General features: G+C 43.0%; 1 long non-coding RNA gene across 1 annotated transcript; it reads right to left on the reverse strand.

Moving 5' to 3' along the window:
* Positions 1 to 7,512: 7,512 nt before the first annotated feature.
* On the reverse strand, positions 7,513 to 17,406 carry LOC146026624 (uncharacterized). The gene is made up of 3 exons (XR_014454504.1): positions 17,296 to 17,406; positions 17,157 to 17,253; positions 7,513 to 7,612 (listed from the first exon to the last, which is right to left on the reverse strand). It is a non-coding gene; the product is annotated as an uncharacterized LOC146026624 (long non-coding RNA).
* Positions 17,407 to 288,358: the final 270,952 nt, after the last annotated feature.

The following is a 288,358-nucleotide window of genomic DNA, read 5'->3' on the forward strand; positions in this document are numbered from 1 at the left end:
TAGTGACAGGAGCCGGATGGAGCACTTCAACAATACACGCAGCACCCACTACTATAACTGTGTAGAAACTAGGCCGCATTCACGGACCCCCTGAGTGACAGAATGGGGTTAGATATACATAGTGACACCCTAGTTCTTTAAAGCAAAGCCAATTTAATGAGAGAACCATTACCTGCATAGACTTTCCCCTGTCTCATCAAGCCATGATACCAGCTGATGCACTACTATTAAGGGCATTACATGTATAAGTGGCGCTACTACTGTCACCATTATGTTTGTAGATAGCACAACTAATGTATGTATTATGTATGTAAGCAGCACTACTATTGTGAGCATTCTGTGCGAATGTGACACCACTACGATACAATCATATTTTGCAAGTGAACACCTTGCATTGATGTACCTTAATTTTCTGCTATTTATTTATACCTTTATGTGGTTTTTATTAGTCTTTTATTGTCTGTGGTATAAAATAAATTCATTATTATCACTACAAGCACAGCAACCAGAGGTTCTCTACTATATTCACACAAAACTAGCTTTCTCCGGGTGAAGGGAACACCCCAGCAATAAAATATTATGGCAGCAGTGTTTTCCCATTGGTGCACAATTATACTTACACTACCTTACCAGCGATACATTGCCTATTGTTTTAGTTGAACTACATTTGCCATTTTCTATTTAAGTGGTAGTACACGAGTCAGCAATCATTACTTGTATTGTTAATAAGGTACTTATATGTTAGTTAGGCGCCCACTAAGCAATTTGCTAAGTGGGCTATTCTGCGTAGTGAAATCGCATCGCATGGGTCATTTTAGGGCCATGCGATGTGCCATGCGATGCAATTTTCCTATATAATTTATTCACTGCTCTCTAAGCCCCGGGCCATCGCATCGCATTGCATCTGCCTCAAAATCGCATGCAATCGCGGGGCGACAGAACGCTTCCTCCGACTTTTTCATTACCCCACTATCCACGTCGGCGCGGAGTTGATATAACATTGTGTGGCGAGTGCAGCGAGTCACCGAGCCCGAAGCGCTGCGAGCGCAGCGATCCCTGCGAGGGGACGCGGAATACATGTAAAGTAATCCGCATATGCTTGCCATGCTTCAGGCTCGGTGGCTCGCTGGGCTCGCCACACTTTATAAAATCATCTCCATGCGGACGTGGATAGTGGGGTATGAAAAGGTCGGAGGACGCCTTCCGCTGCGCTCGCCATGCTTCGGGGTGGTGTGGATAGTGGGGGGCGTAAAAGCGATTTTTAGGACATACAATCATATTATTGTATACCTAATGTAATGGCATCGCACACCCGATAAAATCGCATGCGATTTTGCGGGAGGTGCGATGCGATGCAATATTGTGGTGTAAAATATATATTAAAAGAAATACATGAAAAAATCGCATCGCATGCCCTTAAAATGACCCATACGATGTAATGCGATTTCCCTACGTTACCATCCGTATGCTAATTGGGCGCCCGACTAACATATAAGTACCGTTAATAAATACTGTAAATGTGTGGTGAAGTAAAGTAATAGATCGCTATTACAGTAGTCATTTGCAATTAGCTTTGTCCCATCCATCTTCTTTGTTTATCTTTTTTCACAAATGTTCTCAAATTTATTTTGATCCCCTTTTCATTTAATTTGTCTTTGCTTCAGCAAATTTTATTATTTAGTCTTTTGGAGATTAAGGGGGATTTTCAATCTCCCGCAGCCATCTCCCAACGGGGGAGATGGCTGTGGGGCCCTATTCTATGCTGTCTTCCCCGACAGCATTGAACAGGGGATCTCGGCAGAATGAGCCTGACGTCACAAGCAGTCGGGCTTGTTCTGCTGAGAACGGCTGGGAATTGACGAGCTCCTGGCTGCAGCTCGCCTCTTCCCATGGCCACGCCTCCTTCTTGTCGCAGGCAGGACATTGAATCCCGCCTGCAAATTCTCTGTCAAGCAGACTGAGAAAGGCACAGGGGCATGGCTGTCGGGCCAGCTTGACAGCCCTGACCCAAAATTGAATACCCCCCTAAATGTATATTTTTCATCTTTCAAAGCATCTGTCTATATATTTTTATTTAATTAGTTAAGCACTGTAAGCAATCACCATTTGCTTGGAAAACCATACCGACTGATGATCACTAGATACCAGCGCTATGAACAGACAAATCTTCTGGGAAGTACATAGAGGATGATATCTAGCTAAATTCCTTCCCTAGCAGACAGAAATCTTTCTACATACTGTAGTTCCACATTCTCTGGTAGATTAATTATTAGTACCAACATGTGCAGCAACATCTAATTTTTCTTAACTGACCCTCTTATGATCTTTACCATGAACCATCTATTTCTCTTAGCAGTAGCTCATGTTAGACACCTAACCATTCTACTTCATTCATGACTGATTTCCAGATCAATATAATAGAATCCCTTATGACAAACTTCCTACATTTAATGGACTCTTCATAAGGGAAATCACTTTCTCCAGAGCTATCTACTTTCTATTGGCTCATTCAGGTTGCCCTTCTCACAATGTCAACATCACTTCTATCTTACTTTTGTGAAAACAAAAATGGAATCTGTTGTACATCTCTTTCAGATACTTGAGTGGTCCAAACTTCCATATCTAGAGCAGTGGTGTCAAATAGGCAGTGTTTGCGACATAGAAATTGTTACAACTTCCACTGGTACTGTAAAATGCAACATTCTCATTGTGCAAATGTTAGCTATCCATTATGTTCAATGTACAGTCAGATCTGACAATTCTTAATAAAAATAAAAATGAGATGCAATGTATGTACAGTAAATGACCTCTGCTAATTACATTTAAAATATTTTTATTACTATTAACTCCTACTTGCTCTTTAATATTTACTAGCATTTGAAAACACCTTAAAAACACTTGAATTAAATATTGGCCTCTGGCTTACCCAACAGAGTAATTATTGTCTCACCATGGAAATACAAGTTCCTATTGAAGAAGTTATCTTTTACAGCAGATTATTTTTATATTTTCAAATGTTTATTTATTGAATTTCTTTCATATAACTCACATATATTTAAATTAATTACATAATTGTTAAAAGTACTGTATGCCTGGTGGGAACTTTGTACCCTACCTCGAGTACAGTTTTTTTTCCCCTGATCCTATATATGCAAACCTCTTCTATGGTTTTATTTTAGTTCCGCTAAGTTATGATGTCAACTACAGTCACTGGTCTGTTGAATTCAAGTCCAGGTCTGGACCGGCCCACCGGAAAATGACCCGGTTTTTCCGGTGGCCCAATCCACCCCTGCTGATTAGAGGACCAACCATTGGATCCATTTGTCTTGGGTACAATTTTGTTATGGTGTATGGGGTCCTTAAGCCATCTCATTTATTTTTCCCTTCATAGACTCCTTGCATTTAAACATCTTCAGCATGGATATTCAAACAAGCCACATACACACACAACATACATACTGTACTTACTGGCAGACATATATGAGGGTTATGCAGGGCTGCATTTGTTTTAAAAAGCCTTTGAAATACTCAAACTGCAGGAGAACATTGCTTCCCTCCACACCCCACATCCTAGAAATACCTGTAGTAATCTGGTTTGCATTTTTGGGATCTCCGAACAAGACACCACATAAAGGAACAGATGCACTAAGCTTCAAAAGTGATAAAATGGAGAGTGATAAACCACCAGCCAATCAATTCCTACTTGCCATTTTTCAAACACAGTCTGTGACTTGGCAGATAGGAGCTGATGGCTAGCTTTTATCATTCACCATTTTATCACTTTTGAAGCTTAGTGCATCTGGCCCAAAAGCTCAGAAAGTATTAAATGGAAAAAAAATCAGATTGTTAATGGTATTTACAAGATGACAATGTAAGTTAACCAGGTAACTGTACTTCAAATTTCATTGGTTAGATTTTGTCGTATTTGAGTATCCTAGAATATTTTAAAGTACAGTGACCTATTAATGATGAGTTATTGTAGCAAATATGAAAACTACTGCTAGGCTATATTGAAAAGGAATTGCGCTCGTGCCAAAATCATAGCGCATTAGGCAGTAACAAGTGTTTTGGAAAGCATAGCTCTAGCTTAGTATTAAGCTTTTTAAAAATGATTCAAACAGCATCCAACAATGTCATGGAGAAAATATAAAACAAGGCTGGGGAATGCAGCTTGCCTTTTATATTTCAGAATTCAGCCTTTCCAGTGAACAGACCAATAAATTATAGCCTCTAAATACTATTTAGTTTCTAACTCCTCTGAGCACCCGGTTTTGCCACACTCTATCAATTTCTTGACAGCTTGCTATATTTTTATGCACTAAACATCTCCTTGTTGTGTTTTGGAATGTCACTGGTAAACCCAAGCCTATAAATCACAGATAAAATCCCTTAAAACATTAGTAAATTATTAAAAACATATCCCTATTTAGACCATAGTAGATTATGAACATAATACCCTCATTGTACAATATATACAGTACATGCTAACTTCCAACTGCAACGACCTGGTGTAAACATGAATATTACAATGAGATATAATGTGAGTGTCCTGAATTCATATAAACCTATATAGGAAGTTGGTAACAATAAGTATTACCAATAATATTCCGGGCAAAGTGAAATTATAGAGATTTATACAATTAGGATGAATTACATTAACATGCTACCACTAATCGGTGACTGACCATAAACAACCTACTAAAGGATGATACAGACTTCCAAAGGCTGTTTTTATAGTAAATTGTTTTAGAAAGAGTGTAACCTACTAACCGTGAGCATAGGCTTCCCCTAATTACACTAGGCAATAGCCAAAAGGCATCCTACATAAAAACATCAAATTCTTACTGATTTCAATGCTCTCAACATGAATATGATGTTTACATCACGACTCCATGTTGCTGGCCATCAGACTAATGTGTTTGTTGAGGGGGTCAGGGGATAACTCATTAAGTAAACACCCACTGCTTCCTCTTCTATCCCCCTTGCCCCCTTTTCCATCCCCTCCGTTCCAACTGCCTCCCTGTCACAATAGCGGCCACTTCACTTCACTGACCACACATGTGGCGGCCATTCTTTGGTAACTTAATGGGGTCCTGTAATAAATATTTATTGTCTGACGGGGTCCCAGAGCAAATAGTTTGAGAACCCCTGCCTTAGGCAAAAGTTCCCAAGGCTTAGTGAAGGGAAAATCAAGGAGGGCATCTTTGTTGGAGGGCAGTTAGTGGCATTTGGATATTTTTACACAGCCTCTGTGTACATACAGTATTTGCAGCTTCAGTGGCATTAGCATATGTCTCTGAATCGGGTCTTTAAATCCATGAGTGCTAACCATTAAATACTTTATCAACACAATTCTACATATTACAGTAGTTAAATTACAGTGACCAGGCGGATCAGTTGTTCTACACCAGTGGTCAGAGGCGTAACTAGTAATTTGTAGGCCCCATAGCAAAAGTTTTCAAGGGCCCCCTATTTAGCAACTAATGGTGTTAAATGTGTGTAAAACAGTACTTAAACAGTAAAGATGGACCCCCTTCAGCTCTGGGCCCCATAGCAGCTGCACCCCTTGCACCTATGGTAGTTACGCCATTGCCAGTGGTTCTCAAACTGTGGGTCCTGACCCCAATGTGGGTTGCGACCATCTCTGCATGGGGTCGCGACTCCATATTGTTGACCATCAGGCTGATGACTTTTCTAATCACTCATCCAAGTAGTTTGAAAAATCAGTTGAATTGTCTGTTACTTCAGACTCCTCCCATCATTTGGTGCCTCCACCATAATGTCATGTATTTGCTGTCAGCTGTCCACACATGTATGTGACCATTCTGTGGTAACTTGCTGGGGTCCCGTAATAATTTTTATTGTCCTGACGGGGTCCCAGAGCAAAATAGTTTGAGGACCGCTGTTCTACACGATACAGTACTAAGAAGCTCTTGTACAACCTACTGCTCAAGCCCCAAGGTATAACAAATGAACAATAATTACTTAAAATGTGGATTTTTTTGTGTCATATACTGTATGTTCAAATCATTGCAATTCAAATTGTGTGAGACAAATTATAGTATACAGATTTTGGTTATAGGTATTGTGCCAATCTATAAGATTAGGTAATACTGTAGTTTCACACCTTCTAGTCCCTGCAGATTTTTCCAAATAAAAAAAATTCCTTTAGGTAGCATATGGAAGGAGTCACTAATTCTTATGCTCGCATATTTTAAACATTTAGTGGTTCACTGAAAGTTTAAATTAGATGTTAAACGTTTTTGAGTAGATGGAATATCATTACTCAAAAGTCAGAGATTTATCACGATTAATTAGGAACTTGGAGAGTTTGCAAAAGTTTGAATTTCAGCAAAAAGTTTCGGCATGGTTTAAATCATGTTAGGAGGATATCATTAGCAAACAGTGACATTTTCTGTCCTTTTTGGAGATACTGTACATGTAATTTCTGGATTGATGTATTATTTTTATTGCAGTGACTACAGTATATACTGTAGAGGGAAAAAGCAAAGGAATGATTGGAAATTCTTGCAATATTTTGATCTTGGCATGCATCTTACTGTACTTTACACTTTTCAATAGTGTCACCAAACCAAATGAGACTATGACCTCAGATGCATTAGAACTAAAGGAGATCTGCTTTTTTATTTGTTCAACGGAGCATTGGGGAAGTTAGAGTAAGAGTTAGTCATTAAGCCATATAAAAAAAACAACAACATTGTTTTATGCTATTTTGTTGTCTTTTGTTTGATAAAAAGGAAAAGGTATATAACACAAGCCCGATAAGTGTGACTCTCGCCATGCATACTTATGCTTAATATTAAAAACATAGAATATAAAGGCAAATAAGAACCTCTTGGCTTATATAGGGCCTTATTCTGATCGGTGCGGATATTCCCGAATTCTTTCGGTGCGGGCCGCACGCATCGCTGTGCGGCAGCGTGCGGCCATCGTCCGTAGAAACGCCCACGTGTCCTCCGCATTTGGACGGACTCACTCTGTAAGAACAGGGCGTGTGTACGGACGACATATAAACCATGCGTGTGCGGGGGGAAACGTACAGATTCTTGCACGGTCTTCCCGCACAAGCACGGTCTTCCCGCACAAGCACGGTCTTCCCGCGTGAGAACGTACGGAAAGCTGTCCGTACGCCCCGATGCGGAGTATTTACGCACAATCCAACACAATTTTGTACTGAGTACACACAGCGATCACATGACCCACTTAGGCTATTAGGCAACCTCCTGTAAAAGGGATTGTTAGCAATTGCAATCAATTAAATGCTCATCTATACTGACCCACATTCCTACTACATTCATGACACACATTAACCCTTACAGCATGTGACCCAAACATACATCTATATACACTATGTACATTTTGCTTATTTTAAACATTTTAAACAACTTACACATATACTTTAGCATGTTAGAAAAATACACTGACAACTTTCAACTTTAAATAACCATTTATTAATAAACCAATGTCAAAACAAAAAAAAATTAATCTTCAGCATCTATTAGCCGGTCCATTTCTTCCAGCATGAGGCGCATCAGGCCTCGCAGTCTTACGAGGGCCCCACGGCGACCCTCCTCTGCTTGGGCAGGCTCATCTGTTGAGGAAATTCAAAATTAAAAATGACTAATGATATTCCTGCATACATTTAACATAGTCAAACCTACATTTGAAACATGCATTCTGAGAGGTGTGTGTATATATATATATATATATATATATATATATATATATATATATATATATATATAAAAGTTCAGCATTCTGCATCAAATGGTGCGGGGTGCTAAACAAATGTTCTTCTGATTTAATGGTCCTTGTAATAGAGGAAGTGGGAAATGAGCTAAAGAAAATTAAAAGTGACATCAAGGAATTTGAAAAAACATTCAACCCTACATTGGTAGGGTAAGGACAAATCAGGCGACTGGCTAAAAAAACTCCAGGATCAGATAGATAAGTATCGAGCTGATCTACTGGCATTTAAGAGAAAGAAGTGGGATACTGTTGAGATTGACTACCAGAAACACTCAGTCTATCGGTGGTTGAGTGGGGAATCTTTTGACAACCGCCGTAGATTTAGACCCCACTTTAGAACAGGCTACCAGGGCCCCCGTGGGTCAGATTCATCCCCAGACTCTGACGCCTCCGCTAACCGACCCCCACTTGATCACGCATCGTCCTCCACTTTTTTAGGGAGAGAACCCAGACCAAGAAGGGTAAAAGATCAAGGAGCAGGAGGTTACACCCACGGAGGGGGAGATACAAGAGGCGGCAGATGGGGCAAGAACAGGAGAAATTGATATTCAATTTATCAGACCATATACTAACAGCGCCTGAGGAGTCCTTACTAATGAAGGGTTTGAGTTTCATTCCCACGTGTAAATTTGACACCTTTGACTGGTCCATTAATCATTATAAAATGGGGCGCAAGTTGCGCTTAAAAGATTTTTTTTCTAATAAAGCTGATCAGGGGTCCTTTGTACCTATTTTTATGTCGAAACCTAGTACCTTTGACCCACCTTCTGTGAATCCCAGCTTAAAAACTTTTTTGAAAGTGGTGGATAGTGAAGTCAAGGGGAAACATCTACAGGATTGTAGAACATTTGACAACTTGACGAGAGAAGAACGTAATGCACTAAGAGATCTTAAAGGTAATAACTCCTTGGTCATTAGGAGTGCGGACAAAGGGGGTGCGGTGGTACTGCAGAACTTCTCTGACTATGACCGTGAGGTCAGAAGGCAGTTGGGGGATACGGACACCTACCACCCGATACCATCTAACCCCATGAGTATGATCAAAAAACAGATTGATGTGACCTTGTCTCATGCCCGCAATATGGGTAGGATTGATGATACTGTGTTCAAGTTGTTACAGGTGGAACACCCTAGATGTCCGATTTTTTACACTTTGCCTAAGGTGCATAAGTCGCTTGAGGCTCCTCCAGGGAGACCTATAATTTCTGCATGTGGCTCATTATTACAACCGCTGGCCCAGTTTGTAGATCATTTCCTACAGCCATGTGTGCAGGCAAGTAACAGTTATATTAAAGATACCAGCCACTTCCTGGAGGGCCTCAGCGACTTATGTGACCTTTCTGAGGATTGCATTTTAGCGTCTATGGATGTTTCATCACTGTACACGGTGATTCCCCATGAAGGGGGAATACAAGCTGTACGTGAGGCCTTGACTGTAGGACCCTATGAGGGACCTCCTGTGGAGTTTTTATGTCAACTGATCGAACTAGTTTTGACCAAGAATCATTTTTTGTACCATGGCGGTTACTATATGCAGATATCAGGAACCGCCATGGGTTCAAATTTAGCGCCGGGGTTCGCCAATCTTTATATGGCGGCCTACGAGACGGTGCATATTTTGGGTAGACACGGTGCAAACATCCTTTATTTTAAAAGGTTCATCGATGATTTGTTTTTAATTTGGAGAGGCACTATTGAGTCCTTCCACTGCATGGTGCAGCAGTTAAATGAATTGGACAGCCCCATCCGGTTCACAGCAGTTGCTGACCGGGACAGTATGAACTTCCTGGATGTGACCGTACTAAGGAGAGGTACTCACCTGGAGTACACACTTTTCCGTAAACCGACAGATCGGAACACACTTCTGTGGTCATCAAGTCATCACCCGGATGGGTTAAAATCAAAACTGCCCATTTCGCAACTGCTGCGGGTGTATAGAAACAACTCTGAACCAGAGGCAGCTGAACGACAAATAAAGGAATGTTGTGAGAGATTTCGGGCATGAGGATATCGTGACAGAGATATACAGAATAGCCTCAGAAGGGCAAGAGAGATCCATACCTCACCTAACCTGAAGAAAAAGTGCAACTCCAAACGCATGACAGTGGTGATGAAATGCGACACCAAACTGAAAACCATGGAGAGATCCATTAAAAACAACTGGCGCATTTTGGGCACTGATCAAGTGTTTAAAGGAATTACTGAAGCACCCCCCTTGATTGCGGCACGACGCGGGCAAAATTTGAAAGATATATTAATGCGGCCTGATGTCACCCCAAGCCCGTCAACCGATAAGAGATGGTTGTTGACCAGGAAAGGTTGCTTCCGTTGCACAAGTTGCATTACGTGCCGGGGACTCATCAGTGGTTCATCTTTCCACCACCCCCATACGGGCCAAAAGATCACCCTTCAGCATCATCTGACATGTACTATGGATCATGTGGTCTATTTTCTACGCTGCCCCTGCGGCCTCCTCTACGTGGGGAAAACGATACGAACATTTCGCGAGCGTATGAATCAGCACCGGTCGTCAATTCGCTTGGCGTACGCCCACCAATTTACTGATAAACCTGTGGCGGCGCACTTCTTGAAATATAAACATCAGATTTCTTCATTAAGTTACATGATCATTGACTGGGTTCCCCCATTGCTAAGAGGTGGTGACCGTGGGTTGATCCTACTCAGGAAGGAGGTGAAATGGATCCACAAACTCGACACGGTGGCCCCTAGGGGCCTTAATGAAAATAATTCTTTGTCTGTTTTCTTATGAGGTGGTCCTGGTAATTTCTGGATGGTCTGAGCAACCTTAATGACAGTGTCCTGGGTACATGTGTCTTTTTTATGTATTATGTATCTTTTTGTGTGTATTAGGATTTTTTTTGTTATATTTTTTATCATTATTTTTGTACTTTATATTTACCACTAGGTGGCAGTACATTATGTGTGCTTTGTAGGGTCCCCTCAGGCAGTAGTAATATGCAGTTTGAGGTAATATTATCGTTGATTACTAATTTGGGGCTGCGCTAGGTAGGTTAGGCAGTTCCCCGTTTCTTGTTGATTATTAAGATGTAAGAATGGATCTGGTAATGCCCCGTTTATATCGCAATGGAACGCAAGCTTTCTAGCTGTGCGTTCCATGCGCAGGAAGTGACGCGCCGCTACAGTATGTGGATGTGGATGGAGCGCACGCTTCCTGGCTGTGCGTTCCACGTACAGGAAGTGACGCGGCAGTGACGTACTTCCGGGTTTGGCGCTACACGCTGGGGATATGGATGAAGTATGGAAGCTAGCCCAGGTGTGCGGCGCTTCCTATCTACCAGCGTGGCAGGCGAGTATTTTGGCGCCAGTTACTCATAAACCATGGTAATATGTTTAGGCAATAGTTGTATGTTTAACATAGGATTCAGGGCTGATCCAGATTTTCGTATATGCTTTGGGGGAGTACACTGCTACCTGTGGGGTGGATATACAGTAAGGCACACATGATGTTCTGTGGGTTATGCACTTTAGGAGGAGATAGTGGGGGCCTTGACAAAGGTCTGATTGGCAGACCGAAACGTTGGCCCTAGGCCCACTGTCATGCACTTTGCACTTTATTGGATGTGGTGATATGGAATAAAATATCTTTTTTGAAGAAAGACCGGTGAGTGTCCTCATCTCTGTGGCTGACACCCCGGCAGTTGCCATTATATGGAGGAGAGTGTGATCCTTACCCTTGGATATATATATATCAAGGCACCCGCACTGTTTATAGCTTCCCTGCCGGTCTATACCAGCTATCCAGGATCTAACCAGCACTGTCTGCACCAAAGGAATCCGTCCTTCACAGGGGAGTCACGGACACACAGGATCCCTTGACAGTGATTGCACTTGGCACTTTAATTGCACAGAACTGTCTGTACTCCACGTGATACTGATCTTCTCACGTTGTCATGGCGACACCTGTAGTGACAGGCGAGGACACCGTCCAGATGCAGCAATGCGCCAATACTGATGTTTTCAGCTATTCTGATAGCGATGCAGGAGGGATACTGTACACTCAACCTGTATTCGATATAGGGGTACAATCCACAGGGGATGATGTTTTCCAGGAATTAATCCGCATGAAAAAGAAGGAGGTTGATTTCCTCATGCACGGACTCACCCTGTCTGAATATTTCAGAAATAAGCAAATCCCCAGGGGATTTAGAGTCCATAATTCCCCCACTATAGGCCGACATAATCCGGCCTTCTGCACCAGGTGGATCAGTATCCTGAACAAGTGTTCTATGGATCTGATCCTCCTGGTGATAGAAGAATCTACCAGGGAGCTGAACCTGATTAAAGAAAAAATCACAGCATTTGAAGGTGAACATCTGCAGTCCCTTAACGAGGATACAAGCACTGATTGGATGAACAAAATTAAAGTCAATGTTGAAAATTATCGACGTGACATTTTGAAGTTCAAGAAAGAAAAATTTCAGAAAGTGCAGGCAGATTACCAACAGCATCGGGTATACAGATGGCTCAACAATGAAAACCGCGGCCAGAACGTCCAGTTCACCAGGAACCGGAGGGATAGAAGACCCCCCAGACAGCAAGGGGGTTATACAAGTACCTCGGCCAGTGATACTGAAACTCCGACTACCAGCAGGAGAGGCAGAAATAGACCCACTCTCCCTTTAGGAGTGGACACCCGGTCCATAATCAGGAACCGGGAGAGAATGGCCCCGGGCACCTCAAAAGAACAAGAAGAGGGGGGCAGAGCCGCAGACTCCAGAAAGCGGAAAACAACGAATCGGTACAGGAACTAGTTTTTAATTTATCGAAGACTCCCCTTACAACAATGGAAACCAAACTGCTAAGCAAAGGTTTGAGTTTTACACCAACAACGCAACATGATGAATTTCAAGTCCAAGTTGAAAACTATAAATTCCAGAGAAAATTGCGTTTAAGGGAGTTCTATGATAAAAAACCAGATACCACAGCACTACCACAAGACGGTGATTACAGCATAATAAGAAAAAAATTGGGAGCAACCAGCACATTTGATCCACAATCATTTAATGCCTCCATACGGACATTTTCTAGAATGATGGACTCAACCAGTCATACTACGCCCACAACTATGAGACCTAATTTGTCCAGAGAGGAGCGCCAGGCCCTAAAAAATCTCAGAGCCAGGCAGGACATAATAATCAGAGGGGCGGACAAGGGGGGTTCCATCGTTGTCCAAGACATCAGTCAATACCGTGAGGAGTGCAATCGTCAACTGACGGACACCAATACCTACGAGCTATTGGGAGATAACCCCACCAAACGATATTCCAAAGATTTGGGAACATTACTGACATCAGCAGTGGAGGAAGGACTGATCTCTAAGGAGACACAGAACCTATTGACAAGAAAGGATCCCAAAACAGCTCTTTTCTACACCATACCAAAGATCCACAAGGACGCAGAGCGCCCTCCGGGAAGACCCATCATCTCTGCCCGGGGGTCGCTCTGTGAGCCTTTGGCGATCTACATCGATCATTATCTGCAGCCGTGCATACAGGCCACTAACACTTACCTGAAGGATACAACTATGTTACTTCAAGAATTAACATCCATCACACAAGTTCCAGAGAGTTTGATACTGGCCAGCATAGATGTCACCAATCTATATACATGCATCCCGCATGAGTCCGGTCTAGATGCTGTAAAAGAACTCATAGAAAATAACCGCCTATATACAGGCCCTCAGGTGGAGTTCTTCATAAGCCTCATCAAATTTACTCTGACACACAACTGCTTTATACACGATGGGCGATTTTACAATCAAAGCGCAGGCTGCGCTATGGGATCGGCGGCAGCTCCTGTATATGCAAACGCCTACATGCATGCAGTTGAGAACAAGCTGTTTTTTACAGATAATGGTGTCAAGAATGATGTTTTTAAATACATGAGGTATATAGATGACATCCTATTGTTATGGACAGGCACTGAAGATGCCCTAGTGAGGATATTACAGAGTCACAATTCATCAGACAGTGCAGCAAAATTGACGTACAACTTGAGCAAAACCAGTGTCAATTTCCTGGACGTTCAGATAGTGATAGAAAATGGTCAGATTCACACACAACTCTATTCTAAACCAACCGACCGGAACACCATCTTACACAGCAACAGCTTCCACCCTAAACATACAATCTCCAGTTTACCCTACTCACAATTTCTGCGGGTTTGTCGTATTAACAGCAACCCAAGAATACGTGACAAGCAACTTGAAGAGATGCACGATAAATTTATAGTAAGAGGGTACCAACAAGAAGCACTACTGAAGGCCAGACAGAAGGCATGTGCAAAAACCAGGCCTGAACTCCTTACAACCAGGAGCAAGGAGGCGAAGGATGACATGATGACATGGGTCACGAAGTACACCAACAAGAGCCCCAAAATCATCCAAAAAGTCAAGGCACATTGGCCTATTGTAAATACGGACCCCGAGCTGAAGAGCTTGAGGGGTAAACGCATCATGCCTAGCTATGTACGGGGGCCTAATCTGAAGGACCTTCTAGTCAGAACAGATGTGACAGGTCTGGGAGTCACGAAGACAGCCAACTTCCTGACGAAAAAACCCGGATGCTACAAGTGTCTGGGGTGTGTGACCTGCAATTACATGGTCACAGGTGACCAATTCCGACATCCCTACACAGGCCACATGTTTAAAATTAAACATGTGGTCACATGTACTACCACACACGTGGTCTACTTGCTGTCTTGCCCGTGCGGACAACACTACGTAGGCAAGACAGCAAGACAATTCAAAGAAAGGATGGCTCAACATCGGAAGGCCATAAGGGATGCTATCCAAAGTGGAACCAGTGACCAAGCCGTGGCACGGCACTTCGGAGAGAAAAAACATGGAATGGCTACACTCCGATACAGAATCATCGACCATGTCCCTGCCACACTGCGTGGAGGTGACAGGGACAAGAGACTATTGCAGCTGGAATGCCGTTGGATCAGTAGGCTCAATACCGTGAGCCCCAACGGTCTAAACGAAGCCCTTAATTTCAAATGTTTCTTATGAGCAGATGGTTAAATAGTACTGATAGAACAGATTTAGCATACACTAACAGACACAGTACTAAGATAACCGGAGTAGTATACACATCTAGCTGTGACAGTGAGTTGAATAATGGAATCTAGTGGAGTACACACAGACAGTAGACTACGGTCTATTTTTATAAAAAAATAAAAAAATGGAAAAATATAAAAAAATCTTTTAGTAAATTAGGTCCATGGCACAGTGGGCTACAGAGTAGTGGGCACAGTTAAAAATCAATATTACCACCAAGGGACATAGGATAAACAACCGTAGTTGATTAATCTACAAATAGACCATTTTCACTAGTTTTTCATGTTTTTTTATGTTTTTTTGTATTTGGGTTTTTTTGAATTTTCACGTTTGTTCACACAAACATCCATGGTAGGCCTCACAGCTGGCCTGTGGTCCTAACACCAGCACTCACTTAAATTAAATAAACATCGATACCAGTTGATACTTGGTTCGATGGTGATCAAATGGGGAGACTAGCATGCACCAGGGGCATGTCCAGCTATATGTATGATGCACAGGTATGAAATGTGCTCCCTAATATGGACGCACGTTGATTTTCCATCTCCATTTCCCCCAGTAGATCTATACACTTTTGGTTTGTTCACCCACTTTAATATTAATCTTCCTTACAGGAGAAAAAATAGGTAATATTTTCACATCTATAACAAGCACTTTTCCGGATAGCTATACCTCTCCGAGACATAGTAATAATTACACAATGGTTTTGATTGTAGACAAGACCCAAATCCCACACAAGTAACCTACAGCACCCATGGATCGAGATTTTATTTCACAAAAGTATACGTCATGCAGTAACAAAGCAGGACAACCCACGTAGATGTGCGTTACCATGGCAAATAGTAACAACAATATAAGCAACATGAGCACCATCTAGTGGGGACCTGACCATAACACATCTATGACTAAAGCAGAAGACGTAACTCTAAGGCAGTCACACACACTATGTTTATAAATACACAAAAGACAACACTAAATATGACAGGAAATCAGATCAGAAATGATATATAATATTAACACAAAAGAAAAGAAGTTTGACGCAATATGTTGTTTTGTTGTAGTTGCCAGTACGGACTACTGGCAGACAGGCAGTGAGACGTCTGCGTGAAACCCCCGGTATGGGCGCCGCATCACTTCCGGCTATGACAACCAGGAAGGAGGATCCGACGCCACGGAGGGGGCGGAATGGCGACGCCGACACAAGGACCTGGTAAGCTATTTAACATGCTTAGCAATGATCACACACTGTTTATGTCCTGAAGACGGGCTTCGGCCCGAAACACTGTTGACCTACAGTAAACTTATTGTCTGAACGAAGTACCTGGAGTGACGCTTTTTTTGCAAGCTATAGATATATATATATATATCTATATATAACTAGATATATATACACACATATCTACCTATATATATGAGACATACACCTATACATACATGCATACATACTACATAGAAAGCCTGTTTTTGGCCCTCTACCCTTTACTCTGTAGAACACCTCACAGTCATACTGCTCCTTCTCCATCCAAACCCACCCATGACTAAGCTCTGAGAAGCATGCCACGCGCAGCCCCAATCACAAATCGGCTAACAAAGTTCAGTGTCTCTTATATGATGGAGCCTGGCAGGGGAGTGACACAACTCTCAGGAATGCTCAGTACATTTGTGCAATCAAGCATGGCTTGGCTGCTGATATTTTGCTCCAGAAATCATTGTCAGAATGCCAGTTAGGGGAAGCTGCAGCACTAACCCACTCCCATGCTCAAAAGCATTACTAACACCAAATATACACACAATTATGGTGCAAAACATACATGCAGACCGCAGGGGGTGGTTAGCTAGAGGAGGGCCCAGGGGCACTCACCACTTGTTACTCCAGTCTAAGCCACGCCTGGCCATACTCCATTTATGCCATACGGAATCTAGTTTACAAAGATCATTCACCAGTAAACTCTACTCACCTATATGAGCCTACACATTGTATGCAACCAGCAGGGACATGTAACCCTTACATGAGCAACTCATCTCTTTCTTCCTGGATACAGATTAACTACACAGGTTCAGTGGCACTTCAATTCGACCTGAAAGCCATCCGCACAACCTGTGTCATTAATATGTGTCCAGGATGAAAGGTATGGTTTGGGCACCCTATCTAACCCCAAAGTGTGTCTGTTGCTACCCAATTTGTTGTTTGCCTTTATAGTATTTTCAAACACATTTGAATCAACAGTGCTACATATCAAATAGTGGATGACAAAAGGAAGATCGAATCTTTATGTATACATACCACTTTCGGCCGCCTGCTCCACCACACAGGCCTCCTCATCCTCCCCCTCTTCCTGGGCCTCCTCGGCCGCCACGACCTCCTCCTCGGCCACCACGACCTCCTCCTCGGCCGCCACGAGCTCCTCCTCGGCCACCACGACCTCCTCCTCGGCTGCCACCTCTGCCTCCACTGGCCACTCAGCCTCCTCCACTCCTTCACTTTCCTGGGCCTCCCCTTCGTCCTCGCCCATCGCTGGCTCCGCCTCCTCCTGTGCCTGGGCTGCCTCTGCCTCCTCCCGGGCCTGCCTTGCTCGTGCACGTGCTGTGTTTGGGAAAAACGATAAAAGTGCCAATTAGTGGTAATTTGTATTAAGCCTTATCAACCTATAAATGCAAAGGTTAGAGGTACTGATACTTGTACATGCAAACAGCTCCTCAGTGGCCTTTACAAAACACAGCCTGTAACATGGCAGGTATGCTGTGACATTTGGCCCATTGTAAGCATCACAAGCATTAATCCTCCCCAATAACATATTTTATGACCATTACAGGGTGTCAATCAGGAAGTAGCACTCATATATTGTATGGCATGTTTAACTCATGATCAGGCTGCTGACCTTAGTGGATGAAATAATGTCAGGTAAGCAATCATGTACAAATACTGTTGAAATACTCACATCTAGCAATGCCGGCCCTTATGCTTTCAAGCCTCTCTGGCTCCCTGCGCCGGAGGTCGGACCACCGTCGCTCAAGCTTTGCGATGGTCCGCCGCACATGGGTGCGGGCGTATATCCGCCGGCGGGCCACCGCATAGGCAGAACGTTTCTGCCTATTTGTAATAAACGGGCCAGCACGGCCCAGCCTGGTCTCCATAACGGAGACCAGTGCCCTCAGTTCGGCTGCAGAGAAGGGTGCTGCTCTGCCATAAGCCGCCATTTTAGGAGTGGCACAAATTTAACAATCATGTGCTGTCATTGGTTGATCAGAGTGATATTTGGTATTAACTTTATTGTTCATTTTTACACTAACAGCGTGTATGCGCCCGAACAGACGGCTAACCCATTGCATCGCACACCCATCCTAAACAGTGTAAAATAAGATGGCAACATATATCTAATCTATAGCATTCACCAAACATGGGTATAAGCAACAGGTGAAATAGTGTGCATCTCTAGACACTTACACCTAACTCCACAAGGTACCAAACAGCTAATGTATAATGAAGGCAGACCTTTTCCCAAAATGAGCCCATGCAGCCATGTGTACACTTACCTTCTACTGGGCCATACTACAGAGGTGGAATGAAAAGTAGCTAGCATCTAACCTGAATGTGGAGTGCTTTCACATGTGATTTGGATGCTAGCACTGATTACTTGTGGCTAAGTGGTGGACTGGATTGACATATGGAATGGGTAGTGTCAGTTGTACTACATAGCAAACAAGTGCACAGTACAGAAGTACATTCAAATATACATGTCATGTCTGACCTCAGTTGTATTTGGTCATTGGTGTTGGAATCTGCATTTAGCAAATAAATCAGACTGACTGAGTTTGCCAGGTTTTTTGGGAATATTTTTCCACACCAAGGGGAGGGCCGTATGCGCCGCACGGTTGACGCTGGCGTACGGGACGCGGCCGTACGGAACGCAGCTTGCAGCTGATTAACGCCAATTACAGAAATAGTATTTAAAGTGGTCCTAGAAAGGCAAACACTTGTTGCAAACATGCCAGGCTCAGACTCAGAGGAAGAGCAGGTGGTGCAGAATCTGTTGGCCCGCATGGAGGCCAACACCACCTATGTACCCCTCAACCCAGAGGACCGAGCTGGCCCATCAACAGCAGGCCAATCAGCAGCTGGGCCATCCTCAGCAGAATCATTGGGAACACAGCAGGTGGCTTCCCAACAGAGTAGCCAGCCCAGCACTTCAGGTACAGCAACCGGTGGGCGTGGCCGTGGCAGTGGCAGTGCCCGTGCCCGTGGCCGCAGTGGGGCAACACGGGAACCAACAACACGAAACATGGCATTTGAACCGCGGGAGCTTGACATCCTGGTGACCCGGGCATGTGATTTAATTGAGTGTCCTGCGGTGAAGTTGACACACACAAGGAGATGGAAGATCTGGGAGGAGATAACGGCGGAGATTAATGCAGTGGCTCCACAAGTTCGTCAGACGGAGCACGTTAAGAAGAGGCAAGTACATGTGTGTAAAATTTGAGTAGGACAAGTCCAGTAATGTTTACATTTAATATTAGATGGAGTTGGGAAATGGGTGTTCACGTTGCTTGGACGCACAGACATGTAGGCCATGACATTGAATTGATAGTTATTGGAGGGTGACTGTTTTTGTATCTTCTAAGGATTGGTTTGAAAAAAGAATATAGTACGTTTGGTGTCAGTAGGCACATGTTGTATTATGTTTCAGATTGCAATGGGTGCTACAGCAAACATGAGGAGTTACATGTATTAATATGTACACGTTGATTGCAGGTGGCACGACTTCAAAGGCAACCTCAAGAAGAAATTGACCGAGCGGTGGCAACACAGCCAGACCTCTGGGGCTGGCCCCATGCCTGGCAAGCTGGAGCTCACCCCCCTGGAAGAGATGGCCCAGTGCTGTATAGCAGTGGAGGAGGTCCGGGGGGTGAGCACTATAGACAGCGAGTCCCCAGCGGAAGTGATGGCTTCTACTCTTGAAGGTAATTATTTGCCAGGCCATAAGTAGATGTTTTAAATGTTGCATGGAATGTGTGGTAATTTGAATTTTCTTGTTCAACAGCATCGCCACCGCTTGGTCAAGATTCTCTTGAGGAGGTTGTGGAGTCTGTGCCACCTGGCCCCAGTAGCAGGCCCGTGCAGCAGCTGCCAAGATTGTCTGCGGCTGAATTGTCCATGTGGGGCCGTGTGCTGGATAGTATTGTGCAGCAGGGAGAGTCGGCATTCGAGCGGGTGCGTAGGGCCGAGGAGGTGCTGCAGGGTTTGACCACCAGCCAGCAGAGTATTGCTGAGAGCCTGCAGGCTATGAGTGCCAGCCAGCAAGCTATGGCTGGCAGCCACCAAGCTATTGCTGGTAGCCTGCAGTTGCTGGCTGATCAAGCCCTGCGGCAAAACGACCTCCTCCTCCGCCATAATGAACTTATGGTGGAGCTAGTTAACAGCAATAGGGCCCTAATGTCACCCGCTTCGGGTGCATTACCAACCTCATCACTCCCTGCTGCCAGAGGGGGAAGAAGATCCACCCCCTCACCAGCACGTGCTCCACATGAGCCACCATCTGACTCTGGCCGTGGACGAGGCAGAAGAGCAAAGGGGCAAACGTGCTCGCAAATGAACTTGTGTCCCCATTAATCTCCTCCGTTATGTCTTCCCAAATCTTCCATTGAGCTGTGTGTGTCAGCATCCTGTGTCCAAATCCGTGCCCAGGGTCACCACTTTTGGCCGCGGTTCAAATGTCATGTTTGGTTCCTCTGTTGCCCTGTTTCAGTGTGCTGTACTTGAAGTGTTGGTGCTGTACTTTTGTTGTGAAGCCACCTGATGTGTTCCCAATGATTCTGCTGTGGCTATTTATTCTTTATTATGTAATTTTTGTCCTGGTATGGTACCATTTGTTTTGTTATGTATTTTCAATTATTGGCAAAGTTTGTTTAATAAATGTTATTTTGGCCCCACAAATGTCTGTATTAATTTAGACATGCAGAAGTGGCATGTGTATTAGTATCAATATTATTAAGTTGTGTGCATTATTTGCAGTGTTAAAGTGTGTGACAAGTGCAGCATGTAATGTTCCCTTTAAGCTGCAATGCTTCCAATTGTAGCAGTGAGAAGCGTGTAATTAACAAGTCATGGGTAAAGTATGTGATTGTATTGGGTTCAGGTGACATTGGTTGAGGTGCGTCCGTCCTGATTAGGCGTTCCGATTGCCTAGCGCATGACCGAGTGGTGTCCGCATAGCAAAAGTAACCTTTTGGACACCGCACATTTCTTCCCTTTTTGTTCGCGTGCATTCGGCGTGCTGTCCGAATGCACGCCTACCAATATATGTGTACTCCCCCGTGTCCGCCCATGTTTCCGCCCAGTTTAGCCCACTTTGAAACTACGCCCCTGTGTCTTTCCGCATGACGCCCATAACACACCCCTATTGCCCGAATGTATGCGGTGCACAGTTCTGTACGGGATTAGTGAGAACAAGTACGGAGACCATGCGTGGCACATGCGCCTAGCGATCGCCACGCATGCGCAGACGGCTAAAAAACGCCATCCGAAAGAATTCGGGAATATCCGCACCGATCAGAATAAGGGCCATAGTGACTCTTTTTCTTCTAACTTTTTGGTAACTTCATTAGTTGTGTCAGGGCTCGGGCATGTGGTGTTCCTGGCTGTGGCAGCAGTGAGCTGGTTAAGGTTATTGGGAACTGGAAACTTGGGGGCTTGATGTAATGGTGATGCATGTATTGACCCTGGACACTGAGGGCACAGCTAGCATGAGAGTTGGCGGAAATTCTGTACAGAGGTATAGAGTCTAAACCCGCCGGGGGTCTTCTCCAGGGACCCCGCAAGCCTAGAATTCAGCCTCTGGGATCTCAGAAGGAAGACAACTGTTCAAGGCCCTGAACTCATTTTGTCACCCTCAGCAGCTGCTGTCATGTGACTGTAGATTGGGCTGGGATTGGACATTAAGGTCAAGACAAGTCACAATGTACCTGAGTCACGTGATATACACTGGGCTCTGGGGATTGCAGTGCACAGGTCAGCTGACCCTGGGTGTCATGGTGGTACTGACGAACGTGCAGGTAAGACACGTGTGCAAGTGCCACGTTTCCTGACAGTAGCCCAATTTTAAGGGTGGGCACCAAACACCCACTAGGCTTGGCTGGGAAATCCCTGTGAAAGGCTGCAATTAATTGGTACATCTGAAGCGTTGATGCAAATCTTGTCTTCAGGACAAAAATCCTTCCAGTCGACCAGATTTTGTACACGACCATACTATATCTTTGTCGAGAATCCACAATCCTGCTAACTTCAAACTCCACTCCACAGTTGGAACACACTTTTGGAGCATCTGAAGTCAAAGTCCGGAATCTGTTAAGGATCAGTGGTCGAAGCAAGGAGATGTGAAAGGAGTTAGGGCTCCTTAGGTACGAAGGTAATCTCAATTTGTAGGCCACAGAATTGATTATCTGTATTACACTGAAGGGACCAATGAAATGGAGGGCAAACTTCATCGACGGGACCCGCAAATGTAGGTTATGGGTGGACAAACCTGAGAAAAGTGAGGATGAAATTTGCAGCTGGTATCTCTAGAACTGTGAGTTTTTTTTTTAAATCAGGAGGATAAGGCTGTTGCTCATAAACAGTAAAAAAAGGGCTCTTTGTAGATTGCTGTTTGTGGCACCTACCGAACATGGATTACATGTCAGTCTTGTCACGAATGGGGATTTGGTGGACCCAGGAGTGACTCAGGTGGTTAGCGATGATTGCTGAATACCAATGAAAGGAGAATACAAATGCCTTTGGATAAGGTGAAGAAAGTTTATTTGCACAAAAGTTACATTGGCAATGATAAGGGAAACAAGCATGCACGAACAGTTACCTGGCAACTGGAGATACATGAGGACTAGAATGCTTGCAGAGTATAATCAAGGATATAGTCCGTAAGAAGCAACTGAGACCTTAGATATAGAGTGAGTACTGTGAAGACTTGTAATGATGAACCTGAAGAACTGTAAAGAGATGCAATGATGGACACTGGAAACTTGGAAATGAAACTGGAGATTGCTGAGAACTTGGAATAGTCACTGGAGAAGGAAAATGCACAGATGCTGGTAGCAGAAGATATGCAGAAGCTGATGACTGAAGTGCAGGTGCTGGCCACAGGAGATGCACAGGAGTTGGCAGTAGGAGATGCACAAATGCTGGAAGCCGATGATGCACAGGTGCTAGCAGATGGAGGTGTAGAGGTACTGGAAACCGAAGGCACACAGGTGCTGGGAGTACACAGGTGCTGGCAGCTGTATTAGCACCAAGGTTGGGGGCTGAAGGTGCACAGGTGCTTTCAGAAGGGTTTGCACCAAGGCTGGAGGCTGAGGGTGCACAGGTGCTTGTAGCAAGGTTCACACCAAGGCAGGAGGCTGAAGGTGCACAGGAGCTTGCAGCAGGGTTCGCACCAAGGCAGGAGGCTGAAGTTGCACAGGAGTTTGCAGCTGAGGGTGCACAGGTGCTTGTAGCAAGGTTCACACCAAGGCAGGAGGCTGAAGGTGCACAGGAGCTTGCAGCAGGGTTCGCACCAAGGCAGGAGGCTGAAATTGCACAGGAGTTTGCAGCAGGGTTTGCACCAAGGCTGGAGGCTGATGGTGCACAGATGCTTGTAGCAGGGTTTGCACCAAGGCTGGAGGCTGAAGGTGCACAGATGCTTGTAGCAGGGTTTGCACCAAGGCTGGAGGCTGAAGGTGCACAGATGCTTGTAGCAGGGTTTGCACCAAGGCTGGAGACTGAAGGTACACAGGAGCTTGCAGGAGGATTTGCACCAAGGCAGTAGGCTGAAGGTGCACAGGTGCTATATGCAGATTGAGGGCCAGATGTATCCAGCTGATTGGCTGGCTGTTTATCACTCTCCAATTTTTCACTTTTAGAAGTTTGATACATCTGGCCCTGAGTGGTTCAGGACATGGGAGCCTGCCCAGAGAGAGAGCTCCTACAGCATGGAGCTTAGAAGCGACAATGCACAAGCAAGGTGTGCCTCCAGATCTATGAAGATCAACCTTTAGAGTAGCACTGATTGGGCAGCAGGGTGATTGGGAATTACATAACTTGGAACAGTCTCTGAATGAGGCCAACAGGGTAAACAGGGAACTTGCATGATTCCATTCCACCGGTAACTATGAAGTTAATGGCTGCATTAGCCAATGGCAGAACTCACCCACGTGCTCACTACTAGCACAGGCTCAGGACATGATAGTCTAGCTGCAGCAGGCTGGGATACACAGGACTGAAAACAGGGGCGGGCTGGGCCGGGGGGCAGGGTGCCATGTGCCCCCGGACCGCTCTATCAAGTACTCCTGCGAGCCGCCCGGTGGACCGCAGGAGTTCACCTCCTTCTCCTCCTGCTGTAGGTGGCCGCCGTCCTCCTGTATGAGGACATGTCAATGCCAGGGAGGGCCTCCTGGCAGTGTCTGATGCCGCACTAAGTGGCGTGGGGGAAGAGCTGGCGAGCGGAGGAGGGAGCATGTCGCCGTTTTGTGTCTTCCGGCCCCTCAGGCAGTTCTGCTGCTGCACGCAAGCTGCTGTCAGCAGCACAAGCTCAGTGCAGAGAGGGGGACGCACCGCAGGACCAGTAAGTGTATAACATGTTGGGGGGGTGGGGGTGGGCAGAAATTATATGGGGGGTGTGTTGATGTAATAAAAGTGTTTAAGTGGTCAAGTGTGATGCATGGAAGTTTTGCATGGTCTCAGCCAATCAATGGCTTCCTATTCGTTTCTATGGGCTTTTTTTTTATTGAAGTGCTCTGCTCCCACTGTGCAGCTGCCCACTGCAGCGTCTTCTCCTTCCCGGCTCACTGGTTCCCTGCGTCGCCACCCCCCCTCCCCTGCTGACCGCAGCGGCTTCCTCCTGCCCAGCTCCCTGCGCTGTCCCCCCTGCTCTCTCCTGGTAGGTCCCCCACCAGCTGCAGTCCCCCGCATGGCTCCAGGCAGCACATAAGATTTAGCAAATCTTATGTGCAGCCCGTCCGACCTCCTGACTCTGTTCCAATGTGCACGGGACCGCGCATCACGTCGGAGGGGATGTCAACATATGCGATTTGGGGCGATTTCACGGCCCGATTCATACAAATCGGGTGAAATTGTGCCCAAATTGCAGAGTGTATGGGGGCCTTAACATAGACCGTGAAACTTGCTTGAGCGAGTGACAGCTGAGCTCAATCAAGTATCTATGGTATAATTAACTCCATAATAATACATATTTATTAAACAAAAAAAACGTAATTTTACGATGCGTTACTTATGGGCCAGTGCTCTGGACTTGCCCCCCAGGCTAAAAGTTGCCAGCCAGCCCCTGACTGAAAAGCAGGTATGGCAGAACAAATACACAGAATTCAGGCAGGGTTGTGACAGTACCCCCCCCCCCCCCAACTTTTAAGGAAAGTTACAATTCTGCCTCATCGTCAGAGTAGGTGGGGCATGTACACATGGTGACAGAGGGGAAAGTACACAGGGTGACAGAGGGGCATGTACACAGAGTGACAGAGGGGAAAGTACACAGTTTGACAGAGGGACATGTACACAGGGTGACAGAGGGGCATGTACACAGGGGGACAGAGAAGCATGCACACAGGGTTACAGAAGGATATACAAATGGGGCTACATTAGGTGAACAGTGGTGATAACTCCCTCCCCACCTTCCCCAGAGATTAGTACCCCTGTTGTACCCTGCATATCCTGCTGTCGCACACTCTCTACCGCACACTTAAATAGGCACCTTTGTGAGCAGCAGAGATGCTTACCTCAGCACCAGTCCCTGCTCTCTCTGTTATCTGCAGTAAGAGTGGGAACACGCACCGCAGGAGCTCCCCCAAGTGAGGGAACAGAGGGGTATATTTATCAACATTTGTTTTTCATTCCTTAAATGTCCGGGCCATGTTATCGCGGTGAAGCGGACCTGGACATCACCTGCATCTATTAATAATGCTTCAATCATTATCGGAGTGCGATATCATCCCCTGTCAGGGATACGCATCCTCTCATAACGTACGTGCGTCCCTCAGTGCCCAGTTTTCTTTTCTGGGGGTGTGTCCTTGGTGCATGCGCAGTTGTTTTGTAGTGCGTCTTAACTACTAGCTCTCCCCAGCCTCAGTCTGCTATGGTCCCTCACCCACCAGCAGCAGGAACCGGTGATTGGCAGCAACTCCTGCATTGTCCAATAGCGGGACGAGTGCGGCGCACTTATGAATTTATGAATATACTTGCTGTGGCTGCATCTACTCCGACTTCAGATCAGGAGAATCTCTGGGAGCATCAAATGCAATTTAAAAATAAATTGTAAAAATAACTGAAGGTGCACGTGCCACCATGGGCCCTTTCATTGTCGCGGGCCGCGGTGCAATGCATGAATGTGATGTTTGTCTTTTGTATATGATCCTTGTGTTATGTTAAGTTCAGCGAACTACTCCTGAAAACTCCTCCAGAGCCGGCCCTAGCCTAAATGATGCCCTAGGCAAGATTTTGTCTGTTGCCCCCTAGCACCGCCACTAGTTCCGCCTCTGACCCTGCTCCCCTTTCCCAGCACCATCAACCCTCATCATAGCAGTCATCATTTTGGTGCTCCTACCTGCATTATTTTAAATAGAAACAGTGCACACAATCGGTGCGCAGCCCAAACAGGGGTGTGTTCTTGCTGGGAAGGGGCATGGCCACACAATAGTACCCCCAATTCAAATTATGCCACACAGTAGTGCAACTTTATTCACATTATATCATGCGATGGTGTCCCTTATTCACGTTACATCACACAGTAGCACCACTTTACCTTATATACATTACTCCTCACATTATTCACATTATACCCTAAGAAAAAAAATCCTGAGAAAATATTGTATTTTAAGCACCTCCATTGTCACACTGCAACTCAGCACAAAGCAGTGTGTGCTGGGCAGAGGAGAAGAGCTGCAGCTGCTGCTGTCACTTAAGGGGAGGGACTCCGGGGCCCCCACTGGGCCCTTCCATCAGACTTTGGCCTGGGTAATTTGTACTCCCTACCCCTTTCTCTCGGCACCCCTGATAATACCACACAGTAATGCGCCTTACACATGACACACATTATTAATGTCCTTATAACCATAATGCCCCTACACAATATGCTAACCTTTATTAATGCCCTTCATACACATAATGACACACATAATGTCCCTTACACATATGTTGCACATTATTAATGCCCTTATACACATGACACACATAACGCCTGTTACACATATGTTGCACATTATTAATGCACAACCAACCCACCCGCAGACAGCACTCGCACAGCCGCTAACACTGTGTCCTCTGCCTCTGCTTGGATACAGATGTTTCCTCATACATCTTGACTCAATAGGCCATGCAGCTCCTGGCCAGTTCTGCTAACGTTGGGTGCATTTTTTGCTGAAAATTCGTCTTATTTGCATCGTTATGACCAGCACACACAAGGAGCTTCTAATGCTTAAAATGATATGTGGCATGCCTATATTCTGTGAGCGACTGTAGCTGTACCTGCATACGGAATGCTATGTTACAGTTATTTTCATGAATACATTATTTCATATGCAGGTACAGCCTCACTCACACACAGAATATAGGCATGCTGCATATCAATTTAATCAGCAGAAGCTGCTGATGCCCCTAGGCATTCCAAATGCCCTAGGCAATTGCCTAGTTGGCCTATGCCTAAGGCCGGCCCTGAACTCCTCATTAAAAAATAATTACAATTGTTTTATAAATGCCTTTGCTATTTGATTCATGTTACACAACACTACTAACTACTGTGTTTTTATAAACATTAATCATCACAATGAATATTTCATTACATAATTCATAACTGCAAAATGTAATTTTAAAAGGGGTTGTATACTAGATCTTATAACTGGAGTAGGTCTAGTGGGTTAATTTAATATAATATTCTCTTCCTGACCAAATACACTGTCACCCTCACACTATCAATTGCTTGTTGTCAGTGTATAATAGCGAATATACCGTACAATTCAGCATCATATAATCTATCATTACCTGACCAATTATGGGCACTTATTACTGAAAAGTGGTGACAATTGCTCTGAAGAGGCAAAGTACACTTCCTGACCGGCAGCAGCCTACATTTTAAAATCCAGCACTGTAATAAGCACATATTGACACAATAGATGTACAGTATGTTGCAATTGTTGGCTGGCACGAAGCCTCGGGATATTTTTTGATTGCTATTTCCTTTTTCCTGTCTCAGAGAAATGAAAAATACTTGGCAGTGAGTAATGATCTGCAATTAACATGCAGCATATTATTTCTCCTGCTATGTAATTAACAAAATGTATTTTCAAATTTATAATAGCAAATTAGAACATTTTGCTGTGGGAGCGAAGTATGATTACTCGAGCAATAAATGTCTATTACATTCTTAGATTTTATCTTGTTTGAAATATTTCTCTTATGTAAAAATACATCCATATTTAACAATTGGAAACACTGCGATGGACAATTTACATGCGCTAAATTGTTAATCAGTATCAGTTATGTTATCATAGATCTAAAGCAATAGCACTATAGTATAATGTTATGGCAGGTTATTTCAGCCAAATATGTCTCCATTCAGTAGGGAAATTTGATTTATCAAAGGGTAAAGTCAAACTAATTTGTAGTTATGACCCATAAATGGGTATTAAATGTATCACTCTCCAGCTGAACCATGCATCATCACACATTCAACTGTTGGATCAGACAATAGGATGTAGTTCAACATCTTTTAGCTGAAAGAATATGTACATTTTCTTAGTATATGAATAAAAACGTCATAACAATAGGGTCAGAACAGGGATATATGCAGCCCAACCCGTGATTTCATGCCTAGTAATCATAGCCGCTGGCTCTAGGAAGTAAAGAACTGCCCGGAACTTCCCATGACAGCTTGACATGCTGACTGCCAGGAGCATTCCTTGGATGATCTTGGCAGCTGTGCAGCAGCGCTGCTGACTGCAGAGTGCTGTGGGGAACAGACAGTGCCCTGCGTCCTGTGCAATGGCGCTGCTGGCGTACCTGTAGTTACAGCGCTACATAACAAATTACTACTGTACTTTCCGTAGCAATTAAATTATCTATGATGCACCATAGAATGCCTCTAAAACAGTTCTGAAGGCAATCTACCTTTCATCATTTTTTAGAAAGATGATTACCTTAATTAGTTGCAATGAGCCTGATTCTGAGTCATGTATAACGAGGGTGCAATATAGGCAGCTTCCACTAATTGGAAGAATTAAGCTAATATTTATCTGTAGCCATAGTAGGATGTATATTTGCATATTCACTGTCCCCAGCCCTTCCCTGGCACATACTGTATATTTACATGCTTGGTGCAGATGATGCAACTAAAAATGGTAGAAACTCTGAATGGATTTAAAAGGATGCAACTCTATCTTACATACCTACCTGTAGGGGAAGTTGTGGGAGGGGAGGGGGGAGTGAGTGGAGTCATTAGAAGAAATGGAGAAATAATTATCAGAGAGGTAGAAGGATACCCGGAGAAGGGCATTGCCATGCAGGTTGAGGGAGTTTAGGATTTGCAGGAGGAGAGGGTGATCTACAGTGTTGAAAGGATAATAGGTAGAGAGTAGTGACCCTTGGATTTGGCAGCAAGAAGGTCCTTGCTGACTTTTGTGAGGGTAGTTTCAGTGGTGTAGAGGCAAGAAGCCAGACTTACAGTAAATGAACCAAGCAATGAGTAGAAGGAAAGAAAGGTTCTAAGGCAAATATAGACAATACGCTCTTGGAGTTAGTAGGCAAAACGGAAGAGAGGGATTGGTCAGTAGCTGGAAAGAGTGTTAGGATCAAGGTTAGATTTTTTTACGAATGGAGGAGAAATTACTTCACAGAAAAGGTAGTGGAATATACAGTAGATAAATTTAAACATGCATAGGATAGGCATAACGATATCCTTACAAAGAAATAAGGATGAAATAGGGTTTGACATAACAATATGGTTAAAAGAGGCAGACTAGAGGGGCCAAATTGTTCATACAGAGACAGTGCCTGAACAGATAGAGGGATTGGACAAAAAGCTGGAGTGAAGGTTAACGTGGCGCTGGACTATGAAGTTCGCCCTTCTGAATTCTATGGGGTCTTACCCACAAATTCCCCACTGAGCGTAGACACTATATGTATGGATTGAATTTAAAAGCTAGGCGCTCTTATTATGGGCACAGATAGGAATATATTATAGAAATAATACTTCCCTCAGTATCAGGGTTTCTTCGTGTGATAATATCTTCTATTTTTCTTTTTTCTTTTTTCTTTTTTGTTTTGGAATTATGCCTCTAGGAGACAGAGGCATAATTCCAAAACAAAAAAGAAAAAAGAAAAAAGAAAAATAGAAGATATTATCACACGAAGAAACCCTGATACTGAGGGAAGTATTATTTCTATAATATATTCCTATCTGTGCCCATAATTAGAGCGCCTAGATAGAGGGATTGCATTTTTAACATGTAAAAACCCGAAGTAGAAAACTATAAGTTCAAGTTTGCAAACTGTAATTTGGTGTTTCACAATTGTTTTTCTTTAATTAACAAGGTGGTTTATAATATACCCAAAAACTAGATATGAGCAGTTCGTTTTTTTGAAAACTGAATACACTCAAGCATTGGGCATCTGACTATAACCTTGTCTTGGCTCAGATAACTTTGGGGATCCAAGTAGACAGGGTGCGGAGTCAGGTATTCCCTTAAATTTAGAACGTGGATTAATGAGCAAAACACAAATCTAGGGTTTTGGGTTACAAAATTGACTGGAAATGGCTAGAAATTCATATAAATAATACTATCGGAACAATACTATTGATGAAAATAGGAACAAATGTTTTTTTTTTTGGTACTCTTTACCTAGAACGGCGCCCATCGCGGTGATCGCGACATCGCGGGCAGTACATAAACGGCCGCGACGCGATGCCCGCGATCACCGCGATTTTCCCATAGGGAACAATGTTAAAAAGCCTGATTGACCGCGATTTTGCATTCAATGCCTCAATGCCCGCGATTTTCACATAGGAATCAATGTTAAATGGGCTACAGAGCCCAAATAGGCAGAATTAACCCTTAAATGTCCCCCCAATTTTTGTACGCCACCCCACGATCCACGCCAACCCGAAGCGTGGCGAGCGCAGCGAGCCCACGAGGGGCGGCGGTACGCGTCCTCCGACCTTTTCATGCCCTACTATCCACGTCGGCGTGGAGTTGAGAATAGAATAGTGTGGCGAGCGCAGCGAGCCACCGAGCCCGAAGCGTGGCGAGCGCAGCGAGCCCCGCGAGGGGACGCGGATACCTTCACAGGTAAACGCGTCCCCTCGCGGGCTTCACAGGTGTCCGCTTTTCGCCACGGATACCTGTGAAGCCCGCGAGGGGACGCGTATAACTGTGAAGGTATCCGCATCCCCTCGCGGGGCTCGCTGCGCTCGCCACGCTTCGGGCTCGGTGGCTCGCTGCGCTCGCCACACTATTCTATTCTCAACTCCACGCCGACGTGGATAGTAGGGCATGAAAAGGTCGGAGGACGCGTACCGCCGCCCCTCGCGGGCTCGCTGCGCTCGCCACGCTTCGGGTTGGCGTGGATCGTGGGGTGGCGTACAAAAATTGGGGTGACATTTAAGGGTTAATTGTGACTATTTGGGCTCTGTAGCCCATTTAACATTGATTCCTATGTGAAAATCGCGGGCATTGAGGCATTTTAAAGTAAAATCGCGGTCAATCAGGCTTTTTAACATTGTTCCCTATGGGAAAATCGCGGTGATCGCGGGTACACGATTTTTATGTACCCGCGATTTACCCGCGATGCCCGCGATTACCGCGATTTTTTACCCCCGACGCCCGCGATTCTAATCGCGGGCGCCGTTCTAGGTAAAGAGTACCTTTTTTTTTATTAGTAACACGTATACTGTAAGTGGTGATTCTGGTTGGTTTGCAAAAGCAAACTCCTTTAATGGACAAAACCATGTGCACTGCAGGTGGGGCTGATCAGGGCAGCCATCAGGGGAGTACTAGGGATACAACTGTCGGAAAAGAGGGGAGGGCCCGGCTGCTGTACCTAAATGAAACACCGCCTACTGAGCCGCATTATGTAATCTTCGGCCAGCCACACGCCACCCACCGCACACAGCAGCCGCTTTCACTTGTCAGTGGCCGGCTGTGGGCCGGCCGTTGCTTTCCACTTAAACTGCCATATTACACAGAGAGGCAGAGACAGATGCTAGAGGTGCTCCGGCCTGCACCTTTAGCATCTGGCAGGAGAATGCCCAGCATGGATTCCAGGAGCGCTAGCATGCAGTGCGCACCCCTTGACAATGAGCAATAAGTTCCCTAGCAATGAGCATGTATTCAAACATGGCAATGAACAAGTAAGTCCCCTGGCAGTGAGCATGTATTCCCCCATGGCAACGAGCAAGTAAGTCCCCCAGCAATTAGCATGTACAGTTTTCCCCATGGCACTGAGCAAGTAAGTCCCCTGGCAATGAGCATATATTCCCCCCATGGCAATGAACATGTAACTCCCCCTCAGCAATGAGCAAGAAACAACCCCATGGCAATGAGCATGTAACTCCTCTGTCAACAAGCATGAAACCACTTGCAACAAGCAGGAAACCCATGGTAAGGAGCATGTAACCAACTGGCAAGGAGCATTGCACCCCTGGCAACAAGATGTAACCCCTTGCAACAGGCATATAACCCCGGGCATCAAACAAGAAATCCCTGGCAACTAGCATGTAGCTTCTGACAATGAGCATTAAGGTAAGCGTCAGTTATGTGGCATAATATGTTAAAGGATTTACGGTGTGTGGTATAATGTGTAATAGGTATTACGGTATGTGGCATAATATGTAATAGGCATTATGGTGTGCTGTATAATATGTATTGGGCATTACAGTGTGGGATAATATGTAATGGGCATTACTGTGTGTGGCGTAATATGTAATGGGCATTACAGTGTGTGGCTTAATATGCAATGGGCATTATGATGTACTAAATAATATGGGCATTGTGTGTAGTGTGTAATGTCTATGGGGTTCTACCTGGCACAGCGTGTGGATTAATGTGAATTGGTCCAAATATAATACTAATATGCGGTGCACATTTAAAAATATTTGGCAGGACTCATGCCTCCCCCTTCTGTCATTTAGTTTTTTTGTTAAAAATGAAATTATTTGCGCCATCCGTGAGCTGCCGACTAAAGAAGTGCGTCCAAAATATCTGACTAAACTATTTTGTGTAACAATAGGTGGTGGTGGTGGTGGTGGTGGGGGGGGGGGGGCGTGGCAGTCCCAGGCTCCACAATTTCTGATGGCAGCCCTGGGGCTGATGTAACACGTGCAGAGAGAGTTAGATTTGGGTGAGATTTTACTTCAAATCTAAATTGCAGTGTAGGAATAAAGCAGTCAGTATTTACTCTGCACAGAAACACAATTACTAACCCAGATCTACAGTAACTCTCTATACACATGTTACATCTGCCCCACCTGCAGTGCACATGGTTTTGTTCATTAAAGAAGGCGTTTGCTTTTGCAAACCAACCAGAATCACCCCCTATATACCAAAAACACACTGGATATCATCCATTTAATAGATATGTAAGTGCTCAAAAAAATGGTCCCTTGTTGTTTGTAGTCCCTGCTAGTTTATACATACAGAATTAAACTGACATCAGCCATAATTGCTCCTGCATTGCATGCATGAAACTTATTAACTAATTGCATATGGTATATTTTCTTGCTTGCACAGTTCTACCAATGTGTGTGTCTGACCACCATCTCTATCTGTATGCTTGGTTTGATATCAGCCATAATTAATAACAGTGCACCATCCTTTGTGAATTCAGCCATATTTTCACATATGCACAACTATGTATAGCCTGCATTCTTTTTTAAATATGCCCTATTTAATGATTCTCATGAGAATGCCCCATTATAGCCCAGTTGCAACAGTTCAGTCATCAGTTCAGTCACAAGGGGATATGCACCTGAGATGTGTATGGCTTTGCATTGCACATAATCCAGATTCAGATTTGGACAATATAATGATGTTTGGGCAAAAGTGCAATATCTTTTTTGTACTGTATATGCATTTGAGTAGCACAGCACATGTCTTGCGATTGGTAACCGACGGAAGCCGCACAGTGACTGGGGATGCAGAGCAATTGACAGTCATTGGAGAGGCTTCAGGAGGAGTGGGGCTAGCCAATGTTAGTTCAACTGGCCCCAAAAATTGAGTTCCAGTCAGCTTTTTTTATGATAAGAGGGGTCCCATATGCAGAATCCAGGTGGGCACCTTCTTCTTCACGGTGCACTAAGCTCTCGCACCATGCCAGAGACTTCTGCGCATGTGCAGATCTTCAGAAACATGGCAATATTATATTTCGGTGACAGGTCAAGTGCAGGACTTAACATGGGTGCAGTGAGTGCGGGGTGGCCCGGCTGGACCCAAGTGCCTGAGAGCACCACACACATTGCTTCCATTATAGAAACACCTAATGTTCCAGTGAACAACGGTTTGCTTAGAAGTTCGATGGTGCGGCTCATGTGCCTCTGATTGTGTATCATCCTGCGCAAACTGCGGATTATAAACACAGCCTATTAGTTAGTATTTCTGTGCACATTACAAAGGCTATGGCATTACCCGTACCGTCGCAAAGATGCAGTCGCTACAGTACTTGCGTCTACCCATGAATCAGTGTTGGTTGCATAGTGTTGGTCATGGAACATGTGCAGTTTAAAACCATGCACGATACACTTTGCGCACACACTTGAAATCACTCACGCATTAGCCCCAGTGTTTAAATAGTGATGCAATTCCTCAGTAATTCTTGGTCACAGGGGTTTAGGGGTGGTTATTATAAATAAGGTGTGGAAATATAAAATCTGTCCCAATGATTTACAATCTCCTAATTTTGGGTAAGTGCATTTATTATGTGTTAGCTCTCTTGTATGAAATAGTTTGTTAAATTACTGTATTATTTGTTCACCTCAATAAAAAAAAGAAAAAAAAAACAACAACATTTAAACTTAACATGAATATCTAAATGTGTACAAAAATGTATAAAAATAAGTTAATAGTAGTGTGTTACTTCAAAATGAGTTGTATTATAAGTGGGAGATAATGCACTGCATGGGTATGAACATAGTTGTACAGTAGTTATTTTAATACATCTTTCTACACAGAGCAAATAAAACAGGCTACTTTTTTCATGCTAAATAACTGTTTCGATTGGATTGAAAGAGCACTCCAAAACATCCTGTGTGACGACAATGGAATTTTCAAGGGTGCTTGAGTCTCTTGAGAAGGCTTTGAAACTTTGTGACAGCTCAGACATACTACAGAGCCTTAATCTCTTCACCTATTGTCACAAAACAATTTTTCAGTCCCTTCAGAGTCATTTTGTCTTCTATTTCACACCACTTTTCTCTCTTCTTATTGGATTTCGAGGTTGTCATGGTTGCAGTTTTCCTGTGTTACTATACTAGGCTGAGAGAATGTCCTCAGGGCTTTGAGGTTTATTAAATGGCTGAGCTATACCTCGCTACTTTTTTTCCTTTCTTTTTAAGGTGCCCTCTATTTGAAATTGGGATGTGAAATATTTAGCTAGCAAACACATTCAGACATACCCAATGTTGCCCTGTGTATGACCTAAATCTAACTTTTATTTGGTAGAATGTTGGTTTTGAATATATCACTGAACATGACTCACACTAGCATATGTTGAACAAAATCACCTTTTCATTCTGCAGTTGACTATGTATAAAAAAATAATACTGTAGGTCACATTTTTAAAATGGTTTTTATATTTTTTGTTTTTGAAAAAGATTATCTTATGTTTTAATGTACTGTAGTCATTTATGTGGCAAATGGAATTTGACTGCGTTTGGCCTGTTAGTTAAGCAGGAAAAGATTTCAACCGTATAAACGAGTCCAGCTGTATATTATGACCTACAGTGCATTTGTTCCCAGATTAGCTTTGGATCATAAAGAGCCTGATTCAGACCTGTTTGCTAGGCTGCGTATACTCGCAGCCTAGCGAACTGGTAAATGCCACCAACCTCCCTTCCGAACGCTGCCCCCCCGCCACCCGAATCCCCTAGCTAGAATGTCAGTGCATGCGTCTGCACGGATGAACAATCTTTTGATGGGCGTTGATCATCAAATGATTTTTCTCTCCATTTGCAGATAACAGTAAGTCTAGACTGACTTTTATCTTGGGCGGAGATGGCCAAATTCAGGGCAAGCACTGATGTCATGTGATATCAGCCACACACCCCATGCAGGCAACTACAGACCTGCATTCCCCTGCTGCCACCCTCTGCCCGCCCACTTCCCTACCCTGCCAGTGCAAATGCCTTGCCTCACCAAAGGCATCTGCACAGGGGGTTTGCACATGTGCATGTTCAAGCATAAGGCCGAATTTGGACCTGAGCGAACGGGACTGAATCAGCCCCAGAGTGTGTATGCTTACGCATGTGCAACTTTTGCATAAAGAAAGAATAGAAATGCGGCTTGGCTGTATTATTAATAATGTGAAAGTCACATTACCCTATCTGTGCACAAAATAAATAATCTAGTTACAAAAACAATAATCTAATGAAGTATCATAGGCAATGTAAATGTTTAATTAGTATTCTTTATTCATAATTTTTCATTTTAAAGTAACTGGATAGAAATGCAAATATCTACTATTTTCCCTCAATGTTACATCTACCCCACCTGTAGTGCACATGGTTTTGTCCATTAAAGAGAGAATTTGCTTTTGCAAGTGAACCAGAATCAGGGCCCTATGTGTGGTTTTTCTATGTGAATAAACAATCCATATGCTGTTAGTTTCTCACACACTGGTACTGGGCCTGACCCAGGAATACATACAGTTACATGTGCAGCTGCAATCAGGGATGGAGCAAGATTTTTCAGCACCCTAAGTAAAACATAAGCTTACTGCTCCCACCAACAACCATACAGCAATACCAACTTTCCAGGACCTCAGGTGAAAATGTGAAGGTAGTGTCTTAGAGGTTCAACGCCATCCGTTTGCATTAAGTTCAACAATGATGGCTCTCAGAGTCATCCTCAATTTTATGATAGATTGTCCCCAGATTCTGGAGCACCTAGGCAATTGTCTTAAGCTACCAAATGCTAGAGCTGGCCCTGGCTAATGGCTATTATGCACTTTTCTAGCCAACCCTATCAACTCCCCCAAATGCTGCCTACCTGTTACTCACTCTGTAATAATTCCTCTTTGCTCACACTCTGGGTAATATGTACTAAAGGGAAAATGCAGCTAAAACCCTGAAAATGGCAGCATTTTCCACGTGTACCAAGCCACTTGGATGTAGTGCGTAATGCGGGTAAGCAATCATTTCCCTCCCAGCACCTCTACATCCACAGAGATCCTCGGCGCATGTGCAGAAGGACAACCGGGCCATAATCTGGAAATCCCGACATCACAAAGGTCAGCTGCTATCAGGAAAGCCATCCTTTTTGTTACTAATTGCAATATGTAAGAACTTATGCAGTTAGTCTGTCTGCGGTAAGTGACAGGATGTATCACATTGCAAAAACGATGCTTAAAACATCCCCCTATATCCATATTCCATTGCCACATGTGCGCATCAAGCAGTAGCAAAACATTGCATCAAACCCATAGTCTTGGGTGCTAAAAAAATACAAATTCTAAAAAGAGAGAGCCTATTCAGGATGTTTATATCAGACCCCTTTATTCCTACTTAAACCCCTGCAAGCAAGTAATTTATAATGATGATCATACAGTCAAAATTACTAGTTCTGCATATTATTTATTGTAGGACTGTATTTTACAGAATTTAATTATTAAATTATAGTGAGTATAGGACTCTGCATTACTATTAGTTCAGATGCATATTATTATTAATGGCCATGTTGGTATCATGTTATGGATGGTCATAATGCATACAGTCAGCATATTATTATTGATGAGCACAACAATACTAATTACTATGACTGCAGATATGTATCATTACTGCTTAATAATTGCTTCTTGGAGTTAAGGAACAATGGGGCAGATGTATTAACCCAGGTGAAGTCATAAAGTAGAATTAAGTCAGATAACTGACAAGGAGCGCTTAGATTTAATAAAGAAATGTAATTTATTCTGATACACAAACCATATAAAATGCTAAAACATAAAAATAGTGTAATTATAACAGATGCAATTAACACATAAGACAATACTGTGTACAGAAGAAATAAATATGTATTAAATGAATATTTTTTTTTTATCAGTGCACTGAAAAATATTCTAAAAAAACCCAAATAGATGTTATTAATAGTATGTAAATAATCCAAGTATTTTTAATGGATATGTATATTATGTGCTCAACCTCTGCACAACTAGATAAGTCTCAGGAAGGTGTCAGTTTGTGTTGACATATGGTACTATGAGGTGATAGGTGTTTGTACTCACCGCCTGCTGATGGTAACAGAATTGAATCGCAGGGTACCCATTAGGATGACTTTTGTTATGTTGACTGTCCAAATATTCTACTGTAAGTTAGGGGGAATTTTTTGATATGTGATCCCAAGTGTTGAGACAGTGACACAGATGTTGGTGAGTCCTTGTTAGTCGCCAAAGAGACTGTCGCCATTGGTTTGTGTGAGCCAATAGCTTGTCCAGCTTTATCACCTGGGAGCCGGTGGAGGAAGGAGACCCCTAGCCTGTCGTAGCACGCTCACTCACCGGGCGGGTGTTAGCAGCAGCTGGACTGCAGCGTGGATCGGCGGTGAACGTCTCTATCTTTTTTTTTTTAAAGTGATAAAGTGGTGATAAAGAGTTGATAAAGTGCAAAGTGATAATGCAACAGCCAGTTAACTCTTAACTGTCATTTTTCAAACACAGCTGATTGGTTGGTGCTTTATCACCTTCCACTTTATCACCGCTGTATCACCACTTTATCACTTCATCAGGCTTAATACATCTGCCCCAATGGGTGAATTGATAAAGGGGCCAGTGATAATGCACCAGCCAATCAGATTGCCATGTGACAGGCTGGGTTTGATACATGACAGGAGCTGATTCGCTGATTAGCAGGTTTGTTATCACTTCACCAGGCTTAATACATCTGTCTCAGTAGAGTAACATGTGAGCCTGAGGAAGGCACACGTGAAATAGTACTTGTCAGAGGCATAAATAGTATTTCAGTAAACCCTTTCCTGTGACTGTAGAGCATTATACAATGCAGCTATCCCATCAAGCATCATTCTAGCAATGTAAAAGCTATGAAAGACAATTGCAATAATGACATTCTATTGTTAACAATCACAATGGTCCTTATTCTGGTTGAAATTCGCAGCCTTGTAAGTCCGCCAAAGGCCACCCACCATTCGCAAGTCCACCCCCCTTCCCCCCTTCCCCCCTTCCCCTGAACCCTCACAGGCATGCAAATGGATGATTTGCATAAACATTGATTCACAGTTTTATGTGTGGGGGAGAAATCATTCGATGGTCGGCAACCAGCAAATGATTTCTTCAGCGCTCGCAGATCTGAAACACCTCTATGGTGTACCAGACCTGTGGTCACCCTGTGCGAGGACAGGCAGCTGACATCTGCTGATGTCAGCTGCCCACCCCTGAATCCACGCCAGTGGGCAATTTGCATGGGAACACCCAGCATTCTCATGGGAATGCCCATGAAATGCTGGGCATTTCCATATACAAATTGCCCGCCCCATCACCCCACCATGCTCCCCGCCTGGACTTCTGTGTGCAAGCACTGTAGCTGCACATGCATAAAAACCTATGCACATCGCAGTAGCAAACAATCGGTCTCCCTTGCAAATGCGCGGGGGACCGATTGAATCTGAATAACCCCCAATGTGCATGATTTATCCTTAGTACAGTAGATCAATTTAAGATACCACTGTAGTTTTCTATGGGGATGATGTGTTCACTTCAAATGCTACTGAAAATAATACATGACTGCGATAATTACATAATTAAAGTGGTTTTGTTTCTGTCTATTCCACTCCACGGTAGGTCTAAAATGATTGACTTAACTAGCAATGGATATAATAAGACAACAGCCAAATTCTCTCTTGATAAATAGAAACAAAATGAATGACTTGAAAAAGAAACAGTGCATAATACCTCTGTCTCTAGACATAAAATCCACTAATGTAATGCTTGAAATGATGTCAGATTTGTTTTAAACCGGTTCAAAAGTTCAAAGCTTATGCAAGATTTGATTTTGTCCATTTTTTTGTCTCTCAAACCCACGCAAACACGGGGATAATACTAACACCAGTGGGGGTGCTATCCCAAACGTTCTGGACAAAAAAAAACAAAGAAAAAGAGTTTGTGGTGGATGCACTCATTATTAACACCAGTGGGGGTGCTATCCCAAACGTTCTGGACAAGAAAAAAACAAAGAAAAAGAGTTTGTGGTGGATGCATTCCTTAGAAGGAGTGCATCCACCACAAACTCTTTTTCTTTGTTTTTTCTTGGCCATTTATATGAACCATGTGTAAAACGCAATAGATCCCTGACACGTTTCAGTGACTTTTCTTTACCAAGTACAGTATCTCTTACTAACTGCTTTGCGGCTAATCTACATTTGGATATGTCATTTTAAAAGATTGCTCTCAGAAGTAGCAGTACACAACAATGCTTTTAGGTGCCACGTTCACAATCTCTCCATATATGGACTAGACACGCCATTTGGGTAGAGCATGCCACTCCCCCTCAATAGGGTGCTGTGAAAAATTCTGCTACCAACTATAATCTCCCTGAAACTAGTTTTCAAAGGTAGGCAAGTATGCTATCTCGCCTTAAAAAACTTTACACTACATTATCTCTAACTTTGTTAAGACTATTCATTGTCCTCTTCACACATGACCATCTGCTCTGCTACACACTCTAGCTAATGCTACATGAGTCATTCCAATATTGTTATTCTTTAAATAACTGCTTAATTTAAACATTTCTAGAGCATCATAAAGAGTGGAATGAATATTGCACCAGCAATGTACAGTAGTCATATATGAGGTCAATTTAAAATACACAATTAGTGCAAAATGTGCAAAATGCAGAGCTGAGCTATCTTATACATATCATATAAATTAAATGCTTTATTTTTTGTTTAAATGTATAGTTTCTTTTTCAGGATACCTACATTGACCAAAGAGAAGTTTGGGACAGGTGAACAATAAAGTGGAGAGCAAGGTAATTTCTGTTTGGACTGCTTATTTGTAAATGAGTTAAAAGCCCATCAAAATGACAACTTATGCAATGTACTTTTACTTAGAGCTGTGAAAGTGTTTACTTTCATTTTGAGTTGTGACAGTTTTAGCGCACAAACTCTCCACCCCACTCTCAGTCTTTATCTGCTCCTACCGCCAATCTCTGTCTTCACTGGTCCCTCACTTTATACAGATGAATCATTCTCTCCCTTGCTGCCAGCATGACAGATTTCAGTATCTGGCGTCTGCTGGCGGAGGGCAGGCTGGCGGACTTAAACGCTGGAGTGTCTCACATGCTCGCAAGTCCATTGTTGAGAGTGGGGCATGTGTGCATCTCTGACACGATAGCCCGGGTTGGTGGAAGGCATGATGGGAGCTGCTCAGATGAGAGCGGCACCGTCTGCAAGTTTGAAACAGATCATTGTCACTACAAATTTGCTTTCGCTTTCTGTTATGACATCTTTTAACAAACAAAGGAGTAATTTGGTCTGTCGAGTGGCCTCTAGTGGTCACTGGTGGTACTTAACTTCATAGAGGTGAGGAGTAGTTAGCCTTTTATACGTATATATAGATTGTAACTCATGTCTCCTGATGCATAAAAGGTCACAGCAGAAACCTGTGTTCCTAGAAGTATTAGCATGTTCTTGCAGTCATGCATACAGTAAGCCTGAGCCATAGGGTATGCAGGCACATGCCGACCAGCCTAGGGCTTTGTTTCCCTGTTAGAGTGAAGGGTATTCAATGCGGCCTGCGAGGGGGGTTGTATGTTCCTCGAAAACAAGCTATCCTCGCCGCCAATTCCCCTCTCCTTATTCAATGTAAATGACATGTTGCTGTTAGAGGACAGTGAGGATCCCCTTAAAAGGCGAGGTTTGCTACAAATGCAGTGAGTGATGAGCCCCTCCGTTTTAATGACCACACTCGCCTGATCCCTGTTGTGAGGTGGAATTAACGAGTGAAGAGAAGTGAGTTGAATATTGATGGCCAGCTATCGCTGCTTCTTGCTGTCGATAACTTGATTTCAGGGGCATTGAATACCCCTCAGTGTCGTAAGCCCAAGCTGGCAAAACTTAGTGATTTCAATTGTGATTGGATGGCCTTGTTGATTTAACCCAAAGCCATCAGTGATCGTATTGGTTTAAGTTTTTGGTAGGAGGGGGCTGATTTTGCACTAGAGTGAAAGCACCCATAATAAATATTTGTACTTGGGCTATGTTGGCCTACCCTTTTCTTCCTAGATTCTGCCTTTCTTCAAACAGTGAGGCACATCTCAGTTTACAGTACATACAGATTGAGGTAAACTACATTTTATTTGCATATACAGTAGGAAAATTGCTTTTGAAACTTGAAAATGTAGGATTTATTTTGCTTAAAAAAAACAGATTGCTTTAGATTGTGATTTACTGTATGATCCTGTTACACAACTTAAAACTAAACTCTAATATAATACTTATTATCACCCCTTACCCGATCCGTTTGTAAAATATAGTCTTCAGCACATCAGCCCAAAGGTGCTGCAGTAAATAGGTTGACTCAACTTGTGTGGTAGTAATGCTGTCCCTCTGTCCCATTTCTAGACGTGCCACCAAGCATCCTGGAGTGTACCCATTAAAGAAGGAATGGAGTTGAGACACTCTCTAAAGCTCACATTCACTTCTCTAAAACAAACTTATCCCATCTGTATCCATTTCAGTTTTCTCATTCATTTTTTTAAAGAGAAAAAATGAACGCATAATGTATTATCATCTTTCTTTTTAGAATGGGGATCATGACAAACATGCAACAAAATAAAACCTATAGGTAAAGCTTATTATGTAATATTTGAAATACAGCTCATTTCCATACTGGTATATAACATATTTTCTGGTTATACCCAGTCTTATAAAGAATTCCGGAAATTAGATTTTAAGAAGCAAAATAACATTCAAGAACATTTTATTGAAAATAACCTTTAAATGATGGATTAACGATCCTGAGGCTTAACTGATGCTGAACACATTTAAGCAGGATCCAGCCCATCATTTGTCAAACTCTTGCTAGGATTTCTGGGAGCAAGCAACTGTGCTGAGACTTCATTCCAGCTGCATATTCTCTCGCCCTTGCTGAGGACTTGAATAGAAAGGTCACTTCATAGGGCTGACTTGTTCTATGGATTAGTTTCATTAGATTTTGCTTCAGCAGCATATGCTAAAACGCTGCTCTTTTTAACTGCAATAATCATCTTTTATCTCCACATTATTTGCTGCATACTGTAGTTTAAGGTTTAGACATTTCTTGGAATCTTCAAAAAGATGGTCCGGCTAAAACTATCACTATATCAGTGGCCAAACTCCTCTTTTGCTGGTTTATCCATGGCTTTACAGCAACCAGGTGCGAGATTACACTGTTATCTCTCCTATAAACTGAAATGTCAGGGCATTTATTTTCCTTTCTATCTTTTATAGCTGATTCAAAGGCTTTGCTCTAAACCAGAGGCATTTAGCTTCCCTTTTGCTTTTTCATTAACCTCTGATATGATTTGTTGCTCAGCAATACCATGCCAGGGACTGTAAATATGAAATAGCACGCTGGTCAGGAGACTGTTAGATTCCCATCATAGATTTTAATATAGGATATATTTAACTACAAATTGAATTTTTTGATTTTGACATACAGACAATATTTAAATGACAGAAACAAAAATACAATTGTCAAGTCATCTGTACAGATAACGTAAATTGTCACCATGGATTATTTGCCTAAAGGTCCATACACACTGGGTGATTTTGTTGTATAGACAACGATGATGGGGAAAATTGCTGGGCTAAAAAATCTCTCAGTACATACACACTGAGCGATTTTCACCCTTCTTAGTGATTTTCCCAGGGTGGACGACTTTCCACAGCACAACTCTATGGTAATACCAGCAGATGTGCAGGCCTCTGTCGATAATGCCGGAGTGCATGGACGTTTTTTGAGCTAAAAGCAGCTCAAATGACAAAACTGAACTGCTCTCAGCTCAAAATTGCCCAGTGTGTATGAGCCTTTACTCTACATTCCACTGCAGATTGGGGAACATTTTGGATGTAAAGTTTGGTATTAAGAGTTCTGTACAAACATCTAACTATCACACAAGATGTAGTTAGCTTTGCCATGTTTAGGATACCAGTGAAGAAGACCGACATGGAAATTCTGATACCACTCTGAATGCAGATGCCAAAATCCCCACAGCTTGAGGGAGAGAATGTTAGGATTAGGCTGTCAGATCATCCCTTTAAAAATCAACACATATGAATTACACAGGTTCTTGACTGCACATCGGGTGTAATGAGTTGGTATGAACTCTGACACCTCCCAACCGTACCAACTACCAACTGTCATTACATCCGATGAGCAGTCAAAAACCTGTGCAATTCATATGTATTGTGTTGCACGCCGTCCGGGTAACCCTGCACCCGGACGGACGGCGAGTACAGCGTCATCTGACGCTGCGGACGCAGCGTCATCTGACGCGGCGGGGGACGTTGCCGGGCAGCGTCCCAAGCCTCACTCTGAGGCTAAGCGTCGGGCGTTGCTAGGCAACGTCCCCGAGCTTCCACCCGGCGGGCAGCAACGCGCGCGCCTGACGTCAGTCAGGCGGCGCGAAATTTGAATAAATAGCCGGCGTCTGCTGGGCACAGACGCCAGTTATAGCTTTATTGCTTTTTAAAGCATATTGCTGCGCTCCCCGGTCCCCTGGGTCCTTGGTCCCTGTATACTTGCCTGTATATCGTCTCCACTGCCTTCCTGGTCTCCCAGCCTGTCAGCTGGTGTCTGCCTGTGGATCTTCTCTGCAGCCTTCCCGGCTTTCCTGCCTGTCAGCTTGTGTTAGCCAGTGGATCCTGTTGTTCCTGCATCTCCCTGGACTCCTCTGCTGAATTCCATCTTCAGCCTGTGAGCCTGCAGTGGACCCACTGTCTCCATCTTCCGTGGGTCACGTAAGTGCTCCAGTGGAGCCCTGGTCTTTTCCCTTTTTGGTTCCCTGGCCCTCCGTGGCTAAGCCCCTCCGTGGGATTATCCTTGGTAATCCTCTTTAGTCTCCTTGTCCCCGTCTTTCGGCATTTGTTCCTTTGCCCCGTCTGCCATTAGTATTCGGTTTAGGCAGGAGTGTCGTCTTCCCTTCCAGATCCCTGCTTTGGGAGTCACGGTCCCTCTGGTGTGTTTTTGGGGACTCCCTTCTAGCTGCTGGTGTCTGCGACTTGGTCGCACCCCCCGTCTTGGCCTGGTGCCGGCAGTTAGGGGCCTTTTACCAGCTAGGTCCATTAGTCAGCTTATCCTCTTGAGATTCCCCGTGGCGATCGCTTACCCCTTGTTATCACATAAGACCTGGCTGCATCGGGGTCGGAGCGGGCTTAACTCGCTCCTTCGAACGCGGCGGCCACAGGTGAAGCCTAGCACTGCAGGGGTTTGCCATCTGCCTCGGGGACTCAACAGAGAGAGTGTAGGACCCGCCGTGGCCGTCCTAACCGGCGGTCCCGGCTGTGGGCTCACGCCTGATTACCTCACCGTCTGGAACCCGTATCGTCCCTGGTGCCCAGGCCAGGGCATCGTAACATTATAACCGGCCAGAATAAAGACAGGTCTCCTCTGTCAAATACCAGGAGGGGTAGTTATTTGTGTTGTTTGGTATTATGAGTACCCCTTCCCAGACGTTTTCTGACCAGCTTCAAGGGCTTACTCAGATGGTCCGGGAATTGTCCTTGAAGGTAGCGTCCCAAGAGCAGAGGACGCGGCCTCCAGACTCAGGGGGTTCAGATCATAAAATGAACATGCCTGATCGGTTCTCCGGAGACCGCAAAACCTTTTTTAATTTTCGTGAGAGCTGCAAGTTGTATTTTCGGCTCAAAACACGCTCCTTCTCATCCGAGGCCCAGCGTATTGGACTAGTTATCTCCTTGCTCCAGGGTGACCCCAAGACCTGGGCCTTTGGATTGCCTTCGGACAGCCCAGCCCTGGCCTCCGTAGCCAGTTTCTTTAGTTCTCTCGGGTTGTTGTATGATGATCCTGACCGTGAAGCCTCAGCAGAGACTCATCTTAGAGCCCTTAGGCAAGGGAAAGACCCAGCCGAGGGTTATTGTACCGAGTTCCGCCGATGGGCGAATGATTGCGGGTGGAACGACCCTGCATTACGCAGTCAGTTTCGTTGCGGTCTTTCTGATGAGATCAAGGATTGCCTCATTCAATACCCGGCACCTAAAACATTGGACAAATTAATGGAATTAGCCATTAAAATTGACTGTCGTCTCCGTGAGCGGAGGTCGGAACGGGGCTCGCTCACTCGGGTGGTTCCCTATGTTCCGATGACCCCTGAGGAAAGTGAGGAGCCCATGCAACTTGGGGCAGCTCGCATCTCCCCAGAAGAAAGGGCTCGTCGATTAAGCTCAGGTCTGTGTTTATACTGTGGCTGTAAGGGTCACATCTTGAGAAATTGCCCCAATAGGCCAGTAAAAGGCCGGGCCAAGTGAACGAAGAGAGGGTTCACTTTGGCCTCCAGCTCTTTTCCTCTCTAGATTCATTACTTATACCGGGACATATTTCTTTTCAAGGGGGTACTTTTTCAGGGTCAGTATTTATTGACAGCGGCGCGGCTGGTAATTTCCTGGACTCTCCCCTCGACCAGAGTTTGGGGATTCCTCAACTCCAGCTTCCTATCCCCATTACCTTACGGGGTTTGGATGGTGGGGTTCTGTCCAATGGGGCCGTTACATTTCAGACTCCACCCGTACAGTTGACCATTGGTCTTTTTCACCAGGAGGAGATCACTTTCTTGTTAACCTCATGTCCTTCGGTACCCATCGTATTGGGTTTCCCCTGGTTGAGAAAACACAATCCCATCATTGATTGGCGCCTTGGGGAGATTACTCAGTGGAACCCCAATTGTCAACAGAAGTGCCTTCATATTTCGCTCCCTGTGAAGTCCACCTCTTTAGCAGGGATTCCCATTCCCTACCGGGATTACTCAGACGTATTTTCAAAGGGTAAGGCCGACAGATTACCTCCACATCGGCCATACGACTGTGCCATCCAATTAGTCCCCAACGCGTCATTGCCCAAGAGTAGACTTTATGCATTGTCTCTCCCGGAGACAAAGGCCATGGATGAGTACATCCAAGAGAGTTTGTCCAAGGGGTTTATTCGGCCCTCTAAATCTCCGCTCAGCGCCGGCTTTTTTTGTGTGGAAAAGAAGGATGGGTCTTTAAGGCCGTGCATAGATTTCCGTGCCCTTAATAAAATTACGGTGAAAAACACCTATCCCCTTCCTTTAATTACGGTGCTGTTTGATCAACTACGTAACGCCACCATTTTTTCTAAAATTGATCTTAGTGGGGCTTATAACCTCATAAGAATCCTGGAAGGGGACGAGTGGAAAACGGCATTCAGTACTCAGACGGGGCACTATGAGTACCTGGTAATGCCGTTCGGGCTATCCAATGCCCCAGCCGTTTTTCAGGATTTTATTAACGATGTCCTTCGGGAATTCTTGGGCAAGTTTGTGGTTGTCTATTTAGACGATATTTTAATTTTTTCCCAAGACTTGCATTCGCATAGGACACAAGTTCGTCAGGTTCTGCAAAAATTGCGCGAGAATCAGTTATTCGCTAAATTAGAGAAATGCGAATTTGAGGTGACCCAGGTGTCTTTCCTGGGATATATAATTTCTTCGCAGGGGTTCCAAATGGACCCCAAGAAATTACAAGCCATTTTAGATTGGGTGCGACCCACCAATTTCAAAGCAGTCCAGCGATTTCTTGGGTTCGCCAATTATTATAGGCGATTCATTCATGCCTTTTCTTCAATTGTGGCACCCTTGGTGGCTTTGACCAAAAAAGGTGCGGATCCATCAGCATGGACTCCTCAGGTAGAACAGGCTTTCAAGACCTTGAAGCAAGCCTTCATCTTGGCTCCTATTCTTAGACATCCCAACCCTGAGCTGCCATTCGTGGTGGAAGTCGACGCCTCCGAAGTTGGGGCCGGAGCGGTTCTCTCTCAGAGAGATCCGGAGTCTTCACAATTCCACCCCTGTGCCTAATGTCCAGAAAATTTTCTCAAGCTGAGTCCAATTATGATGTGGGCAACAGGGAGTTACTCGCCATTAAGTGGGCCTTTGATGAATGGCGACAGTGGCTGGAAGGAGCTGTTCATCAGATTCTTGTCTTAACGGATCATAAGAATCTACAATACATTGAATCAGCCAAAAGACTTAACGCTCGCCAAGCCCAGTGGGCACTCTTCTTTATGAGATTTAATTTCATTATTTCTTATATCCCTGGATCGAAAAACATCAGGGCAGACGCCCTTTCCAGATGTTTTGTTCCTCAACAAGAGGGTGGGATCAAGTCTGGGTCCATCATTTCTTCGTCCTGTATCCATGCCGGAGTTAGCCAGACCTTGGAGGGTCTCCTCCGGCAAGCTCAAGGGCAAGCTCCAGCCCAAACTCCGGAGAATAAACTGTTTGTCCCTCCTTCATTGAAACGCAGAGTGTTGGCAGAATGCCATGATACTAAGATTTCTGGTCACCCAGGAGTATATAAAACCCTTGCTTTATTATCCCGAGTGGTCTGGTGGCCAGGGATGGCCAGGGACAGCAAGGACTTTGTGTTGTCTTGTCCAGAGTGTGCCCGACATAAAGTTCCACGTTCTCGACCATTGGGAGAGTTGTTACCTTTGTCCGTTCCTGGCAGGCCTTGGTCCCATCTGGCCATGGATTTTATTGTGGGTCTCCCAGTCATTTGGGTCGTCGTCGATAGATTTTCCAAGATGACGCATTTCGTGGCTTTAAGGCAGTTACCCTCAGCTAAGGAATTGGCCACGCTATTTCTTCAGCACATTTTTTGTTTACACGGATTTCCCAGTGATATTGTGTCCGACCGGGGTCCACAGTTTGTGGCTCAGTTTTGGAGAATGTTTTGTGCTGCCCTGAAGGTTAAGATTAGCCTCACTTCCGCATTCCATCCACAGGCCAATGGACAAACAGAGCGTCTTAATCAGTCTCTTAAGCAGTATCTGAGGGTCTTTGTTTCCAAACTTCAAAATGACTGGGTTAGTTTCCTGCCATTAGCCGAATTTGCGTATAATAACGCACATCATTCGGCCTCTAAGACGTCGCCCTTTTTTGCAGTCTACGGATTCCATCCACGGGCTAATTCTCTGGGACCGAATACCCCTGGCTCTTCTTCGACAGCTGCCTCTCGCCTCAAAGTCATATGGAGGAAAGTCCACTTGGCCCTTAAAGAAGCCTCTTTCAGAGAGAAGGTATTCTCTGACAAGTCCAGACGGCCTTGCTCTTTCAAAGTTGGTGACTGGGTGTGGCTATCCACCCGTAATATAAAGCTTCACCAACCATCAGCAAGGTTAGGGCCTCCATTCATTGGGCCTTTTCGGATTGTCAGGAGGGTTAATCCGGTAGCATTCCGTCTTGCTTTACCTAAGTCCCTCAGGATTTCGAGTACCTTTCATGCTTCGCTTCTTAAGCCAGTGGTGTTTTCTCAGAGATTTCCTCGCAGACTGAGGAATGGCTCCGCCCCAGTGATGGTGCAGGGGCAATAGGAGTTCCGCGTGGAAAAGATCCTCGATTCTAGACTTGTGAGAGGTTCCTTGCAGTTTCTGGTACACTGGAGGGGATTTGGTCCCGAAGAGAGGTCCTGGGTTTCCGATGGAGATTTGCATTCGCCCAACCTTAGGAGGGCCTTTTTTCGTCAATTCCCAGATAAACCTGGTGGGAAAGGGTTGTTAACCCTTCCTCAAGGGGGGGTACTGTTGCACGCCGTCCGGGTAACCCTGCACCCGGACGGACGGCGAGTACAGCGTCATCTGACGCTGCGGACGCAGCGTCATCTGACGCGGCGGGGGACGTTGCCGGGCAGCGTCCCAAGCCTCACTCTGAGGCTAAGCGTCAGGGCGTTGCTAGGCAACGTCCCCGAGCTTCCGCCCGGCGGCCAGCAACGCGCGCGCCTGACGTCAGTTATAGCTTTATTGCTTTTTAAAGCATATTGCTGCGCTCCCCGGTCCCCTGGGTCCTTGGTCCCTGTATACTTGCCTGTATATCGTCTCCACTGCCTTCCTGGTCTCCCAGCCTGTCAGCTGGTGTCTGCCTGTGGATCTTCTCTGCAGCCTTCCCAGCTTTCCTGCCTGTCAGCTTGTGTTAGCCAGTGGATCCTGTTGTTCCTGCATCTCCCTGGACTCCTCTGCTGAATTCCATCTTCAGCCTGTGAGCCTGCAGTGGACCCACTGTCTCCATCTTCCGTGGGTCACGTAAGTGCTCCAGTGGAGCCCTGGTCTTTTCCCTTTTTGGTTCCCTGGCCCTCCGTCTTTCGGCATTTGTTCCTTTGCCCCGTCTGCCATTAGTATTCGGTTTAGGCAGGAGTGTCGTCTTCCCTTCCAGATCCCTGCTTTGGGAGTCACGGTCCCTCTGGTGTGTTTTTGGGGACTCCCTTCTAGCTGCTGGTGTCTGCGACTTGGTCGCACCCCCCGTCTTGGCCTGGTGCCGGCAGTTAGGGGCCTTTTACTAGCTAGGTCCATTAGTCAGCTTATCCTCTTGAGATTCCCCGTGGCGATCGCTTACCCCTTGTCATCACATAAGACCTGGCTGCATCGGGGTCGGAGCGGGCTTAACTCGCTCCTTCGAACGCAGCGGCCACAGGTGAAGCCTAGCACCGCAGGGGTTTGCCATCTGCCTCGGGGACTCAACAGAGAGAGTGTAGGACCCGCCGTGGCCGTCCTAACCGGCGGTCCCAGCTGTGGGCTCACGCCTGATTACCTCACCGTCTGGAACCTGTATCGTCCCTGGTGCCCAGGCCAGGGCATCGTAACATATTGCTTATTAAAGGGATGATCTGGCATCCCTGTTTAGGGTTAGGTTACATGGAGGGAGGGTTAGAGTAAAGGAGAAGGTGAGGATTAGAATGGCTTCTTGTATCACACAGCAGAGCAGAATGAATTGGCACCGTTGCCTTCCCAGTCTCATATACTGGGCAAGATTCACCTAACTAAAAATGCAGTAAAAACCCTGTTTTCTGGGTTTTTACTGCATTTTCATATGCAGCAAAGTCCCACCGCTGGGGCTTCACTGCGGGGGGGTTACGCCAGTTCTAGATGGCGTGACCCCATGGAAGCCTATGGGCTTCCTTTCACGTCCCCTTCCCCCCCCCCCCCCACGATCTGCGCCGCACCCCCTCACCTGTGTCCGGGCAGCCACCTGCTGTGCTGCCCGGACCAGTGACCTCCTCCCTATACCGCTTCCGAGTGCAGAGAGGAGGAAACAGAGCCTTACAGCCAGGTAAGGGTGCAGGGAGGGAGGGGGGAACCCGCTGCACATCGACACCCATCGCCTTTGAGTTAATAATTGCATATGTTACTGCATATGCGATTATTAACAATGCGAATGCCGGCGATGTTATTAGAGAATCCCGCCCACTGCCATAAAAATACAAAAATGTGCGATTAGTGCATTGACTATATTATGTTACCAGATCTCTACATCTCTTTACTCACACCAAACATACCTACAGTACTGTACACTTTTGGAAGTTGTAAGAGAGTCATGAGTTTTCACGTAACCCCCTGCACTTGTAGAATAGTGACACAAAAGTGGGTAGAATGGGGAGTTTAACAGGGGGAGTAGCACTAAACAATGAATTTGAGTCACTTTAGCCTTACTTCCTTGCCACATACCTGCAAATCGTGACATTTTCCTGTTTTGGGGATGGGGCCAGAGGACCTGAAAGTCTGGCTACATACCCTAAAGTCTGCAGAATTGTATCCTCTATGGACTTCTCTTGGAGAGGGGTCATTTAAAGTCGATAAGTATGCCCCACACATTGTACTGTGCCCTTCACTACTACAATGTGCTTCCACATACAACACTGCAAATGAAAACACCCAGGGCCGTCTTAACATTAGGAAGGGCCCCTGGGCAACCTAGTTCACTGGACCCCCCCCCCAAATTAGTTTGCCCAGGAGCCCACAGTCACCTCCCCAACCCTCACCTCTCTGGCTCCGTGCGGCAGCCAGTCAGCTTCCGGCGGCCGGGGATCCGATCATCTTCGCTGGGGGATCCGGGCAGCGGGATCAGGGCAGCGGCGGTAGCTAGGAGCCTGCCCTGAAGTGGCAAAGCGCTATTAACTGGCGGGGCGGGAAGCGCTGTTGCATTTGAAAAGACTGGCCAGACGCTGATTGGCTGAATTCAGCCAATCAGCGTTCGGCCAGTCTTTTCAAATGCAGCAGCGCTTCCCGCCCCACCGGCAAATAGCGCTAATGGGAAAGATGGTGGCCGGGTGGCGGGGATCCGACCATCCTCGCTGGGGAAGGGGATCAGGGCGGCGGTGGCGGTAGCTAGGAGCCCGAAGCGGCGAAGCACTATTTGTCGGCGGGGGCGGGAAGCGCTGTTGAATTTGAAAAGACTGGCCGGATGCTGATTGGCTGAATTCAGCCAATCAGCATTCAGCCAGTCATTTTAAATGCAGCAGCGCTTCTCGCCCCCCCTGCCGGCAAATAGCGCTTCGCCGCTTCGGGCTCCTAGCTACCGCCACCGATGCCCTGATCCCCCTGCCGGATCACCCAGTGAGGGTGATCAGAACCCCGGCACACGGACCCCCGAAATTAAATTCACTGCTAGCTAGGAGGTGAAGCGCTATTTGCCGGCGGGGTAGGAAGCGCTGTTGCCTTTTCAAAGACTGGCCGGATGCTGATTTTCTGAATTCAGCCAATCAGCGTCCGGCCAGTCTATTCAAATGCAACAGCGCTTCCCGCCCCGCCGGCAAATAGAGCTTCGCCGAATCAGGCTTCTAGCTACCGCCACCGCCCTGATCCCCCTGCCCGGATCCCCCAGCGAGGGTGAGCGGATTCCCGGACCCCGGCCACCATCTTTCCCATTGGGCTGGGCCGGGGGCCCCTAGGTCCTAGGGCCCCCGGGCAACTGCCCATCGTGCCCAATGGGAAAGACGGCACTGAAAACACCCAAAACAAGGTGCAAAGATGTTGGTTATATTTCCCAGCAATAACAACAATGTGCCCTTATTTTGCACGAATATCTCAGACACTGTGATTGGTAATACCTGTGGAGCTGCTTAGTGAGGTATGATGTTTGCATAATGCTAATGTTTCAGCACACTGTTTTTTATAGGGTTTATATTATCTACTTTAGAACCATAGCTGTAGATGATGATGAAATGGACTGATTATCTGCATATCAAAACTGTGGCTGACGACTCCCACTTGTCATCTCCAGCAAAGACCATATTACAAGAAAAAGACCATCTATCCAGATCTACCAATTACTCATATAATGCCAGGGAGGCTTCCAAAGCTAACAGTTTTTTTTTATTATTATTTATTTAATTCAGGAACTGTAAATACCTATCCCCCCATGCTAGCATATGAAAGGTTGGGGGTACCCTCAATTAGTAGAGGGGAATCCCATCTTTCAAACTAGATGCTTTCATAGAAATTAATGTCTGGGGATCATTGTCATCACTAGAGAATAAACCCCTGCACCACAAATAAATCACAGTCCCCTTTTAAAAACAATAGTAGATAATAATAGTTGTTATTGTCTGGTGACCATACAGTATGTCTACTAATTAAGTCACATGTAACCAAGCATGGATATACTTAAGACATGGACCATTGGGTGCCTTGAGGATCGTGTTTGGGAATCATAATTACAATAGCTGATTTCATTACATACATCTAGGTTTAGAATCCTACATATTTCTTTTTTGAAGCAGGGGTGTAGCTCCCAGAGGCAATGGATCCTCCTGCCTCTGAGCTCCAAGCCCTAAAGGGGCACCTGCTGGTTTACAGTGAGATCCAAGTGTTACCTCTGCTCTTCCAATGAAGCTTTGCGGTGCACTCGCTGTTGCTCTGAAGTTAATCAGCTCTGTCTCAGGCAGTGGCGGTTTTTACCTATGGGCTGCAGGGCTGCAGCCCCCCCGGTAAAATCTGCCACTATCTCTGCCTAAAGTGAAGCCAGATGCAGTCTGTGAGACTGCTCTGGCTTCAATGTGACTGGCAGTGACTTCCTACTGGAAGTCTGACCTGCCAGTCACTCAAGGAAGTCCCATTGGGAGGTGTTCCCTCCCTCTGGGATGCCTCTCGCAGCCCCCAAATCGGGTTCTGCGCATGCCTAGTACTGCACCATACCCGGGAACTGGTTTAAGCCTTCGGGGGGCTGCTGCAAAGGCAGCCCATGGAGGCATATGCAGCATAAAGTTACTGTGCATGCGCTGGCCCCGTGCAGATGACCGGCGGCTGGGGCGGTGTGGGGATCGCGGCGGGGGCATCCGCAGGGGCATCTGCAGCGGAGGGGGCGGTCAAGCATTGCGGCATCCTCCGTCCTCCTAAATGGTAAGAGCCGCTACTGGTCTTAGGAGTCCTGCTTACACCTGCAATAGGGGACAGGACAGCTCCTGCCTGGTACCTCTCAACCTGCACTGCAATGGTGCACCCGCCACTACTGCTGGACTGTGAGATGGGACCCACAGATGAATGCTGATTAATACTGTAGATGATTTAGTATTGTGAATCTGACACTTATCCATCAGCCATTGTCACCAAATTTCATCTTACCTCCGGGCGACTGGGATGAACTTACACCTCTGTTTTGAAGAGGAGTATTAATGCAGAAAATATTGTGTGACATACATGACATATATGCAAATTAGTACCCCATAGTGCATGCCCAGCAGAGCCCCGAGTCCAGGACACAGAGAGGGAGCTCCATTCAGCATCATCTCGGTGCTCCCTCTCTGTGTCCCGGACTCTGTGCAAAAAACTCACCATTTGCATTCATTAAGAGAGATCTATGCATCTCCAAAATGGCCCCTTAATAGTTATTGATGTATCATTGTTGTAGCTATAATGGGTGCATGTTGTGCAGTGTATATGGCCCCCTGGGTCGAAGAGGGCCCAATCCACATATCCTGCATCCATTTTCACTGGGTGCATTGCCATTAACCCTGTAATTTGCATATGTGCATTAGAGCTGTCCTTGCAAACATGGTGCCCATGCCAAGTTTTCGGAGTCCAGTATTCAAGTTCTTTTAGCTGTAGTGTCAGAAAATTCCCTATTGACTTTATATTGTACGAGTACTTACCAAGGTGTGACTTATTCATATTTAATTCTGCATCATAATCTGTTTTCACTTCATTTTATTCCTGGTAAGAGAATGCTTCTAATTGAAGGAAAACAAAAAAGTCTGTATATGCACCAGCTAGCTTAGAATTACATTAGCATCAGAATTCTTTAGGATTCACATAAATGTGAAATCTTCTCCTCTGTGATCTTAGTTTTAAAGGTCTTGCGATAAATGTCTCCATGGTTAAGTTATTTTGCTTGTTTTTCAGTGTGTATTGATATTTTCTTGCTCCTGTAGTTACAACTTTGTAAGATAATACTTAAATATCAAGTTAATGTGGCTTAGTAAAAGCTGGTGACATGAAATACATGTCAATGATACTGAGATATCTACTAATAAGCTACTGAAAAGGGATACACAAGAACCTTGTAATAAGATCGTACACAATGCTAACCCATTAATGCAGTGGTTCCCAAACTTTTTTGAATCACGGCACCCTAGAGCATCAAAATATTTTCACGGCACCCCTAGGCCAAATGCTTCTTATCGAGAAATTCAGAAAATATTAAATGAAGTGCATTGTGTTTATATGTCACAGTTATCTGGTGAGGGACAGGATTTGCTTCTGTTTGTCCACATAGATTATGATTGGCAGCCACAAGCACTGGTTTTGCCTGGTACATTGACCATAAATAATATGAGTTGATCCTGGTCCACCAACCTGTGGCACCCCTGCAAGTGTCCTGAAGCACCCCCGGGAGCCTAGGCACACAGTTTGGGAACCCCTGCATTAATGTAATATATATTTACCTACTGTATATTTACATGTGTACATTTCCAATGCTCCAAGATACTGATTTTAATTATTTTCCATCTTCATCATATACTGGGTGAGATGTACTAAGCCTTGAAAAGTGATAAAATGGAGAGTGATAAACCACCAAGCAATCAGCTCCTACCTGTAATTTAAACACAGCCTGTGACATGGCAGTTACTAGCTGATTGGCTGGTGGTTTATCACTCTCCGTTTTATCACTTCTGAAGCTTAGTACATCTGGCCCACTGTATGTAAACAAATACTGTACACTGTACAGTTCCTAAGCACCATCTGTTTCTCATATGGATTTACATTCCTTGACTTCTCTTTTCTACAAATGTCGTGTTCCTATTGTCCCTGGCATATTTTATATACATGGAGATAGAACACATTCATCATTATTAGTGCAGGAGGTTTGTCTTAAGCTCCGCCTTGGGACGTATTTGTTGCAGCTATTAGAAGGGCAATATAAATGCTACCTGCTCGGTGGTTATCCTATGACACATGGGAATGGAGTTGGAATGACATTGAGTTAGAAATTGAAGCTTTGGTTGCACACAGGAATGACCTTGGAACTACTGCTGTGTTGTGGCTACTGATATGCTGCGGATTCCAACACTTATGCATGCACCATGGATCTAATAAATCAAAATCTTGTGCAGTTTGTCTTCACACTAGCAAGCAGAAAGTAGAGAATGGTCAGATTAAAAATGTGGAAGAATCTCAGATTGTAGGGTTTATGTCATAACATTAGATGTAGGTGCAAACTTTGTGCCAAAGCAAAAATTAGCGATTATATTGTATTATTCCAGTACAAATTACTAATAAAATGTTTACTGATTGCTGTATGTCCTTAAGAAATATAGCAACACTATTGTATCAACAGTGTATACAGTAACATGATAGCCTACAGGATATTCAAGAAACTATTTTATTTTGAAAACACACTGTCCACCAATGTCTACACTGGCCACCAATGTACACAATAGGCACACTGTCCACCAATGTTTACACTGGCCACCAATGTACACAATAGGCACACTGTCCACCAATTTTTACAGTGGCCATCAATTTACACAATAGGCACACCATCCACCAATGTACACAATAGGCACACTGTCCATCAATGTCTACAGTGGCCAGCAATGTACACCATAGGCACACTGTCCACCGATGTCTACACTGGCCACCAATGTACACAATAGGCACACCATCCACCAATGTACACAATAGGCACACTGTCCATCAATGTCTACAGTGTCCACCAATGTACACCATAGGCACACTGTCCATCAATGTCTACAGTGGCCACCAATGTACACCATAGGCACACTGTCCACCGACGTCTATACTGGCCACCAATGTACACGATAGGCACACTGTCCACCAATTTTTACAGTGGCCACCAATGTACACAATAGGCACACCGTCCACCAATGTACACAATAGGCACACTGTCCATCAATGTCTACAGTGGCCACCAATGTACACCATAGGCACACTGTCCACCGATGTCTACACTGGCCACCAATGTACACAATAGCACACTGTCCACCAATGTATACACTGGCCACCAATGTACACAATAGGCACACTGTCCACCAATGTATACACTGACCACCAATGTACAAACACAATGTTGCCCCCTAGGGACTGTTTCTGTGAGCCCAATGTGATGATTTACCCATCACTGTACCCCAATGCTGTACCATTTGTTTCTCTGGGCCCAATTAGTTTTTAACCCCCTAATGGCCATGTGTTTTACCCACTTTTACCCATTTGTTTCTCAGTGTCCAATGCTATACTAGTCATTTTTGCTTAATGTGGTAACTTTTATTTAAAAAAAAAAAAAGAAAATATATACCATATGTTAACTAAATGCAACCTTATACAAAACACTTAAGGCATATTTTTAACTTTCCATAAAACCATTTGTTAAAACAAATATATATATAATATATATATATAGTGCTGCGGTGCATAGCCATACGCTCCTTAAATTTACTTTCTGTCTTGACAATATAGCTAAGACTGCAGGGGCATATGATTTGGTAGACTACAAAGGAAGATGAGCACGTGAAATTATATTTATTATTAAAAATTTAGTTGGTATGCAGTTGGTGGCAGAATGTTTTTCCAGTAAGCATGAATTGACAAGTGGTGCAATTAATTTAACAGTAATTTTGTTTGCATTTCGCAGTAGGGTTACATGGTAGTTGGCCGAAACATTGAACTACCGCCAACTACCACGTAACCCTACTGCGGAACGCAAACAAAAGTGATCTTACAATAACTTATGGTCGACAGTGACTTGATCAGCAGTGAATGTTCACATACTTTAGGTCGACAGGGAGGAAAAGCGCTTAATGTCTACATGGATAAGGTCAACATAAATAAGGTAAAAAATTGTTTTTTCATTCCTTACTATCCAAGTGGGCATATAAAAGTGTGCCAAGTGTAGCAAGGCACTGTGCCCAAAGTATGGCAAGTGTAGCTAGCCATACGTGTGGACACGGTACACTTATACGGTGTCCATGTCGACATAGACACACAAAAAATCAAATATAAGTCTCCACTTACTTATATTTGTGAGGACAGGTCAAATGGTCGCCAGCCGTCAAATGATTTCTCCTGCTGCAGGCACAGGCAAGGGGATGTGTTTTCAAAACACATCCCCTCGCATGATTGTGATGGTATATGACAGCGGGGGATCGGCAGGGCGGCACCACAACTGCTTAGTAAGCTTACTGAGCAGATCAGAATCAGGCCCTAATCCTTTATTTGCTTTGCCAGAATCCAAGGGTTATAAATATCTTGAAATCGGATCACTACATTTTTGTGACTGTGCTTGATTTTAGGTTTATGTTGTACATCATGTCTTTCTTTCCAACTAACCCAAATTTTAAAAGATACAAAGAACTCATGGAAAGCCATGTGGCAGCTCATGACATGAAGGATTCCTTTCCTTCAGTTTCTCTAGCAATTGCTGCTGCCATGAAAAATCTCAGCTTTCCCAAGAAGCACAGTGATGTTGCAGAGGAGTAAATACAACATTTTTTAGTTGGGTCTAAAAAAATGGCAAAATGATGTGACATCTCTACCATAACTCCATCTGATACAGTCAACATCCATACAATCGATTATTTAAATGACAGAGTCAAAATAGTCATGTCAACGTAACTTTGAGTACTGGAACGAGAAGAGGCAATTTTGAGGCCCTTGTACAAACTTGCTTTGCATTGATTGAGCTGCCCACCCTTTAGAGTTTTCAGTACAGCTATGAACCATGTCAGCAATTGGAGTAGGAGGCTACTTTCTCAACATGTAGAAAAGATGATGTTCATAAAAATGAACTGGAAATACTGTACTATGTCAACCCAATTCTTGGGTTGACATAATGACCATGACAACCTAATGCATGTTGATCTTTTTCATGTGTCAACCTAGTGACTGTCGACCTATAGTGGTCAACCTAATGACTGTCGACCTAATACTTGTAGACCTATTGACCGCAACCCTCCCTAATCAATACATGGTTATATATAGCATGGTGCTGGGCCATAGGAATGGTCAGCGTTTCATGGGCGTCCCCATGAAAATGCTGGGCATTCTTATGGGAAAGCGAGAGGGACTAAGGGCCTTATTCTTGTTCACTCCTTCTGGCAAATCCCTTCTTAGATGGACAAAACCATGTGCACTGCAGGTGGGGCAGATGTTACTTTTGCAGAGACAGTTAGATTTGGGTGGGGTTTTTCTTCAAAGTGAGATCTATATTGCAGTGTAAAAATAAAGCAGTCAGTATTTTCCCTGCACAGAAACAAAATAACTCACCCAAATCTAATTCTCTCTGCACATTTTACATCTGCTCCCCTGCTGGCATATGGTTTTGTCCATCTAAGAAGGAATTTTCCAGAAGGAGTGAACCAGAATAAGGCCCTAAGTGTGTCAGGGGCGGGCGTCCGTCCGTCCGCCATCACATGACTTCCATCCTGTCTTCATCCCGACAGCCACAAATATAAGTCAGTTTCCACTGACTTATATTTGTGAGCCCAGGAGAAATCATTTGATGGTTGGCGACCATCGAATGATTTCCCCTGCTGCTGGCACATGCGAGGGGATGTGTCTTCCTAACACATCCACTCGCATGGTTGCGGGGGGAATCGGCAATGAGGAGGCGGGGATTCGGCGGGCGGCTCCTGGTGCCATGGATCCATGTTATGCTTCTGGGAGTAAGTATACTTAGATCGGTGCAGGGTGTAACTTTAAATGCCCAGGTACACAGAACATTTTGCACACATTATAAATAAGCACTCCCTTATTATTATTTAAATAAGCCAATAATACTGTTCCTCAGTTACAACCTACTATATAAGCTTTCAGAGCAAGAAAAGGATAAATATTCAGAAACTCATAATGCTCACTTTAATACACTGAAAGCTTGCTTTATCTTTAATGTCTCCAATTTTTCACTTTTTGCAAAAGCCATAAATCCCAAAAGAGTTAAACACAGGGATTGAATAGTGAACTATGTTTTACTTAATTCTATAAAAAAAATTAACATTTTAAAATGTACTCGAGCCACAATAGGTGTCCATGAAAATGACAGAAATACTTGACTGAAAACTCTCAAGCATAGGTCATACAAATGTAGATGCCACATATAATTGTATTAGTTTCAAGATATTTTAGTCATACTGTATATTGCCATTCATACAGAACATGTATGCCTGTATTCATCACAGCCACCCATTCAGTGGCATAACAGTGACACCACAGACCCCACTGCGGCTTGGGGGAGCCAGGGCCGGTGGCTTTTGCTGGGAATGCCAGGTCCAGAATGCTGCTAGGAGACCAGCATCACAGGGGTAAAGTAGTGAGCCTCCCTGTGGAGGTGACGGGGGCAGAGCAGGATATGCAGATGTAGAATAGGCTGGCCAAGCACCGTGGGGTTGTTGGTAGAGCCTGCTGCTGACTTTCTGAGTTTCAGCACCGCATAGAAGCTACGAGCAGGGCTGCTGTGTGACCTGTTAGAGCTTCTCCAGTCACCGTCTGGCACCCAGACAGAAAAGTTACGTAGGGTGATACATGGCCACACACAGTGAGGGGCTGTTCTCTCTCTCCTTCCTGCTACTCCAGTCCCCTTACCAATGCCCTCACAGCCTCAACCACCCCCATTCATGCCCCCTCTTCATTTGTGGCACCCGTGACTCCCCTCCCCCACACAGACTACCCTCTCACGTCTTCTCTCCCATCACAACTCCAACACCCCTCCCCCACAGACTATCCCCTCATTTTTTGTCTCCGCACAACTCCAAATCCCCCCCATACTGGCTACCCTTTAATTTTATTTTCCCTAACAGAGCCCCCTTACCAACACAGGTTGCCCGCTCATGCCTTCATTGCCCGCTTTCTCTTCACCCCCATCTGCAGAACCTATGGCCCCATGCACAGGTTACCTGGTTACCCTTTCATGTACTTTCTCCCCCTCCCCCTGTTGTATTATTTTCAGTATTTTGACAGCATTTGGGATGCCAGTGTCGGTATAATGAACACCATCATCCTTAGCACCGGGAAGCTGACCTCATTCCATACAGTATATATAAAGGGCAATAGGGAGTGTGGCTTAATGGGTTATGGACATTACAGTGTGTGGCATAATGTATAATGGGTATTGCAGTGTGGGGCATTATGTGTAAGGGGTATTATGATGTGTGACATATTGTCTAATGAGCTTTAGGGGGCCACACATCCTTTTTAGAATGGGCACACCATAGGTATGACAAAATTCTTTATATGGGGGCATTTTTTTTACTGTTTGCACAAATTGTCATGTTTGTATTACAAAATTGTGTGTGTGTGTATGGGGGGGTGGCAGGGCAGAAACTCTTTTGGCTGGGGGGGGAGCAACATTATTAGTTACACTACTGCGATCAGTTCTGAATCAGGCCCTTAGTGTAGTAGGATCTTATACATATAAATGTGTACTGTAAATGGGTAGTGGTGAGGAGATACCGGAACAGATTCATTTGCAGGTCTCCCTAGAGCTAAGCATTAACAGTTGTGTCTCCATCACTACCACATTACAATCTCACAGTAAGGGGGAAATGTACCAATATGAAAAACCTAGTTTTTCGTATTCGTATTTTCCCTACGGTTGCATACGACTGTTTAAGTCGTATGCAAACTCGTGTTCCGGAGGGGGATTTACAAAGCAGTCAGATACGACTGCTTTGTAACCCTCCGATGGTGTAATGATTCGTATTAGCGGCCGTATATACGGCTGCTAATACGAATTATTTGTAGCAGTCTGCACGGATCAGTCAGATCCGTGCAGGCTGCAAGGTGTAATAAAAAAATAGAAAAATAAATAAATAAAAAAAAAACCGGCGTGGGGTCCCCCCCACAACCATAACCAGCACCAGGCTGAAGGAGCCGGGGCCGGTAATTAAAAATCAGGGAACCCGACAAATAGGGGTTCCCCGATTTTTAACAACCAGCCCCAGGCTCCAGGTCCGGGGCTGGTTCCCAAAATACGGGGGACAAAATGAGTAGGGGTCCCCCGTATTTTAAGAACCAGCCCCAGGCACAACCAGCCGGCAGGGTAATGTCACAGCCGGGGGACACTTATAATATAAGGTCCCGCGGCCAAAACATTCTCCCTACCGACCAGTCAGCCTGGCCAGGGGCCCTGGGGGAGTGGGGACCCCCCCAATAAAGGGGTCCCCCCCCTCCAGGACTTACCTGACCAGGCTGAAGCCTGGTGCTGTCCTCGATGCCCCTGGGCGGTGGGCATCGAGCTGATAAATGTTGTAAAAAAAAGATGAACCTATTGTTTTTTACTGTGGCACTACAAGTGCCAGCAAGCCTCCCCAGCAAGCTGGGACTTGGAGAACCACAAGTCCCAGCCTGCTGGGCATTAAAGGGCCCGCTGGCACTTGTAGTTCTACAGTTAAAAAAATAGTGCACAAAACACACTGACACACTTTTAAAATAAAACTTTATTACACACAAAGCCCACACATACTAATACTTACCTATCTTCTTCCCATAGGTCGCCCTGGTCCTGTGTCGGCGTCTTCTGGTCCTGTGTCGTCTTCTTCCTCCATGTCGACCGTCGCTGTCGCCGTCCGGATCCGACGAAATCCATTTGGGAAGCTGTGGAAGGAAACCATACTCACCTGTCCCAGCGCGACGTAGTCCAGGTAAGTGTCTTGGCAAAAAAACAAAACGAGCACCCGAAACCAAGCGGACACGACGGAGACGCACGTGTGTTTGTTTACATCGTGCGGCTCCGCCTCCCGAATGCCGCTATTGGCCGCCTTGCGGCCTAGCGGCCAATCAGGAGCCGCTAGGCCGCAAGGCGGCCAATAGCGGCATTCGGGAGGCGGAGCCGCACGATGTAAACACCGTGCGTCTCCGTCGTGTCCGGTCTGGTTTCGGGTGCTCGTTTTGTTTTTTTGCCAAGACACTTACCTGGACTACGTCGCGCTGGGACAGGTGAGTATGGTTTCCTTCCACAGCTTCCCAAATGGATTTCGTCGGATCCGGACGGCGACAGCGACGGTCGACATGGAGGAAGAAGACGACACAGGACCAGAAGACGCCGACACAGGACCAGGGCGACCTATGGGAAGAAGATAGGTAAGTATTAGTATGTGTGGGCTTTGTGTGTAATAAAGTTTTATTTTAAAAGTGTGTCAGTGTGTTTTGTGCACTATTTTTTTAACTGTAGAACTACAAGTGCCAGCGGGCCCTTTAATGCCCAGCAGGCTGGGACTTGTGGTTCTCCAAGTCCCAGCTTGCTGGGGAGGCTTGCTGGCACTTGTAGTGCCACAGTAAAAAACAATAGGTTCATCTTTTTTTTACAACATTTATCAGCTCGATGCCCACCGCCCAGGGGCATCGAGGACAGCACCAGGCTTCAGCCTGGTCAGGTAAGTCCTGGAGGGGGGGGACCCCTTTATTGGGGGGGTCCCCACTCCCCCAGGGCCCCTGGCCAGGCTGACTGGTCGGTAGGGAGAATGTTTTGGCCGCGGGACCTTATATTATAAGTGTCCCCCGGCTGTGACATTACCCTGCCGGCTGGTTGTGCCTGGGGCTGGTTCTTAAAATACGGGGGACCCCTACTCATTTTGTCCCCCGTATTTTGGGAACCAGCCCCGGACCTGGAGCCTGGGGCTGGTTGTTAAAAATCGGGGAACCCCTATTTGTCGGGTTCCCTGATTTTTAATTACCGGCCCCGGCTCCTTCAGCCTGGTGCTGGTTTCGGCTGTGGGGGGGACCCCACGCCGTTTTTTTTTTTTATTTATTTATTTTTCTATTTTTTTACACTGTAGCCTGCACGGATCTGACTGATCCGTGCAGGCTAAAACGCAAATAGAACAGGAAAATGGTGTTCTATTTTCCTGTCGTATTTGCGTGGGTGTTTCACACCACTAAGCAGCCGTATTGTCAGTACGGCTGCTTAGTAAATCAGAAACCACCATTCTTTGAATGGTGATTTCTGTCGTATTCTATCGATGGTGTAGACATTCGTATTTGTAAATACAAATACGAATGTTCCATCTTTAGGACTACGATTTGTTGTATTTTTGGGATTGTAAATCCCGAAAATACAAATTCGTAAAAAAAAGGTGTATTTCTCCCTACGAATACACCTTTTTTCTACGAATCCATTTTGGTACATTTCCCCCTAAGTGTCATTTTATTGCAGTAAAATGCTTTATGTTTGCAGACACTCCCTTACTTGTATATGTAAGCCTGAATCTTCACTGATGGTCCCTAGGACCAGGGGAATGCTGAGAATTGGGTGTAGTCCAGTGTACTGTGTGTGGAGAGCTAGCAACATAATAAAGGAGTTCAGCAGTGATTCTCTCTGTCCTAATGATTGGAACTAGAACTACAAACATTTGAACATAACATGGTGTCAGAAGATGTGTTACCCAGATTGTTAGTGCTCAGAGTGTGAAGGATCCTGCAGCTGCCTCTAAACTCTACCCTCTGCCCTTGTCAAACAGTTAGTGACCATGGATGAACTGTCTCCTCCAGCAGGCATGCTGATATCTGGGAACTTGTCTGAGAATTGGAAAAGATTTAAGCAAAGGTTAATATATATCTTGCAGCTTGTGGAGCTGATACAGAAGCAGACAATTTCCTTCATGTGATAGGAGAGGATGTGCTGGACCTTTATAATAGTTTTTAGTTTAAGGAGGGGCTATTATGCAAAAGTTTGAAGATTGCTTTGTGCCAAGGAAAATGTGACATGTGAAACTTATATAAGTTTTTCACTTGTGATCAGAAGTCTGGAGATGGGTTTTTCAGTATGTTAAAGCCCCCATACACTACACAAATTGGGCCCGATTTCACCTGATTCTGGAGGATTGGCCTGAGAAATCGGGTGAAATAGCCCAAATTGCGTAGTGAATGACATCTGATCTGATCCGATGCGCGGTCCCATGTGCATCAGATCAGATCCGGAGGTCAGAAGGTATGCACATAAGATAAATCTTATATACAGCCATCAGTGCAGCAGGGAGCGAGGTCTGAGGGAGCAGGGCTGTTTGTTGCATCAAAGCATCCACTGGTTACTACCTTCAGTATACTGATCCATGTCACTACCACTTGTAAACACATATTTCAATAAGGTCCCTATATGTATACACCTGATTGTTAGAATAACCTAAGCAGTATAGAGTGTTCACGGAATCACTCAATTAAGGGATAGAACAATGGGACAGCTTTGTCACAATCTTACGCTGCTTACAGTGTGTACAGGAATGTAGTAGAATGAAGTAGCAGATGGCTCACTTACAGAAACCTACAACCAAGACAAATGAGAGTATAGTAGAGACAAAGCAATGCGGGTAAATTCAGAAACGAACCTGTTCTGCATTGGGTGCATTGATATCAAGTACTGTGCTCTGCACAATGACATCATGCACCTAGATATGAATCTGTCTCTTTGTTATGCCATTCTGGCATAAATGCATTTTCATTACACTTATAATGTGAGTTTTGGCTACAAAAAAAGTTTCACTTTAACGGTTTTTGATATTGTTGTCTTTGTCCATACATCATAAAGGCTTATGAAGATGCAATCTACGGCGGAAATTATGCAAAATATGCTAAATTATAGGTAATTACACATTATCAATTCAAATTGAAGTGTATTTAAATATGTGCAGTTCACTTTTGTAAACTTCACAATAGACACGGATTTTGAATTTTTTTTTCCAAGTATGTGGTTCATTTATGATGTGTTATTGAAATGGTTGTGAACTTGTGATGTTATAATAAGAGGAATTAAAGGAAAGCTGACAGTTAAATACACAACTAAAGAAATGAAACATTTCAGTGACAGGTTGATTACAGATTTATGACATTTCCTTGAGTTTTTAGAGAGAACAGACTGTGTAAATAACCTGCGAGGAATCCTTTGGAGAGGGTTCTTTTTATGTAACGTCTTCAGGTCTTTCCTATCTTACGTCATAATTTGTACATTTATGTGCAATGGAAAATATATAAAATATAGTTAAAAATGTTAAATATTGTAAAATGTTTAATACTCCCCTTTGTATTATTATATTTAAGGTTGTAGTAGAATTAATAACTAGGCAAACATGTTTGATTTGAATCACACTCTGTGCTGTACAGTGGGGGGATTCATCACCGTTCGCTGAGCATCGGTTGCTCGCTGCTAGGCCAGTGGCTTAATGTTGCCCGTCACATGGCAGAATGCCCCCCACCACCGAATCCCCTCGCTACGATGTACAGTAAGGGGATGTGTAAGTTAACGCATCTTTTCACATGTGGCCTAACAGAAGAAAAAAAAATCGATGGTTGCTCACCATCAAATGATTTTTCTTCCCCTTCATAGATAAAAATAATCTTGTAGTTATTTTTTTATTTTGGCCACACATCTCCAAAGACAGGTCGGTCTCTGATGTCTTGTGACGTCAACCGCTCGCCCCCGGCAGGCATCGGCCTGTCTGCTGTCCCATAGTAATGCCCAGCATTTTCATGGGAATGAGCATAAAATTCTGGGCGTTCCTATGGGTGAGCCCAGCTTCCACCCCAGCACTCCCCTACCATAACGAATGGCCTGTCTAGTGTGTAGGGGCCCCAAATCAGCTGCATCCCCTGCTCCCGCCATAGTTACGCCACTGCTTACAGGTAAAGTAATGTTTGACTTCACTGTTCTTGGATTTAACATGGGGCATGATGCTACAGGACAAACCAATTGCATCTCTGTCACACTCTATATTGATGGTTTTATCCTTGTTCATAAGACTCTTTTCACATAATGTACTAACGGGCATATGTAAGCCTTTTAGAGTGATAAATTATAGAGAGATAAATAACCAACCAACCATCAAGCCAGATCCTGTCATTCGTCAAACACATCCTGCAACATGGCAGTTAGAAGCTGATTGGCTGGTATTTTGTCTCTTTGTAGAGGTGTAGAGCTTCTGAGTCCGATTTTGTTAGTGCCAAATTATTCTGTCTTAGAGGTAGATACTGTATAATAGCTTTACTTGACTAGCTAACTGATGAGCCTGCCAGTATACGTATTGTAGTTATCCCATATAGAAATGATAATCATTCACATTTAGAATCGCAGAAGGATGTCAGTGTAGAATTTTCAGATTTATTACATTTTTTACTTCAGGTATTTTAAGATTATTTTAATTGCTTACCGGTGCTGTCTCCCAGGATTAATGGCAAATTGACTTACTCTGCTTACTGCATGTGTGATCCCAGTGTAAATTCCAACAGTAACTTAAATTAAATGTCCATGCCCAAGCATTCTGATAGCAAATTGCCTTAATGCTTTCTGTTTCCTCTTAAATCATCGGTGACATGACTTTAGTTAGATGTATGCCTTTGTCAATGGGAGTGCTTATTGGTATTCCATGTTTTATGAGTATTTGTTCCATGTAAGTTAACTGATTAGTTTATATTATCCATTTTTATCTAGATCTTGGCTGATTCTCAGGCCTAGCAAGTAGAGTGCAGGTCTTAAGTCTTGCATTTTATCAGCTGCAATAAAAACTAAACAAAATTCCCTCACTATTTACTATTCTTTCATTCATCCCTGACCTGTTCCCCCACACTCTCACCAGCCTGTCCACTGTTTTTTGATACAAACAGATTGTAGAAGTAGAAGTGGGACAGTGATTATATGAATAAATATCTCTAGCATCTCTTAGGTCAATAAACATGCTATCTGCATAATTTAGCAGGTTTTGTAGGGTGTCTCAATTTTTTTGTAATAAAACTCCTGCTCCTTATGGTTTTTCCCAATCCTTTTGTTCCCAAAAATGAGAATACGAAATTTGAGTTTTGTAGGTGCAGACCAAAAGTTTAGAAAATTCAGCTACTTTCCAGTATTTCCTCCCATTTTGAATTTTTGGATTGGGTAGGCTCATAATAATTTTAAACTGTCATTATTCATTGATAACTGTACGCTAAAAGTAAAAATGACCTCTTTCCTTGATGGTTCAAAACTCAACCCAAATTTATTCTGAAATACTTGCTAATACTTGCTAATTTGAAAGAAAAGTTTTATTGCATGATCTCACCAATCACCATCATTACTACTGTTGCGCCGCCGTGGATGCTGAGTGACTGAGTATGTACATTTACAACAGACAACAGTGTGTGTGTGCAGTGGTGGTCACGTGGTGCACACACACACACATTTCGTTGTTCAGTCGAGACAGTCAGGCAGTGAGCCAGTAAGATTGTTTTTTTTTTTTTTCAAATTGTTTTTATTGAGGTTTTGACATGTGGATATAAATAATTAACATCACTTCCACCTGGAAGGTGGGTATATAAAGTACAAATCATAATATCAACATAAAAGAATGAGGGTTACAACATTCACCCTCCAGGAGGCTGATAAATAGTATCTTATTTTTGCTGTAATACCTTCTTGCAGCTAACTTGAATGTGGACTCAGCCTTCATATAACAGAGCTTAAATCACATTGTCAAACCAGTTTTTCTTTTTCTATTTGTATAAGATAAACTATTAAATATAAACTGTAAGAGGAGGAGGGGGGGTAAAGAGGGGGGGGGGGCAGCAGTTGTTTGTTGAGACGAGGTGGGTTTATGGTAAATTGTAGTTGTCTCACTCGGCATCGAGGGGTAGTTCTATCAATTTGCATATTTCCATTATTTGCTCTTGGGGGCGGCTCTTGATGAAAGGGCCCCAGGTTCTGTAAAATTTCTCATGTGAGAAGGGGAGGGAGTTCCTTATAATGTCATACTTTTCGTAGTATAGATATTTCAATAATAGAGTTTCAACCTCATTCACTGTTGGGATATGGGGTTTTATCCATGAGTTGAGGATGACTTTTTTTGCAACAGTGACAGTGAGCGTAAGTATGGGTATAAGGTTGTTGGAGAGGGGGGGGATGTCCCAGGAATCAAAGTTGGTGAACAGGAGCGGTAGGGGGGCTAGTTGTGCAGGGAGATCATATGTGAATCTAATATGGCATATTAATTTATTCCAGAACCTTGTTATGTGCCTGCAGGACCAGAAGTTGTGGAAGAAGGAAGCCCCCTGTGATCTACATTTCGGGCATGAGCCATCTTCCTCTTGCACAAAGAAGCTTCTCTGATGCTGGGAAATATATGCCCTATGTAAAAATTTTGTATGTACCTCTTGTAGTACAGAGGATTTTAGAATTTTGATAATTTTGCTGTGATATTTAAAGATTTCGTTTGAATCGGTCAATAAAGGAATATCCCTCTTCCACAAGCCCATAGTCTGTGTCATATATTTCTGAGCAGGTGTGGTAGCAAGAAATTCATAAAACATTTTAGATTTGAACTTACCCTGCGTGAATTTGGAGGCCACTCCGGATAGTTTCAGCATGGCAGGTTCCTTGAGTTTAAGCAAGGGGAGGGAGCGCACATAGTGAGCAATTTGGAGGAGGGGGAAAAGAGAGCCGGGGGGTAGCCCATATTGGTTCTGTAGGGTTGAGATGGAGTATAGGTTGCCTCCCGGGTCGAACACCTGGGAGATCTTTTTTAGTCCTTTAGCAAAGATTCTTTGGGTGCCCGCGCTGTCTAATCCTGGGGGGAATAATGGGTTGCCCCAGAGGGTAATCCATGGGGATATCGTGGGATCCAGCTTCATCGTTTGGGATACAGACCACCATGCCGTGTGAATGTCTGAGAAGAGTGTGTTCTGTAGTATGTGTTTTGGGATTTTGTGTTTCGGTGTGTGTAATAGGGCATTAGGCGAGAAGGGGTATAAGAGGGCGCAGTCAAGGGAATAGTCTGAGTAATTATTAGATTCTGTTAGCCAGCCTACTGCGAAGCGACATAGGAGAGATTTCGAGTATTGCTTAAGGTCCGGGATATTAAGGCCTCCCATTGTTTTGGGCAGTTGTAGTTTGTGGAGGGCTATTTTAGATTTTTTCCCATTCCAGAGAAATTTTGTTATTCTGGAATTGAATTTTCTTACATCTGAGTTTTTAATCTTTATAGGGATCATTTGCATGACATAAAATAACCTGGGCATTATGATCGATTTTATCACCTCCGCTCTCCCCAGCAGGGACAGAGGCAAGTCCGTCCATGAATCCATAGTCTTATTTATGGATGTGAATAGGGGATCAAAATTGCATGAATATAGTCTTTCCAGTTTAGGTGGAATTTGGACTCCCAAATATTTTAATTGGGATGTTTGTATTCTTATTGTTTGCATCTCAGTCCCTGCCCGGAAGAGCGGAGGGGGGCCCCTTAGCATCATGAGTTCTGATTTTGAAATGTTGATTTTATAACCCGAAAAGGAACTGAATGTTTGGATAATCTTTAGGGCTTCAGGAAGGGAGTGTTCTGGTGCCGTTAAAAATAGTAACATATCATCCGCGAAGAGCGAGACCCTGAGGTCCACACTCTCCACTTTTATGCCTGTGAAAGAGGGGGCTTGTCGTAATGCAATTGCAAGAGGTTCAAGGGCTAGTGCAAAGAGTAACGGGGATAAAGGACATCCTTGTCTTGTGCCTCGGGCTATTGGGAAGGGGTCTGATAGATGGCCGTTACACATTAGTCTTGAGGCTGAATTTCTGTATAGGGATTGGAGAATATTGATGAATTTCTCGGGAAGGGAGAATCTGCGCATAGTTTCATATAAATGGTCCCAGTGGACCATGTCGAACGCCTTCTCCGCGTCCAGAGACAAAACCGCCAGCGGGGCGTCCGACACCGCCCACTGGGATACATGTAGGGCTGTCAGGACCTTCCTAATGTTGGTCACTGGGTTCCTTCCTGATATAAAACCAGTCTGGTCTGTATGGATCAGGGAGAGGAGCAGGGGTTTTAGCCTCTTGGCGAGAATTTTAGTGAGGATTTTATAATCTATATCTAACAAAGATATAGGCCTGTAGGAGCCTGGGTCTGTGAGGTCTCTACCAGCCTTTGGGAGGACCTTGATGGTGGCCAGGTTGAAGAATGGGGGGGGCGCTGTTGGATTGCATAATTTGATTATAAACTGCTGCTAGGGTGGGGGCAATTTTCGGGGCTAGGAGTTTGTAGTAATCTGAGGTTAGGCCGTCTGGGCCTGGGGCTTTCCCAGATTGTAAACCGGATATTGTCTTTGCTACCTCTTCTGAGGTGAAAGGGGCCGTGAGAGTGTCTGTTAAGGTTTGGGGAAGTTGTGGGATGGGCAGACCTTCCCAGAATTGTTGGGCTTGTCGTGTGTCTGGATCTGGGGAGCTGTACAGGGAGCTATAGAAAGTGTGTAGGGTTTGGGCTATTTGTTTGTTTGAGGTTGTCAGGGAACCATCTGGTCTCTTGAGGGGGTGAATTAGTGAAGGGGATTGGTGTCCCTTGAGCATGTTAGTTAGGAGCTTACTGGATTTGTTTCCAAACTTATGGAAACGTGCATTTGACTTAAAAGTGTACAGGGATTCAGATTTGATAAATAGGCCTTCAAATGTGGACTTTGCCTTTTGGTATTCTGTTTTGGTGAGGGGTGAAGGGGAGTTTTTAAAGAGGATATATTTGGCAGATAGGGAGGTTTGGGCTTGTACAAATTCAAGTGCAATGTTTTTCCTTTGATATGCAGTGTGGGCAATCATTGTTCCTCTGATGGTGGCCTTTGAGGCCTGCCAATATAGGGCGGGATTTGTTTGTTCAGTGGGTTTGTTGTGTAGAGCGAAATCATCCCATGCTGTGTGTACCGCCTGTTTTAAAGATGCAGAGGCAGGAAGGTATGAGGGGCATCTCCATGTTATTATGGGGCTTTTTTCGTGGGATAGGCGTATTTTTACCCATATAACAGCGTGATCAGAGAGTGAGATGGGTTCAATGAAAGAGGAGAGAATATTTGGGAATAAATTTTCTGATAGCAGAATGTAATCTATACGGGAGAGTGTTCCAGCAGAGGCGGACAGGCATGTGAAATCCCTTTCAGTGGGATGGAAAATTCTCCATATGTCTATCAGGTTAAGTCTTTTCGCCAATGCCGGGACACCTAGCTTAGGGAGGTTTCTTGGGGTGGGGAATTGTCTGTCAAGTTGTGGGTCAGATATTAAATTAAGATCTCCGCAGAGAATGATGGGTAAGTGTAGTAGTGGTGTGAGAATTTTGATTATATTTAAGAAGAATTGTCTGGAGTATGTGTTAGGGGCATATATGTTGATTATTATGTATTGTGATTGTGTGTGGGTGATACGGCATATAGTATATCTACCTTCCGGGTCTGTTTGTAGTATTTCTGCAGTGATGGGTAGTTGTCTTCGCGCTATGATTGCCACTCCCCGGGCTTTTGAGTTGAAGGATGCTGAAGAAAGAACCTGCCATCCTAGCGTCCGGAGTTTGGCCGATTCAGGCTGGGTAAGGTGGGTCTCCTGCAGGCACACAACGTCAAGATGTAACTTATTGAGATACAATAATATGCGTTTTTTTTTTTGCGGTGAATTTATCCCGCCTACATTCCAACTACCAATTGTCAGCTCAGACATGAGTCTATGCTGGGAATGAGTAATCGGAAAGGTACACACATTAAACTTTTATGTCCTGGTGGACAGCGTTTAGTAACAACAACATTGCTGCTTGGGGGGGGAGAGTAAGGGAAGAGAGGGGAGGGGAAAAAACTTGTAAACAATGACTTCCAGAAAGGCATTCTGAGGGTCTCAACCATCAGCCAAGACACTCAGGCAGGGGGGGGTTGGGGAGACCAGGGGTACACCGCTACCCAGGTGTTCTCCCCACACACATATTATAGTGTAACATCAAAAATTTATAACAATTAACTTGAATTTGGCGTTAACTTGAACATATCGCCCGCCACAGGCAACAATAGAACTGTAAACAGGGGGAAGGGGGGGGGGGAGGGGGGGGGGGAGAGAAATGGATGTTTCAACGACCACGAGTCTTGAAGTGGTTGATTCGGGAGGCAGTTCGTGCAGTTCATTTCTCTGTGTCTTGATTCAGACGGTTTTGCTTCCGTGGAAGGGGGGGGAATAAGGTCCAGATAGGAGAGGGGGGTTGGGGGGGGGGTGAGAGAGGTATGTCGTCTCTTCTGTCTCCTTGGTTGAAGTTCACGGGTAACTTATGGATTTGAGTGAGGTGGTTTAGAAGGAGGAGGAGTCCTGGTAATATTCAATTTAGTATGTGGATCCAGTTAGGGATATGGGGTGATCTTCATGAAGATAGCATCTGTGTTGAGAGGTGGGAAGGGGGGGGGGGTTAGATGGGAGGAGGGAGGGTGGTTGATGGAGAGGGCGATTCCTCTCACAGAAGCAGTTTTTGCGTTAGGTTGTCTGAGGGGAATGAGAAGATAGGGGGGGGGGTTCCTGCAAAAGGGGGAACATGAAATGAAGTGGCGCTTTTGCACATTCCCTTAGGATTGTTCATCGGCCCAGTCATGGGGTGGTCGGGAGGATTCTGCTTCGTCCTGCAGGTATGCTTCTGCGTCCAGGTGGGAGGTGAAGTCTTTAAAGGTGTTATCCTTGAAGACCCTCAGCCTAGCTGGGTATAACATGGCAAATTTGGTTCCGTCATTAATCAGCTTGGCACATATGGGAGCAAAGTCTCTCCTGGCTTTGGATAGTTCCGCCGAGAAGTCTTGGAAGAGTAGAATTTTTGTTCCCTGCCATGTTATGTCCTTAATTTTTCTGGACGCCGACCACAGCAGCTCTTTATGTAGGAAATTGAGGGTTTTGAAAATCACTGCCCGGGGTCTAGCCCCATCTTGTGGGCGAATTGAGCCTAGCCTGTGTGCTCTTTCTATGATTAAATCTTCACATTTATCAGAGACTTGCAATATTTCAGGCAGGGTAATGCGGATAAAATCAAATAATTCTTGTCCTCTGACTGCTTCTGGTAGCCCAATAATTCTCAGGTTACATCTGCGCGAGCGATTTTCTAAATCTTGCACTTTGTTATGCAGGTATGTTATTTCTTTCTGAGAGGCTTGCAGGGAGTCTTTAAGTTCACTGATGTCTGCAAAGTTGGCTCCCACAGTTTGTTCAGTGGATTGTACCCTCTGCTGCAGCTGCGCTATCTGTTTATTAATGTCTGCTGTTTGTGCCTTTAGGAGGGGTCCTATGGCAGTTCTAATGGCTTCCACCATGTCTCCATAGGTCACAGGGGCAGATGAGGGCGGCAGGTGTGTCCCTAGGGACTGGTACTCACTGTGGGGATTTAGGTCAGCGTCCATGGGTGTATCAGTGCTGCCAGTAGACAGCGTTCCTCTGTTTGTGCTGGGAGCGTTTGGGGAGGCAGGTGCTGCTCTCCGGGGAATGGCGTCCGGCGCCATCTTGGGTCCCGGCGTCTTGTCTTTTTTCTGGCGGCTAGTGCTGCTGGGCATGGCGCTGAGGTAGCGCTTCATGCAGCGGAGGCTTGTGCGGAGGTTTAGCGTGGCGGGCGGGCAGTCTGGAGGCTTTCAAGCCGTTTGGTTAGCGGTGTGGGGTGCCTGGTCAGCGGAGCTCCACTCTCCCACTACCGCATCTTCCAGGGGCGGAACCGGAAGTCGCCAGTAAGATTGTTCTGTAACCCCCCTTTAACCAATGAAGGGATTTTGGGCTACTAAATTACAAGTTGTCAAAAGAAGTACCCACCATTAACCTCCTGTTAATGGGTGTAATGTGCCTCTGCCCAAGTATTGATTAACTTTAGGCCTACTTGGGAATGCCTATAGAATATTCGGTAATTGTGTAGTTTCACGGCGCCGCCGTGCACACAGTCTGTTTGAAACTTGGCAGCCTGCCAGACTCTGGTCGCGTGCTGCTCTAGCTGTTCTCAGAGCTGCGTTACCAGTGTAGCGTGTGCGCATGCTGCTCTAGTTGTTCTCAGCGCAGTGCTACGTTATCAACGTAGCGTAGTGTCTAATTCCGTCTAAACTCAGCACACCGCTATCAAAGGGGGTGCCCAAAATGCAGACGCTACAATTTAGACGCTTTAGCGTCTGAATCTATATGCACTGTGCAAAACACTCTTAAACCTGTCCACAGTGGCACTAGTCGACGCAACAGCTGCCGACCTTGTAAATCCCACTATCCACGCCAACCCGAAGCGTGGCGAGCGCAGCGGTAAGCGTCCTACAACCTTTTAATACCACCACTATCCACGTCGGCTTAGAGTTGAAAATAGAAAGTGTGGCGAGCGCAGCAAGCCACGGAGCCCGAAGCGTGGCGAGCGCAGCGAACCCTGCGAAGGGATGCGGTTACCTTCACAGGTATCCGCGTCCCCTCGCGGGCTTCACAGGTGTCTGCGTCCGCTCGCCACACTTCGGGCTCGGTGGCTCGCTGCGCTCGCCACACTTTCTATTCTCAACTCCACGCCGACGTGGATAGTGGGGGTATGAAAAGGTCGTAGGACGCGTAGCGCTGCGCTCGCCACGTTTCGGGTTGCCGTGGATAGTGTGTTTTACAAGGTTGACAGCTGTTGCATCGACTAGTGCCACTGTGGACAGGTTTCAATAGTGTACCCCTAGACCCAGCTAAATTTAGATACTTTAGCGTCTAAATTTAGATGTACCCCTAGTCCCAACTAAATTCAGAGGCTTTAGCATCTAAGTCCAGAAACCCCCCGGCTTCTTAGCGGCTAGAAGTTAGTCGGGTTTCAGACGCATTAGCCCCTAAGTCCAGAAACCCTGGCTTGTTAGCGGCTAGCAGGTAGTCCGGTTTTCAGATGCTAAAGCGTCTAAGTTTTAGCGTCTGCATGGGGGACACGACCCCTTCATAGCGGCTAGCAGGTAGTCTGGTTTTCAGACGCTTTTGCGTCTAAATTTAGCTTCTGCATGGGGGACCGCCCCTTTGGTAGCGGTGTGCCGGGGTGTATATAATAAGTGTCCCCCGGCTGTGGCATTACCCTGCTGGCTGGTTGGGTCTGGTGCTGGTTCTTGAAATGCGGGGGACCCCTAGTAATTTTGTCCCCCGTATTTTGGGAACCAGCGCCGGACCTTGAGCCTGGTGCTGGTTTCATTAAATCAAGGGGACCCCTATTTGTCGGGGACCGTGATTTTATGTCACCAGCACCGGCTCAATGAGCCCGTGGCTGGTTATGCTCTGGCGGGGTGACCCCGTGCAATCTTTTTTTAAAACTGTTTAACCCTTTTTTTCCACCAGAACCATGCACAGATCTCAATGATCTGTGCAGGGTTCTGGCTAATTCGCCCATAAGACCTTGGTCTGATTTTTGGGCGAATTTTAGACACATTTATACAAATCGCATACCATTAAATATGCGATTTGTATACTTTTCAATGTGAAAACATCTGGATGTGATGTGCTGCGAGAAACAGCCATCGCATTTCCAGAATGTCCAATTTGTTGGCCAAAATCGCACTTTTTTCACATTTTCGCAGCTCATTAAATATGCGAAAATGGAAAAACATGCGATTTCGGATGTTTTTGCGAAAAAAATCGCAAAAAAAAAAAAATCTCACTCCATAGAATGTCACCCTACGTCTTGAACTACACAACACAGGATCATGGGACTTGAAGTTTTTTATGATACAAATTTTAGATGTCTGTATATATTTGTGATTAAAAACGTACCGTAATTCACTATATATACTTTTTCATCCTCTTTCATGTGATATGTGGTTCAATTACCCTGAGGACCATCTGCTACATTTGAATATACCAGCGCTGGTTAAGTGAATAATTCCATCTTTGTTTTTTTGATGTGTCTTTGGTGAAGGGAAAGGAATCCTTCTCTTAGGAACTTTTTCACCACTCAGCTGCAGGGTGCGCACAGTCACTTGATCACGCCTTTCATTTTTGTCTATGTCCAAATTATGGCCCTCCAGCTGTTGTGAAACTACAAGTCCCATCATGCCTTGCCACAGTTTTGCTACTAGGGAATGCTAAAGCTATGGCAAGGCATGCTGAAATGTGTAGTTTCACAACAGCTAGAGGGCCACAGTTTGGATATGCCTGCTATAGAAAGTGTACAAGAAATTATATGGTACTGAATCCTGTGTGCATTTATTGTCGTTAATATATTCTATCTTTACATAGTCTCACCAGTTATCATCTATAACATCTGTGGCATCAATTAGGACCGGCGCTACCCGCTCAGCAGCTCCTGCAAAGCAGGGAGGCGCCATGCTGAAAAGGCATTCTCTCCCTGCTCTGCTAAAGCTGTCTCAGCCCTCACTGTCACTGCCTGCACCGTCTGTCTGACAGCGGGCAGCAGTATGAAGAGCTACTCTCTGCACCCTGAGTGCACACACACATACACCGTCTGTCCTCCAAAGTCCTCATCCTGCCCACTCTTACTCAATGGAAGGTCGGACTCTTGCGCTGTGGCAGGCAGGCAGCGCTGTAAATTACAGCCTGTAATAACAAAGAGCGGTGAGGTGACCGTGCGGCGGTGCCTGTAGAGTTTCCCCCCTGCTCAGTCTCTATACAGCCAGTGCCGCGCGCTCGGCTAAACTTTATATATTTGATATTTATTATGATCATGGCTACTGCTGGATAGTTAGCTACTGGCTGCCGCAGCCTGTCAAATATTATGACGGGCAGCCAGCGGCACCAGCAGCCTGAAAAGCGGCTCCCCTCACTCACTTACACTGAATGCCTGGATGTCATGTCTGGATCCACCCCCTACCCATTGCTCCCTGCGCCTGTCAATCAGATGACGAACAGTCAGCCCTTCCTTCCCTCTTCTCAGTGTACAGTGCACTGCCAGTCCTCAACACTCCGTCCCCTCTATCTCCTCCCCTCTTTGTACATCTCCTCCTTCTCTCCCCTCGTTTCCCCCTCAGTCAGGAGAGGGGTGTAATGGCGTCCTCAGTGTCCGGCCTACGCAGATAGAAGAGGAGGGCCTGCATAAAAGAATTAAACAGCAAAAAACAGGGAGTCTTTTATTGTACATATTTATAACATATCTTTTTAATAATTGTATATTTTTTTTTATATATTCATTTACACACTTTTTAAATAATGTGGTGGCATGTGTATAGGCAGCGCTACTACTGTCGGCAACTGGTGCGGGCATTATGTATAGGCAGTGCTAGTAATTTCAGCAACTGGTGTGGGCATATGGATACGCAGTGCTACTAATGTCGGCAAATGGTGTGGGCATTACATATTGGCAGCATTACTACTGTTGGCAACTGGTGTGGGCACTATGTATAAGTAGAGATACTACTTTTGGCAATTGGTGTGGGCGTTATGAATAAGCAGTGCTACTATTGTGGGCATATGCAGGAGGGATACGGTGGGGGGGTGCTAGGGACCAGGGGGGTTGGGTATGTGCTAGTGACTGGGGGTGTGTGTGTGTTGGTGTGCTAGTGACCAGACCGGGGGGGGGGGGGGGGTACGATCAACAGCGTTACTTTTAGCACCGGTTAGCTTACCTTACCCCGCAGATTTCAAAAGGGTGGGAGGCAGCCTGCAGCATGCATCCCCTCCCTGGCAGCCTGCATTGATATGGGGGGTGGTAGTGGCACAGGGAAGGGACTGCTTTCCGGGCTCCGCCGCTCCGGTGCCATGCTCCCATTCTGGAAGCTGTCACTGGTGACGTGATGACGTCAACCTAGAGCGACCAAAAGCCGGCCGCGGCCATCTTACAACTAGTCAAAGCCGCGGCCGGCCGCGGCCATATTTACTGTGGGCTGAACAGAGGCGGCCCAGGGGGGAAAGTGGCAGCCTGGCTACGGGGGATAATTTGACAAATCTGGACCGGCCCACCGGGAAATGGCCCGGTTTCCCGGCGGGCCAATCCACCTCTGCCCCTTACTTGTGAGATCACACATCTTTTTTTTCGGTGAGCTTTGTCCCTTTGAAAAGTTTGGGTGGGCGCATATTTATAGTTTGCAGGAGGGTGTCGAAAACCCTAGCACTGGCCTGGCATCAATAAAGACTTGTGCTTTTATAATTGTGGTCTGTCTCCTGAACTAACTGTCCTGAGTGCCTCCTAGTAATGCACAGTAGCTTATCAAGGCACCACAGTTTGTGTACAAATCAGCCCCTACGCCTGTGTTTTTTTCCAGCCCAGATCTGACCACAGGCCTGATAAAGAAGGATTACTGTTTTGTACTGCATCTCCTGTTACATCTTCCATGTTTCAAGAAATCTGTATTGAAAAAATTATAAATCAGTAGAAAAAGTTTTTAATTAATATGAGCTTATCCAAAGATCCCCCCAAATATTCAAAATAGGAAGGATATTCTGAAAAGTAGCCAATTTTTTTAAACTTTTTTACTCTAAGGGCAAACTTTTCCCTTTACCTATGAAGCTAAAATTTCGTATACTCACTTTTAGGAACAAGAGGAATGGGAAAAACCCTTGGAAGCATGAGTTTTGTGGAATTTTTTTTTTGAGACACCCTAGGTTTTTGTTATTTCATAGATTCCAGTCATATGTATGAATAGAAGAATTTAATATAGTAAATATCCTTCTGGTATCCCATCTTATACACATTTGAATATTTCCCCAGTTTTATTAAGGGTTATGTTGTCATTTAGATGTCCCTATATCACATGTATTCAATAAATAAAATAAAATTGGTGTTGATAAGATACGTTCATATCTAAAATATATTGGTTGACACATTTGTGTATTATTATTATATTTTGTCCACGTACATCTTGGTTTTGCTGCACCATGTATGGCACAATATGGCACACCTTGGACTCTGCAAAAGTCACGCTTTGTGATATTTCTAAATATTTGCTTCTCTAATCTATTTCTTTATACAAGTTCTATGGCTTCAGAATTTTTTTTACACTCTATCTAGTTGCTACATTTGGAAAAACAGCTAAGCCGTGTTTTACATGTTGTGACAAATTGAGAAAAAAAGCCAAGATGTATGTGGACACATTGCATATGTACTTATATTTGTATGTGTATTCATATTTCTCTATACACAATGTATACATTATACTTTTGTATTGCTTATGTCACCAATGGTGTTATATGGTGTTATTGATCAGGATTACAAATATATATAATTTATACCTCACACTCTTGTATTCTCTGTGTCCCTAAAATATGGTGTGTTTGATGACATTGACATGAACTGATAAATATTGACACTGTCTCAACACCAATATGTGCAGTTTTGATATAATTGATTGTCATGAATATTAGTTAAGTCCATATTTTACTGTATATTTATTAATATTTCATGTTTTAATAAATAAAAATTTAAATATTGTAACAATTGCCTTAGCAATAAGTCTTCTTTTTATTTTCTTTGGTCCTGATACTTACAGTATCCATGACTCTTGGGAATATCACCAGCTACAGTAGGTATATAGCGCAAACGCAGCAAAGAGTATATACCATCTTATGTTGGTCCAAAAATTCTGATATATATATGTAATTATATATATGTAATGGCGATCCCGATAAAAAAGTGAACAAATCTTTTTAGCAAACATGTTTAAGAATCTATATTTATATTTCTCTGGTTTAGTAGCAAACTTTGGCCAACAGTCCAATCATTTCACCTATACTTTTGTTAGGGCTTGCAGATATTGGAGGGGGTGTAACAGGGTATGTGCTGGTGTCAGAAATATTATTGTCTCACCTCCTTGGGATTGAAAATATTAGCCGGCACAAGACAGGGCATGCAGTCGGCGGCAAAGAAGGAGAATGCAAGTATTCCTGAAGACTAGAAGGGGTCATGTAAAAGAGCTTAAAGGCTGGTGGCCCCTAGATGCAGAATGCAGTTACATTTTATTTATGACCATAGGTATTGTTTGTGTCTTTACTCTAATATTTCCCTTACACTGGGACTAAAGGTGTCAGTGGACCTCTAATATTCAGGAATGCTGGCAGTTGTGATTCTCCAAGTGGTGGCATGCTGGGTCATGCTTGCTGCGTCCTATGTTCTGCATTTAACCTGGTTCCCATGAGGGTGCTGGGGATAGCCCCTGGCCTTCACCTTGGCCTTGGCCTTATATCTGTGGTTGTAAAGATTGGCCGCTGCAGAAGGTGGAGACCCTGGCCTCAGTACTCCCACCATTATAAATATAGGTAAATTGTGAGTTTGCCAGAATAGCAGCTGAACCTGAATCAGGGCCCTAGTTTGATGTACCAATAAAAACCAATCTGTTTTAAGGCCAAATAAACTTTTTTTTAGACTTCTTCCACTGGGAACATGGTCTTACAGTAATGCTCTGTAGGTTCAACATACTGTATATCTCTTCTTTTAATTTTCCATTTAAGAAAGATGGAAGTCTAATTGGTATAACAGTATGTTTTACAAGGCAGATACAGTTGTGCAATAACTAAACCATTTAGTATTAAACACTTTATCTCCTAGTCAATATACCACCAGTCTTTTCTGTGCAGCATTTACGTTTATTAGTGTACATTGAGACGCTTTGTGGCCGGTCTTTTGGCATGCAGAGCACTTGCACATTTTAAGGGCTTTGATTTCTGTGTGTAATGCACTTAATTCAACTGATACACATGCTTGGAACTGTAGCATTTGTATCCTTATGATCTCTGTAGATAGCTAATCTGCATTAGTTTTAGAGCTATCAGTAGAAAATCACATTCAGACCTTGAATTCTTGGTAACTGCTCTTGTAGGGCCAGATATACTAAACTTGAAAAGTGATCAAATGGAAATGATAAACCACCAGCCAATCAGCTCCTACCTGTCATGTTACAGGCTGTGTTTGAAAAATGACAGGTAGGAGCAGATTGGAGGTTTATCACTCTCAATTTTATCACTTTTCAAGGCTTAGTACATCTCGTCCGTAATCTCATCATCGACTTGGACAACTACTCAGGTTAGTTCTGTATGCTCAAGTCTCTTGGCAACAAGCACAATTTAGTACATCATGATCAGGTAAGTTCTGTAAGCACCAGTCTCCTGACAACTAGACAGCTGTGAATATTAGGTCTCATTGTGCTAGGCTTTATTCTTAATCCTAATTGCTCTAGCTGGAGATAGAATCTTAGTTGGCTCTTTGACTGGTGCTGATTGGATGTTGCAGCAGCCTTATAAAGAGTCTCCCTGCACACTCTGTTGTTGGTTGCAATCAGTCTGATCCTGTCATGTATTGAGGCACACTTTGATTTATGCTCTGAGCTGCTCAGCAAAGTTTGTCTGCCTGTATAATTTGGAAAGCCTGTTACCTGATGATATTTCACTAGGTATTTCATTAGTATTTAGTTAATTGATGATATGAAAAATGTTTCATCACAGGGGGTGATGGTGATCATAAATTAAGGGGGAAGTCCAGGAACAGAGTATTTCGTCCCTCAGGGAATGGCCCTTATTGGGAGGTATGCAGTGAAAGAACAAAATTAACGGTACTTATGTAGTATCTGGGCTGCCGATTTTTTGATTGTATGCCTTAAGTTAAGGCATACAATCAGATGCGATGCGATGCGATATCGCATCGCATCGCATCGCATCCGATATCGGATGCGATGACCCGATTTTTCCATAGGAATCAATGTTAAAATGATTCCTATGGAAAAAGGAGTCCTTTTCATACCCCTACTATCCAAGTGGGCATGGAGTTGGATATAAACCTGTGGCGAGCGTAGCGAGCCACCGAGCCCGAAGCGTGGCGAGCGAAGCGAGCCCCGCGAGGGGACGGTATTCGTCCCCTCGCGGGGCTCGCTTCGCTCGCCACGCTTCGGGCTCGCCACAGGTTTATATCCAACTCCATGCCCACTTGGATAGTAGGGGTATGAAAAGGACCCATTTTTCCCATTGAATTCCATGTTAAAATGGACTCAGTCCATTTTAACATTGATTCCTATGGAAAAATCGGGTCATCGCATCGCATCGCATCGCATCGAATCGCATGGTCGCATGCGATGCGATGCGATCTCCCGATCCGACCCGATTTAGAAATCGGCAGCCCAGATACTACATAAGTACCAAATTAACCTTTGTAGAATTTGTGTGCTACATGCAGAAATTCCCTGCATACATTCCTTCCTCTGCAACTTAATTTTCCCCAGGAGAAATCTGTTTTATTTTTAGCTGTATCTGAATGCTACAGTAAATGAAGCTCAATGTGTTTAACTTTAAATAAAGAAGCGTTTAAAGCACCAATTTAGAGAAGAACTTAGTATCAGCTGCCTTTTTCATGCTATGTCAGTTTGTTTCAAAATAAAAAAAACAGGTACAGATTGAAACCCTGTAGTAATATTTTAAAGGTTTTTGTGAAAAAAAAACATAGAAGTACATAAAAAAGCATACTGTAGAAGTACTTTCTTATTCACACCTTACTGGACCTTTCCAAATTGTAATATATTTTTGTCATTAACACATTGAAAGGCAGCAGCAAAAAATCCATTTCAATTTATTGGCTTTACCAGCTGGCTATTCTAATCAGGAACAAGAAAGTATTCAACTAATGAACAAATGTAGAGCAGATGGGCATCTCAGTCCAACTGTGATCTTTTCTTGGTGAACTCTCACATATAAATCAGTTATTCAGGAGATCAGGCAAATAAATATATCTGATGAAAACATACAATTTAAGAGAGAGAGAGGGGCCGATTCAGACCTTCCTATACAGCAGCAAATTCGGCCCCTCTGTCGATGGTCTGCACATGAGCATGGGCGCTGATGCAGACTCCCACTGCAAGCGCCTTTGGTGAGATTTTCACTCGCCAGGGTGCTTGCACAGTGATTGACAGCCAGGCGGTGTTCTGGGGTGGACACTCAGTGTTTCATGGTCGTGCCCACAAAAACAGTGGGCACGCCCATAAAAACACTGGGCAGGCCCCAGCGAATGCAAGCATTCCCCAGCTTGCTCAGGACGGGCGGATGATGTCACTTGATATCATTGCTAGACCCTAATTCGTACAACAACGTGGAGCCGAAAACTAAGTCCTAGGCTACCTCTAGGCTGCAAACAGAGTAAAAGTCATTCAATTTTGAGTAACCATCGATTAATTTTTCCTCTGTGCGGGTGCTTGCGAGTGGATGTGTAAGTGCACACGTCTGCTAGCAGCATAGTGAGGGGATTCGGGCGGGTGACTTCACCGGGGAGGTGTTAACCTGCTCCAAATAGACCAATTAAGCTAGGCTCCAAATATGCGCAGCCTAGCGAGCAGGTCTGAATTACCCCCAGAGTGTGTATGTATGTGAGAGAGAGCGAATGTGTATAAGCGAGTGAAAGATTAAAAATCCAATTTGAATCTTTAGTAAAATGCCGTATGAAGTTGTAAGGTAGCTGATAATTCAGTTTTAATTTAAAGCAGTGATTTATCTGGTGAGCTTATAAAATCTTTATTCTCTAAGTGGACCTTGCAGTTTGAGTATGTTTTAAGATGTTATTGAGAGGGTGACTAGTGGGCTCACTGAATCATGCAAGTGCTTTTGCGCATGAAATTACTATTGAGGTGATGTGTGACTGAATCTGCAAACGTACATGTGCTTCCATAAGTAGATTTGAAGGTGAAACATTTTGCTTTGTGTAGGCATTTCATTTCTTCATTTTTATTGCTGCATTTCTAGCTTATTGTTATACAGTGTATTAAACCATCAATTTTAATAGATACATTCTGTAATAATTGTTATATTGACAATCAGTGCAATAAAATTTAAATCATTCTAGAAAAGGAAATTCTCGGGCTATATTTAACAATAAAATCCTATCATTTGTTATTTATTTACAAAACAATAATTTACAAGGAGAGGGGCTCAATGAAGGTGTTTAACTGCTTGTGAACACTCTGCCCTTATGAAGTGGCAGCGTTTGTAAGCTGGTGCTTCCCAGTGGGTTGGAGGTAAAAAATGTAAAAAGGTGCTCATAGTCACTGTAAAACAGGGGTGGCCAACCATTTGCTCCCAAATGCTGAAAAATGGCTAAAAACAATTGTTTGGATACATTTTTAAATCAAATGTCTTTAAACAGTTTGTCTAAATGGCTATTATCTGCTTTCTAGCATTTTGGAGCAAATGGTTGATTGGCATTTGCTCCCATACATTACCCCAATTGCTCCTATACAATGGCCCTTAATCAGATTTGATCAAAGTATAAATTTGTTCTCAAAATGGGCAAAACCATGTGCAGTACAGGTGGGGCAGATATAACATGTGCAGAGAGAGTTAGATTTGGGTGGGGGGTGTTGAAACTGAAATCTAAATTGTAGTATAAAAATAATGCAGCCAGTATTTACCCTGCACAGAAATAATATAACTCACACAAATCTAACTCTCTCTATACATGTTACATCTGCCCCACCTGCAGTACACATGGTTTTGTCCATTTTTGAGAACAAATGTGTACTGCAATCAAATCTCAATAAGGGCCGTTACCCAAACAGATTGGGCTGATAAATCCTTCTGAATGTACCAAGATTTTGGAATAAATGCAGCACTTGAGAATGTGAGTTAGAAAATGTGGTCTAGAAAATGTGAACTGTTAGTCGATCTTGAGGACCGTTTTGGCCAGCACTGCTGTAAATCACATCAATAGAGGATAGAATGACTCCATGGTGTAAATTTACTAAAGCTTATGGAATAGGAATATGGAATATGCTATAGAAGCACTCAGCCCTGATTGGCTGTAGGCATCTCCATGGAAACACTTTCAGCCAGTCAGGGCTGAGTGCTTCTATAGCAGAATACATTGTATGCATTAAAGTTATACTTTTCTCATTTTTTAATTGAACATTCTTTTTACAGGTGAACTACAAGTCCAGGGGGGCCCATTAATCCCCACATGCTGGGTCTTGTGGTTTTCCAAGTCCCATCAAGCGGGGGAAGCCTGCTGGGACTTGTAGGACTGTAAAAAGCTATTTTTAAAATGACATTTTACATGTGTCAGCCCGGCGCCCACCACCTAGGGATGTCGGTGACAGCCCCAGGCTTCAGCCCTGGACGAGTGAAGCCTGGGGGGCACCCTTTTATTGAGGGGGTTCCCCCTTCCCCAGGTACCCCATCCAAGGCTGATCAGTCATGGTGAGCATGGTATAGCCGGGAGATATTATGTAAAAAATGTCCCCCGTCTGTGGCATGGGAGCTGTTGGAGCCCGGTGCTGGTTCCAAAATATTGGGGACCCCCAGTTTTTTGTCCCCCATATTTTTGGAACCAGGACTGGTCCAAAAGTCTGAGGCTGGTTTCAGAAATTCCCTGGGACCCCTATGCTTTTTGTCCCCTGTATTTTTAGAACCAGATCCAGCTCAATGAGCCTGGAGCTGGTTATGCTCAGGAGGGGGGACCTTCAATTTTTTTTTTGTTTTTACTTAATACTGCACACTCATGTCTTAAAAAATCGAACATGTATAAAAATTTTAAGATTTTCATGACTAAAATTCGCACATGTCCACTAATTTTAAGAATTTCATTACTAAACTTTGCACATTTTCATGACAAAAAATTGCACCATATTGCACCATATTGCACCATATGGCACTTTTCACCAGCAAATTTGCTTCCAATTAAATAGTCAAATTATTTTTAAAAATTCTCAATTTCAGAACCTTACTAAAGATCACATCCCATTAAATGTCACCTATAAAATCTGTTTATGTACAGCAGGATTTGCAAAAATTAGTATTACCATGATGCTTTTTATTTTATATATTTTTTCTTATGATATATATCATTGATGGATAACCTTGACACTCCAGCTGTTGTTGAACTACACATCCCTGCATGCACTGCATAAGTTTTACTATTTGGCCATGCTAAAACTGATGCAGGGCATGCTGGAATGTGTAGTTCAACAACAGCTGGAGTGTCAAGGTTAGCCATCACTGTTGTATATAAAATTATTTTTTTAAATAAATATTTATCTTTGAGTAATTGAGAAGCACTCCCTGATATTATTATATTATCTTGTCTGGGGACAAGAATATTTGTCTTCCACCATACCAATTGCACATTTGAAAGGGTTGGCAGTAAACCCGTGTGGCCATGGAGACTATGAAATGTCTACTACCTTTGGTAGGTGTGACTCCCAGTCAGAGCTGAAAATAAAAATGTTGTCTAAATATGCATCTACATATTCCCTGTGGGGGCACAACTATTTACTCATAGCTCTCTGTAAGGTTGCTGGAGCACCATGTAAACCAAATGGGAGCACTTTATACTGGAATAAGCCCTCTGGGGTAGAGAAGGCTGTTTATTCCTTTGCAGCTTCTGTTAATGGAATCTGCCAATAACCTTTTGTCAAATCAACTGTAGTGAGATACTGACTATTGGCTACATTTTCTACCAACTTATCAACCCGGGGCATAGGGTAAGAATCCAACCAGGACACTTGATTTAGTTACGGAAGTCATTGCAGAACCTTAAAGCACCTGAAGGCTTAGGTATTAGGACAATTGGATTATTCCACTCACTGCTGGATTCCTCTATAACCCCTAGGAGTAACATCTCTTCCACCTTCTGCTTTACCATTTGCCGCTTTGCTTCGGGTATGCGATTAGCCCTTTGTTTAATGACCACCCCAGGAGATCATGTTGGATGATCTGTGTCTTTCCCAGAATGGCAGAAAACACATCTTGGTAGAGCTTCACCAAGTTCACCATTTCCTGTTTCTGTCCAGGGGTTAAAACTGCGAAATATTAAAACTAACATACACAGACAGTAGTGATAGTAGGAAAATACAAATATTTAAAATAAAGGTGGCAGGCAGAAAGCACTCTCTAGTTCACTGATAATATAGCAGGTCCTACATGTGTCACCAGGGCTGTATCTTTATTAAAGTGTAACGTGTAGTGTTTCACAATTTCACCCTGATATTACTGACTTGTGTCAGGGTTTTAACACAAGTGCCGGATCCAATTAAGTTGTTCTATACGCCATAGCGCTAGATTGACCAGATAGTAAATACTTATTCCCTATATTGGGTTCCCACAATGGGGTAATTAGTATTAGTCAATCTGGACAAACAATAATTGTGGCAAGGAATCACCCACTGCGAGCCTGCATATGGGGATTAGCAATCAGCCGATGGAACCTCCAGCCGCCCGACAGCCACTGATGCTTTAGTGATTTGCATGGTGCCATGCGGACACGTGCTGTTAGACGCCCCATGTAACACCATGTAGCTACCAAAGAGGACTGACTGGCAGTTTCAGCCAGATGTTGTTGTCTTTCAGCCATATTCTGCTGCCGAGCTGACAGTTCAGCAAATTTTCCCAGTAATTTCTCCATCTTACCCTGCACTTCCCCTTTAAGGACAAACTTAGGAGGCTTAATATAATGTGCCAGACTTATAACACAGACCAAGCTGACACCCATTGGGCTTCCATACACAAAACAGCCAACAGTCTGTCAATAATAGGCTGGCCCTTTAACCTTGCAGTTTAAACACTGGTAGCTTACCCATGGTTTCTGCCGTATACCGTGTCCTCGCTCACATTCACCACCAATTGTGACAAAGATCACAAACACAGGGACTTAGATGAAGACGTTGATGTTTATTTTCAACAGCAGGTCACAGCATACCAGGTTGATTCCATATGTGATCATAATTACAGGCAGTAGCATAAAGGCAATCTCAGCATAACAGACTCTTGAAAGGCTCCAATGGTCCCTACGATAGCCCACTCCTGGGCTATCGCTTGGGTGGCAAATCCAACCTTCAAGAGCAAGCTGACTCTGCTCTGCAAATCCTTATATCAGGATATCCCAGGTGCTGCTGATTACACGCCTGGGATTCTGCTACTGCTCCCAAAGCCTGGTCAGGATCCTCCCTATTACTTTTATAATCTCTGCCACAAACGATATACAAATGCTTTCCAAAATATGCTCTAGCTTGTTTTCAAAATTCCAAATGTCTGTTAGAATAACATGTTTAGAAGTCGTTGTTGGGTACAGAATGTGAGTTTGAAAGTTAAAATCTTGACACTCAAACCAGAGACAAAGCTAGCCTCAGAATAACAAATTCAAACATTATTGTAAAGTTAAAATTATATTTGAAGTTGTAAATTCAACTTCATTAAAATATTATGAATTGCATTATTAACATGTCATTATACTGGCTTCTACCTTACAGTGCCCTTGTGACTCATTAGTACAAATCGGCAACTGCTGACTGGTTCAAGAACACTCCTGGTGGTTAATCACAGGAACAATACTGATGATCATAGTTAATATTATGGCTCTTAAAAGAAAATGAGCAGCGTGACTTCATTTTGAAGTACTCTGTTCTTAGGGGGTTATTATGCTTGGTACGGTGAGACCGTATACGGGTGGATCGGGTTTTTTTTTTCATCTGCGCATGCGTAGCTTTCGCAATGCGCATGTGCGGCGACCTCACACCGCTCACGGACGGGTCTCTCCATGCGAAAAAACCCCTAGAGATACAGTATGAGAGCGGACGCCTGGGTCTGCTAATTAACGCTGATTACTACACCTGAATGTAATAAGCAATGCTGCAGGCTATTAAGTGGAAACCATTATTTCACTACCTGCAAGCCACACACAGCCCTCAAACACATTGGAAGCATATCTTTCTACACTTCTCAGCATGTAATGGTTGGTTTCATTTTAGGTAATATTCATTCTAAGACCTGCTTATATATGTCAAAGTAGTTATTTTATAACCATCTACACCCAATCAGAAAGTGTTTTTGTATACTTTAAAAAGCAGGACACTCAATTCACAGAAGTCAACATGTGTCAACTTTTTCACTGTAACACAAACATACCAGTTTTTTATTATGAAAAAGACACATAAACCACTTCTAAGAGCAACAATAATGTTTTTAGACTCAATTTCTACTTGCACTGTGGCGTACGCTCAGATATACGGAAGGTGTCGGTGTGAAAATGGACGAGATCCATCCATGCACTTTGGCGTACGCTCTGATGTACGCCAGGTATCGGCGGCTAAGAGGGAGATCCATCCGTACATGGTGGCGTACGCTGAAGTGTATGCCACTCCCCATTGTCGGTGTTTGTGACCGTCCGTGTGCGGCTGTTCTGTGGGCGGACTTTCGCTCACCACGAGCGTACCGGGAACGTACGGTGAGACGGACCATACGTACATTTCACCGACCTAACCAGAATAAGGACCTTAGTGTAGCATTATTGCCCACATCATTCTGAATAAATGGTAGCTTTAAGGACAACATGATAATTACGGCAGGAACTTAAGTAAAGAACCAACATTAAATTTGAGGTAATCCAGACTACTGCATCCAACACCAATTGCATTGGTTTGTATCATGTTTGATCATATCATTTAACATTTGGTTGTTCTCCAACAATGTGACATTCCAAATTCCTACAATATATAGGAATTTGGAGTGCCAAATTTCCTGAATTTCCTGACGCTAGGATAATCTTCTTTTAGGTATAGAAACCACAATTAACTAAAACTGGTTCATTAGTCTCTGAAATAATTTACTTAATATCTACAGTATTTTACTTGCAAAAAATAAAGTAAACAAGCAAAACGACAAGCATAACATTCTTATTGTCATTTTTATACAGTATTGATTTACCAACTTGTGTTTGTCTGGCCAGCATATCCCACTTGGAATGATACATCAAGTTGTCTACTCATATATATATATATACATTGTTATCTGGGACAATGCAGCCAGGCATTATGGTCTCCAGGCAGTTGCTTCCGTTCTGATTTTGTAGTGAGGTTTACTTTACCTGTCAGTCACATTATACAGTATTCTAGTTCTCCACTTCTTATTACTGTGAGCTTATTTTAAAGTATGAACACAAAAGTTGAACGCATGGGCTTAACACGCTGTCAAGATATACTGACATTGGGTACAACAAGGAACCCCTGGATGAAATAATGGGGCACCCGGGGGGGGGGGGGGGGGCTGAGCATCCTTGTGCACCTTTGGTATCATATAAAACAGTGATATGACTAGAAATTCCACCATTAAGGCATGGCACAATTCCACAAGCTCCACCTTTGTCCACATTTCCTAGAATTACTTCAGGACGCTTAGATAAGTCCTTCAAGGCTTGCTGTTGAGCCCTAGGCTAGTTGTGTTTCAAAGGTGGATAACGTGGAGTTTCCTCCCCCATTTGATGCATTAACCGAGAGAATGTACAGATAGAGGGGTTAGAGCTGAGTGGATCAAACTTAGAGTGTGGAATTATACTGAGTAACTGTTGTGGGACAGTTTCAGGCTGAGCAGTATTATTTATATTTTTATTCTTTATTTTCCACTGGAATGTGTCCATCTTTACCATTGGAATAAATGAAAAACTACACTCTAGTACTAATGTTGCATCCTTAGTGAGAGGAGTGCTTGACAAATTGAACACTAAGCTTTTGTCTTGTAGGGCATCTTGGCATTTGTTTTGCCTCCGGTTCTGACCACCGCTCTGCGTACTTTTGGAATTGTGCCAGTCATAGTTCTTGTGGAGGCCCCTAAGGGAGAGATGTGCCACTCACTCCTGATTGGATTGACTCACTCTCACTTTGAGAGGTACTAGAGTCCTGATTACTGCGAACCCAACGCTGAGGTTTGCGGCGATTGTTAGGTCGCTGTTGATCATATTGACCTCCAGCATTTAGCCAAGGATAGATGCGGCGCGGGTCATAGTCCATCTGGACCTTCCTGATCTTTTCCTTCTTAAATAGTATAAGATCCTGTTTATATTTGTCTATCTGGACTTTCAATTTGTCTAACCAGTCCGTTTGTTTATCCTGCATCAAGGTAGAACTGTGTGCTGTCTCAAATGGGGTTATTTGTAACTGGTATTCCTGCTGTTCATGAGTTGCCTCGTCAATGACTAAAAGCAACAAGTCAAGCGGACATTTATTTAGGATTGCAATCCAACGCCATCAGAATGCAATATTGTACCTCCCCATTGTTGGCATGTTCTTGACACAAAAACCCCTGGGTATTTGTTTTCGCCTATAATAGTCTGATAAAGTTATGCTGTGACCCATAAAGTCACGTTCTTTCTGTTTGAGGTACAACAGTTGGTGAAACAAGACCTCAGGGGTTAATGGTACAGTGTCAACTTCAAGTTTTTGTTTAAATAAAATAGCCTCAGCATCGGCATCACTGAAACTCAATGTTTCACTTAACTCCATCTGCATAATCTCCAATGCATCATCAAGGTGCTGACTTGCGGCCATTGTAGCAATCCAAAAAGTGCAACAGTAGATGTAAAAAGAGAGAGAGACAGGTTATCCGCATTAAGGTCAGCAATAATACAACTAGATTGTGCTCCAATCCAAGGTACAAAGTCCATCAATATAGAGAAAAAGAAGGGCACTCACCATTTAGCAGCAAAAATAAATTTGGTAAAAATTGTAGAATATTGTAACATTGTAGAATAGACAATCGGTCAGTCAACGTTTCGGTCTGAATCACAGACCTTTGTCAAGACATCAGGCCATACGTAAAAGAGATCCTACTCCATCATAAATGTAAGGAAGGACTGAGTATGGGGCCTTGTTTGTGGGGCTGAATTAGGTCCGGCCGAAGACCAGTGCCACCTGGTCTTGAGTGGGACAAGGTGGCCCGCAGGAGGTAGAGCATACTGCAAGCATGGGATAAATGGTCTACACACTCAGCCTACCAGTACGTGAGTGTAAGAACCCTTTCCATTTGTGCACAATGCACAGATGGTAACTAGGTAAATGTCCCTAAAGTACACGATGGGTACAACAATGCACAGATGGAAAATACAATAAAAAATAAACCCTGTATACCTGAATATATGCAGAAATGACAACTGAAAGAATGTAAATGACAAAGGTGCAGGGTAACCCCTGACTTATCTGGAATACGGCACCCGGCTGGCTCAGGCAAGGGGAACTGCAGCAGAATGACAGGCAACCTCAGGCTAGAGCAAGGTGAACCAGAAACACGTAGACAGGGGACTGAAAATGCTATAGCCGACATCAGAAGGTCTGGTTTGGATTTTATTTGAAAAGGCCCACCCTGCAATTTGGTGACATCACCAACCAGTGCCTGGCTGCCAGGAAACAGGACAGAGGCTTAGGATGTTGCCTAGCAAGGTCCCCAACACCTCTGAGCTGGGGCTTTGCCCGGAAGAACATGGCCACCACCCACTTTCTTCCCAGAGCCTATGGCACAATCAGCACTGCTGGAGCTTGGGAGGACAGAGGGAGAGCGGTGGTGCATCCCCAGGTGAGCGCTACCTGAGCCTCCAGTGCAGTATATATATATATATATATATATATATATATATATATATATAAAATCGCAGGTCAATAAATTTCATGAATTTTATTTTATCCCCATGACAATTACATATATTGTTCTATAAAACAATCCTAAGCATTCTGGCAACCCACAATATACTGTACCTAGTTTATTATTTGCAGCATACTGTCCTGTATGCATGGAAATCTACAGTATCTAATTCTTTTTTCACCACTACAGATAGAGACACTTGCTATAATATTATCTTTGCACATCGGAAATGGAAAAAAAAAAAGCATATCTAGCTACTGGATAAATGTGTTTGCATTTCCTGCTATACATTATGTGAATGATTTATAGCATATAAGAAAGTTGCTTTTAAAAATCAGGCATTGAAATGCATAGGTATAATACTGCTTTCATTTTGCACTATGCAAAATATCATAAAATGTAAGCAAAGCATCTGTGAATATTATTACAGCTACATATGAACAGTCTCCTGTATTTTAAATCTTTTTTAAATACTGTTTATATTAAATCATACTTGCCTACTTTTGAAAGCTAGTTTCAGGGAGATTTTAGTTGGTATTAAAATTTTAACAGCGCCCCATTGAGGGGGCGTGTCATGCTCCACCAAAAGGGCGTGTTTAGTTCCATATATGGAAAGATTGTGAAAAGAGATTGTGAATGTGGCACCTAGAAGCGTGGTTGTGTACTGCTACATCTGAGAGGAATCATTTAAAATTACTTATATACAAATGTAGACGAGCCCCAAAGCAGTTAGTGAGAGTTACTATACTTTGTAAAGTGCTGGGAAATGGTGCTGATGATTCAATGTAAATGTATCTGTCTCTCATTCCTTTTTTCCCCAAAAATGCAACAGTGTAATGTGGGCTAGGTGAAATGAGGGAGATTGCTAGACTAATGAGGGAGAGAGGGAGATTGCTGCTATTTCAGGGAGTCTCCTGCAGAATGCAGGAGGGTAGGCAAGTATGTATTAAATTGCTTTCCATTTCAATAAAATACACAGTATATATCACAAATTGCCTTGAAAAAGATCACATCTACTGTATACTGTACGCTAAAAAACACGGAAGAAAAATTGCATAATGCAAAAGATAAGATACAGCTTGAATGACTTTTATCCGATTGTATCATTTATTTAATTCACAGTATAGGGACATGATAGATAAGCAGAATTCCTTAAGGATCCTTTATATTGTGTGAAAAGCTTTGGAGGAACATATTTCACACTTACTTTAACATTATACGCTGTAGTACTATATTTAGTGTCGTTCAGAGGGGGGAGTGGATACTTTTTACTTTTTTTGGGTCCTGCTCCCCTCCCACCCCCATTGCAGGGAGCCAGGCAGTGGGAGTAGAGAGGACAGGCTGCCAACATACCACAGCCTCTCTCCACGATTTAGCACATGCTGCTCAGTGAAGTGTGCTGAGCAGGTGGGAGAGGCATCTGCAGCAGCCTGTCCTCTCTCTCCCTGCGTGGGTGTCCCACACACCAGATGGGTGGCCGCTGGCACACGGCCAACAAACCCTGCAAATTTATAATTTTTTAGAAGGGTGTGGCCATGCCCTCTTGCCTGTGGCGACGCCCCTCCAGTTCACCATGCTCCTTTTTTGACGGGACCCGGCGGCACTTTCAACGGCCCTTACTATATTGGGGACTCCTGTACCTACAGTACTAGTGTATGGAGGTTGCTGCTGTATGTAATGAAATCATGGCACTTAAAAAAGAAACTTGTTAGATTGCATCTGGAATTTGAAGTGCAATTCTGGGAACCACAGCACTACAAAAAGATCAGAGAAGGGCAACTAGGTTAATAAATGGGTTGGAGAATTTTAGCTACGAAGATAGATTAGACAAATTAGGAATGTTTATGCTGGAAAAGAGATGATTAAGAGAAGACATGGTTAACATGTACAAATATATCAGAGGACAATACTCTGAGCTATAGGGCAACCTCTTTGCATTGAGGTTGGAGACCACAACACATGGACATGTGTTTGGACTAGAGGAGAAAAGATTCCGTCCCCTTAAAGGAAACAGGTTTTTTTTACGGTTAAGACAGTAAGGCTATGGAACTCTCTTCCAGAAGATGTGGTGAAGGCAGACACATTTATCAGAACAAAACATTCAGGTGTACTACCTATAACCACTATTTAATCAATGTTATAACAAAGTATATATTTCATACAGGAGATGACAAATCTACTGTAGGTCAAAGGTTGAACTTAATGGACATATGTCTTTTTTCAATCTCAACTACTATGTTTTTACTGTATGTTATGCTGCATTCAAATTGTGCATTTCAAGAACTAAGCGATAAATTTACTAAAAGTTCTAAAAACAAAAAGAGATGATATTGTCGATAGCAAACAATCAGTTTCTGTCTATCATGTTTTAGGATGCAATAGACATATGATAGATTTAATGTTATTGGTTCCTATGGACAACATCATCTCTTAATTTTTAAAAGCTTTAGTAAATTTACCCCTAGAAGCGATTGCGAGGTGGTTAGGATGAGGACACTTTGATTGCACGATCCACCCATTGGCCCTTATTCTGATCTGATCGCAGTACTGTAACAATGTAACATGTGCAGAGAGAGTTAGATTTGTGTGAGTTATTTTGCTTCTGTGCAGGGTAAATACTGGCTGCATTAGTTTTATACTGCAATTTAGATTTCAGTTTCAACACACCCCACCCAAATTGAACTCTCTCTGCACATGTTACATATGACCCACCTGCAGTGCACATGGTTTTGCCCAAATTTGTACTGCGATCAGATCTGAATAAGGGCCATTATTCTGTAGAAAATACATAGAAGACTGCAGTATACGAACCTAAAATATCTGAACACTCCAGCTGGCTGTGTAATTTGTTTCACACTCTGCACTTGCACTAACAAGTGTAGAGATACAAACATTGTTGTGTAATAATACTGACTCATCAGTAAAGCCAGCAATACTAACACATTCTTCATTGCTTTTGAAAATAATCTGTTGGGTATGGTTGAGTATGCCTTATCAAAAATGCTCAGGACCGAAAAAATTTGGATAACGGATTATTCTGTATTTTGGATTTTTTTTTATATCTGAATGAGGTGTCTTAAGGTATCTTGCATTTATATTGTATAAGCACATCAAACACCTGAACTACACACACACACACACACACACACACACACACACACACACACACACACACACACACACACATATTTTATTTGTGCAGGAAACAAGGTTTTAAAACATGAAACAAGGTTTGTGTACAATCACAGACACTGAATTTGAATGCCAAGCAATCACGTCCTTGCACATATTTGGATAAGGTATACTCAACCTGTATATTTATCTGATTGTAATGGTGCAGAATAGTACTTTCAAGATGATTTTGATAATGATATTAATATAAATAATAGTTCATATACACCCATAAAATATATAAAGCAATGCTGCAGAGAAGGGATGGTCATGCACAGTATAGCCTTCCAGTTTAGAGGTGTAAGTTTATCCCAGATGCAAGTTGGATTTTGGTGACCACCTCAGCTCTTCCAAGTATTGGCAGGGCTCCTGGGACAGAGCTGATTAACTCTGCAGCAGTGGGTGTGCCACAAAGCTCCATTAGAAGAGTGCGGGCATCCTTGAATCCCACTGTAAACCCCACTGGTGCTGCTATATATGCAGGTGCCCCTTTAGGGCTTGGAGCCCAGAGGCAGGTGATTCCATTGCCTCTGAGAATTACGCACCATTCCAGCTCTCTATTTGACCACCCCCACCCCCTGTATGATGTGCCTGTGACAAAGTGACATGAGCATCTGCCATGCCCCCTGTAATGCTTACACAACAGACATACAGCCGCTGGCACACTGACACACAGACACTGACATGCAGACAGTTGCAGCACTGACACACTTACAGATGCCAATAGATGAATGCTGACACACTGAGACATGGATACTGACACACAGATGATGACATATGGATGCTGACACAAGGGTACACAGACACTTGCACACAGTCATGCAGACAAACAAGAAATCACAGACAGATGCCAACACACTAACAGTGTAGACAGCTATAGACAGCTGCTAAAACATAGACTCTGACATGCAAACAGATGCTGACACACTGATACACAGTCACTAAACACAGATAGACACTTGACACTTGACACAGGCCCTTATTCTAGTTCACTCTTTCTGGCAAAATCCTTCTTAGATGGACAAAACAATGTGCACTGCAGGGGAGCAGATGTAACTTGTGCAGAGAGAATTAGATTTGGGTGGGGTTTTACTTCAAAGTGAGATCTATATTGCTGTATAAAAATAAAGCAGCCAGTATTTACCCTGCACAGAAACAAAATAACTCACCCAAATCTAATTCTCTCTGCACAATCTGCCCCCACTGACATTAGAAACTGATAGAGAGACAGATGCTGAAACATGGATGTTGATAAACGGACACACAGAAGATGACATTGGTATACAGATGCTGACATGTGAACAGCTGCTGTCATACTGCCAAATGCTGACACACTTACACACAGATGCTGACACACTTACACAAGGATGTTGACACACTGATAGATGTGATACATGGATGCTGACACATTTGCACACAGACATATAGACAGATGCTAACACACCAGCATGCAGACATAGGCTGACATGCAAGCAAATGCTAACAAACAGATGCTGCAATGTAGACAGCTACTGACACACACACACGCTAACATGCAGATGCTGACTCACTGACATGCAGCCACTTAAACAAAGATCCTGTCATGCAGGTTCTGACACAATGACAGACGAACACTGACAGAGACAGATGCTGAAAACAGATGCTGACAAAATGACACACAGACATTGATGCAAAGACACTGACACACAGTTGTTGACAGACAGACATACTGTATGCTGACACTGATACACAGATGCTAACATTAAGACAGCCACTGACACACTGCCAGATGCAGACTCTTATACACTGACAGTTATTGACACACTAATGCTGATACACTGGCTCACAGATAAGCACTGACACACTGAGGGAGGTAGAACACTGATGATGATGATGATGATGATGATGATGATGATGATGATGATGACAGGAGGGGAGCTGATGCCGGTGATTTGTTCTCAAAATGCATCCCAGTATGGTCTTGGTGCAGTGCAGCCAACCCATCAATCCTTTACTGAGGGCCTGATTTGGATTCAGACTCTAGTACAAAAACATGCATACCAAACTTCAAATGATAGTGGAGCAACATAAATGGAAATGTAAAAACACAATTACAAATGCAATCACTAACATTGGCCAAGGCCACTCACACCACATGCCAGGAATGTGTGCACTTTGCATGCATGCATTTGCAAGTGCAGACTATGTGGGTTATTCTGGTTGATTCTTTGCGAGTCCAGCAAACCCCACCCGGCAAAAGTCCAGCTGCCCACCCTCCCTTGCAGCGCGGGTTCGTCCACACAGGCTGCGAATGGATGTTTAGCATAAACATCCATTCGCATGCTGCGGGGAACACCCACATCTTTCAATGGTTGCCGACCATCGGAAGATGTTTAAGATACACGCATACAAAAGTGACTTTCAAGTCACTTCCATACGCGTGCACGCTGGGACAGATATGAGCAGCTGACATCCGGTGACACCCTTCTCCGCCCCCTGCTCGCCGTTTAGGGTGCATGCACCCGACAAACCGAATGTTTGCCGTGGGTGCATGCACCCTGTGTCTGCACATGCGCAGAAACGTGACTGCGCATGCGCAGATGCACAACATCACCGAAGGAATATGAATAAGGCCTTATATGTAATCGGCAACACAACAACACATATACAGCATCGGCAGTCAGTATAGATGTTCACTGATAGAACTACAATCTAAGATTTCCTATATTGAATTAGTAATATAATTAAATCAATTAATCCCATTAATATATCAAGCACCATAATTAGTGGGTGCAAATGATTACAGCATACTAAAACACTGTACTGTAATTATAAAATGTGATTACAATATAGCATGTACACAGATACTGTGAATGTAGTGTACAGTATATTGCAACTATAAACTACACATTCCGAAAATCTCATTTAATCATGTAATTACCTTCCATAAACACCTTTCCGTACACAAAAATACGCACCAGGAAATCAGGCGCATTATTTAACATGTAGTTGTTTAAGTGTTTTTTAAGTAATCCCAGCAAATGTGAGTTACTGAGTTGGTTGCTAAGGCGAGGTAAGTGTGCACATGAATGATTTTAAACCAGTAGAGGCAAAATATACTTAAAAGTTTTATATTAATTCCCATTATATTATTCAAACTTAAACATTCAGTGCCATGCAAAAATAAGTATTCACCAAAACCATACCCCCCCCCCCCCCCCCTTGGTATTTTGTCAAATAAAAATCTGAAAATTGCATGTGCATATGTATTCACCCCATTCAATGCTGATCTTCTGCTGTTGACATAGTGAATGTTGACATTGTGACTTGAGGTAGGTTGACTGCATGCTATTGTTAGGATGTACAGATGGATCCATGCTTATTCACCTTGATAGCACACCTAGATGTGGGTTTTGGTGTGCCACAGTTGGAACGTGCACAGCCGCATTGAGGTGTAATGAGACTTAACGACATATGCAGCATGCAATACACAGTTCCACCACTGGGTGGCTAATGCTCCATTAATCCAGCGGTGGATAGATATACAGTACAAAACAAGCTCTGGCAAATGGACTGTGACAACTATAATGTTACTGTACTCTATAATGTACACACATATCATTGGTCAGATGGAGAGAGTCAAAAAAAGAAACCATAAAATGAGTGTATGCAGACGCAAACAAACATTTACTGTATGTGTGCACCCAAGTCCCCTTACGCAAATAGCGTGCAGTAAGGCAACAGTGCATTGACGTTAGGCTTGTGTGTGTGTCTGAGTCTCCTAGGCAAGTCATTTAATAAAAATAGTAACCAATGTGTTACAGCAATCATCCCTTAGCCCAAGGGCTCCCATTCTTTTTTCAATCACGGCACCCTAGAGTATCAGCGTTTTTTCACGGGATCCATAGGCCCCCCAAAAATGTATTAGATTGGTTTTCTATGCGACCCTAATGTAGTAAAGGGCAGGATTTGCATCTGATTGTACACATATTATGATTGGCAGCCACCAGCACTGGTTTTGCCCATTAAAAATTAACCATAAATAATTTGAATTGGTACTGGACCACCAACCTGGGGCACCCCTGCAAGTGTCCTGAGGCACCCCAGGGAGCCACGGCACACAGTTTGGGAACCACTGCCTTAGCCAATACAGCATAAGCATAATTGATAGAAAGGGATTACTCCTTACATTGACACATGAGCATGGGTCGCTATCACCAGGTGCCATACGCCAGTGGATAAGTGAGCTGCTCTCCATGCTCAGAGACCCGGATTTGATTCTCTAAGTGAGAATGTTATTTTCTAACTTTCATACTGTACATTTAAGAAACTTACATTTAAAAGAAGTATGCACACACAAAAACAAACTGTTTCCATTACTACATTTCAGAGCATCTCAATGCGCACAATTCACAGCATACAAATGGAGCATTCCTCATCTAGCCTGCCTACTGCATTTTTCCCGATAACGAAGTTGCAGTGTTCCTGGACGCAAGGTGATCTGAGTGCAGGATTGCTCACGTCACCTCCTGGCGATGGTGCCATGGATGCAGAGGGAGCCAGAAACACACAAACTTTGCCGCATACATACATGCGGACAGTTGTCACTACAATAACTGGTTGGGCGGTATCCCTGTTGGTCAATTTAAGAGACTCAGAAGAAACTGTACAGAGCCTGAAATATTTGAAGAACAAGCTGAAAGGATGAAAACCTCCTTTAAATAGTGCAGATATAAAATTAAAAAAATGGAACGGGGTTTGGCTACACCAAGAGCTACTGAAAGAAGAGAATTGCTAGAATCTAAAGATCTCTGTATTATCTGATGATTATTATATGTATATTTCTCATTCAGTGTGCAATAGGGATACAAACTGTTTTTTTTCCTAACCAGATTTACCCCTCCCTGTTGGCACCTGAATGACAGACCTCTGATTGAGCAGCTTACCAATAAAAGTGTTGTGCAGTTGAGAGGCATAGATGGGTCAGCAATAGGAGGGATTGCTGACACCTGAGTGCCATTGGAGAAGCCAGGGGTATCTCCAGGTAAGCTGGCTCTCAGATGTTGTAAGCCATTATCATGTGGCCTTACACTGGGCTATTAGGCCCATAAATTTGTTATTGTGCATGGGATGGGTTTGGGAGTGTGATTCCCCCTTTGTTGGTATGGCTGGTCTGCTCCAGGGTAGCACACCCTAACACTTTATTAACATTTATGTTTTTTCCCTATTGTATGTATTATTTTAATCACACCTTCACCTCCCTACATAGCACTTATGTGCTTCTTATTTAACACCTACTAACTTTCATTTGTGTGCTGCCCTGGAGTAGTCAGCCTGTGTCGGCATGTTGGGGGCCCACACCCCAGACCCATACCCAGTGTTAGGGACCCCCAGTGACAGAGACGCCTTGACGTACGGCCTGGGGGCTTAACCCTATATCTGCAGATATATGCAACCAAGATCTCTGTATTATCTGATGATTATTATATGTATATTTCTCATTCAGTGTGCAATAGGGATACAAACTGTTTTTTTTCCTAACCAGATTTACCCCTCCCTGTTGGCACCTGAATGACAGACCTCTGATTGAGCAGCTTACCAATAAAAGTGTTGTGCAGTTGAGAGGCATAGATGGGTCAGCAATAGGAGGGATTGCTGACACCTGAGTGCCATTGGAGAAGCCAGGGGTATCTCCAGGTAAGCTGGCTCTCAGATGTTGTAAGCCATTATCATGTGGCCTTACACTGGGCTATTAGGCCCATAAATTTGTTATTGTGCATGGGATGGGTTTGGGAGTGTGATTCCCCCTTTGTTGGTATGGCTGGTCTGCTCCAGGGTAGCACACCCTAACACTTTATTAACATTTATGTTTTTTCCCTATTGTATGTATTATTTTAATCACACCTTCACCTCCCTACATAGCACTTATGTGCTTCTTATTTAACACCTACTAACTTTCATTTGTGTGCTGCCCTGGAGTAGTCAGCCTGTGTCGGCATGTTGGGGGCCCACACTCCAGACCCATACCCAGTGTTAGGGACCCCCAGTGACAGAGACGCCTTGACGTACGGCCTGGGGGCTTAACCCTATATCTGCAGATATATGCAACCAAGATCTCTGTATTATCTGATGATTATTATATGTATATTTCTCATTCAGTGTGCAATAGGGATACAAACTGTTTTTTTTCCTAACCAGATTTACCCCTCCCTGTTGGCACCTGAATGACAGACCTCTGATTGAGCAGCTTACCAATAAAAGTGTTGTGCAGTTGAGAGGCATAGATGGGTCAGCAATAGGAGGGATTGCTGACACCTGAGTGCCATTGGAGAAGCCAGGGGTATCTCCAGGTAAGCTGGCTCTCAGATGTTGTAAGCCATTATCATGTGGCCTTACACTGGGCTATTAGGCCCATAAATTTGTTATTGTGCATGGGATGGGTTTGGGAGTGTGATTCCCCCTTTGTTGGTATGGCTGGTCTGCTCCAGGGTAGCACACCCTAACACTTTATTAACATTTATGTTTTTTCCCTATTGTATGTATTATTTTAATCACACCTTCACCTCCCTACATAGCACTTATGTGCTTCTTATTTAACACCTACTAACTTTCATTTGTGTGCTGCCCTGGAGTAGTCAGCCTGTGTCGGCATGTTGGGGGCCCACACCCCAGACCCATACCCAGTGTTAGGGACCCCCAGTGACAGAGACGCCTTGACGTACGGCCTGGGGGCTTAACCCTATATCTGCAGATATATGCAACCAAGATCTCTGTATTATCTGATGATTATTATATGTATATTTCTCATTCAGTGTGCAATAGGGATACAAACTGTTTTTTTTCCTAACCAGATTTACCCCTCCCTGTTGGCACCTGAATGACAGACCTCTGATTGAGCAGCTTACCAATAAAAGTGTTGTGCAGTTGAGAGGCATAGATGGGTCAGCAATAGGAGGGATTGCTGACACCTGAGTGCCATTGGAGAAGCCAGGGGTATCTCCAGGTAAGCTGGCTCTCAGATGTTGTAAGCCATTATCATGTGGCCTTACACTGGGCTATTAGGCCCATAAATTTGTTATTGTGCATGGGATGGGTTTGGGAGTGTGATTCCCCCTTTGTTGGTATGGCTGGTCTGCTCCAGGGTAGCACACCCTAACACTTTATTAACATTTATGTTTTTTCCCTATTGTATGTATTATTTTAATCACACCTTCACCTCCCTACATAGCACTTATGTGCTTCTTATTTAACACCTACTAACTTTCATTTGTGTGCTGCCCTGGAGTAGTCAGCCTGTGTCGGCATGTTGGGGGCCCACACCCCAGACCCATACCCAGTGTTAGGGACCCCCAGTGACAGAGACGCCTTGACGTACGGCCTGGGGGCTTAACCCTATATCTGCAGATATATGCAACCAAGATCTCTGTATTATCTGATGATTATTATATGTATATTTCTCATTCAGTGTGCAATAGGGATACAAACTGTTTTTTTTCCTAACCAGATTTACCCCTCCCTGTTGGCACCTGAATGACAGACCTCTGATTGAGCAGCTTACCAATAAAAGTGTTGTGCAGTTGAGAGGCATAGATGGGTCAGCAATAGGAGGGATTGCTGACACCTGAGTGCCATTGGAGAAGCCAGGGGTATCTCCAGGTAAGCTGGCTCTCAGATGTTGTAAGCCATTATCATGTGGCCTTACACTGGGCTATTAGGCCCATAAATTTGTTATTGTGCATGGGATGGGTTTGGGAGTGTGATTCCCCCTTTGTTGGTATGGCTGGTCTGCTCCAGGGTAGCACACCCTAACACTTTATTAACATTTATGTTTTTTCCCTATTGTATGTATTATTTTAATCACACCTTCACCTCCCTACATAGCACTTATGTGCTTCTTATTTAACACCTACTAACTTTCATTTGTGTGCTGCCCTGGAGTAGTCAGCCTGTGTCGGCATGTTGGGGGCCCACACCCCAGACCCATACCCAGTGTTAGGGACCCCCAGTGACAGAGACGCCTTGACGTACGGCCTGGGGGCTTAACCCTATATCTGCAGATATATGCAACCAAGATCTCTGTATTATCTGATGATTATTATATGTATATTTCTCATTCAGTGTGCAATAGGGATACAAACTGTTTTTTTTCCTAACCAGATTTACCCCTCCCTGTTGGCACCTGAATGACAGACCTCTGATTGAGCAGCTTACCAATAAAAGTGTTGTGCAGTTGAGAGGCATAGATGGGTCAGCAATAGGAGGGATTGCTGACACCTGAGTGCCATTGGAGAAGCCAGGGGTATCTCCAGGTAAGCTGGCTCTCAGATGTTGTAAGCCATTATCATGTGGCCTTACACTGGGCTATTAGGCCCATAAATTTGTTATTGTGCATGGGATGGGTTTGGGAGTGTGATTCCCCCTTTGTTGGTATGGCTGGTCTGCTCCAGGGTAGCACACCCTAACACTTTATTAACATTTATGTTTTTTCCCTATTGTATGTATTATTTTAATCACACCTTCACCTCCCTACATAGCACTTATGTGCTTCTTATTTAACACCTACTAACTTTCATTTGTGTGCTGCCCTGGAGTAGTCAGCCTGTGTCGGCATGTTGGGGGCCCACACCCCAGACCCATACCCAGTGTTAGGGACCCCCAGTGACAGAGACGCCTTGACGTACGGCCTGGGGGCTTAACCCTATATCTGCAGATATATGCAACCAAGATCTCTGTATTATCTGATGATTATTATATGTATATTTCTCATTCAGTGTGCAATAGGGATACAAACTGTTTTTTTTCCTAACCAGATTTACCCCTCCCTGTTGGCACCTGAATGACAGACCTCTGATTGAGCAGCTTACCAATAAAAGTGTTGTGCAGTTGAGAGGCATAGATGGGTCAGCAATAGGAGGGATTGCTGACACCTGAGTGCCATTGGAGAAGCCAGGGGTATCTCCAGGTAAGCTGGCTCTCAGATGTTGTAAGCCATTATCATGTGGCCTTACACTGGGCTATTAGGCCCATAAATTTGTTATTGTGCATGGGATGGGTTTGGGAGTGTGATTCCCCCTTTGTTGGTATGGCTGGTCTGCTCCAGGGTAGCACACCCTAACACTTTATTAACATTTATGTTTTTTCCCTATTGTATGTATTATTTTAATCACACCTTCACCTCCCTACATAGCACTTATGTGCTTCTTATTTAACACCTACTAACTTTCATTTGTGTGCTGCCCTGGAGTAGTCAGCCTGTGTCGGCATGTTGGGGGCCCACACCCCAGACCCATACCCAGTGTTAGGGACCCCCAGTGACAGAGACGCCTTGACGTACGGCCTGGGGGCTTAACCCTATATCTGCAGATATATGCAACCAAGATCTCTGTATTATCTGATGATTATTATATGTATATTTCTCATTCAGTGTGCAATAGGGATACAAACTGTTTTTTTTCCTAACCAGATTTACCCCTCCCTGTTGGCACCTGAATGACAGACCTCTGATTGAGCAGCTTACCAATAAAAGTGTTGTGCAGTTGAGAGGCATAGATGGGTCAGCAATAGGAGGGATTGCTGACACCTGAGTGCCATTGGAGAAGCCAGGGGTATCTCCAGGTAAGCTGGCTCTCAGATGTTGTAAGCCATTATCATGTGGCCTTACACTGGGCTATTAGGCCCATAAATTTGTTATTGTGCATGGGATGGGTTTGGGAGTGTGATTCCCCCTTTGTTGGTATGGCTGGTCTGCTCCAGGGTAGCACACCCTAACACTTTATTAACATTTATGTTTTTTCCCTATTGTATGTATTATTTTAATCACACCTTCACCTCCCTACATAGCACTTATGTGCTTCTTATTTAACACCTACTAACTTTCATTTGTGTGCTGCCCTGGAGTAGTCAGCCTGTGTCGGCATGTTGGGGGCCCACACCCCAGACCCATACCCAGTGTTAGGGACCCCCAGTGACAGAGACGCCTTGACGTACGGCCTGGGGGCTTAACCCTATATCTGCAGATATATGCAACCAAGATCTCTGTATTATCTGATGATTATTATATGTATATTTCTCATTCAGTGTGCAATAGGGATACAAACTGTTTTTTTTCCTAACCAGATTTACCCCTCCCTGTTGGCACCTGAATGACAGACCTCTGATTGAGCAGCTTACCAATAAAAGTGTTGTGCAGTTGAGAGGCATAGATGGGTCAGCAATAGGAGGGATTGCTGACACCTGAGTGCCATTGGAGAAGCCAGGGGTATCTCCAGGTAAGCTGGCTCTCAGATGTTGTAAGCCATTATCATGTGGCCTTACACTGGGCTATTAGGCCCATAAATTTGTTATTGTGCATGGGATGGGTTTGGGAGTGTGATTCCCCCTTTGTTGGTATGGCTGGTCTGCTCCAGGGTAGCACACCCTAACACTTTATTAACATTTATGTTTTTTCCCTATTGTATGTATTATTTTAATCACACCTTCACCTCCCTACATAGCACTTATGTGCTTCTTATTTAACACCTACTAACTTTCATTTGTGTGCTGCCCTGGAGTAGTCAGCCTGTGTCGGCATGTTGGGGGCCCACACCCCAGACCCATACCCAGTGTTAGGGACCCCCAGTGACAGAGACGCCTTGACGTACGGCCTGGGGGCTTAACCCTATATCTGCAGATATATGCAACCAAGATCTCTGTATTATCTGATGATTATTATATGTATATTTCTCATTCAGTGTGCAATAGGGATACAAACTGTTTTTTTTCCTAACCAGATTTACCCCTCCCTGTTGGCACCTGAATGACAGACCTCTGATTGAGCAGCTTACCAATAAAAGTGTTGTGCAGTTGAGAGGCATAGATGGGTCAGCAATAGGAGGGATTGCTGACACCTGAGTGCCATTGGAGAAGCCAGGGGTATCTCCAGGTAAGCTGGCTCTCAGATGTTGTAAGCCATTATCATGTGGCCTTACACTGGGCTATTAGGCCCATAAATTTGTTATTGTGCATGGGATGGGTTTGGGAGTGTGATTCCCCCTTTGTTGGTATGGCTGGTCTGCTCCAGGGTAGCACACCCTAACACTTTATTAACATTTATGTTTTTTCCCTATTGTATGTATTATTTTAATCACACCTTCACCTCCCTACATAGCACTTATGTGCTTCTTATTTAACACCTACTAACTTTCATTTGTGTGCTGCCCTGGAGTAGTCAGCCTGTGTCGGCATGTTGGGGGCCCACACCCCAGACCCATACCCAGTGTTAGGGACCCCCAGTGACAGAGACGCCTTGACGTACGGCCTGGGGGCTTAACCCTATATCTGCAGATATATGCAACCAAGATCTCTGTATTATCTGATGATTATTATATGTATATTTCTCATTCAGTGTGCAATAGGGATACAAACTGTTTTTTTTCCTAACCAGATTTACCCCTCCCTGTTGGCACCTGAATGACAGACCTCTGATTGAGCAGCTTACCAATAAAAGTGTTGTGCAGTTGAGAGGCATAGATGGGTCAGCAATAGGAGGGATTGCTGACACCTGAGTGCCATTGGAGAAGCCAGGGGTATCTCCAGGTAAGCTGGCTCTCAGATGTTGTAAGCCATTATCATGTGGCCTTACACTGGGCTATTAGGCCCATAAATTTGTTATTGTGCATGGGATGGGTTTGGGAGTGTGATTCCCCCTTTGTTGGTATGGCTGGTCTGCTCCAGGGTAGCACACCCTAACACTTTATTAACATTTATGTTTTTTCCCTATTGTATGTATTATTTTAATCACACCTTCACCTCCCTACATAGCACTTATGTGCTTCTTATTTAACACCTACTAACTTTCATTTGTGTGCTGCCCTGGAGTAGTCAGCCTGTGTCGGCATGTTGGGGGCCCACACCCCAGACCCATACCCAGTGTTAGGGACCCCCAGTGACAGAGACGCCTTGACGTACGGCCTGGGGGCTTAACCCTATATCTGCAGATATATGCAACCAAGATCTCTGTATTATCTGATGATTATTATATGTATATTTCTCATTCAGTGTGCAATAGGGATACAAACTGTTTTTTTTCCTAACCAGATTTACCCCTCCCTGTTGGCACCTGAATGACAGACCTCTGATTGAGCAGCTTACCAATAAAAGTGTTGTGCAGTTGAGAGGCATAGATGGGTCAGCAATAGGAGGGATTGCTGACACCTGAGTGCCATTGGAGAAGCCAGGGGTATCTCCAGGTAAGCTGGCTCTCAGATGTTGTAAGCCATTATCATGTGGCCTTACACTGGGCTATTAGGCCCATAAATTTGTTATTGTGCATGGGATGGGTTTGGGAGTGTGATTCCCCCTTTGTTGGTATGGCTGGTCTGCTCCAGGGTAGCACACCCTAACACTTTATTAACATTTATGTTTTTTCCCTATTGTATGTATTATTTTAATCACACCTTCACCTCCCTACATAGCACTTATGTGCTTCTTATTTAACACCTACTAACTTTCATTTGTGTGCTGCCCTGGAGTAGTCAGCCTGTGTCGGCATGTTGGGGGCCCACACCCCAGACCCATACCCAGTGTTAGGGACCCCCAGTGACAGAGACGCCTTGACGTACGGCCTGGGGGCTTAACCCTATATCTGCAGATATATGCAACCAAGATCTCTGTATTATCTGATGATTATTATATGTATATTTCTCATTCAGTGTGCAATAGGGATACAAACTGTTTTTTTTCCTAACCAGATTTACCCCTCCCTGTTGGCACCTGAATGACAGACCTCTGATTGAGCAGCTTACCAATAAAAGTGTTGTGCAGTTGAGAGGCATAGATGGGTCAGCAATAGGAGGGATTGCTGACACCTGAGTGCCATTGGAGAAGCCAGGGGTATCTCCAGGTAAGCTGGCTCTCAGATGTTGTAAGCCATTATCATGTGGCCTTACACTGGGCTATTAGGCCCATAAATTTGTTATTGTGCATGGGATGGGTTTGGGAGTGTGATTCCCCCTTTGTTGGTATGGCTGGTCTGCTCCAGGGTAGCACACCCTAACACTTTATTAACATTTATGTTTTTTCCCTATTGTATGTATTATTTTAATCACACCTTCACCTCCCTACATAGCACTTATGTGCTTCTTATTTAACACCTACTAACTTTCATTTGTGTGCTGCCCTGGAGTAGTCAGCCTGTGTCGGCATGTTGGGGGCCCACACCCCAGACCCATACCCAGTGTTAGGGACCCCCAGTGACAGAGACGCCTTGACGTACGGCCTGGGGGCTTAACCCTATATCTGCAGATATATGCAACCAAGATCTCTGTATTATCTGATGATTATTATATGTATATTTCTCATTCAGTGTGCAATAGGGATACAAACTGTTTTTTTTCCTAACCAGATTTACCCCTCCCTGTTGGCACCTGAATGACAGACCTCTGATTGAGCAGCTTACCAATAAAAGTGTTGTGCAGTTGAGAGGCATAGATGGGTCAGCAATAGGAGGGATTGCTGACACCTGAGTGCCATTGGAGAAGCCAGGGGTATCTCCAGGTAAGCTGGCTCTCAGATGTTGTAAGCCATTATCATGTGGCCTTACACTGGGCTATTAGGCCCATAAATTTGTTATTGTGCATGGGATGGGTTTGGGAGTGTGATTCCCCCTTTGTTGGTATGGCTGGTCTGCTCCAGGGTAGCACACCCTAACACTTTATTAACATTTATGTTTTTCCCTATTGTATGTATTATTTTAATCACACCTTCACCTCCCTACATAGCACTTATGTGCTTCTTATTTAACACCTACTAACTTTCATTTGTGTGCTGCCCTGGAGTAGTCAGCCTGTGTCGGCATGTTGGGGGCCCACACCCCAGACCCATACCCAGTGTTAGGGACCCCCAGTGACAGAGACGCCTTGACGTACGGCCTGGGGGCTTAACCCTATATCTGCAGATATATGCAACCAAGATCTCTGTATTATCTGATGATTATTATATGTATATTTCTCATTCAGTGTGCAATAGGGATACAAACTGTTTTTTTTCCTAACCAGATTTACCCCTCCCTGTTGGCACCTGAATGACAGACCTCTGATTGAGCAGCTTACCAATAAAAGTGTTGTGCAGTTGAGAGGCATAGATGGGTCAGCAATAGGAGGGATTGCTGACACCTGAGTGCCATTGGAGAAGCCAGGGGTATCTCCAGGTAAGCTGGCTCTCAGATGTTGTAAGCCATTATCATGTGGCCTTACACTGGGCTATTAGGCCCATAAATTTGTTATTGTGCATGGGATGGGTTTGGGAGTGTGATTCCCCCTTTGTTGGTATGGCTGGTCTGCTCCAGGGTAGCACACCCTAACACTTTATTAACATTTATGTTTTTTCCCTATTGTATGTATTATTTTAATCACACCTTCACCTCCCTACATAGCACTTATGTGCTTCTTATTTAACACCTACTAACTTTCATTTGTGTGCTGCCCTGGAGTAGTCAGCCTGTGTCGGCATGTTGGGGGCCCACACCCCAGACCCATACCCAGTGTTAGGGACCCCCAGTGACAGAGACGCCTTGACGTACGGCCTGGGGGCTTAACCCTATATCTGCAGATATATGCAACCAAGATCTCTGTATTATCTGATGATTATTATATGTATATTTCTCATTCAGTGTGCAATAGGGATACAAACTGTTTTTTTTCCTAACCAGATTTACCCCTCCCTGTTGGCACCTGAATGACAGACCTCTGATTGAGCAGCTTACCAATAAAAGTGTTGTGCAGTTGAGAGGCATAGATGGGTCAGCAATAGGAGGGATTGCTGACACCTGAGTGCCATTGGAGAAGCCAGGGGTATCTCCAGGTAAGCTGGCTCTCAGATGTTGTAAGCCATTATCATGTGGCCTTACACTGGGCTATTAGGCCCATAAATTTGTTATTGTGCATGGGATGGGTTTGGGAGTGTGATTCCCCCTTTGTTGGTATGGCTGGTCTGCTCCAGGGTAGCACACCCTAACACTTTATTAACATTTATGTTTTTTCCCTATTGTATGTATTATTTTAATCACACCTTCACCTCCCTACATAGCACTTATGTGCTTCTTATTTAACACCTACTAACTTTCATTTGTGTGCTGCCCTGGAGTAGTCAGCCTGTGTCGGCATGTTGGGGGCCCACACCCCAGACCCATACCCAGTGTTAGGGACCCCCAGTGACAGAGACGCCTTGACGTACGGCCTGGGGGCTTAACCCTATATCTGCAGATATATGCAACCAAGATCTCTGTATTATCTGATGATTATTATATGTATATTTCTCATTCAGTGTGCAATAGGGATACAAACTGTTTTTTTTCCTAACCAGATTTACCCCTCCCTGTTGGCACCTGAATGACAGACCTCTGATTGAGCAGCTTACCAATAAAAGTGTTGTGCAGTTGAGAGGCATAGATGGGTCAGCAATAGGAGGGATTGCTGACACCTGAGTGCCATTGGAGAAGCCAGGGGTATCTCCAGGTAAGCTGGCTCTCAGATGTTGTAAGCCATTATCATGTGGCCTTACACTGGGCTATTAGGCCCATAAATTTGTTATTGTGCATGGGATGGGTTTGGGAGTGTGATTCCCCCTTTGTTGGTATGGCTGGTCTGCTCCAGGGTAGCACACCCTAACACTTTATTAACATTTATGTTTTTTCCCTATTGTATGTATTATTTTAATCACACCTTCACCTCCCTACATAGCACTTATGTGCTTCTTATTTAACACCTACTAACTTTCATTTGTGTGCTGCCCTGGAGTAGTCAGCCTGTGTCGGCATGTTGGGGGCCCACACCCCAGACCCATACCCAGTGTTAGGGACCCCCAGTGACAGAGACGCCTTGACGTACGGCCTGGGGGCTTAACCCTATATCTGCAGATATATGCAACCAAGATCTCTGTATTATCTGATGATTATTATATGTATATTTCTCATTCAGTGTGCAATAGGGATACAAACTGTTTTTTTTCCTAACCAGATTTACCCCTCCCTGTTGGCACCTGAATGACAGACCTCTGATTGAGCAGCTTACCAATAAAAGTGTTGTGCAGTTGAGAGGCATAGATGGGTCAGCAATAGGAGGGATTGCTGACACCTGAGTGCCATTGGAGAAGCCAGGGGTATCTCCAGGTAAGCTGGCTCTCAGATGTTGTAAGCCATTATCATGTGGCCTTACACTGGGCTATTAGGCCCATAAATTTGTTATTGTGCATGGGATGGGTTTGGGAGTGTGATTCCCCCTTTGTTGGTATGGCTGGTCTGCTCCAGGGTAGCACACCCTAACACTTTATTAACATTTATGTTTTTTCCCTATTGTATGTATTATTTTAATCACACCTTCACCTCCCTACATAGCACTTATGTGCTTCTTATTTAACACCTACTAACTTTCATTTGTGTGCTGCCCTGGAGTAGTCAGCCTGTGTCGGCATGTTGGGGGCCCACACCCCAGACCCATACCCAGTGTTAGGGACCCCCAGTGACAGAGACGCCTTGACGTACGGCCTGGGGGCTTAACCCTATATCTGCAGATATATGCAACCAAGATCTCTGTATTATCTGATGATTATTATATGTATATTTCTCATTCAGTGTGCAATAGGGATACAAACTGTTTTTTTTCCTAACCAGATTTACCCCTCCCTGTTGGCACCTGAATGACAGACCTCTGATTGAGCAGCTTACCAATAAAAGTGTTGTGCAGTTGAGAGGCATAGATGGGTCAGCAATAGGAGGGATTGCTGACACCTGAGTGCCATTGGAGAAGCCAGGGGTATCTCCAGGTAAGCTGGCTCTCAGATGTTGTAAGCCATTATCATGTGGCCTTACACTGGGCTATTAGGCCCATAAATTTGTTATTGTGCATGGGATGGGTTTGGGAGTGTGATTCCCCCTTTGTTGGTATGGCTGGTCTGCTCCAGGGTAGCACACCCTAACACTTTATTAACATTTATGTTTTTTCCCTATTGTATGTATTATTTTAATCACACCTTCACCTCCCTACATAGCACTTATGTGCTTCTTATTTAACACCTACTAACTTTCATTTGTGTGCTGCCCTGGAGTAGTCAGCCTGTGTCGGCATGTTGGGGGCCCACACCCCAGACCCATACCCAGTGTTAGGGACCCCCAGTGACAGAGACGCCTTGACGTACGGCCTGGGGGCTTAACCCTATATCTGCAGATATATGCAACCAAGATCTCTGTATTATCTGATGATTATTATATGTATATTTCTCATTCAGTGTGCAATAGGGATACAAACTGTTTTTTTTCCTAACCAGATTTACCCCTCCCTGTTGGCACCTGAATGACAGACCTCTGATTGAGCAGCTTACCAATAAAAGTGTTGTGCAGTTGAGAGGCATAGATGGGTCAGCAATAGGAGGGATTGCTGACACCTGAGTGCCATTGGAGAAGCCAGGGGTATCTCCAGGTAAGCTGGCTCTCAGATGTTGTAAGCCATTATCATGTGGCCTTACACTGGGCTATTAGGCCCATAAATTTGTTATTGTGCATGGGATGGGTTTGGGAGTGTGATTCCCCCTTTGTTGGTATGGCTGGTCTGCTCCAGGGTAGCACACCCTAACACTTTATTAACATTTATGTTTTTTCCCTATTGTATGTATTATTTTAATCACACCTTCACCTCCCTACATAGCACTTATGTGCTTCTTATTTAACACCTACTAACTTTCATTTGTGTGCTGCCCTGGAGTAGTCAGCCTGTGTCGGCATGTTGGGGGCCCACACCCCAGACCCATACCCAGTGTTAGGGACCCCCAGTGACAGAGACGCCTTGACGTACGGCCTGGGGGCTTAACCCTATATCTGCAGATATATGCAACCAAGATCTCTGTATTATCTGATGATTATTATATGTATATTTCTCATTCAGTGTGCAATAGGGATACAAACTGTTTTTTTTCCTAACCAGATTTACCCCTCCCTGTTGGCACCTGAATGACAGACCTCTGATTGAGCAGCTTACCAATAAAAGTGTTGTGCAGTTGAGAGGCATAGATGGGTCAGCAATAGGAGGGATTGCTGACACCTGAGTGCCATTGGAGAAGCCAGGGGTATCTCCAGGTAAGCTGGCTCTCAGATGTTGTAAGCCATTATCATGTGGCCTTACACTGGGCTATTAGGCCCATAAATTTGTTATTGTGCATGGGATGGGTTTGGGAGTGTGATTCCCCCTTTGTTGGTATGGCTGGTCTGCTCCAGGGTAGCACACCCTAACACTTTATTAACATTTATGTTTTTTCCCTATTGTATGTATTATTTTAATCACACCTTCACCTCCCTACATAGCACTTATGTGCTTCTTATTTAACACCTACTAACTTTCATTTGTGTGCTGCCCTGGAGTAGTCAGCCTGTGTCGGCATGTTGGGGGCCCACACCCCAGACCCATACCCAGTGTTAGGGACCCCCAGTGACAGAGACGCCTTGACGTACGGCCTGGGGGCTTAACCCTATATCTGCAGATATATGCAACCAAGATCTCTGTATTATCTGATGATTATTATATGTATATTTCTCATTCAGTGTGCAATAGGGATACAAACTGTTTTTTTTCCTAACCAGATTTACCCCTCCCTGTTGGCACCTGAATGACAGACCTCTGATTGAGCAGCTTACCAATAAAAGTGTTGTGCAGTTGAGAGGCATAGATGGGTCAGCAATAGGAGGGATTGCTGACACCTGAGTGCCATTGGAGAAGCCAGGGGTATCTCCAGGTAAGCTGGCTCTCAGATGTTGTAAGCCATTATCATGTGGCCTTACACTGGGCTATTAGGCCCATAAATTTGTTATTGTGCATGGGATGGGTTTGGGAGTGTGATTCCCCCTTTGTTGGTATGGCTGGTCTGCTCCAGGGTAGCACACCCTAACACTTTATTAACATTTATGTTTTTTCCCTATTGTATGTATTATTTTAATCACACCTTCACCTCCCTACATAGCACTTATGTGCTTCTTATTTAACACCTACTAACTTTCATTTGTGTGCTGCCCTGGAGTAGTCAGCCTGTGTCGGCATGTTGGGGGCCCACACCCCAGACCCATACCCAGTGTTAGGGACCCCCAGTGACAGAGACGCCTTGACGTACGGCCTGGGGGCTTAACCCTATATCTGCAGATATATGCAACCAAGATCTCTGTATTATCTGATGATTATTATATGTATATTTCTCATTCAGTGTGCAATAGGGATACAAACTGTTTTTTTTCCTAACCAGATTTACCCCTCTCTGTTGGCACCTGAATGACAGACCTCTGATTGAGCAGCTTACCAATAAAAGTGTTGTGCAGTTGAGAGGCATAGATGGGTCAGCAATAGGTGGGATTGCTGACACCTGAGTGCCATTGGAGAAGCCAGGGGTATCTCCAGGTAAGCTGGCTCTCAGATGTTGTAAGCCATTATCATGTGGCCTTACACTGGGCTATTAGGCCCATAAATTTGTTATTGTGCATGGGATGGGTTTGGGAGTGTGATTCCCCCTTTGTTGGTATGGCTGGTCTGCTCCAGGGTAGCACACCCTAACACTTTATTAACATTTATGTTTTTTCCCTATTGTATGTATTATTTTAATCACACCTTCACCTCCCTACATAGCACTTATGTGCTTCTTATTTAACACCTACTAACTTTCATTTGTGTGCTGCCCTGGAGTAGTCAGCCTGTGTCGGCATGTTGGGGGCCCACACCCCAGACCCATACCCAGTGTTAGGGACCCCCAGTGACAGAGACGCCTTGACGTACGGCCTGGGGGCTTAACCCTATATCTGCAGATATATGCAACCAAGATCTCTGTATTATCTGATGATTATTATATGTATATTTCTCATTCAGTGTGCAATAGGGATACAAACTGTTTTTTTTCCTAACCAGATTTACCCCTCCCTGTTGGCACCTGAATGACAGACCTCTGATTGAGCAGCTTACCAATAAAAGTGTTGTGCAGTTGAGAGGCATAGATGGGTCAGCAATAGGAGGGATTGCTGACACCTGAGTGCCATTGGAGAAGCCAGGGGTATCTCCAGGTAAGCTGGCTCTCAGATGTTGTAAGCCATTATCATGTGGCCTTACACTGGGCTATTAGGCCCATAAATTTGTTATTGTGCATGGGATGGGTTTGGGAGTGTGATTCCCCCTTTGTTGGTATGGCTGGTCTGCTCCAGGGTAGCACACCCTAACACTTTATTAACATTTATGTTTTTTCCCTATTGTATGTATTATTTTAATCACACCTTCACCTCCCTACATAGCACTTATGTGCTTCTTATTTAACACCTACTAACTTTCATTTGTGTGCTGCCCTGGAGTAGTCAGCCTGTGTCGGCATGTTGGGGGCCCACACCCCAGACCCATACCCAGTGTTAGGGACCCCCAGTGACAGAGACGCCTTGACGTACGGCCTGGGGGCTTAACCCTATATCTGCAGATATATGCAACCAAGATCTCTGTATTATCTGATGATTATTATATGTATATTTCTCATTCAGTGTGCAATAGGGATACAAACTGTTTTTTTTCCTAACCAGATTTACCCCTCCCTGTTGGCACCTGAATGACAGACCTCTGATTGAGCAGCTTACCAATAAAAGTGTTGTGCAGTTGAGAGGCATAGATGGGTCAGCAATAGGAGGGATTGCTGACACCTGAGTGCCATTGGAGAAGCCAGGGGTATCTCCAGGTAAGCTGGCTCTCAGATGTTGTAAGCCATTATCATGTGGCCTTACACTGGGCTATTAGGCCCATAAATTTGTTATTGTGCATGGGATGGGTTTGGGAGTGTGATTCCCCCTTTGTTGGTATGGCTGGTCTGCTCCAGGGTAGCACACCCTAACACTTTATTAACATTTATGTTTTTTCCCTATTGTATGTATTATTTTAATCACACCTTCACCTCCCTACATAGCACTTATGTGCTTCTTATTTAACACCTACTAACTTTCATTTGTGTGCTGCCCTGGAGTAGTCAGCCTGTGTCGGCATGTTGGGGGCCCACACCCCAGACCCATACCCAGTGTTAGGGACCCCCAGTGACAGAGACGCCTTGACGTACGGCCTGGGGGCTTAACCCTATATCTGCAGATATATGCAACCAAGATCTCTGTATTATCTGATGATTATTATATGTATATTTCTCATTCAGTGTGCAATAGGGATACAAACTGTTTTTTTTCCTAACCAGATTTACCCCTCCCTGTTGGCACCTGAATGACAGACCTCTGATTGAGCAGCTTACCAATAAAAGTGTTGTGCAGTTGAGAGGCATAGATGGGTCAGCAATAGGAGGGATTGCTGACACCTGAGTGCCATTGGAGAAGCCAGGGGTATCTCCAGGTAAGCTGGCTCTCAGATGTTGTAAGCCATTATCATGTGGCCTTACACTGGGCTATTAGGCCCATAAATTTGTTATTGTGCATGGGATGGGTTTGGGAGTGTGATTCCCCCTTTGTTGGTATGGCTGGTCTGCTCCAGGGTAGCACACCCTAACACTTTATTAACATTTATGTTTTTTCCCTATTGTATGTATTATTTTAATCACACCTTCACCTCCCTACATAGCACTTATGTGCTTCTTATTTAACACCTACTAACTTTCATTTGTGTGCTGCCCTGGAGTAGTCAGCCTGTGTCGGCATGTTGGGGGCCCACACCCCAGACCCATACCCAGTGTTAGGGACCCCCAGTGACAGAGACGCCTTGACGTACGGCCTGGGGGCTTAACCCTATATCTGCAGATATATGCAACCAAGATCTCTGTATTATCTGATGATTATTATATGTATATTTCTCATTCAGTGTGCAATAGGGATACAAACTGTTTTTTTTCCTAACCAGATTTACCCCTCCCTGTTGGCACCTGAATGACAGACCTCTGATTGAGCAGCTTACCAATAAAAGTGTTGTGCAGTTGAGAGGCATAGATGGGTCAGCAATAGGAGGGATTGCTGACACCTGAGTGCCATTGGAGAAGCCAGGGGTATCTCCAGGTAAGCTGGCTCTCAGATGTTGTAAGCCATTATCATGTGGCCTTACACTGGGCTATTAGGCCCATAAATTTGTTATTGTGCATGGGATGGGTTTGGGAGTGTGATTCCCCCTTTGTTGGTATGGCTGGTCTGCTCCAGGGTAGCACACCCTAACACTTTATTAACATTTATGTTTTTTCCCTATTGTATGTATTATTTTAATCACACCTTCACCTCCCTACATAGCACTTATGTGCTTCTTATTTAACACCTACTAACTTTCATTTGTGTGCTGCCCTGGAGTAGTCAGCCTGTGTCGGCATGTTGGGGGCCCACACCCCAGACCCATACCCAGTGTTAGGGACCCCCAGTGACAGAGACGCCTTGACGTACGGCCTGGGGGCTTAACCCTATATCTGCAGATATATGCAACCAAGATCTCTGTATTATCTGATGATTATTATATGTATATTTCTCATTCAGTGTGCAATAGGGATACAAACTGTTTTTTTTCCTAACCAGATTTACCCCTCCCTGTTGGCACCTGAATGACAGACCTCTGATTGAGCAGCTTACCAATAAAAGTGTTGTGCAGTTGAGAGGCATAGATGGGTCAGCAATAGGAGGGATTGCTGACACCTGAGTGCCATTGGAGAAGCCAGGGGTATCTCCAGGTAAGCTGGCTCTCAGATGTTGTAAGCCATTATCATGTGGCCTTACACTGGGCTATTAGGCCCATAAATTTGTTATTGTGCATGGGATGGGTTTGGGAGTGTGATTCCCCCTTTGTTGGTATGGCTGGTCTGCTCCAGGGTAGCACACCCTAACACTTTATTAACATTTATGTTTTTTCCCTATTGTATGTATTATTTTAATCACACCTTCACCTCCCTACATAGCACTTATGTGCTTCTTATTTAACACCTACTAACTTTCATTTGTGTGCTGCCCTGGAGTAGTCAGCCTGTGTCGGCATGTTGGGGGCCCACACCCCAGACCCATACCCAGTGTTAGGGACCCCCAGTGACAGAGACGCCTTGACGTACGGCCTGGGGGCTTAACCCTATATCTGCAGATATATGCAACCAAGATCTCTGTATTATCTGATGATTATTATATGTATATTTCTCATTCAGTGTGCAATAGGGATACAAACTGTTTTTTTTCCTAACCAGATTTACCCCTCCCTGTTGGCACCTGAATGACAGACCTCTGATTGAGCAGCTTACCAATAAAAGTGTTGTGCAGTTGAGAGGCATAGATGGGTCAGCAATAGGAGGGATTGCTGACACCTGAGTGCCATTGGAGAAGCCAGGGGTATCTCCAGGTAAGCTGGCTCTCAGATGTTGTAAGCCATTATCATGTGGCCTTACACTGGGCTATTAGGCCCATAAATTTGTTATTGTGCATGGGATGGGTTTGGGAGTGTGATTCCCCCTTTGTTGGTATGGCTGGTCTGCTCCAGGGTAGCACACCCTAACACTTTATTAACATTTATGTTTTTTCCCTATTGTATGTATTATTTTAATCACACCTTCACCTCCCTACATAGCACTTATGTGCTTCTTATTTAACACCTACTAACTTTCATTTGTGTGCTGCCCTGGAGTAGTCAGCCTGTGTCGGCATGTTGGGGGCCCACACCCCAGACCCATACCCAGTGTTAGGGACCCCCAGTGACAGAGACGCCTTGACGTACGGCCTGGGGGCTTAACCCTATATCTGCAGATATATGCAACCAAGATCTCTGTATTATCTGATGATTATTATATGTATATTTCTCATTCAGTGTGCAATAGGGATACAAACTGTTTTTTTTCCTAACCAGATTTACCCCTCCCTGTTGGCACCTGAATGACAGACCTCTGATTGAGCAGCTTACCAATAAAAGTGTTGTGCAGTTGAGAGGCATAGATGGGTCAGCAATAGGAGGGATTGCTGACACCTGAGTGCCATTGGAGAAGCCAGGGGTATCTCCAGGTAAGCTGGCTCTCAGATGTTGTAAGCCATTATCATGTGGCCTTACACTGGGCTATTAGGCCCATAAATTTGTTATTGTGCATGGGATGGGTTTGGGAGTGTGATTCCCCCTTTGTTGGTATGGCTGGTCTGCTCCAGGGTAGCACACCCTAACACTTTATTAACATTTATGTTTTTTCCCTATTGTATGTATTATTTTAATCACACCTTCACCTCCCTACATAGCACTTATGTGCTTCTTATTTAACACCTACTAACTTTCATTTGTGTGCTGCCCTGGAGTAGTCAGCCTGTGTCGGCATGTTGGGGGCCCACACCCCAGACCCATACCCAGTGTTAGGGACCCCCAGTGACAGAGACGCCTTGACGTACGGCCTGGGGGCTTAACCCTATATCTGCAGATATATGCAACCAAGATCTCTGTATTATCTGATGATTATTATATGTATATTTCTCATTCAGTGTGCAATAGGGATACAAACTGTTTTTTTTCCTAACCAGATTTACCCCTCCCTGTTGGCACCTGAATGACAGACCTCTGATTGAGCAGCTTACCAATAAAAGTGTTGTAGAATCTAAACCCAACAAGAAAGATAAGGGAAACAATTTTAATGGGTTTTATTACATATATTGGGGGAGATTCTCTAAGATAGAAATGCGGTAATAACCCCGTTATCGGGTTTTTACAGCAAGCATCCCCTGCTGGGTTACCGCAGCGGGGGGCATCGCCAGAAATATCTGGCAATGCCCCATTGAAGCCTATGGGCTTCTACCGCAACCCTCCGCCGCCCGCGCTGACCCCCCGCCGCCCCGCATCGCCCACTCTCCCCTCACCTGTGTCCGGTCAGCACAGAGCTGTGCTGCCCGGACCTGTGACCTCCTCCTCCCTGCACTGATCCTCTTCCGGGTGCAGGGAGGAGTAGAGCCCGGCGCAGCAGCACTAGCACCGGGTGTGGGAGGGAGGGGGGAGCCGCCGTGACCTGCTGGGAACCGGCGACTCTCACCGCAAAGGACAGCTCTTAACTCAAGAGCTGTCCTTTGCTATAATTATCGCATATGTTAGAACATATGCGATAATTATAATTGCGATGGGCGGCGACGGGGGACGGAGATTCTTAGAGAATCTCCCCCTTTAACTTTCAACACAATGAAATAGAAAAGTTTTTTAAAAACACTGGTCTTTCCTACAAAAGGATCCTATGGTCCATATGTATAGGAAATCTGCAAATATAAACTGGTTAAGAGCCTTTAATCTGAAAAAATGGCAAGACACCAATTTAATAGGTCAAAAGGGCTCTACCAATGTAGCCTATGTATGGGAGGTAAACGTACTGTACTAAAAACCCTGAAGTCTCGAAGTTTGAGTCAATACAGATAAAATTGAGGAATTCATTGCATGTAACACTGCGGACGTTATATACGAGACCCCTGAAAATTAGAATTTCTGAGCACCGTAGAAATATTAAGGACTAGAAAGACACTCATTATCAGCTCATTTGAAAAAAAGTCCATACATGCTCTTTTAATTAAATTAAAGGTTTCTGGGGGTTCAAGAAAGTTAGCACAACAGAAAGAAATAAAGAGCTAATGAAAATATTCGGCCAAGCTGATATGATGTGCAGTTTTTATAAAACTTTATCAGCAGAAGGTTTAAATCAAGACTTTGAGATTCATTTTTTTTAAATATAATTTTTATAATGGTTCTTATATACCTTTATATTTGAATTTTTTCATACTTCTCTTATTTAATTTTTATCCATGTTTTATCCCCTTCTTTTAATGTATACAAACTGATTAGTGGCAAATCAGATGGAATTCTGCACTTACTATGGAGGTAACATTCTTCTGTTACTGTATCTTTACTGGGAATTAGCACCTAGAGGTCCACCTTCACCTTTTTTCTAGCATTGTAAAATCACCACATTGCACTTATGAGATGTTCAATTAAATACTATTGTAAAAGAATCACCATTGCATGTGGGTGAATTCTCTATTAAAAGACACTATACTATAATGTAAGAACTACTTTACTGTACAGTACTGTATGTTAAATAGACATTTTTCTCAGAAAATGCTGTTGCATAGGTTACGCATGTACTGTATAACAGCACTTCTGTACGTGTGTCTCATTTTGCTATTTAAAACACATAGGGGCTATGGGGATAGAGTGAGCATACACTCACTGCACTGCCCATAGCAGGCCAGACTCGCCCACCAAGTGGGTTAGCAAAATGGCTACCGAACATAAACCAGGGCTTCATGGAAGCCCACATCTATAGAGCGAGCAACAGCATACGCTTTACATGTCTAAGGGGAATGCTGAAGGTTCATCTCATTATGTTAGTTGAAACACCCAGGGGCTGCTGACAAAGGGAATGCTGAGGGTTCATCTCATTATGTTAGTTGAAACACCCAGGGGCTGCTGACACTGCAATGATCAGCCTGCAGCTCCGATGCCCTAACCACACCGCTGTCCAGGTTTGGACACACCTCCTGTGCAACAGAGGGTTGAGCACCTGGCAAGAGCTAACCCATCTAAATGTAGGATTGCTCTCCTCACCTTCCCGCAGTCCGGCGATGGTGCCTTGGCTTCAGACCCATCATGAGTCCCAACACTTGCGTTAGCCTTGTGGGGTCTCAGAAATTTGGGGTTCATATCTTCTGGTAGTTAAACATCTCCCCTTCCATAAAAAGAGGAGCTGATTGGATAACCAAAACCTGAGAAATTAAGCTTTAAGCCCATTTTAATTTATCCATAGAGTTAAGCTATAGCAATTCTAAAGCCATTTTGTTAACCTCAAGTCTGGCCTACTTGTATTGTTTGTCATTCATACAGTAGCGTAAATCTGTGTGTTTAATTAGTGTAGCATAATTAAATACAAGTACAGCAGTGCCCTTACACAGGTTTAAGCTATGCTTTTGCTAACTCCATAGATGTGGGCTTCCATGAAGCCCTGGCTAAAACCCAGTAGCCATTTTGTTAACCCAAGTCTGTCCTGCTACAGTATGTACTTCAACGCCATATTGTTGTGGAATGCATATACTCTCCTGCTGGAATGCACCGCCATTCGGTATCTCAAACAGGCAGGCGGAAGTTCCCTTGTGTTGGCATGTTCTTCTTTTCGCGAGGTCTATGCTTGGCATTTTATCATTGTAGTGGAATGCACCACCATTTTTTAACCAAGTGGAAAAATTGGGAACTAAGCAAGTACCAACATAAAATTTCATATGTGGGTCATTCTGTTCTTGTGGAACGCAACTCCATTTCCTTTATTCATCATACCATTGTTGTGGAACGCAATGCCATTTTTACTTCATACAGTCCTCCGGATAAAGGTTACTTTCATGGACTGTCCATCCATTATTCATTGCACGCAGGCATCAAGAAGATCATATATTTAAAGGATTTCCTATTCTTTATTCATCCGACCCAAGTGGACCCTATATAAATCAATAAATACACAAATATATATATATACAGTATATATATATAGATAGATAGATAGATAGATATCTATCTATCTATCTATCTATATATATATATATATATATATATATATATATATATATATATTATAAGGGCACGTTCGTGCCCTTATATTAAGGCTGAATCCAACGAACGGATTGGTACTTCTTTACTTTCACGGCGCCAGCATGGCGCCGCGCGTACTTCCGGGTTACGCTCGCCACCAATTAAGTAAAATAAACTAAGTTAACGCCATGCCAACATGGATAGTTAATACCTCCACTATCCATGTTGGCATGGAGTTGATTTTAATTAGCGTGGCGAGCGTAGCGAGCCACCGAGCCTGCAGCGTGGGCGAGCGAAGCGAGCCCCGCAAGGGGACTCTGACGCGCGGCGCCATGCTGGCGCCGTGAAAGTAAAGAAGTACCAACGGATTTTTCCCATAGGGAACTTTTCGGATGGGGGCATGGTGTTTGAGGGACTGCACCTCAAAAGTGACTGGGCGTCCTGAGCTGAAATTTGGCATGTACGCGTAGAATCGTCAACCGGTGCTGCATGCCAAATTTCAGGTCGAAATATAAAAAATTTAGCAATTGGGAGCGATCTAAACTTCCAACTGTCAATTTTTTTCTGACACTTGAGAAATGACACATTGTCACCCATGTTAGTCAATGAGGGTTTTTTTGGGAAGGCATATCTCAGGGTAGAGGAACAATTGAGACTTGGGGTTTGTTTTATTAGGTAGATATTGTCCCAGTCTAGTGCCTTTTGGGGTTTAGGCTTTTCAGATCGGTACAGTTTTTTATTTATTTAGTGAAACGTCCCCCATTATAGAGATAGGAGAGCTCAACTTGTTGCGCATGCGCAGTACATAGCAGCCAGCAGGGGGAGTATAGAGGCTTCACTTGGGTGTACCAAGATGGCCGATGCAGTACCTCTTTGGATATATATATATATATATTATGTATATATGCGTGCGTGTGAATAAACCAATAGCTCCTTCATCATATTACTTTATATGTATTTTTATTTATATATTTTACTCCCTGAGCTACAGTGCTGCAGCCGCCGTCGCCTCTGACAGACAACTGCGCACAGCACACCGGCATCTCAACGACAGTGCGGGCGCGGGGCATGCCGGGACTCGTAGTCCCTCGCCCCCTCCTGCATTTCCAGCGCCCTGCTCCCTCAGCCTACAACTCCCGGCACGCCCTGCGCCACAGCCCCCAGCATGAAGAAGGCGGAGGGAGGCAGCAGGGAGCCATGTAGAGGTAGCATTGGGATCTGACGGCAGCGGCATGGCTGAGCTGGTGGTGCCGCTTGTCACGCACCACTGCCAGCTCTGCTGCAGCTGCACACTGAGCCCTTATGGCGCCTGTCCTGTAAGATGTGACTGAAGCTGCGCTGCCTGGCATGGCGCCTGCTACACCTGGTAATGCTACCCTGCACCTGCCATCCGGTCACCTTCCCACACGGGCACGGGGGCCCACACAGACCCAATGCCCAACTCCTGCAACAAGCTGGGCACCGAGCTTCTCCTGGGGGTGGGGGCTCTGCTGCTGCCGGGGGTGGGGGGCTGCTGAAAGTTCAGCTCATGGAGCTGCTTGCTCAGCTGCAGTTTGCAGAGTTGGGCATGTAGCAGCCAGTAGAAGCAGTTATCGCCCCCCACCCCCGGTGGAGCAACTCGGACTCAGCGGTGGCCGCATCACCCTCCCTGAGCAGGTGAGCAGTGGGTGCCCCCCGTCTAGGGTGCTGCGGTGCCTCGCACAAGCCCTGTTGATGGCCATCGCTAGCCCACAGTACCCCCCTGATAACGGCCCGGAGAATCGTGACAGGGGGTACACAGTGACCACTGTCCACAGTCCCCTCCTCCTCCTTCCCCTCCCCCTAGTACCTACTCCTCTCCCCCCTTTGCTCCTCTCGTCTGCTCCTGCTCTCCGTTCTCCCCTCCTCCTCAGCTCTCCCACCACCTCCTCCATTCCTCCTCCTCTCCTCTGCTCTGTGTTCTCTCCTCCTCAGCTCCCCCACCACCTCCTCCTTCTCCATTCCTCCTACTGTCCTCTCTCCCTGCTCCTCCTCCTCCTCTGCTCCAGAGTGCAGCAGGGGCAGAAAACACGGCATTTCCATCGCTTCCTCTCCTCCACTCCCCCTCTCCTCTGTTCCCCCCTCTCCTCCTCTCCTGCTTTGTCTCCTCTGCTTCTTCTCTCCTCTGCTCCCCTTCCTCCTCCTCCTCCCCTCCCCCACCTCTTCTGCTTCCCCTCATCCATACCCCTCTTCTCCGCTCCCCCTTCTCTGCTCTCCCTCTTCCGCTGCCCTTTATTCCTCCTCCCCTCCCCTTTCCCCCTAGTCTGCCTCTCTCATCTGCTTCCCCTCCTCTCCACTCCTTCTCCTTCTTTCCTCCGCACCCCCTCCTGCTCTCCCCCTCTTTCTCTCCCTTGCTCTGTCTTCCCCCTCTAACGTGCTCATCCCCACCACTTTCCTCACACTTCTCTCTCTCAGACTGCCGGGGACCCATCTGTTGTGGGGTGCAGGAGGAGAAGACCCAGCGCCGGGGAGATGGAGTACAAGATGACTATCACCGGGAAAGAGTGCAGGGGCATAAAACACAGCATTTCCATCATTGCTGATCATATAGCATGCAGCGCCGATGACAAGAGGTACACAGCACCTGCATATACTGCTTTCCCCTCTCCGCACCTTCTCCACACGTTCGCTCCTCCTCTCCCTCCCTTCTACTCACCCCCTTTCCTGCTCACCCTACTCTGCTTTACCTCTCCCCTCTCCTCCTACTCCTCTCCTTCACTTACCCTCCTCCGCTCCTGCTCTCCATTCTCCTCTCCTCCTCCTCTCCTCAGCTCCCCCACCTCCCCCCTCCTCCTCTCCCTCTATTCTGCTCCTCCTCTCCTCACTCCCCCTTTTCTCTCTCCCCTGCTCTCCCTTATCCGGTCCCTCTCTCCTCCACTCCCCCCCTCTCTTCTGCTCCTTTACTTCCCCTCCTCCTCTCCTCAGCTCCCCCACCTCCTCCTAATCTGCTCTCCATCCTCCACCCCCCTCCTCCTCTCCCTCTATTCTGCTCCCCCTCCCCCTCCTCTGCTTCCCTCTTTCTCACTCCCCCTTTCTCTCTCCCTTATCTGGTCCCTCTCTCCTCCACTCCCCCCTCTCTTCTGCTCCTTCACTTCCCCTCCTCCTCTCCTCAGCTCCCCCACCTTCTCCTAATCTGTTGTCCATCCTCCGCCCCCCACCTCCTCTCCCTGTATTCTGCTACCCCTCCTCATCTCCAGAAAAGTCTACTTTACACCCAAGTTTTGGCCCTGCACCAAAAGACCTTGGCCACAGTGGCGTAACAATAGCCCTGCAGAAACCGCGCTCGCGGGGAGGTGCTGAGTAAGTGTGGGCACCGGGGGTCTGCAGGGCTATCAATGCGCTGCACTGCCCTGCCTTACCCTGCTGCTTGCTATTGCTGCCACCGGGTGTGTGGCTGGGACCCGCAGATCTACTTGTCTGCAGTCCCGGCTCTCCTGGCTGGCTAATGCTAATGAAAAAAATAGTTCACACAAAATATCCATCCCCTTAGAGCAGACACTTTTTGAGGATGCTAGAGGAGGCGGTGGCCTCCTCTAGCATCCTCAAAAAGTGTCTGCTGTAAGGGGGGCAGACATTTTGTGTGAGCTATTTTTTTCAGGAGCCAGCCAGGAGAAGAGCCGGGACCGCAGCTAAGTAGATTTGCAGGTCCCAGCCACACACCCGGTGGTAGCAAGCAGCACCAGTGGGGTAAGGCAGGGTTGGGGGAGGGCAAGCTGGCTTTATTTTATGAGGGGGCGCTACAAACATTTCCAGAGGGGGCCGCTAATTTAATAGTTACGCCACTGCTTGGCCACCACATTGGAAAAACAATGTCACCATATTAAGCCCCATACAGTACTGTCCCTGCACCATATGCCCCACACTATAATGCCCATGATACATTATGCCCTACAGTAAAGCTACATGCTGGGTGTCATGTTCATTGTATTAAGTTTTAAAAAATCCAATGTTTATTCTTACAGTGAAATTTACATTGAAAAAAGCGATGAAATTCCATTGACAAAAAACCTTACGGTTTCACATGTCCCATTAAGGCTTAATACACATGATCTGGCATTTCTGAAACTTGTAACTCTTCCACTCAAACGCCAAAAAGCAATGAAATTCCGATCATTAAGGCTGACGCCTTAATAGACGTGTTCCTTGCGCAATACAGATATGGTATGCCATCACAGCCTGTGGGTAAGTGCAGATTCAGCACTCTCACAGAGTGAGATTGCTGTCACTCACACAATGGTGGAGCTGCTAATTCACAGATTTGTGTGCTCATTGGAAGAGATTCTTGACCAAGCGGTGGGGATGCTGGTGAAAGACAAAATTACAATTACAACACATTCCAAGCAAATTAGGACCAACTACTTATGGCATGCCAAATAATTACCTTTAACAAAAGCAGCAAAGACTTCCGCTGAGGCCTCGCTATCCATGTTGCTCACCCCCCGGACCTCCTCTACTGCAATGCAGCATTCGGCCATCTCCTCCAGGGGGGTGAGCTTCAGGCAGCCTGGCATGGGGCCAGCCCCAGAGGTGTGGCTGTGTTCCCACTGTTTGGTCAATTTCTTCTTGAGGTTGGTTTTGAAGTCATGGCACCTGCAATCAAAGTTTACATATTACTACATATCACTCCTGATGTTTGCTGTAGCAACCATTGCAATCTGCAACAGATTACAACATGTGCTTCATTACACACAACTTACATTCTTTAAAAATATAAAAAAAAAACCTTAGAAGATACATTCACACTCACCCTACACTAACTATCGATTAAATTACATGGCAATCATGTCTGTGGCTCCAAGCAACGTGACCGGCCATTTACCAACTCCATCTAACATCTATTTTAAACATTACTGGTCTTGTACTGCTCAAATGTAACACACATGAACTTGCCTCTTCTTAACGTGCTCCGCCTCACGAACTTGTGGAGCTACCGCATTAATCTCCGCAGTTATGTCCTCCCAAATCTTCCATCTCCTTGTGTGTGTCAACCTGTCCTGTGGACACTCGATCCAATCCCGTGCGCGGGGTACCAGTATGGCAAACTCCTGCGCTTCGAATGCCATGTTCCTGCTGCTTGGTTCCTCCGTTGGCCTATTTCGGCCACGGCCACGCCCACGCCCACGGCCACTGCCACGGCCACCTGTCGCTGTACTTGAAGTGCTGGCCAGGCTACTCTGTTGGGAAGCCACCTGTTGTGTTCCCAATGATTCTGCTGAGGCAGAAGATGGGCCAGCTGCAGATTGGGCTGATGTGCATGGCCCAGCAGCCTGCTCTTCTCCCACTGGCTGGTCTGTGCTGAGGGGCACATAGGAGGTGCTGGAGTCCAGGCATTGAAAAAGTTCCTGGCACTCCTGGTCTCCATCAGATTGAGATCCAGCCATGTTTGCAGCAACATTTTGGTTGTCTAGCACACCTTTATATACTATTTCTGTAATTGGCGTACATCAGCGACACCCTGCGTTCCGTGCGGCAGCGTTCCGTACGGCAGCGTAGACCGTGCGGCGCATAGGCCACGCCCATACCAGCGAAAAAAAAAAAAAAACAGGCATACTTGCTAAGTCTGATTTAGTAGTTAATGGCAGATTTGAACACCAATAAACACCTCAAACTGTGGCCAGACATGAAATGTATATGTGAAAGTACATTTGTACTGTGCACTTGTTTGCTATGTACTACAAATGACACTAACCCATTCCATATGTAAATCCAGTCCACCACTCAGGCAATAGTAATCAGTGCTTGCATCCAAATCACATGTGAAAGGTGTCCAAATACTGGCTTGATGCTAGGTACATTTCATTCCACATCTCTAGTGTGGGCCGGTAGAAGGTAAGTGTTCACATGGCACCATGGCCTAATATTTGGAAATGGGCTTGCACTATTTGCTATGTTTCTGGTGTATAGCTTTCACTATAATAAAGCTGTCTAGTTTAGTACCTTGTACAGTTAGGTGTAACTGGCTAGTGATGCACACTATTTCACCTGTTGTTTTCACCCATGTTTGGTGAATGTAATAGATTATATATAATGGGTTGCAAACTTCTTTCACCCTGTCTGTTTTGGAGATACTAAGTAATGGCATGGTCTGCTCAACTATGCAAAGGTACAGCAAGTGTTGTTTTGCGATGCAATGGTTTAGCCGTCTGTTGTGGTGCATACACGCTGTTAATGACAGAACAATAAAGTTAATACCAAATATCACTCTGGACAACCAATTACAGGACATGATTGCTTGAATTGTGCCATTGCTAAGATGGCGACCTATGGGAGAGCAGCCCCATTCTCTGCTGTGGAGCTGAGGGCACTGGTCTCCGTTATGGAGACCAGGCTGGGCCGTGCGGGCCCTTTCATCATGAACCGGCAGAAGCGCCATGCGTATGCCGCGGCCCGCAGGTGCATATTCGCGCGCACCCAGGTGCGCAGGACCATCGCACAGCTGGAGCGGCGATGGTCTGATCTGAGGCTCCGCCAGCCGGAATTGCTCCATTAAATAAGGGCCAGCATTGCACGATGTAAGTGTTTACACATTAAATGGCCAATTGTACATTAATGCTTCCATGACCTTTTTTTAGCCAATAAGGTAACATGGCTGATCACGAGTTAAACATGGCAAACACTATCTGTGTGGTACTTCATGTTTGACATGCTGTAATGTGGGTCTAATATGTCATTGTTTTTGCTGCATGATGAATGAACAAATCATGTGCCTTATTTAACACTCTGCTTTTTGAATTTTCTTACAGCACGTGACCGTGCAAGACAGGCCCGTGAGCAGGGCCAGGAGGAGGTGGCCCATGAGGAGGTGGCCCATGAGGAGGTGGCCCAGGAGGAGGTGTGCTCGGAGGAGGCGGCCCATGAGGAGGTGGGCTTGGAGGAGGCGGCCCATGAGGAGGTGGCCCAGGAGGAGGTGTGCTCGGAGGAGGCGGCCCATGAGGAGGTGGGCTTGGAGGAGGCGGCCCATGAGGAGGTGGCCCAGGAGGAGGTGGGCTCGGAGGAGGCGGCCCAGGAGGAGGTGGGCTCAGAGGTGATGGGCCAGGAGGAGGTTGCCTCGGAGTTTATGGGCCACCAGGAGGTGGCCGAGGAGGTCGTGGAAGAGGAGGAGGCATGTGAGGTGGTGGAGGTTGAAGGAAGTGGTAGGTAAACATAAGGCATCATTAATAATTGGTGGTACTACTATTTGTTAGGTACCACTGCTGAATCTAGTGTGTTTTACTCTATTATTAATTAATAAACAAAAGTGGGTTACAACAGACACACTTAGGCCCAAGCTGAAAACGTGGAATCTGGAGGCTCACGTAGGTGATGAGTGTTTATTTATGGAGGAGAAAAGGTTGGTCACAATAAGTGGCCTGAGGGGCACCTGAGCGGAGTTGTTTTGCTAGAGCTGCGGTCTCGGGACTTGGGAAGTCTGACCCAAGGAATAGTGTACTGGAGAAAAGGGGGGTTTGAGACCGCGCTCGCTAAAAAGCATGCAACAGGTGTAATTGAAAAATTTATTAAGAATAGTACATAAAAAAATCTATATGATAAATTAAATCAATTAAAAAGATTGGGGGTACCACAAGTAATGCAGAGAGCAGGGATATTCACCCACAGTTCGGCCGTAGTGGTGTCCTTAGTCCATTCCTATAATGTCTCCAGATATCGTCCTGTGTAGGAATGCCAAAGGTACTTGTATTAGGAGAGATGTATGTCTCCAAACCAGGGAGCTCCCGATGTTGCGGGGTGCTCTACCTGGTGGGCTTGATGTTGTTGCCACTTGGTTCCTTTGTGGGGGAGATGTGACTCTCCTGACCAGGGAGCTCCTGATGGAATGCGGTGCTCTACCTGGTGGGCTTGGTGGTGGTGCCGCTTGGTTCCAAGGAGTGGATTGATTCTGGAGACTGGTCCGGTTTCAGGATGGTAAAAACGTGGGGCGCCTGTAGAATAAGGGTGTCCCTGCTCCTCTTCACCAATGCGTTTCGCAATAAGCTTTGTCAAGGTGATCATTTATTTATGGAGGGCCTTTCTATACAAGCACAAATAAAACATCAATGGAGTATGGTCAGGCGTGATTTATAATGGAGTCACAAGTGGGCAGTTCCCCTGGGCCCCCCTCTAGCCAGTTGGCCCGTGTTGTTGCCATGTATTTTGCAAAGCTATTTTGTAGGATGGATTGCCTTTAGAAATTGTTTGGTGTATGGAAGCGGATTAGTGCTGCACTTTCACCTATCTGGCAATGTGACAATGATTCTGGAAGTAAGGGGTAGAGGGACTAGCCTAGCCTTTAAATGTGGTATCCATCCATCCATCCATCCATCTATCTATGTATCTATCTATCATGCAGTTTAGCTATTAAGCAGTGACATGCAGGTATATATGTATGGCAAAATGTGGCATGTTCTATTGGATGTAGCTTTCTAGTAGATTGGTGAGTGTTAAGGCAGGAGAAGTGTGAGTGAGGCTCAAGTGTTGTTATGATTTTGATACATACATTGGCAATTTTATCACTCACATATTCTGTAGTGTAAGCCACTGTGTGTGTGTGGGGGCCCATCTTTTTTTTTTCCATTACAAACAGTATTGCCTATGTAATTGTTTGTATGTATGAATTCTCACGCTGTAAGTACTTAGGATTGACTGTACAAGGTCGACCTGAATAGCATAATTAATGTTGATCCCCCTTTAACATGCCCACAGATGACCAGAGGCAAGAAGGCGAGGGGTTGAGAGGGGCCCTCCTCAGACTGCGCCAGCACCTTCTGCACATGGCTGAAGAGGTCCAGAATGTATGCGACCTCCTGGTCTGAAGACGTTCGTTTATTTATTTTGTTACATGTTAATAAATTTTTCTCAGAAAAGTTAGAAGTGGTCTGTGTGTTATTGTATAATTTTACAGTATAAGTATAATTATAAGTATATAAGTATAAATAGTGGTGTTTATTTATGTAAGGTGCAAAAGGGATATACAGTATATATAGATGGGTTTAGTGCATAAAAGTGGTTGAAAGTGAAGGGTAATGTAAAGATGTACATGGTGTGTTGATGTGTATGTGTGTGTTTGCAGGTGAAGAATAATTGATGATGTCATATGCATACATAACACATGGGCGTAAAGGGGCAAGAAAGAATGTTGTGAACTTAGCATGATGTAAGGGTTAATCTAAAGTGGTATTAAAGTGTTTAATTATCAATTAGATAAATAATAGATGACCATTAAAAACAATCTGTTTTGAATGAGGTAGCCTCACCTTGCATAAGTGGGTCATGTTACAGATTTGGGTGTTCTGATAATAGTGGTGATTTGTGCGTAAATACACCGCATCAGTGCGTACGGCCAGGTTCCCGTCCATTCTGACGTGGTAAGACCGTGCTTACGCTGTAAGACCGTGCCGAATCTGTGCGTGTCCGCCGCACACGCAAGGTTTGTATGTCGTCCGTACACACGCCCTCTTCTTAAACAGTGAGTCCATCCGAATGTGGAGGCTTGGTGGGCGTTTCTACGGACGATGTCCGCACAGCGTGGCGTACGGCGCGCTACGTAAGAATTCGGGAAAGTACGCACCGATCAGAATAAGGGCCTATGAGACCTGTAGGCATGGTGATTTTCCATAGAAACGCAGGCCATATTAAAAGACCTTATTACAAGCATTGAATCAACCAATATCTGGTAAACTGCCATCTGTACCTGAGCATATTTTAAGGAATCATTTTACCAGCACATTTTTTAATGTAATAAATTATTTTACTTGGAAATACTATGCTATATTTGATCCTATATCTTTCTTTATATGGTTCCTGACCTTATATGGAAAATGGAAAGCCCACGTTGGGCGAAGACAATAACAATAAGGATAATAGAAGTTTTGTTTCACCTTATTCCCATATATCTATTTTCAACCTATCTCCACGTACACACCTTTTCGGGAGGTGGGATGTTGGTATCACCATATACATACAGGATTCAGCGTACAAAGTCACCTACAATTTTCTGTTTATCATTGATCTTTAGCTACTTGGGGTGTAACTCAAGGCGCTCGTGCTGCAGATATAGAGGCATTCCAGGGCCAATGAGTTTAAACCTTATACCATTTATGCCAAATGCCATATGCCATGCTGTGAGACTTATTGTGCCGCCATGCACCCAGGATCACTGCAACGCCTTATCGGGACAAACACCATAGGCAGCATAGATGAGGGTGGCTCCATCTGTAAGTAGTTGTAGGCTCAATGTAGGCTGTTGGCATGTCAGTCTGAAAGGATGCCAATGTTATGTCTAAGCAACAATGACACACATAACTTATATACAGGAGAACTCTATAGCACATTAGTATCCTTGGAGTTAGTGTTGGCTTGATAATACATTACAAAACTCACCAATGAAATTAATCACTGCAGTTTCCTAATTCTTTAGATCAATTCCTAATTATTTAGATCAATTCCAATGTGTCTCACTCCTACTTTTTGCTATTTATTCACGTTTACAGTTTTTGTACATAATTTGTACTTTTAGTCGGATACACAACATACATGTAAAGGCTTAACTGCATAAAACTACACGTGAAGTATCAAGTTTATATGCATGGATGACACAAATGCAGTAACTGCAATATCAGTGATAAAAAGCATAAGCAAGCAAATATGACAAGTAAGTCGGGACGTATAAAAAAAGCTGTCAGTGTCTTTTTTTCCTCTAAAAATGTTGTAATTGCATTTCTCAGAACAGATTCTTGATAGATAATTTTTATGACTTTTCCTGCTTATCTTGTGCTGACTAAGTTTTTCAAAGTATGTGGATAACACGTCTTTGCAAATATAAATGGACACAAGAAAATGCTCAGCAAATTAAAAAGGATAAAAGATTATATTCCATATAAACTGACAGTAAATATTATCAAATGGCTTTACTTACAAATCTGCTTTTTTTCAAACAGAGATTTTGGTCATTTGCTTGGAAGGGGCATTGCATATTTTGTTTATACTGTAGCAGTAGTTCCCAAACTTTTTTGGGAACTACTGCCCCTAGGCCAAAAGTTTCTTATTCCAAATAAAAAAAAAGATTAAGTAGATTGCATGTATATGTCATCTTCATATTCGCTTCTGTTTGTCCATATATTTTATGATTGGCAGCCACCAGCACTGGTTTTTCCCATTACATTTACCATAATTAATTTCAATTAATTCAGGACCACCAACCTGAGGTAACCTTGCTTGTGTACTAAGGCACCCCATGGTTTGGGAACCACTGGTTTATAGTATTTCTTATTTAAATATTTGGTATAATTTGGTCAGAGGATGTTGCAAATCACTTTTGCTTATGGTGTAGACATTTTCTATACATACAGATGGAGCCGGCCTCATTCTTTCAGGGGCTGGCGACGGCGACGGAACTTGCCCCAGGTCCCCACCGCATCCCACGCCATCGCCGCCGGTCCCCCTCGCCGCCCCAAGGGGGGACCGGCGAGGGTAAATATTACCACAGTAGAGTTGGAAAATACTGTAACTACAGATTCACCACACGGAAATATTCAGAAAACATTAATTGTGAATACCGAGGGCTATTAGAGATTTTAAAGTTGGAGGCATTTTATTTATGGAAAATCCCTTGAAACTGACAGTACTGTAATTACCACCCAAGCGGGTGCGATACACTAGAAGACATTGACTTACGCATTATATCCATCTGCAGGCAGTGTCTATCCTGTTAAGAGGTTACACTGAACAATTATTGCTTTTTACTTATTGAACTAAAGTGATTTTTAGTCCAACACCAGGTCTATTATTGCATCTCGGCTGGAACACACTTATATACTTGTTGGTGTCACCACCCACATTTTTCTATTAAGCTCAACAAACCAGAAATCTAGGTACAGTTGCAAAAATTGAAGTATGTGGCAATATCAGAGATTTTGCACTGTGCCTCATTGTGACCTACCTCCCTAACGGCCTGATTCTAGTTGACTTGGTAAGCTGCGAAGATTGTAGCTTATAAATCCAAGAGTGCCCGCCCTACTGAAAAACACCACACACCCTCCTGCCTCTGCATCGCATGGTTGCAAGGGGATGTGTTGTGACATCCCCCCGACACTGTCCCCGACACACTGCGTTAGACACATTTGCATGGGAACGCCCAACGTTTCATGAAACACAGGGCGTTCCCATGTCCCAATGCCCACACAAAAGCCCTGCACATGCGCATATGGGAATATGTGCATGAGCAGCATTTCACCATCGGTCCCCTGTGTGAACACGCAGGGGACCGATCAAACTAGAATCAGCCTAAATCTTACCAATTTCACTAGTTCATCCTTCCATTGCACTGCTACAAATACCTTTTACATTTATGTGTACATTGTGAATAGTGCTATAAGTAGGGAAATCAGTACTTTATATATGGAATATGTCAAATACCTTTTATTGAATATTTTTCCTTTACTCCTAGTAACTATTCATCTACTGAAAGAGCTGTTGTTCTTTCAGCAGCACAATAGTTGTCATAGTAAGAAATTCTACTACAAAATGAAATGAGATCAAAGAAACCTTTATCAACGAAAGGCTTTTTCTTCATGTTAAGTATTGCAAATGGGATGCACTTCATTATACTATATGCAGTAATGAATTACCATACCACCTGCCATCACTTTTTACTGTACTTCAATGGGAAAAAAATGTAATAAAGATCCATCTACTGTAACTAGTGCTTACTTACTAAGTCCAATTTTGCAACAAGTATTTATTTCCTATGTGCAGGATTAATCCTTTACTATATTTGCCTTTATACTGTTAATTGCCTGAAGTATAAGTATAACTCCAGAAACTCTCCATCAACAAATATGGAAGAAAGTCAACCTTCAACGTTGGCCCTCCAGATGTTTTGAAACTACACATCCCAGCATGCTTTGCAATAGTTTTAGCATTCTCTAATAGCAAAACTGTGGCAAAGCATGCTGGGATGTGTAGTTTCACAACATCTGGAGGGCCAACGTTGGGCATGCCTGCTCTAAAGCCATGCACAAATGGGACTCCGTCACATGTGTATCAAGATGTAGTTAAGCTGTCAGAGAGATGGCTAACTACATTCTGCCAGCCCCGGGAGCAGCAGCCAAATACACAGTGTAGCAAGAATATTCTTGCCTGGTCTATTTGCTTGGACGATAGCGACACTGCGGGCCACGCATCTATTTGCCTGAATCACCTGTGTACTTACAGGGCAATTTAGGCAAACCTTCAATACGATTTTGGCGATGTAGTTAAAATCACTTTGAAGAATTGCCCCATGTGTACACCACTTTAGTTTGTACTTAAAAATAATATTCTAAATCATCTATATAAAACTAGAATTTTAATCACAACATCACTTTGATTGCTAAGTACAAAGACTAATGGATACAGTTTAATTGTCAGCAACATTGGGTGCTTAATTGTTTTTCTCTGTGAAGTCTTTTTCTAAGAAGTGATACAGAAAGAGATAAGAGAAAGAAGCGATCCTTAGACATTTTCTGTGGGTACATACAATATACTGTAGAATTTGAACAGCTGCTCTAAAAACAGTTCAAAGTAACTAAATTTGCATTTCTGTGAAGTATGTTAAAAAAAAAAAAACTTTTTAAGTTTCAGTCTTTAATTAGTAATCGGCGGCATAGTACTTACAGTATGAACAATAGTAACACTTAAAGCCAATTTGCTATAGAGAACCATGCAAAATTCTAGCATGAATGCACAATTTCAAACTTAAATGCAGATCTTTATCCCTGCACACTAACTTCCGTCCAACGGTATTAGACGGGGAATTTTGTCCTGGTGCTTTCTCTGTCTTATTTTTTCTGTAATGATGTAATGTTCTCCCAGCTATGGTTATAAAATAAAAAGAATAGATACGAGATATTGTAGTCAGCAGTCACCAGTGGCGTAAGTTTGTACCAGTTCCCCGGAGGCAAGATAAATATTGGTGCCCCCCCAACACACACACCATCTTATATAAATATACAGATGGGGACGGTTTTATCTTTGCTGGCGATCCGCCAGCAACACGGCGCTCCATCTGACTGAGACGCGCTTGCGTCCCCCACGCACGCGCGTCTCAGTATCCGGGCGGCGGGGCGGCGAGGCGGACGCAATACTGTCCGCCTCCCGCTCGATAGTGCTGGGGGGGACCCGAGGAGGCTGCGGGGGGGTGCGGTCGCCCGGTGTGGGCACCGGGCGACCGAGGGCAGCACTGTCGGAAGGGGACGCGCGCGCACCTCGTGCACGCGCTTCCCCTTCCGGCATACAGATGGCGGCGGGGCAGGGGATGGCGATGGCGACGCCATCGCCATCACCTGCAAAGATGAATCCCGCTACATCTGTATGTACTGTATGCGTGTATGTATGTTATGGATATTATGTTTAGAATAAAGAGTGTGACATCTATGGTCCTGTTAGGAGGAGGAGACAGCCACATTAGCCATATCAACGGCTTTCAATTAGCTAATTCAAACTCACAGGGGAGAAGAGGTGCCCCCCTTGGGATCAGGAGCCCGGAGGCAGATAACTCCCTTGCCTCCCAGAGTTCTGCCTCTGGCAGTCACTCAGAACCCACAATGTCCCACTACAAGGAGGACATCATACAGGCTACTAAGATGGCAGATCTATTGAAGATGAGATATTGATATGGGACACTGGCGTAACTACAGCACCGCAGCCCCCGCGGTCGCGGGGAGGCGCTGGGTAAGTGCGGGCGCCGGGGGGCTGCGGTGCTATCGTAATGCCCCATCCCCCGCAGCGTTACCTATATATTCGCTGCGGCGGTCCCGGCTCCCCTGGCTTCATTCTGCTATTGCGACGGGCTACCATAAAATGTCCGCCCCCATATAGCAGCCAGTTCTTTAAAACTGTCTGCTGTATGGGGGCGGCCATTTTGTGATGGTCCGTGTTTCATATCAGAATGAAGCCAGAATGGGAGCCGGGACCAGCGCAGCGAATACAGGTAAGTATGCGGGGGATGGGGGGTTGGGGGGGCATCGGCGTCCGGAGTGGGGGTGGGGGTGGGGGTGAGGGTGAGGGTGAGGGGGGGGGGGGGCGCGTGTTTTATTATCGGCGGGGGGGCGCCAAAATTATAGTTACGCTGCTGATATGGGAAACCAATCAGACATTAGAATAGCTGATTAGAAATACATAAACAAACAACATAGGCTATGTGATGAAGGCTAATAGGTTGGAGGGTTCATTACAAAATTAAATATTCAATTATTTATTTGACTTTTGATTAGTTTTTATTTTGTACCTGTAAACTGTATTGCACAGCACTTTACAGTGACTGCTGTTTTGCTTTAGTCTTGTCTCAATGGAACTTACTGTCACATGGACACATGCACAAACAGTGTAATGTCGGTTAGGTAAAATGACGGAGATTGCTAGACTAATGAGGGAGAGAGGGAGATTGCTGCTATTTCAGGGAGTCTCCTGCAGAATGCAGGAGGGTAGGAAACTATGGCACAATGGTTAACTGGTTTGAGAGAGATCTTGTTTGACTGCATTATTCATGTTGTTGCAAGATAGTACATGTGTCTGGTACATTTGTCAACAGGAAAAAAAGTCATTTTAAAAATGTAATAATACTTTTAATGAGGCATATGTTTGTTGAATCCTACAATAAGAACTATAAATGTAAACAAACATTCTCTAAAGTGTCCTGCAACTGGGGTGTCTTGAGCTAACTAATAATTTGGCATGTTGAAGGTTAAGGGAGTAGTCAATCCATGCCGCTATTTCCAACGGGCAGGGCTTAAGATGGTCATACAGAGGTGGGGGAACTCATTTCTCTATGCCACCTATTTACCCTCCTCTACTCCCCCCCATTAGGCAGAGACAGGGACAGTGGTAGGGTATTTGGCATCCCCTTGCTAACTACAATGCTTTTCATTACAGGGCCAATGTGGAGGTTAAAATGTTCCACCTCACCATTAGAGGTGGTGGAACTCAGTTTCACCCCATTCCACCTAACTTTAACCCCTGCCGACGGGGTAAATAGCAGCAGGTGCCTATTCAATGATGACTTGTCCGACAGCATTAAAGAGGCGATTGACATAATGGGGGAAATTTACTAAAGGAAATTTGTAAAAAAATAGGTGTATTTGTATCCAGAAATACACTTATTTTTGACATTTAGGGGGACATTTACCAAAATGGATTCGTAGAAAAAAGGTGTATTCGTAGGGAGAAATACACCTTTTTTTTACGAATTTGTATTTTCGGGATTTACAATCCCAAAAATACAACAATTCGTAGTCCTAAAGATGGAACATTCGTATTTGTAGTTACAAATACGAATGCCCTACACCATCGATAGGATACGACAGAAATCACCATTCAAAAGAATGGTGGTTTCTGATTTACTAAGCAGCCGTACTGACAATACGGCTGCTTAGTGGTGTGAAACACCCACGCAAATACGACAGGAAAATAGAACACCATTTTCCTGTTCTATTTGCGTTTTAGCCTGCACGGATCAGTCAGATCCGTGCAGGCTACAGTGTAAAAAAATAGAAAAATAAATAAATAAATAAAAAAAAACGGCGTGGGGTCCCCCCCACAGCTGTAACCAGCACCAGGCTAAAGGAGCCGGGGCCGGTAATTAAAAATCAGGGAACCCAACAAATAGGGGTTCCCCGATTTTTAACAACCAGCCCCAGGCTCCAGGTCCGGGGCTGGTTCCCAAAATACGGGGGACAAAATGAGTAGGGGTCCCCCGTATTTTAAGAACCAGCCCCAGGCACAACCAGCCGGCAGGGTAATGTCACAGCCGGGGGACACTTATAATATAAGGTCCCGCGGCCAAAACATTCTCCCTACCGACCAGTCAGCCTGGCCAGGGGCCCTGGGGGAGTGGGGACCCCCCCAATGAAGGGGTCCCCCCCCTCCAGGACTTACCTGACCAGGCTGAAGCCTGGTGCTGTCCTCGATGCCCCTGGGCGGTGGGCATCGAGCTGATAAATGGTGTAAAAAAAAGATGAACCTATTGTTTTTTACTGTGGCACTACAAGTGCCAGCAAGCCTCCCCAGCAAGCTGGGACTTGGAGAACCACAAGTCCCAGCCTGCTGGGCATTAAAGGGCCCGCTGGCACTTGTAGTTCTACAGTTAAAAAAATAGTGCACAAAACACACTGACACACTTTTAAAATAAAACTTTATTACACACAAAGCCCACACATACTAATACTTACCTATCTTCTTCCCATAGGTCGCCCTGGTCCTGTGTCGGCGTCTTCTGGTCCTGTGTCGTCTTCTTCCTCCATGTCGACCGTCGCTGTCGCCGTCCGGATCCGACGAAATCCATTTGGGAAGCTGTGGAAGGAAACCATACTCACCTGTCCCAGCGCGACGTAGTCCAGGTAAGGGTCTTTGCAAAAAAACAAAACGAACACCCCGAAACCAGACCGGACTGACGGAGACGCACGTGTGTTTGTTTACATCGTGCGGCTCCGCCTCCCGAATGCCGCTATTGGCCGCCTTGCGGCCTAGCGGCTCCTGATTGGCCGCTAGGCCGCAAGGCGGCCAATAGCGGCATTCGGGAGGCGGAGCCGCACGATGTAAACACCGTGCGTCTCCGTCAGTCCGGTCTGGTTTCGGGGTGTTCGTTTTGTTTTTTTGCAAAGACCCTTACCTGGACTACGTCGCGCTGGGACAGGTGAGTATGGTTTCCTTCCACAGCTTCCCAAATGGATTTCGTCGGATCCGGACGGCGACAGCGACGGTCGACATGGAGGAAGAAGACGACACAGGACCAGAAGACGCCGACACAGGACCAGGGCGACCTATGGGAAGAAGATAGGTAAGTATTAGTATGTGTGGGCTTTGTGTGTAATAAAGTTTTATTTTAAAAGTGTGTCAGTGTGTTTTGTGCACTATTTTTTTAACTGTAGAACTTCAAGTGCCAGCGGGCCCTTTAATGCCCAGCAGGCTGGGACTTGTGGTTCTCCAAGTCCCAGCTTGCTGGGGAGGCTTGCTGGCACTTGTAGTGCCACAGTAAAAAACAATAGGTTCATCTTTTTTTTACACCATTTATCAGCTCGATGCCCACCGCCCAGGGGCATCGAGGACAGCACCAGGCTTCAGCCTGGTCAGGTAAGTCCTGGAGGGAGGGGAACCCTTCATTGGGGGGGTCCCCACTCCCCCAGGGCCCCTGGCCAGGCTGACTGGTCGGTAGGGAGAATGTTTTGGCCGCGGGACCTTATATTATAAGTGTCCCCCGGCTGTGACATTACCCTGCCGGCTGGTTGTGCCTGGGGCTGGTTCTTAAAATACGGGGGACCCCTACTCATTTTGTCCCCCGTATTTTGGGAACCAGCCCCGGACCTGGAGCCTGGGGCTGGTTGTTAAAAATCGGGGAACCCCTATTTGTCGGGTTCCCTGATTTTTAATTACCGGCCCCGGCTCCTTTAGCCTGGTGCTGGTTTCGGCTGTGGGGGGGACCCCACGCCGGTTTTTTTTTATTTATTTATTTTTTCTATTTTTTTTTACACCATGCAGCCTGCACGGATCTGACTGATCCGTGCAGACTGCTAGAAATAATTCGTATTAGCGGCCGTATATACGGCCGCTAATACGAATCATTACACCATCGGAGGGTTACAAAGCAGTCGTATATGACTGCTTTGTAACTGATCCTCCGGAACACGACTTTGCATACGACTTAAACAGTCGTATGCAGTCGTAGGGAAAATACCAATACGAAAAACTAGGTTTTTCATATTGGTAAATTTCCCCCTTACTATCCCGAAAATACGGCAATTCGTATTCGTATTGATAGCCCATCAATACGACTACGAATTGCCGTATTTTCGGGATAGTAAATGTCAAAAATAAGTGTATTTCTGGATACAAATACACCTATTTTTTTTTTACAAATTTCCTTTAGTAAATTTCCCCCAATGGGCCCAACTTTAAAAGCTACCGGGCCCGTTTTGTCGATAACAAGGATAAATTTTCTTGCTCACGGCCGAATCTCGAAATTAACATCCGTTTACGCGGACACGTCCCCTTTTTGCAGATCGCGAGGCGGTACATTGAATCCTGACTGGTGATATGCTGTCGAGCAAAATGAAAATGGCTGTCGGGACGGATTGACATTCGTGACTCGGGATTGAATACCCCCATAAGAGACCACTAACTGCCTTCTGGGGCGAGATGTACTAAGCCTTGAAAGTGATAAAATGGATAAACCACCAACCAATCATCTCCTAACTGTCATTTTCAAACATGTGACATGAAAGTTAGGAGCTGATTGGCTTGCACTTTATTAATTCATTTCTTACACAATCCAGCAACAATGAGAATAGCATTTACAGTAGCAGATGAGAGAGAGGTGCCACAATAAAAAGTATTTGCATAATTCAGCAACAATAGGTAGAAACATGATTTGAAATAGTGCAGTATTCAATGCTGGTTTTCGAAATGTGCAGAGAATCCTGTCAAGAATTTTAACCCCTGCGGCGAATGCCGCAGGGAGCTGGGAGAAGGTGGCAGGCGGGAGATGTAAGCCCCCTGTCTGCGCCAGACACTGAGGGGGTTAAGGAGGGCTTGCAGGAAAACAGGGAGAGCCCCCCAAGAACTGGCAGGGGGCTGGGATAAGGAGCCGCTGCACTCACTGGTCCCGATCCTGCATATGTAATTATCGGGACCAGAGTGCAGTAAATATATGACTATTAATGAACGGCTCCTGGCCCCCTGCTGGCAAAAGTGTAAAAAAAAAATAGCATGCCCCTTCACAGAATAAAAAAATCAGATTTTTTGACACCCTAAAAAAAAAAAAAAAACCTTTATTTTAAAAGATCACATTCCAGTTCACCTAAAAAAGATGACGAATGCAAAACGGCGAAACATGGCGAAAATCACTGGAGAAAGCAGTTCTCCATTTGAGCATTGAATACACTCTCTGCAAATTCCACTAAAAACCCCATTGAAAACCACCGGTGAATTGCGGCGAATCGCATACGGCGAATCGGCAGACATTCGCTGTTCATTGGCAGCAGATTGTCTCCATTGAATAGGGCGAATTGTTTTTACTGAGAGAAAATTTGCGGTACTCTTTACTTAGTTGGGCGCCCATCGCGGGGATCGCGGGCATCGCGGCCAGTACATTAACGGCCGCGACGCGATGCCCGCGATCCCATAGGGTTCAATGTTAAATTTAGTGCTGCCCGCGATTTTACATTCAATGCTTCAATGGCCGCGATTTGGCCATAGGAATCAATGTTAAATGGGCCACAGAGCCCAAATAGGCACAATTAACACTTAAATGTCCCTCCAAATTTGTAACGCCACCCCACGATCCACGCCAACCCGAAGCGTGGCGAGCGCAGCGAGCCCGCGAGGGGCGGCGGTACGCGTCCTCCGACCTTTTCATACCCCCACTATCCACGTTGGCGTGGAGCTGAGAATAGAATAGTGTGGCGAGCGCAGCGAGCCACCGAGCCCGAAGCGTGGCGAGCGCAGCGTGCCCCGCGTGGGGACGTGGATACCTGTGAAGCCCGCGTAGGGCCACGTTTACCTGTGAAGGTATCCGCGTCCCCTCGCAGGGCTCGCTGCGCTCGCCACGCTTTGGGCGCGGTGGCTCGCTGCGCTCGCCACACTATTCTATTCTCAACTCCACGCCGACGTGGATAGTGGGGGTATGAAAAGGTCGGAGGACGCGTACCGCAGCCCCTCGCGGGCTCGCTGCGCTCGCCACGCTTCGGGTTGGCGTGGATCGTGGGGTGGCGTTACAAATTTTGGGGGACATTTAAGTGTTAATTGTGCCTATTTGGGCTCTGTGGCCCATTTAACATTGATTCCTATGGCCAAATCGCAGCCATTGAAGCATTGAATGTAAAATCGCGGGCAGCACTAAATTTAACATTGAACCCTATGGGAAATCGCGGGGATCGCGGGCATCGCGTCGCGGCCGTTAATGTACTGGCCGCGATGCCCGCGATCCCCGCGATTTCTTTACCCACGACGCCCGCGATGGAGATCGTGGGCGCCGTGATAGGTAAAGAGTACCAAATTTGCCGTTACACTGGCTAATTGGCAGATTCGCTCTAAAATATGGCGAATCAGAGGCATTGAATACTGGCCTTACACTTTCTGGGGGTAAATTTACTAAAGCTTCTTAAAATTAAAAGATGTGATGTTTCCCATAGCAACCAATCACATTCTGTCTATTATTTCTCAATTGCATCGTAGAAAATGATAGACAGAATTTGATTGGTTGCTATGGGCAACATCACCACTTTCAACGTCACTTTTTTATTTTTAAAAGCTTTAGTAAATGTATCCTTAACAGTCATCAACATTTAGCGTACCTTTTTAAGAAGATACAATTATATTAAGCCCTCTATTGTAAACAAAGGAACCCTAAAAACTATTTCCTGTACCTATTTTTCAGATTTCCACAATGTGTAACTGGCCCTCTCACACAATCCTAGATTTAAATGGGATTGGCATCAATTAATTGAACTGTGTTTTGCTTCTTAAAGCTAAAAGTCTGTAAAAGATCCTATGCATGTAATGAAATAACGCTGCATGCAGGGGCGGGCTGGGCCGGGGGGCAGGGTGCCATGTGCCCCCCGGGCCGCTTAGCCAGTCACTGGCTGCGGGTCACGCTGGTCACCATTCACCTCCTCCAGGCACAGGCAGCCCTCCTGCGCTGGCCGCGGCTTCCAGAACACGGCCGCGGCTACAGGAAAATGGCCGCCGGCCCCCTGCACTGAGGACATGTCCTCAGTGCAGGAGGCCGGTGGCCATCTTCCTGTAGCCGCGGCCATGCTCTGGAAGCCGCGGCCAGCGCAGGAGTGCGGCCTGGAGGAGGTGGATGGTGATCCAGCGCGGCCAGCAGCCAGTGACTGGCTAAGCGGCCCGGGGGAGTAAAAGGGCTGTCTTTCCCGGACCCCCCAGCCCAGCAACAATGGTGAGTTGCTGGTGGGGGCATGTGTGTCGTCTCTGGCACTGTGGGGGCATTTGTGTCGTCTCTGGCACTGTGGGGGCATGTGTGTCGTCTCTGGCACTGTGGGGGCATGTGTGTCGTCTCTGGCACTGTGGGGGCATGTGTGTCGTCTCTGGCACTGTGGGGGCATGTGTGTCGTCTCTGGCACTGTGGGGGCATGTGTGTCGTCTCTGGCACTGTGGGGGCATGTGTGTCGTCTCTGGCACTGTGGGGGCATGTGTGTCGTCTCTGGCACTGTGGGGGCATCTCTGGCACTGTGGGGGCATGTGTGTCGCCCCCTGGCACTGTGGGGGCATCTCTGGCACTGTGGGGGCATGTGTATCGCCCCCTGGCACTGTGGGGGCATCTCTGGCACTGTGGGGGCATCTCTGGCACTGTGGGGGCATATGTGTATCTGGCACTGTGGAGGCATATTATGTTTCTCTGGCACTGTGGGGGCATATTATGTTTCTCTGGCACTGTGGGGGCATATGTGTCTCTGGCACTGTGGGGGCATATCTGGCACTGTGGGGGCATATGTGTATTTGGCACTGTGGTGGAATATCTGGCACTGTGGGGGCAAATCTGTCACTGTGGACATCACATTGTGCAATGGGCATCATGGTAATGGGCATTACGGTGTGGGGAGCATTGGGTAATTGCCATCACAGTATGGGGTGCAATGGGCATCAAGGTGTGCGGCATAATGTGTAATTAGCATCACAATGTGCAATCTGCAGGTACACAATACAATCATGGTATAGGCCACGCCCCCTTACGATAGGCCACACGCCTAATTTTTCTGCGCGCCACCGGCGCCCACAAGCATTCAGCTTTCCAGAATGATGGGGGGTATGGGCCAGTGGTCTGGGCTTGCCCCCTAGGCTAAAAGTTGCCAGCCAGCCCCTGGCTGCATGTACTCACCAGACTCAGGGTGGAGGTAGTAGTTTGTATCCTACACATTTCTCTCTTACCATACTCTTTTGGAAGCTTATGCTTTAGTTGTAAAAGTGCAGGTGTTATCAATGTGGGGTGGTGACCCTGATACTGCTCTTTTGTCATCAATTTGATCTTCTTACTCCTCTACTTAATGTTGGTGATCCACATCTTTTAGTTTTCCACACTTTAGTGATAATTCAGGCTGGATCGCATGTAGGCCTCTTTTCCAGTAGCGTCCAAGCAAGTAATGCCCCACGAGATGGAGTTTCCTATCTCAGAGTTATATGGCAAATGAGTGAATATTAATCTTCACATTTAAAACACACATGGTACTCCGACTTTGTTTACCAGGTTTTACCTGAAGAGGCTGCATAAAAACTTTCTACCACCTCACTTCCATTTGAACACTCTGCTGGTCAACCTCATTCCCTCTATTCATAGCCTTCTTATCTCCTCGCCTACCCCTCATCATCTTAACAATGAAAAAAAACTTCATATCCTGTTAAATTATCTATCAATTAATTATCAACCTGGCAGTGGGTGCCAGGTTGATAGTATGTGTAAAAAGAGTTAAAATAAAATAACATTGACTTGTGCTGTGGAACAGTAAGTCCCAGTTAGCCTCCCCCATATGCAGAGGAACCACAAGCCCCAGCATGCGGGGCATTAAACTGCCTATTTTATTCTCCCACCATGCTCTAGTGGATGGTATGGCATGAAATACCACCTGTCTGCACATGTCGGGTCAAAAAACAGTGAAAAAACCCATGTCGACCTCGCGACCTGTCGACCGAAAGTAATGTTTACTTTTTCACCTGTCTACATTCTATATGTTGGTATTTTGACCTTGTTGGGATTTTAAATGTCAGTATTTTGACCTTGTCAGGATTTTGACCATGTCGGCCAATGGTTGTCGGTATTTTGACTGTCGGTATTTTGACCGTCGGGATTTTGACTGCATCCCGTTGACAATGTATAGGTTGACACCAACAGGTTGACAAAAGGCCAACATGCACTAGGTAGCCATTGATAAAATTTTGGTGCAAGCAAAATGTCTACATTTACGAGTGGTCGACCCATGTAAACTCATGTCGACCTTTTCATGTGTGATTCCTTTTGCATTGCTTGTGTTGAAATTTTGTCAACATGTCAGCCTTTTGTTGTTGACATAAGACACTGCCTATCCTATGATCTATACCAAACATTCAGCAGATCGGCACTGATGGAAATTTGGCAATGTCTCTTCTATATGATTTTCTTTATTAAGTAACTGTAGCCATAATGGAAATGTCAACATTATCACAATGCTGTCATTTTGCAGATGTTGATATTAATAATGTAGGAATTTAAATAATTGCCATGTTAGTTTACGCTGTCCTCACAAGTTGCAACCTCCCTTTTCTAAACTTAAACTCTGCTACCAGTGTGACACATAAACAGTACTGGCTCAGGACATTGGGGCCAATTCAGACCAAATTCGGACCCATTTTCAATGGCGGCTGAGGTCACATGATGTCAGCACCTGCCCCCTGTCTGCAGCGGGATGGCAAGGATTGCCCCGAACGTCGAGGTTCAACGCAAATGCAGCGAGCCTGCTGCATATAGCCACAATCCTCGCCATTTTTGAAGCCCAAACTCACTGTTTCCACCTCGCTTTTTAGAAACAGTGAGGTGGAAGTGGCGAGTGAAGGGGGGTGGGTTGAATACTGAGGGTGGGCTATGAAGGAGCGTAATAGGCACTGCTTGCTGTCACAGCTTGCCTAAACGACATTGAATATACCCCATTGTCAACCTAATGAACCACACTGAGGGATTACTTGCAAAGTACAGTAAGTGACATGAAGAAAATGTTTGGTGGAGCAAAAGGGAGTGGAATTGTAAACATAGCCATGTCATGGCCGTTCATACAGCATTTTCTTGGATATGTATAAACTAGCAGTTGTGATCTTACTTACTACTGGAGAGTCTGCTGTGTCCCAGGAAAGCAGCTTTTCATAGGCACTCAGATTCTGCAACATCTCCAAATTTATGATGATGGTAGCAATGTACGGTATCAGCAGTTGTATACCATCATACAAAAATGATGCAACAGCAGTAGATGTCCCTATGCTCAGGTTAACTTCTGCCCATATTAGAATATTATAGCAATTGTGAACAACCATTTCTGAATTAGGCCCTTCATGCAGTAGCGTAAGTTCGTCACAGTTGCCCGGAGGCAAGATATATACTGGTGCCCCATACACACACGCAACCTTATATAATATGTGTCTGTTCTGAAATATTTGTGTTTTATACACACACACACACACACACACACATATATATATATATATAGAGAGAGAGAGAGAGAGAGAGAGAGAGAGAGAGAGGGAGAGAGAGGGAGAGAGAGAGAGAGAGAGAACACATATTTTAAATTTTAGCTACAGAAGGGATATCGCAATGGCTTTCAATTTACTGATTTAAACTAGCAGGGGAGGAGAGGTGTCCCTTTGGGAGCAGGAGCCCGGTGGCAGATGACTCCATTGCCTCCCAGAGTTCTGCCCCTGCCTTCATGTCATAATGTGAATTGGGGCTACTGTCTGGCATACTGTATACTACAATGTGACATCATTTAAACCAGGGAACTATGATAGTTGATAAAACAAACTATGGCACTACTATCGGGCATAATATTAACTGGGGCATAATTATGGGGAGTAAAATAAATAACTGCTCTCTCAAGAAACATAGGGAAATGGGGCCCCTTCAATATAATGCTATGGGGCCCACAAGGTTGCGATTCAGCCCCCGCTATTAACCCACTGATAGCATGACCTTTAAATGCTATTTTATACACTTTTACGTAATCAAGAACTCACACCAATTGTATCACTTTATTTGAGCTTTCATGAGAGATATTTCACTGCGCAGATTAAAGATTATTGCATTAGCAGCCATATTGTAATTAGTACTCCCTAGATTATTTATAGCTGAAAATTGTATTGTAAGCAATCCATTTTATGTCTCTTATTAAGCAAAACAAATTGACTTTTTCAAGCACATTACCTCTTTTGTTAAATCGTCAGGAGATAATGGAATACGATAATTGTTTTAATTCTGTTTCAATCAGATGGTGATAAAACTGTAACAATTATATATTGTAAAGAAGAAATATGGATTTTAAATACTAAATAGTAAAAAATGGATACAATCTAAAAAATTGCATATGGAAAACTAAATGAGTAAACAATATCATTCAGTTATGCACACACAAATTGCTTAAATATGTGATGACATTGCTTAAAGTCGATGAACATTCCACAAACTTCTGCTGACACAGAACACCCCATAAATGACAACCTTTTTCAGTTATAACTGTCCTCTTCAATGAATGATGCTAGCATGTGGTTACCTGTTTAATAAAATAATGATGAGAATAAAACCTCTTTCACACTCAGTGGTAGATGTATGAAGCAGTGATAAGGGAGAAGTGATAAAGTGCCTGGTACTTTGGGCCTTATTCTAGTTCACTCTTTCTGACAAAATTCTTCTTAGATTGACAAAACCATGTGCACTGCCGGGGGATAGATGTAACTTGTGCAGAGAGAATTAGATTTGGGTCGGGTTTTACTTCAAAGTGAGATCTATATTGCAGTGTAAAAATAAAGCAGTCAGTATTTACCCTGCACAGAAACAAAATAACTCACCCAAATCTAACTCTCTCTGCACATTTTACATCTGCCCCCCTGCAGTGCACATGGTTTTGTCCATCTAAGAAGGATTTTGTCAGAAAGAGTGAACTACAATAAGGCCCTTTATCACCAACCAATCAGCTCCTGAATGTTACGTTACAGGCTGAGTTTAAAAAGGGACAGCTAGGAGCTGATTGACCTGTGATAAAGTATCAGGCACTTTATCACTTCTATTCCCTACATACATCTACTGCTCAAATTATAGCTCCAAACTAGAGGCCTGATTCTGACCTGTTCAGTGAGGGGATGTGTAAGAGAACACATCCCCTTGCATGCGGCTGAAGGGGATGGTCGCCGACCATCGAAAAATGTCTCTCCCCTTTTGGAAATAAAAGTCAGTCTAAACAGACTTATTTCAGCCGCAGATCGCGGGCGGTGGCTGACATCATGTGACATTAGCCGCCTGCTCCGAGCATGCAATGCCACGTCTGCGATCCCAGGGGATCACTCAGCATTTTCATGGGGATGCTGAGCATTCCAGTGCTGCTGCCCCCTGTCTGCCCCAATATACAGAGAAGCCTTGACGTGGCTTGGAGGCATATCATACACCTGCGCAGATAACTCTGAATTCTATTATCATGTAGTGTTCAAGATTGGTTGCTAATACCACTCAGTGTGCTGGGGAAAACAATGCCTTTTTTATGTATTCAGTATTAACCCCTCCCTCTCATGCACCTGAGTGGGATTACTACATGTATTGAGCATCTACCACTATTCATATTTCTGTTGTGAGAGGCAACAAGGAGCCTGCATTAGGAGGAGATGAAGGTCATGATATGCCACATGGAGTATTATTGGGTTGCTCCAAGGTAGGTAGCTCTTAATTCAGATATATTTAAGCAAGGAGCCATTATCATTGCTAGTTAATCATAGACCCAATTTAGGGTAATGGAGGTGTTGGGTACGGTGCCCCTGTATTAGTTGCGCTGGATGGCTCATCCCACTGCTGCTGCCCACTGTCTGCCCCCACCTGCCCCCTGTCAGTGTAAATGCCCCGGCGTGTGTGATACTCACCTACGGCATTCAAACAGGGGGTCTACGTAGGTGAATATCCGTGCATGCGCAGACCACCACCATCAGATTCAGCTGTACATAGCCATTTAACATCACTGGAGGGTCCCAGTCAGGGGTGTATTTGGAACTGAAACCATTTAAATTACAGATTGACAGTGCTGTACTGAGCCTTCTGGCTTATGCTGTTTTTTTGGGGTGCATCCCCTGCACCTAGATATAGCGCTAAGGAACCCCAATATACAGAGAAGCCTTGACCATGGCTTGGAGGCTGATCATACCTTTGCGCAAATATATGTAACTAATATCTCTGAATTCTATTATCATGTAGTGTTCAAGACTGGTTACTAATACCATTCATTGAGCTGGGGGAAACAATGCCGTTTTTATTTATTCAGTATTTTACCTCATGCAAATTCTCCTGGTTATTCTGGTGGAGAAAGGTCAAAATCGGGATCAAATAGCACTCTATTCAATTGTTGCAATAATTACCTTGGTTGTGGAGCCAGTCAAGAAGATATCTCAGAAGCATTGCACAGATACAGTTGAAATAATTAAGGAAATTGATGCTTCCATTATATTAAAGGCTGCTACAGTATCCTGCCGCTTCCACATGGATAGTCATTGGGTAAGGATTGTCTCCACGACACAGGAACCTCATTTACATAATGTATAATCTGCTGAGCATCTTCGGGGGTTAAGATAATTGGTAAAGTTATGATCATACGTTTTAGAGTAAAGTTGAATTATAAGAGACCTCTTAAGTAAGTTATCTCAACCCAAATACTGTATGATAATGGGACACGATTCCACCTCCTAACCTAAACAAGTAATAGTTTGTCCTTGTGACAGTGGATACCATTGTTTCCATCTGGTTTAGAAAACTAATAATGTTCTACTAATATTTCTAGATATTCCATTTTGTCCATACAAATTTCAAAAATTTCAGGTTGCCCATTTATAAAGATTTAGAAAGTATTGAACTGGTGGCATACTCAACAATCTACAAATGATGCCTTTTACTGATTACTTCTCTGCAGCCATAGGTGAGTCATACAGTTAGGATTCCTGATAGAGGCAAACAGATGAAATGAGCAGACTGGGGGAGCCATCGGAGCATAGGGACTGGAAAAGTGCTCTAAGACTGGCAGTTGCATAATATAAAACCATAATAAAAAAACACACATGCCTCTGATAAACCAAAATTGAAATACAGACAATTAATTTTTCTAAAACTTATTAGATGTGGTATTAAACTCCCAGTGACACTCAACATTGATAGTAATCTACAAAGGTACAGTTTGCAGGCAACTTTATTACCACCCACCTCAAAAACAAACTAAGTTGTAGTAGACATTAATGTATTGGATGTATTGGAGAAAAGAGGAGCTTACACAAATGTCATCAATAAGTGCCTGAACTTGAATGATATCAATAGTACATATAGAGTATATATCTATTCTTCAGTATATGGGCCTGATTCTGGTTCACATGCAAAATGTTTAATGGACAAAACCATGTGCACTACAGGTGGGGCTGATGTAACATGTGCAGAGAGAGTTAGATTTGGGTGAGTTATTTTGTTTCTGTGCAGGGTAAATGCTGGCTACTTTATTTTTACACTGCAGTATAGATATCAGTTTGAAGTACAAACCCCACTGACTTCTAACTCTCTCTGCACATGCTACATCTGCCCCCAGAAGTGCACATGGTTTGTCCATTAAAGAAAGAGTTCGCTTTTGGGAGTGAACCAGACTCAATCCCTATGTGTTTTCAGTGACAGCACAATACACAACAATGAGCATCAATATTAATACATTAATGTGTAAGCAATACAATGTCAAATTTACTGCTTTATTAAAACTTATTTCACTACCAATACAAATATTTTAAAAAATGGGCTCTGGTGACTGCTGAGAGGCGGAGAAACGCGTTTTTGGAGCTGTGTTTGATACCAGGATATCGCCAAGTGACCCCTGTATACTGCTGCTAAAAATTTGTCTACACAGTGGGTACACTCTTTTGACTGCAGCTGCATCCCTCCTCAGCATTTGAGAATATCCAGCTGAGTAGAGGAAGGACTGAGCCCTGACCACACACATAGAGTGGGGACATTTCTATGCAGCTTGAAGCTCTATTTAAAGAGCAGGACTGGTAACTATGCACATAAATCTGCCTTGTCAGTGTTGTATTGAGAAATAAGCATATTAGTTTACCATATATGCCAAGCATCCGTTTGTCTTATGTTGTTTGTCTTGTCTGTCCGATCTATGTTTGAAGTGCACTTCTATGAATTTTAATTCTATGTATAAATTGTTATAAATTGTTTTTTAATAAATATTTCCATTAAGGAAAAATTATCATTGTTATTCTTTTCTGAGTACAACTGCGCTCCTTGGGTATGCATGCAGCCTAGGCAGCATGCAATTTCTTTGAATTGTGTCTGATATTAGTCAGGTTCATATGGGACAGATGTTTTTGCAATTTGTGCAACTGTACATATACACGAAATTGTACTTTTATAGTAAAATGCACTTTACATGTGAGGCCCATACACCTTCTTATAATCTCTTTTATGTTACATTTGTCTTTAGCAGTTGGGGGGGAAATTGAAGCCATTGGGAAGCATTTATTTAAGCATATACCGGTGGAGATTGTGTATCCATTGTCAACCCTCCAACAAAATAGCTTCTTACTTATCGCCCAACAACTGTTATAATCTCGGTCACCCAGTTTATGATACATAATGTAGCCCTTTCTACCCCCCAGTGGCCCCCCAGATTAAGGGGTCAGTCCACCCCTAGGCACAACATTTTTGGCGGCCCCTTCCTATTTTAACATATTCATTATTAAGTTATAAGTCCTAAATCACACATATTAGACTGGACCCACAAAAAGAGAGAGGAACAACACACTGAGCTTGGGCGCGTTGCTTGGCAGCTCCGCTTAGCTGTCCCCGCCCCTGCATGCCAATAGACTGTGTGTATAGTATATATAATGTGAGGAAGTGGCTCAGCTCAACCTGAGACAGTGAGCCTCCGGTAGTGTGATTCATGTCAGCGTGGGAGTCACATGTCACTCACCGCTGCCCGATCAGCCATAATAAAAGAGTCAGTGATGCAGAATGACAGGTGCCGCCCATAATAAGTGCTGCCCCTAGTCCCGTGACAAATCCAGCCTTGAGTGCATGCAGAAAGCACATGTTCATGAAAAGCAGCAACTTTTCGGGAACATGTGCTGATGGGTGTGGTAGTACCGGGGTACCACCCCTGTCCCCCTTCTACATCCCTATTCCAGTCTCACTATCCACTGAGTACTTTTATACGGTATTTGGTCTTAAAACTTGTACATTAACATTCCACTGTCTAGGAGACTTGATTCTATATATATATATATATATATATATATATATATATATATATATATATATATATATATATATATATAAATAAATAAATATATAGACTCTTTTTATTATTTTCATATGCTAATGTCTACTTTAGATTTTGCAATTGAATTAGAAAATATAGTAAAAACATTAATCAGAAAAAGTGAGGAACACACATTATAGCGATGATAAGTTACAAAATTCATGAACACTTTATAGTAAATAACAATAACAATAAACTACTTTGTGGTGTCTTCCAAGGTTTCGCTTAGTATTGCTTGCGTATAAAGAAATCTACAATTATCATTAGTGCTTGAAGAGGTAAAATCATCATTGGGTGAAGTGTAATTTCTGCTGATGAGTTTAATGTTTGCCTTTCTTGAGTGCTGTGCACATAAAAAATTGATACTCTAATTTGCTGATACAGCAATATCCACTGCCCTGCAAATGTTTACATAGCATTTCAAAGTCACGGTTAAGTGAATATACTATAAAAAAATAACACCAACCTGTTGATCCAGCTGTTTTATAAATGTAATCATTACACTACACATTCAGATGATCATTGTTGAAACAAATCTATTTCACCCATGAGTAGAGCAGTAAAATAATCAGCATATTGAAGATTCAGAAGTTCAGTCTATTTAGTGTGCTGGCTATATTTGTGCACTGAGTCAATGCTAAGCAGATGTTAGGGATCGGGTAGACTACAGCTCTGCAAATGTAACACTAAAAATTTTACTTATTCTTAAATGTATGTAACACTTTTACTGCAGCATTATTTATTTATAGGGTTCAAGTTGATTGTTGAGCAAGAACCTAGATCGAGAACTGAGAAATATCTCAAGGATCTAGATTTTTTAAATAATTTGATGAAAAATTTGTTTAGTTAATGAAAAATAAAAGTATAACTTTGACTGTTTTGCTGGCTTTTCCAGTAATATTTTTTTCCTTTGAACAGGAGGCGGAGGAATAGACCTGTCATCTGGCAATTAAGTTTGCTTGAGCCAGGGGGATGCGATCAGGATACCGGCGTTCAATATACCAATGCTGTCATTCCGAATGCTGACAGAAGCCAGGCACAGGACCTTGAAGTGGATCAGGATGCTGAGCAAGAATGCCAACAGCCAGCATCCCAATTGGTGAATATCAGTGGCAGGCTAGTGTTTATGGAGAGAGGAATAATGTTATGGTTAGGCTTCGAGGATATGGGGGTTTAGTGTAGACACTTAGAAGGTGGTTAGGGTTAGACTGCGGGGTGGTGGGGTTAGGTTTAGGTGGTGAGGTAAGGGTTAGGCTGTTATGGGGGTTAGGGGCACGGGTTAGCTTACTAATAGATCCTCGGTTGGGATGGGGATGCTGGGGTCCGTCTTTTGACCACCGACACCCTGACAGCCAGGATATCATATGTATCAAAACCCAGGCACTGATGATGTTTCCTTATGTTCAAGTTTAATGTTTTTGATTTGCCAAAATTCCTGAATAACTAAGGCCTGGTTCCAGGTAAGCGTTGTCAATTGCTGGAGATGGTTCCAAGATTAGAATCCAAAAGATCATCTTTGAAAAAGCTGGGCTTCCAAGCTAAATGCATCTGCAAGCAGATTTTTATTGGATTCAGTTGTCAGCACTCTCTTCCATTTGGACTCCAATTGTGGAACCATCTCCAGCAGTTGAGGTGGGGGTGTACACCCTGCGCTTAATTACCACACATCTAGAGTATTAATGATACTGATACAATGTATGTAAAATAAAATAAATAATTTTTATTTAAATTAACAGAGTTTTTAAAAAGAAAAATTCATACGATTTATGCTGTAAATGTGAAAAATATAAAAAATAAATAAATATATATGCACATGTACAGGGTATTTAAATTAGAATTGATATAGTAAAAATGATATTGACAATGATAATAACAATGGATTTCCTAGTACCAGTACACATACACAGAACGGATGGGGGGTCACAGGACAAACATTTAAAGTCCAGTACCGGTATTGTCCAGCAAACGCTGTGTATCTTCTTTCTTTATGAAAGGTGTTCTGGGTGTACCTTATTCCAGGGTGCAGGGGGTCTGCCGGCAGACTTACCCGTCACTGCCGTGTTGCGCAAACGGCTGAGGCGGGGAACTTCACTGAACATCAACTAGTTTCGCCGGGAGGCTTCTTCAGGATGCTGCGTACAGTTGACCTCGCTTAGCCGGACCAAGCCTTGGGAAAATTAAGGTTAAAAAAACATCTAACATTCTCCACTCCAGGGATATCCATTTCACATTAAAATAGTTAAATTCCATGGAATCCTGCAATTGTAAGTTTTGAGACTGTGCCATTTGGATTATCCACCTTCAAGTATGTTCATTCCCCAATAAGGTCAGAATAGGAATACGACTATATCACTGCCTAAGTGCTGCCAAAAATAAGAGAGTTTGTAATTTCACCATTCAAGTATTTATTATTCTTGCCATCATCGCTATTAATGCCACCAATATATCAGCAATATTTATACCATTACATACAAAGATATCACATAATAGGCAGAGCCATAATAAGGCTATGGAAAGCCTGGGGCACTTCAGACAGTGGGGCCACTAATGAAGAGGCAGGCAGATGAGTTATATAAAAAATACATATATCCCCTAGAAAGGAAGGGGCAGCACTCAGCAGACTTTTTAATTAGTGTAAATCTGTATTAATAGTTCAATTAATTACAAAGCCTGCAGAGTGCTACAGATGTAGTGGGATTTATCTTTGCAGGTGATGGCGATGGCGTCGCCATTGCCATCCCCTGCCCCGCCGCCATCTGTATGCCGGAAGGGGACGCGCACGCACGAGGTGCGCGCGCGTCCCCTTCCGACGGTGCTGCCCTCGGTCGCCCGGTGCCCACACCGGGCGACCGCACCCCCCCACAGTGGCCAGAGGTCCCCCCCAGCCCCTCGAGCGGGAGGCGGACAGTATTGCGTCCGCCTCGCCACCCCGCCGGCCGGATACTGAGATGCGCGTGCGTGGGGGACGCACGCGCATCTCAGTCAGATAGAGGCGCCGTGTTGCTGGCGATCCGCCAGCAGCATGCTGCTGGCGGATCGCCAGCAACAACAAGGCCGGCTACATCTGTACCTATTGTTTATTTTAGGCTAGGAGGTCACCCTGGCATGTGTGTGTGTGTGTGTGTATATATAAAGATGAAATATCTGCACTTTTCTCTTCCTCCCACTCTACCAGCTCTCCTCTTGACCCTATACCCTCACAAATCTCTGTCTCCTGTGCTCATCCCAATCTTAACTAAAATCTGTAACCTCTCTTTCTCTACTGGTGTCTTTCCTTCATTGTTGAAACACGCAGTTATTATTTTGATTCTGAAAAAAAAAAGAATTCTGACCCAAGCTCTCTCTGAAACTACCGTCCGATCTCTGAAAAAGACTTGCCTACACTCACCTCACACACTTTCTTAACTCGCACAACTTACTGGACCCGCTTCAGTCAGGCTTTCGTGCCCAACACTCCACAGAGACAGCACTGACTAAAGTTGTGAATGATCTGGTCACTGTTAAGTTTAAAGGTCACTATTCACTACTAATTATTCTAGATCTCACTGCTGCTTTTGACACTGTTGTCCACACACTTCTCATACAAACACTACAATCCCTAGGTCTTAAAGACACAGCCCTCTCTTGGTTCTCATCCCGGCTATCTAACCATTCCTTTAGTGTTTTTTTCTCTGATTCTACCTCCTCTTCGCTACATCTTTCAGTTGTAGTACCTCAGGGTTCAGTTTTAGGTCCTCTGCTTTTCTCAATCTATACCTCATCTCTTGCCAAACTAATCAGCTCTTTTGGATTTCAGTATCATCTGTATACTGATGATACTCAGCTCTACCAATCCTCCCCTGACCTGTCCCCATCTGTATTGAGCCGTGTCTCTGAATGCCTTTCTGCTGTTTCATCCTGGATGTCATCTCACCACCTCAAACTTAATATTTAAAAAACAGAATGAATTATATTTCTGCCAATAACTAGTAGTTTCCAACCTGATATCTCTATTGCTGTTGAGAATATGACAATCACTCCTACCTCTCAAGCTCGCTGCCTTTGTATGCCACATTCAATCTGTCTTAAAATCATGCCACATGCACCTAAAAAACATATTAAAAATTCACCCTTACCTTACACAAGACACTGCAAAAACTCAAATCCATGCTCTCATCATCTCACGCATTGATTATTGCAATAGTCTCCTAATTGGCCTTCCCAATACAGACTCTCACCACTACAGTCCATCATGAATGCAGCTGCGAGGCTAATCCTCCTAGCCAAACGTTCATCGTCTGCAAAGTTACTCTGTCAGTCACTTCATTGGTTAACTGTATTCTACCGTATTCAATACAAAATTATTTTACTTACACACAAAGCCATAAACCAAACTACAACAACATACATATCTTCTCTTATCTCAAAATATCTTCCAACCCAACCTCTAAGCTCCTCCCAACATCTGCGTCTCTCATCCACACTCATTACTCGCTCCCATTCCTGATTGCAGGACTTTCTTCGGGCTGCACCCACTCTGTGGAATGCTCTCCCAAGCACAAAAAGACTCTCCCCCAGTCTCCAAACCTATAAACGTTCCCTGAAAACTCATCTCTTAGGGCAGGCTTTTCAAATTCCAGAACCAGTCACTGAACCTTGCATTCTGGTGGAATCGATGCAATAAAGAATACAGTATATATCCTTATGTATCAATGCCTATTTCCCTATAGATTGTAAGCTTGCGAGCAGGGCACTCCTACATTTTGACTGTCTGTAAATACCCTGTTTGTTTTATCACTGTCTCCTTTTGTAAAGCGCAACGGAATAGGCTATGCTACAGTATATAACAAACTGTTAAATAAAAAATATATATATACACAGTCTTGTAGTTTGCACTCCAAAAGGATACACTTTACTTTTTCTGCTACTGATCCCTGCGACACACGTTGACCGTCTCTGCCTGCTTAACTCCAGCCATCAACCCACCTCCCACCTGCTTGTACCTCATGTAATCTGTCTGTTGCCCCTTCTTACTAGATTGTAAGCTCTTCAGAGAAGGACCCTCTTCCCTCCTGTTGTTTAAGCCCTCTTCTCTTCACCTTTCACTCACAGCTCTTCCATACTGTACTTTAATACTCAGTGACCATCTTTGTCCACCAGCCCCTAGTAGTACGTTGATCAAGTCCCCACTACTTACATTTAAGCTGTATTATGTATTGAACTGTGGCATACATTTTACCTGTAATCTATTTCTGTTATTTATTTACTGTAATGTTACGCTTTGTCTCCCTGTACTGTTCCTTTGTACGGTGCTGCGAAACACTTGTGGTGCCTTATAAATAACATAATAATAATAATTACTGAGGCGCTTGCCGATGTGGCAATGGGGGAGTGGCCACAGATGTGCACCGTAACCTAGGTGACTAAGGAAAACTACAATAATACGAGCAAGAATAACTGTAACCAGATTACAGAGGGAATGTGACAGTTGCTTTTGGTTTTGCACACTTCTCTATATATGTAAGTATTGTATGTTTCATTATTTTTGTGTCTTGACAAAGGGCATTGGAGCCCTAAACTTGACCATATTCATGTGTGATTATTTCATAACAGTCTCCTGAGTGCTATCCAGCCATGCTACGTTATATATATATATATATATATATATATATATATATATATATATATATGTGTGTGTGTAAATTTATATGTACACTGATCCCCTAGAGCAGGCATGTCCAACGTTGGCCCTCCAGATGTTATGAAACTACACATCCCAGCATGCTTTGCCACAGTTTTGCTATTAGAGAATGCTAAAACTATTGCAAAGCATGCTGGGATGTGTAGTTTCACAACATCTGGAGGGCCAACGTTGGACATGCCTGCCCTAGAGCTTGTTCAATACCTGGGTGCCTTTTTTCAATCCATACCTTTTATATAATAATGACAAATGGTTTAAAATTTCTCCATATTTAACCTGGAAGCTGGCGCTATAACATAGACTAGGTGGAACGCACTTGAACCGCAAATGCGGAAGTTGAGGCTTTCTAGATGTGCTGGAATGCAAAATAAGGGAAGACGGAAGGTGATGACATCACTTCCGGTTCTGTGGAATGCACGGCGCAGCTAGCGTGTCTCCATATTCTCCCTACCACACTGATCAGCTGGTTCCATCCTTTCTAAGGTGCGCTGGAACGCAGAACAAGGGAAAACGGAAGGTGATGACATCACTTCTGGGTCTGTGGAACGCACGCCGTGGCCGGCGTGTCCCCAGATTCTACCCGACATACTGAACAGCTGTCTCTCTCCCTTGTAAGGTATGTGCTTATTTGCAAGTGTTTTCTATGTACAATTAGCATTACGATTGGCTATGAGTAATTTTGGTGGCAAACTGGGGGTATTTAGCAGGCTTGGGGGCATCAGTGTTTTTATGCTGTTTTCGTGGTACAAGCATTTTGGCAGTGTCTTGAAAAAGGGTCAGGTGTTGACCCGAAACGTCGACCACCTTTTAAAATGGATCATTAAAGTTTTGTGCTTTTAAACGGACTCTTGAGAAAAAAGTCTGGTGAGTGCGCTCTGTACTATTGGATATATATATATATATATATATATATATATATACAGTATATATATATAACAATGGCGATCCAGCACTCCCAATGATGTGGGTGATGGCCTGGGTGCCCCCGCAAAAGTATACAAACACTGGGGGGTGACGGAAACTCCTTAGAGATAGATCACCAACGTGGCACTCCAGGTCTTGTGAACAAAAGCAAATTTGCTTTTGTTCACAAGATCTGGAGTGCCACGTTGGTGATCTATCTCTAAGGAGTTACTGTCACCCCCCAGTGTTTATATATATATATATATATATATATATATATATATATATATATATATATATATATAGGGAGAGATCCCCTATCTGCGCTCAAAAGAATTGTAGCAGCACCTCTGAGAGATCCTCTGTTAGACAGGATCAGAAAGACAGATATGAGAGAAAAGTGGAGTTTCAGAGGGCGCTGAGATGGTGAAATTATTTTATTTCACATACATCATTTAATACATAAAATTAATAAGAATGTTAACAAATAAAAAACACCTTTCAAGGTGTAACAATGTACATATAATGTTTTTTCAAATACATAAGGAATTGTAATGGTATCTCTGGTGGATTGGTAAGTTCAGTCCGAAGAAAGAGGCCCAACGCGTTTCGTCATGAAAATGACTTCCTCAGGGGCAACAGTATAATCAATATAACTATGTCTATATCAAATTGTAATAACCAGATACATATTTCCAATAAGATCCAGAAATGGGGCATCCAAAAACAACGCACAACAGTGATTTTCTTCAAATAAATATTGTATAGGCTCAGCAGTGTGAAACCCTCCAAATTTAGAGTTCAGAGGTAAGGTGCTTACTGCATGACTCCACTTGAGTGAAAAATGTAGTTTCACTTGCTGCCAGCAGATGGCAGTGTTTCTGTGACACACATAGACTAGACATGTATATAGATCATATATATATATATATATATATATATATATATATATATATATATATATATATATATAGGCGGGGGGTATAGCGCGGCACTCAGAGCGGAATGAAATCAAACAACAGGAGCCATACCTTGTGGTTGACGTTTCAGCCTTTCGGCTTTTATCAAAACAGCTAACATGTTAGCTGTTTTGATAAAAGCCGAAAGGCTGAAACGTCAACCGCAAGGTATGGCTCCTGTTGTTTGATTTCATTCCGCTCTGAGTGCCGCGCTATACCCCCCGCCTGCATCCAGCGTCCAGCGCAGCTGCCCGCTCAGCGAAGGCACCAGGCATCTAAGACGCAAGAGGACTGGAGTGCCGGCATCGCCCTGTACCTATATATATATATATATATATATATATATATATACATATATACAGGGCAGGCTCCAGCAGGAACTGAGGCCCTTATTCTAGTTCATTCTTTCTGACAAAATATTTCTTAGATGGACAAAACCATGTGCACTGCAGGTGAGGCTGGTGTTACTTGTGCAGAGATAATTAGATTTGGGTGGGGTTTTACACCTGTCTCACCTGTAGTGCACATGGTTTTGTCCATCTAAGAAATATTTTGTCAGAAAGAGTGAACTAGAATAAGGGCCTCAGTTCCTGCTGGAGCCTGCTGAAAAATAGCCCTACACACACACACACACACACACACACACACACACACACACACACACATATATATACAAATCTGTAGGGGCGGCACTCCACTGTGGCTGTAGTCGAGATAAACGTTAAGTAGGTAGTCTGGTACCCTCCGTGTCAGGGATACTGACCATATGCAGGGTGTGGGGGGGACGGTGGCACTCAGCAAAAAGAATACACCAGGCAGTTTTGTGAGCCAACGTTTTGAGGCACAGCGGCCTCTTTATCAAGGTGAAACAACAACGTTGTTGTTTCACCTTGATAAAGAGGCCGCTGTGCCTCGAAACGTTGGCTCACAAAACTGCCTGGTGTATTCTTTTTGCTGAGTGCCACCGTCCCCCCCACACCATATATATATATATATATATATATATATATATATATATATATATATATATATATCGCCAGCACTAGTTCATTCAGCATTTGGATCTTAGGAGTTCACTTCCGGTCTGCTCTGCTTTAGTAAGTACACCCTATCACTGCACAAGTCTGCTCACTGCCTCATACTATGTGATTATGTATAGATCAGTAGTTGTGTTATTTCTCTCTTTAGACTGTTTATTGGGGTTATTTACCTTCCCCCTGAAATTGCGATTTAACTTTGGATACCATTGGATTGCGAATATACCATGCTTTATCACTGTTGCTGATCCTTAGTGGTATGTTATATTTGATTTATTTCAGTGGAATACTACTGTAGACAAACTTCCATATTATATTTCAAAAAATATATATTATTCCACTTTTTCAGCGTAAAACATTTCCAGTTTTGTTCTTCGCATGAAAACTTCTGCTGTTTGTTTTTTAATTAAACAATGAGAATCCTATAGGTATGCCATATCTTAAACTACCCTATTGGGACTCTGATAAATCTTCTCTGGTGTTTATAAAGAAATTTTCACTGTGGTTTTCCTTTTATTACCTCCTATTCACGCTAAAAGCTGGCGTTTATATATGATTCACATATTGGGTGCCAAATAAATTGAATTTGGTTACTGAGACATTTTTTGATATCAAGGGTTTCAAGTGGTTCCCCCGCTATCCTCCTCTCCTCATTATGTCCTCTATCCCCATCATGCTCTTCATATATTCATTTTTTTTTAACGTTTTATTGCTTTTATGTACAATTGATATCAATCTGTTATAATTTTACAGTGTGAATTTGCTTTGTACTGCTCTGCTTCCAATGCCCCTGATGAAGTCAAGCTGTTGACGAAACGCGTTGGGCCTGTATCATCTCTTGGAAGATTCCTGAATAAATTTTTTATGATTCTGCTTCTGACTACTATACTGTTTGTTCAACAATATTGTTGTATATGCAAATGAATTGGCGCACTCTGATACCCCATTTTCTCTATCTCTAAAACCTTTGGGTCCTGTCTAACAGGGGGCCCCTCAGAGGTGCTGCCTTCTCTTTGTGAGGCGCGGTTGGGTTTTTCGGTCATATATATATATATATATATATATATATATATACATACTGTATATATATATATATATATATATATATATATACATATATACATACACACACACACACACACACACACACACACACACACAGTTCCCTCTTTAATATGGCTCTGCTAATAGGAAACATTTATTGATTGTATTTAAAATTAAGTATTCTGAACATCATCAGATTTTTTTTTTGTGTGTCACTTGTATACATATGGAAAAAAATCACTAAAATAATGTATTTATTAGTGTAGACCTTAATACCAGTTTAGCTCAAATTGCCTAGTGATACATTACACCAGAGACAATGAGGTGTCTTAAACTAATCCCCTCAGATGAAATACTGCTAGAAAACAAGACATCACATTTATCCTTTAATCATAATGTATTTTGTGTCCTTTCATAAATCCAGTTCTATAGTACTGCACTGCACCAGTTGTGACGCTATAGATTCATGTTGTCTGTAATAAATAAATGTACAGTACTACTTCTTTTAAGTATTAAATTAAAATCAGTTTTGTAAACTAAAAAACATAACCACAAGTATTATAATTTGGCTTCAACTTTAAGAAAGACTTCATGAACTGCTAAATAACAAAGAAAAAAATAAGTGCATATATTTGTAAATACAGATTTTAATATTAGTTATTTGGATCTGGAATAAACAAGTGTACCCCAGGTCCACCCAAGTTGGCTATTCCATGGGACTCTGCCAAGCAACTGTGCTACACTTATAATGGGATAGTATTGCTACAGTTCTTTGCTTGTTTGCCCCATGTAAGTTTCTGGGGTAGCACGTTTTATTGGGGGTAGCCCATTGACCACCTATATAAAAGTTTTAAAAATTGTTATGCATGGCTAATAAATATGTATTCATTTTTTTGCTCATTGTTTTTTTTGGTACTTATGTATTATCTGGACTCCCATGTTAAATGCACCCCATTTTTTCATACCCCTACTATCCAACTACGCATGGAGTTGATTTTATATAGTGTGGCGAGCGCAGCGAGCCACCGTGCCCGAAGCGTGGTGAGCGCAGCGAGCCCCGCGAGGGGACGCGGTCTCATAAGAAAAACGGGAGTCCAGATATTACATAAGTACCTTTTTTTTATTTGTCGTATTTATATATTTATATATTGTTCAGTTATTGAATACCAATAATACCATTGGTTGCTACAGTATATACTCCTTTTAACTGTGCCATATATAAACACAGAGGGACTCAGACAAAAACTTTGAGTATTTTTTAGATGCAGATCCCAGCATAGCAGATTAATTCCAAATCCACTGCTCTTCCCTGGAAATCCGAGGTGCTAATTACACACTTGGCTTCTGCTACTGCTCCCAATCCTGGTCTGGATCCTCCACATTACTTCCATGTGGAGAGATGCTGTCTCTGCCACACTATGGGCCTGAAATTTCCAAGAAACTGAACATTTCCTAAAATGGCGTGTACTAATCCCTTCAGAGAAACATGCTCTAACAAGAGTAAAAAGTGAACTGGGAGCACAGATTCCAATCTTCAATAGAACTCCCATATTAGTAAATTCACCACATTGTCTGTCAATCAGCCTTCCATAGGTGCTATTACAAATGAGGTTTTTAAGTAGCTTCTCTACACTAGACTGAAGCCAGGAACCTGTGGCACAAACATTTCCCATTTACAATGTCTCCTGTGCATTTACCCTATAATCAAAACATCTGCATTGGCCAGTTGACTTCCTAACCTAAGTTATATTGAGAATGTAACATTTTGCAATGCCAAGAGACAGCTTAAAATTAATTTATTACTTTATTTTTAGACATCCATTTCAAGAGAACATGAATGATAATCAACGTTAATGTTCTTCAAGAAAATAATTATACCTCAGTGTTTCTAATATACACATACAGATGTGTCCTCATACATCTTTCCAGTCTTACATCTTACAGTCACACCAAACAGCCCATCTTGGAACACCATGTTGCATGAGACTCTACTACCAGCAGGTGTATTCCTTAAAATGCATCCAAGATGCATGAGGAGACTAAGCTGGTTAATTTGGTATATGACACTTCTAAAGTTTTTGTGCTACTATCTAATTGTCTCATATGAAATTAATCAGCACAGTCTTCTCAGTTGCTCTCCATTCTGTCTAATAGAATGCATTTTTGGCAGAAAACAATACATGTGGCTTGCTCAAAACCTTGTGGCTTGCTCATGCCACTCTGCCTGGAGCATTGAGACTAAGGGCCTTATTCTAGTTCACTCTTAGAGGCAAATTCCTTCTCAAATGGACAAAACCATGTGCACTGCAGGTGGGGCAGATATGTGCAGAGAGAGTTAGGTTTGGGTGGGATTTTTCTTCAAAGAGAGATCTATATTGCAGTGTAGAAATAAAGCAGTCAGTATTTTCCCTGCACTGAAACAAAATAACTCACCCAAATCTAATTCTATCTGCACCTGTTACATCTGCCCCCTGCAGTGCACATGCAATTCCATCTGAGAAGGAATTTGCCTCTACGAGTGAACTAGAATAAGGCCCTAAATGTATTAAGATTCATCGGTACTTGTGTATTATCACGGCGCCCCCGATATTTAGTCGCACAATTTTTTATCGCATCACATGCCATACACCCGATGCAATGTGATGCAATGCGATGCAATGCGATGTAAGCCCCCTATACGATGTTAAATTGTATAAGCACCCTAATGGGTGCTTTTAAGCACCCTAATGGGTGGTTACAATGTTAAATGCACCCCCACGCCACCCCCCAGTATGAACGTGAACCCGAAGCGTGGCGAGCGCAGCGAGCCCGCGAAGGGCGGCGGTACGCGTCCTCCGACCTTGTCATACCCCCACTATCCACGTCGGCGTGGAGTTGATTTTGTATAGTGTGGCGAGCGCAACGAGCCACCGAGCCCGAAGCATGGCGAGTGCAGCGAGCCCGAAGCATGGCGAGTGCAGCGAGCCCCGCGAGGATACGCAAATACCTGTGAAGAAATGCGCATCCCCTCGTGGGGCTCACTGCGCTCGCCACGCTTCGGGCTTGGTGGCTCGCTGCGCTCGCCACACTATATGAAATCAACTCCACGCCGACGTGGATAGTGGGGGTCAGAAAAGGTCGGAGGACGCGTACCACCGCCCCTCATGGGCGGTGGTACGCTTCGGGTTCACGTTAATATTGGGGGTGGCGTGGGGGTGCATTTAACATTGTAAGCACCCATTAGGGTGCTAATAAGCACCCATTAGGGTGCTAATACAATTTATAATTGCATTGCATCGCATTGTATGGCATTGTATGCCATATACAATGCCATACAATTTTAACATTGTATGACATTGGGGAACATCGCCTTATGGTCTGCGATGCGATGGGCGCCGTGATAATACACAAGTACCGATTCATCTGTACCTTCAATGTCTAAAATCAGTTTCTGCCTCAGGATTCCCTTAAACAATAACTGACTAAATCTGAAGACATTTCCTAACTACTGTAAAGTTGGGACTTTATTTAGCCTCTGCCTATGCTGTGTTCAGGATGTTTCACCTTTTACATTGCTAAGCAAAACTTTTAATAATGCCTTATGGATGTAGTGCAACATTACTTTTGTCCTGTATAATTGAGACTGCCAATAGAGACTATAGATGCCTTTGTCCTTTGTATAAGTCAATATGTTCATCCACATTGGGGAGGCAATAAACACTGGGATAGATGTACAGTATGAAAGGGAGGAGAACCAAGATAAAGTAAAAGTGGCCCATGACAACCAATCAGCCTTGAATTAACATCTATAATTTGCATAATATAAAATCTTGGTGGGGTTTGATACGGTATTTCTTCAGAATTTATTAAATAATTTAGAACAACAGCTACTGTAAAAATGTATAATGCATTTTATTTCTATAGTACTGTATTAGTAACATCAATACAATTCATTTATAGTTGTGTTTTTGTGTGTTAAATTGGCAAATGAAATGCAATTCAGAATACAAGATCTGGTTCTGATAAATTAAATCACAACTTGCAGGAGGATCCAAAACCAATAGTCAATTCTGCTTTGAATTCCAGAGACATCCAAACTAGGACTCAGTTTAACTCAGAGCCTGGGACCGGGACTTATCCCCTGGTAGTCATAGCATACTAAGGCATAAAAAGGGCAAAAATAACAAATAAAAAAATGCAGCCAAACAATTGCCACAATAATAGGAAGCATTATTTTGATACAACAACACATACCATAATGCACTTTAGAGCTAGTAATGGCGAGTGCAGATTAACACCTTTTGTATGTTTGATTCATTTTTAAATTAATGTTTTTGAGATGACCCCTTCTCATGCAACGCTGTTAACTTTTTGAATCTAACCTGTGTCAGATTTCCTACTGCAGGTGCTTTACAACAGGTGTGCTTGGTGACTGTTTTGCCTTTAAAAGCCAATATGCTATACATTTCAAATCAGTTAGCATACAGTACATAGAGTTTAACACTTTCAGTAAGTTTAACAAAAGTTTATTTGTGAATATATTTTACCAGACACCTACTATTGCTGTCTGTAACAATATTGAAAGCTGTACAACATGCATTCTGCTGCAGGAAAACAAAGATATGCACAGGCTTCAGCATCCAGCTCTGTCCAAATCGACTTTTCTATCCCCTGCATTCTGAAGGGCATGTGTCAATAGCAATTGGCAGTTCCTTCAAGTAATTGTCTATCATGACAGACAGAGACTGTTCACAGGTATTTTCAGCATAAACTTGTATAACAGTATTTTGGAAAAAGTTTTGAAAGATTCAGCTTGTTACTAAGGATGGGAAAAGTTGTGAAATAAATACTAATGTTTGTGACGTTTGTTGTTGTGTATGCTTTTGTGAAAATAAATTGCATTTTGTCATTACAACACTGCCACAACTACTAAGGTGTGAGAGCAGGCTGTAGCTCCACCCACTAACCATTACCCTTGCGTCTCATGCACCTGTAACCCGGAGACCATCAGCAGCACGTCTGGTGTAGAGGCCTTATGTAGATATCATCAAGTTAACATAACAAGAGTTGCATCATTAGCACTGCATCTCCCTCAAAATTGCTGTATTTAAATGCAGTGAGGGGGAGATTTATTGGGGTCTGGGGGTGGCAGAATCGGGGTGGATTGCTCACCTTTCGGGGGGCCAGGATGGGGGCTCTATTTTTGGGAGCCTCCCGGCCATTCCAGGTGAGTAGGCAACCCTGTCTTAGAGTAAGGTATGGCGTTAGGTAGTGGAAGCAAGTGTTGGTGAATAAGGGATATTTCTATGTATGACACATGACACATGTGATGCTGGTTGCTTACTGGTGGGGTCATGATCATGGAACCCAGTGGTGGGGGGTTTGTGCATAATGTATGTTTTTCTTGAATTTGTTTATACTTTATATTCCTGCTAAAAATACAGAGGGACTGAAATGTTGACTAAAAACAGTTTGTCGTGTGGGTTTCTAATATACACATACAGATGTGTCCTCATACATCTTTCCAGTCTTACATCTTACAGTCACACCAAACAGCCCATCTTGGAACACCATGTTGCATGAGACTCTACTACCAGCAGGTGTATTCCTTAAAATGCATCCAAGATACATGAGGAGACTAAGCTGGTTAATTTGGTATATGACACTTCTAAAGTTTTTGTGCTACTATCTAATTGTCTCATATGAAATTAATCAGCACAGTCTTCTCAGTTGCTCTCCATTCTGTCTAATAGAATGCATTTTTGGCAGAAAACAATACATGTGGCTTGCTCAAAACCTTGTGGCTTGCTCATGCCACTCTGCCTGGAGCATTGAGACTAAGGGCCTTATTCTAGTTCACTCTTAGAGGCAAATTCCTTCTCAAATGGACAAAACCATGTGCACTGCAGGTGGGGCAGATATGTGCAGAGAGAGTTAGGTTTGGGTGGGATTTTTCTTCAAAGAGAGATCTATATTGCAGTGTAGAAATAAAGCAGTCAGTATTTTCCCTGCACTGAAACAAAATAACTCACCCAAATCTAATTCTATCTGCACCTGTTACATCTGCCCCCTGCAGTGCACATGGTTTTGTCCATCTGAGAAGGAATTTGCCTCTACGAGTGAACTAGAATAAGGCCCTAAATGTATTAAGATTCATCGGTACTTGTGTATTATCACGGCGCCCCCGATATTTAGTCGCACAATTTTTTATCGCATCACATGCCATACACCCGATGCAATGTGATGCAATGCGATGCAATGCGATGTAAGCCCCCTATACGATGTTAAATTGTATAAGCACCCTAATGGGTGCTTTTAAGCACCCTAATGGGTGGTTACAATGTTAAATGCACCCCCACGCCACCCCCCAGTATGAACGTGAACCCGAAGCGTGGCGAGCGCAGCGAGCCCGCGAAGGGCGGCGGTACGCGTCCTCCGACCTTGTCATACCCCCACTATCCACGTCGGCGTGGAGTTGATTTTGTATAGTGTGGCGAGCGCAACGAGCCACCGAGCCCGAAGCATGGCGAGTGCAGCGAGCCCGAAGCATGGCGAGTGCAGCGAGCCCCGCGAGGATACGCAAATACCTGTGAAGAAATGCGCATCCCCTCGTGGGGCTCACTGCGCTCGCCACGCTTCGGGCTTGGTGGCTCGCTGCGCTCGCCACACTATATAAAATCAACTCCACGCCGACGTGGATAGTGGGGGTCAGAAAAGGTCGGAGGACGCGTACCACCGCCCCTCATGGGCGGTGGTACGCTTCGGGTTCACGTTAATATTGGGGGTGGCGTGGGGGTGCATTTAACATTGTAAGCACCCATTAGGGTGCTAATAAGCACCCATTAGGGTGCTAATACAATTTATAATTGCATTGCATCGCATTGTATGGCATTGTATGCCATATACAATGCCATACAATTTTAACATTGTATGACATTGGGGAACATCGCCTTATGGTCTGCGATGCGATGGGCGCCGTGATAATACACAAGTACCGATTCATCTGTACCTTCAATGTCTAAAATCAGTTTCTGCCTCAGGATTCCCTTAAACAATAACTGACTAAATCTGAAGACATTTCCTAACTACTGTAAAGTTGGGACTTTATTTAGCCTCTGCCTATGCTGTGTTCAGGATGTTTCACCTTTTACATTGCTAAGCAAAACTTTTAATAATGCCTTATGGATGTAGTGCAACATTACTTTTGTCCTGTATAATTGAGACTGCCAATAGAGACTATAGATGCCTTTGTCCTTTGTATAAGTCAATATGTTCATCCACATTGGGGAGGCAATAAACACTGGGATAGATGTACAGTATGAAAGGGAGGAGAACCAAGATAAAGCAAAAGTGGCCCATGACAACCAATCAGCCTTGAATTAACATCTATAATTTGCATAATATAAAATCTTGGTGGGGTTTGATACGGTATTTCTTCAGAATTTATTAAATAATTTAGAACAACAGCTACTGTAAAAATGTATAATGCATTTTATTTCTATAGTACTGTATTAGTAACATCAATACAATTCATTTATAGTTGTGTTTTTGTGTGTTAAATTGGCAAATGAAATGCAATTCAGAATACAAGATCTGGTTCTGATAAATTAAATCACAACTTGCAGGAGGATCCAAAACCAATAGTCAATTCTGCTTTGAATTCCAGAGACATCCAAACTAGGACTCAGTTTAACTCAGAGCCTGGGACCGGGACTTATCCCCTGGTAGTCATAGCATACTAAGGCATAAAAAGGGCAAAAATAACAAATTAAAAAATGCAGCCAAACAATTGCCACAATAATAGGAAGCATTATTTTGATACAACAACACATACCATAATGCACTTTAGAGCTAGTAATGGCGAGTGCAGATTAACACCTTTTGTATGTTTGATTCATTTTTAAATTAATGTTTTTGAGATGACCCCTTCTCATGCAACGCTGTTAACTTTTTGAATCTAACCTGTGTCAGATTTCCTACTGCAGGTGCTTTACAACAGGTGTGCTTGGTGACTCTTTTGCCTTTAAAAGCCAACATGCTATACATTTCAAATCAGTTAGCATACAGTACATAGAGTTTAACACTTTCAGTAAGTTTAACAAAAGTTTATTTGTGAATATATTTTACCAGACACCTACTATTGCTGTCTGTAACAATATTGAAAGCTGTACAACATGCATTCTGCTGCAGGAAAACAAAGATATGCACAGGCTTCAGCATCCAGCTCTGTCCAAATCGACTTTTCTATCCCCTGCATTCTGAAGGGCATGTGTCAATAGCAATTGGCAGTTCCTTCAAGTAATTGTCTATCATGACAGACAGAGACTGTTCACAGGTATTTTCAGCATAAACTTGTATAACAGTATTTTGGAAAAAGTTTTGAAAGATTCAGCTTGTTACTAAGGATGGGAAAAGTTGTGAAATAAATACTAATGTTTGTGACGTTTGTTGTTGTGTATGCTTTTGTGAAAATAAATTGCATTTTGTCATTACAACACTGCCACAACTACTAAGGTGTGAGAGCAGGCTGTAGCTCCACCCACTAACCATTACCCTTGCGTCTCATGCACCTGTAACCCGGAGACCATCAGCAGCACGTCTGGTGTAGAGGCCTTATGTAGATATCATCAAGTTAACATAACAAGAGTTGCATCATTAGCACTGCATCTCCCTCAAAATTGCTGTATTTAAATGCAGTGAGGGGGAGATTTATTGGGGTCTGGGGGTGGCAGAATCGGGGTGGATTGCTCACCTTTCGGGGGGCCAGGATGGGGGCTCTATTTTTGGGAGCCTCCCGGCCATTCCAGGTGAGTAGGCAACCCTGTCTTAGAGTAAGGTATGGCGTTAGGTAGTGGAAGCAAGTGTTGGTGAATAAGGGATATTTCTATGTATGACACATGACACATGTGATGCTGGTTGCTTACTGGTGGGGTCATGATCATGGAACCCAGTGGTGGGGGGTTTGTGCATAATGTATGTTTTTCTTGAATTTGTTTATACTTTATATTCCTGCTAAAAATACAGAGGGACTGAAATGTTGACTAAAAACAGTTTGTCGTGTGGGTTTCTAATATACACATACAGATGTGTCCTCATACATCTTTCCAGTCTTACATCTTACAGTCACACCAAACAGCCCATCTTGGAACACCATGTTGCATGAGACTCTACTACCAGCAGGTGTATTCCTTAAAATGCATCCAAGATACATGAGGAGACTAAGCTGGTTAATTTGGTATATGACACTTCTAAAGTTTTTGTGCTACTATCTAATTGTCTCATATGAAATTAATCAGCACAGTCTTCTCAGTTGCTCTCCATTCTGTCTAATAGAATGCATTTTTGGCAGAAAACAATACATGTGGCTTGCTCAAAACCTTGTGGCTTGCTCATGCCACTCTGCCTGGAGCATTGAGACTAAGGGCCTTATTCTAGTTCACTCTTAGAGGCAAATTCCTTCTCAAATGGACAAAACCATGTGCACTGCAGGTGGGGCAGATATGTGCAGAGAGAGTTAGGTTTGGGTGGGATTTTTCTTCAAAGAGAGATCTATATTGCAGTGTAGAAATAAAGCAGTCAGTATTTTCCCTGCACTGAAACAAAATAACTCACCCAAATCTAATTCTATCTGCACCTGTTACATCTGCCCCCTGCAGTGCACATGGTTTTGTCCATCTGAGAAGGAATTTGCCTCTACGAGTGAACTAGAATAAGGCCCTAAATGTATTAAGATTCATCGGTACTTGTGTATTATCACGGCGCCCCCGATATTTAGTCGCACAATTTTTTATCGCATCACATGCCATACACCCGATGCAATGTGATGCAATGCGATGCAATGCGATGTAAGCCCCCTATACGATGTTAAATTGTATAAGCACCCTAATGGGTGCTTTTAAGCACCCTAATGGGTGGTTACAATGTTAAATGCACCCCCACGCCACCCCCCAGTATGAACGTGAACCCGAAGCGTGGCGAGCGCAGCGAGCCCGCGAAGGGCGGCGGTACGCGTCCTCCGACCTTGTCATACCCCCACTATCCACGTCGGCGTGGAGTTGATTTTGTATAGTGTGGCGAGCGCAACGAGCCACCGAGCCCGAAGCATGGCGAGTGCAGCGAGCCCGAAGCATGGCGAGTGCAGCGAGCCCCGCGAGGATACGCAAATACCTGTGAAGAAATGCGCATCCCCTCGTGGGGCTCACTGCGCTCGCCACGCTTCGGGCTTGGTGGCTCGCTGCGCTCGCCACACTATATAAAATCAACTCCACGCCGACGTGGATAGTGGGGGTCAGAAAAGGTCGGAGGACGCGTACCACCGCCCCTCATGGGCGGTGGTACGCTTCGGGTTCACGTTAATATTGGGGGTGGCGTGGGGGTGCATTTAACATTGTAAGCACCCATTAGGGTGCTAATAAGCACCCATTAGGGTGCTAATACAATTTATAATTGCATTGCATCGCATTGTATGGCATTGTATGCCATATACAATGCCATACAATTTTAACATTGTATGACATTGGGGAACATCGCCTTATGGTCTGCGATGCGATGGGCGCCGTGATAATACACAAGTACCGATTCATCTGTACCTTCAATGTCTAAAATCAGTTTCTGCCTCAGGATTCCCTTAAACAATAACTGACTAAATCTGAAGACATTTCCTAACTACTGTAAAGTTGGGACTTTATTTAGCCTCTGCCTATGCTGTGTTCAGGATGTTTCACCTTTTACATTGCTAAGCAAAACTTTTAATAATGCCTTATGGATGTAGTGCAACATTACTTTTGTCCTGTATAATTGAGACTGCCAATAGAGACTATAGATGCCTTTGTCCTTTGTATAAGTCAATATGTTCATCCACATTGGGGAGGCAATAAACACTGGGATAGATGTACAGTATGAAAGGGAGGAGAACCAAGATAAAGCAAAAGTGGCCCATGACAACCAATCAGCCTTGAATTAACATCTATAATTTGCATAATATAAAATCTTGGTGGGGTTTGATACGGTATTTCTTCAGAATTTATTAAATAATTTAGAACAACAGCTACTGTAAAAATGTATAATGCATTTTATTTCTATAGTACTGTATTAGTAACATCAATACAATTCATTTATAGTTGTGTTTTTGTGTGTTAAATTGGCAAATGAAATGCAATTCAGAATACAAGATCTGGTTCTGATAAATTAAATCACAACTTGCAGGAGGATCCAAAACCAATAGTCAATTCTGCTTTGAATCCCAGAGACATCCAAACTAGGACTCAGTTTAACTTAGAACCTGGGACCGGGACTTATCCCCTGATAGTCATAGCATACCAAAGCATAAAAAGGGCAAAAAATAACAAATTAAAAAATGCAGCCAAACAATTGCCACAATAAAGGGAAGCATTATTTTGATACCACACCACATACCGCAATGCACTTTAGAGCTAGTAATGGCGAGTGCAGATTAACACCTTTTCTATGTTTGATGCATTTTTTAATTAATCTTTTTGAGATGACCGCTTCTCATGCAACGCTGTTAACTTTTTGAATCTAACCTGTGTCAGATTTCCTACTGCAGGTGCTTTACAACAGGTGTGCTTGGTGACTGTTTTGCCTTTAAAAGCCAATATGCTATACATTTTAAATCAGTTAGCACACAGTACATAGAGTTTAACACTTTCAGTAAGTTTAACAAAAGTTTATTTGTGAATATATTTTACCAGACACCTACTATTGCTGTCTGTAACAATATTGAAAGCTGTACTAAACATGCATTCTGCTGCAGGAAAACAAAGATATGCACAGGCTTCAGCATCCAGCTCTGTCCAAATCGACTTTTCTATCCCCTGCATTCTGAAGGGCATGTGTCAATAGCAATTGGCAGTTCCTTCAAGTAATTGTCTATCATGACAGACAGAGACTGTTCACAGGTATTTTCAGCATAAACTTGTATAACAGTAATTTGGAAAAAGTTTTGAAAGATTCAGCTTGTTACTAAGGATGGGAAAAGTTGTGAAATAAATACTAATGTTTGTGACGTTTGTTGTTGTGTATGCTTTTGTGAAAATAAATTGCATTTTGTCATTACAACACTGCCACAACTACTAAGGTGTGAGAGCAGGCTGTAGCTCCACCCACTAACCATTACCCTTGCGTCTCATGCACCTGTAACCCGGAGACCATCAGCAGCACGTCGGGTGTAGAGGCCTCATGTAGATATCATCAAGTTAACATAACAAGAGTTCCATCATTAGCCCTGCATCTCCCTCCAAATTGATGTATTTTAATGCAGTGAGGGGGAGATTTATTGGGGTCTGGCGGGGTGGCAGAATCGGGGTGGATTGCTCACCTTTCGGGGGGCCAGGATGGGGGCTCTATTTTTGGGAGCCTCCCGGCCATTCCAGGTGAGTAGGCAACCCTGTCTTAGAGTAAGGTATGGTGTTAGGTAGTGGAAGCAAGTGTTGGTGAATAAGGGATATTTCTATGTATGACACATGACACATGTGATGCTGGTTGCTTACTGGTGGGGTCATGATCATGGAACCCAGTGGTGGGGGGTTTGTGCATAATGTATGTTTTTCTTGAATTTGTTTATACTTTATATTCCTGCTAAAAATACAGAGGGACTGAAATGTTGACTAAAAACAGTTTGTCGTGTGGGTTTTTGTGTGAGAGTACAAGTGAGTAGTACCTTTCCTTCACTATTGTATGTATGTTAGTAAAATCAGGAGGCATCAGGGCAGGATAACACATTGAAGAAGTGAAGTACTGTACAGGGATTTTTACTATATGAATTGATTATTTTAACTTTTTCACAAAGATAGATTAATGAACAGACAAGTTTGTTTCTCACAGAGGACCACTCCATTTGGATGGGGATATATACACTAACAATTGCATATATCTCCTATTGATCCATCAGAAAGGATTTACAACCATTGGCTGTTTTCTCCAGCTGCTGGTAAAACAGGCTTGCCTACCCTCCCGCAATCAGCTGGAGGCTCCCGGTTTTTACATGAGCCTACCGCTGCCCCGCAAAGCTTACCCATCCTCCCGGTTTTTGGGGCCTCTGCTATGAATATCTGTATTGTGCATGCATGCTTCTGGAAAGACGAGGGGCGGGGCTTGCAGGTTATACATCACAGACGGCCACCGAATGGTTGTTAGTAGCAGTGGCCATCCTGCTGTGCATACTGTGAGAGAGGCAGCTTCAGGGCATTATCTGCTGCCAGGAGACTCATTCCCTTCAGTGAGCCTGGCCCCACCCACCACACTAAGAGTGGGCTCTGTGCAGCAGCCCAGCCCTGCTCTCCCTGCTCCTCTGCCTGCAGAGGCTGCCACCCCCACCACACTAATAGTGGGCTCTGTGCATTAGCCCAACCCTGCTCCTCCTGCTCCTCTGTCTACTGAGGCTGCCTCCCCCACACCGCACTAACATTGGCCTCTGTGAATCAGCCTTCCTGCCCAGCTCAGCCTTGCTCTTCCTGCCTGCTGCCTTCCACCACCACACTCCCAGGCCTGCTACCTGCATTTCCCAGGAAGGATCATCAGCAAAGATTGGTGAGTTGCTGTGTGTAATGTAATAGGAGAGGGGAATGCAATGTATATATTTTTAAAGTGTTCTGGGTGTTTAATTGGGGAAGGCTGTGTATAATATGGTATGGTGCTATGTATAATACATGTAGAGTATGTGTAATAAGGGGGAGGGGGAGTTGTGGATAATGTAGGATGGTGCTATCTATGTATATTAGGTGTAGTATGGGGAGGGGTTGTATATAATGTGGTATTATGCTATGGATACTAGGTGTAATACGGAGGGGCTGTGTAATATGTGGGAGGGTGGCTGTGTGCAGTTACAGTGAACTATGGTGCTGTTTACTGGGTGTAATATGAGAAACGGTGGCTATGTATAATGTATATGGGGTTGTGTTTACTGGTGTATAATATGTGTGTGATTTGTAGTGTTAGGTCGGGGGGGGGGGTTATGCACTAAGTGTGAATTAGGGCTGTGGGGGAAGGTTAGTGTTAGGAAGCAGGCAAGGGGGAGGAGTGTTTGGGTTAGACTGCAGGAAGGGAGAGTTCGGGTGTAGGAGGAAAGTACTGTATACTTACCCAGCCTCTTTTAGTGTTCTGTTCAGCAGGATGCCGCTGTCAGTCTTCTGACCGTGAGTTTCCCGTCTGCTGGTCATGCATACTGGGTGTGATATGGGGAAAGGGGGCTGTGTCTGGTAATCAGGGTATAAAGCCTAATAAACCTGCTCCGGTGCCCTCCTAGACACTCGGGTACTTGTAAAACAAAAAAACTAAATTCACATTGCAGGACACACCCCTGAGTGGCAATAAGAAGGTGGAGCTAGACACCCCCGCTTAACTGCAGGCAGCACCTGGAATCTCCCTTAAACTGTTTTTCAAAAATAGGCAAGTATGCGGTAAAATCAATTTGGTACTTGTGTATTATCACGGCGCCCATCGCATTGCATGCCACTAATTAAGGGATGGGACCCGATTTGAGCCTTTCCCCGGGCTTGAGTATACAATTTTAATATTGCGTCGCATGCCATTATAATGGCATGCGATGCAATGCGACGCGATCATGCCCGATTTGGGCTTATTCCCATGTTAAATGCCCCCTAGACCCGATTTTTAATTGTATACCCACCCTGATGGGTAATGACTATGTTAAATGCCCCCCCTATTGTTAACGCCACCCCACTATCAACGCCAACCCAAAGCGTGGCAAGCACAGCGAGCCTGCATGGGGTGGCGGTACGCGCCCTCCGACCTTTTCATACCCCCACTATCCACGTTGACGTTGAGTTGATTTTATATAGTGTGGCGAGCGCATCCCCATCAGGGTGGGTGTACAATCAAAAATCGGGTCTGGTGGGCATTTAACATAGGAATCAGGCATCTGGGTGCCTGTACAATTAAAAATCGGGTCCAATAGCGTCGCATCCCATCGCATGCAATCACATCGCATGCGATGCGACACAATTTTTTGGTTGTACAATGCCCTACGATGGAAAATGTGGGCGCCGTGATAATACACAAGTACCATCAATTTTTCTGGAAAATACAGGTTTTTCTTGTCAGATTTAAGATCTGTTGATTTTATTTACCTGCTGATTGGTTGTTGGGTACACTAGAAGTTTGTTCACTACACTATGATATCACCTGAAGCAGAGATTAAGGTCCTTATACTGGTCCATTTGCAAAGGCAAATTCATTTTCATATCGACAAAACCATATACACTGCAGTGGTGCAGATGTTACATGTGCAGAGAGAGTTAAGGCCCCCATACACTAGTCCAACTTGTCCTAATGACAAATCAGATGAGTTTCACCTTGAAAGACCCTGGCAGCTCCCCGGGAGGCTGATTACGATTTGACACTTTATGAGCCAAATTATACATGCAATAAATCACATGTGATTTATTGCATGTATATTCCTGGGGAGCTGGCAGCGGTGGCAGGCAGGCAGCGGGTTCCCTGCAGCACAGGGCAGGCAGCGTGGTCCATACGGTGCTGAGCATTAAGTGAGCGGGACCATGCGGTGGATGGGAAATGAGTAGCGCCAGGCAGCAGCGTGGGAAGCGCTGCTGAATTTGAAAACACTGGGTAGATACTGATTGGCTGAATCTCAATAGCTGTTAGTTAACTGTGGGCTTTATTGCAAGGTCTGTCCCTGCATGCAATAATTTATACATCTGTGTGATTTCATCAATTCTTGCATTGCAAGTTGGGCCAATTTTATCATGTCCCATCCGCTTCCTCAGATCTGGATGGTGATACATTGGCCCCTTGGATAGGAAAACATACTGTTGCCTGCAACCACATTGAATACAATTAATTGCATAAATGGGGTTTCAATATCTAAAGCCTGGAATCAGGTATTGTCCCTTAGTAATATTAGATAGTCTATATTGAAAGTCTTCCTTCCACATTTCTAAAAATCTTTAGGTTTATTTGATTACCAGAAGACCTTTGGTGACGTTTCTATCTTACATTGAAAAGAACAGGGGCTAATTTTTTGTTTAAGTGTTGAGCATTTCTAAAGTGCTCTACTTTTAACGGGTTTCATAGCCTTTTCCACTAAAAGGCAGTGCGGAATTATTCTTGATGATATTCTTTGTTTCAGTTATGTGTGTATTGATTTGAGTATTAAAAGCAAACTCTTTCTGTTAATCTTTCTTTTTAAAGTCTAGTTGTTTTTCCTTTTTCTTTTTGTTATTTAAAACCAATGTCTGTCTGTCTAGATCGTTGGCTTACTTCATCAAGGGCTTTATCCAGAATCTATTGGCAGTATCTCTGGGCCCTAAATGAATTATGCATCAATCATTCTTATTTGGCAAATAAAACATTGGTTGCGCCATTGTGTGTTGCCTCAGGAACTGTCCCCTTAGTATGTTATTTTTCTAAATATGGATATGTACACTTCAGTGCTAACCACGGCTGTCCTCTTCCATGCTCAAGGCTCCACCATTAGGATTTCATGACAAGGACATTGAAAGATGTTCTTGCTACAATACAAATCTGTCCTGAAGAATGTTTGCTAAACCTCACTACTTCACAGGGGCTAATTCATTATGGATGGCTAATCAAAAAATACACAGTAGACTGTAAGGAGAGAACCGCCGCCAAGACAGAAAGAGAAAAAGTCCCTTGCAAAATTGTTAGAGAATTGTGAATGGAACAATAATCACTATCCACTTGTGAATTCAAACGCAATTCCCAAACCATCAAAGAGTTTTTGCTGTCTGTACAATTTATGAATACTGTAGGTCTGAGGCTTCCTTTAATCTGTGAATGAGACAGGATGGAAGTGGTCATTGCTAACGACACAGACCCTCCTGAAAAATGCCTGGGCATGCGTGCATTTAGCAACCACTCCCAGAAAACATCAGGCTACCACCTCAAAGTGCCAGCTTCCTATCAGCCAACATGCAAGAGGATTATTTTTATAATACATATGCATTTTCTGACGCTATTTCCCCTCGCACATGAGCTAGAGTATCATTTGATAAACGTTTGATTTGCAAATCCTGTATTTAGCAATCCATGCTGAATAAGTCCCTCAATTCTATAGATGTGCTATTTCAATAGATCTTCTATGTATTTTTATTTTATAAATATCCAATGCATTTTGACATGCTGAATTGTCAAATGCAACATTGAAGCTGATACAGCAAAGCGAGTGCTTGCCCAAAAAGTGTGTGTTTAGAGTCCTATGTTCACATTATGATTGGGATTGCAGTGTCAAAGCTTGCTTAAAAGGTTTTGGAAAGGCTCATTAAATGCTTACCACTCGCGTTCATGTCCTAATGGATTAAAACACCTATGCAGTTTATCCAGGCACTGGGAAAAATGTAGCAGTAGTTAATCGTATTTAACACTGTGCTGAGTGTGTCTTACTTTCAAAGAGCGTAATTTACAGTAAGTTAATTTCCTGTGCAATAAATTCACTGATGAGGAAAACTAACTGCTCTGTTCAAGAAAGATCTTACAGTATCTACAGAAGCTGATAGAAATACATGAATCGAACAAATCCATGCATATCATTATAGTTTCTGATCTTAATACACAGGGACTATTCAAGGGCAAATGACAAAACAAAAATAAACATACCAAATATAGCAACAGTATTTGATGAATGTTAGATGCAACTTATTGGATGTTTGAATAGTCAATGGAAATTTGCAAACAACACGTGTCATTTTTGCTCACATCAAAATCAGTGCTCATCTTAGTATTACAGTATACCGAATGTGTCTGAAGTTTTTCTCTTTTATGCTTAACTGAGAGACACAAAAAGAAAGCTGAACTGATGTTCTTTTTGTTAATAAGGGGCGTAAAGAAGCAATATCTCTGAATTATATATAGTGACAGATTTTTAAAGGATAAAGGAACAATTTTTATTAAAACATTTGCGTACAGTATATATTTTTAAAACAGTCACGTCTGCCTTTGTGCTATAGCAGAAGTGCAAATAAATATTAGACCAAATTTACAGGCATGCCAATACTGAATTCAGAAAAATTGACCTGCGAATTGAGTCATGGTTGATTCGCTTATGTCTGACTAGAAGCACTCATCACTGAGAAAATACAAAATAAAGTCTTGCTCCCAGTTCACCTTGTTTTACAGTACAGTATTTCTTATATGACTTGTGTTGAAACTACATGCAAGTCTCCAACGCTACCTTCATATTATCCATGTTGTTGCTATAGCTTGTTCAAAGAAATTTTCAATATGATTCACCTTTCTTTATGTCTTCAGTCTCTCAGCTAAACCACAACCAGAGTCAACCTCATCAAGGATAAAGATGAACACTTAATCAAAAATTCTTTCATGCGTTTAAACAGATTGTTACTTTGACCTTTACATTTCTAAGAATTTTCATATATTTCCTATTTGTATCCTTTAAACAATCTTGACTATTTCTGCAGTGATGTAAAAATACCAATTACAGCGTCATCAGTGCTACATAATCTAAAAAAATAAAATGCAATGCAAGAAGCCTTTCATGAAGTTGGGTAACAAATAAAACACAGGCTAAATAGGAAAATCATAACAAAAGCCTGTTGTTAAATACAATTATGGCAGTGGCTCCCTTGTTATTTTAGTCATCCCCAATAACCATATAAACCACACTTCCACTAAAATGAAAAACACAAAGCATAACTATTTGGCATTTGGAAATGTCATCATTTATTTGATAACAGGGTAAAATACAGTAGCTGATAGAGGCAAGATGGTATCTAGATAAAAGGAGCAGACAAACAAGCATCAACTCTCAATAACACAGTTAGGCACAGTTCACATGGTTCCAATCTGCTTCTTCATATAATGCTGACCACAAGTGACCAATATGGCTTAATGGTGTCACTGATCCCTTGACTGGGGAATCCACAAAGTCCACTGAGTAGAGCACACTAGCTATGCAAAACACATATATCACACACTCATCAACTAGCAACATTAGAACAACCATTCAGCATAAAAAAATAGGGATTGAGGGTGGAAGCTAGAATCATAGAGGCCTTAGTCAGAAAGTGTAGGTTTATTAGCTACTGAGGCCAAACCACTCCCATTTCACTATGCTGAATGTACAGATGGAGCCACACCTATTCATCCCAACAGTGTGCCTGATAGTGTGCCTAGACACAATTGGAGAATGTTCAGATGCATTAAGGCCCATTGAACCACAACAACATACACAGCATGCAACACACATCTCCACCACTGGGTGGATAATGCTCCATTAATCCAGTGGTGGAAAGATATACAGTACAGTACAACACAAGCTCTGGCAAATGGACTGTGACAACTGTAATGTACTGTACACACAGACCAGTGGTCAGGTGGAGAGAGTAAAAAAAAAAAAAAAAACAATACTCTAATTCAGTAAATACAAATAGTGTATTCAGACACAAACAAACATTTTAAAGCAACAGTCCATTGATGTTAGGCTTGTGTGTGCTTCCAGGTCACCCAGGCAAATAATTTAATAAAAATAGGTTTTTTTTATATATATAAACGCAAACCAATGTGTTTCAGCAAACATCCCGTCACCTGTGGTGAAACACCTTATCAATTAACTAGCTCACCACAGGTGATAGCAATCATACATTACCAGGGAAGTCCAGGAACAGAGCATTTTCTCCCTCATGGAGAGGGTCAGGTAGGCAAGTATGATTATAGTAGAATTTTGCACAGCTCCCCATTGAGGGGGCGTGTCATGCTCCTCCCAAAGGGCATGTCTAGTTCCATATATGAACAAATTGTAAAAAGAGATTGTGAACATGACACCAAGAAGCGTGGGTGTGTACTGTTATATCCGAGAGGAATCTTTTAAAACTATGTATATCCAAATGTAGATGAGCCCCAAATCAGTTAGTAAGAGCTACTATACTTGATGATTCAATGTAAATGTATCTATCTCATTCCCTTTTTCTCACAAAATGTAACAGCTACATAATGTGGGTTATTTGAAATAAGGGAGATTGCTGGACTAATGAGGCAGAGAGGGAGATTGCTGCTATTTTAGGGGTCTCCTGCAGAATGTAGGAGGATAGGCAACTATGCCGTGACTTCTCCCCTGGATTCAGCTGTTCTCTAAATTCTTTCATTGAAAGTTCATTAGCCTTCTTTGTGTGTAATTTGTATGTTTTAAGATTTGCATTGTTATTCCCTCAATGTACAGCCCTGTGTAATCTGTTGGTGATCATACTTGCAAACAATGTAATCTGGGTAAATATGGTTCTAATAAAGTCGATTAGTTATTTTTGATAAGGAGGAAAAAAATACACTGAAACAAATAGATATATTAACTACTATTTATATATGGCAAGTGTGGCTGGAAACCCCGTCCCACAGGATTCAACATGGATGAAACAGCACTGAAAGGGTTTAATCCCCGTGCTGCGGCACCATCTTTACAGGAAAGTGGGCACTTGACAGGTTTTAAATGTGATTTAAACATGTTATATGTATTGCTGTAGTGCCTGGATATGGCACACCTGCTGCTGGGCACAAGGCACAAAGTATATGAATTTATGAAATGCATGTTCAGCTCTGAGCTGGGACTGCACCGTATGTTTTCAATATATATACTGTATACGGTAGTTAAGAGTATTGAGGAATGCATACTAAACTTGAAATGCACTATGTAATGACTGGAGGAAGGAATCCCTGTGATGAGGAGATGAGATCCTAATTGTAATTTTCCTCTGCAGAATGTCTGGTGAATGCCACTGCCCAGCATGTAGTAGGCTGGTTCCTGTGCAGGGCCGGAATGGCCATCTGGCACTTCTGGCAAATGCCAGAGGGGCTGATGGCCAGGTGGGCTCCCGCCTCCTGATCGGCGCAAAGAGAGAGACACTGAACTTTTGGCGGGTCCAGCGGCTCTCTCTGTGTGCCGCTGTAGTCCAGGAGGGAAGGGGTCATCACATACTGCTAATCCCCTCTCTCCTGCAAGCCGGGAGAGGCAGCGCACACATGGGCAGCACATGCATGCGTGTGTCCGACTTGAGCACATGCACAAATGCCAGGGCCAATTTGGCGGCCCAGTCTGTCGCTGTTCCTGTGTGAGGTGTTTGTAGTAACAGGGAATGTTTTATGAGGAGTGTCAAGTAGGTAAAGGAATCCATGCTTTCCTGTCCATTTGGTGGATATTCTAAGGAAATTGGATTGAATCTTTTGTCCTATATTTAGGAATTAGTTATGCATTGCAAGTAAGATGGTCTGATTGATATGCAAATCCTAAAGGTATGTTTGAGGATCTGACAATGCCAGTGTGTTTTCTGCCTATATAAAGAGGTTCTGTGAGCCCTGGTATTTGTACATCTACTTGGATCTGAATGCTGTAAACTTCTTCTGTATGCTGTACTTCCTAGAGATAGGAAAGGGTCCTTTTAAGGACTTATTTGAGCAAATAAACATCCTTTGCCTCAAGACGACCGTTTTCCTCTTTCGACCAACAGGAATACGCCAAACATAATCATGTTCGCCATCTGTATTGGGTAAAGCATCCAGCGTCTCCAAGCTCCACTCTGCCAGCTACCTAAGCAGAGGCCTGGTCCGTGACCAGTGGAGAACCAACCGACACCTGTCGTGGGTGTGTCAGCAATGTGTCGATGCATACACCCTAGCAGGTAGTACTCAGATGCCAGTGGTCGGGCTTGAGAAGGTATCTGTGGTTCAAGACGCTACGTGGTAGGAGTCTGGTGGTGGCTGCAATATCCCTGCCCACTGCAGAGTGGGTGGAGTCAGTAATGGGCGGTTACTAGCGGTAACAGGGAATCCTCTATTGGCCAGGTCCCCTGAAACCAGATACCGCCATCTGTGGACCCGAAGAGCGCAGCCAGAGCATGTGTAGGCGTCCAGTCACAGCAAGGATTTCAGCTGAATTTGGGTTTATGAATACACCATTGATAGAATACAGCCGTATATGGCCATGATTTCTATGGTGGTGTGCTCATTTACTATAATTCGTAGGGCTAATTATGGCCAAAAATTCAGCTGAAAATACGACTGGAAAATACTTCCTATTATCCAAGCATATTTGGATGAAGCCTGCATGGTTCAGCCGGACCATGCAGGCTTATCAGTGTAAAATAGTAGAAAAATAATTAATTACACACTTTATAATTTGATCACACTGTGCCATAATTCAATTTGTGCTTTTAAAATATATTATAACAATGAGAAGTCTGATAAAAATGATTGTAGCACAAAGTATACAACTTTACTATAAGGATAATCCATGATTCCCCTCACATGTCCAGAAATCTTTTGCTGATGTACGACTGCTACGTCTGCCATGTTGGTACTCCTGCAGTCAAAACAGGATACGGTGATTTGGTCTACAGTATGATGGTCAACACCATTAGGTCAACATGGGTCTAGGTTGACATAGGAAAGGTTGACATGGTTCTAGGTCGAAAGGTCATTAGTTCGACAGGTCGTTAGTTCGACAATGTCTAAGTCGACAGTCAAAAGGTCGACATAGGGTTTTTCACAGTTTTTTGAGCCGACATGTGCCGACAGGCGGTATTTCATGTCCTACCATCCACTAGGGCATGGTGGGAGAATAAAATAGTGTGAAGAGCACAGCGAGGCACCGTACCCGACGCACTGTGAGCGCAGCGAGCGATGCAAGGGGATACGGTGCACTTGAAACTGTGTCCATGTTGACTGTGTTGACATTCAGGTCAAAGAACAGTAAAAAATCCCATGTCGACTTTTTGGCTGTCGACCTAGACCAGAGGTTCCCAAACTGTGCGCCTAGGCTCCCTGGGGTGCCTCGGGACACTTGCAGGGCTGCCTCGGGTTGGTTGTCCAGGACCAATTCAAATAATTTATGATCAATTATTTCTGGACAAAACCAGTGCTGGTGGCTGCCAATCATAAAATATGTACAATCAGAACCAAATCCTGCCCTTTACCACATAACTGAACATAAGAAGCACATATAAACACAATCTACTTAATTTGATATATATTTTTTTGGGGCCTAGGGGTGCCTTGGAACAATTCTGATACTCTAGGGTGCCGTGATTAGAAAAAGATTGGGAACCCCTGACCTAGAGATTGTCGAAATAATGACCTGTCGAACTAACGACCTGTCGAACAAATGACCTTTCGACCTAAAACCATGTTGACCTTTTCCTATGTTGATCTAAACCCATGTTGACCTTTTCCCATGTTGACATAATGGTGTCGACCTAATGACTGTCGACCATCATGCTGTAGACCAAATGATACCAACCCATAAAACCAAGGGCAGAAACATACATTACATCATTTAGCCAGTTGATAGCATTAAACGTAAAACAATACTCATGGGTAGTAAAGCATTTCAATGCAAACTTGACTTTAAATAGTAATGGCTGTATAGTTTGTGTCAACAGTTTTATATGAAAAAATATAATGATCCTTTCAAGTGTTATATGCCTACTTGTATCAATATTCCACTATTAGATTTCTAACAAAATTGTTATAACAATAAAGTTACTGTGAATTTCTATACCTAAATATTTTAGGTAAAATCTAATCCTATTCTGGAGCAGGCACCGTTTAACATATGCACCTGGCTGCATTAGGAAACATGTGGATTTGGTCAATAATAACACATTTAGTTTTTTGAAAGTTAAAAAGTTAGCGCTGTTTGAAATGAAAAAGTTGGGCAGATAAAGAACTCTGATTAGGTGTAAAAGTCTGTCTGATTTTACTGTGACAGGACATATAACATTTTGTATTTTTAGATGAGATTATATGTGACAAACTAGTTATACATTTATTTTTACAGTGATGTTCCTTTTTGTCTGGTGGAATTATGCTATTTTATTTTTCATGTCTTAACATTTGATTTTAGTCAGACACAATTTATATTTTTAAAATTTTACTCTGCATATTGACTTACCAACTGAAGCCTCTAATGTTTATTATGTTTGATAATAAGGTAACAGCAGCTGCATTTAATAAAGAACTTGAACAGCGTAGATGTAAGTTTCATCCAGCACTGCAAAAGTTTTCCTATTATATTTAGTCTGAGGTTGTGATTCCACAAGGTTGATCTTTTGAACAAAATTGCTAGAAGTAGCCTGTACTTTTTGCGCTTAAAATATAATTTCTTCATAGCTTGCTGTCTAATACATCAACAACTGTATTGATATCCTCTAGGGCCTTGCTTACTCCAAACATTTCTTCTTCAAATCCTTCTTTGAACTGTGTAAATAAACATCCTGCCCTACCCATAGCCATTGTCAATCCCTAGACCCTTTTCTTCTCACATTCCTGCAACATTTTCATTTACAACATTCTCTAACTATACTTATTTTCTTTCTATCACCATCTACTTTACTTCAACCTCTCCTTACATATTGATCCTTCCCTTGCTCTGAAAACCTCCTTCAATATCAATCCTGAAGACCTTTAACCCCCCAACTTCTCCCACTAGTTCATATCTCCTCTCTATCTGTCTTGTCCAGATATCGGTCTTGACAAGGCCTTTCCCTCCTCTCTCACATTTCAACTTCTATTTGCTATCACCCCTTAAATATCTCAAGCTTAAGCTCTCCAAAATTAAGTTTAAAGCCTTCTATGATTCTTGTGTCTTAATCATTTAATCACCATCTCATCATTTCCTTCAATTCCTTCCTGTGTATTTCCCTTTTATTGAGCTCACCCATTCGCACCATTTTATCCAATATTGCCAGAACTGGTCCCTTCCTCCACCTCTTGTCTAATTTTGCATCATCTCTCTTCTAGACTATGGCAAACTTGTTATGTTTGGCCTACCTCTCAACTACATCTCTCCTTTTCAATCTCTTTACTGCTGTTGCTATGTAAATCATTCATTTGCATTTAATTTACTCTGTTTCTTCCTTTATTCTCTGGAAATTTCTCCACTGGCTCTCCTATAGATTCCATTTAAAATTATTTACCTTAACATAAAAAGCTCTTCCACCTTTCCCTTCTTCCTACATCCCTAATCCTATCTACCTTCACACTCACTCCCTGGTGACTGTTGCCTCTCCCCATTTCTGACCTACAATCACGCAAACTGCAAACGTACCATAAAATTGTGTCTATTCACCCTAGTCTCTCGGATCTCTGTCTGCACCTCTGCCTTCAACTTCTCTTCTGCACCTTAACCCCTTGATTCTCCCTAATTCTCCTACTTTTCCGCATTCTCTTTTAAAATCCTTGCTTTTGCCAGCATAACCTTTCCTGCTCTTGTTTCAGCATCCGCCTTTAAGCCCCTGATTTAGCTAAGAATTATGTACTGTGTTTGTGCAATTTTGTTAATTTGTTTGCCATATTCTGTATATTAGTTCAGAATGGTGCTGTGGACTTTTGTGGCATCTTCTAATTAAATAATTATAATATGTATGTGGCTTAAACTTGTTTTAAAATGTATTTACCCTACTGTGGTATTTTTCCAATATGTATTACATCTTGATATAAAAATGAATTTATTCATGTATTTTTATCATTAAAAAAAACTGTAATATCAAATAGAAATAGAAATTCTTCTAGAGCTGTCTGTAGCAATCATAAATTATTTGATTACTTCTAAATGCTTTATCTCTTGAAGACTGCTGCACGTTTTCCTCTAAGATTTATACATTCCTTACTCTATCAATTATTCAGTATATTTTTCAACGTTTTACCAGTCTTGAAACACAGAAGCAGTTTCCTTGCACTACTATGATGCTTTACACTTGGGATATTATTCCTTAGAGTCTGCACAGTGTTCTGAATGTACCCCATTCAATACCTAGCAACAAAGGGAAATAGTATAGAAATAAACAAAAATGAATGTGCGCTATTTTTTTGGCCCATGTTCTTCCACTGCCATATACGTCTGAGGGTCAGATGTATCAAGCTTCAAAAAGTGATAAAATGGAGAGTGATAAACAGTCAGCCAATCAGCTCCTACCTGCCATGTTACAGGCTGTGTTTGAGAAATGAAAGTTAGGAGCCAATTGCATGTTGTTTATCACTCTCCATTTTTTTTTTTCATTTCTATTCTTTATTAAATTTTCAAGCATATAAATAACACAGACAACATATCACATAAAGAAAAAAGAAAACAAAACAAAAAAAAAACACATAACATAGCTAAGCAGCTTTGTTCAGATCATTATTCGGAGATAATCATATTCTGCTCAGTTATACATAAATGAAACAAAATTGCAGTATACACTTTAGCATAATATCCAGTTATTATTTCTCTATAGCCGTGGCGGTGGCTGCTTTTTAAAGTATTCCTTTAAATCATGGAAGATGCAAGCACAATGTATTTAGAGTAGTTATACCTTTATATCCCTACAGACCTAAAACACCCATAGTACGGTTCCCCTAGTGACTCATCAGCTCCGCTATTATTTTTCAATTTTGTGCCCTAATCTTCCTCCCCGCCCCTGCAACTACTTTTTCCCCCTATATACTTCACCTCACCAGTGATTTACCACCATTCAAATTCTCCGGCTTATTCACAGCCTAGTATATCCAGTGTCTAATAAGAGTCAGTATCAAACTGTCATGCATTTATTATACGTGTTTTCTAACCAAAGATCCATCTCCTGAGAACTACTATCTCCGTGTGTTTAAATACTAACACCTTTATATCTCTACAGCAAAAATTTATCGTGGTTTAGTTCCACTAGTGACACTACACTCACGTATACCTGTTTCTCTTGTCTTGCTGTATAATTCACTAAGGCCATCCATGCCTGGATATCTGGACCTGTATCGAGCATCCATGTTCTAGCAATAATTACTTTCGCTAATGCGCATAAGTTTATGATATAAGATTTATCTCCCCCTGATAGGCTTATTCCATCTACTGATCCCAGTAGGCAACACTTCCCCGTCATTATTCCTTTAGGTATCCCAGTACCCTCCAGAATCTGTATCACTTTATCCCAAAAGCTAGCAACTTCTGGGCATACCCATAACAAATGAAAAAAGGTACCCGTTTCCGTTCTGCATTTTGGACACTCGCTCGAGGTCCGCCCCGCAAATTTAATCATCCTAGTCATCGATAGATATGCTCTGTGAAAGATGAATAATTGGACCTGTTGGACCCGTAAAGCATTAGTTGCTTTAAATATCGCTGACTTGGCCTTATCCCACTCCACCTCGCTTATTGGGCCCAAGTCCGTCTCCCATTTTCCCTCAATACCTCCGGTCCTTCACAATTTTTATATTGATTGATACATTTGTATATTTTGGATACCAGTTTTGTATTATCTTTTGATTTTAATATTAATTTTATTGGTGGGTCGGCAAATATCGGAGGGGCACTAGAGAACTGAACCCCGAGGGCGTGTCTCAATTGCAAAAAACGGAAAAAATATGCTTGGGGTATCTCATAGTCTGCCCTTAATTGGGAAAAGGATTTAATCCCTGCTGAGTTGTATATTTGACTAAGGGCGACGATAGCGTAAGGACTCCAAATCTCCCTAATCTGCAGCTCAGATAGTTCACTTAGTAGCCTAGTGTCGTCAATAGGATGATCCCGATCTATATATTTAAATTGCGTATACCTATTAGCCTCTCTCCATATTTTTACCGCCTGGATCACCAGGGGAGGGTCTATGGCCGATGTGTGCCCCTGTAAGATTTTATGCAAGGGACTGGTTCCCGGGGTTGCCGATGACACAAGCTCTGCTGTTACTTTACTATTCTGGTCCTCCGTTATCCAGCTTTTTATTTGTGCTAACTGCGTAGAGATATAGTAGCCTCTTAGGTCCGGAAGTCCAAGGCCCGCCTCCCCTTTGCTCCTCATCAGCACGCTCAATCTAATTTTAGCTCTAGCCCCATTCCAGATAAATGATGAGATTATACTATTCATTTTCCTGAATAAAGAATTAGGGAGCAGTATTGGAGATTGATGGAGAATATACAGAATTTTAGGGAGGACTATCATTTTAACAAGATTGACCCTGCCGGTCACTATCAACGGCAGTCTACGCCATGCCTTAAATTTATTCCCCATATATTCCAGTAATGGCTGAATATTTAACTGTACGTATTCTTTTGGGTCCAACGAGATCACAATTCCCAGGTATTTAAATGTTCCTACCCATCCCAGTGGGTATGGGGAAGGGAGTGTAGCCCGGATTTTGCCATCTAAAGGGAGAATATGAGATTTACCCCAATTTATCCTAATGCCAGAGTAATTTCCAAATTCTTGGATTAGTTCTAGCACGCAGGGAAGAGAGGAACTATGATCTGAAAGATAAAGTAGTAGGTCGTCCGCATATAAGGACACCACGTCCCTTTTGTCTCCCAACCTAAAACCATGGATCTCCGGGTGTCTCCTAATAATACAAGCTAGTGGTTCGATCGCCAGGGCGAACAGAACAGGTGAGAGAGGACACCCCTGTCTCGTCCCCCTGGCGAGCGAAAAAGCCGGTGATGTCCAACCGTCTATGGTGACCCTGGCTGTCGGATCTGTATAGAGTAGTTTAATCCATTTTATGAACCTGGGGCCGATACCATAGGCTCCCAGGACAGTCCACAGAAAAGACCACTCTATCGAGTCGAACGCCTTTATTGCGTCCAGGGTCACCACAACCGGCTCCTCTCCGTTCACCCTTGGCATCTGTAGATGACTATATAGTTTACGAAGATTAAGTGCTGTCGCTTTTCCCGGCATAAATCCGGATTGATCATGATGGATTATTTTTAGTATATGCTTATTTATTCTGGCCACCAGTATTTTGGCCAAAATTTTTGCTTCACAAGACAATAAAGAGATGGGTCTATATGAGTCCATGCATAATGGGTCTTTCCCTTGTTTTGGGATAACTATAATGTTTGCTTGTGTCATAGAGTTGGGGATTTTATTTTGTTCGAAGCTTGCATTAAAAACTTCAAACAACCAAGGCCCTATCGTGTCCTTGTATTTCTTATAAACTTCTGCGGGTAGCCCGTCTACTCCCGGGGTTTTACCCCGTGGTAGTTCTTTTATGGCGGTCATCACTTCCTCCAAGGTTAAAGGTGCCTCTAGGCTGGATCTATCTTCGGAGTTTAGTACTGGCAGCTGAATTTTTCCTATATAGTTTTGTATTTCTGGTTGGCTATGTTGTAATTTAGTGGCATATAAACTACTATAATATTCCTTAAACGCCTCTCCTATTTCTGAGGGGACTTTCACCAGCCTGCCATTATTATCTCTTATACTGCCGATAATATTAGAGGGTCTTTCAGCTTGCGCTAGGAAGGCCAGATAGCTTCCTGCCCTGTCCGAATGTTGATAGCACTTCTGTGACCTATGCGCCATTATTTTTGCGTTTTGCTCTTCCAGCCTACCCACCCACTCTCTGTGTTTCTCCTGCCATTCCTTTCGAGCTTCATCCGTTTCTCTAAGTAGAAACTTTGCCTCTAGTTCCTGACACTTTTTTTCCAACTCCATCAATTCCTTCCTGCCTCTCTGCTTCACTTCTGCAACACATTTTTTAAAAGTACCCCTCATATAGGCCTTAAATGTATCCCAGATTACTGTAGTTGGGGCTGTTCCTTGGTTAAATTGCCAAAACTCCACCCACTGCTCCCCCAGATCCCCACTTCGTCCCAATAGCTCTAACCAATTTGGGTTGAATCTCCAAAAACTCGAACCTCTGATGTTTGCCTCTACTAGTTCCATAGTAACAGGAGAGTGATCGGAGATTCCCCTTGGCTTATAGGTAATATCTGTGACTTGGGGCAATAGACTACGAGAAATCAACATATAATCAATCCGAGAAAAGGACCGGTGGGAGGAGGAGTAGCAGGAGTACTGCTTTACATTAGAGTTTTGCTCCCTCCAAGGATCTACCCAGCCCAAGTTGTCTATAAATTCAGCAAACCCCCTATTCCTTCTGCCCAGGTTTTGTGTCACACTCCTCCTGTCTGCCCCGGGGTACAAAACATTGTTGAAATCCCCCAAGCAGACAACAGGAGCGTGAGGGGCTATAGTTACAAATTCCACTGCTTTACTGAGGACTTCATAAGAAAAAGGGGGAGGAATATAAACAGCCAGTATCAACATTTGCCTAGCATTGATTGTACAATCAAGAAAAACGAATCGACCTTGAGAATCTACTTTAACATTATTACAGACAAAAGAAACCCTTTTCCCGATCAACACCGAGACCCCTCGGGATGCAGAGGTGAAAGGGGCATGATAGGCGTACCCAACCCATGGTCTCTTTAATGCATTTCATTTATTCCCCATCAAATGAGTCTCAAGTAGACAGATCACATCTGCTTTATATTGCTTTACATCATTTAATACCAGGGATCTCTTGATTTTATCATTTATGCCCCTTATATTCCAAGACAAAAAATTAATCATTCTGCTTTTTTAAGCATATTTGCCATCGTGCTGCCCATCTCCTCTCATCCATCCCCTGCTTTCCATGATTTTTTACAATTCCTTGCCGCCACGGCGTTGCTTTATATACTGCAGACAAAACATTTATACACATTACTACATACATACCCACCCCCCTCCCTGTATACCGTCCCTCCCACAGTATACCTAAAGCCATCCCCCCCCCCTCACAGCCCCCCCCCCCTCCCAAAAGAGAGAGAAAAAAAAAACATTTGCCTAGCATTGATTGTACAATCAAGAAAAACGAATCGACCTTGAGAATCTACTTTAACATTATTACAGACAAAAGAAACCCTTTTCCCGATCAACACCGAGACCCCTCGGGATGCAGAGGTGAAAGGGGCATGATAGGCGTACCCAACCCATGGTCTCTTTAATGCATTTAATTTATTCCCCATCAAATGAGTCTCAAGTAGACAGATCACATCTGCTTTATATTGCTTTACATGATTTAATACCAGGGATCTCTTGATTTTATCATTTATGCCCCTTATATTCCAAGACGAAAATTTAATCATTCTGCTTTTTTAAGCATATTTGCCATCGTGCTGCCCATCTCCTCTCATCCATCCCCTGCTTTCCATGATTTTTTACAATTCCTTGCCGCCACGGCATTGCTTTATATACTGCAGACAAAACATTTATACACATTACTACATACATACCCACCCCCCTCCCTGTATACCGTCCCTCCCACAGTATACCTAAAGCCATCCCCCCCCTCACAGGCCCCCCCCCCCCCCAAAAGAGAGAAAAAAAAAAAAAAGACACGAAAACAACTAGACTTCTCTTTTCTGAAGGCTAAAATAATAAGGCCACCAATTTGCAGGGGGCTCCCTGACATAACAATTTACATCGTTTTTTTTTTTTTTTTCCTAATGCCCAAGGCCTAACCCTCCGCCAGCTGCCTGGTGCCCGGAAATTTTTTGTCCAACCATTTCGCTGCTTCATTAGGCGTGGAGAAAAATAAAGTTTCATCATCACTTATGACTCTCAATTTTGAGGGAAAGATCATTGAGTATTTTAGGTTTTTGTCTCTTAGTATTCTTTTGACTTGCAGATACTTTGCCCTATCTCTCTGAACCTCTAAGGCAAAGTCAGGGAATACTGATATTTTAGACCCATTATACTCTAATGGACCTTTGGTGCGCAGCAGGCGAAGGATAGTGTCCCTGTCTTGATAATTTAGTATTTTCACGATAAGAGTCCTTGGAGGGGCCCCTGGTGGAAGAGGTCGAGATGGTACCCTGTGCGCCCTCTCCACAGAGAAGTGATCAGTGAAGGAGGTTTTTCCTAACTTGTTGCTCAGCCAGTCCACCACAAATTTAGGTGCATCTGACCCTTCCACCGGCTCAGGCAGACCCACAATTCTAAGGTTGTTCCTCCTCATTCTTCCTTCTATGTCTGAGATCTTATTTTTCATCTCTGTCATTTGCAGGGCCATTTTATTAACTTTACTTGACCAGAGATTGTTAATGTCCTCAACTGCAGATATACGCCCTTCCACCTCATTAATTCTTGCTGAGTTTGCTTTTAGCTCACTTTTAATTGTCGCCATCTCCTGCTGTATGCCATTTATTTGCTCAGACAAGCGTTGCTCTGAGCTATTGATGGCTTCAAGGACCTGTTGGAGTGTAATCTCCGAACCGGCAGTGAGAGTCGGGCTTTTAGTTTTAGTTGGAGTAGATTGTGGCGTTGAGGAGGGGGTTTCTGCTGAGTTTTTCCCCTGGCCTCGGGCAAATTTCTCAAGCCGGGCTGCGGCGGTTGCGTTCCCTGTTTTCCCCATTGTATTCGAGGGGACGAGGAGTACTTTGTAGTATGTGGATGCAGTTGTCCTGTATTACACCGCTAGCCACTAGCTGAATGGACAGTGTGTAATGCCGTATTGATACTACCAATTTCACCAGACTCCAAAACAGTCCCTCAGTCTTGGTATAATGGTTACAGTTTTCAATACCCTGCCGATTTTATAGACAGTGTAGCTGCAATAAGTTGCGCACAGGTATTCTACCACTCAGGTGCTCTCACCACCCCGCATCAGTGTATTACCACTTTTACCACAGTTTTATAGGAGCACAAAACTTATTACAGGCACTCACACTCCCTCACTATTATGTACCACAATCTGTGTGCTGAGGTGTTACTACTGCCAATTTCCACCCGGCTCCAGATCAGTCTCCCAGTCCTGGTAAAGGGATTCCAATTCCCAACACAAATGCAGGATTTATGAGACAGCAGTAAGTTATCTGTCACTCCTTAACAAACCCAGGGTATGCAGTAGTAAAGATGTGCACAGTTGTTGCAATTACACAGGTGCTCTCACCACGTTGTGTTATGTGCTGCAGCCTGGTTTTTACAGGAGTTCAAGGCAAGCTATACCGGTGCTCACACCACCTTCTTATTATATACAATGGTCTAGTTTTGCTTGAATAATAAGCCCCCACTGTGTGGGTAGTCTCACCACCCCTCACTCTCCATTTTATTACATTTTGAATCTCGATACATCTGGCCCTTAGGGTGCATACACACTGTACATTTTTTTGGACCAATTTCGTTCATTTCGGCCATTCTGAATGAAATTGGTCAGAATATCTTTCAGTACGTTTGCGACGAATGATGATGCACATACCCACCAGTTGCTCATCAAGGTTGTTCGTCAACTGTGCTGCAGCTCAATATAGATATCTTTCAAAAAGAGCCTATAAACTTTAGCTAGATATTTCATCTTTCGTCTGTCATCAATATCTTTCTTCAACATCTTTCGTCTAGGACACTGGGTTCAAAGGAAATGTCTTTCAACTAAATTGGTCAAAAAAGTTGTACAGTGCGTATGCACCTTAAGACACTAATAAAGTTACTCAGATGGACCACAGTAGCCGCTGAAACACAAAAATCAATTGCAAACCTAGTGGTAATATCTGGGTGGTGACTGAATGCGGCTTTTCAGGCATATGTAGATGAGTATGTTATGGGAATGTCTCTCATAACACATTGCAATCTCAATTATTTAACCAATTCAGTAACTAGCATAGGAAAGGTTAGATGGTGTAAATAATCAACATGTATAAAGATGCGTAAAGTATTTGATCTAAAGAACGCAAAGTGGTCATCCCATTTTTTGCATATTCAGACGCACACTTGTATACTAAGGGAAGGGCTTTTAATAGCATTCAGCTGTAGATGCGACAATGGTAAAATATGTTACAAAGTTTGCAGCACTGTGTGACTCTGGAACAGTCCCAAAATTAAAAAAATATTTTCTGCAAAATGAGGCCCACTATTTATTTAACTACAAATACATGCATATATATATATATATATATATATATATATATATTAACACTAGTTTAAGTCAAGGTGTACAGATATATATCTAAAATTGTAGTATTGATTTGGAATTTTGCAATTTGTAATGACTGTCATGATTTTCTTTAACCCCTTCCCGACATTTGACGTATATATACGTCATGGCCGGGATGTACTTCCTGACACATGACGTATATATACGTCATGACTTTAAACTGTCCCCGCGTCTATAGACGCGGGGACAGAGGGACGATGTCTGCTGTCCCTGACAGCAGACATGTCCCTGCATGCCCAGGGGGGGCTGCGATGCCGCCCCCCCGTCGGCGATCGCTGTGATTGGCTGTTCAGTGTGAACAGCCATTCACAGCGTTTTCCTGTGTTACCGGCGAATCAGACGCTCGGTAACACAGGTGTCAATCACCGCCGGGCGTCAGGGGGCATGAGGGGGTCATCGGTGACGACGACACCTCACCCCACCTGCCCCCAAGGCTGTGATTGGTCCGTGGGACCCACGGACCAATCACAGCCAAGGCGCGTGATTTAAACTAACGGTGACTGCACTGCAGACGCCATTCCGGTCTGGAATTGCGTGCAGAGCGGTCACCGTGCCAATCTGTCGTGATACATACCTGATCCTTGCCTGAAACTTACCTGATCACCGCTGATCACCGCTGGTAGCGTGCTGCCAGCAGCTGGATACTTCCTGGATCTTGTGACTTCTGTGTGTGCTGCTGCAGCAGTGTCATAGAGTCACAGATCGTGAGAGATAGGGACAGATAGTGACAGAGAGTGATAGAGAGTGATAGAGAGTGATAGAGAGTGCTATATTTTGTGTCTGCTGCACCCCCTTTTGTGCTGATCACTATATCTGAGGTGATCAGCAACTTTTTGGGGGTGCAGAGGTTTTTTTTTTATATATATACCTGTCAGTTGCAGCAAAGGTTGTGCTGCCTGTGCAACTGACTGCTGCCCCCCCCCTGCTGCCCCCCCTTTTGTGCTGATTGTGCTGATTAATTAACTGATCAGCAACTTTTGGGGGGTCCAGGGTTTTTTTTTTTATATATATACCTGTCAGTTGCACCAAATGTTGTGCTGCGTGTGCAACTGACTGCTGCCCCCCCTTTTGTGCTGGTCAGTTTTAATTAATTAATCAGCAACTTTTTGGGGGTCCAGGTTTTTTTTTTAATATATATACCCTGTCAGGTTGTGTGTCTGTTGCCCCTCACTGCTAATCAGTGGTGCATCACTGCATCACTGATCTGCAGTTTTTGTTTTTTTTGGAGAGTGCAGTGGGGTTTTGTTTTTACACCCACGTTGCTTGTGTGGGTGTCCTGTGGCCGCTGAGCGCTGATCAGTGACGTACAATCACTGAACAGCATTTTTGGCACAGGGTTGATATCATTTTTTTTTCTGCAGTTTTTTTAAATTGTTTTTTTTTTTGGAGAGTGCTGTGGAATTTTTTTTTTAATTGTTTTTACACCCACGTTGCTTTTGTGGGTGTCCTGTGGCCGCTGATCAGTGACGTACAATCACTGAACAGCATTTTTGGCACAGGTTGATATCATTATTTTTCTGCAGTTTTTTTAAATTGTTTTTTTTTTTTGTTTTTACACCCACGTTGTTTTTGTGGGTGTCCTGTTGCCTTTGAGCGCTGTTCAGTGACGGACGTTACTGACCAACATCTGTGCTCAATTTTTGGACCTTTTTTTTTTTTTTTCAACCCCTTCAATTTTTTTTTTTAATTGGGATCAAATTCCTGTATAAAGTATTTTTTTTTCTGCACTACATACACACTACACACTACATACCCCCCGTGTTGAAATAAAGTTTGTACCCCCCCTACACTATACACGTGTTGAAACATTACACTTACAGAAACACAAAAATAAAAATGGCATCGCAAATGTCATCCCAAATGTCATCCCAAATGTCATCCCAGTCATCCAGAAGAATGTATTCAGCGGAGGAGGCATATGCCATGCTTGCCTCTGACTCTGACACAGCCAGTGATGCAAGCGGGGAATTTGAAGGATTCGCCTTAAGCTCCTCTTCCTCCTCTGCTGATGAGGGATCCCCTCAAAGACGCCCCCGTAGAGCAGCTGAGACCCCCCCCCAAATGATTGATCCCATATGGACCCCACCACCAGACAATTTTGAGCCCCAGGTTCCTGAGTTTTTGGCCATCCCAGGAATCCAATTTGATTCAGCAGGTCTCAGAGAAATTGACTTTTTCAAATTATTTTTCTCTGATGATTTTATAAATTTAATGGTGGACCAAAGTAATTTATATGCCCAGCAGTTTATTGCTCAAAATCCCACGTCATCATTTGCTAGGTGGACCCCTGTAGATGCAGTAGAGATGATGACGTTTTGGGGTCTGGTGTTACATATGGGCATAGTAAAAAAGCCAGAAATTAGGCAATATTGGAGTACAGATGTTCTGTACAGCACCCCATTTTACCATATGGCCATGACTCTGGCTCGTTTTGAGATAATCCTTAAATTTTTACATTACACCGATAATACACTGTGCCCACCCAGAGATGATCCCACCTTTGACCGGCTATTCAAAGTCAGGCCGGTCATTGATCATTTCAGTGCCAAATTTGCAGAGATGTACATCCCTGAAAAATTTATTTGTATTGACGAGTCCCTTATACATTTTAAAGGAAGGGTTAAATTCCGCCAGTACCTTCCCAGTAAGAGGGCAAGGTATGGCATAAAAATGTATAAGCTGTGTGAAAGCACCTCAGGGTACACCCACAGGTTTAGGGTATATGAAGGGAAGGATTCAAGAATTGAACCGCCAGAATGCCCCCCCTCCCTCGTAGGTGTTAGTGGAAAAATTGTCTGGGATTTAGTGCACCCCTTCCTGGATAAAGGTTATCACCTCTATGTGGATAACTTTTACACTAGCATCCCCCTGTTTAAGGCCCTTGGTTCAAGAGGTACAGCAGCTTGCGGTACTGTGCGTAAGAACCAAAGAGGCCTCCCAAAAACGCACATTGCCCAAGTAATGAGAAGGGGTGAAAGCAGGGGAATATGCACCGAAAATATGTTGTTGGTCAAATATAAGGACAAGAGGGATGTCCTTATACTGACAACAATTCATGGAGACAGTACCACCTCCATCCCTGTACGAGGTACCAGTACCCACACCTCAAAATCTAATTGTATCCTAGATTACAATAGGTACATGGGCGGAGTGGATCTTTCAGATCAGGTACTGAAGCCGTACAGTGCCCTGCGGAAAACAAAAATCTGGTACAAGAAGCTGGCCGTGTATATCATCCAGATGGCACTGTATAACGCTTACGTGCTATTCCGTTCTACCAGCCAGAGGGGGACATTTATGCACTTTCAAGAGGAAGTCATAAAGGGCCTAATATTTGGGAACCAGCAGGCAGAGGGCCCCAGTACTTTTAGTACTGGCCCCCGTATTGTACCAGGGCAGCATTTTCCTAACGAAATCCCCTCCACTGCAAGAAAGGGCAGGACACAAAAAAGGTGCAAAGTTTGCTATAAAAAGGGAATAAGAAAGGAAACTATTTTCCACTGTGAAACTTGCCCCGACAAACCCGACAAAAGGAGTGTTTTAAAATATACCACACATCTATGGATTATTAGGTTCATCATTTCACCGTGCTTCGGGGGTCTTGCTAATGCCACATAGCACCCACCATTCATTCCACCAGAATCTGAGCTGCAAAATCCAAAAATCACTCCTTCCCTTCTGAGTCCTGCCATGCACCCAACTGGTATTTTTTGGTCACATATGAGGCATTGCCATACTCGGGAGAAATTGGGGCACAGATGTTGGGGTGCTTTTTCTCCTTCATACCTTCTGAAAATGAAAAATTTTGAGCCAGAACTGCATTTTTGTGTAAAAAATGTAATTTTTCATTTTCACTGCCCAGTTGTATCAAAATTGGTGAAACCCCTGGGGGTTTGAAATGTGCACTATACCCCTAGATGAATTCCTTGAGGGGTGTAGTTTGCAAAATGGGGTCACTTGTGGGGGGGTTCCACTGTATTGGTGCTTTGGGGGTCTTGATAATGCGACATAGCACCCACCAACATTCCACCAGAATCTGTGCTGCAAAATCCAAATATCACTCCTTCCCTTCTGAGTCCTGCCACTTTTTGGTCACACATGAGGCATTGCCGTACTCGGGAGAAATTGGGGCACAGATTTTGGGGTGCTTTTTCTCCTTCATACCTTCTGAAAATGAAAAATTTTGAGCCAGAACTGCATTTTTGTGTAAAAAAATGTAATTTTTCATTTTCACTGCCCAGTTGTATCAAAATTGGTGAAACCCCTGGGGGTTTGAAATGTACACTATACCCCTAGATGAATTCCCTGAGGGGTGTAGTTTGCAAAATGGGGTCACTTGTGGGGGGCTTCCACTGTATTGGTGCTTTGGGGGTCTTGCTAATGCGACATAGCACCCACCAACATTCCACCAGAATCTGTGCTGCAAAATCCAAATATAACTCCTTCCCTTCTGAGTCCTGCCACTTTTTGGTCACACATGAGGCATTTCCGTACTCGGGAGAAATTGGGGCACAGATTTTGGGGTGCTTTTTCTCCTTCATACCTTCTGAAAATGAAAAATTTTGAGCCAGAACTGCATTTTTGTGTAAAAAAATGTAATTTTTCATTTTCACTGCCCAGTTGTATAAAAATTGATGAAACCCCTGGGGGTTTGAAATGTACACTATACCCCTAGATGAATTCCCTGAGGGGTGTAGTTTGCAAAATGGGGTCACTTGTGGGGGGGTTCCACTGTATTGGTGCTTGGGGGGTCTTGCTAATGCGACATAGCACCCACCAACATTCCACCAGAATCTGAGCTGCAAAATCCAAAAATCACTCCTTCCCTTCTGAGTCCTGCCATGCACCCAAATGGTATTTTTTGGTCACATGTGAGACATTGCCGTACTCGGGAGAAATTGAAGCACAGATTTTGGGGTGCTTTTTCTCCTTCATTCCTTGTGAAAATGAAAAACTTTGAGCCAGAACTGCATTTTTGTGTAAATAATGTAATTTTTCATTTGCACAGCCCAGTTGTATCAAAATTGGTGAAACCCCTGGGGGTTTGAAATCTACACTATACCCCTAAATGAATTCCCTGAGGGGTGAAGTTTGCAAAATGGGGTCACTTGTTGGGGGGTTCCACTGTATTGGTGCTTGGGGGGTCTTGCTAATGCGACATAGCACCCACCAACATTCCACCAGAATCTGAGCTGCAAAATCCAAAAATCACTCCTTCCCTTCTGAGTCCTGCCATGCACCCAAATGGTATTATTTGGTCACATGTGAGGCATTGCCGTACTCGGGAGAAATTGGGGCACAGATTTTGGGGTGCTTTTTCTCCTTCATACCTTCTGAAAATGAAAAATTTTGAGCCAGAACTGCATTTTTGTGTAAAAAAATGTAATTTTTCATTTTCACTGCCCAGTTGTATCAAAATTGGTGAAACCCCTGGGGGTTTGAAATGTACACTATACCCCTAGATGAATTCCCTGAGGGGTGTAGTTTGCAAAAAGGGGTCACTTGTGGGGGGGTTCCACTGTATTGGTACTTGGGGGGTCTTGCTAATGCGACATAGCACCCACCAACATTCCACCAGAATCTGAGCTGCAAAATCCAAAAATCACTCCTTCCCTTCTGAGTCCTGCCATGCACCCAAATGGTATTTTTTGGTCACATGTGAGGCATTGCCGTACTCGGGAGAAATTGGGGCACAGATTTTGGGGTGCTTTGTCTCCTTCATTCCTTGTGAAAATGAAAAATTTTGAGCCAGAACTGCATTTTTGTGTAAAAAATTTAATTTTTCATTTTCACTGCCCAGTTGTACCACAATTGGTGAAACCCCTGGGGGTTTGAAATGTACACAATACCCCTAGATGAATTCCCTGAGGGGTGTAGTTTGCAAAATGGGGTCACTTGTGGGGGGGGGTTCCTAAATTTTAGCATCTTATGGTGCCTAGAAACCTACATGGCACCTAAAAAATAATCTCATAAAAAGGAGGCTCCAAAATCAAGTAGGTGCTCCTTCTATTATGAAGCCTGTGGTTTGGTCAACGTGCACACTAGGGCCACATATAGGATATTTATGAAAATAAAAGAATTGGGGGAATCAATTTTTAGTCACATTTCTCTAGTAAAATCTACTGTGTTCCTTAGAAAAATGTATTAAAATTGCAAATCTGCAAAAAAAATGAAATTTTGAAATTTCACCTACACTTTGTTTTAATTCCTGTGAAACACCTAAAGGGTTAACAAACTTCCAAAATGCTGTTTTGAATACTGTGAGGGGTGCAGTTTTTGAAATGGCATCATTTATGGGGGTGTCTCACATACCAGTCCCTCAAAGTCACATCAGAACTGAACTGGTCCCTAAAAAAATCAGTGTTCGAAATTTTCTTGAAAATTTGAGAATTTGCTATTCATATTGTAAGCCTCCTAGTGTCCAAAAAAATTAAAAGGAAGTTGAAATAATGATGGAAACATAAAGTAGACATATGGTCTATGTTAGTTATTAACTATTTTGAGTGGTATGATTATTTGTCTCACAAGCAGAAAATTTAACATTTTGCAAATTGCTAAATTTTCCATTTTTTTACGACATTTTGGTATTTTTCACAAAAAAACACAGACTGTATCGACCCAAATTTACCACTAATTTGAAGTACAATGTGTCACGAGAAAACAATCTCAAAATCACTGGGATAAGTAAAAGCAAAAAAAAGTTATCCCCACTTAAGTGATACATGTCAGATTTGAAAAAAAGGGCTCTGTCAGGAAGGCAAAAACTGGCTGTGTCAGGAAGGGGTTAACTGAACAAACAAAATTTGGAGTAAGGGGTGTAAAGCAATTTAGCTATCTGTTTTTCTATAGATTTTTTTCTATAGATCTGTTTTTCTATAGATTTTTATTTCAATGGAAATTTTTGCCAACAATTAATTGTATTATTTTGTGAAAAAATGAAAGTCTGCAATACGGTTTTGAACAGGACAGCTCGGTAATTTTTAAATAGTAGGTGTAAAACATACAGCAAATAAAAACCTATTAAACAGTTCTCTGCGTTATAGGTTTTTTCGTAATACCATAAAAATCATACATGTGTATAAAAACAATGAATGTGTATAAAAACAATGATTATTGAGTATATTGTATATCTGTAGCACAGTATCATATAATTATTCAGCCATATGCAATAAAGTATGTAAGATGTTTACTAAACGTTATAAAAATGATTTTCAGCTGTTCAAAGTCAATAAAGAAAACAATATCTTCATTATTCCTTGTTTCCTTTGTCCAATGAACAAGTGATGATTATCCCATAGTTTAAGATGTGTAATATATTGGATTAATCCATTTTTGACACGTCAATAAGACTACATGATGTTTTCTACCATGTAGAAATTGACCCTTGCATCATTCCATTGCTTCATTCCCGTAGAGGTTTGTTGTATTTCCTGTAGTATACTGTATGCAATCTATTACTTAGAACATATCAAATACATTTTATACATGATGACACAATAAACAGGCATCCAAGAAACATTTTCTTGTAACTGTAACTGTTCTTCATTCTTTTAGCTGTACCTGTCTTTGATTCAGTGATTATGATAGATAATGTAATTTGATGTGGAAAAAAAGTCATTCCAGTAGTAAAATTAGTATTTTCTAGAAGATTAAGATAGTTTTACTTCTATAGGAGCACATCAATATTATATGTATATTTTTAAATTTCCGTAAACTGAGAAAATGAGGGTTAAATGATAACTAAACATATATTGTCATAGCATTATTAGGAAAAAAAATACAATAATGTTTGTTTTTTGTAATTGTTTGTACTCAAAAAATCTGAAAGTATGAAGTATTCCAAACTCAGGGCATAATTCAGACCAGTTGTGTGAATTTGCAGAGGACTGCAGTCAGACACCGGCTGCCAAAACAAAGTGAAGTGAATGGCGAATTGATTGCTGATCACCGGCTATCTGCAAATCAATTCACAACTCATTCACCATCAGTAAATATATGTTCCCCCTGTCCGTGTAATCTGCCTTAATGGAGGGTTGGGGGATCTCCATATCAGAGTGCGGGGGTCTGCCTTTTCACAGCCAGCATCCTGACCGGTGTGATATCATATTTATCCCCAGTGTATAAGGCAGTTGGATCTTTGGAGCCTTTGAAGTCCTGCTGATACTTCTTCTAAATACACTGGTGTCTTAATGAGCAGACTTGTCTTAATAAAGACAAGTCCGCTCATTACATACATTGATTAATTTAATTGAAGGGATTTGGGTACAACCAGAAACTTAGTTGTTGCAACAATATCACCATTTATGTGGAACTTGTTTATTGATATCCAGATGACTGACTGACAGTGTCTAGGTCGACAGTCCATAGGTCACCAAAATGTTAACATGCACAATGTCGACATTGACAAAAGATCTGAACAAGCAAAAGGTTGACATGGAATAGCTAAACACTTAAAGAAATGTCAACGTAAGTTTTTGAGGGATTTTTTACCCTTTTTGAACTTTTTTTATACTTTATCATCCACATGAACTCTGATTGGAGTTGCTGAAGTGGCCCACAGCATGGTGAATAAAGTCATGTGAAGGGACATGGTTCACTATTTGGGGGTCCACCGGCTCATTGATACAAAAAAAACTGAAAGATCTAGACATTGTGTGTGAGCCAATTCACACCCTTGTTTTTTCACATTTTGGTCCAGCAGGTGCAGCTAGTTTTAGACATTATAAACGCATGGAATAGACATTAAAGCCAGATTTTCATTGTAGATGTACAGTGTGTTGTGATTGCTCAATGAAGCAAAAAACTGTGTGTGTGTCTGTGTTATTGATTGTTTTGCACAACTATTAGTCCCAGATGCAAAGAAGAGATGGAATGACCTGCAACCCATACATCCAGTGGCGGATTGGGGACTAAAAGTGGCCCTGGAAAATTTCTGGAAGTGGCCTCATGTGGGCTGTACCAAATAAAAAAATAGGCGGAGCACAGTAGAGAAACAGACGGACCCTCATAGTAGAGAAACTTACACACATTACATCACACAGGAGAGCTGTTAATACATGTTACACTACACAGTAGAGTCCCATATACATGGTATGCTACAGTAGAGCTGCTTTTACAGACAACACAATGGTAGATCCCCGTATACAGTAGAGTCGCTATTACCCATTTCACCACAGTACAGTACCGGTGCAAAAAAAATTATATTTGTGTGTCACACATATATGGAATATGTGACACACAAATATACCTTTTTTTGCACTAGTTCCCAAGTGCCACTGCTTTGGCCAGGGTCTGGTATATACCTAAAAACACTGAAACATTTAAGGATTTCCTAACAGAAAATCAGTTTCAGATTCTTTTTATACATAGTATAAAGAAACCATATTATATGTTACCCAACATGTGTTCCCTACCTCTCATGTCCATCATCCTCTTCCCCATACATTATCTGTTTTATTCCGCTTTTCTTAATGTCTCATATCACCCCTGATTCTCTCATTTGCTCCCCCTCTGTCCTTCTATGGCCCTTCACTTTTCAATCCCTTCCATCTATTACCCCAGCACCTCACTCCCACCTTCCATATTTGCACCTCACTCCTTCCATCTCTCGCCCTTGCACACCACTCCCTCCTTCTAATTCTCTCACCCCTGCACGTTACACCTTCCTTCCATCACTCACCCTTGTATGCCACTCCCTCCTTCTATTTCTCTCTCTCTTACCCCTGCACCATACACCTTCCTTCTCTCACCCCCACTCCATCCTTCTATCTCTTTCTTACCGCTGCACCTTATGCCGTCCTTCTGTCTCTTAACCCCACACCCAGGGGTATCAGAACATTTTTAGGTTGGGGGGAGGTATAATCTCAGTCTGGTGCCCCTAAACCTGCCCTGTGCAAGTCTGCGGGTGAATTGCAAAAAAGTTGCTATCCGCAGGCACATCCATACGCAATTCACGAACCATTTAATGATTTTCTGTGCAAACGTGAGTCTGATGGTGTGTACAGACTGAGATTACATCTTCAATTTTGACTACTGTACATATTCATAATCAAATCGGTATTCCATAGACATCGAATGGAGATCGAACATGTTTTCAAGATTTCCATCCCGATTTGATGCCGATGCGTTCAGTTTAGCCGAACTCAAATAGCCTGTGCAGTCAAGACTTGACCCTTCCACAACTGTGGAACCGATACCGGCTGATCGAGGCCGGCGCTGACGTAACACATCCTCCCTTAAAACACCTGAGCAAGCCTATATTTTTTCTGCCACTCCCAGAAAACGACTGGTTACCACCCACAAACACTGGTTTCCTGCCAGTCAAACTGAAAGGATTGCGATTAGATCCTTTTGCTACAGTATATGTCACTATTTTGGCTCGTGCATGTGTACTATGATCTGTCATTACATATTAGAACAGATTGACAATTTGCACAAGATCGATCAACTCTGAATCAGGCCCTTAGTCCGTAACTCCCAAACTGGGTGCCTAGGCACACTGGGGGGCTGCGAGACACTTGGAAAGGGGGCCTGAGTTGGTGGGTCAGGACCAATTCAAATTATTTATGGTCAGTGTGATAGAAAAAAAAAACAGTGCTTGTGGGTTCCAACAATAAAATATATGGGCACACATAGAACGGGTGCCGGACGGGGTCCTGATAGTCAGGATCCCGACAGTCATTAACCCGACGTCGGGATCCCGACTGTTAAAACATTGACGGCCGGGTTTCCGATGACCGTCGGCTATTCTCCCTATTGGGGGTCCACGACCCCCATAGAGGGAGAATAGAATAGGTTGCGAGTGTAGCGAGCCACCGTGCCTGCAGCGTGGCGAGCACAGTGTGGCGATCGCAGCGAACCCGCAAGGGGCTTTGTTGCGCTTGCCACGCTGTCTGAGTCCGGCCAGTCGGGATCCGACGTCAGGCTAATGACTGTCGGGATCCCGACTGTCGGAACAGCATACCACACCCCATAGAAGCACAACCCTGTCCACTACCAAATAACTGAACCTAATGATGACATAAACACAATTTATTTAATTCATAATTTTTAAGGTTGCCGTGAAGAGGTAAAGCAACAGATAGGACAAACATTAATCCAATCGCATGCAAAGGGTGCGTGCCACTGCTGCGGGGTTTCAAGCCTGGCATCGGCACCTGATCTCATAAACTTTGCAGGCTGGTTTCAGCCCAAAATCACACAAAGATACTCGGAGACCTATGTGGCAGCAAGTACTTTCATGTGAGGTCCGGCCGCCGTAAAGTGCTGCCGCAATATATCACACCCGCTAACTGTATTCAGCCCATAGATAAATACATATATATATATATATAGGGAAGACGGTCCGGCACTCCCAGTAACAGTACCTCTCAGCGATCGGTGCCTTCACTGCAGGGACTTGCTGTGATATACAAACGAAGGTGCGGCACTCACGATCAGTCAAACAATAAACGATATGCTGCCAGAGGTTCGAACCTCTGTGGCAGCATATCGTTTATTGTTTGACTGATCGTGAGTGCCGCACCTTCGTTTGTATATTTTTATATATATATATATATATATATATATATATATTCAGAGAACGAAGCGGAACTCATAAGGCTTTGCAAAGAAGTTCAACATTTATTTTCCGCTTCATCCTCTGAATATTCTGGATCTGTGGATTCTAAGAGGGCACATCTTAAAGCTGTGGATTATATATATATATATATATATATATATATATATATACAGTCTGGCATGCGGTCCAGCACTCTCCCCTTCAGGAAGTAACCTTGGTGCCCTCCGTGGGATGGAGGTGTAGCAGGGAATAAACAGGCGGCACTCCAAGGATTTTTTAAAGAATATATTGAAGATGATAAGACACCAACGTTTCGGGGTCCAAACGCCCCTTTGTCAAGGTGATAAAGTAATAAAGTAATAAAGTAAAACAGTGAGATCTGACCTAGCGCATAGATCTGACGTCAGCGGCTCACACCCGCTGACGCCATCACCAAAACAACCCAGCCCGGCCAGCGACCATAGTGTCGGTGCATAGGGGGAACACCTGCGGCTTTTACCGCGCAGGTGTCGTTCCCCTAGCAACCCGGCACAGGCTGCAGCCCTACTGGCGTGAGGACAGTTGGAGAGAATGACCTTTACATATTACAAACAGGCATATTAAAAATCACATTAACATGTAATAAAACAGAGTGTATATTTGTTAGCCCGAATCAACATCAGCAGCTCTCACCCGTCGATGTAGACCAGCAGTTTTCAAACTGTGGGTCCTGACCTTCTCAGCATGGGGTCGCGACTCTATGTTGCTGACCATCAGGCTGGTGATTTTTCTAATCTCAATCAGTGATTGAAGGAATCTGAAAAATCTGTTGAATTGTCTGTTATTTTAGACTCACATTATTTTGTGCCTCCACAATGCTGCCAGCTGTCTGCTGACCACACAAGTGATTGGATGACCTTCTGCAGTAACTTGTTGGGGTCCCGTAATCTATTTTATTGTCTAAAGGGGTCCTGTAATCAATTTTATTGTCTGATTGGGTCCCAGAACAAAATAGTTTGAGGACCTCTGCAACATCGGACACAATCACACTCAAGTGTAGCTCATGTGTGAGGTACCCAGAGCTCCCCATCCAGGACCACCACAGACGGCCACACTCACCACGGACATTACCATAGTGATATGCACAGAAAACACGGTACTTATGTAGTAGCCGGGCGCCCACTAAGCAATTTGCTTAGTGGGCTATTCAGCGTACTAAAATCACATCGCATCGTATGGGGCTTTTTATGGGCCGTGCGATGCGATTTTCCTATGTCATTTATTCACTGCTCTCTTGGACCCAGGGATCGCATTGCACGTCCCGCAAAATCGCATGCGATTTTATAGGGTGCGATGCCATTACATTACATATACACTTGTATGACATACAATGAGGTTTGACACCCCCCTCCCCCCCCCACTATCCACGCCACCCTTTTTATACCCCAACTATCCACAATGGCATAGAGTTGATTGTATATAGTGTGGCGAGCGCAGCGAGCCACTGAGCCCGAAGCATGGCAAGGGGACACGGAATACATGTAAAGTAATCCGCTGCACTCGCCACACTTCGGGATCGGTGGGTCGCCACACTATATAAAATCAACTCCACGCCGCCATAAAAAGGCACATGCGATGCGATTTCCCTAAGTAAGCGTACGTATGCAAATTGGGCGCCTGGCTACTACATAAGTACCGAAAATACACATACACATATATATATGCTAAACACATATTATACAATATCTACAAACATGGACTAATTTAACCCTAGTATTGCTGTACCATTCAGAATCAATTAACACCCACCTAAAAAAATCATGAAAAGAACAACCAACAAATTAAATTACTGTGACTCTTTCCCCACTCCCCCCAAACATTAATGTGCCCCCCAACCCCCCAAACCTTAATTTGACACTCTCCCCGCTCCCTCCCCAAAGCTTAATGTGACACTCTCCCTCTTTAGCAGAACTTGCCTGGCCTCTGCTTCTATGGATGGCTGTGCTGTGGCTGCTGCTGCTCTTCTCCTTACTGGTGCTGGGCTGAGGCTGAGCAGGGCTCCTCCATTGCACACCGTGTGCACCATGTGACTTCCTGGTTGGATCAGGAAGCCAGGGAGGGACAAACTGAGGTGACGCTGCCTGACTGTTATCTCTGACAGGGGCAGCGCAGAGGAGAGGGAAGGAGCAGGTAGGGGGATTCTGCTGCTGGCGCAGGCTAAGTCAGCCAGCAGCACAGCATCATTAACACAGCGCACCTGTCCTTCCGCTGCGCCTCTGCATTACTATACAGTTCAGACGCCTCTCTCATATTTTGGGAGGGGGGGGCGCGATCTGAACCCCCCCCCCCTCCCTCCCTCTATTCCGACACCCCTGCCCACACACCCCAGTCCCTCTTTCTATCACTCTCACCCCTGCACCTTAGCTGCCAGTACCTGGCTGCTGCTCTCAGAGGCTGGATGATCCCCATGCAGGTCCCGGCGATCTGGGGGTGGTGCCTACAAGTTCCTCGAGCCTTCTCCTGCAAGTTCAGCAGTGGGAGGAGGCGGGGTTACATGGGCTGAGCGGCTGATAGGAGGCCGAAGTTTCCCAGTAGAGGGTGTAGCGCCGCCCACACAATTTGGCCGGGGACACTACAGGAGACAGGGCTGAATAAGTTTTCATCGTCCCTACCTCCTGTGATGTCCCCGGCCGAATTGTGTGGGCGGCGCAACACCCGTGAGTGAGTGAACCCATGTAAAGCTTTCGGCCTCACATGCGGCCGGCCTCCCGGGAAAGTTCCCGGTGATTTATATTGCCAATCCGCCCCTGCATACATCTGCTGTTAATAACACCTACAATGATCTCTGAAACCAGTGAGAGACAGTATAATGAAAGAGAAAGTAGCTGAGCATATGAGCAGTAAGTGGGATTCTGAACGACAGAATAAAGGCACACGCAGTGTCGGCATCATTATTATTTTTCAAGGTTTGCCACTGGTGTTCTGAGGGCAGTTGGGAAGCCAGCATTTGTATATTAAAGATGGCATCCTGACCACCAGGACCCTGACTGCATCCTGTCCTGACTCATCCTTGAACATTTTGGGGGAAATTTAAGATGTGTATCTACTTCACATGTGATATTGCTATGGGCAACCAATCAGATCCTGTCTATTATCTTCTAGACGGTGCTAAAAAAAAAAAAAGTAGATTCTGATTGGTTGCCCATAGCAACATCACATGTGATGTAGAATCAACATTTTAATAAATGTCCCCTAACTATTGTTAACACTTTCATTACAAGATGGAACATAAATATGTCCTTTTACTTATTGACTCCTAACACATGTTTTCCAGGTCATCTGTGTTTTTTTTTTAAATGTGACAGTTACTGATACACAGTGGAAAACATGAAATGTTAGGGATCTTTAAGGACCAAGCTTGGAAACCACTGACATTGCATTTCTGCTGTGATATTGAAATTATTATCACAATGTTAAACATCTATGGTTATCTAGAAAAAATATATATTTCGCGTTGATGTAGTTTAGATATATAACAGGTTATTTATAGGGATAATGAATACACAAAATATAGAACATACTTGCCAACAATAGTAAAGAATGTATTTCAGTACAATCAAGCAGAAATACCTTGCTAAACCTGGGGGATTAAATGTATTTGATGTGCGTATGCACTCTATGGGTAGATTTTTGTTCCCAAGTGTTTTTCTGGTTTACTCTATTTACAGTTAGCTATTTCCTTCTCTTGCCACAAAAATAATAACAAACATCCTAAAATCTGACACATTGAAATTGCTTTTGTAACAAATGCCTGGTGGAATGCAGCATATTATTGTAAATCCCAACTATATACAAGGCATATTGAAAACTGGACCCCTTTTTCACATTTTGTTGCCTTATAAAATAGCTTGGAGGGCTTTTTCTTCTTTATTTGTTTTTTACTATTGGACAGCTTCACAGAGAATAAAAATATCCACATTATTTACAGTAAGAAAATCATTTTGATTTGCAAAAAACTACACAGCTAGTGTGAATGTATATCCATATAGCCTGTACATTACATTACATTATATTTTGGGGATTAAAATAATTGCAGGATACATTCAAGTGACAGTTCACTAATATTTAAAAAAACACATATAAAAAAGTTTAAATTTAAGAGCATATTTAATAATGAGGTATAGTCTTGTTAGGGGTCGTTAAATGATAGTCCAAACAATCAGCTCCTACTGTCATGTGTTTGAATGACGGGCTGCTTGGTTGGAGTACAATTTAAGATCAGTAATGAGATAACAAGAATACCACTCATAACTAAATATGCACAGTTTTCGTTGTGATAAAAATTTGTACTTTAATAGCCAATTAATTTGAACCAATATGAATGAACATTTTAGCAGGCCTTCAAACTGTGTCTGCTGAAAGAATAAATTCAACAGGGGTGGGAAAGGGGAGGATTATATTAATGACAATATTTTAAAAAATTCCATTGGCTGGGACATGGGACATTAATTTTAATAATTTATAGATAAAAATCATTACCCAGCCCTTGACCTTTGAGCCTTGTATGGTATAGAAATGAGGGTGGAAAACCAGTGTGGGGCTGATCCCTGCCCAGGGCTGGGACTGAAATTCCTCCAGTCCCTTTTCCCGGTCTTAAAGCCATACGTCTTAGGAGGCCAGGTCCAGCATGACAGAAGAGGAAAAACCACAAGCTCCAGCATGCACAGGCATTGAAGACTCACTACCATCTCTAGTCCATCTGTAAAGAAAATTTTATAATATGAGTCGTCAGTTGTAATAATTTCAACATGGTGGCAATGACTTTAAGCTCACCTCCCCAAGACTTGTATAGCCTTCTTCCAACTACTTTGTTAAGGAAACTTTTTTTGTGTGGCCGCTGGCTGTTCAGGGTTTTCAGTCTTCTGTTTTTAGAAACTATTGCTTGCTCCTTCAAAAACAGCACACTGACATAAACATTTTAAAACTCGGAGACCCAATGGGATGCCAGCATCAGAAGAACAGGATGGTGAGCTGAGGGTATGCACTGAGAGTAAACACTTTATTAATTATTTTTTAAGGAGACAGATCACCCAATGAATAGATACTGTAAGTGTGTACCCAGCTTAAGAGAGCATGATGAATACATAAATAATTGTCCTCTTGTGACCATCCCATGTTTGATTTAGGTATTGATGTATCAAGCATCGAAAACATTAGAGAAGTGGGCCATACCTGATAAATGCTACCTCAAAGCTGATTGGTTACTATAAACATTTTCTCAACTTGCCCAATTGTCTACTCTTTCTCTTGCTTTATGCATTAACCCAGGGGTTTCCAAAACTTTTTTAATCACGACACCCTAGAGCATGGGTCTTCAAACTGTGGCCCTCCAGATGTTGTGAAACTACATGTTCCAACAGGCATTGCAACATTTTTTCCTATAAGAGCATGCCAAAACTGTCAGGGTATGTTAGGACATGTAGTTCCACAACATCTGGAGGGCCACAGTTTGAAGACCCATGCCCTAGAGTATCCATACATTTATACAACAATAAATTTACACTTGCATCACTACTCCACACTTAAAAACATTTCTGGGCATGTGCATACGCAGAGTGCGTGCACCCACAGGGAACAGACAGTTTGCCGTGTATATGCACCCAGGACAGCGGGGCAGAGTGGAGCGTGGTATGGCGGACGGCCCTATAAGTATATGGGAATGCCTAGCGATTCATTATTTGAGACTTTTAGATGCATCAGTCAACGGATACAATGCAGCTCCACATCCCACCCACAGTTACCTAACCCAACAGGAACACAGAGCAATGAAGCAGCTGGGTGAATATCGGGACATAGTTTTTAGACCGGCGAACAAGGGCGGAGGGACTGTCATACAGAATCTGTCTGATTACATTGAGGAGATCAACTCCCAATTGGGAGATGAGGCAGTGTATGGGGATCCTACCGACAAGTTTAAATCCAAACTATATAAGATACTAGCGGAATCGCATAAGTCTGATTTCTGAGAAATTGAAAACAGCACTCACTCAGGATAATCCCTCTGTCCCTGTCTTTTTCACGGTCCCAAAAATACATAAATCCCTACAAAAACCACGGGGACCCCCAATCATAAGTGCTAATAATTCCATTTACCAACCCATTTCCCAGTTTTTGGACAGATTAATACAACTTCTAATCACCAAACAACTGTCATACATTAAGGACACAACAAGCTTTCTAAATGTTTTGGCTTCATTGTCATCGATACGAGAAGGGGCTTTATTGGTGGTAATGGACGTAACTAGTCTCTACACTAGTATCCCCCAAGAGGAAGGGTTAAGGGTCATGAGAGACTTTTTACATGACAATGGGCTGGACACTTTGGATCTGGATCTCTTCATGCTCCTGAGGTGTCTGACTGTAAGAAACAACTATTTTCTTTTCAATGGCTGATTTTTCAATCAAAGAAGCAGGTGTGCCATGGGCAGTGCCATATTGCCTTCATTTGCGGCAGTCTGGTGGAAGTCTTCCAAGGTTGCAGTTACCTCCAGGTATTGGTCATTTGTTATCGGGATATTAGTTTTCCGCACTATTGAGAGAAGTTCCTTCCACTATTCAGAATACTGTGTGACAGGTTTCTTCAAACACATGGCTTTCCACCATCCTTAATTTTCTAAGGTTGGGAAATTGAAAGATTTATTTCCTGTGCTTTGACCACTGGATCACTTTAACCACTATTGTGGGATCTCTGACTAAGAGCGTCACTCTCATCAGTGATTGAACTTTACTGTTCTTTCTGTGTACACTTAAAAAAACCCTGATGAAGCCTTTGTAAAAGGCGAAACTTGTTGGGTTATTACGGCGTCTTGAAAGAAGTAAATGAATGCATCAATGAAATTTTAAAGAGAAACTTTTTTAAACAAATGATTGTGCTTTATGAGCTACAGTTGTATGCATTGTAATATGCTTTGAAAGATTACACTTTAACCAGGTGGTGGAACGTATTAGCGCTCTTTATATTTCGGCGCACTGAGGTTCAGTCAATTGTGCTCCTGATGACGGCATACCATGTGCCGAAACAGCTGTTGAGCCAGACTGATCCTGCAGTGATGTACCCGTGATTCCTTGTACCTGATTATCATGCTAAGTATGGATTGCTGTTTTACCACTGTTCCGCTGCAGAAAATGGATGTTTGAAAATTTCACTATAAAAAACTTTCACTTTTTATCGCAATGGTGTGCCTGCCTCTAATTACCAACCTACAACCCTTTTATATGGTCTGAGCACCCACCTGGTGAACTTCAAGGAGTGTGCAAGTTGCCTTTGCCTGGATCTACATCTGTATGCAATTTGGCACCTCCATTAATGTTCTCTTATCTTTGTATATATATGGTCTCTTTATTTGTTTGTACAATTTTTTTGTGCATTGATATGTTAGTCTTTTTGTACATGTTATGCAAATGGATACTAATCCAACTATGGATGATTTGTCAGGCACTAAGCGCTTTGATCACAAGGATGCTGCTAGAATACTGTTTGCTGATACCGACACACTAGCTTTTGACGTTGAGACACCTGGGGAAATTTATGCTGATTTATTAAAAGAGAAAAGTGGAATTATCTTTACATGGTTTAACCTTATCTCAGTATTATAAGGAAAAAATCATACCCAGAGGCTTCCGTATACGGAACAAGCCTACAGTCGGGAGAACCAATGTCGGTTTTTGCAAACAGTGGTGTCAAATACTTAACGACTGCTCCTTTCAATTAATGCTCTTGGTCATTGAACAAGTGAATACTGATTTATCTCTGTTGGATGTAGAAATTAATACATGTGTTGATGCTGGCATAGAATTACTTAAAAATTACCCTTCTGGTGATTTAACGTTGAAGCTTGAGGAATCCATCTCAGATTTTCATGCTGATTTATTGTCTTTTAAAAAAAGCAAATATAAAGTGGTGAAGGAGGATTATAAGGAATAAAGAGTTTATGGATGGATTTTTGGCAACGAACCTAAATACACATATTAGGTCTAGAAAAAGGCGCCCCAATAGAAATGAAAAATTCTCTGAGGTTGATACGCACACCTCAGCCTCAGACTCTGATCAATCTTATAGACAGGTTTTTCCAAAGGGCACAGTGACTCGATCCAAGCACAAAGGCGACCCAATAAGAAACCCTGTAGAAGGGGAAGGACTGGATTACAGACACACCGGGAGAAAGGGAAAGGGGAAAATGTGATTTTTAATTTATCACATTATACCCCAAACCCCAGTGAACTGGAAGTTCTTACAAATGGTTTGTCTTTTGTAAGGACTTTCAAGCAAAGATCTTTTGATTTTGAAGTTGAGTTTTACAGATTTGTACGCCTACTTAAATTAAAGGATCACTTTAGCAAATATCCGAGCCCCAATACCATCATAAGTAAGTTTAAACCTGCCAGTACGTTTGACCCGCCTTGCACCAATGCTGCAATTGAAATGTTTTCCAAATTGGTTAAAAGAGACTTATTGCCATTCATTGATTCACAGAAAATATCTTACTCTAACTTATCTAGGGAGCAGAATCTTGCGCTTGATACCTTGAAGAATAATGCTGCAGTAATAATATGACCCGCTGATAAGGGGGGGGGGGGTAGTTCTACTCAATAGAGATGATTACATCAATGAAGTCAATAGACAGTTAAATGACAGTATGTGCTATAAAAAACTGACTTACGACCCTACCTATAATTATAAAAAAGTAATAGATGCAGTGATTAGGTTAGGATTGGTTAACAGTTGGATAGATGAGTCCACTTCTTATTTTTTAACGCAGAATCATCCTAGGACCCCGATTATCTATATCCTGCCGAAAATCCACAAAACTCTTGTCAAACCTCCAGGTCGACCCATAGTGTCGTCATGTGGGTCGCTGTGTCAACCTCTTTCCCAATACGCTGACTTTTGGCTACAGCCAATAGTACAGAGTACTAGCTATTATTTAAAAGACACTACTGACTTTATTGTCAAATTAAAAAATTTGGGTAGCTTGCCCAAATCCTCCTTACTGGTCACACTTGATGTGTCCAGTTTGTACACAAACATCAGACACAAAGATGGACTTGATGCAGTCAGAAGCTTGGTTACCGACAGTCCCCATTATACAGGCCCTAATGTTAATTTCTTACTTTTACTTATGGAAATTGTGTTAACTAAAAATTATTTTCTTTTTGAGAATTATTTTTATTTACAGTTACAAGGGACTGCTATGGGGTCCAATATGGCCCCTACATATGCAAATCTCTTCATGCACATGTACGAAAATCAACATATTATGGCGAACGGTTTATTTTCCAGTTACATATTTTTTTATGTTCGTTATATAGATGATTTGTTTATAATTTGGACTGGCGGTGCCAAGCTTCTGACTGAATTTGTTGATCATCTTAACTCTTTAGCCACTACTATTAAATTTACTATGGCATTTAGCGACACCATTTTGAGTTTTTTGGATGTCAATGTTTCCATTAATATGGGTTTGTTAAGCACTACACTCTTCAGAAAAACAACGGATAAAAATACCCTGTTGAATAACGAGAGTTTTCATCCTCGTTCTCTGAAAAGGGGTTTACCGTTGTCACAACTGATGAGAGTAGTGCGCATTACTTCTGATTTTGATCAACGTTATGCATCCCTATGTGAGACGGGGGCTAGGTTTTTGGAGCGTGGTTATCCAAAGATTGAGATTGATAATGCTATTAGCCAATGTATGAATTATTCACAAGATGATCTATTAACAGGACATAAGGACAGATCTGATGTTGAACGCCTTACATTTGTTTCAACATACTCCATTGCATCTGAGAGAATCAGGCAGACCTTGTTGAGGCATTGGCACATCTTGCACTCTGACGATAATATGGGACAGTTTTGTCAAGAAAATCCTCTGTTTTGTTTTAAAAAAAGTCGGAACTTCAAGGACATTATTGCAAAATCGGATCTACAATCTGTGAATAAACATTCTTGGCTAACTGCCAAAAAAGGTAGTTTCAGGTGCTCCAAATGCGTGAACTTTATTTACAAACCCATTAACTCAGGAGAGTTACAACATCAACCATCATTTGGACTGTGACAGTCGTTATGTAATATATGGTATCATGTGTTCCTGTCCTCTGATCTACATTGGCAAAACAATACAAACTCTCAAGGAAAGATTGCATCGTTCTTCCATTAAAAAAGCCTTGTCAACCATTGACTCCAGCACACCACCAGTGGCTAGACATTTTGCTTTAAAAAAACACACTTTTAAGGACATCCACTTTGTGGCTCTCAATCACATTCCACCATTGCGGAGAGGAGGTGACCGGGGCAAGCTCCTTCTACAGAAGGAATGCTATTGGATTCGCAAGCTCAATTGTGTATCACCATTAGGTCTAAATGAAGAATTATCTATACATTGCTTCATATAAATTGGCTAGTATAGCATACCTTTTTTGGTTAATTTGCATGTGCACTGTCACTTTAAGATTGATATGTTTATGTACACCTCTCTGCGCTGATATTAGGGTGTCCCAAGTGTCTGCTTTGAACTATAAGCCCGTTTCTGTTGTCACTCACCAATAGTCAGGGGATGATGCCTTATACTGTGGGCTTCTCCATGACAAATAGGTGATTCCGTGTGGTTTGGTTACGTGGTTGTGGGATCAGCGACGGGATTTGGCTTTGTGTCAGATCCTAGCCGCTGTGAACCAATTGCGTGATCTTCCGCGTTGCCATAGTTACAGACGCGGTGGACGGATAACTCTGTTACCCCGTGTCATGTCACTTCCGGTGACGATTGTCCTCTGTTGCCTAAGAGACGTACGCTATGACCAGGTCATACCGGAAATGGTGTCGCGTCTATGCTGGCTACTAGGACAGGTGAGTTTGTTCTACACACAGGTGGGCTGAATGATTTCTGACGAGACACAATTGGTGACGCTATATATACGCGCACTGAGGTTCAGTTAATTGTGCTCCTGATGACGGCATACCATGTGCCGAAACAGCTGTTGAGCCAGACTGATCCTGCAGTGATGTACCTGTGATTCCTTGTACCTGATTATCATGCTAAGTATGGATTGCTGTTTTCCCACTGTTCCGCTGCAGAAAATGGATCTTTGAAAATTTCACTATAAAAAACTTTCACTTTTTATCGCAATGGTGTGCCTGCCTCTAATTACCAACCTACAACCCTTTTATATGGTCTGAGCACCCACCTGGTGAACTTCAAGGAGTGTGCAAGTTGCCTTTGCCTGGATATATATAAATATATATATATATATATATATATATATATATATAGAGAGAGAGAGAGAGAGAGAGAGAGTCGGGGGGGGGGGGGTGCGGCACTAAGGAATAAAACAAATGGAGACCAAAGCCTGATAGCAGGTTAACGTTTTAGCCCTTTAGTTGGGCTTTTGTCAAAACAGCTTACACAGTAAGCTGTGTAAGCTGTTTTGACAAAAGCCCAAATAAAGGGCTGAAACGTTAACCTGCTATCAGGCTTTGGTCTGCACTTATTTTAAAGTACTTAGTGCCACGGAAACCCCCCCCCCCCCCGGACTCTGTATGTATACACCAGATAGTGATACCTGGTGTTAGCTGAAGGCACAGGGCAAGTTCTTCATCAGCAGGAGCTGAGTGCCCGCACCCACCATCGTTTTATATATATATATATATTTACCAGCAGAAAATTCAATAGACATTTATCATAAGTTATTACAATTAGAAAAGAAAGAATTGGAACTGGTACTATCAGACTACCATTGTCAAAAACAAATACCCAGAGGGTTTTGTATAAATAACACAATAACACAATAACCTACAATCGGTAGGAAAAATCCAGTTTTTTTAAGCCGATGGTGTTCAGTGCTCAATAAATGCTCCTTAGATCTGCTCCTATTAGTACTTGAGGAAGTGGGCACTGAACTCAAGAACGTTAGATCAGAATTGATCTCTCTAAAACAGACAGCATTACAACACCTACAAACCGATACCTCTGAACCCTGGGTAGAGAAATGAAAGAATTAAATTGACCGTTACCGTAAGGAGTTAATAACATTCAAGCGTGCCAAATTAGAAAAGGTGAAAAAGTTCTACCAAGAACACAGGTCTATAGGTGGCTAGTTGGTAAAGAGGCAGTACCTAATCGACAAAGGCCTTACCGATTATGCAATAGGCATTATCAATTAGATAGTGGTACATCAGCATCCTCATCAGAGCACGAACATGTGGAAAGAACTAATACTCGTCCATACCTGCCACGATTCACTCGATCCCAAGTTATAAATCACCCTTTAGGCATGGGTGGCCCCATCCTAGGCGGGGCCGATGCCAAAGGAAACAAGAAGCAGGGAGTAAAATCCAACAAAACACTGTAATTAATTTATCTGCAATACAATTGAGTGAAGCTGAAACTAGTGTTTTAGCCAAAGGCTTAACATTTATACCTACAGAGCCATTTGACCACTTTCAGTGGACCTTTAATAAATACAAGATAAATAGAAAACTTTGTTTAACTGAAAAATGTTGTGACTCCACTAATACTCCAGTTAACACTAAATTCAAATGTAAACGTACATATGACCTCTAATCTACTAATTCCAGTATCAAAACGTTTAATAAACTTCTAGAAGGTGATATTCCAGGCTCCATGGTTCACTCACCTACTGTAAGACAAAATCTAACTCAGGAAGAGAAAACTGCACTAAGGTCTGAAAAATAACAATCAGATAACAATAAGACCAGCGGATAAAGGGGGTGCCGTGGTAGTCCTAAATACTACAGATTATCACTAGGAGGCTGTACACCAATTGAATGATTCTAATACATACTCATTACTTGACAATGACCTTACTACTATTTTTTCAAAAGAAAACTAAAACTCTATTACCAGAATCATTACATAATCATTGGATTGATCAAGATGTGGGTCAGTACTTAATGGTTGAACATCCTATTTGCCCAATATTATACTTGACTCCAAAAATCCATAAAACATTGACCAATCCGCCGGGCCGCCTGATTATTTAGGCTAGGTGGTCCTTATTTTCCAATATAGCAGTATATTTAGATATTTTTTCCAGCCACTAGTTCGAAAAACTAACAGTTATCTAAAAGATACTACAGATTTTATAAACAAACTTACCATTATTTATTTATTTACAGTTTCTTATATAGTGCAGCAGATTCAGTTGTGCTTTACAATTCCATTGCGCTTTACCATGGTTACATATAACAACAAACATCTCATGGCTACTATGGATGTAGCCTCGTTATATATGGTCATCCCCAATCAATTGGGGCTTCAGACAGTTAGCGAAGCTTTACAAGCTAACGATCATGTACCTCAAATTGATTTTCTAATTTCTTTACTGGAACTCACATTAACATGCAACTATTTCAAATACGATGGTCGATATTACCTCCAAACTGCTGATACAGCAATGGGTAGTAATATTGCACCCTAGTACACCAACCTCTTTATGGATGCGTAGAAGAGGGCCCACATAATCCCGTAGTTTGGAGGTAAATTGACTTTCTATCATTGATTTATCGATTATATATTTTTAATATGGAATAATACACAACAAACACTGGAAGAGATGTTTTGCCATTTGAATTCACTAGATTCACCCATTAGGTTCACAATTAATATCCAGGTTGAATCAATAGAATTTCTAGATGTGACAGTTTATCTGGCTAACGGCAGCTATGGTCACAAGCTATATCTCAAAACAACAGATCGAAACACTCTTTTGCGATCAGAAAGTTTTCATCCCATTGCATTAAAAGAAATCTACCAACTTCACAATTTTTGCGGGTTCTGTGTAATAACTTGGACCGCAAAATTGCAGACATACAGCTACAAGAAATGACAGACCGTTTTCATGCAAGGGGATACACTAAGGCTGTTACTGCACAATGGGGGATGGAGGTCGAACAGAAGGTTCTATAGCAGCGCTGATGAAGATTATGTGAGGTGTTTATAAAAGGAAATAAAAGAGGATTGGATGATCTATTACAATGGATTTTAATAAACTATTAAAAATTAGGGCTGTATACAGTGGTTAAAATATGCATGAAATAAAAAACATAATATTACACATGACAATAGAAACACTCTGCATGTTGGACCTGTTTCGATAATCCTGGGGAAAGACAGTTGTTTGGATTTGAAACAGTTAATAGTGCATTGGTGTATAATTACCACTCCATAGAAGATGATGTGGGGGAATTGATAATGGGGAGTCCTCCTGCCAGTTGACTGGATGGGGTGTAGATGTACCAATAATTTCCAAAAAGGTTCTCCTGAATGTTATGAAGATGGATGGCTTGCCCCAATGGGCTAGGAGGGTATGTAACTCCTGTATGGCAAAATGTGGTTAATGTCCTGTTAGGTCCTCTAGGAGTGCCCCAGGGTTCTATTGTCCTCTGAAAGGTGGCAGAGTGGAATAGGAGTAGATGGGACACCCTGCACTTAATAACCAGAATAAAGTGAGAGATGGAACTACAAGTGTAGTAAATAGAGTTAAAAATTAAATTGCCTTGCACAAAGTATGGTATAAATTAAAATCGATAGTTTATTCAAAACTGGTAATGTGCACAATTAGCACCACATTAATTAAAATATTCTAGTAGTTTAACGTTTTAGAAATGCTATTAAAACATCTAATACCGGTATACAAGTGGACACAGGAGGACTGGGAAACACAGACAAGACAATACATATAAAAGTCCAGTACCGGTATGATCCTTGTTCAGCAACAGCTGAGTTCGGCTCCTTTGGTGGAGTGGTATAAGAGTCAATAAAATTGTGAGTACCTGCCAATTGTGGCAGAGTGGAATAGGCTCACCTGGAGGTATTTTTGATGGTGTTCCTGGTGGACGACCACAGTTGATCTTTTATGTATCCGGTAGGTGTCATGTGGCAAACAAGTGGCAATGAAGGGTGGGCAGCAGTATCAAATGGTCCTTGGTCCAAACCTTCAAATTAAAAACACACTTGACGCATTTCACCACTGGCTGTGGATTTTTCAATGTGGCTATGAGTTGTGGCTATGAGTTGTGGCACAGATTATGTCCATTGACAGGATATGAGCATATTCATCCTGTAGTGGTAAATAGCCTATATGGGGTGTGATTCCATGACCCGCCTGTGATTGTAACCGGGCCTATTAAATGACTAGATCAATGGATCCACTGGGATATACGCTATATGTGAGAATGGTCGTCTAAGGGAGGGTGATTTTTGGGTCTATGCGTGTGTCACACATATCCGTTACCATCGGAATGATGTGCCAAGGGGGAAAAAATGTTTTGAAGAAAATAACAAAATCCTGAAAAATCAAACTCATGTACATAAGTTGTATCAATTATATCAAATTGTGCATGATGGGAATGTCTATTCACTCAGATTGTGTTCAGGATGAATTTATTGAAGAAAAATTATAAACGGGTTATTTTCATCCATTCCTTTGGGTGTGATTGTGTCCAGTTTGTAGATCCATTTACTCTCCGCTTTCCGAAGTAGTAGTGTCTCACCTTGGTGACCACATTCAACAAGTCTGGTGATTGCTGTTTTCCCCTATGGGGAGTATCAGTGTGTATATATATATATATATATATATATATATATATATATATATATATATACACAACGATGGCTTTTAATAAACCACAGGAGGCTCTTGTAGTTCAACGTTTCAATGCTTGTAGCGCTTTTATCAAGAACGGCATAAATGACAAAGAGTGAACTTACCAAATATAAAGACTCCGGGCCGGTGCTGATTCCGACTTTATCAACTTCCTGCTTCCCTTCAGTGTAGTGGGTCGCCCAGTAGCTTAGCAACCATTGTATACAAGTGCATAGTGCAATCTATGGATAATATAAAATATCAAAACAGTGCTTATTACAAACCATAATAAAGTATATCTTAAAGGTAGACATTCTTAGGTGGTAAACATTATACTGAGTGTTAACAGCAATAAATATTGTGAAACAAAAAAACACTAAAAAAACGTAAAAAACTTTGACAGTAAAAATGTGATCTCCCAATTTTTCAGTGATGTTGGGCATATAATGAACCGGCTGCTGCGTGAGTGGTGTGCCTCATGGAAGGCACCAGGCAAGTCATCACTCATCCGGAGTGTCGGGGATTCCCTCCATACTATACATGAGGATGTGACGCAGACACTGACAAGTAAGTGCGGGGTGCACCCTTTAACTGAAGGCACCGGAACTTGTATTGCTATACATCCATATATCAAGGACTCCGTGCATCACTGCTGGATAGCAGTTTAAGGTGTTCATATTAACTCTTCACAGTATTGCATTTATTTGTGCTGGCACCTGTCTACAAAACGCAAAGTGCATACTTCACTATTTAACTGTTGAGTCATCATGTCGACAACCAATGTCAACACCTCTGGTATTATACACCAAAGAGTGGTCCTAACTCAAGGAGCAATATTCTGCTTCTTTGAGTCAGAGGCTGACAATATTTTATTTACAGACACACCGGAGCAACATAATTTACCTGAAACCCCACATGATGTGTATAAAGAACTGCTAAAATTAAAGAAACGTGAACAAGATTTTTTCTTTCACGGATTGACTTTGTCGAATTATTATCGGGACAAGAAAATACCCAGAGGGTTTTGGATAAAAAATACTCAGACTATCGGGAGATACAACCCCGATTTCTGTAATAAATGGACATCTATTTTAAACCAATGCTCCCTAGACCTCCTCTTATTAGTCATAAAGAGTCCAAGAGAGAGATGGAACTCACTAAACTTAAAATTAAAGACCAGGAGAGCGTGCAAGCGCCCATTCTCACAGCTGATAGAGACGGAGACTGGTTATCCAAATTATCTAAGGATATTGAACAATATAAACAAGAGCTGATGCGGTTCAAAAGGGAAAAGCGACATAAAGTTGATGATGACTATGAACATCAAATAGTCTATTCTTGGCTGACAGGAGCCAACTCTAATGAGGACAGAAAGCCACTCTTCAGGAGAAGACCTACCCTTCCCAGAAACCTTCACTCGGACTCCCAAACTACAGGGAGCGAGAGTGATAATTATGATGAAAGGAGAACCACGGGTACAGTCCCTTTAGGGGTTCGAACCAGGGCACAGATCGCAGGCCCAAAACCAGGAGGATGAGGCGAGGCAGCCAAAACTTACGCAAACGGCAAAAATGCCAGAAAACCGCTGGTGAGACATTAAACCCCATATTTAATCTGTCCTCGCGTATCCTCACAAAAGAGGAAAACAAGGTCCTCTCTAGAGGCCTATCCTTTGTACAACAACTGCCTTCGACACGTTTCAATGGGAAGTTTGATTCTTTCCACTTAAACTGCCAGCTTAAATAAAATATTTTTGTAAAGATAAAATTCAAAAGACTCCCAGAGCATCTTAGAAGGTTTAAACTAAGGTCAAACTTTGAACCAGCAAGTGGCAATGCAGCTATAGCAACAATCTCCAGATGCTTAAACAAGATATCCCTGTAACAAGACCATCTATCAATCCAAAACTTTGGAACCTTCCACCTGGTGAGAGAGATGCATTAAAAAACTTGGAATCCTACAAGGACATTATTATAAGACAGTCCAACAAGGGGGGTTCCATAGTAATTCAAGACTTGTCGGACTACAGAGAAGAGACTCACCGTCACCTCCAGGATCATGATACTTACAGGCGATTATCACAGGACCCTACGGGGGCTTACAAAAGAGAGGTGGACCAAGTCCTCGAGTTACTTGTTAAAGATGAACAAATCACGGACCAGTGTAGAAAATGTCTGACAGTAGAGTACCCTACCAGAACTCTTTTCTACACCCTCCCAAAGATTCACAAACATTCCTCTAGACCACCAGGACGTCCGATAATATTGGCCCGTGGTTCGATTTATCAACCTATAGCAGTGTATTTGGATGGCTTCTTACAGCCAGTAGTACAGGCTAAACCTAGGTGTCTCAAGGACACCACTACTCTCTTGTGTACCCTGGAGAAATTACCGGATCTTCCTGAGAAATGTCTTCTTATTTCACTCAACGTATGTAATCTATGCACGTGTATCCCTCATGGACTGGGCCACCAAAAGGGCCGTTACCAACAATCGCCATTATTAAGGCCCAGACATTAATGTGTTTATGCAACTATTGGTATTGGTATTGTCAAAAAACTATTTTCTCTGTGATAGTGGTTTTCTATTTGCAAATAAGGGGCGTGGCCATGGGATCCAATGTGGCCCCTTCGGTCGCAAACCTGTTCATGTGTGAGGTGGAGCAGGATTTGTTCTTTGGTAACACTATAGTAAACAATAAGATCATCACATACCATCGATTTATGGATGATGTATTGCTCATCTGGGCAGGGGAATCCCAAGAGTTCATTGAACACCACAATGGTCTGGACCACCCGGTCAAATTTACATATACGGTAGATACTGCAAGCGTCATTTTTTAAGACTGAACTATTTCCAGAGAACAAAACAGACTCACCACAAAATTATTTTCTAAAACTACTGACAGGAACAATCTTTTATTGGCCTCTAGCGCTCACCCTAAAGAATCAAAGGTATCACTTCCCTATAGTCAGTTCATTAGGGTTTTAGGTATAACTAGTGAACAGAAGCTTCGATCCAAGTGGATAAGATGGCAAAAAAATTCCTTGACAGAGGTTATGACCCTAAGACATTAAACACCATGAAACTTAAAGCCATTCAAATCCCCAGGGGAAATTTGTTTACACCAAAAAAAGAAAAAACTCTGAAACCCAAGGTGACGTGGATAAATACAAATTCACATATGTCTTCTACCATCAAACAAAAAACTAGAAAATATTGGCCCTTGATTAAATAAGATCCCAGCCTGCAATTACAGGATACACAACTGATGCCATGTTACAGGAAAGGCAGAAGCCTCAGAGACCGATTAGTCCGTACAGACATTTCAGATCTAGGTCCCCCCAAATAGGTTACTTTCCTACCCTTTCAAAGAAATAGGTGCTATAAGTGCCCTAACTGTGTCACCTGTGGTTATATGCTCACAGGACCATCATTTAACCTCCCATTTTCGGGCAAAAAATACTTCATTAAACATCGCCTAACCTGTACAAGTAAATTTGTTATTTATGTCATTACATGCCCCTGCTCCTTACAGTATGTGGGCAAAACAGAAAGACAATTTCGAGAGACTGGCCATACACCGGTCGGCCATAAAAGCAGCACTGGCGAAAGGTACCAGTGACCAACCGGTGGCGAGACACTTTGCCCAGGCCAGGCACGGTGTCTCGTCCATCTGATAAAGAGTCATAGATCAGATACCTTCAACAATACGGGGAAGTGATAGGGGAAAGAGACTCCTCCAACTTGAATCTTCTTGGATATTTAAATTTGGAACTGTAACTCCAAGGGGACTGAATGACTCCTTAGGACTGAACTGTTTCCTATAACTAACAGCAGTAAATCCATTAACATGTCCCAATTTATATTTTATATAGAAGCCAGTAATGTTATTTCACCAAGAAGGTCAGTTGCCGATAGTTTTTCACGTTTTTTTAGTGTTTTTTTTGTTTCACAATATTTATTGCTGTTAACACTCAGTGTAATGTTTATCACCTAAGAATGTTTACCTTTGTAATAAGCATCGGTTTCATGTTTTCTATTGTCCATAGATTGCACTATGCACTTGTACACAATGGTTGCTAAGCTACCGGGAACCGCTGATTGACATCAGTTCCGGGGTGACACACGACACTGAAGGGAAGCAGGAAGTTGATGGAGGCGGACACAGCACCGGCCCAGAGTCTTTATATGTGGTAAGTTCACTCTTTTATGCCGTTCTTAAAAAAAGAGCTACAAGGGCTGAAACATTGAACTAAAAGAGCCTCCTGTGGTTTATTTTAAAAATCCTGAGTGCCGCTGCCATCATTGTATATAACCGGCTGCTGCATGGGTGGTGGAGGCAAGTTATCACTCATCCGGAGTGCCGGGGATTCCCTCCATACTATATATATATATATATATATATAGTCGGAGGTCCGGCACTCCTCACTTGCCCCTGCTCCACTCTGTACCTTGACCTGGGTGCCCGCTGTATGCTGGCTGTACCAGCGCTTGTATGGATAGCATGCAGTAAAAAGCGTCACTCCAGGTTCTTGTTCAAACATACGTTTACTGTATGTTTGTGCGCTCGCCACACTATATAAAATCAACTCCATGCGTAGTTGGATAGTAGGGGTATGAAAAAATGGGGTGCATTTAACATGATAATACATAAGTACCGAAATTTGTTTTTCAAGAAAAAAGTATGCCACTGTTCTTGAAAAAAGTCAAATAGACTGAAACGTTGAACGTTAAAAGTGCAAAATCAGGTCATGGGTGTCAACAGTTTCGGGGAGCAATCCCCTTCCTCAGGACGACCAACAGTATGATTTTGGTACTTCTGTAGTTTCACGGCGCCGCCGGCTCAGTAACTTGGCAGCCTGCCAGAGGCTCGCGTGCCGCTCTAGCTTCAGTGTTATTAACAGAAACTTGGCAGCCTGCCAGAGGCTCGCGTGCCGCTCTAGCTACAGTGTTATAGTGTAACGTAGATTAATGAAGTGTAAAAAGGAGACAAAATGGGATAAATGGGGCTTATAAATCGCTCACCCCGGCACACCGCTACCACAGGGGGTGTCCCCAATGTAGACGCTAACTTATTTTGGGCTTTTAGCGTGTCAATTCTCACTCCAAATGTCGTCTTCACTGTCTCAGGTGTGTGAGTGTGCAGGTGTGAATGTGTTCCTGAATCATCCCCACTATCCACGCCCACCCGAAGCGTGGCGAGCGCAGCGAGCCCCGCGAGGGGCGGCGGTACGCGTCCTACGACCTTTTCATACCCCCACTATCCACGTCGGCGTGGAGTTGAGAATAGAATAGTGTGGCGAGCGCAGCGAGCCACCGAGCCCGAAGCGTGGCGAGCGCAGCGAGCCCCGCGAGGGGACGCGGATACCTTCACAGGTAAACGCGTCCCCTCGCGGGCTTCACAGGTGTCCGCGTCGCTGCGGACACCTGTGAAGCCCGCGAGGGGACGCGTTTACCTGTGAAGGTATCCGCGTCCCCTCGCGGGGCTCGCTACGCTCGCCACGCTTCGGGCTCGGTGGCTCGCTGCGCTCGCCACACTATTCTATTCTCAACTCCACGCCGACGTGGATAGTGGGGGTATGAAAAGGTCGTAGGACGCGTACCGCCGCCCCTCGCGGGGCTCGCTGCGCTCGCCACGCTTCGGGTGGGCGTGGATAGTGGGATTTACACAGTCGACAGCTGTTGCGTCGACTACTGCCACTGTGGACGGGCTTTAATAGTGTACCCCTAAACCCAGCTAAATTTAGATGCTTTTGCGTCTAAATTTAGATGTACCCCTCCACCCAACTAAATCCAGGCGCTTTAGCGTCTAAATTTAGATGCTAAACCACCTTTGCGGCTCCCAGGGAGCCTGGCTTTTGCGCCTAAATCCAGGCGCCCCCCTCCTTCTTAGCGGCTCGCAAGGCGCCTGGATTCAGAGGGTTTTGCGCCTAAATCCAGGCGCCCCCCTCCTTCTTAGCGGCTCTCAAGGCGCCTGGATTCAGAGGGTTTTGCGCCTAAATCCAGGCGCCCCCCTCCTCCTTAGCGGCTCTCAAGGCGCCTGGATTCAGAAATCCAGGCGCCCCCCTCCTCCTTAGCGGCTCTCAAGGCGCCTGGATTCAGAGGGTTTTGCGCCTAAATCCAGGCGCCCCCCTCCTCCTTAGCGGCTTGCAGGGAGTGTGAATCCAGGCGCATTAGCGCCTAGATCTAGGCTGCAAGCCATTGGATTTAGCGTGTACATGGGGGACACAGCGGTGTGCCGGGGTGAGTACTTTACAAGCCCCGGCACGTCAGCGTTGTGCCCGGGGTGTGTCCACTTGCCCCCGCTGTTGTCAGCGCTGCCCAGGCGCTGCCTATTTCACTGTGGAACTACAAGTACCACAGTGACCTGCCAGCGCCTGGGCAGCGCGCTGCTGCTGCTGCCCGGCCGCCACGCTGTTTACGTAGCTGTCAGTACAGCTAGAGCGGCGCGAGCACACTCTGTCTGAGCTAGAGCGGCACGCGCACGGTTAATCAGAGCCTCTGGCAGTCTGCCAAGTTTCTGAGACAGAGTGTGCGCGCGGCGGCGCCGTGAAACTACAGAAGTACCATGATTTTTTATTACTACAAATATTTTTAAGGCTTGGTGTCCCAATGTCAGTAAATAGCCGGCTTTGGGTGTCTGCTAAACAATTAAAAACATGCATCAAATAGAACATATATAAAAAAAATGGATATGACAACCAGGTCCCACTGGGGGGTAGGTACATCCAAAAATGTTCGACCTCCGGGTCACTGACTGTACTATCCATTCTCAGATGCATATCAGTCTATCCTGAGCAGTATTAAGTCAATAATCTTGGTATTAACAAAAAAAAATATATATCACAATCTTTGAAAGTAAAATATCCATTTTCAAATATATTAGATTGCAAAACACTGAGGAGGGTTCAGTTGTTGACATAATTTGGTAGATCCTAAAGGAACATTGATAAGGAGTTCTTTTCATTTAGACCTTTTGGGGGCCACAGTGTCCAGGTGATATATCCAAAAGGCTTCCTTCTTTAGCAAGGACAAGGCTCGATCACTGCCACGTAGTGGCGGGGCTATCCAGTCTATAATCATATATCTTAGACAGGATACCTGATGTCTTGCTGCCAAAAAGTGTGCTGCCACCGGTTTATCCATCTGGCCAGTTTTCAAAGCAAGTTTCATAGAGGATCGGTGCTGGCTCATTCTCACAAGCAAGGTGCAAATGGTACATAAGGCCACATGGGCACGAGTAGACAGTGTAGACTGTGTAACATATATATATATATATATATATATATATATATATATAGAGAGAGAGAGAGAGAGAGAGAGAGAGAGAGAGAGAGAGAGTTCCAATGAAGGAGGCACACGGATGGATACTTTAAACAACAAGTGTATTCAGGGCATAGCACAATTCAAGCGCTTTCGGGAAAACATCCCCGTCATCAGGATAGCAGCCCCTTACAGGAATCGTAGACAACAGTGTGACATTAGACAAACACAGATTTATACATACCCGCTCCTTCAGCACGCCACGCCGCCGTCCATCCACCCAGCGCCGCCTCCTCCTGCTTATATATATATATACACACTTGTTTGAAACACAGGTTCATGATAATGATTATATCAGTTAGGTTACAGTACAACATAGAATAAATAGCACATATTTTAAGAAACATTAATGCCAATAGCTAACAACATTCCTTTGCTGTTTTGAATTTTTAAGTTATTTTGTTATTTTGTTTCCACTTCCTTGATACAAAATATGCTTCCATTGTTTGTCCTCTAACGGTTTGCATTTTCATTTATAATGAAGTTAGTTTATTTCACAGTGAAGCACTCAGATGACTCATTTGATGTCTTATGATTCAGTATTGTCTACTAGTCTTGAAACTGTCAGTTTAAAGAATAAAACAATATGAGGAAATTGGGCAATTACATCACTAGTATATTTTTTTATTGCATGAAATAGCCATTTTGTTTCTATTCCACCTACGATACTAGTCACTTTATACTCCTACATACCAGAATTAAATATTGCAGTTTATACAATATACATTAGATACAATGTTTTACTTGTTAGGCTTTGAGTCATATTTTAAGAGTTGAAGGTTGATAGCAATGTTTTCATGCTGTTTGTCACAAATTCTAAAAAAATTCAGTCGAATTGAGTCTTTCCATTTATATTTGCAATGATTATGACATTTGAAAACACTCAAATCAATTTTCTGATCCACATTTACAGTACGGTATTGTTTATTTGAGTGCAGTAAAGGAATTTTTTAAGATTAACAATTTAGTGTAAAATGAAAATTAAGTATTGTTAAAAGAGTTTGATGACAATGTAAATGAAGACTGGAATAGCTAAACAAATGTAGGGTGGTTATAATATTACAGTTTGATATAAGCTAAATATACAGTGTAACATTCAATTATGTAACAACTTATGTTATTATTATTATTATTATTATTATTACTATTATTATTATTATTATTATTATTATTATTATTATTATTAATCATCATCATCATTATTATTTTTTAAATATAACTCTTTTTTCAATAGGTAAATTAGAATAGACAGATAGGATGTACAAAATACAGTACAGAAACCATGAAGCACAGAAAAGCTTTTCAGTAAATTCAGACAGCATTGAGATACAAAAGTGACAGTTTAGGGAATTCTAGAGTAAACAGGTGAGTGTTGCGTCTGTATGTGAAGGATTCTAGAATGGGGTCCTCACAGTAAGTTCCATAGAGCAAGATTTGCATCACTAAAAGCTCGACCCCCATCTTACAGGCATCCATTAGAGGGAGTAGAGAACGGGTGTTATGGGGCTGGTTAGTTAACAGATGGTAAGCAGTGCAATACTTTGGTAGGAGACCAAGGTAGAGGGCATTGCATTAGTATACTGAAGATGATACATATGCATGTATGACTCTTGTCAGGTCTTCAGAGGGAATTAAGTGCTTGATTCTGGCTATGTTCATTAGATAAAAAAATAATAATTGATTGTGGCTGATTTCTGATGTTTAACTATCAAGCTTAGCTTGACAGTCATTTTGTTATTAAGTTCTTAGTATGCAGAGCAAAACACAAATACAGTCATATATCATCTGCATAGCAGTGGTAGATCAGGGCATTGCACCTTATTATTTTACCCAGTGGGACACCACATGGCAGTGGCATTGGGGGTGATGAGTATCCCTCAACCAGACTCTCTGTGGCTTGTTGGTGTTAAATTATTTAAACCAGTTAAGGACTGTGCCATCCAGTCGACAGATTTTGTTTTCATGTGCTCAAAAAGAATCCCATGGTCTACAGTATCAAATGCTGCAGTCTGAATACAGCTGGATTAAGATTAAACAGTCATTTCTGTCTCTTGCCAACAGAACATAATTTATGCAAAATGCTTATTTCCTTACTTCACATCCAAAACGAAACTATGTGGTCTTTAACATGCAGAATATTGTCCCATAGGTTGCATTTGTGGCTCCTCATGCCTCAAAAAATGGATCGGTGATGTTAAAATGCAATTGAATAACCAAAAAGGCAAATGATGCAGATGTGACCTTAGGCTGTCTTGAAATATGCCTGAATCTTTTGACGCTACTCAAGCCATGTTGTTGTGTCAAATGCGTAAATAGAATAACATGCCCTTAAATTCAGTACTTATAATTTGATGTGGTTGCTGCCATTGCACATAAAGGATGTTAGAAATAATGTGTGTAGGTGTTGATACTGCAGAGTTCTAAAGGCATACACCATTAGGTGACGCAGACTATGAACAGTCCAGTTACAGTACTTACAGTTACAGCGAGTACAGTTTATACTTTAAATGGGTAGTGGTGCAGGGACGCTAGAACAGATTGATAGTAATGTATGTAATAAGTCGCGCACCATGTTATTATAAATAGTGAAAATATGATGACATCAGCATAAAGATATGTCCTTATACATCTTTCAGGCAGTTATGCTAAAAAAGTCGCTTTTGGCATGCCATGTCTTGTAAAATTCATCTAGAGTGGGATATCTTTTTTTACCAATAGCAAGCAGATAAGATACACATGGAGACTGTAATGAGTAATTTGATATATGATATTTGTATATCTATGTGTATCTGAGTCTCTGAATCTACATAAGAAATGCTACAATGTATCAGCCACAGGTTTTTTCCAACACTCGTTTAGTTCTGCTCTGTAAACAGACCCAGTCATGCACAATATACACATGCCATGTATCAAATTTATCAGCACTGTCTCCCTGTGTGTCCTAGTTGTATTAGGTTGTGACCATAATGCATTTTAAAAAGTAGCCCAGCATAAGCACAGTTGCATGGGACCTGGAGCTTATTTACACCAGGCATCTTGCACTGCATGTCGTATTGAGGTTGATGTATGAGGACACATCTGGATGCTCAGGAGAGCTCTTGGTGGCTACCTTGGGATAGAGAATGAAGCCTGCCTGGAAAGCAGGAAGACTGGAGTCTACATAGTAGCGCACTCCTCTTTAAATAAATAAAACTTTGTATTGATTTCCTAAGATGACCAAATCTTAAGTATAAATTACATTTTGTCACAACCTTGGGGTGTACTCTTCATACTTTGTCATTGCTTCATTAATGTGATCCATTCTGTGTGAAGCAGATGCCAGCATGTCCCTAAAAAACAAGTGTGCAACAATGCTGGTTGTTATCAGGTGAATGCTAATATCCAGTCACTACTTGTCCATTGCCTTCACATGACCATGACCTCCTTTCCTCTGCAACAGTGTACTATTTAACCTGGATCTGTCCAAGCACACTGTCAGAACGGTACTTATATGTTAGTTGGGCACCCACTATAGTTAGTACGCTCATACCCCCGCTATCCATGTCGGCATGGTGTTGGTTTTATATAGTGTGGCTAACGCAGCGAGGCGAGCGTAGCAACCCCTGCGAGGGGATGCGGAAAACTAAGCAAATAGCTTAGTGGGCACCCAACTAACATATAAGTACCGTCAGAACAATAAGGAACTTCCTCCTATACTGTATGTTCTCACCATTCAGTGTGTGTCTCATGTCTCCAAACTGCTTCTTTGATCTGCACCCCTGCTCCTGCGATCTATGCAAGCTGTTACCTGTGAGGTCATTGTCTTTACCCTGCAGCTCCCCAGCTCAGACTGAACCAATTCTCCAGTATTCTTACATACCCAGAAATATTGACTTTTCTATTGCTTTAAGTGCTAAGTCTCAAGTCTGCTTCCAAGCAATTATTCTCTACTCCCTGCTCCATATACTATAGGTGTGACCATCAATGGTATTCATGTTTTAATAGTCCTCTCTCTTAGAGTTCGGGTTCATGCTGTCTTCACATTTTTGGCTAACTCTTGGTCTTGGTGTCTTGAGCAATATCACTTTCGGAGGGTTTTGCCTTCAGACGCCCAGCTCTGGTGTCCTGGTTGTATCATCCATTAGTGGATTCCTGACAGGCAATTACCTATTTACACCCTGTTCTCCTCCTAGGTTCTCAAGTACTGGTTCCAGCCTCATTGTCTAGTGAGCAAGCATCTGATACACTCATCCTGATTCCAGTACCACTCATCAGCCCAGTGCATGGGTCCTGACTAGTATCTGATAAACAAAGGGCAACACTCTTTTTTTATGAATGCAGTATCAATTATTATCATCCAATGACATCATAATCCCATAAATAAAATAACAGAAGCAGTGCTGCTATAAAGCAACAATGAGCAAGATTACTGTTGCATTGTAAATAGCTTTATTTTATCTAATTTCATGTGATTTTCTGACACTACAGGAAATGTTTTTCATCCTCTGAATCTCTTATAAATGATGCCCTGTTCAAATAATGATTCAATGGTTTTGAACTTAAGAAGTTTGTATGAATTTGGAATATCAATTTACTGTACTCAACTGTAGTTAGTTTTAGTTTGAACAGCAATTTGAATATGCTTGAAATGTTCCTATAAATTGTGTTTTGTTCTACTTCAGACAAATTGAATGCTTTGTTCTCAGAAGCATTTGCAGATATTTTTTCTGTTTTATATTTTCATATATAGTTAGCGGCCTTACTTAAGAAGAACTGTAATTTAAAATGTCATTGATTGGTTTGTATAAGTATTACATTTGCATGGAAATAATATGTCACATTATTTCATGTTGTATTTTTATAATGTAACTTACTGCATATCATTTGTTCAATACAAGAACATTTTTGACCACAAATGGGCAAAACATATAGAGGATGGGACACTGAGACTGCCTTTATTATATGTGGCAGTATTGAAGCTTTGTTTTACCTTTTACATAGTTTGTCTAGAAATGATTCTTCTTCAAAATATAATAGCTAATCACAAAATGCATCCCCTTGTAAAGAATAGAATGACCTCCTCATCCACAAATGCAGCATTACATAAAAATCTTATCTAAGTAACGTGAAGACATGTTGCTTGTGAGAATACATGGTATTAGATCTGTAGTTCACAAAGTGTGCTTGGATTGTAAGGTTTAAAAAAGGTAGTAATCAAGCATATAGGGGGATATTCAATCTGGGGTCACGGCTGTCGAGCTTGCTCGACAGCCATGACCCTGTCCCGTTCTTAGTCTGCTCGACCAAGAAATCGCAGGCGGGAATCAATGTCCCACCTGCAGTGGGGTGAGAAGGTCCATAGCCGCGAGATGCTTGTGAAGTTGGGCTCATTCTGCTGAGATACCCTGTTGAATGATGTCGAGGAACACAGCATTGAATAGAGCCCGGCGGCCATCTCCCCCTTTGAGAGTTGGTCGCCGGTGATTGAATACCCCCCATAGTATGCACAAAACTCCTCATGCAGCTAGGTGTGATTTATAGACAAATGACATCCAGCATTTGAACAACAAGATAGAATAAAACAAAAGCTACAAATCCACCACAGCGTTAAGGAGTGCCCATTAAAGATACACAAAAAAGGAAATATACTGTCCTTTTTATTCTGGAATAGCAAATTCCATAGCTTATTTTCCTAAATAGTCCTTATAGTCACAATCTGAAAGACACAGACTCCCTATTCATGGGAATGGGAGACCAAAGAAACAGGCAATAGTGCAGGTCATTTAAAAAGCATGATATGAATTTAATAAAGTGCACTCACAAAGGAGGACAATGAAAACAGCATAAAATACAAGTAACCCAGGTAAAGCCGCTCACACGTCCAGTTCACCAGTGATAAAATAAGATTCTACCGTTCCGGATACAGCAAAGGACCTCCTGGGAAGTGGGGTGACGGCAGGTTGGTAATGCAAAGCAGAGCTATTCTTAATTCATTTTGGATCTGGTTGATCCTTCTTTTGAAGCGTGACTGTGGCTCTCCTAATAGCAGTTTTTATACCTCTCTCCCCACAGAACAGCTGTTCCAAGTTAGCTAATTATCGGCATCTGGCCGCCAATGCGCATGCTCCCGCCGGCGGAAGCAAGATGGCAGTGTGTTCCAACAAACAGGAAACATGTCATCATGCATTCCACTGCGGTGTTTGACATTGTAGAAACATGGCTGCGCGTTCGAGAGAGCTGGGGGCGTTCCAAAAGTCCATATATTTATTATGAAAATCAACATTCTATAATAAAAAAAAGAATAAATCACAATAGAACCATAAATACAATAATAAAAACAGAAACATGTTGGCAAAAATGTATATATTAGATCCCTCTTTTAATTAGAAATATATTAGATCCCCATTAAAACTATAGCTCAATGGATAATCTCCTTACATTTAAATAAATGAATTAGTCTATAAAAAATGTATAGTCAATACAGATCTTATATATGAGAATCCAAATATACCTGCCAGCACATGTACAATAATTTAATAACAAAAGTAAGGCAGAAAGTGCTTTTATTCAAATTCAGCATTTAGTCCCTTGGGTACAAGGGTCCCCAAACGCAAATTCCACCTCATCTCTGTCTGTGAAAGGCATTTTTCAAAATCCCTAGTATGACAGCTTGGATGGACTACCTGAATACCCCAAATTGGCCAGAAAGCATTCTTTACAGTTTTGGTGAGACTTGAAATGAGAAGATAATGTGTGGCTAGACCCTTGCAAATATTGTAAACATGTTCTGATAGACGAACTTTAAGTTGACAACATATTCTGCCTACATAAAACAAGCCACAAGAACACTCTAGAAGATATACCACATTCTTTTGTGTGGCAGGTTATGAAGTCTGATCTTATAGCGCTAAGGGACTGTAACACAAGTATCTGAATAAATTTAAAATGATTTATTTTTCACACAAAAAAAAAAAAAAAAAGATCTGATGAAGCCGCTGATGAGGAGAGGCGGGGAAACGCGTCATCAAGTTACTGCCTGTCGCATCACCACTGGAGCCTGGGAGACAGAAGCCGGAGCTGGGAGTCCTTGAGAAGGCTGCACCATCGGTAAGACCAGCAGCCGGGGACCCGCTCCAGGCGTGCACTAGTCACCCAAAGTGGATTACAAAGTTACAGTCCCCAGAAAACGGAGCTTAAATATAAGCAAAACCTATGTTTACAGCACTGCATGAGTGAGTGTTACTGGATGCATCCAGACTTGACATTTTGTTCCAAAGTGACCTGAGTGTCCTGCATGTGTGATGTCTAAATGCTCACAAGCTACAATTTCTAACCCACTGCTTGATACTGCTAACCTGGGCGCTTTACCCAAGTGGGGGTCTAAACATAACAGCTGCTTTAAGAGGCAATTTATGTGGCTATATTAACAAAGAAATTAACCCATTGTGTGTTGCTAAAATCTAATTGGGCGCATATTGGAGGTTTCGCCAGCTACTATATCAAGCTGTGTTTTGCTGTTGTTCAGAAGTTTTATCTTTTATTTTTATTGTCCTTATGACTTTTTTAGTCATTATATAATTGTATTTTATATAAATTGTATGAGATTGTCTCACCGGCCAGTGGTATTGTTAAAAAAAAATTTTTATTATTGTGAAAAACAAATAATTTTAAATTTATTCAGATACTTGTGTTACAGTCCCTTAGCGCCATTTACATTTTGTTATTGTTCTGGTGTAAATTAAAGGGTTGAGTATCCCTTATAAACAGCAGCTGGAACTGTAACTGGTGCCCTGCGCTTGGTTAAACCATTTTTTTTTTCTGAACTTATAGACCTTTTTAGCTACAGTAAATTACGTTAATTTTCTGTCTTTTGATGTTATAGTTTTACACGCTAAACATAAACCACAATGGTAAAAACCATTTGTGCCGTCACTATGTCTTGCACTTGTATCAATGGCACTTCCAACCAGGTGGTCCTTTAGTGACTTAGCTTTCTGGTAAAAAAAAGTGTTTTTTCCTGTAGTAATTCACCCAATACCAGATCTTTTTATAAAATATTTTCTATTTGTCGGTGGCAGTTATTAAATTGGGATATGAATGCCCATTTAAACCTTTCGCCTGTGTCTCTACATGGTTTTTCTTCCAGAAAAGCACTACGATCCACCTGAGCAAGCTTAGTTTTTGCTTTCTCTAATAGAGATTCAGATTAGCCTCTCACAACAAATCTTCCTGACAACTCATCAATTTGTTCATCACAAATGGCTTGGTCAGTACAATTCCTTTTCATCCTGGAAAATTGACCAAAAGGAATATTACCAAGCAGTTGGTATGGTGTAGGCTTGTTGTATCCATGAAGCGATTTGAATCTGTTGACTTTAACAACCATTATCAATGTAATTATCTACATTTAAAAGAGAAACCAAGGGTCTGCTTGTGGCAAATGTTAATTTTATGGAAAGCGAGTTTGTATTTAATAAAGTAAAGAAGTCCTTCAGTAACATCTCTCTGCCATGCCATATAAAAAGGACATTGTCAATAAAACAATGCCAGAGCACCAGGTTTGCCGCCAGCTGGACGTGTGAGTGGCTTTGCCTGGGTTACTTGTATTTTATGCTGTTATCATTGTCTTCTTTTGTGAGTGCACTGTATTAAATTGATATCATGCTTTTTAAATGATCTGCACCATTGCTTGTTTCCTTGATCTCCCATTAACACAAGTAAAGAGGAGATAAATGTAAAACAGCAACTTTGTTGCACATAAGTGCAGTACAATAACAAGCAGGTAATTATTTTCCTTCTTAACAGTCCATGACTTTGATGCCAGTTACTGAAAATCTGTCCAGTCCCAACCTGTTTATTGTCCTGATGGCACTGTATACAGCTCATTACTTGCTGACTTCTTCTATATTTATTGTGCCTGCTAAAGTCCTCCCCAGATGGGATGTCCCTGGCTTTCCCTGTAACTGGGAGAGATCAACCTCCACCTCCAGTGCATTGGTCAGAATGACTCACCCTATGGGGAGTATATCTTTTGGTGGAGTGGGGGTGTGTCTGTGGGGGGGGGGGGGGTATTGAGTACAATAGTCTTTTTTTGCACTGATGTCTATTGGGAATTGGCCTGACCACTGGACACTATTTAAGAATCTGCAGTGCTCCTGGCTTAATTCCCCTGAACCAAACAAATTAACCACTGACTTGTCAGAATTGGCATGACTATAATATTAAAATGAGACATACAGTATTAGTGTATTCATAAATGCATCAGATATTTAAAAAATGAAATAAGAGATTACCAGATTGTCAGACAATATAAAAAAGTATCTAAAAACCAGGGACAGATTTAAATCTGGGGGGCCCTGGACAACAAACTTGTGGGGGTCCCTATTAATAAAAGTGATATAATGGAGGTTATAAAAAATACAGTATTATTTATCCTTTTAGCTATTCATCCCTTACAGTACTTGTGTGAGAAGTGTTTTCTTGGAATTCACCATTTAATTTTTGGTGCAGTTATTCTAAGAAAATACAAATAACAAGTAATGGGACTAAATTTGTTTAAGATTACAAAAGGTAATTAAAAATAACTGATATATCCAGCGCCACACAGTTTAATGCCTGCTGCCAGACAAACACTACTGCTGAGGAGCTGAGACTGAGTGAAATGGCACCGCCTTACTCTCAGAGAGACTATGCTATATATGCTATCAAATCATTCATCTGTTTTTAAACAATATTTTTATTAATTATACGTTATTATATTTTATTATGGTAATTCAAATGTATTAATTGATTTACCGTCTTGTGTATTATTCAGCCAGCGCTGGCACAACCTCTTTTCATACAAGGGCTTGACTATCCCGTGCCAGCAGCTGTTAATTGCTCACCAAACATATCCTTCTTAACCTTGTTTTTCTTACTCTCAGCTCAGCTGCGGTGGAGACAGTGAATTCCTGCGAAAGGCTGACAGTGACCTCAGCAGCACCGCGGAAGGTGCTGCTGGCAGTGGCTATGTAGTGGGGAAATTGGAGACACAGCTGAATCATACTGTGCTCCAATTTCAGACCCAGCGGCCTGTGCGATTATGGGGGAGAGTGAGGGGCCTCTTATGTGTGGAGGCCCCGGGACACCCTCCCCTGTTGCCCCTCCTTGGATCCGGCCATGCTAATAACCAATTGCTGAATACAAGTACACAACCTTCTGTGAACAAGATTCCAGCTCCTATATAAAAAAATATTGCGCACATGTTGTCATGTTATGTTGCTGTAGTTGCATCATTCCCAATTTGCATAATGATTGCAGCTTTAGTGCTGCGGGTGCCCACACAGTGAGAATACATGTGAAAATGATTGTGGGCATCTCATACCCCACGTTGTTCAGCACATAGTGGAAAAAAAGGTGAAATACAATACTTTGGTTTTTATTAAATTTTTTAATATATATTTTGCTATTTTTTTACTTTTTAACGCTTGTTCTATGTACATAATACAGAAATGTATTCTCAAATTTGGGATGAAGACAATTTATATGCAGCACCAAAGTGATGAATCCAACCACTTGAGTCCAAATGAGGTGGATTTCAAGGATTTGTTTTAAACGCTTTCAAGCAATTCTATTAGGAAAAGCTGGTCTGACAAACTCTTATAAGTTAACGCTAAAAACAAACATCTGAACAATAAGTGAATGCATAATAACACATTATTAAGATACTATAAGTTCATAAAAAAAATTAATTTTTGTTTCTGGAAACACTTTTATTCATCATAATGACCTGTAATATTTACCTGATATAGGAAATATAATCTTTTTTTTTACACAACATTTTTATTTGAATGTATATAACAAATGTGAGTGATGCTGGCATTTTTAGTAGATATTTTGAATATCTCTCACAAAGATGTTGACACTTAAAGGGTTAAATAATGTACTGTACTGTATTTGCACTCTTACGTTGCACCATGGTTTGTTGCAGATCCATACAAAGTTATTTTATTTTTGTGTCTCCTTTGCTTATTCCAAGACATGGTAAATCTCAGGACTTGAGTTTCCTGTGAGAGGTGGGATTGTAGCAGGTGCTAAAGACATTTCTGAAACACACAATTGTGTCTACAGATAAATACACCCGTATTCAATTATAAAGACAGCTCCATTCGTCTATTTGTACGACAGCCAGGAGATGTCTAATTGTTTTGCAGATCACTTAGCGATTAATGATGCTGTTGCCCTTGGTCAGACCATTTTACAAATCAATATGTGTTGGCAAAGTCAAGCAATTGAGTAGACATAATGATAGCAGAAGTCAGTACTCTATTAATGGATAAAGCCCACGGGCTAGAGGAAGTGCTGCTGCTAGCTTGAAATAAGATAGAAATTTTTCTTTTGCTAACAAGCATAATGTATATTGTTCCAATCACCGTAAATACTAAAGCAGACATCCCTAAACGTATCTATTTATTATTTATTTTAATTTGACTGTATAATCACCTGCAAATAACACAGGACTGAGTCTTATAGCCCTTATTATAGTTTTGTATGCTGTTACAGATTGAAAAAAAAATGTATTGCATGTCTGTTCTTGGCTATTTATTAAACCATTTTATTCCACTTGTTACATTCGGAGCCCTATACAAGAAGCTGACATCAACTGTCCATGACAAGCATGGAACTTTTATGAATCAAGCCTGTCACACATATCCAAGTCTGCGCATTAGCCGGTTGATAGAATTTCCTCTTAGAAGGTTACACTTCAGGGTGTCTTATCTTGAGTTGGTTGAAAGTGTTATATTTTTTCCCTTCCTTGTCAAGTATGTTATGTTAGGATCTCAAAATGAGCAGAACTGTATAATGTTTAAAAGTAACTTCAGTATTTTGCATTGCACTTTCCTTTACCCCTAACCATTTGTATATGTATCTGTTATTGCCGCTATGCAGTTACTTATATGTAGAGCTTTGTCTGCTAAAGTGCCCCTGTCACCGTAATTTCTGGTTCTAAGATAAAAGAAAATCTATTAAGCAAATATCATGCTTGCTATTGTCTCTAGAAATGCATATTTCGTTGTTGTTATCATCCAGATATTTCCACCTTGAAGTGAAAGTCACCAAGGTACATTATGAATTTAACACACAGAGCAGCAATCCCTGAGTTACTATAGACAGTCAAAATGCACTAAAAAGTTATTGATACGCAGTTGTTTGAGTATTTGTTAAGTCTGGAGTGACTTCCCTTTGGGTTTGGGATGATTATCTACACACAACAACAACATTTAAAACACACTTTAGCATTGTGCTACAATGTATTGTGAATAAAAGTGCATCATAAATACAATGGAATACATAAGGATGGCCGGCGGATGGGATGCCGGCTGTCAAAATAACCGCAGATCTCAATGGAGAGACTACCGATATGTTTTGGTAAGTATACTCAACTTCTCCCTGTCCCCTCCTAACTCTAACAGTCACCTCCTGCAGCCTAAACCTAGCCCTCCCTTACACCGCAGCCTAACCCTGCATCTACACATTGCTTTTAGCAGGATGCAGTTGAACAGGATCCTGTTTAGCAAGATGCAGTTTCTTGTGTCTACACACATCCTGTTTAGCAGGATGCAGCAGGCTTGTGTATATATCCGCTTGAGTAAGCATCCTGCTAAACAGCTCCAGTTCGACTGCATCCTGCTAAAATGCAATGTGTAGATGCAGCCATAGATTTACATGTGCAGGCTCCTTCCTGCCAAACAGGTTGCTTAAAAGGGACCTGTCAAAAGTCAATGTGTAGGTGCAGCCAAACCCTCCCCCGTAGCCTAACACTAACCCCCCCTCCTTAGGGCCAAACCCTAACCCTCCCTTCCCGCACTCTAAACCTAACCTTTACCTGCCCCCTAATGCCTAAACCTAACCCTACACCTGCCCCCACAGCCAATCAGGATGCCGGCAGTCAGCATACTAGAGTCAGCATCTCAAGTGATGTTGGGATTCAGTGCTGGTCTTCTGGACATGAGTCAGGATTCCGGCATCAGCATTTACACTGCTGACAACGTGACAGCTGAAATGCTAACCCCATCCCTGTACTATACAACATAACAATTACATAGAGGTACAAAATAAGCCTTTTATGCTCTTTGCATACTAATAAAATTCAGCAGCAGGTTCCATGTACTGTTAACTGTGTACTGTTCCATGTACTGTTTTTAACTGACTGACTAATTGGAAGTCAAATGGTCATACCATTCTGGTGATGACTGTGGATTGGACACCAGTAGAAACCAATTGGCACTTACATCAATACTATGTAACCTCTCCTGTACAATAAAAGCCAAAATGCCCTTAAAATCAATAATACTTAAAACTGGGCACATTATTTTGCCCAGTTCAAAATAATTAATAAAAACAACCCATTTGGACTGGATTTACAGAATATCTCAGAATATATGAACATAAGAAACTCAAATATTTTAACATACACATATATAAAATTGCTATTTTATTTTTGAGGGGCATGGTCTAACTCAGACAGATACAGTTTGGGGGTGTTAACTTGGTATTAGAGGGTAGTGAGTGTTAAAAAGCAGTTGTGTCATGGCCATTTTTGGAGCGTGTATCTGCAAGTCCTAACATAAAAAAAACATAGCTCCTGTGTGCCTACTCGAGCAGTCAATGTTTCCCATATTTGCATGTAAGCTTTTTTGTGTGTCACATCTGAGGGGTGACTTTGTACTGAGGCTGGATTGAAACAGAAGCTGGAAGTACTCAGAGGTAACAGGAGACACTGTTACCCTAAGGAAATAATTGAACTGACTGTTTGCTTGGCCCAGCTTCAGCATACTGTCAGAATGGCCAGTCCAGGATTGGCCAAGGCGTTCCATCTCTTAACTGATGATAAGCAGTCTTTAGAGTATATCACTTTAATATGACACTAATTCTCCATCACATACCTCCCTCTTTACATACTGCTATGCCCTCTAACACAAGTGAGCTACAAAAACGTGTCATGTCCTGCACACTGGGCCTACAGTAATTAAGATATGGTTGGTCAGTGCAGTGCTGCTGCTTACTGTATATAAAAGCAGGGATGCACTAATATGGTAATGCAGCAAGAAGCATTTTTATATAAGTAAAAACATCCTGGTGTGCAGTGTTTTAGGATGCTATATCACTGGGGTAGCCAACCCTAGTCCTCGAGAGCTACCAACAGTGCATGTTTTGCAGGTCTCCTCACAGAATCACAAGTGAGCTAATTAGCTTCATCTGTGTATCTTTTAAAATGTGTCAGTGATTAATGAGTGCACCTGTGCAGCAGCTAGGTTGTCTGGAAAATGTGAACTGTTGGTAGCTCTCGAGGGCTAGGGTTGGCTACCACTGCCATATCATATTACCTGCAATCAGAATCAGGCCCAGTGAAAGGTGAGGTATGGCGGCTCAACAGTCGGAATTCTGACGGTGAGTAAACCTACATCGGAATCCCAAACGCTGGGACTTCATCAGGTTGGGGAGCACAAAGAGGCCCCTTGTGGGCACACTGCCTCCCCCCACCACCACCACCACCACCACACTGTGTGCTTGATGGCTATCTGTGCTCACCAAAGGTTCTGTTCTCCCTCTATGGGGGTCATGGACCCCACGATGAAGAATAGCCCCAGTCGGTCGGGTTCTCAATTGCTAGGCATTTAAATGGTCGGTGTACTGACCAATGGGATCCTGACTGTCGGTCATCCGGCATTATCATTCATCCGGAACCCCCACTGAATGGGGAATTTTTTGCATGTACTACTAGCCATTACCCATTTACCACCCAGCAACGCCCATCAAGTTTCAATCGCAACAGCACCTTTGTGCACACACTATGGCCTTTATTAAGATCTGATCGCAGTACAAATTTGTTTGGAAAATGGGCAAAACATTTGCAGGTAGGGCAGATGTAACACGTGCAGAGAGAGTTAGATTTGTGTGAGTTATTTTGTTTCTGTGCAGGGTAAATACTGGCTGCATTATTTTTACACTGCACTTTAGATTTAGTTTTCAACACACCCCACCCAAATGTAACTCTCTCTGCACATGTTACATCTGCCCCACCTGCAGTGCACATGGTGTTGCCCATTTTCCAAACAAATTTGTACTGCAATCAGATCTGAATAAGGGCCTAAGGGTGTACAGAACTTTTTGTGCATGTTAATTATTTAACTATGTAACCACTGAGTGTAGACTGTGTGTGTCTCTAAATCATACCATTAATGCTTTATGAATATTTTACAATGCACTAAGGGCCTTATTCTAGTTAGAACACAAACACAGAAAAATATCAGCGCTATCCCAACAGACACACTGTCTCTTATTTAAAAAAAGGTTTAGGTGTAGACCATATACACTGCTGCGCATATATATCTCAAAAAATTAATTAAACATACAATGCCCCAGCAGGTTCCAGCAGCGTGTAAAAGGGAAAAATGCCTATCTCCCCCAGATATAGACCTCAGAAAAAGAAAAAAAAATATTTACGACACGCTAGAAACCATGTATAAAATATAAATTTATTATATAGAAACTCACTGGCCAGTGATAGAACACGGTATACACTCGAATTATAAAATATTATGTGTGTGTACATCTTAGACATAAATACATAAACATCAAATATTAAAAAAGACGGTACTTGTTTCCTAGCACGGCCACAATCTTAAGTAATCGTGTCCCTTACTTAAGGGACACGATTACCCCCGATGGACCCGATTTCTTTTGAAATCAGGTCCATTTTGCCGGCTAGGAGACAATATCGGGGGCATCGCGTCGGTCGGGACCATTAACATTGGTCCCTACGCGACCGACGCGATGCCCCCGATATTTCCATAGGCTTCAATGTTAAAAAATATTTTAACATTGAAATCTTGTCGGGAAAGGTAAAATATCGGGGGCATCGCGTCGGTCGGGACCATTAACATTGGTCCCGACGCGATGCGACGCGATGCACCCGATTTTTGCATAGGCTTCAATGTTAAAATATTTTTTAACATTGAAATGCTGTAAAAATGTGAAAAAATGTGAAATGGGCCAATATGACCCATTTCACATTATAGATGTCCCCGTCGTCACCCCACGATAGACGCCAACCCGAAGCGTGGCGAGCGCAGCGAGCCCGCGAGGGGCGGCGGTACGCGTCCTCCGACCTTTTCATGCCCTACTATCCACGTCGGCGTGGAGCGAGAATAGAATAGTGTGGCGAGCGCAGCGAGCCACCGAGCCCGAAGCGTGGCGAGCGCAGCGAGCCCCGCGAGGGGACGCGGATACCTTCACAGTTATACGCGTCCCCTTGCGGGCTTCACAGGTGTCCGTGGCAACGCGGACACCTGTGAAGCCCGCGAAGGGACGCATTTACCTGTGAAGGTATCCGCGTCCCCTCGCGGGGCTCGCTGCGCTCGCCACGCTTCGGGCTCGGTGGCTCGCTGCGCTCGCCACACTATTCTATTCTCACTCCACGCCGACGTGGATAGTAGGGCATGAAAAGGTCGGAGGACGCGTACCGCCGCCCCTCGCGGGCTCGCTGCGCTCGCCACGCTTCGGGTTGGCGTCTATCGTGGGCTGGGGTTAACGCTCTTAAATTTGGGGGGGTTGGGAATTTTTTTCATTGAATCCAATGTAAAATTGGGTCCCAGGGACCCAATTTACATTGGATTCAATGAAAAAAATCGGGTCAAAAATCGGTCGGTCGCGTCGATCGCATCGCATGCGACCAAATCGCATGCGATGCGATCGACCCGATTTTTCCGACACGACAACCCCAATCTGAATCGGTGTGGCCGTGCTAGGAAACAAGTACCAAAAAGACCTTAGTATCACGCCTGGATATTTTGGATCCAGGACCTCATATCTGTCCCAGTATAGTGGTAAGTGGGATAGTGTTTTTTTAAAACTTCATTCAGATAGAGGATTCTTTGATTACGTCTGGCCAGACAAAAGAAAAAAACAAAAATAGTCTTTCTGAGAGTTAAAAATATATAAAAAATTATAGTGTAGGGACGTCCACCCTGTACCTTTAGCTGGTAAGCCGGTCTATAGAGGTAGTAGTAGTCCTGGCTTTTTATAATAGGGAGCCCGGGCTCTTTCCAGCCAGAGATGGGGTGTTCGCTGAGTTGAACAGCTGCACAGTGGTAGATAGTGGGACGTCCAATATTGCGGAGAGATGAAAGAAATATATCTGCTCAATGACGCGTTTCCCCGCCTCCATTGGGACTCAGCGGCTTCCTCAGATTTTGAGCAGCTCAAAATCTGAGGAAGCCGCCGAGTCCCAACGATGGCGGGGAAACGCGTCATTAAGCAGATATATTTCTTTCATCTCTCCGCAGTGGCGCAAGTTCGTTCCGGTTGCCCGGTGGCAATATATATATTGGTGCCCCCCCCCCCCACACACACACACACACAACCCTATATAACCTTATATGAAATATATATTTCTGTTCAGATGGATAGATAGATAGATAGATAGATAGATAGATACAGAAGCAAAATCATTGGCTTTTAAATAACTGATTTAAACTTCCAGGGGGAGGCGAGGTGCCCCCTTGGCAGCAGGAGCCCGGCGGCAGATGACTCCATTGCCTCCCAGATTTCTGCCTCTGTTTCTCCGCAATATTGGACGTCCCACTATCTACCACTGTGCAGCTGTTCAACTCAGCGAACACCCCATCCCTGGCTGGAAAGAGCCCGGGCTCCCTACTATAAAAAGCCAGGACTACTACTACCACCTCTATAGACCGGCTTACCAGCTAAAGGTACAGGGTGGACATCCCTACACTATAATTTTTTATATATTTTTAACTCTCAGAAAGACTATTTTTGTTTTTTTCTTTTGTCTGGCCAGACGTAATCAAAGAATCCTCTATCTGAATGAAGTTTTAAAAAAAACACTATCCCACTTACCACTATACTGGGACAGATATTGAGGTCCTGGTTCCAAAATATCCAGGCGTGATACTAAGGTCTTTTTTAATATTTGATGTTTATGTATTTATGTCTAAGATGTACACACACATAATATTTTATAATTAGAGTTTATACCGTGTTCTATCACTGGCCAGTGAGTTTCTATATAATAAATTTATATTTTATACATGGTTTCTAGCGCGTCGTAAATATATATATATTTTTTTTCCTTATTCTAGTTCACTCTTTCTGACAAAATCCTTCTTAGATGGACAAAACCATGTGCACTGCAGGGGGCCAGATGTAAAATGTGCAGAGAGAATTAGATTTGGGTGAGTTATTTTGTTTCTGTGCAGGGTAAATACTGGCTACTTTATTTTTACACTGCAATATAGATCTCACTTTGAAGTAAAACCCCACCAAAATCTAATTCTCTCTGCACATGTTTCATCTGCCCCTCTAGAATTAGGCCCTAAATTTGTAGAAGTAATGAAATAAATATGGACTTTGGCTGTGAAATATGATGTACAGGTTTCAGTGCTGAAATTATTGAGACAAATTGCATACTATTGCTAATACATTTTGCGCAAAGTATGAGTTAGAAATGACAGCGGATCTTGCTGCTGTAACAGCCAGTGCTGGGTGACATGTAATTTACCTTTGCATACTGATGTAATTTGGCATTAGAGTTAGACTTTTTCTCTTTCATAGGGCGAGATGTACTAAACCTTAAAGTAATAAAATGGAGAATGATAAACTTCCAACCAATCAGCACCTACCTGACATTTTTCAAACCTAACCCGTAACATAGTAGTTAGGAGCTGATTGGTTGGGGGTTTGTCTTTCTCCATTTTATCACTTTTCAAGCTTAGTACATCTGATAGATTGGTGAATATGAAGCTTGACATACAGTATTGGGCCTGATTCTGGTTCATTCAGAACGGGGCGAATTTGGGCATGTTTCAATGTTTGTGGGTCTGCGCATATGTATTTGCCCATGTGCAGACCCCAGCAATGAATGGCCTCATCAAGTTATGCACTCGCCGGGCCCTTTGTTGCGGGGGAAGGGGGGGGGGACTGGAGGCGGATGGCGGTGGAATGGAACTCGCCCATGGGAACCTCCAGCATTTTATGGCCATCCCCATGAAAATGCTGGAGATTCCCATTTGTACGCCAGCAGGTCAATGCCTGCCGGGGATGGGCGGCTGTGCTCACAGGATGTCAACCGCCCCATCTTCGTCCAGGCGCCCCATCTTCATCCAGGTGCACGCAAATAAAAATGTTTTGTGAAGGCAGGAGAAATCATTTGATGGTCCATCATTTGATGTTTTCATTACACATCCCCTCGCATGTTAACAAGGAAAATCAACGACAGCAGGGGGGGGGGGGGGGGGGGGTCGGGAGTTCAGACAGGTGGCTACTCAGGTGCTCAGTAAATTGCAATGTTTGCAGTTTACCAAGCCAACCTGAATTTTGCCCATTATATCTAAAATACATATACACAAGGGCATAACTACAATAGGTGCATGGGGGCACTGTCACAGGTACATGTGTTATAAATACATGTGTTATTTACCTTTTTTAACATTGGATGGTACATGGGGGCCCACATAAACTTTTCAAAGAGGACTACATACATCTAGGCCCTTATTCTGATCGGTGCGGCCGGATCCGAATATGCGGCCAGCACCGTGCGTCCTAAACCCCGCCTTCCATACAGATCGCCCACTCCGTCCGTATGCGGTAAGAAGCTGTCCGAACGGACCGCACGTGTATTTCTCATGAATACACCTCCTCCATCTCAGGGAACCTCCCCCATCATTCGATGGTCGCAGACCATCGAATGCAGGACCGAGTAGCTAGGCAGCTCCCGCAACCTCAGACCACACTGGCATTTCTCCGTGCAAAAGCAGGTATCTGGGCGGGCAGCTGACATCCGGCAATGTCATATGTCCGCCCCCTACACGTGCGTCACGGCCGCATTACCATACGTACGCCCAGCGTTTTCATGGGAACGCCCATGAAACGCGGGGTGTAAACATATGGTAATGAGCCCAAACAGCCCTTCACTCCCTTCTCCACCCCCTGTTCGTAGTGTACACATTTCATGCGGAATGTGGCCGTGCGTCCCGCTCGCACATGCGCAGAGACGCCTCTGCACATGCGCAGACACAAAACATCGGCGGCACGAACGCACACGGATATTACCGCACCAACCAGAATAAGGGCCCTAGTTATGCATATACACTTTTCAGTTGGTATGATATAGTTGTATATTTATAGCTCAGTGTATAACATCTAAATATATTTTGATATCCATATTCTTGTTGCTTTCAACACCAAGTTCAAGCATTTATATTATAGTGAAAATAATTTCTTAGTTGGGGATCATAGTTTGGCAACACTTACTAAACTGATGAAATTAGAATATACAAAACATTATTAAAAAGGCCTCTGTCTGATTGATAGGCAAATGTATTTAAGGGGAGGGTCAAATGCAGGACAGCTGCCATTGCCATAAACAGAAGTGTGTTTCCCTCATTTTCCAGTGAGGTGATGCCAAGGACTGTATCACAATACATAGTTTTCTTGGCCTCGCAAACCATCCTGCAATAGAAAGCCTGGGGCTTACTCAGATTGCTGTGGCAGATAAACATCCCAAATGACGGTGGCCATGTTGATCTCAGACGGGGACTCAAGTCACAGTTCTTCAATCATAATTGCAGCAATGAGTTGTTTACACCTATAGCATTTGCATTGCTATTGATCGCATTTGTGAAGATGCTGCGAGTAGCTTTTTAAATGCAATTCATACTAAATATGCTAATGTGAGATAATGGCTACAGAAAGTGGATCCGTATGACTGTGCTGCTATATGTGCAAATTTACACTTCCAAAATTGCAGGGAAAGTGAATATCCTTAATCCCAAGTACACTACCCGTCTATTGGTGTTAAACTTGCAACAAAGGTAGTACAAATAAAATGGTGATTAAGAACACATCTGTACAGTACTTTCTAGCTGTGTTAAATATAGATTTATTTATTTTTTTACATTTCAGATTCATATAGTATTCAACCTTTTAATGCTATTCAATTTAAATTTTATGTTCAAATTATTATATATTGTTGACTGGCTGTGATCTATTTTTGCATCAAAACCTGACTGTAAATAACCTTCGGATTGAGAAAATAAAGGATCCAAGATTCTTGTTTTCGGGGTAGATTCCTTATACAGTAGCTAGATTGAGTGAAGATTTATTTATTTAATGGATGTTTTGCTTCTTCCATTGCACTGAATACACCCCTGTATAATACAGTTATTAGAAAATAATATAACTTACTCTTATTATAGTACAGAAATGTATTTGATTAATTTGTTACAATATTTAGGTATTTGTTTCTCTGTAACTACTCACTAATTCTGTCCCTGATGTAATCTGTATTTCCAAACCACAGATGGCTAACAATTAATCACTGGTCCTTTTGTTTGTTTATTTTCTTTTGGGCAAGCTCACCATTTAACCCCTTCCCGACATATGACGTATATATACGTCATATGTCGGTTGGGGGTGAATCAAGCCAGCTCACGGAGTGAGCTGGCTTGATAGAGAGCAGGTAATGGCTGTATATTACAGCCATGTCCCTGCTCTCACGGCCACGAGCGGCGAGTTCGCCGATCGCGGCCGTTTAACCCTTTAAGCACCGCGGGCAAAGCGCCCGCAGTGCTTAAATAGCTGATCGGAGGGGGGGCGCCCCCCTCCGGCGCCGATCGGGGCCCCCCGCAGCGCGATCGGAGGGTGCCGATCGGTTGCCATGGTAGCCAGGGGTCTAATGTAGACCCCTGTGCTGTCCGTGTATTCATACCTATTACATCCTGCCTCAGGCAGGATGTAATAGGAAGTGAAAAAAATCACTACGTTCAGCCATAGAGCTCTATGGCTGAACCTAGTACAGGCGATCGCGCCCCCTAGTGGTCAAGTACACTAGGGGGTCTTGTAGTAAAAGTAAAAAAAAAAAAAAAATAAAGTTTAAAAATAAAAAAAAAATAATAAAATATTAAAAGTTCAAATCACCCCCCTTTCCCCATTTCCCAAATAAAAATAAATAAATAATAAAAAAAATAAACATATTTGGTATCGCCGCGTTCCTAAAAGTCCGATCTATTAAAATATAACATTAGTTATCCCGCACGGTTAAAGGCGTAAACGGAAAATAATCCCCAACGCCAAAACTACGCTTTTTGGTCGCATCGCCTACCCAAAAAAAAATAGCTAAAAGAGATCAGAAAGTCGCCCATATCCCATAATGGTATTAATTAAAAAGTACACTTCAGCCCGCAAAAAATGAGCCCTCACCCAGGTCCGTAGGTGGAAAAATAAAAAAGTTATAAGCCGCAGAACATGGCGACGCGACGCAAATTCGAAAAACCGTAACATTTTCTATTTTTTTTTTTAGTGGTAAAATGTAACGAAAACTATATAAGTTTGGTATCACCGGAATCGTAACGACCCATAGAATAAAGATAACCCATCATTTTAAACGAACTATGAACTCCAAAAAAACCGTAACCAGCGCAAAATTGTGGAATTGCGTTTTTTTTTTTTTTTACCCCACATTGAATTATTTCCTGATTCCCCAGAATATTATACGGTATAGTAAATGGTACCATTAGAAAGTACAACTTGTCCCGCAAAAAAAAAAAGCCCTCATGTGTCTATATAAAAAAAAAAAAAATTACCTTAAAAGGCAATGTCGGGAAGGGGTTAATATGATTCCCAAAAATGGTATGACAAAACGTAAATCAGCTAAAGATAAATAATATAGCTGGTGTTAGTTATTTTTAATAAACAGCGATCTACATTATTTACTAGGCCTACTGTAGGTCAGATAGACAAATAGATGTACAGTATCATACATACTGATGTGCTTTGTCTCACCCTTGTGCATTAGGGATAGCAAAATGTTGCCTTACACTGGGCTATTAGACCCAGGCATAATTGTAATTATTTAAGGGGTGGGTTTGGGGGTGCGGTTCCCCCTGTGTTGGCGTGGCTGGACTGCTTCATTTTGGCACACCCTAACCTTTTATTAACACTTAAGTTTTTCCCTATCACATTGTATAAATGTTTGTATTATTTTAATCACACTTTTCAATTACTTATATAGCACTTATGTGCTTCTTATTAACTGTTACTAATTCTCACTTGTGTGCTACCCTGGATTGGCCGGCTTGTGCTGATTTGATGGGGTCCCACACCCTGGACCCGTACCTAGTATTAGGGACCCCTAGTGACACAGAGACGCCTTGTTCTATGGCCTGAGGGCTTAGCTCTATATCTGCAGATATATGGAACCAAGATCTCTGCATTATATGATAATATTATGTAGTGTTATTTTTCACTCAGTGTGTATTAGAGATAGTAAAATGTTCTTTCCTTATACATACTGATGTGCTTTGTCTTACCCCTGGCTGGCTCACTGGGCATCTGCAAGATCTTGGTGAAATCTCAAGGGAAGTCTGGAGACAGCACTATCCCTGCTGTGATGAATAACACTGCCACAGTCAAATATATGGGAGAGAAGCGGCATAGTGCACATAGGGCCTTATTCAGCATTAACCCTTTGAGTGCCAACATCTCTGTAAGAGATATGCAAAATAATCTGAGGCTGCAATTCATGAATGAATATATGTATGTATAAATGTCAAAGAGTAGTTTGACAGGAAACCAGGGTTTAGGGGTGGAAACTTGGTGTTTTCTGTGTGTGTTTGTAAAAACGATGACACGCCAAGGAGGTTTTTGGGAAGCTCTCTGACATCAGAGCTGACCACTTCCAGCCTGGTTTTTGAGCAGATTGGTGTAAACCCTGGATGGTTATAGATAGAAAATTATTCATTGGTTTGGGTTCAAATGGATTGCTATATGCAATGCAGTCACAATTTTGTAAGGTGTGGTTTTGTTTAAAATATTTACACCTGATACAGTATGTAACATAGCATATATTATAAGCAAAGCAGTAGTCATCATCATTTCAATTATATATATATATATATATATATATATATATATATATATATATATGTTTGATATAAAAAGAGAATATATTTGCATATCATATTATGACAAATATTTCTCAGCAGCCAAATCAATGCTTTGAATTGATCTCAGATTGGTTACAGACTTCTTGATCCTTTTAATATCTCATGTTATTCAAATTCTGTAGAAATAAGAAATAGCTAACTATATAAAACAATTGAATTATATTAGCATAAAAAGAGAACTGCACAAATGAAAATAGGAAAGTAATGTAACAGTCTTAGTCACAATTTTTAATGTTTTATGTCTACAGATTGCTGAAAATCTGTAGAATGAATACTCAGATAGTCACATTTAATTAATTCAGCATCCTAATTTATCTTGTTCTGCGTGAAGGAACAACACAGGCTTTATACTTTTATACTATTATGATAGTCGAAGAACATATTAAAGGCAATGAATTAATATACATAATCATAATATTGTAAATGTACAAAGGCACTTGCTTCCAGGCATGTCTGCTGTTACTAATGTTAACTTTAACTTTTCTATGAGGTTTTTATCTAGCTTTCTATCCCTTTTATCCATAAGAATTAAATTAGGGGATGTAGAAAGCTGTTAGCTGCTGTTCTCATTGTAGGACCTGTGTAAAACTGCTGTTAGATGTGAGTACAATTAAGATACATACACTGCTCAAAAAAATAAAGGGAACACTAACATAACACATCCTAGATCTGAATTAATGAAATATTCTTATTAAATACTTTGTTCTTTACATAGTTGAATGTGCTGACAACAAAATCACACAAAAATTATCAATGGAAATTAAATGTATTAACCTATGGAGGTCTGGATTTGGAGTCCCACTCAAAATTAAAGTTGAAAAACACACTACAGACTGATCCAACTTTGATGTAATGTCCTTTAAACAAGTCAAAATGAGGCTCAGTAGTGTGTGGGGCCTTCAGGTGCCTGTATGACCTCCATACAATGCATGGGCATGCTCCTAATGAGGTGGCGGATGGTCTCCTGAGGGATCTTCTCCGAGACCTGGACTAAACATCCGACCAACTCCTGGACACTCTGTGGTGCAATGTTGGTTGCTGGAGCAAGACATGATGTCCCAGATGTGCTCAATTGGATTCAAGTTTGGGGAAAGGGCGGGCCAGTCCATAGCATCAATGCCTTTGTCTTGCAGGAACTGCTGACACACTCCAGCCACATGAGGTCTAGCATTGTCTTGCATTAAGAAGATCCCAGGGCCAACCGCACCAGCATATGGGATCTCACAAGGGATCTGAGGATCTCATCTCGGTACCTAATGGCAGTCAGGCTACCTCTGGCGAGCACATGGAGGGCTGTGCGGCCCCCAAAGAAATGCCACCCCACAACATTACTGACCCACTGCCAAACCGGTCATGCTTGAGGATGTTGCAGGCAGCATAACATTCTCCTTGGCATCTCCAGGGCTCTGTCAAGTCTTTCATGTGCTCAGGGTGAACCTGCTTTCATCTGTGAAGAGCACAAGGCCCAGTGGTGAATTTGCCAATCTTGGTGTTCTCTGGCAAATGTCAAATATCTTGCACGGTGTTGGGCTGTAAGCACAACCCTCACCTGTGGAAGTCGGGCCCACATACCACTCTCATGGAGTCTGTTTCTGACCATTTGAGTAGACACATGCACATTTGTGGCCTGCTGGAGTTCATTTTTCAGGGCTCTGGCAGTGCTCTTCCTGTTCCTCCTTGCACAAAGGCAGAGGTAGCGGTCCTGCTGCTGGGTTGTTGCCCTCCTACGGCCTCCTCCATGTCTCCTGATGTACTGGCCTGTCTCCTGGTAGTGCCACCATGCTCTGGACACTACGCTGACAGACATAGCAAACCTACTTGCCACAGCTCACATTGATGTGCCATCCTGGATGAGCTGCAATACCTGAGCCACTTGTGTGGGTTGTAGACGCCATCTCATGCTACGACTAGAGTGAAAGCACCGCCAGCTTTCAAAAGTGACCAAAACATCAGCCAGAAAGCATAGGAGCTGAGAAGTGGTCTGTTGTCACCAACTGCAGAACAAATCCTTTATTAGGGGTGTCTTGCTAATTGCCTATACTTTCCACCTGCTGTTTATTCCATTTGCACAACAGCATGCAAAATTGATTGTAAATCAGTGTTGCTTCCTAAGTGGCCAGTTTGATTTCACAGAAGTGTGATTGACTTGGAGTTACATTGTGTTGTTTAAGTGCTCCCTTTATTTTTTAGAGCAGTGTATATAGTAAAAGTAACAAATAAAAAATATAAGGAATATGAACGGTCATTAAGCCAAGGCTGGATTTGCTTCATCACTGATGGAGGTGTGGGTTAGGGTTGGCGTTAGGGTAACCAATTTTTTTTTTTTTACAATTGCCAGCATCTTCACCTTTTGGATCACCCTTTTCTCATTCTGACCACTGGGATTCTGACCATCAGGATTCTGTACCCAACCCCCTTCAGCAACACAGAAACAATTTGTAACAGAAACTATGGTACTTGTTTCCTAGCACGGCCACAATCGCGGGCATCGTGTGCCTTAACTTGTGGACTTGCACTTTGGTGGAGTCCCCCCGCGAGGGGACGCTGATACCTGTGAAGCCCGCGAGGGGACGCAGGGATCTGTGAAGGTATCAGCGTCCGCTCGCCACGCTTCGGGCTCGATGGCTCGCTGCGCTCGCCATACTAATCTATTCTCAACTCCACGCCGACGGGACGCAGGGATCTGTGAAGGTATCAGCGTCCCCTCGTGGCGGCCACAATGGGGGGCCATTATTTTTTACACACATGACGGGGCCATACCCAATGAGAAATTGCTTATATTGGCCCTTTTACCATTTTTTACTATGTTAAATGGACTCAGTTTCAATGTTAAAATAATTTAACATTGAAGCCTATGGACACGATGGACCCGATTTCTCCATAGGCTTCAATGTTAAATTGTTTTAACATTGAAGCCTATGGAGAAATCGGGTACATCGCGTCGGTCGCGTCGTGTGCATTTTGGTATGCACCCAACGTGACCGACATGATTTTTTCCGACACGACCACCACGATAGAAATCGTGGTGGCCGTGCTAGGAAACAAGTACCGAAACTATTTTCTGGAATTCTGCTCTCATAGATGGCCTTCATAAAAATGAGTGACTTATTTATTTATTTATTTACAGTTTCCTATATAGCACAGCAGATTCCATTGTGCTTTACAATTGTAGACAGTGATAAAACATACTGGGTAACAACAGGCAGACTTGGAGGTACGTGGGTCCTGCTGCAAGCTTAGAATCAGTCATCAGTAATAGCATAGCAGTCCCACCAAAGTGCAAGTCCACAAGGGAAGCTATAAAATACATACGTGCCTCAGAGGGTTATGCGTGTGGAACTTATTTATGATAGGCTTGCTTGAAGAGGTGAGTTTGAAAGTTTGGAGGCTAGTGGAGTCTTATTGTGTGTGGAATGGCATCCCGTAGGATGGGAGCAGTCTGATTATGGGTGGAAAATAATGTATTTTGGGGGGGATTTTACTGCATTTCTACCAGTGCACTTTTTACCTGTGCCACACGCTAGTCTAGGGAGACAGGGGGAACTTTTGGAGCTGAATGCTCCATAAGCATTCAGCTCCATAGCATTCAAATCTGAACCTCTCCTCCTCTGCACACTCCAAAACATTGATCTCTCTGGCATTGTCCTTGAATGGTTTACCTCTTACCTCATTAACCATTCCTTCTCAGTCTCTGCCTCTGGCTCCACCTCACCCCCTTTCATCCTTTCTGTCAGTGTCCCTCAAGGTTCAGTCCTTGGACCTTTTCTGTTCTCCCTGTACACCTCTTCCCTGGGTGCACTCATTGACTCCTTTGGCCTCAATACTATCTCTATGCTGATGACACACAAATCTACCTCTCCTCTTCTGACCTGTCTCCCACTGTTCTCTCAGGTTTCCAACTGCCTCTCCACCATCTCCTCATGGATATCTGAGCACTCTCTGAAGCTCAATATGTACAAAACTGAAGTCATTATCGTTCCACCACCTAGAGTTACACCTCCTACTAATATCTCTATCACTGTTAACAAGACTCACTGGTTATCTCACGGCTCGACTACTGCAATATTTTCTTCACTGGCCTTACTCACTCCCAACTGGATCCTCTCCAATCTGTCCTTAAATATGCAGCCGGCTTATCTTCTTCTCCCACTACTCTACTTCATTAACTCCCCTTTAAAAAAAATCTGCACTGGCTACTTTTCCCCTACAGAATCCTCTTCAAACTCCTCACACTCACATACAGTGCCATTTCTAATTCGACTGCTCCATATATCTCCAACTTCATCTCCATTCATACTCCCTCCCGCCCTCTATGGTTGGCTGACAACTGTCATCTCTCCTCCACCCTGGTCACTGCTTTTTGCTGCATGCATTCAGTGGAATACAGTCATTTGTTCCATTAGACTCTCCCCAACTTTGCAAAGCTTCAAACGGGCACTGGAAACTCATCTATTCATCAAAGTGTACCCTTCCGCTGCATAACTTAGTTCTAAGGCTTGTCCTCTGACCTCTGCTTTGACCATCTCTGCCTGCTTACATCCTGCCATCAAGCCCCCTCCCACTTGCTTGCACCTCATGTAATATGTCTGTCTCCCCTTCCTACTAGATTTGTAAGCTCTTCAAAGCAGGGCCATCTTTCTCCCTGTTGTTAAAGCCCTCTTCTCTTTACATTTCGCACAGAGCTCACCCATACTCAAACACTTAGCGACCATCTTCGTCAATATAATCATCTTCATCTTACATCTTACATTTAATCTGTAATATGTATTGAATTGTGGAATTCATTTTGCCTGTACTCTATTTTGTTATTCATTTACTGTAATGTTAAGTTTGTTTCCTTATAATGTTCCTTTGTATGGCACTACAAAATACTTGTGGTGCCTTATAAATAAAATAATAATAATAAAAGTATGTGAGGCGAGAGTAGACGAGTCTCTTGAGTATATTGGAGAGGCATGGGAGCTGAGTGATAGGATGGTAGTTAGAAAGAGTTAGGGTCAGAATTGTGTTTTTTCAGAATGGGAGTAATCACTGTATGTTTGAACAGAGAATGAAAAGTACCAGTAGCAAGACAGAGATTGGAGATTTTAGTTAAGGTTGGTATAAGCATAGGATATAGAGATTTAATGACTTGTGCAGGTATAGGATCAAGAGGAGAGGTAGTTGAGGATGAGAAGAGTTTGGATACTTCCTTTTCATTTGTGGGCACAGATGAAGGGAACATGCTAGAGGGTTCAGATGGGGAAGTAAGTAGGTTAGAGGCTGTAGAAGAGCATAGTTTTTCATCTCGGATGTTATCAATCTTGTCCTTAAAGTAGGAGGCAAGGTCTTGTGCACTGATGGTAGCCAGTGAGGGAGGAGGGGGAGGGTACAGAAGAGATTTAAATGTGTTAAAAAGTCACTTGGGGTTGATGGCATGAGAAGAGATGAGCGATTGGAAGTATGTTTGTTTGGCAGTGTCCAAAGCTTTATAGTAGGAGCGATAGTCTTACTGTATATGTGAGGAAATCACTCAGAGTATAGGGCCATTACCAATTATTTAATATACATCAAGGGGGTGATGCTTATTTAATATACATCAAGGGGGTGATTCGCATGGGAGGACCTATTTTTGGTGACTAGTTATTTATGCGGATGTGCAGCCGCTGTGTGTGAGCAGCCACAGTGCTCACACACAGAAGTTTGGGCAGGGGGTGGGGGTGGATTCGCCCATGGGAATGCCCAGCATTTCATGAGCTCTCCCATGAAAATGCTGGGCGTTCCCATAGAAATTCACTGATGAAGGGGGGGGCTGATGTTAGTGGATGTCAGCTGCCCACCCGTTTCTCGCACAGGGTGCTCGGAGATTTGAGACACCACAAAGTTGTCTCAGATCTGTGAGCAATGGAGAAATCATTCGATGGTCACTGACCATTGAATGATTTCTCCCCCGCACCCAAGGCTGCGAATTGATGATTATGCAAATCATCCATTTGCAGCTGGGTGGGGGTCGCCGCTTGCGAGGGGGGGAGGAGGTGGCTGTGAGGGCGGTGGGCTGCATCTGGGGGACTTGCAAGGCTGAGAAATTTGCAGCCTTGCCAGTCAACCAGAATAAGGTCCCAAGTCCAGTCATTCCAAAAATTTACAGTAAAAAGGTTTATTTTTAACCAATACAGTATATAGTAAGCTTGCCAGCTTTATTCTGCCACAATTGCAAGAAAAAGACCACAACTCCTATGGGTCTAGAATAGACATGGTGAGAGTCAGGTTGGATAAAGGCTTTTGGGTTCCCAACATTTTATGTCTCCCTGTATTTCTGTCAGGTATTTTAGTTAATTGATTTATGGTTATTTCAGCCAGTTATTTAGGGTCATTGAATTATGGTCATATCTGTAAATTATTACAGTTCATTAAACTTTTCATTTACATCCTCTAAAGATGGGACTTAATGCCAACGTATGTTTTGGAAATTCCAACAGTATAGTTTGGCACCTTGGGTGAGAAGTGAAGGTGTTCGGGTTGCATAATATGACATTCTTACTTGCATGATGCAATTCATTGTATATCTTATACTATTCCCTTGTGGCTTTACAGTACATTAGAAGGACAAACATCAAGATCATTCCATGAACATACAGTATGGCACTTCATAGGTCTGCCATATGGGCCACATTACAGGTAGCTTAGCAGTTTAAATCTTGTGGACATCCTATATCCTATAGTACAAAATAAATGATCAAATGCCAGTTTCTCCAAGAGGAGAACGACATAAGCCTTTTACACAATATGAATCCAAATGGATTTAATAATTGGACGCTGTTGCACCCAGGACAGTGGCGTAACTAAGCCTCCGCAGCCCCCGCCATGGCGGGGAGGCGCAGAGTAACTATGGGCGCTGGGGGGGCTGCGGTGCTATAGTTACCCGCTGCGCTGCTGCCCGGCCGCATCTGCGGTCACTGTCCCGTCACTCGCTCCCAGCGCCGGCTCCTGCTGATAATGAAAAGTGACACTTAGAAAATGGCTGCCCCCGTATTGCAGACAGTTTTGGCAGCCATTTTCTAAGAGTCACTTTTCATTATCAGCAGGAGCCGGCGCCGGGAGCGAGTGACGGGACAGTGACCGCGGCGCAGATGCGGCCGGGCAGCAGCGCAGCGGAGACTGGAGCAGCGGTGACTGAGGGAGACTGGACGGGACAGTGACCGCAGATGCGGCTCTGTCAGGTATGGGGGGGGGGGGCGCCGAAAAAGTTTGGCGGGGGGGCGCAAAATATATAGTTACGCCACTGACCCAGGAGACTTAATGGAAACATTGACTCCTTTTGCCTCCAATGCCATCTCTATGCTGACGACACACAAATCTACCACAGTTAATGCAATGTTCACTGTCTTATTTGGCAGCTACTGCAACGCTCTCTGTGTTATATAGTGGTCACTGTGATCTGTTCTGCATTATATAAAGGCCACTGCAAAATGATACAATCATTTATATGCTCTGCAGTAAATGGCAATATAATATACTCTGCAATACATTGAGGTTGCTGATGCTCTCTACATTATATGGCTGTTACTGATCTGATCATCTATATATAAATATATGTCTAGTGTCCGTGAGTCTCCAAAACACTGCCATCTCCTGGCAGAGAGTGATGACTACATCTTTTTCTCACACATGCACAAACACAGAAGGTAGCAGCCAACTTTTGAGGCTTATGCTTCAAGCGGGCTTACTAGTATATAAAAACACCTTAAGGAAAGCAAAACAAAGCTTTCATTTACCATGAATAGGTTGGAGCACTCTTTACCCATTGAAACACATGCACACAAAATACATGTTCATTTTTAACTAAAAATAAAACACTTAAATCAACCCAGAGAACAAATAAATAGATATATAAAGATCCCAGATAAACCTCATAGTTTACTGATGTAATTGTGGCAATTTATTTGCTGTCAGTGAATGAAAACAGCAAGTGATTTAACTAAATTGCTTGTAATTATAAATTACACAATGTTTGTCTTCCATGAAAGGCAAAGACAAACTATCAATGTCACAATAAAAAAACAGTACTTGGGTCTTACCCTTATCGGCTAGATAAGGTTTTATTCAGTGACTATTTAAGATTTCAAAGAATTATTACATCTTCTTCAATGTGAAAGGACACAAAGAACACCGTTAAATCTTGTCCAGGCTTTTCCCAGAATGAAGAACCTTAGGGCCTAATTCACACAGCTGTTTTGTTTAGCAAATGAATAAAACCATGTTGTAATGCAGGTAGGGAAAAAGTAACTTGCTTTAAATTTTGTGTAGTCCAAAAATAAAATCTTTATTGGCAATAAACTAAATAGTGAAAATATAACTACCGTTCATATTAAACAGCCCCTATCATCCATCTACATTAGATCTGACTACTACTACTCATTAAACTTTGGGGCATATCTGGACACATTTGGCCTCTTTTTTTGTTGGGCAGTGATTATTGTTATCATAGAGGGAGAATACAATAGTGTGTCGAGCGCAGAAAGGCACCGTGCCCGAAGTAAGGTGATAGCAGCCTAAAAACATACATGGAGTGCTGATTAAGTTATATATGTAGATTGTTTTTGTGTGATAATACAAATGCTGAGGGAATGAAGTGAATGATTCTGAATGTGCTCCTCGGTGTAGGAATTAGGATTTGATTGTGGCTGATAACTGAAATTTGCGTGTCAAACCACCATCAAGGACAACACCAAGATTCTGCATATGTTCAGTGTTTTGTAGTTCTGAAACTTCAAGTGTAAGTCCTGTACCACTCATCTGCTCAGCTAGACAGTCATTTAGGGTTGTTATTGGGTTCTTAGTACCTGGAACAAAGGACAGATACATGAATAGCAGTGGCAGACCAGGCCATGATGCCTTGTTATTACACCAAGTGGTTGCAAGTATACTGCAAAAAGCATGGGAGACAGAACCTTGTGGGACACCAAATGGCAGTGTCACTGGTGATGATGGATATACTCCAGAAGAAACTCTCTGCGACCTGCTGGCAGGGCTGCCATCAGAAATTGTGGTAAGTGACCACATGTGACAAACATCATCCTGCATTTCTCACAAATTTATAAATATTTCAGGATGCTGGATTAATCAAATATTATGCACTGGGGGTATGTGCTAAGGATCCCTGTAAAGAAGTTTGGACTTTGCTGCACCTAATAAGCAGGTTGTAGCCAATTGCAGTAGTGTGTCACCAAGCCAGAATCCATTATAGAAGCAGCCATGGAAGTGCTAAGGAGAATCACAAACAGTCCAAGGTTTATGCATAAAGATATAAATATTTGTGTGTGGTGCACAATCAACAGCTGCTGGCACAGGGTTGTCAGGCCCTAATGGATAACAAAAGATATGGAAAAAAGAGAAATTTGCCAGCGCTGGCTGTACCAATAATTAGACTAGATGGTTCTCAACAATGATATACAAATTTATTAACTAAAATAAAATATACAAAATATTAAATCGTTAGACATAAAATTCCATGTGCACAATTAAAAAATATATATCACAGGGTTATGTTTGCTATTGATTTTCCAATATGGTGGATGACAAATGAAAGCTATTCCCATCCAGATTCTTCTGGTACTGTAAGTGTTTATGTCCAGAATCAGGTGATGCAAGAGTCCTAGGTTGCCCTATAATTTCAATGGTTTAGGCTTCCCATTTAAGATGATCTTCGTCTTTAGTGCTGGAATCATTAGAGATCATGCAGTTATCCCAATTTGCAAAGGGTCCAGATGTATGAGGGATGTCAAGGGAGGGTGGACAGGTCACAGCAAAGCAGATGAATGGTGTCAGTAAGGAAATAAGCAGCTCAACGCGTTTCCCCAGATCATGTACCTCCGGCTTCCTCAGGAGCAAGTGTGTAATCACAAGTGTGTAACTTGCCGTGGACATTCATTGCCGGGGTGTGCACATGCGCATATATGCACTTGCACATGTGCAGACCCCTAAATAATAATAATATATATTGGGACGGGGCCGAATTTGAGTAAACTGGTAGAATGACCCCTTATGTGCCCCTTTAGTAGTTATTTTCTAGTATTCCTCAAACAACAGCACACCACCCTACAGAAACAGTAATGGCATTATGGCAGTAATAATACAGTTGTGGCATTACATGATGCAAAATCAGGTTGATTTGTCCATGTAAATATTAGCGCTTCAAAAATACGGCCATTCTTGGACAAACTCCGGCACCTCCAGCTTCTCGAAACCTATTACATTTACCCTACAGTATCAGTGGAGGGGTTAGCTAAGCAATGCAAAGTGACATACAGGTATGCATTGGCTTCTGGGGATTTTAGTTGTGTTTCTGATATTATACTATGCACATAAACCTGATTAAGACTACAGTTTAGAGGGACTCAGAAACCTCAGTTGGTGGCTAGTGTAGATCCAATTCCTGAGATCCCAGATTTTTTAATAATTACATTTTGCTTTCCTCCAGAACAGTATAGAGTATTGCCCCCTTTCAGTCAGCTGACTGCCACCTTTCAGTCAGCTTAGCGAGCAGGTACATACCCCATGTTGAACGCCCACCCCCGTCGGCCGAATCTGCTCACTCGCATATGAGCGGATTCATTCCCATACACATCCGAACGGGCATATACTGTACAATCATGCGCAAACCCCCAACATCGGCCGGAGGAATGAATTTTGCCCGCTATGAGTGGGTCTGAATAAACCCCATAATGCATTGTAGATTCTATGACACAATTAAAATTTCATAATAAATGTAAAATAAATTTTGAAAGAGGAACGATTTAGCGGTCATGTACTGGGTCAGGTCAGCATGTGTGCAATTAAAATGAAACAAGTTATTTTTAATATGCTTTAGTAACTTATTGATTGTACAGCATCAGTGTTCACTATGTACTGAGAAACAAATTAGGAGCCAGTTTAAAACAAAGTTTTTAATCCTTGTTTAATGGATTTTAGTACCTCGGGCAGTGTTAGACTGCAAAAATGATTAAAATGTGCCCTGTCTCTATGTAATCAATAAACCTTCCACTAAGATTGGTTCAGTTCCAAATACTTTTCACCAGAGCTGGTCATGCTGTGTTTGTAGAATTCAAAATAAGCCATCTATCACTATTTATGTACACAGCATTCATTAGATACAACATCCTTTAGCTTATTAGCACTGAAGACAGTTGAACAATCAAATCAAAAGGTCACCTTTTAACAAATATGTACTTTATCCAGAACATGCATCACATTCCTAACAGAAGTGTCTAATGCTGACAGAAATGGATACATTCTGACGGTAATGCATATGAGCAAAATGGTCTTTAATTGCATAAAACACCATTAGAACTAAATAAAACAAACTGATTGATTGGAAATGAAAGTAAATGAAGCAGATATACAGTTTCACAAATAACAATTAAAAGCTAAAGAACTCAGTCTGAAGTTTATATGTTGTTTTGCGGAAAAGGTTATTCAGAACTGAACTTATGACTATGGGGCTGCACAGCTGCCGCTCTTTTGATGCAAAAATATGTTAATGTCGTCAAGAATCATCTGAAAGAAACACATACTTCCTGTCGGCATTGCAGAGCTAAGTTCTGCATCCAAAATGCAGCATCAGGTCGTATACTAATCACAGCTCCTTTCTGTCCATTGATGCAACCCCCCCCCCCCCCCCACCTAAAAAAAATGACCTATAAATCAGATTTCTGAGGCATTATGGGAAACATCTGAAATATATATAAACAATGCACTAATTTGCCATGAACATGTACTGTATACAATGGAAAATACATAACATAAATCAAGGGTGGAAAGGGGTAAAGAAGGGACGGTGGGTGGGAGCACATAACAATGGCTAACCCAGTTAAACGTACTGTATAATATATAATATATACAGATATAAGCAAATAAAACTTTGGGGATACTCAGTCCATTCACATTTAAGGGGGGAAAATCAGGGCTATTTGGTTCACAGTTCCACAATAGTTGACAGTAACCAATGTTAGAGGTTAACACCAAAAGGTGCATATTGTTATCCTAACTCAGCACCTTACAGAATTAGTCTGCACTAATTATATGCAGCCACATTCCACATACTGTGCCAAGAGCTTGAAGTACTGAAAATTGTGCTTTCGAACACGTACTGTATTTTCTCTTACAACAAATGATTACGTATCATATGATGATGCATCTAAACCAAGGTTTCTCAAATTATTTTGCTTTGGGATACCATCAGAAAATCATAAAGGATTACAGGACCACAGTAAGTTACTGCAGAATGGCTGCCTTTGGTGTTGTCAACAGACCAAACATGCACAGTAGCATTGCAGAGGCACAAAAAAAGTGAAGTGACTTCGAATGCGAAAGGGAGGCAGTGGATAATGGGGGATGGAAGAGGGTGGCAGGGATATGGAAGAGGAAGGTTTACTTGCTCCCCCCCCCACCCCTCAACAGAAGTATACCATAAAGTCTGTGCTGAGTGCTCCTCTCCTTCCCTCTCATACTCCCCTGCTGCTGTTTTCTAAAACCAAAAACCTCCTGGTGACCACAGGTGACATCCCCATGTTGTACATAGTTACAAGAGGTTTTTCAAATATTCTCTTATGATTATTGTGAGCTAGCTACTCTGAATGTGACTTTAGCCTGCCTGTTTTAACTGTAGGTTTCCTACAGCTCAGAAGCCTCAGGTGTGCCCACTGCCAGTCGTATACCCCCTGTGGATACCTGCATGGAGATGAGGGTTCTGGGAGTGCAGCCTGCTAATGGTAGAAGCAGCTGCTGCTGGGCAGGACAGGAGTGGTAGAACACAGGAGTGGTAGTGGAGCTGCCTGATAACTCCTCGGAACTCTCAGATAGTGATCAAGGGAGTCTGAAGTAACACTAACAGACTATTCAACTGAGTTTTCAGACTCCTTGGATCAGTGGGGCAGATGTATTAAGCCATAACCAGAGATAAATGCAAGGGTGATTAAGAGAGATAAACGTCTAGCCAATCAAATGATAACTGCCATGTTACAGGCTGTGTTTGAAAAAAGTCAGTAAGGAGCTGATTGGCTGGTCGTTTATCTCTCCTTATCATTCTTGCATTTATCTCTTGTTACGGCTTAATACATCTGCACCACTGAGAGATAAGAGGATTCATTAGCCTGACAGTCAGAAACATGGAGTCGGGACCTCATGCTGAGATGGTCGGGACCAACTTTGAGGTCAAGACCACAGTTTGAGAAACTGATTTGCAATGGTTAACTAATGGTTAACTGAAATGTAACTTATGAGATGCCATTAACATGAGTTATGGTAGCTGACGCTTGCAATTCTCATGATGCACATTGAAATATCTTTGATAGTTTGTGCACCTGACGCTGGGAATCGAAAACACTTAGCTCTTATTCTGGAAGCTTCTCATCACAAAGAGACAGGCCAGCCCCTTAGGATAAAAGACAAAACAAAGAAAGTATGGGAGCACTTAAAGAATAAAAAACATATATTTTTTTATTAATATATTTAATCATTTTTAACAACCAGTTTATAGAATGCTAAGTAGCAACACATAAAAAACATCAAATACTGTGTGCATATAAGACATAATAACAATATCACAATATGATAAATGAAATATATTCGTATCAATAATTTTCCTTCTGAAGAATCGGCCAGTGCCTGGGGCTCAGAAATGCATTAAAGATTGGCACTACTATCACAAATTTTCCTTGGGAAATTTTTGAGCTTTTACTTGAGACTTACTGTGACTTCTATGCTTTTTCTATAGACCGTTCATTTGTACAGACAAGTCAATAAAATTGTGTCGAAACTATCAAGTAAAAGCTTGCTCGACAGCCGTTCCCCTGACATTGAATACCCCCTAAATGACTGCACCAAGCTTAGTGTACTCCCAAACTTAGATATCTTACTGGGTATCTGATAACTCACTATGCTTCAAATGTTCTGCCCCAGATGCAGATATTATTTACTGTATATGGCATTGTCCTGTAATAATAAAATTTTGGAAAGCCGTACAGACATACATTAATGTTGAGCTAGGTATTCCCTTCACCATAACTATGCCTTGGGCATTTTGGAATCATTATACTTCCCAGAATCAAACTGTAACAAGGGATCTGAAACTGTTATTGGCTTGCGTAGAAGCGCCCACAAAAATACTATTTTATCCCAATGGATTCATAGTGATCAAATACCCCTATCACTAGTGCTACCTTGCCTTTCATTTCTATACCAGATGGATTGGGTAGTGTTCAACAGGATCCAAAAAGTTTTTCGCTATATGGTTACCTTACTTACAAACACTACCGCTATCCACAAAAGACTATGTATGTAGAACTGTTAGGCTCACCACATGGTGTAACAATAAGATACTTATTCATTCATACTTCTTTGGAATAGTACATGCAACAATATCTGCCACAACTTTAACTATATATTACATATTTCTTGTATATTGCCTCGTCAAATTGTATTTCTTGTTTGTATGATTTTTTAATTGAGAATTCATAATGTATGATGTGTGTTCTTTTCTTTTACTAATAAAAAAAAATGAAATATGGAATGATGCCGTAATAAATAAATGCTTTAACTGGCATACAGAAACATAGATTTTGATGGCAGATAAAAAACACTTGGCCCATCTAATTGCTTTAAACACATGCACACTAGGGTTACTTTTTATTTATCAAGCCAATTTTCCTACCAGTATATTATTGGTTTGTTGGAGTGAATTGGATTACCTATAACAAACCCACACAATCACAGATAGAACATACTACCTCCAAGGGTCATGGTGGGAAATAACCCATGACCTCAGTGCTGTGAGGCAATGTTAACTAGTACACCAGTGGGTCACAAACTATCTAGAATCATGGTACCCAACAGTACCAGCATTTTTTTACACGACACCCCTAGAATAAAAAATATATATATTGATAATTTTTTTTTCAATTAAGTAAATTGTGCCTACCTGTCATCCTTAGGTTCAGTTAGATCTTGGTGTATAGTTGTACTTCTGAATGTCCACATATTTTATAATTGGCAGCTGCTAGCTGCCTATCACATGGACCATCAACCCAAGGCACCTCTGCAAAAGCTTATGGAACCTCATGGCGCCTTGGCACAAAGATTGGAACTACACTGCCTACACTGCCCTTCCAAATGCTACAACATGTCTGGTCACAAAGATATAGTGCTCCAGTTAATAATAGGATCAAAAATTTAATTTTTGGCTTACTTCTTGCTTACATATTCTTCTATTACAGCTTGTAAGTCTAAGCAATTTAATATAACTTCCATTCAACTGGCAGTTCTCATTTTTGTAAAATGTTATAATGTTTATATTAAAACAAGAGAAAATCTGACAGGATAAAGGGGAGTACAGTTTAGTAAACTGGAATAAAAATTGCAGTAGTCATTTTTCTTGCAATAGAGTAAATGCTGCAGTATTAAAGAACATCTCAATGTTATCAAGTTTTATAGCTTATATTCTCAAATAATTGTGCCTTTACTTGATCACTTCATTCCATATTATAAAAGATGACCCTATAAGACGTTTTATTTAAAAGTCTTACATTTTCTTGTTACAAGTTAAAAGGTGCAATCTTTTTTTCATAAGCATTTTTTTTTAACACAGCATTTTTGCAATCGTTGTAGATCCAGTCTCCTAAAGGAATAAAATAGCAAAGGTAAATGTTTAAATATTTAAAATCCATTTCCAGAGATGAGGAGGAAATGAAAGATGTTGGCTTATGGCCAAATGTAAAAATGTAACATGAATTGAGAAGTAAATAGCTAAATATGCCTTAAGATATGGTTCTCTGGAGACTTTCAAAGTAATAGAAAAATAAAAATAAATTAGCTCATCATCCACAGTGAGAAAAAGTACAAAATAATATCTGTATTTACTTCACTTTTTCCTCTTCTGTGAAGATTCATGGATACTTAAAACTGTTCATGTTCAGTTTAATGTTTGGTCATTTTAAGTCTTCAAGTGAAAATAAATCTTTAAGGCCTGAAATAAAATGTGTGTAATAATATTCAGTATTCTGCTTGGCTTAAACACACTCTAATGTTTATATTCTATTTTTACATATATTTAAATATATATTTTGCTTAAGAATCACAAACACAGCTACAGTATCCTAATACTGTATACAGGGCTGCCAATAGGGGGGTGCTGTGGGTACAGCTGTCCCAGGCTTGGCCTCTGGAAGGTCCCAGGCAGCTCATTTTGCCCACTGCACCCCACTCCCCCCCCCCCCCCCCCCGCCGACTGCCTCCACTGCTCTGCACTCAGTGCCACAGTGTTATCCAACCCAGGACTCCGGCAGCCAATTACAATGCTGCACCGGCTTTTGAGCCAATCAGAGCTCGCATACCGACAGCCAATAACAGCAGCAGCTGGTACGCGAGCTCTGATTGGCTCACAAGCCAGTGCTGCATTTTAATTGGCCACTGGCATCCTGAGTTGAATAGCCTGCGCTCCGGGACCTCCGAGCTGCAGCTCAGCGAAAGCGGAGGTGGGGGAGCATGAGTCGGGTTAAGGTTAGTCAAGTGAGGAGGGGGGCCTGGGGCCTGGACTGGAAATGAGCCCCGGTCCCCAAAATTCCTGATGGCAGCTCTGACTTTATGTAAATGCCTTAATGGTGTAGTATTTTAAACATTACTAAACAAATAACTTAAATTATCAAAATTACATTTACATAAAAAAGTGTGCTGTTTTATGGCGGTTTCATCATTAATACAATTCCTTTATATTTGCAGCTTATTTTATCTCTTTGGTTTGATCTGTGTGGCAGATTATAGGGGACTCCTGGTGGTCAGGATGCTGGCATTGAGTATAACAATGTTGGAATCCTGACTATCTTCAGTAGATCACCAACGGATCTCCAAAAGGGTCAGGGTGCCTACTCCGGAATTCCTACTGCCAGCATCACAATCGATGCATAAGCGACAGGTTAGGGTGAGTTCAGGGAAGAAAGGCTAAGGGGGCACTAGTGGGAGGACTTAGACTTAGGCTGCAGTAAGGGGGAGGTTAGGGTCAGGCTACATGGAGAGGGGGGAGGTTTAGGTACTTATGAGGATGAGTTTGGGTTAGGCTGTGGGGCAGGGGGTGAGGTTTAGCAAATGGGATGCATGGATTATGGTTAGTCGGCAGGGGAGGGGGGTTTAGGGTGCTAGACGCAGTGTTGGACTGTAACGTGGAAGCCCACCAGGGGAATGCAGTGGTCATGGCCCATGGCTATACGTTTGGCTATCCATTAATGAGTGCTTGTTCTGGACCCTTTTAAAAATACTGTATATATAATGAATACTGTTAGTGTATGTATGATAATGTACCAGATTAGTAATAGCAGTCCTAGAGAAAATAGTGGGACCTCAGGCAGTGGGCCCACCGGATTTTTCCCTTGTACCCCTGTGGGCCAGTACATGCCTGGGTTAGGGGGGAGGGGCAGGTGAAGGTAAGTTTCCTAACCTGACCCCTGACCCCTGCCAGAATTCCCTCCATAGGGATGCCGGCATCAGTATCCTGAACGCCGGTCATCCCGTGTAAAGGACAAACGGTAATAAATTAAATAAAAGTTTAATTAAGCATTAAATGTTTATAAAAAAATACAGCATTCAAATAATCAGGTTTTATATGTCTGCTGGGCACCAATGTAATACTCTCCTATTTCACCTACTGTATGCTGTCATCCTTTTACAATTGTCAGAGAAGTTGTGTCCTTTTTATTTGTTGAACAAGAATCGCTTCTTCAATAACTGAAACTACCCCATCTGTTTTACCCCTGCCTGACTGCCCCTCCTCTTCAGAATGTAAGTTCTTATGAACAGGGCCCTCTTCCCTCATGTGCTTTTTCTGTCTGTTACAGTACTTATACTATCATCTACTCCATACTTTACAAAATGGCACCAAAAATTTGCAGTTTTTATGAATGGGAGAAGGGGTTTGGGAGCCGCACAAGGTTCTTCCCGCCAAGTGTGAATTGGGTCAAAGAGGACCCCTTTCACCACTCCGGTGGGGTTTGGCCTGGGTTGCCTATAACCAACTTGATAGACGTAATGTCCCTTACGGGATAGTGGGTCTGAGTATGTTGGTGGTGCTCCCCTGAGTCCAATATGTAAATGCAATGGGGGAGAGGGGAAAGTGGACTCTTTTTTTGGGGCACTCTTGTGTTTTGATAGTAGTGTTAAAACTTAACTTTTAATGTATTTTCTTTAATATAGGGCGGACCTACTTTGTCCAACAGAAAACATAAGACAGACAGGGACAGACAACATTTATTTTTGCAGTGAGCTTTAAAGAAATATGCTATGCAAATTTATGTGTTCGGTATCCGAACAAATAGTTCTGGATGTCTCTAGCGAAGCTAATTGCTATGTCAGCTAGGTATCGTCTGAAGGGTATTTATAGAAAATTAAAGGGAAAAGTTCCCTGTTTAGACTGAGATCTGCATGTTAATAAAATTTATATTCTTTTGACAGAGTTTGGTGTATGGGTTGTTTAAACAGACTGCGTTTATGGCAGGAATTGCTTGCTGCGTCACCGTGGTTTAAACGAAACTCTTTGTATATCAATAATTCTTACTACCGAGTCCTTTCCTTTTACAGTTATTAGATACTGTTTTTATCAAGTTTAGGAATAAGAAAGGTAGAACAAGAATAAGTTGCCTTTCTCACACAATTACACTAGTAGGCACTAATATTCTGTCAGGCTGCTATACACAATTCGCAAGTTATTATAGGTGTATTAATGAGGAGATCCTGGAAGGATGTCGTCATATACACGTGTCGACTGAGGATGGTCAGGAGATCTGAACCACGGTTTGTCGGCTATGAACACAGATTGAACATAAACAGCTACTCCCGGCTGTTGCCACAATATTTAATCAAAACTGACACAAGTATCTAAGTGATTAAGTGCAACCTGAACATGGTCAGCAACAAAAAGCTGACACTGAGACAGAATTGGCTAATTCAATCAGACTGTTCGACATCAATTGCACAGGCTACAGTTGGTACACTCAATAAGGGGATGTCACAATAATTTTTCAGTCAGCTGTGGGCAAATTGGAGATCCTGAAAGGATGTCGTCATTAACACGTGTCGACTGAGAGTGGTCAAGAAACCTAAACAATTTGTTTATCGGCTATAGACACAAATTGGGTATAAACAGGTACTCCCGGCTGTTGCCACAATGTTTCAATCAAAAATGACGACAGTATCCAAGTAATTCAGTAAAGCAGGGCATTGTCAGCAGTAGAAAAAACTGACACTGAGATAGGATTGGCTAATTCAATCAGGCTGTTCTACACCAATTTCACAGGCTACTGTTAGTACATTCAATGAGAGGGCACCTCAATAATAGGTCAGTCAATTATGAACAACTGGGCGTTTAACAATCTCTCCCATTTGTTGACACAATGTCTTTCATCAAGAAAGCCGATGACACGTTAGTAATTATACACAGTATCCTATATCTGGATTAACAATGGCTGATTAGTGGTCCATCCAGGTATGCACTTTTAACTCAATCACTCTGCTCCTCTGCTGGAGCGATAAATTGTGTGTGAATACAGTTTGTGCAATAATTGCAGTCTTACAGTATTGGCCCCTTCAGCAAGTCAGATTGGACCAACTAATTTCCCTGAGTTTTGCATACGTGCATTGGACTCAGGGTGAGAGAGTCCGTCTCTGCGCTCTGGGGTCAGAGAGAAATAGAGTAGTTGCACTTCTGCTGTTGGGTAAACTGCGGGCAAAGTTACCTTGTTATCATGCTGGCATTGCAATGCAAAAATGCCACGCAGTATTCCCAATGAGAGAGTGTCAGAAGTGAAAAGTATAGGTTCTCATTTAGCAAGAGAGTGTGAGAAAGGATAGGGGATATCAAAAGAATAATTCACATGGAAACAGTGTCACCTTCTGCTTTTAAAAAAGTCTTGCTCCAGCAGCGGACTCTGATAATGAGAGAGGACAGGCACTGGTTCTCAGTGTGAGGAAAATAAGTAAAAAAGCACCATTCCTACTTTTGCTGTTAGGTACCTGCTACCATGTTGTTAATACAACAGAGCATGGCAGACGGTGTAGATCAGCAATTTCAGTGGTGGTGGGATACCTGTACAACGGAGGAGGATTCCCTGTGTGTAGTTAGAGAGTACAGGGTGTTTTCAAAGCCCGTCTCTATATTGGTCAGGCTCCATTCAGCGTTCCTCCGTGTTTGGGATCCCCTGTCATGCAGATGACTTGTGGCTGGAATTGCCCTGCAGTCTAAGTGACTCTGTCCCGTCGGCGCCGGCGGGCAGAGTGCTGGATAACGCGCGTTTCGCCTTCCTACGGCTTGTTCACATCGAGTGCCGTAAGGAAGGTGAGGTCTCCTAAAGTAACCCCTGGGGAGGAGACTCCCCTTCGAGGTGTAAGTTGGTGATTGGCTGATCGTCAGCATTGACGTCAGCCCCATTGATATGGAATTACCGCTAGCTCCGTCTGGGGGAATCCCTATATCTTAGAAGACTCCCCTGTGACGTGTTGCGCTGTGATAGGCTGACCATTTCTAGGGGCGTCAATTAGGTCAGCGCTATGTTTCTCCGGAGGAAGAAGACAAGTTTTTATGTAATAGGTTTGTGCAATCAGGTGGGGATTCCGTAACCCTACTGCCGTGTGACCTTATACATAGAAAAACATATAAGTGTACGGGATAAGATAGATAGCGTCACTGAGTCTCTTACTTGAGAGAAGCGGAGTCAGAACTAACATGACTGGTAAAGAAAAAGAGGAGGAGAGGAAAAGGAGGGTTTTAGGGGGACTTGTCTCTAACCCGGTTTATAAGGGTTATGATTGGTATCAAGCGAGGTATCTGCAGGTTGTAATATTCCTTTCATATGTATGGGGTGGGGGTGTAACGGGGTGAAATAATCAAAGTGTAAATCATAGGAGTAAATGGTTACAAAGGGTGAGAGGGGTGATAAAGTAATAATACGCTAAGTGACTGCTTAAATGTTAGTGTGTTTATTATTAGTAAGTGTACGGCTAGTGAGTAATGTAATATTGGACATGATTATATTTTAAGGCTGTGCTTGTGTGCCTATGAGTTGGTTATGGACTGTTTAATACCATATGTGTACCCCCCGATTGGGGAGTGACGAAATTATTTAAGTCGTGAGTGTTTTAAAGGTGGTGAAAAAAAGTGCCAAGGTAATGATCAAATGAAAGGCTGGTCTTAGAAGGAGAGATCCTTCTCAAATCATATATGTGTTCAGTGAGTAGGTCCCTTGTGTTGTACTTGCCAACTTATTTTTACAGTGGGTATTGTGGCTTTGTAATGCCATGAGTGAGTGACTGTTTGGACTGGTGTGACTCATAGTGTGGCACAGGTGTATGGATAGTAATGATCTGGTAGGGTTAAACTCTATAAAGTTTATTTAGAGGTTTATGCTTGCTCTGAGTGTATAGCTGGGAGGTTGTGTGTACTCAGATGAAGACACTATAATTGATGTGTTCGTTGAGTCCTCCCGGGGTCAGAGCTCCTAGTTCAAATGTCCAGAAACTTTCACGTTTTAAGAGTTCTTGTGTAAGGTCCCCACCCCTGATGCCAAGGTGTATTTGCTCCAGACCGAATACTTTGAGGGTGCTGGTGTTGCCATTATGTTTAAAATGAAAATGTCTCGCAACAGTAGTGAGTTGTTTCATTCTCTTGCGGTCCTGTTCTGCATTCCTTATTGACCCCAGGTGCTCCAGTATGCGTTGTTTAAGCATCCTTGATGTCATCCCTACGTATCTTGGTCCGCAGTCACAAGAGATGCAATATATGACTCCTTGGCTTTTACAATTAATGTAATCCTTGATTTTGGTTTTCTTGCCATATCTGTCTTCTACTTCTGTTGTTTTAGGCATGTGTTTGCATGCTTTGCATGTGCCGCATGGGAATGATCCGGTGGTGGTTGGGGTTCTGGGTTTAGTACGTGTGAAATGACTGCTCACTAAATGGTCCCTGAGATTGGGGGATCTTCTCCAACTCATTGCTACTTTTTCCTCCAGGTGTTGCGATAGATCTGGGTCAGATTTTAAGATGTGCCAGTGTGTCTGGATAATCCTCTTAATATCTCTCCAGTTTTCATTGAAGTTACCGACAAATCGAATTTGTGTGTCTCCTGCCGTTTTAACTGTTTTGGGTGATTGAAAAATAAGGGTATCTCTTTTAACTGTTTGTATGAATCTTTGTGCTTTCTTGGTGGAGTTGTGGCTGTAGCCCCTCTCTCTTAATCTTTTAGTGAGTTCCTGGCTTTTAAGTTTGTAGATTTTATCATCTGAACAGTTACGTCTCAAGCGGAGGAATTCCCCTTTTGGAATGTTCTCAATTGTTGGCGGGAAGTGGGAACTTGTCTGGTGTAATAAGCTGTTTGTAGAGGTACTTTTTCTGTAGAGTTCTGTTTCAATGTTGTTGTTATGCCCTTTATAGATTCTAAGGTCCAGGAAGGAGATGGACTCTGTGCTTATTTCATGGGTCAATTTGAGATTAAGTTTATTGTTGTTGATGCTGTGAATGAATTCCAGAAGTAGATCTGTACCGCCATCCCAGATGAGTAGGATGTCGTCTATGTAGCGGTGCCATGTGATGACATGTTTGGTCCACCGCTCATTTCTTTCATGGAAGATGTGCTCGTTTTCCCACCATCCTAGAAATAAATTTGCATACGTGGGGGCACATGCTGCCCCCATAGCAGTGCCCCTCACCTGTAAGTAGAATTTGTCATCAAACGTAAAGAAATTGTATTTCAATGTATAGTTAAGTAGTTTGATGATAAAGTCTTGGAAATCGTCCTGTGTCTCCATATTAAGAAAGTAGCGGACTGCTGCCAACCCTTGTTCGTGGTCAATACTGGTGTATAATGCTTCGACGTCAAGTGTGACCAATAATTGGCCTTCCTCCAATTTGGTGTCATGGAGTTTTCTGAGTACATCGGAGGTATCTTTAGTATAAGATGGTAGTTGTAGGACGAATCTTCTCAGATGGAGATCTACAAAGGTGCTGGCTTTCTCTGTTATTCCTCCTATGCCAGATACAATGGGTCTCCCTGGTGGTGTCGTGGGGTTCTTATGGATTTTAGGCAATAGATAGAAAGTAGCCATTTTTGGATGTTCCGTCCATAAGTATTGGTGTTCCTTTTTAGTAATAATTCCTTCGTCCAGTCCCCCATCTATGAGTCTCTTGTACACCATTTTGAAATTCTCCATAGGGTTGAGTAGAATGGGTTTGTAGCAGTTTCTATTAGACAGTTGCTTTTGGGCTTCTTTCATGTATTCCTCTTTAGGCCATATGACTATATTCCCACCTTTGTCGGATGGTTTAATCTCGACTTCAGTCCAGCTTTTGATATTCTTGAGGGCAGTTCTTTCTTCCCTTGAGAGGTTGTCACGTTTTTTGTACACTTTCTTGATTTCCAATAATTTGTCAAGGTCCTTGGAGACTAATTTGGAAAAGACTTGAATTTCTGGACAGTTGTGCTCAGGGGGGAAAAAAATGGATTTAGGTTTGCACTTTGGCCTGACAGAGGTTAATGTGGGGATGTCTTCTGATTCTTCGGCCAGATCTTCCAAAGCTTGTAATGCCTCTTCTTCTTGTGAGGAATTGAGTAGATCACGGTTGGTATCTGTTTCCATGTTGTTGAAATGTTTTTTGAGTAGAAGTTTTCTGGTGAATAATTTAAGGTCTTTCTCCCATTGGAATCTGTCGAATTCTTTTGATGGCGAGAATGAGAGGCCTCTCTCCAGGATTTTCTTTTCTGTTGCATTCAGGATGCGGTCAGATAAATTGATGATTTTAAGTTGATCCGTTATCTCCCCCGTCTGGTATGCATCTGGTGATTGCTCGGTGATGGCGATTCCCATCTTTTCCTTTGTCTTTCTCTTCTTGTTAGCCCTCCTGGTCCGTCTCTTGGATTGTATCGGGCTCCCGAGTTGCCCCTGGCGTAGTCCAAAAAATGAACACCAGAGGGTTGGTGTTTTCTGGACTGGAGATAGTTTCGAGTGTCGCTTTGTTCTTCACCGGATGATTCAAATTCTGATGATGTGTAGTCTTCACGGGTTTCTTGAGATCTTCCTGGTCTCTGTGTAGTTCTCCAACGAAAGATGTTACCTGTTGCAAAGTCTTTTTTATCCCTAGAGAATTTATTACGTTTCCTTTCAATGATGATTTTTTCGTATTCTTCTAGGTCCTTTTTGCTTTTTTCGAAATTCTTTTGGAAATCACTGTCTGTTTCCCACTTTACTAATTCTTTGCCCAAAATGTCAATTTCTTTGCTGCAATCCTCCAAGTTGAGATGGTTGTGTTTTAGGAGGATGCCGATGAGTTCTTGAGAGCACTTTAGTAAACACGCTTCCCAGTCCTGTTTAAGTTGTTCTGTAGCGAGTGGGTATGCGGGAAAAACTCTTGGTCTTAGGCCTCTGGGACTTATTTTCTGTTTTTGGTAGTTCTCCAAGGTGGTTAAGTCCCAATTGAGTCGGGTTTGTTTTTGCAATAGTTGTTTGAGTTTACGTAGATCTTCTTCCCATTTGATGTTGGAGGTTGTGGGGTTACTATCTTCGGAGAAGATGTCACTGGTGTCTTCCTTACGTTTGCTTCTTGTTGATAGCTCTTCTCTGAGATTGAAGGTTGTCATGGTATATCACTCCTAGGTAAGTCTGTTGGTTGTGTAGTCCTTAGTATCTGTGTAATTCACTGGTGATTAGTAAGGTTATTTTTTTCTTTCTTTTCTTTTATTCCAGCCTGTGCAGGCTCCCTGAGACTGAGGCAGCTCAGTATGTGTATATATATCAGGGAGAAGGGGTTTGGGAGCCGCACAAGGTTCTTCCCGCCAAGTGTGAATTGGGTCAAAGAGGACCCCTTTCACCACTCCGGTGGGGTTTGGCCTGGGTTTTAGGGGGACTTGTCTCTAACCCGGTTTATAAGGGTTATGATTGGTATCAAGCGAGGTATCTGCAGGTTGTAATATTCCTTTCATATGTATGGGGTGGGGGTGTAACGGGGTGAAATAATCAAAGTGTAAATCATAGGAGTAAATGGTTACAAAGGGTGAGAGGGGTGATAAAGTAATAATACGCTAAGTGACTGCTTAAATGTTAGTGTGTTTATTATTAGTAAGTGTACGGCTAGTGAGTAATGTAATATTGGACATGATTATATTTTAAGGCTGTGCTTGTGTGCCTATGAGTTGGTTATGGACTGTTTAATACCATATGTGTACCCCCCGATTGGGGAGTGACGAAATTATTTAAGTCGTGAGTGTTTTAAAGGTGGTGAAAAAAAGTGCCAAGGTAATGATCAAATGAAAGGCTGGTCTTAGAAGGAGAGATCCTTCTCAAATCATATATGTGTTCAGTGAGTAGGTCCCTTGTGTTGTACTTGCCAACTTATTTTTACAGTGGGTATTGTGGCTTTGTAATGCCATGAGTGAGTGACTGTTTGGACTGGTGTGACTCATAGTGTGGCACAGGTGTATGGATAGTAATGATCTGGTAGGGTTAAACTCTATAAAGTTTATTTAGAGGTTTATGCTTGCTCTGAGTGTATAGCTGGGAGGTTGTGTGTACTCAGATGAAGACACTATAATTGATGTGTTCGTTGAGTCCTCCCGGGGTCAGAGCTCCTAGTTCAAATGTCCAGAAACTTTCACGTTTTAAGAGTTCTTGTGTAAGGTCCCCACCCCTGATGCCAAGGTGTATTTGCTCCAGACCGAATACTTTGAGGGTGCTGGTGTTGCCATTATGTTTAAAATGAAAATGTCTCGCAACAGTAGTGAGTTGTTTCATTCTCTTGCGGTCCTGTTCTGCATTCCTTATTGACCCCAGGTGCTCCAGTATGCGTTGTTTAAGCATCCTTGATGTCATCCCTACGTATCTTGGTCCGCAGTCACAAGAGATGCAATATATGACTCCTTGGCTTTTACAATTAATGTAATCCTTGATTTTGGTTTTCTTGCCATATCTGTCTTCTACTTCTGTTGTTTTAGGCATGTGTTTGCATGCTTTGCATGTGCCGCATGGGAATGATCCGGTGGTGGTTGGGGTTCTGGGTTTAGTACGTGTGAAATGACTGCTCACTAAATGGTCCCTGAGATTGGGGGATCTTCTCCAACTCATTGCTACTTTTTCCTCCAGGTGTTGCGATAGATCTGGGTCAGATTTTAAGATGTGCCAGTGTGTCTGGATAATCCTCTTAATATCTCTCCAGTTTTCATTGAAGTTACCGACAAATCGAATTTGTGTGTCTCCTGCCGTTTTAACTGTTTTGGGTGATTGAAAAATAAGGGTATCTCTTTTAACTGTTTGTATGAATCTTTGTGCTTTCTTGGTGGAGTTGTGGCTGTAGCCCCTCTCTCTTAATCTTTTAGTGAGTTCCTGGCTTTTAAGTTTGTAGATTTTATTATCTGAACAGTTACGTCTCAAGCGGAGGAATTCCCCTTTTGGAATGTTCTCAATTGTTGGCGGGAAGTGGGAACTTGTCTGGTGTAATAAGCTGTTTGTAGAGGTACTTTTTCTGTAGAGTTCTGTTTCAATGTTGTTGTTATGCCCTTTATAGATTCTAAGGTCCAGGAAGGAGATGGACTCTGTGCTTATTTCATGGGTCAATTTGAGATTAAGTTTATTGTTGTTGATGCTGTGAATGAATTCCAGAAGTAGATCTGTACCGCCATCCCAGATGAGTAGGATGTCGTCTATGTAGCGGTGCCATGTGATGACATGTTTGGTCCACCGCTCATTTCTTTCATGGAAGATGTGCTCGTTTTCCCACCATCCTAGAAATAAATTTGCATACGTGGGGGCACATGCTGCCCCCATAGCAGTGCCCCTCACCTGTAAGTAGAATTTGTCATCAAACGTAAAGAAATTGTATTTCAATGTATAGTTAAGTAGTTTGATGATAAAGTCTTGGAAATCGTCCTGTGTCTCCATATTAAGAAAGTAGCGGACTGCTGCCAACCCTTGTTCGTGGTCAATACTGGTGTATAATGCTTCGACGTCAAGTGTGACCAATAATTGGCCTTCCTCCAATTTGGTGTCATGGAGTTTTCTGAGTACATCGGAGGTATCTTTAGTATAAGATGGTAGTTGTAGGACGAATCTTCTCAGATGGAGATCTACAAAGGTGCTGGCTTTCTCTGTTATTCCTCCTATGCCAGATACAATGGGTCTCCCTGGTGGTGTCGTGGGGTTCTTATGGATTTTAGGCAATAGATAGAAAGTAGCCATTTTTGGATGTTCCGTCCATAAGTATTGGTGTTCCTTTTTAGTAATAATTCCTTCGTCCAGTCCCCCATCTATGAGTCTCTTGTACACCATTTTGAAATTCTCCATAGGGTTGAGTAGAATGGGTTTGTAGCAGTTTCTATTAGACAGTTGCTTTTGGGCTTCTTTCATGTATTCCTCTTTAGGCCATATGACTATATTCCCACCTTTGTCGGATGGTTTAATCTCGACTTCAGTCCAGCTTTTGATATTCTTGAGGGCAGTTCTTTCTTCCCTTGAGAGGTTGTCACGTTTTTTGTACACTTTCTTGATTTCCAATAATTTGTCAAGGTCCTTGGAGACTAATTTGGAAAAGACTTGAATTTCTGGACAGTTGTGCTCAGGGGGGAAAAAAATGGATTTAGGTTTGCACTTTGGCCTGACAGAGGTTAATGTGGGGATGTCTTCTGATTCTTCGGCCAGATCTTCCAAAGCTTGTAATGCCTCTTCTTCTTGTGAGGAATTGAGTAGATCACGGTTGGTATCTGTTTCCATGTTGTTGAAATGTTTTTTGAGTAGAAGTTTTCTGGTGAATAATTTAAGGTCTTTCTCCCATTGGAATCTGTCGAATTCTTTTGATGGCGAGAATGAGAGGCCTCTCTCCAGGATTTTCTTTTCTGTTGCATTCAGGATGCGGTCAGATAAATTGATGATTTTAAGTTGATCCGTTATCTCCCCCGTCTGGTATGCATCTGGTGATTGCTCGGTGATGGCGATTCCCATCTTTTCCTTTGTCTTTCTCTTCTTGTTAGCCCTCCTGGTCCGTCTCTTGGATTGTATCGGGCTCCCGAGTTGCCCCTGGCGTAGTCCAAAAAATGAACACCAGAGGGTTGGTGTTTTCTGGACTGGAGATAGTTTCGAGTGTCGCTTTGTTCTTCACCGGATGATTCAAATTCTGATGATGTGTAGTCTTCACGGGTTTCTTGAGATCTTCCTGGTCTCTGTGTAGTTCTCCAACGAAAGATGTTACCTGTTGCAAAGTCTTTTTTATCCCTAGAGAATTTATTACGTTTCCTTTCAATGATGATTTTTTCGTATTCTTCTAGGTCCTTTTTGCTTTTTTCGAAATTCTTTTGGAAATCACTGTCTGTTTCCCACTTTACTAATTCTTTGCCCAAAATGTCAATTTCTTTGCTGCAATCCTCCAAGTTGAGATGGTTGTGTTTTAGGAGGATGCCGATGAGTTCTTGAGAGCACTTTAGTAAACACGCTTCCCAGTCCTGTTTAAGTTGTTCTGTAGCGAGTGGGTATGCGGGAAAAACTCTTGGTCTTAGGCCTCTGGGACTTATTTTCTGTTTTTGGTAGTTCTCCAAGGTGGTTAAGTCCCAATTGAGTCGGGTTTGTTTTTGCAATAGTTGTTTGAGTTTACGTAGATCTTCTTCCCATTTGATGTTGGAGGTTGTGGGGTTACTATCTTCGGAGAAGATGTCACTGGTGTCTTCCTTACGTTTGCTTCTTGTTGATAGCTCTTCTCTGAGATTGAAGGTTGTCATGGTATATCACTCCTAGGTAAGTCTGTTGGTTGTGTAGTCCTTAGTATCTGTGTAATTCACTGGTGATTAGTAAGGTTATTTTTTTCTTTCTTTTCTTTTATTCCAGCCTGTGCAGGCTCCCTGAGACTGAGGCAGCTCAGTATGTGTATATATATCAGGGAGAAGGGGTTTGGGAGCCGCACAAGGTTCTTCCCGCCAAGTGTGAATTGGGTCAAAGAGGACCCCTTTCACCACTCCGGTGGGGTTTGGCCTGGGTTGCCTATAACTAACTTGATAGACGTAATGTCCCTTACGGGATAGTGGGTCTGAGTATGTTGGTGGTGCTCCCCTGAGTCCAATATGTAAATGCAATGGGGGAGAGGGGAAAGTGGACTCTTTTTTTGGGGCACTCTTGTGTTTTGATAGTAGTGTTAAAACTTAACTTTTAATGTATTTTCTTTAATATAGGGCGGACCTACTTTGTCCAACAGAAAACATAAGACAGACAGGGACAGACAACATTTATTTTTGCAGTGAGCTTTAAAGAAATATGCTATGCAAATTTATGTGTTCGGTATCCGAACAAATAGTTCTGGATGTCTCTAGCGAAGCTAATTGCTATGTCAGCTAGGTATCGTCTGAAGGGTATTTATAGAAAATTAAAGGGAAAAGTTCCCTGTTTAGACTGAGATCTGCATGTTAATAAAATTTATATTCTTTTGACAGAGTTTGGTGTATGGGTTGTTTAAACAGACTGCGTTTATGGCAGGAATTGCTTGCTGCGTCACCGTGGTTTAAACGAAACTCTTTGTATATCAATAATTCTTACTACCGAGTCCTTTCCTTTTACAGTTATTAGATACTGTTTTTATCAAGTTTAGGAATAAGAAAGGTAGAAAAATTCTCTAGGGATAAAAAAGACTTTGCAACAGGTAACATCTTTCGTTGGAGAACTACACAGAGACCAGGAAGATCTCAAGAAACCCGTGAAGACTACACATCATCAGAATTTGAATCATCCGGTGAAGAACAAAGCGACACTCGAAACTATCTCCAGTCCAGAAAACACCAACCCTCTGGTGTTCATTTTTTGGACTACGCCAGGGGCAACTCGGGAGCCCGATACAATCCAAGAGACGGACCAGGAGGGCTAACAAGAAGAGAAAGACAAAGGAAAAGATGGGAATCGCCATCACCGAGCAATCACCAGATGCATACCAGACGGGGGAGATAACGGATCAACTTAAAATCATCAATTTATCTGACCGCATCCTGAATGCAACAGAAAAGAAAATCCTGGAGAGAGGCCTCTCATTCTCGCCATCAAAAGAATTCGACAGATTCCAATGGGAGAAAGACCTTAAATTATTCACCAGAAAACTTCTACTCAAAAAACATTTCAACAACATGGAAACAGATACCAACCGTGATCTACTCAATTCCTCACAAGAAGAAGAGGCATTACAAGCTTTGGAAGATCTGGCCGAAGAATCAGAAGACATCCCCACATTAACCTCTGTCAGGCCAAAGTGCAAACCTAAATCCATTTTTTCCCCCCTGAGCACAACTGTCCAGAAATTCAGTCTTTTCCAAATTAGTCTCCAAGGACCTTGACAAATTATTGGAAATCAAGAAAGTGTACAAAAAACGTGACAACCTCTCAAGGGAAGAAAGAACTGCCCTCAAGAATATCAAAGCTGGACTGAAGTCGAGATTAAACCATCCGACAAAGGTGGGAATATAGTCATATGGCCTAAAGAGGAATACATGAAAGAAGCCCAAAAGCAACTGTCTAATAGAAACTGCTACAAACCCATTCTACTCAACCCTATGGAGAATTTCAAAATGGTGTACAAGAGACTCATAGATGGGGGACTGGACGAAGGAATTATTACTAAAAAGGAACACCAATACTTATGGACGGAACATCCAAAAATGGCTACTTTCTATCTATTGCCTAAAATCCATAAGAACCCCACGACACCACCAGGGAGACCCATTGTATCTGGCATAGGAGGAATAACAGAGAAAGCCAGCACCTTTGTAGATCTCCATCTGAGAAGATTCGTCCTACAACTACCATCTTATACTAAAGATACCTCCGATGTACTCAGAAAACTCCATGACACCAAATTGGAGGAAGGCCAATTATTGGTCACACTTGACGTCGAAGCATTATACACCAGTATTGACCACGAACAAGGGTTGGCAGCAGTCCGCTACTTTCTTAATATGGAGACACAGGACGATTTCCAAGACTTTATCATCAAACTACTTAACTATACATTGAAATACAATTTCTTTACGTTTGATGACAAATTCTACTTACAGGTGAGGGGCACTGCTATGGGGGCAGCATGTGCCCCCACGTATGCAAATTTATTTCTAGGATGGTGGGAAAACGAGCACATCTTCCATGAAAGAAATGAGCGGTGGACCAAACATGTCATCACATGGCACCGCTACATAGACGACATCC

Source organism: Crinia signifera, chromosome 1, assembly GCF_055691185.1.
Source record: "Crinia signifera chromosome 1, ASM5569118v1, whole genome shotgun sequence".
NCBI lineage: Eukaryota > Metazoa > Chordata > Amphibia > Anura > Myobatrachidae > Crinia > Crinia signifera.